The 288358-nt window shown below is 42.8% G+C and overlaps 1 protein-coding gene across 4 annotated transcripts; it reads left to right on the top strand.

The window, feature by feature from the left end:
• Positions 1 to 45555: 45555 nt before the first annotated feature.
• Positions 45556 to 284419, top strand: MAP4K4 (mitogen-activated protein kinase kinase kinase kinase 4). Of its 4 annotated transcripts, XM_073351753.1 has the most exons (33): positions 45556 to 46386; positions 46858 to 46923; positions 148883 to 148939; positions 187450 to 187575; positions 193665 to 193775; positions 196675 to 196765; positions 202460 to 202590; positions 205591 to 205645; positions 210574 to 210652; positions 212841 to 213016; positions 213358 to 213430; positions 214436 to 214646; positions 224772 to 224933; positions 227006 to 227092; positions 227699 to 227899; positions 240512 to 240673; positions 242571 to 242801; positions 243688 to 243794; positions 244510 to 244661; positions 245743 to 245840; positions 246136 to 246144; positions 246843 to 247018; positions 247613 to 247733; positions 248852 to 249043; positions 251769 to 251886; positions 252171 to 252341; positions 257310 to 257453; positions 263566 to 263700; positions 272139 to 272239; positions 274426 to 274575; positions 276997 to 277156; positions 281013 to 281152; positions 281348 to 284419. In XM_073351753.1, exons 1-33 carry the CDS (start codon positions 46330 to 46332, stop codon positions 281429 to 281431), a joined length of 4134 nt encoding a protein of 1377 aa, XP_073207854.1. In that variant the 5' UTR covers positions 45556 to 46329; the 3' UTR covers positions 281432 to 284419. The 4 variants fall into 4 exon arrangements, with proteins under 4 accessions (XP_073207854.1, XP_073207863.1, XP_073207872.1 ...); XM_073351762.1 differs by lacking the exon at positions 248852 to 249043 and having other exon boundaries at positions 45557 to 46386; XM_073351771.1 differs by lacking the exon at positions 242571 to 242801 and having other exon boundaries at positions 45558 to 46386.
• The last annotated feature ends 3939 nt before the right edge of the window (positions 284420 to 288358 follow it).

The following is a 288358-nucleotide window of genomic DNA, read 5'->3' as shown; positions in this document are numbered from 1 at the left end:
ACCTTGGGCCCATTGAGGGAAGATAAAGATCTAGACCTTAAACATATTCAATATTCTATGGGAAGCTAGTACAGGGAGCAGAGGGCAGGTTTAATGTGCTTGAAGTAACCTGTGTTGCTGAGAAGGCATGCTGCAGTATACTGTACTAACTGAAGTTTCCTAAGGGCTGATGGATTCATGCCCAGATATATTGCATTGTTGTAGTCCAGGTGGGAGGTGCTGAGGGCATGAATAATTGAAGCCAGGTTCTCATCTGCCAGGATGGGATGGAGTCTCCTAGCCAACTGGATATGATAGAAAGTGTTACTTACAGATGCTGATACGTGAGAGCTTAACATCAGTGAGGAGCCCAGGACCACTTCTAAACTACAGACTGAATTGACCAATGGTGGGTGGGTGTATCAACCAAAGGAGACTTCCCAATGGCTGAAAACTCTTTGAAGTGCTTTCCTCTGCCCACCAGCGTGACCTCTGTCTTGCTTGGTTCAGCTGTTCTACATTCATGAGTTGATCTCATCCAAGCACAAGGCCATCTTGGCGGTAGTGCTGTGGTCGTATGTGGTGAAGGTTAAGCAGGGCTGTTTGTCAGCTGCACAGTGCTGTCACTTGAGTCTGTGTCATCTGACCTGTTCACCTAATGGCTGCATGGAAGTGTTGAACAGGACCGGCGAGAGAATTGATTGTTGTGGGAATCCACAAAAGAAGGGTCTAGTGGCAAATGTACAATTTCCAATCACTATTCCTTACTCCTGGGGGAATTCTGCACCACAATGCTTTTTGTGCAGAATTTCCTTTCTCTCACAGAGATGGGCTGCAGTGGTACTGGCCACCACTAGGGGCTGCTAGATGTGGCAGAGCCCACCTCACACTTAAAAGACACTTCCAGGGGGATGGGGAGGGAGCTACAGGGATCTCGGCAACTGCAGTTCCCAGCATGCTTTGAGGGAAGGAGATGGCAGTGTGCAGGAAACTCCACACAAGCTTGGGACTGAGCATCAGGCTGTTTCTCCTTCTGGATCCCTGGGCTCTGAGGGGCTCTCAGGGCGGATGTTTGAGCCGGGGGAGGGCTGCAGCTGGTCTATGGTGGGTAGGGGATTTGGGTGTATTGGCTGGGGGCGCCACATGGCTGGGCTCTGGGAGGGAGGGGTTGTGGCTGTCTGGCCCCCTGGCTGGGCTCGGGGGAGGAAGGAGCAGAGAAACAGGAAGTGGTTTGTCACAGGGTTTTTTTTAACTCTCTACTCCTGGAGGAATTTTTCTGTCTGTATTGTTACAGACATCCTTGCTGACGGGTATTTTGAAATAAATGACCAAAATAACTAAAACTGGCGTGATTATGTAGTGTTATTTTTGACAAATAAATTTTGCAGAATTTTAAAATACTGTGAGCAGAATTTTTTTTTTTGGCACAAAATTCCCCCAGGAGTAACTTGTGCATGCCCCTGAATCCCTGCCACCTCTCAACAATACTGAATGCTCTACTGGGTTCCAGGAGGATGAGAATAGATCTTGGCCCTCTCTCCACTGACAGCAGGAGATTACCCACCAGTGCCACTAAAGCTGTTTCTGTCCCATGTCCTGGCCTGAACCAGGATTGTGCTGGGCCAAGGAGCCATCTTGAATTAGATGAACTTGTAGTTGGCTACCTTTTCCATGAGTTTGCTCAGGAATGGAAGGTGTGATACTGGGTGGTAGTTAGAACAGATATATCTGGGGTGGATTTCTTCAGTGTTGATTGGACTGTTGCATAGTTGAAGGAGGGAAGGGAACATTCATTTCCCAAATGAGGCTTTTGCTGTTTTGGTCACAAATAGCACCAGTTGCTCATGACCAGAACTAAGTAAATAACTGATTTTTTTGTTCAGTGACTGCCATGTTCTGTGGTGCAGTGCGGACAAGTAAGGGGTTGTGTCATCACCAGCCTTGTAACCTTGGGTGCCTTAAATGCTCTGCTGCTTGGCTCACAGCCTGGATGCCAACAGCTTGCAGACAAGCATGCACTGAATGTCTGTGTGTTAGACAGCTCTGGTTCAGCAATTCTGATTCCAGCAGTCTGCTTGGTTACACCCCAGCCACACTCTGGTGTCCACCAGCGCTGGTTATTATTAGCCAGGTGACACCAGCACACTCCCATGCCCAAATTTTCCAAAAAACACGGACTCTGCAATGTGCAGTCCTTTCCTGGACCATTCAGAGGAATAATAAGCGCCTCACTGGCTCCTTTAAAGACTCAATACCCAAAAGCTTGCCCCATTAACTGGAGATAACAATCACTTCAATTCAGACACAGCACTAGGTTTGTTTAGATTAAAAGTAAAACAAGTTCATTAACAAAAGGAGATAGGATTTTAAGTGAGTTTAAGTGTAAGGGACAAAGTTAGAAGTGGTTACAAGCAAATAAAAGTCAAATATGCCTTCTAGGGGCTAAGATTTAATGAATCTCCAGTGTTGATTCAAGGTAAGATTTTGATCAAACTTTCTTCCAGCAACATGGCTGACCACCCCCTTGGTCAGGATCTCCCACAAAGTCCAAAGTGCTCAGTTCCTTTGTCTTCTTAAGTGAAAGATAAGTTGGGGTTCTTTGCCCGTCTCTTTTGTAGTCCAGTGACCCTTTTAAATGGATTCTTCTGAAGGTTATCCCCCAAAATAAAGTTCATTTAAGCTGTGAGGAAGGAGACATGGAGTCTGGTGGGGAAGGAAGTCCCATGCTGGTTTCTTCCCCTATTGCTGTTTGCTGTAATGCAAATAGATCTGTTCCCGACTCTTCTGATGCAAATTAATGGCCATTTGATATGAGATTACCAATCGACTCTGACACTTGGTTGGAGGCATCAGCTTGTCCTTTGCCTGGGAGAAACCTGTTTACCCATTCCCCAGACTTGCCTGATAAACACATGTTCCACATTTCCTTCATATTTGTATGGTCCCTTGGGCATTTACTGTACATACACCAAGCAAGAATATTAGTGATCAGTGGGTTTTTAGTTTTCCAGTGATAGCTTACATGACACATATCACATACAATTTATCATGTTAAAAATTGGGGTACATTGAACTGGTCAGGCCAGTTGAAACTCACTACCGGATACCAGTAAGCCCCTTGCCCTCTTACACTGGGATGCTTTTAGAGTTTCAGCGAAACCAAAAAATAAATTAAAAAATTGTTTAATTTCAAACGGACTTTTTTTGTCACCAAAACAAAAATCTGAAAAAATGTGTTCGGTCAAACAAAACATTTCAAATATGATCTTGAAATGACATTTCATTGCCATTTGAAATATTAGAACAGTTCATTTCAAAAATTAAAAAAACCTGAAAAAAAATTAATTTTGACATTTTTGAAATTTTTTCCAGGTTTTTTTTCAGCCGAAAGTATTTGCCCAATTCAGCTGAAATTCACTAGCAGTTTTGGTGCCTCCCTCCAAAATGCAGTTTTTGGTAAATTTACTAGTCTTCAGAAAAAAATTGCCCAGCTCTACTCATGACTCTTTTTTACCAGCCATGAAGAGCCTGAGTCAGATTCACAGGCCATAGGTCAAGACTTCTTTAGGGTGTCCAAGACTTCTTGAAGAATGAATGTGCTGAAGTCTGGGAATGCAGGTAATCTGTTTTATAGCCAGGATAGGAGGAACAGATCCAGTCTGTTTGAGGGCCTTCCCAAATGTCCACAATCTTTTACGTGAAGTAGGATGATAATTCTTTACAGTACTTGGTGCTGGGTTCTCCTGTGGGCAGTAGGCACTCAGAAATGATTAAATGGTTTACTGTCCTGGGTAGCTCCTTAGGGCACAGATTTGGCAGATTCAATGGAGGCTGGTAGGAAGGTTCTCTTGGTTTGTAATACAGCCTCAGCATAAGCTTGGGGTAACTCTTTGTTTCAATCTGTCTGTTGCAGCCTTTATTTTTTTACCATCTGTGCTTGAATTTCTGACTCTCTGACTCTTTGTTCATCTAAAGGGCATCAAACTAAGATGATCTATTTGGGCAATTGGGACGAAGTGGCTGCTTGGGGGTCAGTGTGTCAGTGGTCAAGGTTAGCATACGATGATTCTCAACTTCTTGTTCTGTGGGTGGAGTGCTGTTATAACATGCTTTGGATTTGAGGGAGTTTAAGAGTTGCCAGGGTTCCCTCCCCACTCTGAACTCTGGGGTACAGATGTGGGGACCCACATGAAAGCTTATTTCTACCAGCTTAGGTTAAAAACTTTCCCAAGGCACAAATCCTTCCTTGTCCTTGGATGAGTCCTGCTGGCACCACCAAGTGAGTTAGACAAAGATTCAGGAAAAGGACCCCTTGGAGTTCCTGTTTCCCCCACAATATCCCCCCAAGCTCCTTCATCCCCTTTCCTGGGAAGGCTTGAGAATAATATACCAACCAAATAGGTTAACAAGGTGCACACAGACCACCCCCTTGGGTTTTTAGGGCACTAAAAACCAATCAGGTTTTAAAAGCAGAACTTCATTATCAAGAAAAAGTAAAAGAAGCCCCTCTGTAAAATCAGGATGGAAGGTAATTTTACAGGGTAATCAGATTCAAAACACAGAGGATTCCCCTCTAGGGAAAACTTTAAAGTTACAAAGAACCAGGAATAAACCTCCCTCTTAGCATAGGGAAAATTCACAAGATAAAACAAAAGATAATCTAACACATTTCCTTTCTATTGCTTACAATTTGTAATCTTAGATGCTGAGTTCAGGTATGGCTTTAGGAGACGTATTTTCCCTGCCCTGGTCCCTCGCTGTCCCGGAGAGAACACACAAAGAGAGCACAAACACAAACCTTCCCCCACAGATTTGAAAATATCTTCTCCCCTTATTGGTCCTTTTGATCAGATGCCAACCAGGTTATTTGAGCTTCTTAACCCTTTACAGGTAAAGGAGGGATTTCATGCTACCCTTAGCTGTATATTTATGACAAGAGTCATAACTGAATCAGGGTCAGGGGTCTTGTTTTCTGGGAGCTGGGAGGTCTCTGACCACTGCCTTAATTAGGTGATAGCTCTTCAAGACAATGGCTGTTTTGTTTTGTCCTTAATATTGTCACCTAAACAGAAGTTCAAGTCCAGGATGTGACTAGCTGTGTGTGTTGGACCAGAGAGGACCAAAGAAAGTCCTCGGGAGGCAAGTAAGGAGATGAGTTTTGGGGCTTTTGCATCTGTGGTCTTGTTAATATGAATGTTGAACTTTCTCAGGACAAGTCTGAGGTACTTCACTACCATCACCAGCAAGGTAACACTGAGCTCCTTTATGAATCCTTTAGTTTCATGTGGGTCTGTAAATATGCATTAAATCTCTGTTAGCGTTGGCTCTGGTTTCTATTGTCAGGTCAATGAATTCAAATGAACTTGTCATGCCTGTGTGAAGAGAAGATGAATGCAGTGCTACTTGCCTTCTTGTCTGTCTGGTATGTGATGGGCCAAGTATCCTGGAGAGTGTGGGACAAGATGGGCTAGCACAGGGCTCCTGGCGTCATCCAGCGAGGTCCTGGTGATGCAAGCTTTATTGGGTGCTTCGTTGCTGATGAAGTTGTGTATTGTTGTTTGGTGATAGATCTTCCATTGATCAGCATCAGTTTTAGTTCAACTAGCCTTTTGCTGCCTCCTTTGGGCTCATGTCTCGGAAATGGTCCTTTGCAATGGATTAGTCATAAGAATATAAGAACATAGGAATGACCATACAGGGTCAGACCAATGGTCCATCCAGCCCAGTACCCTGTCTTTCGACAGTGGCCAATCCCAGATGCTTCAGAGGGAATAAACAGAACAGATAATCATCAAGTGATCCATCCCCTGTCATCCACTACCAGCTTCTGGCAAACTGAGACTAGGGACACCATCCCTGCCCATCCTGGCTAATAGCCATTGAGGGACCTATCCTCTATGAATGTATCTAGTTCTTTTTTGAACCTTGTTATATTTTAGACTTCACAACTTTCTCTGGCAAAGAGTTCCACAGGTTGACTGTGTGCTGTGTGAAAAAATACTTCCTTTAGTTTGTTTTAAACCTGCTGCCTATTAATTTTATGGAGTGACCTTTAGTTCTTGTGTTATTTGAAGAAGTAAATAACATTTCCTTATTTACTTTCTAAATGTCTAGTGTCTAGTTTCTTATGTCTGTTCTGCTGTCTCCTTAGACAGTTCCTCCCAATTTGAACTGTGATAAGTGAAGTAGTGAGTTGTGTCCTGAGACACTCTGAGTGGAGGAAAGGTTGTTCAGTTCATCAAATACCATGGGAAAGGCTGGTCTGATGGATAACCTATGGCACTTTGACCTGGTTGATTCCCAAGAATGGGTGGAGCTTGCATAGTCTGCCCTAGGAGTGGTGATCGTGTTGGAAGCATGGTGGCAAAACAACAATGGAAATAATAATAGCAACAATAATATTAGGTAGGGTCAAAACTCCCAAAATGGGGTTGTCAATGGCATCAGACATCCATTCCCTTGAAATAAGCTGTCTGTTGTAATGATGCTATTGCTGCCCTTACCTCGTTTAGGGGAGGGGAAAGTGGAAGGAAGATCACACTTACTATTAAGTAGTATGTGAGAATTACAGCTGTAAAATGTCCTCTTGACCAGAAGATGGTGATTAAGGCTGGAAGAGCAGGGCTTAGGCTTAGGCTTAGGGCAGCTTCTCTGTAGAGCTGCAGAGTCCTTTGGGAGCCTTGTTCCTGGTGAGGACTCCTGTACTGAAGGGAGAGGCTGGGAGAGGAATCACAGCTCTCAATATCTCTCATTGTCTCCTCAATCATTTTCAAAAATTTTCAAAAGTAAACAGTGGCCCCTCCCCTGGTGCCATGAACCCAGTGGTGGGAGGAGGGAAGTATGGCTGGAGGAGCTAGGATCCAGCCCCTTTAAGGGCATTCAGGTGGAGTGCAAAGCTTGCTGGAACTAGCTCCCTTTGCTACTGTGTCACCACAGGTGAGACAGGAGAGAAGAGAGAATCACTTGCCTCAGTCAGTGGTCTAAAAGCTAGGAAGAAATAGCACTAGGGTCTGTGCAATGCCTGCTGACATGGAGCAACGGCAAACAATGATCACATTGAATTTAGTAAGCTCATTATGACAATGAGTCATACTGGAGAAAATGTACTAACTAGCACATCATATTAGACAGTTTCAGGCCAGATTTCAACTGTACCAGTAAAATAAAGTAGAGCACCAACAGAAGCATAACTCTTCCAAAATGTAATGCAAAGTGGACAACAAATCATAGCTCACCCAACATACTTTTGTGAGTTAAACATAGTGGATCAGAGAGCATACTCTTTAAAAGGGGTTTGCTTCTATGGAAATACTAGCATAAAAACATTACCCTCCGGTTGTAACCAAGTGGCATTATGATTATACTGCTGTAATATCATCTTCAAAGACAGTGTTTCTGGAGTCTGGGAGTTATGACTTCAGTCTCACTTGTTAGTTCTTCCCAAGAAGTTTACTGGAAGAAATATCCCTGCAGGATGCTGGAGTATCTTTTTCTGTGACCGTAAAACAGCATAGGTGGTCTGATAGTTATTACAAATAAGATTTTCTAGTAGAGTTCATTACAAGATCTCTATTACTTCTATCACCATTAAGTTTTTTAAAAGAAATGCATTGATATAATTCATGCTCTCTAGTCAAATGAATAAAAAGATTCTAAAAGAGATACTGTCATTCATGCAATTGGATCTTCTGCTGCAAATTGAAAAGACTGTATCTTTGTAGGGGCTGTTTAAGGTTGCCATATTTAAAAGGTAAAACTGCCAAGTAATATAAAACATTTGAGAATGTCTTTAACTGTAACGCCTAGTGACAACAGCACTTAGAAAAGATTGTGGTATCAAGGAAAATTAATTCAAAAGTGATCACCTCATATCTCTACCTAGGCATCAGTTTCTGTTATACATAAACAAATGTATGTCTTGCTGGTTGAATGGGCCGAATCCTGCAAGTCCAAAATTAATGGGAACTTGGAGTAATGAACAAGGACTGCATGGCTTCACATATAAAGTGAAATTCACCTCTTAACGGTACAGAACCTGTATAATTTGGCTTTGTGCAGAGAACAAGCAGGAATGGAGAACAAAATCCAAACCCTGAACCAATGGGTAGGCTGTGGGGCTATACTTCTATCTGTGCTAAATAACATTCTATCTATGCTACCTAATCTCTCTCTCTCAAGTATTTCTAAAGGCTAGCATATCAATCGCTGCCCTCTGCACACTGTGCGTAATGAGCACATTGGTCTATTTGGAGCTGGCATGGAGACTTTCTGTGCGGCAGGCAGAGGGTGCGGCAGGCTTACTGCATGACGCCTCTGTCCTCAGCTCCCCTATTGGCCTTGTTGTAAACGACCTTACGCCACCCCTCTGCAGGAGGATGAATTTGACCAATCGTTACTAAAGAATGAATAAAAATACTGGATGTTGGATTGTGCAAATGACCAATTTGGGGTTGGAAAGGATCAATTTGGGGTTGGAAAGGATTTTCCTGAGCATTGTTTCTGAATTCCTGTGAAATGCTGTCTTTTCTGTCACTCAGCACTACTCTTTGCAATAAACTTTCACTTTCCTTTGGGCAGAATTGAGAAATTCTTTGGTTTCACAGCAAAAAGATTATTATTATTATAATAATTTATTTGTTTATTTATTTTTCAGCTACATTAGTTTTTCACCTGCAAAAGCTGCATTCAGTTTGCTCACACTATGAATAATAAAAGCTACAGAATTCAGCTGGTGCAATGTTATTGAAGTAAAAATGGGGGATAAAGGAGAAAGGAATGACAGATGGCATTTCAGACGAGAGGTTGGAGAAAATTCAGACAGAGGCTCATAAATCTGCAGCAATGCTACTCAGTCAAGAATTTCATTGGAAAAATCATAATTATAGTAGGTGTTTTTGTATCCTTATTACTCATTAAGGTGTTGCTGGAGAAAGCAAAGTCTGTCTTCTCGGGATTACGGTAAGACCTGAAAATCAGGACTCAGGAGTTCTATTACTGGCTCTGCTGGTGACTCACTGTACAACTTTGGACTAGTCACTTGGAGCCAGACTGTGTGGCCTGGCCTTGTGCAGATACACAAACAAGGAAGACAAACAGAAGTCTCTTTGGGCAGTGTTTTAAATAGATTTCATCATAAAATGATTTGGTCTCCCCCATATCACAAGATGAGCTGTCCCTTTAAGGGCAGGCTTGGGCCTAGCCTATCCTAATTTGAAGTCTGGCCTTTAAAAGACAGGAGCTGTAGTCTCTAAAAGGGTCAGGGATGAGGGGTGGTGTCATGTGATGGCAAGATTTAAATAAACTGTCTGCGGTTTATACGAGCGATAGACTGAGGAGAGCAGGATGTGCTTGTAAGTGTCTCTGCTGTACCACAAGGAGAGACCAGACCTGGTTAGGGGCTCTAAACCAAGAGAACTGGAGAAACTCTTGGCTCAACAGAGACTGTGGAAGAGGCCCGTATGTGGGCAGGATGTAGAAGGACACTAGCGAGGGATGACGCTAAAGAAAGAAAAGGTCTGACAGTATTGATGTGGTGGTGGCAGATTCAGTGGTAGCACATGTCTTTGTTTAGAGGCCCCAGTCTGGGACTTCCACAAAGGGTGGGGGGAAGAATTCTGACCAAATGGAGAAGCCCAGGTAAACTCTGGAAGAAGGACTGTTGTGCTTGGTGAGGGCTGGAGGACTGTTGCATTCTCCTCTCTTGCCCTGGAGGCTTCTTACTGACTTGGCTAGAAGGTCAAATCACTTTACCAGCCTATGAAAGACCATCTTTGAGGTGAATGTGAATCAGTGGCTGTGTCTTGATACTGGGTAAGGCACACAGCTGTGACACCCCACTACTATTTACTTTGCAACAGGAACACAAAGGTCCAGATCCTGCTCTGTATTAGGAAGCCACGGTCATTGTGAAGCTACCTTAAACCAGTGGCTTTCAAACTTTTTTTCTGGGGACACAGTTGAAGAAAATTGTTGATTCCCACTACCCAACAGAGCTGGGGATGTGCGGTTTGGGGGAATGGAAGGGGCTCAGGGCTGGGCCAGAGGCTTGGGATGCGGGCTGTGGGCTGGGGTTGGGAATGAGGGTTCAGGGTGCAGGAGGGGGTCAGGGCTCTGGGCTGGGGGTACAGGCTCTGGGGTGGGGCCAGGGATGATGAGTTTGGGGTGCAGGAAGGGGTTCTGGGTTTGGGGGGGGCTCAGGGCTGGGGCAGGGGATTGGGGCGCTGACTTACCTCCGGCAGCTCCTGGTCAGGATACAGAGGTGCAGTCAGGGTACAAAGGCAGGCTCCCTGCCTGTCCTGACACCGCGGACTGTGCTGCACCTGAAGCAGCCAGCAGCAGGTCCAGCTCCTAGGCGGAGGCGCGCAAGCAGCTCTGCACGGCTCTGGCTCAAAGGCACCGCCCCCCCCAGCTCCCATTGGCCAGTTCCCAGCCAATTGGAGTGCAGAGCCGGTGCTCGAGGCAGGGGCAGCACACAGAGCCCTGTGGCCCCCGTGCCTAGAAGCCGGACCCGCTGCTGGCTGCTTCTAGGACACAGCGTGGTGTCGGAACAGGTAGCTGGGCAGCACCGCTGATGGGACTTCTAACGTCCCGGTTGGCAGTGCTGACCAGAGCGACCCAGTGCCTTACATGCCGCGACCCAGTACTGGTCGTGACCCACACTTTGAAAAACGCTGCCTTAAACTATGTAACCTGGCCACTAGAGCAGTCTCCCTTTGTCGGGGATCCTTGTGCCATGTGTGGAGAGCCCCAGAATCAGTCGAGCTTAAAGCCATTTTTGTACTGATCCCACACATACACTCTGAGCTGCCTTCAGCAGTCCCCAGTTGCAGTGCAGGATCTGGACCAATATTCCCTCTAATTTTGGACAAGCTGTGTGCGCAAAAAATTTCTTCTGTGCAAATTGTGCTTCTGTGCAAATTTTTGTGCATGCGATGTTTTGCTGTGTGCTCTGGGTTTAGGATCTATGTGCGAATGCACATGTGCACAGCTTAGAGGGAACAGTGATCTGGACCAAAATCTCCAGGCTTACATCACAAATTATTGTTCTTCAGGAAGCAGAACTTGTCCCTTTCTTGATAAGATTTCCTTTCTTTTAGCTCATTTCCATTTTTAAGATTAATTTCATATCAGCTTCTTCAGTTTAGCTAAAAATACGCATGATCTTACTCAGACCTTTCTGTCCAAAGCCCATGTCAAACGTTTCCTCATGCATCATTATCATTAATCACATCACTGCATACAATATTTATACAATCAGAATGCACCCTGTATTCTAGATTTTTGAAAATCATTCCTATGTGCTAGTGGAAGGTCAGCTTTTGGCTTCAGGTGGACTAATCTCATTACAGAGAATTACTCTTAAATATACTGTAGGTAGGAGAAGATTCTCGATTAGAGATAAGTCTAAGCTGCAAAATTCAGATCAGAAGCTAAGTATTCCATAAGCTTGCAGGTGTTCAGATCTGGAGTTTGGGTCCAGTCCATTTCACATACAGGGCCTGATACAGCTACCCTTAAAGTAAAGAGAAAGACTCCCACTAAATCAGTGAAGTTGGATGGGGCCCAAATGTCCCCAAAAGTTCTAGGATGCTTGGATTCAGGATGTTGTTTTGGACCCATCTCCATTCTTAAGAGCTACAGATAGTCACTGACTCACCTGAGTAAGCTAAGTGGGTTCTTATGTTGTATCATTGTGGATTGGACTGTGGTACTTTAGAACCTTCTGACAGTGGGTACTAGAAGCTTCATGTTGCACACATGCATTGTATCACACTAAAGGCTCAGCATTAAGAGGTGATGGGAAATCTTTGTGTATTGTGGCTTAGCCAGTCCTGAAACATACCACAGCCAGCTAAGAAAGTTTTGAACTGTTCCTGGTGACCAATTACTCAGATTTTAGTTTAGGGAGAAAAGTGAAACATATTGCTCCCCTGCTGAAGTTTCCTGACAGGGAGATCTGTTAGGCCATGGAATAGTCTCCCAGAGACGTGGTGAGAGCCCCATTGCTTGTATTTTTAAAGATTAATTCACTAAATGTTCTGTAGGAACAAACCTTCCTTGACAGAAGGAGATGGGTTGATACAAAAGGTGCTTCCCCTCTCTAAATTCTATGATTTGGTAGGAAAATGAGAATTTGCTAATTTCAACCTCTGGACAATACAACAAATGATTTTTTTCCTTTGTGTTGCATCGAGCAGCAACAGTGATTTTCCAAACATGTTAAGTATTATGAGTTTTACTTTCTGGGTAGACCTGGCAAAAGTAATAATTGAAAATACTCATTACTAATTTAGCCCCTTTTTGAGTTAGTGAAATGTTGACAAACAATCCTAATTTTCTTTCAATATATTTGTTTCAAATACTCAGATTATGGGTTGTGTGTGAAATGTTTGCTTTGACTACTAGCTATTCACACTGAGTACATGATCACCTAAGTATGGCATGGGTTCTGCTCCCTCATCGGCAGACTACAACTTATACCAGGAAGATAAGGAATGATAAATTTGCTTCTTGTATGCCTTTTCAGGCACATAATTCATGCTGAATTCATAGCTCAGGATTTGTGAACATTTACAGAAATATGTAGCAGTTATGTGAATATTCACAAATAATCAATAATATAGTCCCACACAAATAATAATGAGCTGAATTCAACTCTTTCATCACAAAAATGTTAATGAACCAGGTTTTTGTTTACTCTTCAGTCAGCTCAATTTATGAGGTAGGATTCTTTTTTGAAACAATATTCGCTCCTGCTATGTTATATCAGTAAAATAAAAACCAGCAGGATCTTATTAAAGGGGAAAAGGCAAAATACCACATTTATTGTGAATACAGAAAGAATCATAGTAAGCAGTTATAGTTATAACATTCCATTCAATCTCATATTTATTCACACATTCATTCATACAAACACACACACACAGGTTCTGCAAGGTTGTTATCATAGTTACCAGCCTTAGAGTTGCTCATGCCAAGCCACTGGCCAGGTGGCCTGGACATGAGGAGGGAGCAGGGCCTTGTCAGATGCTCATCTGATGCTCCTGGAAGTTGGTTTGCAGAATCAGACCCCAAAGTTTTCACTTTTTAGGGTCTATTTTTATAGGAATTTCTTCCTATGCCAGTCTATGGGAATTGCTTCATCATGCTGTTGCTGAATCAGTCAGCAGATGTCACATTCCTGACGGCTCCGTGCTGCTAGATGTTATCTTGTTCTTTGGTTTTCCCATTCTTGAGGCTGTTGGGTGGATTCCAGTCTGCCTTCCCGGGGGTCCTCTGGTTATTTCCACTTGACGCCTTCTTCAGCCGATGGACACTGGATTCTTAGGCTCGCACCTCCCTGATCATTCAGTTATTATCCACACCAAGCATCCATCCACATACATCCTCTATCTCTATTTTAATCACAATTATTAATACAACAAAAGGGTGGGGAGTCTCTGGGTGCTGTTTCTGTTGTTAGAGTATTGCTTTGAGTCTCTCTCTCTTGTGAATTGCTTTGAGAATAGACTCTGTCTTAGAATGTACTAACACAATTAGCAGCTTGCAAGTTTCACACAGAGAGGGAGAGAAACAGTACCAAAAACCAAGAGACCTCTTAATTAGTAATACCCTGGAATTTAAACTGTGGGGAATCAAACTCATTTGTGATTTTAATACAGAACTTCTTTAATATGATCCAACAGCTGTCCTCAGAGCCGGTGTTGCATTTTCATGACATTTACTCTATTAAGATGTGGTTCTTAGATTCATAGAATCATAGAATCATAGAATCATAGAATATCAGGGTTGGAAGGGACCCCAGAAGGTCATCTAGTCCAACCCCCTGCTCGAAGCAGGACCAATTCCCAGTTAAATAATCCCAGCCAGGGCTTTGTCAAGCCTGACCTTAAAAACCTCTAAGGAAGGAGATTCTACCACCTCCCTAGGTAACGCATTCCAGTGTTTCACCACCCTCTTAGTGAAAAAGTTTTTCCTAATATCCAATCTAAACCTCCCCCACTGCAACTTGAGACCATTACTCCTCGTTCTGTCATCTGCTACCATTGAGAACAGTCTAGAGCCATCCTCTTTGGAACCCCCTTTCAGGTAGTTGAAAGCAGCTATCAAATCCCCCCTCATTCTTCTCTTCTGCAGGCTAAACAATCCCAGCTCCCTCAGCCTCTCCTCATAACTCATGTGTTCCAGTCCCCTAATCATTTTTGTTGCCCTTCGCTGGACTCTCTCCAATTTATCCACATCCTTCTTGAAGTGTGGGGCCCAAAACTGGACACAGTACTCCAGATGAGGCCTCACCAATGTCGAATAGAGGGGAACGATCACGTCCCTCGATCTGCTCGCTATGCCCCTACTTATACATCCCAAAATGCCATTGGCCTTCTTGGCAACAAGGGCACACTGCTGACTCATATCCAGCTTCTCGTCCACTGTCACCCCTAGGTCCTTTTCCGCAGAACTGCTGCCTAGCCATTCGGTCCCTAGTCTGTAGCTGTGCATTGGGTTCTTCCGTCCTAAGTGCAGGACCCTGCACTTATCCTTATTGAACCTCATCAGATTCCTTTTGGCCCAATCTTCCAATTGGTCTAGGTCCTTCTGTATCCTATCCCTCCCCTCCAGCGTATCTACCACTCCTCCTTTTAGCAAAACTCTTCTTAGTTATTCATTTGCAAATTCCTCTGAAGCCAGTGGGAGCTGGGTGTGCATGTTTGAGGGCAGAATTTGTTCCACTGGTGCCAATGGCACTGGCGGCCAAGTAGTGTCCAAAGAGAAAAAACGGGATGCTAGTGCTAACCTGCAACACCCTGCTGTGTTGGTGTGTGAGAAAGGAAGAGGATGCAGGGAGAGGGAATATCTATGGAAGGGACAGGCATACATTGCTTTCCTGCACTGAGGAGATGAAGGGGAAGGGGACAGCTAGCAGCCTGAACGATTGGAGCTGAAGTTAGTGGGAAAATGACTGCACCTACCCACTGTATGAGTTTCTGCACCAAAGTAAGAGTGTGACTCCCTTGACTCACCCTACAATGATATAGCTGAGTGAAAAGATCTTTCCTTTTCTTTGTCTCCACCCCGTTGGATAAGGGCCTGGTCTTAGGAAAGCTAGCTCACACCTGCTTGCTGGCAGCCGTTCCTCTGTCATTAGGTGTGTTAGCTTCACATATCAATGTATCTTGCAATGAAAATATAGGACTGTTTTGTAATTCTAGAGGAAATGTGTCACACCTCAGAGGTGCAGATTGCAATTGCTTTTTATTTGTGTTTGGTTTGATTTTTGGTGGGAGGAGAGGAGATGTTGAGTCTTTTTTCTTTTCATTCACTTGAGAATAAACATGCTGTGATGCCGTATGGAACATGGGAGATACTTTCTGATATTGTTGATACCAATATTATAAAATTGCAATAACTCGTGCCAGTATCTGCAAAAATGTTATAATTTGCCAAGTCTGATGATCTTGTTCATATGTTTGTATCACCTTCGTATTGTGAGTTATAGATATGTATGTTAGATCTGTATTTCCAAACTTGTGCTGTGTTTCTGGTTGACACCCCCAGACAGGTTGGCATCAGCAGGAGGCCTGCTTGATGGCCCATCAAGGGACATCAACTGTACAATGAACCCATTGAAAGGGCCGGTTCTACATCTTATGACTCAGCAAGGCATGCAGGGGCATGACTATGGAGAGAACTCTAAGGCCTTCCAATGCCATGTGCTATGAGTTTGTGTTTGAAACAAAGGAAGTACCAGACATACGGCAAAAGGACTATAAAGGGCAGCTGCGGCAGGAATGGTGTCCCCTAGCTTTGTCATAAGCTGGGATTGTGTGACAGGGAATGGATCGCTTGATGATTACCTGTTCTATTCATTCCCTTTGGGGTACCTGCCATTGGCCACTGTCAGAGGACAGGATACTGGGCTTAATGGACCTTTGGTCTGACCCAGTATGGCCGTTCTTATATTCTTATCTCCATTTTGACTTCAATCCTGCTTCTTGTCTTCAATCCTGCTTCTTAGCTCTGGAGTAACTTTTCTAAAAACGAAGCTCTGAACAAAGGACTGAATGACCCATCCGACCTGTGGTGGTGTTCCAGAGGGACTTTCAAGCCAGCAAACTCACCAATACTGCTACGAACCTGATATATGGACTTTGAAGTCTTTGTATGTATGTGACTGCTTTACCATTTAACATCTCTCTTCTTGTTCATTCTTTTTTCTTTGGCATAAACCTTTAGTTTTAGGCTCTAAAGGATTGGCTGGCAGCATGGTATTTTGGGTAAGATCCAAACCTATACTGACCTGTAAAGTGGCTGGCCCTTTGGGGTCAGAAGAACATTTTGTATATGTGAGCAGAGTTTTTTAAATAACTTCTCACTATACTGGACTTAGGTGCTGACTGGGAGCCTGAGAACTGGAATGCAAGAAGGGGCTATATGATTTCTTTTTTTTTTTTTTGCTTCTTGGTGGATCAGAAGCACTGTTTGTGACTGATTAGGGAGATTAACTTCAGTATTACCCATCAGTCTTGGGAGTATCTGCTCTCCCTTGGCATTCCCAAGGAGGGTGGCCCCAGACACACATGCAAACAAAAAACTTTGGGGCAAATTTTCTAACTCCACTGACTTCAGCAGAGTAATGAAGTAGAGAACTTGGCCCTCTCATAGTAATCTAGTAAATAGCCATAAAGTGCCACAAGCAACATCTGAAATAACTAGTTCCAAGCAATGAAATCTTTACACGTGTCCACTTTCCTCTCTGATTTTTTTATTCTTTCAACGTATGGTGCCTTCGTAAACATTATAATATGAGGGAATTTTTATTCACCTCAAGGTGCTTAGTAATGCAGTTTAAACCCTTTCACATGCAGAATACACTGTAACTCTGCAGGCGTGTTTCAGTAAAGCTGTAGTCTTCATATGTCCAGATCCTGCAGTCTTTAACCAATTCCTGGTCTGGCAAAATGGTCTTTGCCTCTAGTGGGAGCCTTGCTAGAGGGCTGAGTCAGGATTTGGCCTGTAACTAATTTGGAGTGGAGAAAATACTTAGCTCGTCACCAGGAACACAACATTCACATTAGTCACTAAATGCAGTGCCTTGCATAATGACAGGTTTCAGAGTAACAGCCGTGTTAGTCTGTATTCGCAAAAAGTGAATTCGATGAAGTGAGCTGTAGCTCACGAAAGCTCATGCTCAAATAAATTGGTTAGTCTCTAAGGTGCCACAAGTACTCCTTTTCTTTTTATTAGTCACTAAGTTGTTTCTTCTCTATGTCTCAAAGCAGGCTTGTATCTTCAGTTGTACTGTGCATACATAATAGAGTCTGTTTTCAGCTGCAAGCCGCTAGTGGGAATAGTGAAAGTCCTAGTGATGAAACTTTTAGAAACACTTCATGTAACGTTTAGCAAACCACTCCAGAGTCACTTTGGCTGGAGAAAAGGCACAGAACTACTCCTGCTACTTTTTTTCTATGTATTTAAATTTAGGAAATGTTAATAAGTTTACAAATCCTTGCCATGGAAGTATCAGAAACAAAACCATCATTACAACAATTAGCTTTTGTTTGAAGGAGAACATAGTCATCAAATCTTTCTATTTGACAGTGTTATCATATAACGGAGAGAGCATCAAAGCACTACCTTTTTCATTTCTAGTGATTGCATTAAATTGAGTGAAATCTCGCTATACGCATATTGAACACACCAGCCATATCTATCAAATGTTGATATTTTTAAAAAATGGACAGGTACACTGTGTTTTTTGCAGGTTAAGGTACTTTGACTAGTGAATAAAGGTAACCAAATATCTAAGCATCTATACAACCTTGCGGTTGTATCCGCATCCGATCCACAATCCACAAACATGGTCCATGGCTATAAAGCGGATATCCACAGATTTGCAGGGTTCTAAGTATTTATCTGTCCTCTGTCTATTTTTCTGGATATGGAATTAATGTGGTAATTTTTACATAACCACAACTGCCAATATTTTTTGAACTATTCCTCTATGGTTGGGCTATTTTTCTTTTTTCCAGTGAGAGGCTACCACTAGCCAAGCAGCTCCTAACAGAAGCGAGATTAATTCTTCATTGCCTTTTGTGTGACCATTTCTAGTAGGAAGGCCCAGGAGGATTCCCAAAGGATCATCTGGTAATAAATATCTAATGATTTGTGATATTTGGTTATTGATTGCATCCCAAGACATGTCTACCATGTATGCATAAAGTCTCCTCTTTCACCATGATTTCTCCAACATTTATGCCCATTCAATCTCTCTGTTTTTAAAACTGACTGGTATGAGATACCATTGAAACAGTATTTTCAAGAAATTTTAATCTATTGTGCTACAGTCTGAGGTTGCGGGTCTGCAAAGATTGGTCCAGATTAGTTATAATTTTTTTTGTTTCTTAATTGACAAAACACCATTGTTTCTACTAAAGGTAGCTTTCTGTCTGAATCAAGTTTTCTAGAACATTAAAAACCCATAATGCCTGGTTTGAAAATACCAGTACCAAGCAAGAGTGGGCTAGTTAAAGTTAGTTTTGATCTCTAAAGAAGTTAGAAAAGTTTCTTTACCAAATAGGTGGCAGATACAGTACTTCTATTAATTGCTCAAGCACCTTGTTCAGACAGACAGTCTGCTCAGGATCCCGGAAACATGATTCACCATTTCCTATGATCTTATTACCAATATGGGAGTAGTTATGTAAAAGTGATGTTGTAATGCTTGGAAGGGCGTAGTTGTGCTAATCCCTGTGTTAAACTTCTGAACATGTCCATTCTGAACAAGGGGCCTGACTCTCCCCTGCCTTGCACCTTGTGTAGTCATTTATACCTGTACAAAGTGGGTGTCAAATATTACCACTTGTGTGAATGAGTTTTACCCCCACTTTGTACAGGTATGCAAGGTACAAGGCAGCAAAGAGCTAGTTCACAGTGGGAATGCTCAGTTTTAATATGGGGGATTAGCATAGTTATTAGTATACAAGCAATACATTACCACATTTACATAGCAGCTCCCATGTTAGTAATATCTGAGAGATCATCTTTCTCTCTTTTGCATTATTGCAACAGCTGAGATCATCTGAGGCTCTCAAGCTCAGGCAACCCTTGGTATAAATGAAGGAGCTGGTGGAAAGGTGCTCTCAATAGAGGATCCTTGGCTCTACAGTTTGATTCCTTCCTGGATTCACCAGAGCCACATTGCAAGATTCATCTGTTCTCCCAGCTTGTTCCTGAAGACTGAGAGGTTAATTGGAGGGGCCAGCTGAGACTGGAAGATATTGCAAGAGGCTCATGTGATTTATGGGCCTGCTTGTGTTAATATTTTAGTGGAACTGGTTTTATTTTATTTATATATAACCTTGTAACTAAACTGGAGCCAGAGCTAAGTGCAATTAATAACTTTGGGTAAATAATTAATAGGGCTGTCAAGCAATTAATAAAATAATTGCAATTAATCACACTGGTAAACAATAATAGAATGCCATTTATTTAAATATTTTTGGATGTTTTCTACATTTTCAAATATATTGATTTAAATTACAATGCAAATACAAAGTGTGCAGTGCTCACTTTACATTTATTGTTTTATTACAAGTATTTACACTTGAAAAATACAAGTTTTTACATTCACTTAATACTGTAGTGCAATCTATTACGAAAGTTGAATTTACAAATGTAGAATTATGTGCAAAAAATCTGCACTCAAAAATAAATCAATGTAAAACTTTAGATCCTACAAGTCCATTCAGTCCTACTTCTTGTTTAGCAAATTGCTTAGACAAACAAATTTGTTTACATTTACAGGAGATAATGCTGCCTGCTTCTTGTTTACGGTGTCACCTGAAAGTTAAAACAGGCGTTCTCATGGCACTGTTATAGCCAGCATCGCAAAATATTTACGTGCCAGACACACTAAAGATTCATATGTTCCTTCATGCTTCAACCACCATTCCAGGGGACATGCGTCCATGCTGATGACGGGTTCTGCTCAATAACAATCCAAAGCAGTGTGGACCAATGCATGTTCATTTTCATTACCTGAGTCCTCCTGGCCAGATGTATGGATACTGAAATGAGAGGGGCTTTCTGTAAAACATATACAGATATTACATTGCATTGCCGAGCACTGGATGATTATATAGTACTGTAGATGTACATAGTGCTTTACAGTGGTAGAAGTGTACATGACATAATACCAGCCAATGGTATTTATGTATATAAATGTAAAGCAAAACTTCAGATTTCAGTGTGTGACTATGTAGGTCTTCTTGCAGTAGACCATTTTGTATCAAGTTTCAGAATATTCATATCTAGCTATTGGGGCGGTGAGATGTATGGGCCAGTGGTGCCTGTGTTCCAGCAAATTCAGGGCTCTGGAGGCCCAGCTCCACCAATGTTTGGGGCTGTGTCTCCCTCCCGGCCCCGCCTGCCCCCTCTGCGTGCCTCCCCCGGAACGTCCCCCGGCCCCACCTGCCACCCCAGTGCACCGCCCCCAAGAATCCCTAAACCCTGCCTCACCTGTGACCTGGGCAGTGGGCAGCTGCTCCCTGAAGCTCCTTGCTGTACTCCCTTGCTTGCCACTGCTGCCTAAGGCAGGCTGACTGCTGCGCCTGCAGAGGGAGGAGGGGAGGAGCCGCAGCGGTACAGCAGCCTCACCCCAGCAGGCGACTGAGACCTTCTGAGCAGCAGCCTGGGGCTTGGGTGAGTCATAGTGGAGGGGAGGAGAGGGGATGGGGGGCCCTCCCCCAAAGCTTGCTGCTGCCAGAAAGGAGAGGGCTGGAGAGGGGTCCTCCTCTCTGGCACCAGCCCTGGGTTAGCCTGCCTGCTACACCCCAAGATTTGAACTCCTCATCCCAGCCCCACCCCAGAGACCACACTCCCAGCCAGAGGTCTCACCCCTCTGACCCCAACCTTCTGCCCCAGCCCTGAGCCCCCTCCTGCACTGTGAACCCCTAATTCCCAACCCCACCCCACAGCCCTCACCCCTGCCCCACCCCATCTCCCTTATCCCAACCCTCTGCCCTAGCTCTGAGCCCCTCCCACACCCTTCATCCCCAGCCCCACCCCAGAGCCCACAACCCCAGCCAGAGCCTTCACCCTACTGCACTCCAACCCTCTGCTCCATCCCTGAGCCCCCTCCTGCACTGTGAACCCCTCATCCCTGGCCCCATTCTTTGTTTAGGAGTTGGCATTTCTTTCCTTTGTTCTTTGTAAGTGGTTCTTAGGGGTGCATTGCTGTGGGTGCTAGACTGTCTGACTTGTAGGCCTCGTCTTCACTGGGTTATTTTACACCAACCTAGCTGCATTTGTGCAAGCCCCCAGTGTAGACAATCCATGCCCAGTTAAACTCTGCCAGCACAAGTCATAGTTATCTCAGTGTGAAACCCCAACGTGGACAAGCCCTTAGTCAGGTGACAACTTCACTTTATCTAAAAATTAGTTTTATAAACCCTTAAGAGCCAACAGAAAAATGTTCCCCCTCTTATTTTTAAATTCCATTGAAAATACTGTTTGCTGCCTCCTGAAGGATATTGCAAAAGAAGGGGCTACATTTTGTTTTAATTTTACAGAGTATTTGCTTTTGAGGGTTATTGATCCAAGAGTGGTTGGCAGTTTCCGTATTCAAAAAGAGTATTACTAAAGTTGATATTCTTAAATAAATGTTTTAAGATAGTGATATTGTGCAATATAGGGAAACTGTTCGACGATTACTGTTTCCAATCCATTTTTATATATTTTTTATAATAATGTATCAACTTACAAGGCAGGTGGGGGGGTGGGAAACTTGGACCCCTTTTGGGCACCACCAAAAATTATACAAACCTGCTGCCATTACTAGCTGTACATTTTTTTCCAATAAAAGTTAAACATGTATATCTGACAACTGTATGGGGACTTCTGATAGGCGAGTTGGTTTCATCCAGTTCCTCCTGGGTGTCCAAATCATAAAAATCAGGGTCAGTACTATTTGGCACCTATGTAGACAGACAGATGTTCAGGATTAAATGGGCATAAGAACGAATTACTCTTCCTCTGGGTCAGGTTTGAAGAATTTTACAGAGCAATGTGAGGAAACTTGCATTACCACTGCCCGCGCTGCTCTGTGGATAGAGGACTTCAGTCTACACGGTTGTCATCCACTGCTTATCAACACTAAATTCACTTTGAAAGTGAAAAAAACAAAACCAAAAAGGCAAAAAAGTATAAAATATTTGTAACCGTATTTCAGTATGGTCTCCTGATAGAAGGGTACAGAGGGCTCAATTTCTTTGGACCGCCACAGAAAAGTAGCATTTAAGGAAGGTTGCAGTATAGACTTCCCTTTCCAAAAGCATCCTTTATTTGTAAATGGCTTCTGGAAAAGTTCCTCCTCCACACCACACCCCAAAAAACCCCAAAACAAAACATTCAAAATAAATCAATCCTTTCTGGGCCTGATCTTGCCTGCCTTCAAAGGCATTAGGATTGCTGTATAGGGTACAGGATCGGAACTGTTAAGGGCTCAGTTATAAGGTCATAATATTAATTACATCATATTTAGTTTTGAAACTGTTATTACCGCAATTTGGTATTAAAGATTGATATCATGGCAATGAGAGAATGATTATGATAGGATGAAACAGACACTGATATTGTACTCCCAGATGCTTATTACCATCTGTGCTATCTGCAAGGAATAAACTTTGCTTATGTGTGTATAGATAGATAGATAGAAAGATAGTGTGGCAAATTGCCAGCACTACTATGAGGGGTCTCACGCTTTCTCTTCTTGCAGAGAGGAGGGGTTCAGGGCACCATTTCTTACCCCTGAACTGGGGTATTAACTGACCCACTAGTGTCCTAGAGTAGGGGAATGGAGAGGGAGGGACCCAGGCCCACCCTCTACTCTGGGTCCCAGCCCAGAGGCCCTAGGGATAGGGGTAAACTACTTGAACTAGCAGTTCCTCCCCCTGGGCTACTTCCCTCTCCTGCCCTTCAGTTTGTAGGGCTTTCTACCCTCCCTCTGCGCAAACCAGGTATCCCTTTACCTAGGGTCTTGGTCTTCTTAGCCCACTGCAGCACTTCTCCAAACTCTCCTCTGCTTCAACTCCTCCAAACTGCTCTCTGTTCTAACACCAATCCACTCTGCTTCAACTGCTCTTTGCTCCAACGCCAATCCACGCTGTTTCAACTCCTCCAAACTGCTCTCTACTCCAACACCAATCCACTCTGCTTTAACTCCTCCAAACTGCTCTCTGCTCCAACACCAATCCACTCTGCTTTAACTCCTCCAAACTGCTCTCTGCTCCAACACCAATCCACTCTGCTTCAACTTCTCCTCTTGTCTGATTGAAGCAGGGGTTTTTTTTTAAATCAGGTGACTGGCTTCAGATGCTCTAATTGGTTTCAGGTGCTTTAATTGGCTTCAGGTGCTTTAATTAATCTATAGCAACCCTTTCTTTCCTCAACAGGGAGTAAGGCTCCCTTCTCACACTCTCCTGTTACCCTCTGGCCATGCTGTATCACAATAGATATACAGTCTTTTGTGAAGTAGAAATAAGAACCTACAAATACCCAGAGAAGAATATAGCAAGGTGTTTGTTCACTGTTGTATTAAAAGATTTTTCTACTCGGATAAACTAAAACCTGTGATATGTAAATGAAAATCCATGTATTTTTGCCTATAATTATCTTTATTCCTTTTCCTTTTACTACCACAAGAAGCCAATGAAAATACTTGTACTGTATAAATGGGCTCCCTCACACAATCCAGCTTCTCCTGCTTAGTTCTGTATGTTATTGTTATATCATAGTCTGTTGCCATAGAAATGATTGATGTGCCCAAGTACAGCAGTCTCACCATTAGTTTGCATTTTCCTAGACTCCAAGCTAGATTAATATTCTGCAGCTCGGATCTTTCTGATTATGGGTTGTAGAGAAATGGAAAGGGAACTGATGTCCCTCCAAAGGCTGAAACTAATCCAAAATACAGCTACATATATTAACATTGCTAACTCTCACGATTTTAGTTGTCCTGTGACATTTGGTGACATTTACTAAGCCAATGGCTCTGGCAACTAGGGCTTTGTTAGAATCTCCACATCATTTGATAAAAAAGTTTCTAGCCTTTGTGGTTATGGTGGAGAAAACCTCGATAATGTGACTCCGCAGAGGCTCAGAACCCCCAAAGCAAATAAGAACTGCAATATTTTTCACCTTATGATTTTTGGGGGTGCTTGGCTCATGATTTGTGAAGACTTGGGGTTGGCAACACTGATGATTCTCTTTTGAGAAAGCAAGCAAAAAAATAGCTGATTCCAGGCCCAGCTGAAACCATTCCCAGACATGACCAGGATGCATTAATAGTGTCACTTATTGACCAATTTCATTTCATGTGTATAGCTCAAAACCCTATTAATATAGGATGACTACTTTCCAGTCTCTGATGTTTATCCCTGAAGGAAATATATCAGTGGAAGGCTTTTCTTGACTTATACACTGGGTTTTTGTCTACGGCAGTACCTGGAGGGCAATGGTACCAGAGAGAGCTGCCTCTTTACCTGAACCTGGAGAAAAGTCACTTTCCTGTTCCCTTGTACACTGTCCTGTCACCTTGTTCCATGGATAGAGAATATGGGATTTCTATTCCTCTGAGTCATTTCTGATTTCTGATACATGATTGATTTTGGCTCACAGAAGCAATCAGCATTGACTAGGCTCAGTGACTCCAGGAGAGGAATAGGGCACGGTGAGTATTATGCTAAATTTGCTTGACCCTATGCTACATGCTATTAGCTGAAAACCAGCATCTGGCCCATAATCTCTGTCCTGTAGGATTCTTTAGGAATCACATAGTCTAATTTGTAGTTAACAAAGGAGCTTTTAGCACAATAAAACGTCATAGATGGAGGTGGATTTACATTGTCAGAGCTCTGAAGCTGCCATGAGATTATTTCCTAAAATACCCAATCTCTAGCCTCATTGTGATTTTCTTAACCTTGTTTCAGAGTAGCAGCCATGTTAATCTGTATCCGCAAAAAGAAAAGGAGTACTTGTAGCACCTTAGAGACTAACAAATTTATTTGAGCATAAGCTTTCGTGAGCTACAGCTCACTTCCCAAATGCCCAGTAGGTGACTCTGTAATGAATCCACTACAGACAGCAAATTGAGATGAGAGCTCTGTGGGTCCCCAGGAAATAATCTAAAACGGTAATCAGCTTGTTGTTACTATGCATTTGACATGAAATATTGTAAGTACCTATATGTTGTCTCTTGAGAATTTGGACCACACTCCTATCAGGAATGGTAAAAGAAAAAAAGCAAGTGGTTTTTAATTCTAGCAAGGACAACAGTGCTGGGGTTTTCATTGTTATAGGAGCTTACGAGCAATTCTGATTTGTGTATGATTTGAAATTTCATAAAGGATGGCATGTCTAAATCAAACTTCTACAACTAATAGCATATTTTTCTAAAAATGTTCTGACTTGCCCAACCCCATTCCGGGCCTAAAATGACAAATCTAGACAACAACTGAAGGATAGGTCCACAAAGGGATTTAGGTGCCTAACTGCCACTTTAGGTGTCTAAATCCAAAATTCAGATCCTTAAAACCACCGCCTAATCCTTAGGTGCCTAAATTCCCAAGGCATCTACATTTATGCTGGTAAAGCTCTCTAGGCCTCTATTTTCTGCCAGTTGGTGTGCGCTCAGACATGTAAGTCCTAGCACTACCAAGCAGCTCAGCACCTAACTCACACCTAAGCCCTAGGGGATCCTCAGACTGGGCTTTCCACACCTATCTGACCTACGCTGCCTGCCTGGTAGGTGTGCTCAGAGACTGCCGGCCAGACCAGGTTCCGTACAAATGGAGAAAGAGGAGGGAGTGTTGCTAGTGCTCCCCCTACAGACCAGTGGTGAGGACACTCTCTTAGGAATTAGGAGACTAGTGTGCAACTCCCAGCTCTGAGTTGAACCCAGGTCTGCCACCTCCTTGGTGGAGAGTACTTTCACCACCAGGCTGTACAGTAGAAGGGAGGGTACCCTCACTGCTATACTGTATGAGAAAGGGCTGACCTGGCTTAGGCACCTAACTCCAGGAGAGGTGTGGAGCTTAGGCCACATGCCTCACCTGGATTGTTTCTATTGGCTTCCTTAGGCATCTCCCTTCTCAGCATGCTGGTGTCTGTGGACCTCATTCTTAGGTGTCTAACTCTCCCTGTAAATTCTGTAGGGAGCCTGCATGCCTAACTCTGGGCTGCAGGTTCCACCAGGCAGCAGAGTGCCTCAATATTAAGTGTTGCAACACGGAGTCTAAGGGCATGGCTACACTTGCAGATGTAGAGCACTTTGAGTTAAACCCGCCTTTGGAGAGCGCAGTAGGGAAAGCGCTGCAGTCTGTCCACACTGACAGCTGCAAGCACACTGGCGTGGCCACATTTGCAGCACTTGCAGCAGCATTGGGAGCAGTGCATTATGGGCAGCTATCCCACAAAGCACCTCTTCCCATTCTGGGGCTGTGGCTTGTGGGAAGGAGGCAGAGCATGTGCAGCGCATTCTGGGTCCTGTTCTAATACCCCATGATGCTTCGGTTCGCATCCCAGAAATCCCTGTGCTTCCATCCACCAGAAATCCCTGTGCTTCCATCCACATTTGGTGCCATCTTTCAATATTTTTTGTACTGCCCACTCTGTCTTCCCTTTTGGTCTGTGGAAATGAATCCCGAACTGCTGAGGAATATGCTGACAAGTCTCGGCAGCATGTCACGTTTGGCAGTCGAGTTATTCCTTATGATCCAAAGTGACAGTGAGGGCTCCGATGATGATATCGACTCGAGTAACGCATATGACATGAGTTTGCTTGTGGCATTCATAGCATGCTTACCACCGTGGAACACCGCTTTTGGGCTCAGGAAACAAGCACTGAGTGGTGGGATCACATTGTCATGCAAGTCTGGGATGACGAGCAGTGGCTGCAGAACTTTCGGATGAGAAAAGCCACTTTCATGGGACTGTGTGAGGAGCTCACCTCCACCCTGCGGTGCAAGGACACGAGAGCTGCCCTGATGGTGGAGAAACGGGTGGTTATTGCAATCTGGAAGCTGGCAACTCCAGACAGCTACTGATCAGTCGCTAACCAGTTTGGAGTGGGAAAGTCGATCATTGGAATCGTGTTGATGCAAGTTTGCAGGGCCATTAATCGCATCCTGCTCAGAAGAACTCTGGGTAACGTGCATGACATTGTGGATGGCTTTGCACAAATAGGTTTCCCGAACCGCGGAGGGGTGATAGATGGCACACATATTCCAATTCTGGCACCAACCCACCTAGCCTTCGAGTACGTTAATCGGAAGGGGTATTTCTCTATCGTTCTCCAGGCGCTTGTGGATCACTGTGGGCATTTCATTGACATTAACTCAGGCTGGCCCAGAAAGGTGCATGACGCACACATTTTTTGGAAAACTGGCGTGTTCAGAAAGCTGCAAGCCAGGACTTTTTTCCCAGACCAGAAGATCACCATAGGGGAAGTCAAAATGCCCACTGTGATCCTTGGAGACCCTGCTTAACCTTTAATGCCATGGCTCACAAAACCCTGCACAGGGAGCCTTGACAGCAGGAAAGAGCGGTTCAACAACAGGCTGAGCAGGTGCAGAATGACTGTGGAGTATGCTTTTGGCTGTTTAAAGGGCCACTGGTGCTCTCTGTATGGAAAGCTGGACCTGGCCGATGACAGCATCCCCGCGGTTATAACCGCATGCTGTACCCTCCTTAACATTTGTGAAGGGAAGAGTGAACGATTCACTCAGGCATGGAACTCGGAGGTTCAACACCTGGAGGCTCTATTTGAACAGCCAGAGAGCAGGGCTATTAGAGGGGCCCAGGATGGGGCTGCAAGGATTAGGGATGCCTTGAGGGAGCAATTTGAGGATGAAAGCCACCAGTAATGTCTGGTGCCCTGCACAGGAGTGAAGTGCAGTGGTTCCAATGTTAGTAGGAATCTGTGTTTGCTACGCTGGCTTGCAGTTCCTGTTTCTTTCCTGGCCTAAGGTATCTTTTACTTTATGCAGTAATAAAGAATGTTTTCAAAGCCAAAAAATCCATTTATTGAAAAGAAACACAACTGCTTGGGAAACAGAAAGGGCAAGGGGGTGGGGTGGGGAACGGTACAATCACAGATTTGCGTATGTCCTGTTGTGCTACTCAGCCTTCCTGTCTGGAGTGCTGTGCAATGAGTGCTGCACTTCAGGGTGGCTATACTGCCTGGTGATGGGGGTTGAGTGCAGTGGATAAGAGTCATAGTTTTCAGGGCTAGGTGGTAAAGCTTGTACAGGTGTTGGAGGCAGCTGGTGGCGATAAGAACCTGGCTGTTGGGGAAAGTGGGTTGGTGGTGACATGGGAACACAAGGGAAAGAGTTTTGGGACAAGGGCTACAGGGGGAGGCAGGCTTCGCCTGCATGGCTAGGAGCTCCTGGATAGAGTCTGCTTGGCGCTCCATTATGCTTATCAGCTGATCCATGCTTTGCTGCCAGAGCACCATGCTTTTGTGCCGGTGCTCCTCATTCTGCAGGCAGATCCTCCTTTCACTGTCCCGCCACTCCTGCACTTTTTGATTTTCATTGCTTGAATGCTGCGTTACTTCATGCAACATGTCTTCCTTGCTTCTACGTGGCCTCTTTCTGATTCTTTGGAGTCTTTTGGCTGGTAATAACATGGATGGCTGAGATCTCAAGGTTGCATCTGTAAAGACAAAATGCAAAACTTAACAGAGGCAGCATTGTTCACACCAGACAGAGCAATGATTCCCCTGTACTTAAGGGCAAGCACAGTCTACACAATAGCATAATTTGCCCGTCCCAAAGCGAGCGCACATAACCCACCGGAGCCCCAAAATGGTGAGTAAGCACAGGGTCAAGCGTGACTGATTGTTTCACAGCTGTACTGTCCTCTGGGTTTCTGTGCCTTGGGGAGAGCCAGCAGCGGCAGTGGGCCCCTATACTGAACACTGTCCCCACATTTTTCACAGGAGTTCGTCCTGGAAGATATCTAGCTGCTGAGGGTGACCTGGGAAGCAAGGGAGAGTCTTCTACTGCAATGCGGCTTCCGCCCTGGCCCCTATGCAGCTTGCCTGTGTGCAGCAATGGTCCCCCCACCCCTCACGGCACAGTGGCGCGGACAAGTGAGCCTGACTGGGAGAAGGACCACAGTGGCTCTCCCGAGAAACCCGCACAAGCGCATTGCCCAAGTTCTGGATGAGACCTTTGAAGAGATTACTGAGGCCGATTACCACAATGTGAGAGAGCATATCAACACCCTATTCAGCATCTAGGCATGCATGCAGCCCTAACCCTCCTCGCCCCAAGAGCCTGCACCAAATAACATCCTTCCCAAAATAAAAGCTGCTTACCGGGAACCTCCTCTGTTGTTTTTCCTTCCCTAAGCACTGGCCACCACCACTGGCTATCTTCCTCCTAGCTTGAGAACAGCTCCTGGTTGCATACATCTACGGATTCCGGGGTGTCTGCTTCAGCACCCTCACTCCTGCTTTGCTCTGAAGTGTCCATGGTGGTACTTGGAGTGGAGGTGGGGTTGCCCCCAAGTATCGCGTCCAGCTCTTTGTAGAAACAGCAGGTCGGAGGGGCAGCACCGGAGCGGCTGTTTGCCTCACGGGCTTTGGGTAGGCATTCCGCAGGTCCTTCACTTTAACCCTGCACTGCAGTGCGTCCCGGACATGGCCCCTTTCCATCATGTCCCTTGATATCTGCCCAAAGGTATTGTAATTCCTGGAGCGCAGCTGGGACTGGACAGCTTCCTCCCCACAAACACTGATGAGGTCCAGCACCTCGCCATTGCTCCATACTGGGGATCGCCTGGTGTGTGGAGGCATGGTCCCCTGGAAAGATTCACTGAGAGCACTCCACGCCTGGCTGAGCAAACAGGAAGGGGATTTTCAAAATTCCCAGAGAATTTGAAGGGCGGGTCTGACAGTTGGTCACCTGAGGGCAGGGCAATGGAGTTCAAAGTGATGACCAGAGTGGCTAGAACAGGCATTTTGGGACACTTCTGGAGGTCGATCAGAGTGCACTAACAGACCAGGGTGTCCACACTGGCGCCGTGGCACTCCCGTGGGGGTGCACAAAACGTTATTCCACTTGCCGAGGTGGAGTACCAGGAGTGCTCTACGTGCCTTGCCAGTGTGGACAGTTAGTGAGCTAGTGCGCCCGGGGCTCCTTTAATGCGCTCTAACTCACAAGTATAGCCAAGCCCCTAAATCCCCTTTGTGGATCAAGTCCTAAATGCACAGCACCACTCACCCACTTACATAGATGTACAGCAGGATGGTGTAGGTTTTTTTTTATTGGCTTTGTATGTCAGTTACCAGAGACACCACTGACCTTCAACAAATCACACGCTTGTTGTACAGAGTCAAAAAGACCCCGCCTTCTGAGGTTTGGTTTTCTTAATGAATGGCATAGTTCCACAAAGTTGCATAAACCCTTAGCCTCCTCCCTAGATTTCATGGTACCTAAGATTCCTTTTCTACAGACACTGCCTTCCTCTCCCCAGAGGGCTACTTCTGCCTTCCTTAATTCCAGGATGTAGTCTAACGAACCACTCCAGCCCTAGTAAATTGGTCTTAATTAACCTGCAGATCCCTACTGGGTTCCAACATCTCACAAGGTAAAGCAGCGGGAGAATCCTGCTAGCCTGATATGGTGTGGTTTGCACTTAGTGAACTACAGCACTTGAATAAATAGGGCTTAATGCTGAGGGCCTTACCCAAGTGTCTTTACAGTGAAAGAATATCTGCCAGGAGTTTTTAGACATTCGATTGTAGAGCAGTGGAAACAGTGGTCTCTTTTGCACAGAAGGGAAAGTTCAGTACATCACCATTAACATGAAACTCCATTTCTTGCCAGCACCCCTTCTCTGGGAGCGAGAGACGCACTTAGTTGAGTTCTGACTCTCTGCTAATGGGCACCTATCTCTCATGGAAGGAGACTGCCATCTGTGGCAAACCTCAGAGAGAATGTTTGGAGTAATTGCATGATGTACTTATCTGATGCAATTGTCCTCTAGGGGCTGATTTAGGACCACTGTAGTAACTACAGTTAGAACTAATTGGATTTTTTTTAACCAGGGTTCCCAGATGTGACAGGGTAGTGCTGCTTTGTTCACTAAGCCATTTTCATCCATGTTCTCTATTACATATAAAGGGTTTTCTTCCCCCTCCCTCCCACAGGTAGAAGGCTTCAGAGCCCTTATCTATGGCTCTGCTGAACCCCAGCTGGACAGAGCTTCCAAACAAGAACAACATGAGCGAGGCGGCCGGCTTACCTGATCATATTCCATGACAACATGTAACCTTATGAATGGAATTGCTGTTCTACTGAATGTTGGTACTTTTTTAATGAACACTTTTTGTTATGTCCATTAGTGGCTGACTCACCTCAACAAATTGGGCAAATCAGAAAAAAAAATTCTTCTTTGGCTCATTTTCAAATGGATTGTGAATGACCCAGGGTCACTTAAATAACATTTGCAAATAAGTCGTGTGCAGCAGGATTAAACCTCTGTCCCTACACATCATCTTTTTCCTTTCACCAGTTTCCCATCTTTGTCTTTTTAACCTTGTGTCTAAAAACTAATATTATAACTGTCATAGCACCTTTCTCCCAAAGATCTCAGTGCACTCGCTGAACATTCAGTCATTACTGCAACACCCTTCTGAAGCAAGTGAGAACTAATGTGTTCAATGAAGTGGGGCAAAGTTAAGTTTGTTCCCAGCAAAATCAATGGTGGAGCTGGGAAGAAAAGCCAATAGATGTGGCTTCCTACTCTAGCCACCACACTCTCTTCTCTCCTCTGACCATAAAAATCACCATGCGCACGAGAATACTTGACGCTTTTCACAAAAGTATGAAAAGATCCATTTTTACTTTATATTTGCCTAAATAATTCTGTGCTTTAGCTAAAACGCAGCAGGTGATCCATTTGGTAGGGCACTAGAGTGGGTTTCAGAAGGCTGGGGTGCTATTCCTGCCACTGCCACAGAATCACTTAACCCCAAATTTTCAGTGGTAGCCACTGGTTTTGGGTGTTCAAAGTGAGGTACTATCGGCCTGGTTTCTCACAGTGTTGAGCACTGAAAACAATATAGTTGAAGTCAGTTGGCCTGCAGGTGCTAAGCCCCTTTGAAAAATCAGGCCCTATGGTTCTCAAGTTAGGCACCCAAAATCAGTGACCATTCTTAAAAATGTTGCCTCCAGCCTATCTGCATATCAGTTTCCACAGCCTATAAACCTGGGATAAGGATATTGATCTTTTTATCTAAGGCTATGGCTACACTACGAGGCTTTTAGCGACACGGCTGTGCCGCTAAAAGGCACCCAGGGTAACTGCTGTTTGTCGGCGGGAGAGAGCTCTCCTGCCCACAGAAAAGTTCCAACACCCACAGGCAGCAGCGGCTTTGTTGGCAGGAGCGCTCCTGCCGACAAAACGCTGTTCACACCGGTCGGTGCTTTTTGTCGGTAAAACTTTTGTTGTTCGGAGTGGGGGAGGGGAAAGGCTAATACCCCTGAACGACCAAAGTTTTGCCGACAAAGTGCCACTGTAGACAAAACCTAAATCCCTTTGAGGTCCTCAGATGAAAACAGCTATATACGATCTAAATAATATTACAATTATGCAGACAGTATCTATCAAGCTGCAACCTTATCCTCTTTAACATGTTGAAACTGCAGTTTGATGCAGAAAAAGGTTTATTATTATGTAAATACCATCTTAGTTACCTTGCCAGTTTAAAATTTTATCCTCTGAAAAACTTATACTGGGGAAAGGGCATTTCCTGCCTAGGTTATACTGGCTGTGAGAGAACGGAAAGTGACTAACGGTTACAAAGTGTTGGAACTCTTGTCTAAAAGGTAACTGGTCTTTATTAAAGGGGCCATGATTTCAGCTAGCCAGGCCTCCATTAAATTAGCAATAGAATAAAAACATGTTTTCATGCTACTTTTTAAGAGAGATGGAAGAAAACCAAGGCAGCACTTATTTTATTTTATTTTATTTTACTTTTTCACAAGTTTTTCACCTCAGCAGATGTAGATCCAATTAAAAGGCAAAGTTGTCTGCTGGCATAAGTTTATTGACTTCAGTGGTATCATGCCAGCAGAGAATCTGGCCACAAATCTTGGTTCAAGTCGCAAGTGAAAATTAGTTTGGTGACATCACCTTCATCCTTAGTGGATATATATTGATATTACCAAACCATACTTTAGCACAAATCAAAGTTATTTTCCTGGAGAAAACAAGGACGAGAATAACAGGATGGTTGAAGGGCAGGACTTCAGTGCATTTTGCAGAGTTTTGTGGGAAAAATTGCATAGCACACTAGCTACAAATTTAGGACCTGATTCAGGAAAGCATTTCTACTTAGAAAATGCTTAAGTCCCATTAACTTCAGTACTTTTCTGAATGGGCCTTAATTAGTACTGAGCTTTCTCCACCATGTATGCAGCTGCATCTTATCAATCTTACCTATTTTTTTTTCACATAGTCCAAACAAAGATATCTGTTAGGGCCCAGGAGAAGAGAAACAACATAGCGGTGGATCAAATAAGTGGGGAATTTTTCAAATGCAGTTTGAAAGTCACCTGCACTGTCCTTCTACTCTTCTGTCCCTTTGGCATTTTTCTCTTTGTTTAATCTTCAAGTTAATCAAACTCAGTGCAGAGTAAGCCACATATTCATGTTCCAGGAATATTAATAATTATTACAGGCCTGCTGTGCAATCCTCACTCTTGGTGAGCACTTACTTGTGGAGCAAACCCACTGATCCAGATTCTCAGCCGAAGTAAAAGGAGCTATGCCAGTTTACACCAGATGAGCGTGTGGCCCATTGACTTCAGTGGGACTATCCATGGGCAGAAATATTCACCAAGAGGAGTGAGGATTGTACTGTGAACCCTGTATCACTATTTAAGAGTCAAGCAACTAACAATACCCAAAAGATAAAATCAGCTCTTGAAATTCTGACTATCTGTGACTATCTGTAGTTGTCTGTACATCTGATTTCTTCGTTGAAATGTCTAAACTATGAGCAGGATACCCCCACATTTTAGAAGGTAAAACAGTGCATTGATTCCAAAGTTAATTATTGAAGGTTATACTGAAAAATCTTACCAAACTGGAATGTCAAACTGTCCCTAATATTTGGCTTTGACAAAGCAAATTGCAGATGATAGGTAAACCATACTGAAGGACCATTTGGTAAGTAATAACAAGGCCCATAAAAAAAGGTGAAGGAAGGGCAAATGTCAGTCCCTCCCAGCTCAGTTACAGCTAAAATACTCTGCCTTGCATCACAAAATGAAAATGTCCTGGACTCTTCTGTGGTATTTTGATGACAAAAAATCCCCAACAAAACCTGAATATCTGGGGCATTACATTGTGTCAAACATCTGTCCAAGGGTGAGTAATGCTGTTTCATTTTAAGGATATATTACCATTGCCGGGTGTATCGCTGTTACATTATACATTGCACACTGATGGCTGAAGACATTCATGCTGACGCTTAGTGCATCCAAAGACGATACAAATTTAAAGAGAATTTAAAACAGGAAGGCTGAGTATTAATTTTTAAAAGCCTTACCTGGCATTGCTTTCACTCTTGGTTTCCTTCAGCGGCAGTAACTGTTTTGTTCCAAAGGGTTGTTAATTACGGCTTTTTTTTTGTTTTTAACTGGATTGTGGTGATAACCACATCCTCGTTTTTACAGTTACTTCCAAAATACAGTACCCTGCTCCAGAAACAACCCTCTCCCTCAGCTCCCCCTGAAATAAACCAATGTTACTTGAAACCCAAGGATGGAAACAGTGTCATGGAAGCATTCCAAAAATTAAAGATCGCTCTTAACTGTTTACATTTCTTTTAACTGAATCCACTAGCATTAATTTGTCTCTAACATTTACTGTAGTTTTAATTTCACTCTTTATAATTTATCTCTCTTAGGTCCCAGCCCTGCAAAGACTTCTGAATTCCCTAAGACTACTGACAGTGCATAAAGTTAAGCACGTGCATAAATCTTTGTAGGCCTGAGGATTTAAAGTACAACTCTACTCTGACCTCTGACTGTAAAAATGACATTGTGGGGTTGCATGTTAGCACACTGTACCACTCCCATTGAAGTCAATGGAAACAATACTACTGGTGTTTGGAATTGGATTGGGTCCTTATTGTCTCTCAATGACTTCTATATCAAACAAACTCAACTGAGCTGTAATTTTTTCAACTGCCAGTCTTGCAAGCTCAACTTGGGCTCTAAGACCTGCCCTTCGACCTTCTGGTTGTACTGTATTTACAACTGTATTCTTGTAACCAGTTCACAGTCCATATGTGAACCAATGACAACAACCATGGTTGAGTTATGTCTCTGGAGCTGCTTTTTTCAGTGACACAACTGTGTCCAAGCCAGTCTGTGCCTCCACATCTACCATGGCACCTAAACATAATCTGGGACACTCTGGGTGGGTATCCCACAGCGCCTTTGCATGAGACAGAGGACGTGCATGCAGCACGAGACCAGCAGCATGTGGACAGCACACTCCAGGGAGTCTGGCAGGAAGCAAGACTGGCCAAGCCACTCACAGACATGGTGCACTGCAAGTGCACTATAATATAACAGCGTTGCACCCTGGTTATAGGAAGACAACCATGTACCAGCGTAGGCTACTAGCAAGGGTAGCTGCGGGGTAACTGCCACATTTATTAATTGCACATTTACCATATTATGTGTAGGCACAAAACATGGTTAGAGCCACCTATGTCACCAACTGGTTAAAAGTTATAGTGTAGACAGGGCTCAAAATAAAACTGGGCTCTTTTGAGCTCTTGCATCGTCACCCATGACAAAGGTGAGATTCTGTGTTGTGCCTCCTAGAGGCACAGCATAGAATTCACAGCCTGGGGAGGGAGTAAGAGTGAGTGCTAAGGTAGCCTTAAGTCACTTTTGTATCCTCTTGATCCTGGATTGGACCAACCTCAGCTGTGATTCAGAGAGGCGTGAGGGGCCTGTTTAAGTTAGGGCAGTCTTCCTAGGCTAGTCTATGGGTTGCGGCACAGCTCAGAATTTCCACAGTACTGCATAGCCCCACCCCAACATACCCTCCTGTCCCCAGCCCCAACCCTAGTAGGCCCCCTTCTCCAGGGCTTGTGGGTGGGGGGGTGTCCTCACGTGGCGAGGATTTGTTTTGAGAAAGCGGTGTGCATACTGAAATCAGGCTTAAAACGGAAAGTGAATTTCATATGGAACAATACTGTGCCTTCACAATGAACGCAGAGGCCTTGGTCTTGTCTACACTACAGAGTTTTGTTGAGATAAGTTAAGCCGACAATCAAAAACTGGTATAATTACATCGCTTGTGCATGTTCATGCTATGCTCCTTCTGCAGGCAGAGCACGTCCACACTTGGTGCTCTAGCATCAACTGTGAGAGCAGTGCACCGTGGATCGTTATCCCACGGCGTTGCCCGCCGCCTCCTGCAGTTAGGAGTTGTGGGAAGGCGGAATGGATCGCAGCACATGATGGGTAGGGGCGCAACATCCCACTTGATGCAGTTCTTTCCATCCCAGCATTCCATGGGCTTCGAACTGTGTTTTGCAGCATTTTTCAGCGCCTCTGTTTACTGTGCATCTGCCATCTCTGTCTGAACAGACTGCTCTCTACTGTTCTGGTCACTGTTATGAACACATCACGGATGGTCATGCAGCATATCATAAGCTCCCAGTCTGAACAGGAATCAGAGTTGCCTGACCTGCGGTGTGTGGTGAAAAGAAACAACGCCAGATTATTTTTGGCATTCACGGAGCAGCTACACATGATGGACCGCCACTTTTCGGTTTGGGAACAAACACTGAGTGGTGGGATTGCATCATTATGCAGGTCTGGGATGATGAGCAGTGGCTGCAGAACTTTTGGATGCAGAAATTGTGTGCAGAGCTTTCCCCAGGATTGCGGCACGAGGACACCAAAATGAGAGCAACCTTCTCAGCGGAGAAGCATGTGGTGATCGCTGTGTGGAAACTGGTGACTCCAGACTGCTACTGGTTGGTCGCGAATCAGTTTGGAGTCAGAAAGTCGATTGTTCGGGCTGCGTTAACGCAAATGTGCAAGGCCATTAATCGCATCCTGCTATGAAAGACTGTGACTCTTGGCAATGTGTGTGTAATAGTGGATGGTTTTGTGGCAATGGAATTCCCTAACTGCAGCGGGTCAATAGATGGCACACATATTCCAGTGTTGGCCCCACACCATCTTGCAATGGAGTACATCGATAGAAAGGGGTACTTCTCTATGGTATTGCCAGCACTTGTGGATCACCATGGGTGTTTCACTAACATCAACATGGAGTGGTCCAGGAAGGTGCATGATGCACGCTTCTTCAGGAAAACTGGCCTGTACAGAAAGCTGCAAGCAGGGACTTTCTTATCAGACCAGAAGATTTCAGTGTGGGATGCTGAAATACCCAGAGTGATCCTGGGAGACCCAGCGTACCCCTTACTCTCATGGCTCATGAAGCCTTACACAGCAACAAGGAGCTGCTTCAACAACAGGCTGAGCAGGTGCAGAATGACTGTGGAATGTGACTTTGGCAGATTAAAAGTGTGCTGGTGAGGCCTTTATGACAGGTTAGACCTAAATGAGGGAAATAGTCCTGTGGTCAAAGCAGCCTGCTGTCCACTCCATAATATTTGTCAGGCTAAGGATTAAAAGTTTCCCCGGGGTGGAGTGCAGCCTGGCGGTTGATTTTGAACAGCCAGATACCAGGGCTATTAGAGGGACACAATGGCGGGCTATTCGAATCAGGGAAGCTTTGAGACAACATCTTGATAATGAGCACCAGTAATGTGCGTCTTTCTATACAGCAATCTGCCATGCTTTGTTAACTTGCCACCTTGCATGAAAATTTTTATGATACCTGATCAGGATTTGTCATCAGCAAATGATCAAACTGCCACTATGTATTACTGCCAGCAGCAACTGCCATGTGTAGGAGACAAATAAAGATTGGTTATCTTTCAGCGCGTTTGTTTTTATTAAATACCAATTAACAACACACACAAAAGGCTTGGTGGGAAGGGAGATAAGAGTGCAGGACAGTGTAGGCTCTTATCACTATGTATAAGTCCAGCTATGATTTTGCAAGCTGTCTGAAGGGGTGGAGTGAATGGTGTACCGAGATGATTCTGGGAAGTTGCAGGGAATGTGTGGGAGGAGTTTGGGGCAGGCATGGAAAACAGTTCTGTTTTAGCTGCAGGGAGTGGAGTGGGGTGGGGTGGGATGGGGTGGGGGCAAGCATGCATGTGTTCTGCCTGGAGCATGATTAGGGATTCTCCTCCATCACTTTAATCATCTGCTCCTGGCCCTTTACAAGGCACTACTCATTTACCTTTCTGTCCTGCTTTTCTATTTTAAATTTTTCCTTCAAGGTATCTCTCCACTCCCTGTGTTTTCTTTTTTCAGCCTCTGAGAATTGCAGCAGCTCTTGGAAAATGACCTCCTTGCTACACTTTTGGTTGCTTCCTTATCTGGCAGAGGCACTCTGCCTGTGTGTAGGTGGTTCCTCTGAAGGCCACATCAGCAGAAGCACAAGAAACAATACACAGAAGCATGATTGTTAGTTCATTCACAGCATTGAATCATTACTGTAAAATGTACCTCATTTAACATAGCAACCACTTTCTCACTGTCCCTTGGCAAACACACATCTCGGCAAGCACTCTAAACATGGTGAGTTTGAGCTGTGTGGGGGTTGGGCATTTATGATGGGGCAAAGGGTCTAGATGTTTTTTTAAAGGGATCAGTGCAGGCAACTAGGGACAATATTATACATTTTGCCAAATTTTCCAAAGAGGGGTTCATTAAAGCCGATATCTCATTCCTGAGGGTAAGCAAGGAAACAAGGGTGCATCTACTGCATGCATGCAGCTTCAGACCTGGCCCTATGCTGCTCACCTGTGTGCCGCTTTGGTCCCTGCACAAGTGATTGCCAAATGGCATGGGAAAGTTTCCTATAATGGGGGAAGGAACAAAACAGCTCTGCCAAGGAACCTTCAGTAGAGGACTGGCAAGTACCTCCAGGAAAGTTTCCTAGAGATCTCTCGGGAGGATTCACGTGAAATCTCAGTGTGCATTAACACCCTGTTTCACCACACTGCTAAGCTACAAAGGGGAATGTGGAACACACTCAACCACAGCTAGTCTTGTATATTTCTATCCCTTTACTCACGTCAAGAATGTACAGAGCAAAGGGACAGCTCTATGTCATATAACTGAGCAGCATCAACTCAAAAAGATCACTTATCAGGGCCCTCCTCTCCTACATCATGAGCACTGGAGAAGGACTGCTGCGACTGGCTAGACTCCTCCAGAGTGGAGAAGAATTCCTGACTTGCTGTGCCACTGGACGACCTTGCCGTGTTCTCCACATCGTCTTCCAACTCAACCATCTCATCCAAGACTTTGTCCTCGGGGCTAGGTTCAGCCCCACCAAAGTATCCATGGGGCTCTTGACGGTGGAGGTAGGGTTGCGGCCAAGGATGGCATCTAGGTCCTTATAGAAGCAGCAGGTCTTCAGTGCAGCATAAGAGCGATGGTTTGCCTCCCTTCTGGTACACCTGCCTCAGCTTATTTATCTTCGCATGGCACAGCTGCCTATTCCGTTCATAGCCCTTATCCAACAAGCTGTAAGAAATCTGACCATAGGTATCGAAGTTCCTACAGCTGGAGTGGAGCTGGGACTGCCCAGACTCCTCTCCCCACTGTGCAAGCAGATCCAACAACTCTGGTGTTCTCCAAGCGGGACAGCGTTTGCTGTGTGGAGCCGCCATGGTCAGCTGGGAAGATGTGATGTGAGCTGTCCACACCGAGCAAACAATAAGTGGAATTTCAAAAATTCCTGGGCCTTTAAAGGGAAAGTGGTGGATGCCTGTGTACCTGGGTGCAGGGCAGTGGAGTTCGAACTGCTGACCAGAGTGGTCAGGATGGGCATTGTGGGACACTTCCTGGAGGCCACTTACAGTTGTGACAGATTCGATCACAGAGACTCCCCTCGAGACTGTCACTCGATGAGCTGGGATATCACTGAGAACAACCCTCCTGCCAAAACAGGCGCCCCTCCACTCCTGTCTTGCTGAGTTAGACACTTCAGTCAGCTTCAGCACAGCCCCAGAGGTTGGCCACACCTCTCTGCAGTTCACTGAAACTGAGTTTCACTCAGCCCAAAGGCTTCTCAGTTAACAGGGACTTTCCCAGTGCCTAGTGTTCAGCCTTTCTGGGGCCCTGAATCCCAAATAAATCCATTTTACTCTGTATAAAGCTTATACAAGGTAAATTCGTAAATTGTCTGCCCTCTGTAACACTGCTAGAGAGATATGCACAGCTGTTTGCTCCTCCAGGTATAAATAACTTACTCTGGGTTTATTAATAAACAAAAGTGATTTTATTAAGTATAAAAAGTAGGAGTTAAGTGGTTTCAAGTAATAACAGACAGAACAAATTATGTCACCAAGCAAAATAAAGCAAAAACACACAAGTCTAAGCCTAATACATTAAGAAACTGATTACAAGTAATATCTCACCCTCAGAGATGTTCCAATAAGCTTCTTTCACAGACTAGACTCCTTCCTAATCTGGGCCCAATCTTTTCCCCTGGTACTGTCCTTGTTAATTCCAGAAGACATCTCAGGTGGTAAGCAGGGGTTTTCTCATGACTGGCAGCCCCTTTTTCCTGCTCCACTCCCTTTTATAGCTTTGGCACAAGGCAGGAATCTTTTGTCTGTCTGGGTCCTCACCCCTCCTTCTAAATGGAAAAGTACCAGATTTAAGATGATTTCATTAACAGGTGACATGGTCACATGTCACTGTAAGACCTCTAGTCTCCATTCCCCATGGGCTGGCCCATACATACACAGCAAGGCTTTCAAGTAACTAGGGCCATTTACAACTGATTGTTTCTGGAGCACCCTTAATGGTTTCCACTTAATATGTTTACATCAGTAATACAAGTTTATATCTTATTCTCCTAACTCCAGACATAGAAATAATACATGCAAATAAATAGGACAAACACACATGGTAAATTATAAGCTTTGTAATGATACCTTACTAGAAACCTTTTGCGTAAAGCATATTCCAGTTACATCAGATTCACACTCATAAGCACATTTCTGTAAAACATATGGAGTGCAATGTCACAACAGTAACATAACCAAGCATAGTGTCTACACTGACACTGTTGATATAACTTTGCAGCAAAAAGCTCTACGCCTCTTGTCAACGTGGTTTTATTTTGTCAGCAAAGGAGGAGCGTTTTGTTGGCAAAAGGAGCATTGTAGTGTGCACACCTCCACTGTTTTGTCCATGAAACCTGACTTTTGTCAACAAAACTGTGTAGTGTACACAAGGCCCTTGTCTACACTGAGATTTTCCTCACCATTAGCTTAGAATTGGTGCAATCAACACCTGCTACTTGTAGGCAGGAGTCTGGCATTTTGGTCAGCCAGGAGGACAGAGAAGGGGCAGGCAGCATTTCAAAAGGGTTGGGAGGAGAGCGGGGATATTTGTGTGAACTTTTTAGCAACTTAAGCCTTCGGCATCTGGTTGTGAGCAGCCATCTTACATTAGCCTTCTGGCTGCTGTAACTTGCTCATGGGGTCTGGGACAAAGATCGGTTCAAGAATTCAGAGGCAGCATAAGTAGCTTAAGGTCATCTTTGCCTCCCTCTGGGTCTTATGCTGAGAGTAGCTTGGCCAGACCAGAGGATCTGATCCATTGAGAGGGCCCAATCCTGCTCTGAATTAAGGAAATAGCATTTAATTCATTAGGAATGAGATCAGGCCCAAAGCAGTTTAGGATGGGAGAGACTGAGAAATTTGTTTCTTTATTATTTAAAAGAGCAGGTCAGTCTATCTGTAAACCTTATTAGTGGCATTTACTTTATATTCTAACATAGTGATACCACAGTGTCAAAAAAGCCTGGTAATTATAAAAGTCTTGTGCCAAATCTTTGAGTATGGCCAAAACTCACAGAGGGCAAGTCACCATTTACACTGTTTTCACACCTTTCCCATTTCAGTGTGTTTGAAAAGCTCTTAGACTTCTCTAATTTATGCTGACCTTTAATAAACACAGGGGTCCAAAAATGCAGCCTAGGATCAACATGGTGTAGCAATGATATGTCCTACCTATGCCTCCTTTTCTGCAGTTACATCACCCTTCTCTGCTATGCCAGTAGCAGGAGGATATATGTCATACTCTGCCATTAGAGAGACAAAGTGGATGAGGTAGTATCTTTTGTTGGACCAACTTATGTTGGTGAAAGAGACAAGCTTTTGAGCCACAGTAAAAGAGATGACCTCACCCACCTTGTCTCTCTAATATCCTGGGACTGACAGGGCCACAACTACACTGCCTGGCTTTCACCACTGCAGAATCATCCATGCACTGGGATGATCCTTTCTGGGCTGTTCAAACCATGTTTAAGGTCAAATTTCATCACCAACAAAGTGTAAAGTGGCTGCAAGGTACCTGAGGTTCTGGCCTTGGGTATTTTTTTTTAAAGGTGCTTACCTTTTTACTAATAACATCCTTAGTTGTTAGAATTTTAAAATTGAAAGCACTCTTCATGCTTTTCTGATTTTTCTTACCTTTTGTATTTAAATCTGCTTGGACCTTGGAACCAGCCTGGTCAATTTCATAGTCTGTGTATAGTCAATTTCACTCTCTGGTTCTAATTCCCCAGCACAATGCTATTGTGTTTGAGTTTCCATCATGGCAGGGAAAATTTTGACTTAAAAAAATGGTTTTAATTAAAAGTAAAGAGTAATTCATTAAAACATTTCTATTCATATCTGTCTTTTAAAAAACCCAACAACAATGACCTCTCATTCATAAACCATAAATATTGGGCCTAAACAATTTGACAGTGACATTTACGCATGGAGCTATATGTTTCCCCCCTGCTAATGTGGTCAGAGGGGAGCAGAAGCTGGTGGACCTAGGTCTGGAGGACATAGAAAGGACACTGGATCTGCAACGTTCTCCTCTCTCCCCTCTGCACCTACAGAAACTCTCCTATCTGTGACATTTGGATTCCATGAGTCATTAGAAGATCAAGGTTAGCAATCGCTGCCCAAGAGATGACTCTCCAGTGAGCTGAAGCTTTTCTTTCCCTGCAAACCACCAGGATCTACTGTGCCTGGAGGCTATGCCTCTTGTCTCACCCAGGAATTCCCATATATCTGAGGGAAGCATTCCGAGGAACCTTGAGGAGTTTCCTGAGTTGCCAGTCCCCTTCCCAATGCTTTTTATTCTAAAAGTGTAGGATTTGGCCTTTAATTTTCAGCTGCAGGATTAGATTTTCCATATGAAGAACCTGCTGTGGCCAACACACAGCACAGTTTTGGTGGGGGTCAGAGAGGTGTGCACAGGTGGGGGGTTTGGCAGCAGAGGGAGACCCTGCTTCCTCAGGCAAGCAGCACTCCTCCCTCTCCTTTCAAGTACCCCTTTGTGTGAGAAGAAGGGTTGGCTAGTAAACTAGTAGGTAGGAGTGAGAGGGATGCTTCGTGCTGGGATCTTTCTGGGTGGTCTTCTGGGACTTGTGGGGGTTTACAAAAACTCAGACAAAACACTGAATTTTGTAAAATGCCAGGTACTCTGGAGACACAGAGTCTTTATTTGCACTTTAGCCTTGTTTTACAAATATCCTAGCACTGAACAGAGTGGTCAAACACGTAACTCTTTCCCCCGCCCCCCTCCGGTATCAAATGTAATCTTCAAGAATCCATGCATGTACTACAATGACAAAGTCTAACTGGCCTAACATGGTGAAATGGTATGTTTAGGGTTAATGTGCAAACTCCTTAGTAACTTTATTTTATTTTCCAATAGCACCAAGAATGCGTTAGATGCTTTCTAAACAGAAAAGAACACTCAGGCCCTTTCCCTAAGGACAGGTCCTATCCTGATGAAGACTTCGGCTGCAGACAAACCCTCAACTTTAAGCACTAGAATCTGTGCCAGCTCTGTAGAACCTGTAAATCTGTGTAAGCATTGGGGCATAAAAGGACGAAGCACTCACAATGGTGCAAATTAAGAAATCTCTTATCAATATGTCTAGGTAAAAAATATATTTGTAAATTTTGCAAAATGTCAGGCCCTGATCCTGTAATTGTATTCAAGGACCTGGGGTTCTGTCCATGCAGATGTAGTTGTATGATCCAGGCCTAAGTTTGCTGTTTCTCTCATTATGCTTTAGGTAAAACAGAAATATTAAACTGTGAAGATAATTTTTAAGCTCTTACTCCTCAACAGGTTCATTTTGTTTTGTTTTTTAAATATTTCCATGTAGGAAATCTTAAATTTACCATAAGCTTAAATCAAATACTTGAAACTATGTTTACGCAGTATAAAAGTTTTAAAGGCAAAAGAGACAGGTGCTGACAACAAGTGTAACTCAACCTTCTTGTAGCTAGGTAGCATTTTTTATTATTGTATATAGTGACGTTAACTTTTCTGTTTTGATATGGCAAATAACTTCATTAAGAGCCCAATCCTGCAAAGATTTGTGCATGTGTGTGACTTATGTAAGCAGTTCAAATGAAGTCAACGAGAGGACACATGTGAACAAATGTATGCCCATCAGTATGTCTTTGCAGGAATGGGGCCTATGACAGAGTTATGGATGTGTCAGTAATGGATTTACTAAAAGCACCTTTACGGGCTTGGAGGACCTGATTCTGGAAGCTATTGTTTGCCTTCTACTTCTGTTAAAGTCACTGGGATGCAGGATGGTTTGGCGGTGGGTCAGCGGTTGGAAGGGCATCACCTCTACATAGCATGAGGGTCTCAGGGTAGATTAATGCAGATTGAATGCTTTTTTTGTTTTTAGCAGATCCATTGCAATACCACTCTACCCTTTACTGATAGTCAACTGGAACCAGGTGGTGTAACAATGGTGATTTTGAATAATTCCTTTTTTTACAGGGAACAATAAAAACCTAGAAATGTACAAGTAAGGGTGTTAATAGATCATGTTTCCTAGATGCCCTTTTGTCAGTTAGTAAAAGTAGCATAACTCTACACATACAAGAAACATTTTCACAGTGTGAGCAACCCAGCCAACCTTTATGGTCCCTGAATCAGCGCTGCTGGTGGCACTCAAGGGGTTAATTTCTTTGCTCCTTCCACTATGCTGAGGCATATTGAGTTAGGCTGATGAAAAGGTATCATTTATAACAGATAATAATGCTTCTCACTTCCACAGTGTTTTGCATGTTCAAAGTGCAAATACCCTTATTAATCCTGAGGTGTCCCTTAGTGCTGGAGAATGTTGTGAGCCCTTTCACCTTGAACTGTGTGTTCCTCTGCTTTTCTTCTTCTTTCTCTAGCCTTTGGGATTTGCTCCAGACTATGCTGGGCTGTTCCCATACCTAGCTCTGTGCCTAACACGCGCATGCAGCGTGTATTGTTACTGGGGTGGGTGTAACGTGTGTGTCTCCCGCCATCGCCTGGGCACTAAGGCAGGGCAGGGACCCTAGCAGCGCTGAGGGAGGCCGGAGTGAGTTATCTATTGTTCTCTGCCACACCCCTGTTGAATATATTGAGCTGGCGCGGAGACACACACACGGCGGCTGGGAGAGGAGCGAGGATTTTTTTTTTTTTTTTTCCTTCCCAGAAGTGCTTTGGGGTGTTGTGTGTTTCCGCTGGTTTTTCCTGCCGGAGAAGGAAAGGGGGAGCTGTTTGCTCTCTGCCCACAATCTATTTTGTATCCCTTTTCTCCTCCTCCCTGGGTTATCTTTGTCTCACTCCCTCAACTCCGCTCAGCAGCGCTGCAGGTCGGGAGCCCCCCGCCGCCGCCAGTGCCTTGTGCCCCGGGTGCGGGAGCCCAGCAGCCCCCGGAGAGGAAGGAGAGGAGGGCGGCGGCGAGCACGGAGGGACCCGCGGCGGAGCGGGGCGGCTGGAGTTGGCCTCGCGCTGGCTGTGTAATGCCCGTGCCCGGGCGTGCAGGGGAGAGCCCGGCTGGCAGCTGCCACCTCAACATGGTGTAACTCCGCTTCCGACACCGACTCGCAGCACCCGCCGAAGAGAGGCTGGGAGAGCTGGGGAGGAAAAGCCCCCCCCCCCGCGACCCCACTCCTCGCCGGGAAGCAAACCAGCGCCCACAGCCGCCTCCGGCCAGCCGGCCGCCCCATGCAGCAGAGGTGCGCCCCGGCTGAAGCGGGCAGGAGGAGGTAGAGCAGCTCCCGCGATTCACACGTTTTGATTATTAAGCGCCCCCCCCTCCAAAAAAAAAAAAAAAAAAAAAAAAAGAGACGGGAAGATGGCGAACGATTCTCCTGCAAAAAGTCTGGTGGACATCGACCTTTCCTCCCTGCGGGTGAGTGCGCGGGGCTGCCCCCCACCGCGCACAAAGGGGGCAGCGCTCCCCTCGCCGGGCTCCTGGCAGGGCTTTTGTTACTGCGAGCATAGAGAGCGCCGGGCCGGGCCGGGCTGGGCTGGGCTGGGGCTGGGGGCGAAGGAGCCGCTGGGTTTGCAGTCGGCTTTGGGGGCAGCTGCCGCCCAGGAGGGGCACTTTGTTGGCCAGTCTGGCTGCTCCCTTCCCCGCCCCCCCCCCCCGGAGTGGGAGCTACTTGGGGGTGGTTGAGGTGGTGGGGGAGAGTTCAGCCCTGGGCTGCTTTCCTTTGTTTGCATGTATTGGCATGTGCATGGAAAAACAGGGCGCAACAGCTGCGCAGCCAACATCCTCTCTAGCTCCAGACCCCTTTTTACAAGACTCTCTGCCATTTGCGAGAGCTTTCAAAAATGTAACCCTCCTTCTCTCCCCCCGCCCTTCTTTTTTTCTTTGTAGGACCCAGCTGGGATTTTTGAGCTGGTGGAAGTAGTTGGTAATGGCACATATGGGCAAGTCTATAAGGTTTGTGTCAGAATTTCTCTCCTTTATCCTTTTGCACAACACGTACTTCCCTGCTTTGTTTACTGCACATCTGATGGCAGGCCACCCTATTCTGCATACAAAAGTTTAGGATAATTTAAAAAAAAAATTCTTCTTGTTGGTGACCAACTGGTTTCTACCTTTCCAGATGACACTACTGGTGTTTAGAAAAGGGGCATAAATTACTTTCTCAGAGTTACCTCTCCTGATAAGGTCTAAGATCTTCCTGATTTATTTTAGAAAATAAAGAACAAAACAAAAGATCACTCCAAGGTACTGTGGTTCCGGGGGTCCATATAAATAGAGGTGTGGGCTCATCGAAAAATCAGATACGTTTTAATGGCAGGTATTGCTTTTGTGTTTACTTTAAACAAAGCATTGACCTTGCTTAAAATTGTGACCAATTTTCTTTGCTGAAAAGCTTTCAAAATGCTTAAGATGCAAAATCTAGGTTTAGTGGTGCTGCATCACCATGCACAGTATACAGGGCATGGGTGATGGGGGCAACCGTAGCTGGACAGATTATTTGTCTGAAGATGGTAAAATCAGAATGCCTAGAATAACCTATTTGACAAGTGTATGATTTAAAAAAAAAAACAAAAAAAAAAACCGAAGGAGGATAGTGAGAAATAAGAGATTGTCCATGTGGGTGTGAAAACAGTTTACTTTATACAGCGTTCAGTAAGTGGAACAAGCAAATCTGAGATTGCATGACTTTGCAAGGAGTAGCGGTTACCAGTATGATTAATAGTGATCAACCATACAGTTTAATAAATGGGTTAAGGATTGAAGAAGTCTATAATTATTTACCTACAGATGTAAGGGAATGGGGGTGGGGTGGGGTGGAGTAATTAGAAATAACAGAACATGGTTGTCTTTTATTAAGAGAACTTATCACTATCAAACTACCATTACATGTCTCTAAATAAGCCATTTTGGTATGTCTTCTCCAAACATTTAGGTTTGTTTTAAGAGGGTGAACTTTAGCCTCAATGATGGAGAGACAGTTTGTGTCTCCTCTTATATAAGTTAAATTTTAAAAGTAGAAATGAAGTAATTTCACTGTTTCTGTTTGCAAAAGGTGGAAAACCATATGGCTCAACAGGCCTGAGTAAGATAGGAAGATTGATTAGAGGTTGACCTTTGACATCTCCCTCAGGCTAACCCATTTAATAATTCCTTTTCTGTAATCTTTGTGCCTACTAAATTTGCATCACCTGAGCCCTCCTTAAAAGAAAAAGGGTGTGTGTGTGTGAGTTTAAACTCCCCTATTAATTATTGCAGTTGGTACATTGTTAGCTGACTTACCTGATAATACTTTTGAATTAATTAGTGCATTTCTTGTAGCATTAACTGTCTGACAATAGGAGATGTAAATTTCATTTTGGTTAAGTACTTAGAGCAACCTATTTTAGAAACTAAGCTGAACAAATATGGTTACCAATTTAAAACATGCCATTAGAAAATCATGCTAGATTTAAATGGCAATCACTTTACTCTGACTGATAACCCACAAGCTAACAGACGTCTATCTGAGGTCTGGTTTCAACATACGTGGTATTAATATATATTTTTTCTGTATTAGAAAGTGATAAAATATTTCTCCCTTCCCCCAGTAAATATTTTGAGAAAAGCTGATTGGGTACTGCAGTTCAGAAGGTATTTAATGCTGCTTTGTTATAGAAAGAAACCCCTCTGACATCAGCTTAGTGCTTGGGTAAGTGGTGCACTTGTATGTACTACTGTAACCACTCTACACTTGCCCAAAACATGAACATGTCATAAGGTTTTTTTATAACCATGGGCTTGATTCTGAGTTTCTTGCCTAGCCTAGTTTTGGTTGTGACTGCAACATTGGGCTGTAAAGCAGTGTTTAAGTTTCCTCCAGCTCTACTCTTGTTTTTTGGGACGAAAATCCAGTATCATCCAAAAATGAGAATTTGATTTTTTTTTTTTTTCAACGAACAAATTTGACTTCTTGGGGAAATAGGTGATTATCTGAACCATGTGTGCCCCGTTTCTCTCAGCCCCATCCTTGTGATGTGTTGATCAAGTATTTTTATTGTTTTTACTTTTTAACTGCAAATGTTTGGGATTGGCCCTGCTTTGAGCAGGGGGTTGTACTAGATGACCTCCTGAGGTCCCTTCCAACCCTGATATTCTGTTTGTAACATATGCCTAGATGCCAGAAAATTGTTTGTTTTACAAATAATGGTTAGAAGTTTTCAAACATGGCTAGTTTGGTTTATTTCCTTGTTTGTGTGTTGGCATCACTGAGATGCCACCCAGACTATAGGAATACGGTTGTCTTGCTTACTGTCACTACAGAGCCTACCTCACGGCACTGCATTTTGTTGTCTCTTTGTCTGGCTTCTGTACATCAATGTTTATACTGATGGTCATTTGTCTTTCTGGGCATCTTCATTCACCTGTTGAATATAGTCAATGTTACGGTCTCTTCCCTTCCCAACCCCAGCAGAGCTCTTTGAAAATGTTTCCCTGCATTTAAAAAAAAGTTAAGATTTTTTTTAAAAAAGGGCACCTAAAATTAGGCTCCTAAATCACTATGTAGGTGCCTAAATAAAGCTCTAGTCCTGCAATGAGCAGCATGTGGTCAGAGCCTTCACCCACATGGATTTCGGTGGAGCTTTGTGTAATCACAAGGGCCTGCCAGCATGGAACTCATTGTGGGATTGGGGTCTAAGTGGCATGATTTTAAGGAATGCTGAGCACCCAGCTGCTCCCATTGAAACCAGTAGCTTCCCTTTTTTTCTTCTTTCCTCCATAGCTTTGCTTATGCCTCCACATTTCCTTGGGGAGACTTGCTTTGCACTTTAAGAAAAGCATGTGATGCAATGGTGAATCAGGGAAAAAATGTGCATGACATTTCCTGGGCTCTGTGTGACTGAATGAGATGGAAATTCTTTGGTTATTGTATGTTCAGTAGAGGGTGGATAGTGAATGTATTGGTATTTTCCCCAGAGTCTAAAAGATTGTAGCTAATAGTCCCTCCGCAGATTATTTAAATCCATCTTGTTTGTTCCTCTGTAGATTATTTTAGAAATAGGAAAAGAATAATAAGAAATCCCTGAATTAAGCTGTTCCAAGTCATATTTGTTCTTGTTTAGGAAGAAAAGGGTTAAAGTTTTGTGAGATACAGTGAGTGAAGTTAACCTCTGAATCACTGGTGATGTAGATAACTGTTAGGCCTCTTGTTTAAAAAGAATAAAAAGTTTTAGAGAGCAAAGAATTGTTATAATTTTGAGAGAAGAGTTTCTCTTCAACAGGTTGATATCAACTGATTTTGAGCTAAATGGCATGTACAGACTTGCCCACAAGCATGTATTTCCTTCTTGCAGGAAAAGGAGTTTCAATGGTTTGATGGATTGTTGAAAAAATTTACCCTGTGTTTTGCATAGCCTTCAATTCCCTTTGTAAACAAACAATAGAAAAAAGTAGTTTTTAGAGTTGTTGAATTTGTTACCCAGGTGTATACCCCCTATTTAACTACTATAGTACACTCACGGGGAATTATCTGAATGGCATGGAATTTAGCAGGAAAATGGTGTTATCACGGTTGGTTTGGGGCTATCATTTGGAACAATGAAGTCTTCATATAGGGTGGCCTCGGGTCCTTGACTTAGTCAAACTTTATCAGAGCACTTAAGTGTAATAGGAATTTATAGTCATTGATTGGGCAACATGTCTTCAGAATTTTTGGATCATTTGCAAATATTGCAGGAGCAGTTTTGCACTTCTATAGTTAACATTTTTTTCCACACCACAACAGTAAACCTTACATTAAAGGGTAACTTTGTTGACCCAAAATGAAAACGTTCACCACGTTTCGTTTGAGATATTTAAATCTTGTAACCATTTTTTTTCTTGATTTGGTAAAATGTACAAAAAGGGGACTATGTAAATTATAGATATTCAAGAACCCTTTAAGAAATGTATTGATTTCACATCTTCTTAAATAAATGCATTTTAGATGCATATTCTGTAAACTAACTTTAATTTGAGATTAAGGTATAGTACCATATAGTGATTTTTCTCTTGTACTTTTAAAAAATATAACTAAGATATCAACAATTTAAAGCTTTTGTTCATGTGGTATTGCTTGTCTTCTTCACACCTTATATTTTGAGACCTCATATTTCTGTAAAGATTGCGGGGGAAGTGTCCATGGTAGGTTTGAGGCATACACAAGAAAGTACCAGGAAGCTCAAAATTAGGGGTGAAACTTCTAATTACCCTTAACTCATGCTAGTGTTGCTTTCTAAGAGTCTTGTGAGAGTTAATTCATAGTGAAGGCTTCTTTTGTTGATTTCTGTCACAGCCTTCCAAAACTGCATGTAAATGATTCGTATTGTCTAACTTCTGGCTCCAAAAAGGACATGATGTAAGATATGATCATTTAAATGGTGATTTGAAAATAAGTTTTAAAATCAGAGCGAGATTTTCCCTTCATTAAGGGTACTATATTTTATCTTAATGCAGTTTTATTTTAAAAGGGGGCTTCATTTTTTCTGTGCTTGGTATTCCTAATAGCCATTTTTTTTTTGTTCTCCCCCTAGTAAACAGATTACATTGTGAATTCTAATGACGTTGTTAAACGTGAATACAATTCCAGTCTTATCGCTATAAAGACAAACTGTATTCAATGTTAGTGAGGTCACTTGGTTTCAACTGGCCCAGACCAGCTTATTTAAGGATGAGCTGCCCTCCTTTTAGCTCTTACTTTCTGGGGGAATTCAATTGTGTAGTGCTGGTTTTCTCGGGTGGAAGCAGGGATGCCAAAACCGTAGTTCTGATGCAGAAAACCGGTATTCTTGTTCCTAGAGGTAAACGTATTCTCAGTTCATTTTCAACAGAAAGTTCATTGTTGATCATCCTTCACCTCCCAAATTATTTTAATTCAATATACAAAGGCGAGGCAGGTGGCCAGTGGGGATTACTGATATTTATTTTTATTAAAAAAATGCAACCTGTTAATTGTGGGTAACCACATGTTACTCTCCTCCTCCCTCCCCCATTCCATCTGTCTGTCTGTCAATCCTGCTTTTTTGTATCATGTCTTACGTCAAATGGCAAGCGCTTAGGGCAGGGACAGTCTTTTACCATAGTTTGTACAGTGTCAAGCACAATGGGGCCCTGATCCTGTGTGAGGCCTGTAGGCGCTACTGTAATGGAAGGAATGAAATACATTATTAATAGCTTGGTCTAAATCCCCTTAAAAGTCGGTGGAAAGATTCTGACTGAGATCAGGAGAAGTTTGAGGACCTTTTTTTTTCTTTGCCCATTTTGCTTGTTTTTTGTAGTAAATCTATTTTTATTATGTAAACAGCTGTTGCTGGGAGACCTCTCCTCAGCACCCAACTCACTCTGTTGTGCTTGTTTTCTTAACTCTGGGGAGATCCTTTGTGCAGTGGTTTCTCTCTCTCCTGTAGAAGGGGTGCACACTCATCTTCACAGCATTGTTCTCCCTTTTTCACAGGGGTCAGAGAAGTCCCTCCACAAGTCTGGGGGCCTGAGGAGGTCGGGGGGAGAGGACTATGCAGGCAGGTGCCCCCTTGCCAGCCCCCATGGAGTTTACAAGGACACAATAATACAGACTGCGGCTGTATTCTTTGTGGAGCCTCCTCCATAGGGAGGACTGCTGCCAGGGAGCAGATGAGTACCATCAATGCAAAGACAGGATACTTCAGGACAGTAGGCTGCCCTCTGCAGCTATGGTGAGGAAAGTCCTGCTTCCCGATGGGATAATGTAGGGGATCTCCAGAAGGGGGTCCTCATGTAGTTGTCCTTCTCCTGGATCCCTCTTGTGTATGCTGCATTAGAAGAGGTGACCAGCCCTTTATATTATCTTGCTTTTGTTGGTTTAGTATAAATCGTGAACTCAAAGTGTGGCTGACTTTTTTCTCTCTTGCAGTCTAGTATTCCCCCCCCCCCATGAGGTTTTGTAAGTGAAGTTTGTAGTTTGAATATCAATTCCAGCTGCTCAACTCTGGCCTGGTCTCCACTTAAAAATTAGATTAACCTAGCTACGTCGCTCAGAGCTGTGACAAGTTTTGTGTCCTGAGCACTGTAGTTAGGTTGACCTAACTCCTAGTGTAGATGCAGCAACGTCACCAGAAGAATTCTTCCTTTGATCTAGCTACAGTGCCACCTCTTGGAGAGATGGAGTAATTACATCGGCAGTAACTCCAGAGATGGAGTAACTAAACCGTTGATGTAGGAAACGTCTATGCTATGACACTACAGCGGCACAGTTGCAGTGACTGTAGTGTAGACATGGCCTCTTTTCTTAAGAGCCGCCATCCTAGAAAGTAATTAAGGGTTTTCTTCTTTGCATTTCTGCCTCTAAACTCCAGCTCTTATAAGATCATTTCTCACTTCCTCTTCACTCTGAAGGATGTTGACATCCAAGATGTGATATCATTCACTTGCACGAGTTGGGTTGAAATCCCAGTAGACCATTACCTAAGAGCATTAGTTTTGGTCCCAATCCACTTCCCACTGGAGTCAGTGGAAAGAGTTCTATTGACTTCAATGGGAGGTGGATTGGGAGGCAACTCCGAACTCTACTTAAGGTTATTATTTTATTATTACTATTTTTGATCAAATATTGTCACTTAGAGCATGGCATTCCCCCTAGTTCAAAAACCAGTTACTTTGGTTTTAAAAGGGACACCATCAACTTCAAATGTAATCTGCTCAAAAAAAGAATTAAAAGTAGTTTTAGATACTACACAGGAGCTGTTCTACGAACCGTGAGGTTTTTACCATTATTTCTTAATATTTTCTATAAATATTTTTCTCTCCTTTGTTGCTGTGGGAAAGACCTCTTCAAATTGAGAAACTGTGACACAGAACACTACACATGCAATGCTGCTCAATGAACAGCATGTTTTTAAGTTGATGATGCCTCTCTAACAAGGGGCAAAGAAAAATCAGGCCTGACAAATCAACTGTCATGCAGCGAGTAGGAATTTTTCCTTGCGAAGTGGCATTGGCTTCTGCAGAATCTAAATGTTCATTGTTAATTGCTTTTAATGTTGCAAGTTAACTCTCTGAATGTGAAGTGGGTATAAACGGATACCTTGATGTCATAAGTCTCTTTCCTCCCTTCCGTCCCACTGACAGTGACCGGCCTGACTTTTTTTTTTTTTTTTAAACTGCACTAACAACTCGCATTAGCTTTGCAGGAATTTGAGGGTGCTCAGCACTTCTAAAAATCAGATCACTTTTATCTTGGTGTCTAAATATGGATTGGAAATTATTGGCTAATATCTTTTAACTCCTTGTACCAGTCCACCACATGGAGCTGTTGGATCTAATTGTGTGCTCAGCTACTTCAGCGCGGCAGCAGAGGTGAGACAGAGGGACATATCTCCTCTCGGATGTGGAAAAGAATGCCATCAGTTTAAAGAATCCTGTTATAACAACGATGTGTTTCACTAACATCTTGGGTGAGCCAAGGCTACAGTCCAAAGCTGCCAAATCATAATTGGTGAAATTAGGGATTTTTTTGCATTTTGATTTGGGCATTAAAAGTTGAACTTTTAGAGTATGTTTCATTTTCTCCTTCTCAATATTTGGGGGAGTACAAACGTCTAGAACACCGATGGTTTAAAAGTTTGTTTAAATCCAGACTAAAATCATGAGTTCAAAAGATTTTTGTCTTAACTTTTCTTAATCCTTAAATTATGGGCTCCAACTGACTGCTTTAAAAAAAAAAAAAATTTCTCAGGCACTTTAGCCAATTAAGAAGTGTTAGCAGAGTACCTTACTCTGACCTGAAGATCTGCAAAATACATAAGCTTTTAAAAAGCTGTTCAGGGCCAGAAAAAAAAGTATCCCAAAGTGTATTTTTTCTGCATTCTTGGAACATAAAAATTGACTGAAAGTATAACAAATTTATACACTGCCTGCCAAGAACATCAGTTCAGGCCTCTCGAGAGAAATTTGGGGCTCTGGTACACCATGTTTACTGGAGCCACACCCCATCCCATTTCACCCAAGTTACAAATGTTTTGGGGGCTCCCTTAAACTCCGTGCCTCGGTACAATTGTCATCCTCTTCCCTCTCTCTTGTCAGCTCTGCATCATCCCATCAAGGCGTCAGTAGGGAATACTTGTGGCTGAATGCCCTGAAAATAGGGGTCTTTTTGCAAAATGGAAATACTGTCAGACTCGTAATTGTAGCATCAGTGATATATACTGCTGTAAGATTGTGAAGTACCCCTGTAGAGAGCTGATGCAGTGGTGTCTGAATTAAAAAAAAAAAGGGGGGAGGGGTATCTACAGAGTGGAAGCCTTAATTGCATTTTTTTTTTTTTTAGTACCTCTCCAGAAAATGGGTAGTGCTGTGTATCATTAATTTCTTCGCAGTGGGCTGCTGTACTGAAAATAGGTTGTAGAGTGAGCACTGCACACAGACATGCTCACTCATTATTTTGCAACTTTTTCTTTTTCTTAACTGGATTCACGTTACGTATTTGACAGTGCACTTAGAAAGACACGAAACCATGCTCTTAATTCCTTTCTCCTGCCTTCATCATGTCCTTTATCAAGGAGTAGAAGATGTAGTAGGAATGAACACACCTCTTCATAATTTAAAAGTGAGGAAGTCTGTACTTGCAAATAGAATACCTGTCAGTGAAACGGAAGGTCCAAGTGTCCTATAAAGGTGACCTATTTTGTATGCATTTGCCAAGGAGTTAATTTGCTTTTCTTTAGCTAGTATCGTCTCTTCACTACTTAGTTGTCATACCTATATTAAGACTTGGTATTTAAATATAGATGGTTTTATATTTGTAGAACTTCTCAGGAATCTGGCTCAGATGAGCTCTTCGTTTAAAAACAGGCATGTTGTCTACCTCCACTCTTGTGTCCATGACGATGAGCTTTTTGAATCTTTTTTTCCTTGAGAAATTGTGCTTGTACAGAGGCCATACTTATTTATTTACTTATTTACTTTTTTAGAACAGAGCTATAGGAATATACCTAAACTCAACATGACCAAAATAGCTGGGTTGAGAATAAATACGTGACATCAGATCTGTTTATCTCCTCAAAGATAAGTTTCTCTGCCTGGTACCCTTCCCTCTCTCCGTCCCCCTCCCCCCAAAACAAAAAACAAACAAAACCCCCAAACCTGGCTTTTGATTGTCAGCTGTTAGTGTGCACTTTCCTTTAGCCCAAAGGAAAACTGCACCGCTTTAGGAACTTCGAACCCTGGCCACTGGGACCTGCAAATGTAAACAAACTGGTGACCTGCCAGTAGATTACCCTGATGGTGGTGTGCCGCCCGCGGGCTGCCGGTTGCCCACCACTGGTCTAAATCCAGTGCTGAGTCTAACTGCCCAGATGCAACTGTATTTCACTCTTTTCCCCCACAGTCGTTGATGAAACCGTTTTTTAGATAGAGTGGTTTTTTAAAAAAAATCTTGAATAGTTTCCCTTGCCCCTTACTTACCATGGATTAATAGTTTATTGAGACTTCTAAAATTTGGTATATCTGTGCAGTTCAGGCCAGTATTGCTTAAGGATGATAATTCCAAGGGAATTTTGTGTGAGATATTGGTGGTTTTAAAAAACAACAACAACAGTTTAAGAATGTGTTAAATTAATCATGCATGTTAAACCAAAAATGCAAGTATTTCTGGATTTTTATTTTAGTTGCTGCTATTTGCTTAACTTACCAATTTTTACCTAGATATTATGGGGGATTCAGTTAATGGTCCTGTATCACAAGGTGTAGACACAAAGGAGTGTGTCAAGAGCTATAGGGAAGACTCTACTGAAAAAATCCTTGCTTTATTTAAGCAATGCTATTTTAAAAAAATGTGTGTCATATTTTATATATCATATGCACATAGAAATTCAAATAAATGTTTGTGTGCATTTGCATGAATGCGGTGTGTAGGTTCTTTAAATTTCACCAAGCGGAGCTGGCATGTTTCCATTATACTTGTTTAAATTGCCACCTTCCCATGTGTTTCTGGTGTAGTCTTGTGGGGGAGGAAAGAATGGCAGTCTATTAATAGATGAAGGGGGGAAGCTGTACAGTAGCTATTACAGATCCCTTGAATGCTTTGAATAACAAATTAATGAAAACCTTATTTAATACAAGTGATGGAAAAGGCACATAGCCTTCCTCCCACCCCCCAAAAAGAGTAAAAATCTTTTTAATTTTTGGAGACTGCCGAGACTGAAATGTACATACATCTTCTTAAACATTCTGTGTGCGTTCTATGGGTTAAACTCTAGCGTGATAAGTGAATATGGAGGAAAATATTTCCAGTCATTTAAAATAAATTGGGGTTGCTAAATTACTCGAATGTTAAAAAGGGGGATGGAAAGAATGTCTTGATCTTTCTGAATATATTATATGGTAGGGAATAAAACCTTTAATATTGACCTGATCGGATTTGTATTTAGGTTCAAAGAGCTCTTGTGAATGAGGTAATTGTTTTATGTCACTGACTCGATGGTTTTCAAATCTAGTGGCTTAAGGCAGAAAGTCAGTAAATCAGTGTCTGTTAGCAAAGCTACCTTTGCTTAGATTTCCTGTAAGGTAATGGAAGAGTGCCCTGTTTTCATAATAGAAACAATAGTATGTTAGTTATTGATGACAAAACTTCTTTCTGGTTAAAGTTAAGTTGTGGAGGTGCCTTCTATCTAACGGAATGTAATGGCAGCTCTTGTGCAAGCCGGAGTAGCACACTGACTCTTCCTAGACCACAGGAATTTCAGTTACAGATCAAGGTGCCTGTTCCTCCTTGCTCCAAGGAAGGTATTCTGGTGGTTGTTTCAGAGTGCCTCCTCTGCTGTTGTGTTCCTCAAAATACTTAGCTTATAGCTAGAAGGGAAAACTTATGCAGGGAGTAGCATTTTATGGTTCCCATCTGTGGCTTTTTAATTTTTTTTTTTTTTTTTTTTTGAATTGCAGAAGGGAGGAGGGAAGGAAGCAGAAGTCTGCAAATGCTCTCAGCAGTGTTTGTTACTTTGTTCCGGTAGGGAAAGGTGTATTCATTGGGACACATTGTATAGAATTGTGTTAGAAACACCTTGTTGGAAGCTCCTTGACTTGGAGAATGCAGTCATACGCTAGCACAATTAAGTGGGTTATAGTCCTACTGTTTCACTTGGGTAAGAGAAGACAAATGAGTTTGTAACTGCACAGATACTTAAAGTGCAGTTCTAGTCAGAAAACTGATTTTTTAAAAATGTCACCATCTCTCTCAGAATTTAACTGGAGGCGACAGATCTGAGTCTTGTCTATTAGCCTTAGTGACTAAAATGATAGTTACTACTCCTTTTTTTCTCCTGTTAAGTCTGCGGAGTCAACACAGCTGAGAAAGTATGAGCTGGATTCTATTCCTCTTTGTTTGTCATCATCAAAAGTGTTCACTAAAATCAAATGTATTACACCTGTGCAAACCTTTTGAAGCCATTGGGTTGTACAGATGTTAATGATGAAGGCATGATTTGGCCCACAGAGCCTTTATAACTTGTGATTAGCACAACAAGTGGTTTAAAAACAAAACAAAACAAAAACCCCTCAAAACAACAACAAAAAAACTCAGGCTAAGCTGGCAGGGCTGGCAATTAGGGGAAAAAAAACAAATATCTTTTTACCTGTAAATTGAGCACATTTGATCTGGAATCAGAGATGCAAGAATCATGGAGCCCCCCAGAAAGCCATTTTCCTCATAGAACCACACTAAAACTTGCCATTTGATCAAGGTTAGTTGAAGAAATGGCTGTAAATTTAAGTCTAAGGTGCCACAAGTACTCCTTTTTCTTTTTGCGAATACAGACTAACAGGGCTGCTACTCTGAAACCTGTCATTCTTTCTGTGTAAGTGAGAGATGATTCTGTGTGAATGGCTGTTCAGTCATGGGTTTCTTTAGAGGTGGGCTTGATATATGTACTTCAGAGTGTTGAATTCCTTAAGTTGCTTTTATGAGCGACTCTGGGCTGCTATGAAGGATGTTGGAGAGAGCACGATAAATTTACTAGCGACTTGCATCTGAATCGGAACTGAGTGCCATGTCATTTAAACCAGTGGTTCTCAACCTGGGATCTGGGGTCCATGTGTAAGAGGTTTGCGAAAGACTTAGACTGAAACCTGACTGAACAGAATTCAACTTTCTTCAGAGTCGATAGATTTCCAAAGGGGTCCGCACCTCCATTTGAAATTTTTTAGGGGTCTAGAGATGAAAATAAGTTGAGAACCACTGAGTTAAACCACCTCACTTCAGTAGGAATTTTGCATTATGTCAATAAGAGTGGGAGAGTATGGGAGAGTATGAAGTGAGCAACTCTTCAGCAAATACCTGGTTTCATGATATGAATGTTTTTGAATGAAGTTGCCTTTCTTGCTTTGTTGAGCAGTGGGAATTATATCTTTAACAGATTTATTCAGACTGTGTGAATGTATAATTTATACATGTAAATATAATTTGACGCAAAAATAAGTCCAACAGAGTAATAGTGCAATAGAACGAATCCTTCGTATTACAGCACGTGAGTATGTGTTCATTTTATTAATGTATTTTTTCCCTCCCCCTGGAAACACATGGGGCAGATCCTTGGCTGGTGTTACCCTGTGTAGTTCTGTTGAAGTCAAAGGAATTATTCTGAATTACATCAGATGAAGATCTGGCTCCACTGTGTGAACTATAGAGAAAGAGTTAGCACATTTTTGTAGAAGGCTGGGTTTTCACCTCAAACTTCATATAAAATATATTATTTCTCATACCCCCATTTAACATATAATTCCTCCCATGCCTTTGCGCCTCTCCAGGATTTCTGTTTTTTACTTTTTCATCTCCTCTCTAAGGAAAATGTCATTTCTAATTGTCCCTTTCTTCAGCTGTCCCCCCACATCCCCTGTTCTTTCTTTCTTTCTCTCTCATATCTGTGCTCTATTTGCTACATTTTTCTTCTCTCCCCTGGGTTAAACTTCTCCTCATTCCCTCTTTCTCTCAATCTTATTTCTTAACCTTACAGTACCTTCTCAGGGCTTGGCTATGTCTGTGCAGTTTTTGTACCAATTTAACTGTGTATGTTTGAAAACAGATATGGTTATGCTGGTGCAGCCCCAAGTATAGATGCAATTCTACCAGTATAAAGGTTCTTATTTCTGTACATTCACTTATCTCCCTTTCTTGTTCTTACATCCTCTTCAGAACTTTCCCAGGATTCATTTTTTGGGGGTAGAGGAGGTGGTAATACTTGTTCTCCTGTAGTACCTCTTCTGTGCAGGGGGAGGGGTAGTCCTTTCTTCTGCCCCCTGTCCTCACTGGAATGAGGGGGGATGTGGCAGATGGACAGTCTTCTGCCTCGAGTGAAAACCCAGTATTTTTCTTTTGGGAAGTGAAAGGATCCTTTCCATCTCTTGAAGCTGCGGTGATTTAAGAACATACGAATGGCCACACAGGGTCAGGCCAATGGTCTGTCTAGCCCAGTATCCTATCTTCTGACAATGGCCAATGCCAAAATGCTTCAGAAGGAATGAACGGAATCAGGTGATTTATCAAGTGATCTATCCCCTGTCATTCAGGACCAGCGTCTGGCAGTCAGAGGCTTAGGAACACCCAGAGCATGAGGTGGCGTCCCTGACCATCTTGACTAGTAGCCATTGATGGACCTATCTCCCATGAACTTATCTGAATCTTTTTTGATCCCAGTTATACTTTTGGCCTTCACAGCATCCTCTGGCAACAAGTTCCACAGGTTGACTGTGTGTTGTGTGAAGAAATATGTCCTTATGTTTTTTTTAAAACCTGCTGCCTGTTCATTTTATAGGGTGACCCCTGGTTCTTGTGTTATGTGAAGAGGTAAATAACACTTCCTTATTCACTTTCTCCACCCCAGTCAGGATGTTGTTAAACCGCTCTATATAGACACACCCGCGTGAGGACCTGCTGTTGGGAGCTACTAAAGCTGCTCTATTCAGTGTTCCCGCTGTACTTGCATATGAGTGGGAGCTGAGTGTGTCCTCTGGCCTCTGACTGCTGCTAGGGAGAGACTTGAGGAAGCGCTTTGTTCCCTTTCACAGATGTAAAAGCCCCATGGTCCGAACACCTTGCAAAGGATGGTTTGTGGGGATTGTAGGGGTACTTCTTTGCCCTCCTGCTTGCTGATCTGTTAGCCTCATGTTGCCGTATGGGGGCAGTATGCAGAGGGAGCTCGTAAAGAATCTGTCTCCCAAAGCCTGTCTTAGACTTGGGCTTAAGATTTGAGGTTAGCATGGGGTAATTAATCTTGTTTTAGAAACCTCATCCAGACAGGGCCCTAGGCACTCTGCCTTAGTGTGCTAACCTCACATTTTAAACCCTGGACTAGACAAACCCCCTGAGGCTGTGACACTCATCAGAGGTGGGGAGAGTTCTCCTTTGCTAGAACCCAAATACAAAACTAGCAACAAACAGTAGTAAAATGTGGAAATCTCTTCTCTCATTAGCTCCTGGGTGACTAAGGGTTTTTCATGTGATATGTTATTTACTCTTTTTATTTTTTTTGCATAGTTTTTAACTTCTTTTCCCCCTTCCCCCCAGTAACTGAGTTTTCAAAATAATATATAAATTTAATAAAACACAACAAACTCCCTTCAATCTTGAAATAAAGTGTTGGGGCTAGTGTCCACTTGTTTTTGAAGCTGGGGGACTGACTTAGTTCTTTCATAGGACAAACTAATCTTCTGACTTGTGGTGAGAAAGATGTACTATATAGGAACATAGTCGCAACATAGTGTTTTGTGAAAAGTTAGGTGTGGGTGTATGACAGAGACCCTGCTCTTTGGCCCACGTTTCTCTCTGGTGTCAGTAGGTGCAACTCCCATTGACTTCAGGACTTGATATGATCCTCTGATTTTTAAGTCTGGGTGCAGCCTAGCTGTGTGAGAGGATAGCTTGCTCAGTTCTGCACTCTTCGCAACCACTGTATAAATACAGTTTTCCTTTGAATTAACAAGTAGACTGCACACTTTATCCAAGGCTACTTGACGCCAGTGTTGGCACATTCAGAGCGGGTGGGAGGGAAAGTTTTAAACAACTTGTGGATAAATGCTTGGGAAAGGTTTAATCTTCTTGGCTTTTTGAAAGCTTTTTCCCAAGTCTGTAAACAGGGCCTTGCTGTTATCTTCAGCTTGCCCCTTCAAGTCTTAAGATCTGCTTCTGCAAATCATTTGGCTGTTTCGCACTCATGCTACTTCTCTGCATTGTCTTGAAAATGTGTGCCTGGAGGGAAGTTTCATTACAAATATTAGGAATACATTTTAGAAAAACATTCATGTTCTAATCTTTACACTTTTCAAAATATTCTCAGTCATGACTACTCTAGCAGTGAGGATAAGAAAAAGTGTTGGGACATTTCACTGTTGATTCTGGTGCAGATGTTTGTTTAGAATCTCTTTTTTAAGCCGTTAAAAGCTGTAATGAAAAGAGAGTCCTGTTCAGTTCCATCACGTGAAGGCAGACAGCTAAATATTGACAAATTTTATAAATGCTTGTACACAAATGCAAGATGTCTAAATACTAGGATGGATGAACCTGAGTGCCTGGTGCTAAATGAGGATGTTGATATAACAGGCATCACAGAAACTTGCTGGAACAACGATAATTTATGGGACATGGTAATACCAGGGTATAAAATACATAGGAATGATAGAGTACGTTGTGCTGGTGGGGAAGTGGCGGCACTATATGTGAGAGAAAGCATAGAGTCAAATATATGGTAAAAATCTGAAATGAATCAAACGGCACCATAGAATCTCTATGGACAGAAATTCCATGTTTGAATAGGAAGAGTATAGCAGTGGGACTCTACCACCAATCACCTGATCAGGATGGTGATTGGGAAATCACTGGGAGATTAGAGAGGCTGCAAAACCAGGAAACCCAATAATAATGGGGGATTTCAACTATCCCCATGATGACTGGGTACATGTCACCTTAGGATGAGATGAACATATCTAGATACCATGAATAACTGCTTCTTGGAGCAGCGAGTCATGGAACCCAACAGGGGAGAGACAATTCTTGATTTAGTCCTAACTGGTGCCTGGGATCTGGTCCAAGAGGTGAATATAGCTGAACTCTCAGTAATAGCAACCATAATGTAATTAAATTTAATGCCCATGTGGGGGGAAGGGGAGAGGAAGGGTGGTTGACTACCACAGTAGCATTTAACTTCAAAAAGGGGAGCTACACAAAAATGAGGAGGCTAGTTGAATGGAAACTAAAAGGAACAGTCACAATACTTGCTTGCAAGCTGCATGGAGACCTTTAAAAAAATATCACAATAAAGGCTCAAACTATATGTATACGCCCCCTTCCTCCAAAATGCCACCATGTCTAAAGAACAGAGTATTTAAAAATTGGAAGTCAAATCCTACTGAGGAAAATAGAAAGGAACATAACGTCTGGCAAGTCAAGTGTAAAAAGTATAATTAGGCAGGCCAAAAAAGAATTTGAAGAGCAACTAGCAAAAGAGACACAAACTACCAGCAATTTTTTTTTTTTTTAAAAGTACATCAGAAGCAGGAAGCATGCAAAATAGTCTGTGAGGCCACTGGACGATCAAGCTGCTAAAGGAGCACTCAAGGAAGACAAGGCTATTTGGAGAAGCTAAATGAATTATTTGCATTGTTCTTCACTGCAGAGGATGTGAGAGAGATTCCCACACCTGAGCCATTCTTTTTAGGTGTCACATCTGAGGAACTGTCCCAGATTGAGATGTCCGTAGAGGAGGTTTTTGAACAAGTTGTTGATAATAATTCAACAGGACCAGAGGAACTCAAGGATCTGAAGGTACTCCAATATGAAATTGCAGAACTACTAACTGTGGTATGTAACCTATTGCTTCTGAGCCTCTGTACCAGATGACTGGTAGCTAATGTAACTCCAGTTTTTAAAAAAGGCTTCAGAGGTGATCCTGTCAATTATAGGCCAGTAAGTCTAACTTCAGTACCAGGCAAATTGGTTGAAACTATAGTAAAGAATAGAATTCTGAGACACACAGATGAACATGATATGTTGGGGAAGTCAACATGGTTTTTGTAAATGGAAATCATACCTCACCAATCTATTAGAATTCTTTGGGGCCTGTCAACAAACGTGTGGACAAGGGTGATCCAGTGGATATTGTGAACTTGGACTTTTAGAAAGCCTTTGACAAGGTGCCTCGTCAAAGGCTCTTACGGAAAGTAAGGGTCATGGGGGATAAGAGGGAAGGTCCTTTCATGGATCAGTAACTGGTTTCAGGTAGGAAACAAAGGGTAGGAATAAATTATCAGTTTTCACAGTGTAGTAATGTAGGTAGCAGGATCCCCTTAGGATCTGTACTATGAACAGTGCTGTTCAATGTATTCATAAATGATCTGGGAAAAGGGTAAACAGTGAGGTGGTAAAGTTTGCAGAGAATACAAAATTACTTAATATATTTAAGTCCAAAGCAGACTGTGAAGAGTTGCAAAGTGGTCTCACAAATCTCTGTGACTAGTAAAGAAAATTGCGAATGAAATTCACTATTGTGAAATGCAAAGTAATACACATCAGAAAACACAATTCCAGCTATACATACAAAATGTTGGTGTCTAAATTCTCCACTCAAGAAAGAGATCTTGGAGTAGTCATGGATAGTTTTCTGAAAACGTCTGTTCCATGTACAGTGGCAATCAAAAAAGCTACCAGTACTAGAAACCATTAGGAAAGGGATAGAAAATAAGAAAATGTCACCATGCCACTATATAAATCCATGGTATGCCCACAGCTTGAATGCTTCTTGCAGTTCTGGTCACCCATCTCAAAAAAAAAAAAAAATTAGAATTGGAGGGAAAAAATGCAGAAAAGTGCAACAATGATTCGGAGTATGGAACAGCTTCCAGATGAGGAGAGATTTAAAAAGACTGGGACTGTTCAGCTTGGAAAAGAGATGAGTGAGTAAGTGGGGGGTCTGATAGATGTCTATAAAATCATGACTGGTATGGAGACAGGGAACAGCAAAGTGTTATTTACCTCTTCACATAACACAAGAACCGGGGTCATCCAATGTAATAGGCAGCAGATTTAAAACAAAAGGAAGTACTTCTTCACACAATGCATAGTCAACTAGTGGAACTTGCTGCCAGGGGTGCGGGCAGAAAGTATAAGTAGGTTGAAAAAAGAATTAGTTAAGTTCATGGAGCAAAGGTCCATTGACAGCCATCAGTCAAGATGGGCAGGGACGCAAGCACATGCTCTTGTCCCTAAACCTCTGAATGACGAGTTGGATCATGCGATAATTGACCAGCAGAATTATTCCTTCTGTTGGCACATGCTGTGCTGACAGTAGGGGGCTACTCCAGCATAAGTTCTGTAGTGTAGACATGGCTTCATAGAACCACAAGAATGATCCATCCACACATTCTCCCTCCATGTGGATTGCAGAAACATTAACTTTTAAAGAAGTCACTACTCATTTGTGCGTGCATAAAGGAGAGGAGGGTGGGGGGAGAACTCTTATACTGACCTATCCAGACATCCATAGCTTACTGTAATGGGCATTTAGAACATGGTGCACGGGGCTCTGGCAATGAAGTCACTATTATCACCTAGCTTAGAACAGTCATGTGGAGGGAATGGTTGCCAGTTACACCATCCAAAAAACAAAAGAAGCAAATGTCACAGCTATTTTACAGGCATTTTTTTTTTTTAAAAGTCAAAGCTGTAAATATTAGAAACAGTCCTCTCTAGCATATATTTGACTGTCATCCCCACCCTGCCATGCCCAAATTCAAAACAAATGTCATCTAACGTATAATTTCTCCAATGCTGATAGCAAACATTCCTCTTTCCCACAATATAGTTAAGAACACTACACTGGCCATACTAGGTCAGACAAATGGTCCATCAGGCCCAGTATCCTGTCTGCTGACAGTGGCTGGCGCCAGATGCTTCTGAGAGAATATACAGAACACCACCTCCCCAAACGATGTTAACTCTGCTGGCAGGAGCGCTTTTTTGTTTGCATAGTTGCCATCTACACATAGGGTTCTGTCAACAGAGCTGTGCTGTTAGTTGGGAGGGGGGGAAGAAGGGAAGGAACACATTCTTGACCTACATAGGCATGCTGGTGTATGTTGTAAGTGTAGACCAAACCTGGCTTTTTCCAAGGTTTTGGCTTTACTACAATTTTAGGCCCCGGTCTTGCAAGCAAGCTGATCTTTGTGGGTGGGACCCTTGTGACTGTAGATAAGCTTTCAAGGTCAGGGACTTAAGGAGTAGATGTAGTAGTTCATCAAATTCATTATAATGAAAACAGTAACATTTGGTGAAGGAAACCTAAAATGTTATGGGACTGTTCTTTGAATCTGCCACTTAGTCATCGTTTTCTTTGTTGATTAGAAGTCCTCCACACAAATGCAAGGGTTTTGCGCTCCTTGGGAAGCATTTTAAAATGCATCTTGAGGTTACATGCCCTTATGTTTTGACTCATATCTTATTATCTTATATCTGATGTTTCTTCACTCAGCAGGAAGCGGGTGGGTGTTTAAGCTACAGGAAATCGTATGCAGCCACATTTACCAGCTTGCATTCTTTATGTATCCAGGTGAAGCACAGTTAGTCATCTACCCAAATTTTCTCTTAATGGCCCCAGGCAAATACTTTGGCTCACATAATGGTGCACCGGATAACAAGCTCTGGGGATAGAATCAGGGTGGATTGGATTTAAATCAAATTGATTTAAATCACTAGTCAGGAAGACTCGATTTAATCATGGATTTCTACATAAGTGCATTCTTGTAGGTTGTTATAACCTTAATACATATTCTTCACAACTTGGAGATAGATGTAGTTTTTATTTTTAGAAGGTACACACTATACATTTTTGAAGTGATTTATTTTGAAAACTTTTCAGATTAGTTTTACAGCTATATCGGAAAATGAATGATTGTTTGGTTATTTCATTTACCAAAGGTAATTGAAGCAGATAGTTCACCTCCCAATGACTTCATAAATATCTCCAATTCAACAGGTTAATCATTAATATTTGGAGGATTTTCTAGGAGGAGAACATCACCAGACAGACATTTAAATAGTTTTATTTAACCAAAACAACAACGTTATGTATTCTGGATTTTTTTCTTCAACAGCAAACATATAATAATTTAACAAAACAAACGCATGAATTTTTGAATTTAGTTAAACATTCAAGTTTTTTAAAATCAGGTTTGTTTTGTTTTTAACTAAAAGAATTAAATGAAATATATTTTAAAAAACAAAACAAATAGACTATGTCAGCCAGGTCAACATGAAAAACTTAAAATATTGGCTTCTGCAGCTAACTCAGTCGTCTTCACCTTCATTTCCCCATTTTGTACGTAGTCTGGAAAAGAAAAACAAGCTTTCCTGCTTTTTCAGGTCCCAAATGATTTCTCAATTTGAAATGACAGAGTATTTTCTTCCTTTGGACTTTCTACACTGGCAGAAGAAGCTACTGCTGTTAAAAGTGAGATTAGCACTTCAGCAGTCTCTGAATCTAAGGACTTGGCTACACTTACATTTTATAGGTCTCTAACTTGCTGGCTCAGGGGTGTGAAAAATCAACCCTCCTGAGCACAGCAAATCTGAGCACTTTAAGGCGCTAGTATAAACAGGCTCCGAGCCCTGAGAGCCAATCTCCTCATGGAGGTGGATTACCAGGAGCGCTGGGAGACCTGTCTCCCAGCGCTCGCCTGCGACCACACTCGCACGTTAAAGCACTGCCACGGGAGCATTCCCGCAACAGCGCTCTGAAGTTTCCAGTGTAGCCATGCCCCGAGTGCTTAAGTGACTTCTACCAGTTCACTGGTGTGACTTTCTTTAAAACATCATCAGCAAACATATATTTCTTGAATAGTTCACCCTTAGCTCTGAAGTTTATTATAGTTGGCATTATGTCGGGACGATTGCTGGATGCATTTTATCTCCCCTCCCTCCACCCCCAAATCCGTTAAAAGAAAAAAAAAATCATTGATTTTTATCCACCCTGGATAGAATAGAGCAGCAGGGCAACCAGTGATGGTGCATTTATGTACATTTAATCTCCAACCATACATGTATAAATTATTGCTGTATTTTTATTCTATCAAGTCTTGCTAATTGTCCCTCTAAATGGCAGATCACAAAATAAAATGACTCAAACGCTCAAATTTGCGTGCCTACAGTTTTGGCTGAGATATTCACTTTGCCTGGTTTTCATTGAAGGTGCAGGGTTTTTTTGTTCTTTCCTTTCTTCTGCCCTCATCTGAAGGAGGTGACAGGGGATTGAGCCAAGACTGTCCTTTAGGTATTAGGAGGTACTCAGAGGAGTTCCTGTAATAATGCCATCTGGTTCATTTGTGGAAGATCCACATTGATTCCACAAGCAAATGGTTTAGAAAGGCATGTGTGTGTGCATGCGTGCACGAGCTAAAAGAAGGGTGAAAAGAGAATGTTCAGGGTTTGGGATTTGAGAAAAGCAACCAGCTATATATATATCGGTCTGTGTTTCCTAGCAGCAGAAAATACTCTAGCTGAAAGTCCAGGTAAATGGGCAAATCTGAAAGGTAATCCTTCTGAAAGGATTTGATGCTGACCTGTTTAATGCGATAAGTAGACAAAAGTTTCTAATCATTAATTGCTTCTGTATGGCAAACTCAATAATAAAATGGATTCTTAACTAGCTGGGAATCTCTTCCTTCTCTCCATTGACTTGGGCATGGCTGTAGCAGTGATAGTTATAAATATTTCAGCTATCTGGAAACAGTTAAATTCCTGGGAAAGGTTTAAATTACAGCACATTTCCAACTTTACCCTTTTGAGTGTTTGGATTGCTAGTGCAAATCCAAGGGAGACATTCACTTTGCCCTCAGACATAGATCCATCCACGTTTGTCCTGCTCTGCTGAAATCAACCCTTTCTATGCCACAATCTCAGTGCTGGGATTGTTTAAAAGAGCAGGGTAATTATTTTATAGACTAAAAATGTGCCACACAAAGGTGGAGTGCTGTCCAAGGACTGTTCTTAGGCACCAAAGGGATTAAAGGACATACCATAGAAAGGTATCATCTTTTGTCCATGATAAGAGGCACTGAACATGCAGAGGGAGAGGAGGTTAGTACCCCTCCCACCCACCCTTAAAAGTAGTGTTCAAAAAGGACAATAATTTAGCTAACATGTACATCCACAGTTCAGTTCTCTTTAAACAAAAGTCACAGAGTAAATAAATGCATCCTGGGAACAGATTAAGCCATGCTTGGAAGGAGGAAATTTCTCTTTAAGCTCAGTTGTGATAGTGGCTTACGTAAGGGTTTTTTGTATTAAATATTTGATAAATCTGTAGTAGACTAGAATTCTGGTTTTGGTTTTAATTATTTAAGATTTTAAGCCTGAAGAACATTGACATTCCATTCTCCCCCCTCCCCCCCACCTCCCATGACATTGTAACTTAATCCTTTCCTGTAAGTGGCAAGTTGTGCTTTCTAGAAAATTATATTCAAAGAAATTATTTCCAATTAGAATAACGTGTGATGCAGTGATCCTATTTCCTAGCAGTCTGGGAATGATTACTTGGTTATAATCATCGTCTTATAATTGGAGATGTACAGAACAATCCCTGCGGAATTAGTGATAAATTTCTAACTCTCGGAGGTCTGATGGCAGGAGCAAAGCTGTTTATGACATTTAGTGCATCAGAAGTGTTTGATTCGCCTTATTACGATGGAAGTATTCTGTATAAAAATACCCACTTTCTTCTTGCCCCACAGTGTCCTGCGCTAGTGTTACTGGCAGCATCTGTGTGTGGGGAGAAGAGTGACATTCCTTCCCCACCCCTTCTCTATATTCCTGTTTTCCTTGAGATCCGATAGCCGTTTTATTATTTGACACTGAAACTTGCCCGTAGTGTGGAGGAGGTTGTTGTCAACCCTAGATTTCAAACATGTAGGGAGGGATGTGTGAAATGCATACAACTGTACTTCAGTCTCATGAATGTATGGCCTCAAATACTCATGGTGCTCACACTGGTTGGCTTGCTTGTTTGCGTTGCTTCTGCTGGGCATCTGCGAGACTCCTCCCCATTAACTGAATAAAGGTTGGAGCTTTCACCTGATTGCTGTTTAGCTGCAGTTAATAGGCTTTTTGCCTTTCAGGGATTGTTTATGCAAACTTGTCCTTCCACAGAGTCTTGGACAAAGACCATTTGTATTGAGCAGATATACCTACTTTTGTCCTTTCTTCTCATTGTAGTTGCCTGACTCAGCACTCTGTTGTTGTGAAAACATTGAATGGTGGGAAGTTGAAGGAGAAAATATAAACAATTCCTGGTAGCTGTTCAGCGCAGCCTATTATAGTACTACTTTGTTGCTGTTTTTCACATAGTTTGCACTGATCCCCAAGCCTGTGGGGAAAAATAATTAATTTTTATTATTTCTGGCAGTATAGCTGTCCTTAATGAAGGTGTTTGTGTGCATGTGGGGCGGTGGGCTGGGGGAAGTGGGTGTAAGTTAAAGATAAAATTGTTGATCCTATGTGAACAACTGTAATGCTGACACTTAAATATCTGGTTTTATAATCTTAATGGAGTTGAGTGTTGGGTTCCTCCCAGTGGATTTAGGCCCGTCTCTAACCTGAGGGGTTTTTACATATGCCACCACTTGACCAGTCACAAGTGACAATGGAATTGCAGAATTGGAACGTTTGGCTAAGTGAGCGAGCGCCTCCTGTCAGTTTTCCTCCTTGCTCTTTGTTAACAAAAGTGGCCAGCATAGATCTGAACTCTGTGTCTTCTAGAATAGTCCCTACCATAGTTTATCCTCAGTCTTACTTATTCTTTCCTACAAGGGTTGTGTGTGTAAAATAGCTCAGACACTGGATGAGAAGATAAGAGGAAAAAAACTAAACAAATACCTCGCTGTGACAAAAAGTATAATTTGGGTTGCTTTGTCTTTTGTGCCAAGCCTCCAATCCATCATCTGCCAGTTTCAAGGTCTCAGCAAGGGCTTCCCACTGTTTATTTGCCAAGAATTCAGTTGCTTATTAACCAGCCCTGCTAAAAAGAGTGCTTATTGTTAGACACTTACCTGTCTTGCCAGTCATGGCTAAATGTCTTCCCTGCTCCTCCATCTCCTTAGCTCTCTCTGACAATGCCTTGTATTATGTTTCACTCTTTTTGAAGATTTTAATTGAGAAAGTAGCTCAGCCTAGACAACAATTTGACCATTTCACACTGATATGTTGCCTTGGGTAAAGAGATACGCGTCAGATCTTGATTTTTCTGAAAAATCACCCTAAGTGTTCTGGTGTAAAAGATGTGCCTGCTGTGGGCCAAAACATTGACTAAACTATTACTGGATTGCTGTGACTCACCCCACATTTACTTTGAGGCCAGGTCTACAGTAGGAGTGCTTTGTAGGTAAACACTGGTATTACCCCCTTTCCCGCCCCGCCCCCCACATCTGGGGAAATAAACTATTTATTTTTGCTGATATAACTGTCTACAGTAGGGGCTCTTGTTTGCACAGCTATATTGGTCACAAATCACACCCCTGACCAAAAACCTATAATGGCAAAAGCTTGTAGCGTACACTTGGGGTATATCTATAGTTGTGTTGCTGTACTGGAGACACTTACTACAGCCCCGGAAAGGGAGACGGGGTTCTTCTGTTCCTGTAGGTGCTGGTCTATATTACAAAGTTAAGCCAATTTAGCTAAGTAGCTCAAGGCTGTGAAAAATGTTCTAGTCTGTGCAATGTAATTAAGTCGAGCTAAGCTCCAGTGTAGACACTGTTAGGTTGACAGAAGACTCCTCTTCCATTGCTGTAGTAAGTGTTTACACTAAAGTGCTGCAGTGCCACTGTCATTTCTGGTGTAGATGTGCCCTAGAAAATCTACCTCTCCGAGAGATGGCAGCTTGGTTGATGGAAGAATTCTTCTGTCGACTTAGCGGTGTCTACACTGGAGTTTAGCTTGGCTCAACTACGTTGCACAAGGTGTGAAATTTTTCAAAGCCCTCAGTAGTTAAGCCAACCTAACTTCGTAGTGTACACCCACCCTTGGCCTGAGATGGTTCAAGCTCATATGGAGGAGGTCCCATCCTGCATCACCTGGGCTCCTCTACTGTTGATTAACACCTGGACAATGCCTGATGCCTGTTTCACTCCTTGCCAGTTCATCTCAGTTACACAAGTTACCTGCTGCCAAAAAAAGATCTGGGTCATTGCTCCTAAAATAGATTCAGTGCTGAGCAGATTGTTCAAGCAAGCTTTCCTTTACTCATAGAGGTTAATGTCTATCCCCACTGAGATCCCTAGACAAGTGCATCAGCCTCCTGAAGAAGCCCTGTGTGTTTAGCTACTCTTGCTGAACACTGTCTTAAAGGTGTAAAATCTGTTCACTTATACATATGCCTGAAAGGAAGCTTGGCTGCTGCAATATATCTGGGGCAGGGGGCTGGGTGAACTGTTTTTTTAAAGTTGCTGATGGTCACTTACATTTTGCTATGCATTCAGGTATTTGTGTCCAGAAACAATGGGGCTGCATTTGACACTTTATAAATACACAAACAGGTGTTTTACTGGCACAGAGCTGTGATAGCTGATGTCTGCACACGCAGGATATCTGTCCCCTTAGTGTGGTCAGAGCATAATATGGTTATAATGGTGACCGTCTAGTTCTGATAATGGTTGTCAAGAAACCATTATAACCACAGGATGCCTTGACCACGCTGGAGGGAGCCATTCCAGTTGGAATCTTTCATTTAAATCCATTTTTAAAAATGGTTTATGGTGACAGGGCTCTGTGAACTCTATGATCCCAGACTCATGGGACTGCACATACAATTGGCTATTGTGTCCATAGGAGAATCTGCACTTTTGCTGTAGCTGGGTGTCTGACGTGGCCATTTTGCCCCTTAGGGACCTTCTACCCCAAAGGGGAGTGCATTAAGCCAGCAGCAGGGTGGGAGAATGTTCTGCCTAAAGGGGGAGCCCCACAAAGCAGGAGGACAGCTCTCTGGAACCCCTTTGTCTATCTCTGAAGGTGTGTGCCCTTTTTTTGGGGCATGTCGGGGACCTGGTATCTAGGGGCTGCGTTGATGAGTCATTGGTGCCAGGCAGAGCTCTGGGCTGTAAAGTGTGCCAGCCCTAAGGTACACCCCAACACAAAGCCCTTTGTGGCCCATCACTGCACAATAGTTCAGTATCTCCCTTGGATTGCCTGTAGTAGGGGGCCTTTCCCTTCTCAGAGGGGCAGTGGCATGGGGGTTCCCCCACTACTTACACCCCAGTAGTTGGGGTATAGCTGCTTGGATGGCAAGCAGGCTGGACTGCATTCTTCTCTTACCACACACAGTCCTGTACTACTTGACCCAGGAATGATCTTTCTGCTCAACTATGATTGGATCTCGCTGAGAGGTTCCCCATTATCATGCATACAGACCTAGGACAGCACAAGAATATGGTGCCTTCCTTTCAAAAGGGGAACAGATCCTGCACTAGAGTCTCAAGGCCTAAACTTAAGAAACTCTTCTACCTTCTATAAACCAGAGAGAAGAAGTTATTAATCCTTCAGAGGCAGGGCCCCAGCAACCTGGGGAAAGGGATACCGGTTCTCTGTGTGAACAGGTAAAAATCACATGACATGCTTCAGGATTTCTAAAGGTTCCTTTGGGAGGGTGGGGTGGTTAAAAAGAGAGGCCCCCATATTCCTGCAATTTAGGAGCACCTTGCTGCTGACTTCTCACTCTACCTTAATTCCTGACCTTTCTTGTCCCCTCTGCACACACCCCTCCCAATATCAATCAGTTTTGAGTGTTCCACTTTTATTTTGAACATTGACATTGTTTAATATTGCACATTGTACCTTTATGATAGTATATATGTAAAAGTCACTCATAAAGAACATTTATAAAGTGCCTAAAGAAATCCCGTGAAAGCTAACTCTAAGCTGAGACTTTTTTGTACATTTTTTTTCTGGAAGTGATTTTTATTTTCCTTTCAGAGCTGTAAACCCCTAGGGAAGCTTATGAAAGATTGTTGATAAATACATGACAATAGCTGTTTTATTAAACAATAGTATCAGACAAATTTAGTGTATGTATCTTTTGAGGCTTTGTTTAAAAGTCATATCAGTTTTTCCATACTTAATGTAGACTGTCTAATATTGCATTGAATGCATTTGACATTTGTGTGAGATTTTTATTTTTGTTGGGGTATTTTTTTTGGTCAGGATGTAAAAAATCTCCCCTAGGTTTTGTCTCTTATCCCATAGCTGCTGCAGCCGAAAAGGAGCTTGCCTGTAGATAGGAAGCGGCCCTGGTTGAGCAGGGGCTGGTGCCGGTTAATGACCTAGCGCCTCCCCCCCACCCCACAGTCGCTGGACTTTTGGTGTCAGATCAGGACATCTGATCAGACACTGCCAGGTTCCCTTAGTTGAAAATTGGATACCTGGCAACCCTAAAGTTAAAAAACAGATTGTCTAGGTAAAACCTGGATGGGTGGCTACCCCATCATCTCCCCATCTAATAAAAGAAAATCCCCTATATGGGGTAATGACACCAGCTACTTGGAAGTAGGAGGAATAGAACAATTATTCACATCAGACCTAAAAGTGGCAATACTTCAACAAAAAACTTCAAAAACAGACTCCAACGAGAGACTGCTGAATTGGAATTAATTTGCAAACTGGATACAATTAACTTAGGCTTGAATAAAGACTGGGAGTGGATGGGTCATTACACAAAATAAAACTATTTCCCCATGTTTATCACCCACCCCCCACTGTTCCTCAGACGTTCTTGTCAACTGCTGGAAATGGCCCACCTTGATTATCACTACAAAAGGTCCGTGTCTCCCTCCCCCTTCCCTCCCCCCAATGTGTGCACTGAGTGCTGATAGCATCTCCTCAGGTCATATGTCAAAGGTCTTCTATGTTGGCATGTTAGTTTTTCTTCCATTACATTTTCAAATTTATTTATATTCTGGATATTCAGCTACCAATGGAATGGGGTTTTTATCCGTCTCTTTCTTTCTTGCGTACATCAGTGGTGAGGGCTTTTATTACCCATTTATTTATTTTATTTTAAAGAAGGAAGCTGTTTTGGCAGGGAAACAAGCTGAAAAATAAAGCAAGAAATTCAAACAGAAGGGGGAAAGGATTTTTGTTCCCTATTAGCAGTGAAACCATGTACCTTCTCGGGACAGACTTTTGAATGTATTATTTTTTCCCATTTCTCTGTGTCTAACAGTCTTTAGGTGTACCTACAATAAACATAATAAAAACTTCAGCTAAATGGATGTTAAACCAAATAATTCCCTACCCTGCACTCTCTAGATGTCCATAAAAACAAACTCCCTCTGTCAAGCAACCCCTTGAGAAAAACCCTGAGTAGATAGGTGCCCCTAAAGGTTAAGAAATGAGGGCTCTGTTGGACCATAGGGAGGCAGAGGGAATGCAAATGGCCTGCCACCAGAGTATGAATCTAGTGACGCATCTAAACGGCTAGATTAGAATGTTAGAAGGGTGCTCACTAATGTATGAGAAACCCAACCATAAATGGCTTTATAGTTTAACATCAATACCTTGTATTGCACCCAGAAAGGAACTGGAAGTTAGTCCAGGCTTATGGAAGCACAGGCGTAAGTGGTTCCTCATACAGGGATCACACTGGTGTGTGGGCAGCTGTATTCATAGCTGGGGTCGTTACAGTTTTCACATAGCAATAATCCAGTCTGGAGGTGACTATGAAGACATGGACAGCATGGTCCACATCTGAAAGAAAAGACAGCAACTTGCCAGATGCAGTTGGACTAAAGTGAGCGGCTGCTGCTGCTCCCTGGACATACAGAAACAGCTGAGGGTTCAATACCCCTGACAAGGTGGCAAACTTGAAAACCCCCATTAGCCTCCGAGGCATGGGAGCTGTGGCTGCTATATATTGAATATTGGGAGCTGTTTGTGGCTGTAAATACAATTCCAGATATGTGACTGGTATTTACGTTGCAGTCTAGGGTCGCTCTCAGAAACTGTAAGCCTCATAAACTCGATTCAGAACAGACTTTTTGCTGGTGCTGTGGCCCTGGAGGAAAGTTGCTTTTCTCCAGCGCCACCAGAGATTATGGAAAGGTGGTTCTTTTTACCACTTTAACCAGGTTGGATGGGCAGGAGGGGGCAGCCAATGGCTCAGATTTCCAGCAGTGCTTAAAAGCCACTAAAACACTGAAATTTTGACTTGACTTTTAGTGCATCACTAAGCTGCAGGGTGACGAAGCTCCTAAGATACCACAATGATGAACAGGTTAGAAACGCCTGGACAGGAAGAGGCTTTGCCCGGTGGGGGATCTGACATTAAGAAACCATTGAAAGGGATTCCTAGCTGTTGGCTTGTTGCTTTATTTTAATGGCTCAAAAATGGAAAATTACTTTCTTGAGCCACTTAAGAAGTGGGACCTGAGCCTGGTTGACGCTTAAAATCTAGATCAACCTAGATGAAAAATTCACATCCTTGACTGACATAGTTAAGCTGACCTAGCCCCCGTGGTACATGTGGTTAGGCTGATAGAAGAATTACTGCCTCTGAGAGGTGGATTAACGGGGGGGGGGCGGGACGGACGACCCTTCTGTTGCTTTAAGAAGTGTCTACAGTACTCTGTGCAACCCTCCCCCCCCCCCCCCCCCCAAAAAAAAACCCAAACAACCCACCTTGAGGAATTTTTTGGAAAAAGGTCTATTTTGGGGGGCTTACACCTCCAGATTCCTGACTCCAGTGACCCCAAGAGGCATAGCAAATTTTAAGAAAATCTAGTTAAGTATATGCATTTCAGAACCTTAAAAGTATCATACTTTAACCAGGAAGGAGAGGGACAGTGGAGAGAAAGGGCTCCTCCGCTACATAGCCATCTGCAGAATTCAGGCTCTGAAAGGTGTGAAGAGGCATATGTCCTCAGCTGAATGAGAATGCCCTGTGGAGATGAATACAACCTGACACAATAGCTCTGAGAGGTGTGAATTGCTCCATTCTTCTCAGTGGTGTTCCCATCCCACTCCGGAGAGCTTTAGAGGGGTGATGGGCATGAAGTATGCCTGTTTTCAGCTGCACACCCAACAAGGCAGGACTTGCCCAGATCCTGCTTCACATGGGGAGGAGGAAGGGGGACTCAGATGAGTGGGGTTTAGGAAAAGGGCGGGTCCAACTCCTGTAGATGGGCACAGGCTCACCCAGATCCTGGCACAAACACAGGGGGCAGCAAGAGCAACTCAGACAGCCCCAGGGGGGACAAGGCTCCTATGAGGGGCCCAGGGTGGGGTGCTCAGACTCCCCTAGATGGCAAGAGCCCCCCAGATATGAGCACGCACATGGGAGGGAATAAGATGGGTCTGACTGGTGCTGCTGTTCTCCTCCAGTCCTGCTGCCACTCACCCCCACATCCTCCTTCCCAGTGTCACACACTTCTTTCACCTGAACCCTCACCCTCTCTCCTGTTCCCATAACTTCCTCTTGCTGCAGCCTCAAACACTACTCCGCTGCCCCCTTAAAACCCTCCCATCATTCTCGCATCTAATACCTCCCCACCCCCGACTGATTACATTCCTTCCAAAATAAAACTGCCACCCATGACTCAAATTGTTGTAACCTCCAGACACTCAGTCCAAAAAGCCTTTGGTCTTAGGTGAGGGCTTGCCGCTTGTAATGAATTGATCCTTAGTTAAGTTAATTGAAGTGTGATTTCAGAGCCATCAATCTTAAGAAAGTCTGTGATTCATCCAGTCACTAGTACCTTCCGCTTTAGCAGTACAAGGCAACAGAAGGAAATTGTCTTTTGGGGGGAAAAAGGGGTTCCTGTAACTTGGGAACCCCCTCAGTCAAATGACCCCAAATTCAGAATGCTACCCACATTCAAACAAGGCACACCAAATTTCTAAGCAATCCGAGTAACTGTACAGATCTCAGAGCACTTACAAGAGTTGATCTTTAAAGCATGTAAAATGGCAGGAATGGAAACCCTCTAGCTGTTTTTCTGTATTGGTGCACGTGTGCTGTTAATATGTACCTTTGCTTAAATACTGTTCTCAGTTTGGGTCCCCTAAAGCTTTAGTGGGTGCCATGTACTACTTTGGGTGAAATTCAACAGCTTGAGACTATTTTGACACACATCAAAATCAATACTTTGACCTCTAGCTCTTTGCATAAAACACCCATCTAGAAACTTTTTGAAAAAAACGATTGTTTTTTTTCCCCCAGGGCTTATCTCAGCAATCCCTAGCTCAAAGGACACCAAATTGGGATCACTAACCCTACCTTGCATCCCCTGGGGCACACCAAATCGCAAAAGGAATCTGACTAAGCATGTTGATTTTAGAGGCCTTAGAAAGGTCAATCTTTAAACAGAAGTTGTGATGCAACCTTAACCATAGTCATGCTGCTGCACCACTATAATACAGAGTTTTTCTCTCATGACCAACTGGGAAGAAGCAGAAGGAACTGGAGAGACCCTAGAGGTATTGACAGAAGAGCACCCTGGTTTTTGGCAAGATGGGAATTGTGCCATGTGACTTGCACTGCAAGGTGTGGGGAAAGGCTACGGTTCAAATCTATCACTCTAGTCCAACACCACTTCCAGCTATTTGAGCTTACAATGATTTCAGCATCTTAGTAACTACTGTCTGGTTTGGGGTGCAATCACCACTTGCCCTGCAACCCTGGGTGCTGAATAGTGCTTTGCTGCTGTAGCTCTCAGCCTGGGATGCTCACAACCAGCCTACAAGCATGTAGGTCACACCTTGAGTGTCTGCTTCCTAGAGAGCCCTAGTTCAGCAGCTCTGACCTCAGCAGCCTGTCTATAGCTCCACCACTACATTCTGTCTTTCACCAGCCTTGATTACAACCAGCAAGGTGTTCTGTGCAATGTCCAGCCCTCTCCTGGACAGTTCAGAGAAATCATGTGGTTTTGTTTGTTCCTTTAAAGACACAGAAGCACATCATAGCTTATTAATTTAACTGCGGTAAATACACTTTTCTCTACAAAAAACAGCTCTGAGTTGGTTTATAGTAAATAAAACATTTATTAATGATTTCACATAGATTAAGTGATGCCAAGTAAAAGGAATAAAGTTAGAAATGGTTACGAGCAAATAAAAATGAAAACACACATCTAAAAGTCTAAAACAAGCAAGGTACAGGCTTTGTTCAACGTGGTTTCTCTCACCATTTTCCCTTTTTCCCAGCTGTGGCTGACTTTCTCTGTCAGGACCTTCCATAGACGCACAAGGGGCTGGCTTCCCTGGTCTTCCTGGGTGACTGATCTTTGCCTAAGCAGGTTTTTCACCTATATTCAGTTCCCAGAGACTTCCTTGGACCCAGGGTGTTGCAGGGCTGACCTGTCTCTTTTAGCTTTCAAGAGCCTGCTGGCCTATTGTGTCTGGTGATGGATGCCAAAGATGGCTTCTGTCTTTGCTTATATCTTCCAAAGTTCAATGACTTTTGTTTCAAAATGCAAGATGACCTCATGCTGTTCTTCCCTTCTTGTGGGCCTCCCATCCCCCTGTATGTAAATGGAGTTCCCATTGTTTTGATTCCACCATGCTTAATTTACATAGGAAACAGATAAATAGCTGCCTTCTCTCCCGTCTGGGTGGGCACCTGTTTCTCCCTGTTTAGCCACAGATTTTAAAGCATAATATAATTAACTATCTGTATTTCCTCGTATAGTGGTAATATATATGTTTCACAGTGATGTTAATCACTGGTGTGTCATTAGCTTCCAGAAAAGAATTCACCCTATACATTGTTATAAAACAGTAATATTGTATTAAATCAACTTATTCAACAGCTTATCACTTGAGGTTCAGCCCCCATCTTTATAGACCAGTAAACCTCTGAAATGGAGTCTTCTGAGGGTTACCAGTCAAAGTAAAATTTATTCAAGCTATGAGGAAGGCAACATGGAGTCTGGTAGTGAAGAAAGCTCCATGCTCTTTCTTCTCCCGTTTGTTGGCTTAATAGCTTTTTTTATTGGCTAACTCCCCCTGAAATGCCTGGTTTAAACACACGTTAGTCATAATTCCAGCATATATCAGTTACTCTGAATACACCCTGCCTACATACACTACAAAAGAATATTAATGATCAGTGAGTTAATAGTTTACAAATGATTTCTCACAAGCATAGGTACTGGAACTAGGGATGGTGGGGGGTGCTGCCACACCCCCTGGCTTGAACTGATTTCCATTATATACAAGATTTTACCGTTTGATTCAATGGCTCTCAGCACCCCCACTACAAAAACTGTTCCAGCGCTCCTGCTCACAAGTCTTTAAATTTCAAAAGTTTTAACATGTTCAGAGGATTTCAAGCTTGGTGCTCAGCCTGACGTCTGCTATCTTTGTTTCACCTAGTAAATCATGAGTCTAGAGCTGAGGGAGATATGTATGATTGGATGCCCCTCTTAATGACTGCAGACCGTTTTAATGAGTTTCAGATTGCCAGAAGCAGCTATCCACCTGCAGCTAACTGTGAAAGCTGGATGTTGAAAACAATTTCCTTCTGTTATAAGTTTTTGCACTCAATCCTGAGCTCTTATGTGAATGTACTAACTCTTACATACAGGCCTTTTTTTCTTTAACTTTTATTATGTGTAGTCCCATTGGCTGAAATGGCTCTATAGGCCTGATATGGATCTCCTGGATTCTCAAGTCCTGCCCCTTGCTATCACAGGAAACTACTCATGGTGGTAATGTTAAACATGCACATAAATGTGTGCTGGATTTGAATATAAAGCTCTATGCTGTCAATATTAGATTATCAGACAGTGTCATTGTTTGTAGCATAGCTATTTGTTTTGCTGCCTCATCTGAAGTGTACTTTCTTAATTTACGAAATTTTTTTCTTCAAAGAAGCTTTTTTTTATACCAATATGTAAATCAGCTCAAATAATTTCCCTGGAAAATCTGTTTGCAGAGAGGCGAGGCTAAGTCCTCAAATATGTTGTGGTGGTAGAGCATGATTAAAAGCGGATTAAAGTGTGCACTTTTTTTTTTTTTAAAAAAGGGATTTTGTCCTTCAGTCTGTTTCGTGATGACTTGTGCTGTGTGTCTCTATGCTGGACGATCTTGGCAAAATCTTAATAGAAGATCTGAATAGCAGTCATGTGAAGTGCTGATCTCAGCTGCAGCTCTGCCTTCCTGCAAAAGGGGAAACTAAAAAAGAAAAGTGTGGGTATGAGTAGAAAGAAGATAATGGGAAGATCGAGAATTGCTGCACTGAATCAAAGCCACATGCAAGGAGCATTTGAATCAGAGCATTGTACGTCACTTTTGAGTGAAGAGCTTTTGCAGCTATATTGTGCACTTGTTTTTTTCCCTGTAATTTGTTATGAATTTTTCAGTGTACCAGAGCCACTATGTATGTTGCACCTCAGAGTGATATAAATCATGCATGTTAACATATTAGAGGCCAACTGTTCTGGTAGGCTGCTAGTGTCTTTAAAATTGGAACTTCTAAACCCACAGAATTGTGAGTCTCCCCCCATTTCTTGGCTCAGCACATCAGTCAACATTTGTGTGTTTAATTTTAGTATCGAAAAGGAGAGAGCTCTGTCTAGTGCAGCTTTTGGTGGTTGTGGTAAAGTAAACTGATAAACAGTAGTCCCCTAAAGTGTACTGGTGAGCCCTGATTATACTACAGAAATAACCATCTCTAAACACACTCATGAAACGTGGTTGTGGCATAACGGTGCTACAACATGCTTTCTTGCCTTTGTCAACAGAAATAAGCACACTAGCAAGCTCTGTCTTAGACTAGACTCCACTAGGGTTAAAATATGGGTTACCTAGCATAATTATAACACTTTACCTATCCACCCAGGCATGTTATATTGGAACTGAGCCCCGTGATGTCACACAATTGTGCCTTAATGGTAGGTAAATTTTACAGATAGGTATTCCTTCAGGTGAGCCCAATATAGAGGTTCAGTATTTACAGAGAAACTGGGCCATTTTCCAATTCCTTTAACATAGTGCTTGCACTAAGTGTTGTAAGGAAGGTGAAACAATAACAAATATTAAAGTTCATATTTATCCAGAGAATTTTCATGCCTTTTTAAAAGCAGAGAACCAGTGGTTCTTGCTTGTTCTTCTTTAAAGTTCAGTGGGGCCTGGTGCCAAATCCTGCTTGTCTTATTCGACTATTTCATAGACCTCAGTGAGGCTCCATATCTGAGGAAGATCGATTATTTGGCCCACCCTCTGAAACTTTCATAGCCAATTGTCAGAAAAGTAACTAATTCTAAAAAGAATTGTGTTAGATGGACATTGCCTTTAGACACTCAGAGTGCAGGAATGCTGTACAATACCAACATGCAGCTGTTCTCTTAACATCAGAACTTCTATCTAGAATTGTTTTAATAGATTGCGTGGTTGTTGCTGAGCAACTTTCTATGCCTTCTGCTCTGATTGGCTACTGCATTTAACAATCCACATGCATGTCCATAACAAGCACAGCTATCTCTTGATTCCTACTTTCTTGCCCATCTTTTAGCCCCACACATTTCAGTTATTCTCTCCTCGTCCTCCTCCTCTTCCTTCCTTGCAATCCGCTGCTGTCTTCAAGCCTTTTTAAAAAACCCTATAGGTGCACTGTTCATAACAAGGTTTAGTTGCCAGCCATGTTTCTTTACCTGTACTGCTAATACATATCTATGTATATGCACATGTAATGTATGTACATACGATTCAAAAGCTGACGTACTTTTCTACTTCTCATTTATTTTTGCTTAGACTGCAAAAAATAAATGCATTACTTTTATTACGCTGGCTCTAAAAAATGTGCTGGGTGTTTCACATAAACTTAAGAAGACATGTCTTGCCTTGAAGAACTTTCAGCCGAAGTAGAATACATAAACCAGGGGGAGGAGGACTGGAATACAATAAATATTCAAATATAATCGTTAAATGAAGTGCGTTTCACTTCTGTTAATAGTTTCACTTCAAGGGTCTGCGATGCTTCAGTGTTCAGTAGCAAACACTGCAAATAACGTTTACCCTGGAACTCTTGGAAGAAATTCATGGAAATGTTTCTGTTGGCTTTAGATTTTGTCAACACTTGCTTTGACCCAGTCTATGCTCTAAATTGTGCTTTGTTTAGAAGTTTCCTTTTCTTCCTTCCCCACAGCTTCCCACTGCCTTAGGGATGGGGCTTGTGGGCAGGGGGTCCAAGGCCAGGTCTATGCTACCAACTTCTGCCGGGGTAGCTGTGCCAGTGGTGTGAAGAGATGTGATGCTCTCTGACTGACATAGGTGTGCTTGCAAAAGTCCCAAATGTAGATGCAGTTTGACTGGCAAAACTGCACGTTTTCTGGTGTAGTTTGTTTTGCTTAAGGGTGGGAGGGAGGCTTGAATATGCTGTACCAGCAAAAGCACAGTTTTGCCTGTCTAGCTGCGTCCACACTAGGAATGCTTTGCCAGTACAGCAGGGGCGGGCAAACTTTTTGGCCTGAGGGCCACATCGGGTTTCCGAAATGGTATGGAGGGTCGGTTAGGGGAGGCTGTGTCTCCCAAAACAGCCAGGTGTGGCCCGGTCTGTGGCTCCTATTTCGCCCCCCCCGCTTCTTGCCCTGACGGCTCCCCTGGGACTCCTACCCCATCCACCACCCCCTCTCCTTCCTGACTGCCCCCTCCCCCCGCAGGGTGCAGCGCCCTGAGGCTGCAGGGGAGAGGGGGCAGCAGGAGAGGGGCTGGGGGGCGAGCCTCTGGGGCCAGGAGCTCAGGGGCTGGGCAGGAACGTCTCGTGGGCTGTAGTTTGCCCATCTCTGCAGTATAGTATATCAGTTTTTCTATGCCAGCAAAGGCTTGTAGTGCAGACATGGCCCAACTGTCCACTTTCCTGCTTCTCACCTGCCTTCTCAGTACTAAGCTTTAAAATTAATCGGGAAGGGAAAATATTCCCTTTTAAGGGCAAGGGTTGAGGGAGAAGAAGGAGCCCGTTTATAAATTAAAATGACTTATTTGTAGGGGTGGCCAAGCAGCAGGGCATTGAGAGAACAAGGTTTCCAAACTTTTGAAAGCTGAGCCACCCTCCCAATCCCACGTAGGAAGATGAAACTCCCTTCAATCCTGCTACAGTAGCAGGGCAGCATGGGGGAGACTTGCACTACTACTCATCTAAGCCCCTCAGCCCAACTAGTCCTTTGCACCAGCTTCCCGCCAGCTGGGCACACCATGTACTTTTGGGAAAGACCGCTTGGAGGAAGGGCCAGTAGGGGGGAAGTTATTACATGGATGACCCTGAAGTTACAGCTGCATGCTGGACAGATAGACACATAGGCTCCGTCCTCAGAATGTCTGTTCAGCCTAGCCCAATATATGGTTATTGCCTTGTTAACCAGGAACGCCTGCAACTACCTGATCTCTTGTGATAGCTCTTGGTGCCTCTCTCCCCGCAACGCTGTGAGCTCTTGAAAGCTTTCAGTTGTACACATACATATGTGAAAAGAGGGAAAAGGAGCATAAATGATGTGGACCATGTTGGACCCTAGCAGAGCTCTACAATCTGTTTGTTTTTAATTGTTTTTCAAAACATTATTAACAGAAAATCTCTGTCAGTGTCTCTTCCCTGCCCCCCTCCCCTTACTCTATCCATGAGGTAGTATATGTGGCAGTGAATGCAATACCAAGTGCCCATTTCTTTTTCTCAATGGGAGAGTAAATTAGCATGTCAAACTTGCATCAGTAACTGGTGTATATTTTAGCTTTACCCGGGTGCTGTAGTAAGTTTTACAGCCTTTCTTTATAACATTTCCCTGAGTTTGTGTTTTTCTTTCATGTCCCTCTTGTTTGCTTGAACTGGGAACACTCTTTGTGTTTGTGTTTACTGTCTGCCTTTGAGAAGTTAGCGTCCCTTAGGTGTGCAACTGAGAACCAGTCACGTGGGTGTGGCTGAAGGCTGGAGGAGAAATTGTAGACAAGCATATGCAGGAAAATACATATTCCAATTCCTTGTACTGTGGTGATGAGTAATCTTTAGGTTAAAGCAGAACAGCATGATTTAAAATGTAGGACTTTAATATCTATTGCTTCCTCCCACCAAACTGATCTGCAGGGCAGGTTCCTTTCTGAGTGGTTTTAAAATGCTGTAAGGGTACTGGAGCAATCTGGGAAAGTGTCTTAATATATTTTTTCCTCTAAGCTTGATTCTTGGATCTTCTTAGGACCAAGTTGTAAGTGTGCATAGAATTTCAGGGAACGGAATACACGAATGGAGAAAAGTAAAGTACTTTCAGGACCGGCATCTCTGTCAAAGGCTGTGTGTGAGGGTGAGAGGGGACCATGATTTGGGCAATCTAAATGATTTGGCATTACCTTTCCTTAGTGTTCGTAGTTAAGTATCTACTGCAATTCTTCATAAGCATAGAATTCAGGCTTTTTCTTCAGCGTTGCCCCTGTCTTGGCTGCCGTCCACACACACGAGACTCTGACTTGAACGGGCTGGCCTGTTCTGAGGTAAAGGCTACAGCTCACGTAACCTGACCACTTGGCAGTGTGGAAGCTAAGCCACTCAAGTGCTGGTAGTCCTGCAGTGTCCTCCCACTGTTCCCCTGTGTGCCCAGCAGTTCTCCCACAATTCACTGGGGAAGAATCGTACTGCAGTGCTAAGAACCATAGGATATGGCCCCAGCGGTCCCAGTGCCTCACTCAAATGAGTACAGTGCCAGTGTGGATGCAGCCAAGTGGACACTACACTCGTGTGTGGCTTTGCAGTATGGTTGCTCACGCCTGAGCTAGGCCAGCCTGGGTGCTTTTATGTGGGTGCAAATCATCTGAGTTCATGCTGATGTGAAGATCCATCCATAGACTGGTGTGGGGAGAAACCTGAGCTAACAACTAACTGTGATGTACCATGTAGTTAAAATAATTAAACTTTACCTTTATCATTATGTTGTGGCTTTCGTTTTCATCTTTGTGATGTTTGGAAGTGTCCCCTTCTTGTGAAGTGCAAGTGCATTGTTTACGTTCTCATAGATTCATCCTTTGTGTTCCTCTAAAATAAAGGTTTCTGATCGACTGATACTTGACTCTATATTCAGTTAGCTTTGTGCACCTTCAGCCTGATTTTTGCCTTGTTTAGTTTTGACCAGGCTCTGATTTCTTCTTTTAAGTAAATACAGTAACAGCGGAGAGGAACAACATTTTGAGAGCACAATAATAAAAGTAACTAAGTGTAAAACTTTCAGCTAAGTATTACTACTCTGATATTTCTGACACTGCATATATGTGACTTACTCCCAGGGTGTCTCTAATATTCTGAAACCAAATTCAAGAGCCAAATGCTGTAACACATCTCTCTTAATTTGTGTCTGACGTGAATTAATTTTTGTACATGTTGATTATTCTCTAAACTACATAAATTTGGATTTAGTTAACTCTGCAACCTCCTTCTTTTGACTTACTAAATGCTCTTTTGTATGACGACTCGGAGAATAATGGCAAGTAGAGTGTTTGATAGTAATACTTGGAGAAAAGCCAGCACTGCTCCTCTCTGTAGGTGGGGTGACTACCCTTCATAAACATGATGATTAACACAGTTAAAACGAAAAAATCCCTGAAACGCACCCTTTTTCCTTTCCATGTCATGCTCTGTTTGCTTGAGGCGATGATCCTGCACTTTGTGTCAGACAGGTGACTCAGATGACGGAGATGGAAACAAAGTCTGAGTTTCTGGTTACTCTTCAGTATCATCCTTATTACCTTTTAACTGCATCTTTCACATTTAGTAACACAGACAGCTTGTAAAGAGTGTCTGTGTAAAATTTTTTACTAAGTTTTTTTTTTTTTTTTTAACCAGGCAATCCCCCCAAACTCTTAATTCTCCACTGTATTACAGTGGACCAGTAGGAATGCACATAGCTGTGATGTTTCTGCTTTCCAGAATGCACCAATGTGTATTTAAATGAACATCATAAAGTTCTCAAAAGTGCATTGCAAAAGAACCTAGAGGCTTGCAGAAAAGCAGAATGGTGAAAATTTTGTCCTTAAGCCATGAAAGACAAAGGTTGCCTTGGCTGGTTTAAATGGGCTTTTAGGCCAAACTTCAGTTGCAGGCTTGGAGCCTGGAGGTTCATTAATGTCTGTCCTATCAGGTGCAATATAAGAACTTGAATATCATAAAATAGAAAATGTTTGCCCTGAATCTCTACTTCTCTTCTCCAAAATAACTTATTTTTGCAAGCCAATCCCTGATCCAACATTGTTAGTTTCACAATTGCACAAATTTATGCAAATCAAAGTGCAACTTGTGGGCCAATTGTGGCTCATGGAATCCTAAAATCTGGTCTCTAATGGCTCATTCTGTTCTGCGGTTTTCCTTTAAACATGGAGGTGTCACTTACGGAGACCAAAAAGTCTAGAACCTTCATTTAAGATTTTGTAATGGTTTTGTGAACACCTGGGCTTTACTTTTTTTTTTTTTTTTTTTTTTTTTTTAAAAGCTTCATGTTTTCTGTAAAAGTGTCTGTTTAGCTGGAGGGTGAAAGACAAAGCTGATAGACTGCAGGTTTTCATGGCTCATGAACTCTGCCAACCACTTTATCACAGAAAGTTCCAGTAAAAGAAAACACAGGGTAGTCTGGCATTTTCAGTATTTGGGTGCCTTTTAAAAATACAATTACAGCCAATGTAAATTATTATACAAAATAGATGCAGTTCTCAGGATCCTAGAAGGTTGTCATTGTCCTTCCAAGTTGTAAAGTGGATCCCCTGCGCTGAAATCATTTGCTGCCTGAGATAATGGTTTAATATAGCATTTGAAATACTTGGAGGCTTGTAAGAAAGTCCATTTCATTTGTGTATAGACCCACAAGCAATGTACTGAAATTGTTGTATTAACAGTCCATATTCTTCAGATGACTCTTTTGTTTTCCTTGCAACTGATCAGTCGCAAAATGCTATAGAAGTCTGTTCCACTCACCGCCCCTTCTCCTGCAAAGTCTTGAGATAATGGTAATAATTGAGCCCATGTGTGACCCCCAGCATGAAAGAAATTGTACTATGAAAAGTACAGTTTAAATAGTTTAGATTTTTTATCATTTTAATACACAAAACTTAGAGGGGCAGGCTCTGAAGTCAGGGCATTGCAGGGGGGGTGGAGAACCCTGCTGAACAAGTACTCGTGGATCTGTTGGCTGAAATTCTGCTTATTATCTTAACAATTAATCTTTCACCCTTTATAACTTAAAACATGAATAACCTGCTTGATACCCCCCTTGCCCCTTCGAATTCTTCAGTCTCCCACTTTATTATGGATCTCAAACGCTGGCCAAATCGGTCCTTTAATACTATCTAGCCAAATGAAACCTTGAAGGGATGTTTTTGACCTTGGTTGTCTACAGTTACTGAACATTATCCACTTGTTATGAAGGCAGAAAAAAATGTTGACATTCACAATGTGAAAATAAATATTTGAAGATAGGTTTTGGTCTGCTCAATTTGCACTGTCAGCATAAACAAAATCCTTCCCTTGTTTTCTTTGTAAGGATCCTTATTGTAGCCTTCACAATACTCGCCTGTATAATCTGAAAGCCTTTCATAGAAGACATATTTACATTGAGTGTTTTTTTTTTTTTTTTTAAATGTATGTTTGTTTCTTTCCTCCTCCCAAATTCCAGGTCCATTTCTTGTATGCTCCCACCAGGGAGAAGGTTTTATACTAGTGAGTGCTGTTGCAACTCTCAAAAGCACAGTACTCTTTTATTAAATAAGATCTTATGGTTTTAAATGAAAGTCATTCTTCTTATTGTATTGCACACTTGTAGCAGTACATTACTATGCTCCTGAAGTTGGAAGGATCACTTTTACGATTCCTGGAATCCCTTGTCTTCCACATGGCCTGTGGTAGTACCTATATAGAGAAGGAAGACCCTTTTTCCTGACCTAGTTCCCTGCAGGATAGTTAACCTCTTGTGATTCTTCTTCTTCCCTTGAGGGAAGAGGATCTTGAGTTCTTCCCAGGGGAATGTGGAAAGCAGCTGTAATCCTCCAATCAACAGACCAATCCAAATTACAGACACATTTAAACAACCTATTATTTAGGGAAGGGGAGGAAAAAAAAAAAAAAGAATAAAGAACAAGTGTTTACTCTGCATCTTGCATGGATGCAGTGACTGGAAGCTGCACTATGCAGGATGGAAAACCTGAGTTACAAAGATTCCAAACTGGTAGTTGCATTCTTCCCTGCTGTTAGCTGTGGCTCTGCCTCCCTCTATTTGCCCATTAGTCTGTGGTTTAAACTTTTAGCTCACCATTTCTCCCTGTTCCTGGAAGTGTAAGTCCAGCTCTTTGCCCTTTCCAAATATCTTTCTTCATCCTCACCTTCTGGCTGTCATGTGTGGTTTTGATAGCTCTGGCAGACATGAAATCTGGGCATGTCCCTACTTGTTTCACTTAGCTCCCCTTGATGGGCCCTGCCTATATGGAAATACAGGACGGATAAGAAATATTAACAAAATGGCTCAAATAATTACACTTGTTTGTCACAGCATGGCAGACCGTGTGTGTGTGTGTGTGTGTGTGTGTGTGTGTGTGAGGGTTCAGTGGGGGGGCGGGTCAGGGGAGCACTTCAGCATTTCCCCACCATTCAGATGCACCCATCTCTCCTGTGGAGTGCAGTCTATGGAATGTGCGTTCAGGTGGTGATGGGTGTGCTGTAACAGGGGTTCTCAAACTTCGTTGCACTGCGACCCCCTTCTGACAATAAAAATTACTACACGATCCCAGGAGTGGGGACCGAAGCCTGAGCCCGTTCAAGCTCCACTGCCCCGGGGAGGGGAGGCCAGCAAAGCTGAAGGGCTTCAGCTAAAGGCGGGGGGCCCTGTAACCTGTGTCCCAACATGTGGGGCTGAACCCTCAGGCTTCAGCTTTGGGTGGCGGAGCTCGGGTTTCAGCCCTAGGCACCAGCATGTCTAAGCCAGCCCTGGCAACCCCATTAAAATGGGGCTGCGACCCACTTCGGGGTCCCGACCCACAGTTTGAGAACCACTGTGCTCTAAGTAGCTAAATAGAACAGAATTCTGTGATAGCAATGTGACACTACAGTTTAAAGAGGTGAATAGTTTCTCCACATGAAACTCCAAGGGACACTTTTTAGGTACAGTGGAATTATTATACAAGTATTAATTTGGCCAAGACATTCAGATTAAAATTCTCCTATTCTCACAAAAAGTACAAGGCAAGAGGTCTCGGAGCATTTAGTAGACTTTGCATTTGGTTTAAGGTACTTCCAACACCACAGTGCCCCCTAACACTATGCTGGAGCATAGATTCAGTACAGATCAAGTTGGAAGAGTTACTATCAACATCACTTCCTACAACATCTGAGTGCTCTTTAGAAGTTTCTGATCCGTGCAGTGACCAGACCTATCTGTGCTTCACTTATGAGGTCTAGTTCACTTGTAGACTGAGGTGGTAGGACTGACCACTGGAAACTAACTGTGGGGAAATAGTGAGTTCCCCTTGGTTCACTAGCTACTTGAAAATGTGACTGCTGATTCTTAGAACATTTCCCTCACCTCTCGTTTTCCCTTCCTAAACTGGATAGTCCAGTTTCAGTAATATTTGCAGTGTGCAGTACAATACTCTAATAAATATAATGAAGCTTGTAGAATGGTGGTAACAAGCAATAGTGTTTTAAAATAATTTTTGTGCTTCTTCCCTTAACCTTCCTGGCAGGCTGCTGGCATTGTATAGAGCTGACGCATGAGGGCAGGTTTAATGTCTTTGGTTAATTCCCAGGTCAATAAGTGCTAAGAGGGCTGCAAACAATGTGTGCAACCCAAGGAGCAATGCAGGTAAAAGAGGGACACATTTCTAACTCCCCTCCCCCCAAAAAAGGAGGGGGAGATGACCCCTTAAGATTTTCAGCTAGCTCTAGAAGTTTGGGGGCATCTGAAATCATTGTGTTGGTAAATAAAACTGTGTTGAAGAAGGTTTTGGTCAAGGAGTGCAGTACCCAAAATGGATTCTACCACGGCAGAAAACTCTTTTGATATGATTCAGGGTGACGCTTTAGTGGAAAATGATGGTGGTGGTGAATTATTTGTATTACTGTGTCACCAAGGAGCCCCAGTCATGGATCAGCACGCCGTTATGTAGGGCGCCGTACAAACACAGAACAAAAAGACATCCCTTCGTCAAAGAGCTGCCCTGCGTATTTTTCAAGCCAGTGCTTAGTATCTAATTCTGTCTCCGCTGGTGCGTTGTTTGAATGTAGGACTTTCTGTCTGAGATTCAGGGGTGCCCTTGATGTCTTGTGCCCTTTCAGTCTGTCTGGTTCATGGCAATTATGGTAAAGGATTGCCAGACATATCCCATTATTTTAAAACCAAAATGAAGACATAGCACTCAAATGAATAGTCAATCCTTTGAACACACAAATAGTTCTAAAATATTTGAAAGGGTTAATATGGTAGAAGTTGAACCTTCACTAGCAAGCTCAGTATTTGTAATTTGCCATCTGTTCAGTTCTAGCATTGGTAGCAAATTTGGATTCTGTAATGAAGATGGGGTTCAGAAATCATGGCTGTCTAAAAAACCCAAACAAACCCTGAGCCATGTCTATACTTCAGCTTCCGTGATAGCTCTCGCTGGTTGAGGTGCACCAGTGGTGAATTAGAGCTATGAAGCTTGCTAGTGTAAAAAGGCTAAAGAGAATACCAGGGACTACAGTTCCAGAAGGTACTGAGTTCAAAACTACTTGTGTTATAATGGAAATCAAAGCTGTGAATCAGCATTCCACTTAGACAAAACCCAAACCAAAATAAAAAGTTTTCTTTGTCTTTTAATTGCAGCTTGTATTAAAATGTAAGTAAGGGCAAAAAGCATGCTAGACACGTAGTGTTAGATTAGGTTTGCTATTTTCTCTGGTACAATAATAACCTTGTAATGTTCTTTTGGGTAAACAGGTATGTGAATACTTAAAAGTCTGCTGAGTCTGATCTCTTTAGCTAAATCCATGGTCAGAAACAATGACAGACGGAAGACTGAGTTAAAGTGTTTGCTAAGCTGCTTTGTTTTCCTGCAGACTGATGCAGTGGTTAATCTATAACGACTACAAGGGGCTGGGGGGGGGGAAAGAAACAAGTCTCCCTTTTCTGATACCAACCACAAGGACAACATTGCTAAAAACAGGATGAGTCTCAATAAGGAAAATCCTTGCTCATTATTGACATCTCTTTAAACAATTAAATCAGGATATCAGCTGTCTGGTCATAGGTGAATCATGATCTACTAATGTGGAATATATTAAATTTGTAAAGAAATAAAGGGGAAGTTAACCTGGTAGAGTGCTAGAGGCTGCCTTCAGAAAGGAAAGATTTTGTCTCATCTCCTGTTGAGTAGAAAAAGAATTATTGTAGATTTGAGTTTACGCTGGAAAAAAAATGTTAATTTACCAAAACCTAGAGAAACTAACCATTCCTAATTATACCCATAGGATGGAACCTGTTTAAGCACAAGCAATTCTGTGTGCCCACATCAGCTGTATTGGGAACTAAGAAATTTTTTGTCCTGTGTCAACAGCAGTGCCGTTCCAAACCCCTTCAATTGTGTTACTTCTGGGTATCTTTCCCACATCTCCTGGAAGCAGTGGATTCTGGGAGATTTTGAAAAGCCACTGGTGCACTATGGGATTGCAGTGGGGGAGGACTCTTTGTACTGTTTGTGCTATGCCAGTGACCTCTGTCTGCATTGACTCTGGAGCAGTGCAGACTGAAATTACATTGAGACTTGCTAAGCAAGACTAATCTGAGTAGAATTTGGCATGACATGTTTAAGGCACTTCTGTGCATGGATGCAAGATATTTTATAAGAATGCTAAGAGGACAAAACAGTTCTTAGAATGCTAAATTTAATGTAGAAGATCAGTCTTAAGTTTTCCAGTGCTAGTGAATTGAAAGGAAACAATGGATATGTTTTGAGAATGTGAAGTTGTCCAGTGCTAAGTAAAATAAGAGCGAAGTCCTTGTTTAGACTTCTTGTTTTGCTTTAGGTTCCTTGTTCATTCCATATGTTTAAGAACGGATTAAAATGTAATATGTCTTTGGGCTTGGCTAGACTTGTGAGTTACAGCGCAATAAAGGAGCCCTGGGCGCATTAGCTCACTACCCATCCACGCTGGCAAGGCACATAGAGCGCTCTGACTCTGCGGCTACAGCGCTGCTGGTACTCCACCTCGGCGAGTGGAATAACGTTTGCTGCGCTCCCGCTGGAGCACCGCGGTGCCAGTGTGAACGAGGTGTTGCTTTACTGCGCTCTGATCAGCCTCTGGATACGTCCCATAATCCCCTTAAGTCAAGTGGCCACTCTTGTCATTGTTTTTGAATTGCTGCAGGAATGCGGATATGCCCTTTGAAAGCTCTGTTTCTGACAGCCGGCTGTTATCTGCGCCGAGACACAGCAAGCCATTAGTGTGGAATGCTGTGTGTGTGAGAGAGAGAGGCCGGGGGTCTCCTGCTGTCTGAACTTACAAGAAAGCATGCTGACATGCTCTCCCCGCCCCCCCCCCATCCACTCTCTCTTCCCCCACATACACACAACACGCTCCCTTTCACACTCCACTGCATCCCACCGCCCCATTTGAAAAGCACATTGCAGTCACTTGCATGCTGGGATAGCGGCCCACAATGCACCGCTCCCAATGCCGCTGCAAGTGCCGCAAATGTGGCCACGCCAGTGTGCTTGAAGCTGTCAGTGTGGACAGACTGCAGCGCTTTCCCTACTGCACTCTCCAAAGGCCGCTTTAACTTAAAGCGCTCTACATCTGCAAGTGTAGCCATGCCTTTTGTCTCTGTCTTCTCAGCCTGTGTGGAGAGGCTAAGGTGGCAGTTAAAATTGTCTTCAGTAGGGACATGGTCCACTTAAAATGGCTCTTTGAGGAACAGGGAATCGAGATTTAAATTTATTGCCTAAGAATATGTAAAATGCTCGTGGGCCAGCCACAGGAAGTTGCATTCCTTCCAAGGCAGAGAAGAAGGGGTTGCCCAGCACTCAAATCTTAGCTGAGAGGAAGGAAAAGAATCATAATTCTGAGGGATTTACTGATCCTTACCTAGCATTTGAGAAACAACATTTGTTCTTAGTATATAAAATGATAGGTTTTATAATATACTAGGGCTGTCGATTAATCATAGTTAACTCACGTGATTAACTCAAAAAGATTGATCATGGTTAAAAAAATTGCTATTGATAACAATTTTAATTACACTGTTAAACAATAGAATACCAATTGAAATGGTTTCCTACATTTTCAAATATACTGATTTCAGTTACAACACAGAATACAAAGAGTACAGTACTCACTTTATATTACTTTTGATTACAAATATTTGCACTGTAAAAATGACAGCCAAAAAAAGTATTTTTCAATTCTCCTCATACTAATACTATAGTGCAATCTCTTTATCATAAAAGTGCAACTTACAAATATAGATTTTTTTTTTGTTACGTAACTGCACTCCATAACAAAACAATATGAAACTTTAGTGCCTACAAGTCCATTCAGTCCTACTTGTTCAGCCAGTCACTAAGAGAAACAAGTTTGTTTACATTTACGGGAGATAATGCTGTCTGCTTCTTCTTTTCTGAAAGTGAGAACAGCCATTGGCATGGCACTTGTGTCGCCGGCATTGCAAAGTATTTACTTGCCAGATATGCTGAACATTCATATGCCTCTTTGTGCTTTGACCACCATTCCAGAGGACATACTTCCATGCTGATGATCATGTTAGAAAAAAAGCTTTAATTAAATTGGTGATTAAACTTCTTGGAGGAGAATTGTATGTCTCCAGTTCCATGGTTTTACCTGTATTCTGCCATATTTTGTGTTCTGGATGACGACGCAGCATCTATTGTTTGATTTAAGAATACTTTCATTGCAGATTTGACAAAACACAAAGAAGGTTCCAATATCAGATTTCTAAAGATAGCAACAGCACTCGACCCCAGGTTTAAGAATCTGAAGTGCCTTCCAAAATTTGAGAGGGGCGAGGTGTAGAGCATGCTTTCAGAAGTCTTAAAAGAGCAACACTCCAAATGCAGAAACTACAGAACCCGAACCACCAAAAAAGAAAATCAGCCTTCTGCTGGTGGGATCTGACTCAGATGATGAAAATGAATATGTGTCGATCCGCACTGCTTTGGATCGTTATTGAGCAGAATCCATCATGAGCATGGAAGCATGTCCTCTGGAATGGTGGTTAAGGGACATATGAATTTTTAGCGCATCTAGCACGTAAATATCTTGTGATGCTGGCTACAACAGGGCCATGCGAATGCCTGTTCTCACTTTCAGGTGACATTGTAAACAAGAAGTGGGCAGCATTATCTCCTGCAAATGTAAACAAACTTATTTGTGTGAGCGACTGGCTGAACGAGAAGTAGGTCTGGGTGGACTTGTAGGCTCTAAAGTTTTACATTGTTTTATTTTTGAATGCAGTTCTTTTGTACATAATTCTATATTTGTAAGTTCTACTTTCATGATAAAGAGATTGCACTATAGTATTTGTATTAGGTGAATTGAAATACTATTTTGTGTTTTTACAGTGCAAATATTTGTAATAAAAATAAATATGAAGTGAGCACTGTACACTTCGTATTGTGTTGTAACTGAAATCAATATATTTGAAAAATGTAGAAAACATCCAAAAATATTGAAATAAATGGTATTCTATTATTGTTTAACAGCATGATTAATTGTAATTAATTTTTGTAATCGCTTGACAGCCCTATAATATACTAAATGAATTGAGTCTTTGTTGATTAAGATTTTGCCCTTCAGTTCCTGTATACAAGTGCAGACAAGAACACTGGTAGTTGAGAGCAGGATATCTGGATTGATTAGTCATATGTAGGTTGAAACTGAAATAATTTGATTCTTGGTTTCAGTTATTGATGGGTGTTCCCACTGCCACATCCCACTGGCTAAAGGCTGCATATGTATATTGCTCGGGAAGTGAAAGAGGGAGAATCAAATGTTCTGGAGCAAAATTGAGAGCTCTCAATATTTGTTTTTACATGTAATATGACCTAGTGCTGAATTACCATTAGATTGAAAAAGTCTACAAAGTTCCATAGAAGAAGTAAGTTTAAAATATATATAGAGAGAGGGGGAGGAGGGTTTGATGGTATTAGAAGTCAAGAAAGAGATTTTCTTTGGATTGATTAGTGGGACATAAATTTGTGGGGTATCCCACTCCTCAGTGCATGCATGTATGTGGCTATTACACTGTTTGTATGAGACCAGGTGGATGGGGTAATATCTTTTATTCGACCAGCTTCAAAAGCTTGTCTCTCTCTCCAACAGAAGTTGGTCCAGTAAAAGATATTACCTCCCCTACCTTGTCTCTCTGATATCCTTAGACAGCATGGCTGCAACAACACTGCATACAACACTGTTTATAGGTCTGCTAAAAGCAGTTAGAAAGAAGCAGGCTTTCTCAACCTTCACCTTTCAGAATGCAAAACTAAGGCTAGTCTATACTAGAAAACTGTACCGCTTTAACTATACAAGCATAGTTTATAGCAGTCCGACCTTGCTTAGTGCTGATTTAGTTACACCCGATGCAAGCCCTTCTGTGCTGGTATAGCTTATTCCCATATTTATACTTCGGGATGTAAGAAAATTGCAGGCTATGATTTTGTTGCAGAAACCTCAACTATATTAGTGGCTTCAAAGTTGGAGGGGCAGTCAGGCCAAATTTAAGTGAGTGGCATTGTGACCTGGTGCACAGGGTCTCAATGCTACTAAAATTTGGCCTGGCTGCTCCTCTGCCTTCAAGAGCCAAACGGGACACACAATGTCTCTTCTGTGATGCTGTGCTAGTAGGCTACATGCCTTGAACCGCAACTTTAATAAGCCATGGCTGAAACTTTTGAATGAAAAAAACCCACAAATTTCTAACCGCCTTAGTTATACTGGTATAAGGTGTTCTTTATACCAGTGTAACTACATCCACACTGGGAGGGCTGCACTGATATATGTTATAAGAAAGAGAACGCTCCTGAGTGAAGTATAGAAACTTCAGTGTATGGACAAGCCCTAAGCCTACCCCTTAAATCACACTCTTTGGGCCTTATCTACATTGCATCTTAACAGATAAGTATTTTTTGCTTTACCTAGTCAGTGAAACCAGGCGAAGTGTTAATTCTGTTTTAGAAAAGTATTTCTCAGAGGTAGAGAGCAGAAAGAAAGAATGTAGAGGAAACCATTTTCCTGATATTCTTCCTCCATCTCTGTTCGTGGGACACTTTAAAAAAAAAAAAAAAAAAAGCAAGCTCTTAACCTCTGCTTCATTTCAACAGGGTGTGTGGTTTTGTTAATAAAGGTTTTTTTCAAAGCATATAGCAATTACAGTAGTGGCTGCCTGGCATTCTGGTTAAGTTGCCTTTTTTTGGTGTGGTAGAGAATTAATGTTGAGTTCTAGACCAGTGGTTCTCAAACTTCATTGCACCGTGACCCCCTTCTGACAACAAAAATTACTAAATGACCCAGAAGTGGGGACCGAAGCCTGAACCAGCAGCCTCGGGCTGGGGAGCTAAACCCGAAGCCTAAGGGCTTCAGCACCGGGCAGGGGGGCCTGTAAACTGAGCCCTACCACTCAGGGCTGAAGCTCTGGGGCTTCGACTTCCACCCTGGACCCCAGTAAGTCTAACGCCAGCCCTGACGACCCCATTAAAACAGGGTCGCAACCCCTTTGGGGTCCCGACCCACAGTTTGAGAGTCCCTGTTCTAGACGTTTGAAAGCTTAATTCAACCTTATGTAGCAAAACCATGTATAATAAACAAAGACATTTTGCCAGTTATTGCTGTTTTGACTTAATGATGCATGTTGCTTGTTCTCATCCACTGGCAATATATTAACCTACGGTGTTTCAGCACATGGAAAATATATTCTTTGTCTATTTTAATTGTTTGTTAAATACAGGGATCATTTCCTGCAGGGATTTGAAAAATGTACCTGGCACTTGGTAGCCTGAGGGATAACCCTAATTATCAGGTTTCAGAGTAGCAGCCGTGTTAGTCTGTATTCGCAAAAAGAAAAGGAGTACTTGTGGCACCTTAGAGACTAACCAATTTATTTTCCACGGAATGCATCCGATGAAGTGAGCTGTAGCTCACGAAAGCTTATGCTCAGATAAATTTGTTAACCTCTAAGGTGCCACAAGTCCTCCTTTTCTTTTTCCTAATTGTCAGGGTCATACTACCACCTCAGATAGCCACACCCCTGCAGTTTAAAGTTAAATGGAAGGTTCGTGGACAACATGTTAGACCCTTACATGTTGTCCATGAACCTTCTATTTAACCAAGTTTAAAAGAAAAAAAGGAACCTGCTAGTTCTCTTCCAAGCCCCAGGGCTTGTGTACATGGTGAGTTACAGTGTGACAAACCAGGGTGTGAATCTACAACTCATTTGCTTGCTGTACACTAAGTTGCTGTGTGGACCCTGCTACCACCTGTATGCTTTGACTTACTGAACTTCTAGTGTATGGTAGCAGGGTCCACATGGCCAGTTAATGCACAGTAAGTTAGTGTGCAGTAGATTCACACCTGGCTTGCCGCACACTAACTCTCCAAAAATTAATGATACTGGAGTAGGGTTTTATAGCCTTTAAGTAACCAATATAGCTGCAGCAGAGAGTATGTGGCATTGGAGCTGAGGGTGGGTGGGGGGAAGGTGGTCCACAAGGAAAGAAGTGTAGGAACCAATATTATAAAAGCACGGGATACTAATAAATTTTATCTACTCCTAACATGCTGTGTGAAGAGAGAAACTATAATGCCCTGGACGGGAAAATGTGTGCACACGCTGGACATTTTGTACCTAATGTTTTCTTTTTAGTGACCTATATGACAAGTACTGAATTTATCTGGTTATGATAGAGAAGACCTAGTTGGCAGCACAGGGATGACTAGAACTAGTTGGAACACACTGCATGGCTTGAAAGTTTGATGAATGGGGAGGGGAAGAGGAAACAAACTCAATGGAAACTTTTCCCAAATTCATTCTTTTTCTTTTTCTGCCAACTCTCTCGTTGGTTGGAAAGTTCGGGGCAAACAACTTCCATGAATGGTTTTCCGTGTGTGTGTGTGTGTGTTTTAATTAACTCTGGCACATGACTTTCCAGGCCTCTGCTATAAACTCAGATGGTACTTAGCATGTATTTATTTTGGATTATGTTTAGCACTTCACGTTTTCCAAAGAGCTGTAAAACCATTAATCCTCACATGGTATTGAGGTAGGGAATTGGTCCCGTTGTTTCCCAGATTGTGGCAGGATAGTGTTTGGGGGGAGAATGTACGGAGATTAAGACACAGAAAGGTTAGTGACTTGCTCAAGGCCGCTTGCTCAGTCGTTGGCAGAACCAGGGTTAGCATTCCAGTGCTCCTGGTTTCCAGTTTGGTCCTCAATCCACTAGAGCAGGGTTTCTCTACCCCTGGGTTGGGACCCAACATTGGGTTGCCAGAATGTTTCAAAGGGTCAGGCGGTGGCTCTTGTCCCACCGAACTGGCTGGGCTCAGCTTCCTTGCTCCAGGAGCTGTAACCTCTGGGGTCCCAGTGCCACTCAGGTTTGACCCAGCCGTCATGAAGATGGGAGCCCTAGTAGTCCAAATTTGACTGAGTGGCACTGCAACCCCATGAGCCAGGTCACAATTCCAGTCTCACAACCTTGGTGCAATCAGGGGGGCGGGGCCAAACCTAAGCGGTGCTGAAACCTCGAAGGTTGCAATGCCCAGAATGGAAAGCCAGGCCTAATGCCACTGCACGGGAGCTACCACTGTGTGTGGCGAGTGCTGGGCAGGACCCTCCCCTCCCTGGAGGACAGGACCCGACTTAAACCACCTGAGTTGGTCCTGAGCCCTAAAAGTTTAAGAACTACTGCTCTAGACCATGCTGCTTCTCTGAAACCCTCGTAATAATTTACAGTGCTACCAAGTGGTGGCGGTGAACAGTATGGGGCCTCCTTTTTGGTGGGAAATAGGGGACAGAGGACGCTGGATTGTTTCATGGCCTTTTTTCACTAACACAGCTTTTAAAGTCCTCCTAAACGCTCAGTGCTGCAGCAACCCTCCCATGAAGGTGGGCTGGATGCAGCTACCTTAGCGGGCCAGTAGAGAGCAATTCTGGATGCTCCTTCACCATCAGGTTTTAGTGTGACTCACCTACAATACACTCAGCCCTTGAGGACCTGGCATCAAAGTGCTTCCTTTGTCAGTATTTCCTTTTTCAGTTTTCGAGCCGGGGAGAGGGAGGAGAGAAGTATTGAAATATTAGTATTTGAAATGTTCCCCCATTTTTATTTTGTCAGGCATATAATTCTCTCTCTGTAAGTAAATATGTGGTAAGATGGCAATATGTGAACTTAGGTGCTGTTGTTACAAAGGTCTGGAACCTCTAGGTATGGCATGTCAGAGATTACTCCCTCAGTCTTTTCTCGAGTTCTTAAACTTAAGTAAACTTAATTGGGTAAGACACGTTAAGCAAACAAACATCTTTTACGTAGCAATATATACTATGTCTAGGACAAGTAAATGCTTTTCAGCTGCAACATAAATTGCTGCCTGCTGACTCTGAGCATCAGCATACTCTGTTCTTCAGTTCCTGTTCTATAGTGTTGAATCTTAACAGTTGTGTTTCCCCCTCCCCCTTCTTTTAGTGGTTTGAGTCCAGTTCTACCTCAGTCTAGAAATTTACCTTATTAGACAAATAAAAAACATTAAATTGAAATCCTGTGTTGGAAATGGCCCAAGCGATCCTAAGAAAAGAGTACATTTTCTGTGAATGAAACTGCTTGCTTGTGCTGGTATCTCTTGACAGTTTTTTTTTTAATGTGTGTATATCTGGTGTGGATTTTCTCAGAGTTGAAACAGCCAAAAAGAATAAAGGCTGAAGCGTCTACAACTCTGGAGATGATGATTTGTGTTGTGGATCTTGCAATTGTTGTGAAATGCAAAAGTGATCACTGAAGTAGGGGGATGGGAGGTAAAGCAAAGAGGAATTAAGGAGTTCAGTAGGGAACAGATAATCCCCACTGTGTAATTAAAAAGAGAGAAAGTTATTGGTCTGCACCAGGGATGACTGCAAATTGAAACATCCCAACTGGAGTTGAGGAAATAGGAAAACCACACCCTGGTCAATTACTCCTCTTTTCAGAGTCTGCCAGGCTAGGAGAGTAAAAAGACCAGTTTGGATTCCTCGAGCATGAGAATGTGTTAAAATCAGCGGCTGCCTGGGAGTGAATTGGAACCCAAAGCAGTTTATTGTTCTGTTGTTGTTAGCATCTAGGTTCCTAATGAGAGAGTATAGCTTCTATGAAAATCCCTTTAGGGATTTAAAGGAGCCACTGTGCTTACATTACTCTTATTTTTTAATAGTTAACGGTTCTTTGAGTTTGGGATTAAACTAAAGTAGCAGAGACCTCTATTTTAAATCCTATCGTTGGTCAATGAGCAAGTAATAATTCTTCCCTTATGCTTTCTAGTTACTCACAGAAGAACATGTCAATGTTACACAGAATGAAATGCCAATGGGGAGTGAGGGATGCTGTCTCACTTCCATGCTGATTACTATCAATACACTGAGAGAGTTCTTTCTGGGTAGCCCAGCACAGTGCAGTGGGCACAACAGGAGTCCTCAGATGTAGAACAAAGTTCTGTTCTGTGTTAATTTGATATTTCATGAGTTTCTCTGGCAAACTCTGATGACCTAAGAATTTAAGTTATTATAAACCGTTAAATAGTAATAGCCACGAGTAACATATTCACATACCTAGATATGAGAGTCTTTACAAATGATTGCCTTCTTGTTCACGTGTAGTTCAGGAGGCAAGAAGCTCATTTTCCCCCTTTATTTCTGCTTCTCCAAATGTATTGGTAGAATGGGTAATAGGGTTTCTTCTTCCTCTTTCCCAGTTGGATTTTACTATCTGTTGTAGACAGTCTTCCTTTATGAAGTACACTGAGTTATAAACCCCAGACTTACTGTCAGATCTTTGGGGCAGGACCTACCTTTTGTTCTGTGTTTGTACAGCGCCTAAACTATTGGGTCTCTGAGTAGGACTCCTAGGTGGTACAGTAATACAAATAATAAGGCCTACTCCTTAGCAGGATTCAAAAAAGAAAAAGGATTAGACATCTAAATGGATCTAGCTGAATCTTCACCAGAGGTTAGGCCAGCTTTAACTATGGTGCTTGGGAGTGTGGATTTTTCACACCCCAAGTGACATAGCTAGGTTGATCTAAATGTTCAGTGTGGACCAGGTCTGAGACTCTTTCTCTTTGCCGGTGGGAGGGTTATTGAGAAGGCTGTGGCAAAGCCAATGTATTATTTGCAGTCCTAAGATTCCCTAGGATCCTTTTAGTCTGATTCTAGACATGCATGTGGTACAGAGGTGGCTCTGGTCTCATTGGCCAGTCTCCTCTTCACATGTCCATACGGAGTCTTTTAGAGCATTCTGCACCCTTTGAGGAGTTCTATGGAGTGGGCAATGGTGCTGCTCTCTCCTCTGTGAGGATCTAGAGGATTTCTGTCCTGCTGCAAGGGCTCTCTGGTGGGTCGTTAACAGAAATTATTCTGAAACCACTCTTCAGCAGGCCCGGATTAACCAGTGTGCACTCAGTGCACCCTCACAGGGCTCCCATCTCAGGGGGGCCCATGGCCACCGGGATGGGAAAAAAACAAGTGGCATTGTGTCCCTGTATGCCAATTTGCAATGCCACTCGCTCAAACTTGGCCCAGCTTGCCCCTCTGTCATGACAGGATAAGGCAGGCCAAACCTGAGTGGCACAGGGCCATGTGATTGTGGGACGGGTATGAAATTGAGTGGAGCTGGGTGTCCAGGGTAGGGAGGAGCCACCCTAGCCCATGGCAGGAGTTGAGCACTGAGTGGGAAGGGCGGTGGGGGAGCTGGTGAGTGGCCAGGAATGGCCTGTGAGTAGTTGATGGGGGGCTGAGGGTTAGTTGCTGATGGGTTGTGGGTGAGCGGTGAGTGTTGCGGGGGGGCTGTGTGGTGTGAGCTTGGGGCCTGGAAGAGAGCCAGCTGGTTAAAACTCAATCCAGGCAAGATGGAAATGATGCTGATCGTTTCTATGCCCTGTAAGATTTGGGTCCTGTCTTCCTTGCAGACCCCTTTTCCTCCCGCATTTGAGGCATAGCCTGTTCTGTGGCAACCTCTATGTCAAGTTTTTAGTGGGGTCCTCAGGTTTCTGCCTACACACCCTGGAAGTTCTGCAGCAGCTTCTTTGAAATTCAAAACTTAATTTGTTCATTGAACTGAAAAGAAAATGAATAATACAGTGGGTATTGTCTCCAATGTATCGTCTGTTTTGGCATTACAATCAGTTGGTTTTATATTTTCAGCCAGCTACCCACTGTAGCTGCATTGGTATAAATGCAAATTGTGGCTTTTCTTGTCTACACTTGCAATTTGCACTGGTTGCAGCTTGGTGTCTGGAGTTGGGGCAAATTCCCAATGTAGACAAGGCCAAAGTGATTTCCTTCTGTCTTGCCCACCCTCATCTCCAGGAGTGCACTTAACTTTGGGAACAAGTCTCAACTCCACCATTGGTATTTTGGCTGTTGAATTGGGAAGGCTGGGGCTCATTCAGTTCTTGTATCAAACACTTTTATTAATCCATTTATTATTTTAATGGAGTTGATGCTTACCATGAAAAAGGGACATAATTATTCTGTTTACATTACCAGCATTTAAAAAACTCTTAATTTTTAGCGTGAACTATTTAATACTCTGTTAGTTCTAAGGTATCTGCAACACCAGGGTAAATGCCTGCTTACTTCAGTATTGTGGAGTCTAATTTTACTTTCATTTACGTCACTGTGTAACTCAGTCGAAGTCAATAATTGAGTTACATTGGTGGGACATCGCTATGGGGATTAGTTTCTCCCGTGCTTGCATGGTTTCTTGCCTAGTGTATAATGCACACACCTAGAAACAAAAATACTTAAAAAGCAAGTCATTAATGTTGCAAAGTCAAGCACTCAAAAGTGAGGAAATGCCAGGTTTACAGTTGCCCTTTGTGCATCTATCCTATGCACTGAAGGAGGCAGGAGTCCCATGGAAAATGTAGTATGTGATTATGTAATTAAAGACTGTATTATAATACCTACAAAGAGGTCTGAATTAAGGGTGCACAGACAATGGGATAGTCTCTGTGTAATCAGTTACATAGAAACTTATGTTCAGCTCCTCAGTTTGTGTTAAGCGGCATAGCTCTTTAACCTTCTGTCTGTCCCTCACTTTCTAAACCGTATACAGAAAAGGTAGAACAACAATGTTTACTGTGGTTATGTGAATCTCTCTAACTCTCTAATCTCTCTAACTATGGCGTTCCTTGGAAACCCAACATATATTTGCAAAATATAACTGTGATTATGTACATGCTCTTTTCTTCTGGCCTTCCAGAAAATTTGCTTTTTCAAGTCAGTCTTGCTCAAAGCGATCAGAGGGTAGATACATACAATGGATCTGACTCTATTCTTGGTCACATTAATGTAAATCCGGAGTACCTCCATTGGCATTAGCGGATTTTACTTCATATGCTCATCAGTGTGACTGAGACCACAATCTGACTCCTGTACTCAGTAATGGATTATTAATCATATGGGAAGGGAATGTGCCATACATCTGGTGGAGTTTGAATTTGCTATTTCTATTTAAAGAGATTTGTCTGTGGTTTTCCACCCCCTTTCAGTTAGCTACATTTTTTTTTCCTAATTGTTTGGGGGATAACTGTGCAGCATAGCTTTCCTTGAGGATTATCTGCAAAGATTTAAGACTTGCTGATTGCTAAAAGTGCAGAAGGATCAGTATATTTTACTTTGGATATCTGTGTAGCTTTTAAAATAAAATACCAAATATTTTAATATTGTGCTTTACACCATCAGAGCAGTATGCAAACATTAGGCAGTCATTAGAACACCTCTTTGTGGTATTTTAAAGACAGGCAATAAGAGACCAAGAGCTTGTCTACACTGGCACTTTACAGAGCTGCAACTTTCTCGCTCAGTGGCGTGAAAAAACACCCCCCTGAGCGCTGCAAGTTTCAGCGCTGAAAAGTGTAGACAGTGCACCAGCCTTGGGAGCCATTCCCCTTGATGGCACAGTGGCACGGGAAAGTTACCGCTAATGGGGCAAGAAACAAAGCAGCTCTGCCAAAGAACCTGTGGCAGTGGATTGCCCAGTATCTCCACGAGAGTTTTCTGGAGATCTCTGACTCAGATTCCCGTGAAATGAGGGAGTCAATCAACAGCCTGTTCCATTGCTCAGACTAGACAGTGGTGGTACAAGCATCATACGCGCACACACAAGCCTGCTTTCTGAATCCCTCCTGCCCCCAACAACTTGCTTCAGCGATTCCCAAAATCAAATCCACATGCCGGGGGCCTGCTGTCCTGTTTGCACTTTGCCAAGATCCGACAGCTGTGCCTGGCTAGCCTCCTTCAGGGTAGAGAAGAGCTCCTGGCAGCATGCATCTCTGACCTCCAAGTCGTCCTCTGCCTCTGGGTCTCCCTGCCCCTCCACATCCTCATCCAAGATTTCTCCTCCTGGTGCTGTCCACTCTCGACTGGCATGCAAGTCACTGAAGTATCCACAGTGGCCTTGGCAGTGTTTACACCTCTGGAGTTACAATGCAGAAAGTTGCTTTACTGCGCAGAAACTTACAAGAGTAGACAGGGCCTAAGTCAGGATTTGGTGCAATTCTTAAACCAGAGAGTAGTTCCGGTAAAGTTTGGGAACTTGCCTCTGTAAAACATGTGCATCTAAATGGTTTATAAATATTTTGTTTTATTTGTACATCGGCTTTCAAAATTCACTCCTAGCTCAAAATTTTGCATGAAACTACTGTAACAATTGTTGGCAACTTTGGCTTGAAGACAAAGGAAGGGGGAATGGACAGACCCATGCACAAGGGACAGATGCACTTCGTAATGTATACTTGTGCACACGCCAAATCAGGCAGGGATGGAAATGACTGGGTGCTTTTGCTAATTATCTTTTTCATATAGAGAAGGTTTGGCAAACTTAAGCAAATGGGGAAACCAGAAACCATGTGATTTATGCAGTCCACGACTTTGAACGAGCCTAACTGAAAGAGTGAAGAATGTTTTTGGCATTCCCTGGAACTGCCAAAAAAAAGCTTGTGCAGATTTTTCCTATTAAAACAGCAATAAAAAAGCACCTTAATTCTGTTTATTATGGTAGTGCCTAAAGGCCAGCCAAGAGCGAGTCTCTGTTGTGCTAGGTACTGTATAAACATATTTAGTCTGCTAAACATTTTTCAACCTCAGAAACCAACATTTTGCTTGAACATTTTTTTTGTTAGGAATACTTTGTTCTCTTGATCTTAATAGAGATTTGTCTGGTAGTGTATTGATATCAATTCCCAACAGATGTTTTTAGAGTGAAATAATCCAAAGTAAAATATGGAATGCAATTTTTAAGTCAAAGGAGTTCAGTAAGATGTAAGTTGTAGTAAATTTATGTATTTAAAAAAATCACTGTTAAACTGAATCTTAGTATGTGGCTTTTAAAATATTTTAGGGTCAGGATACTGATTTGATGTCAGGATAAAATTTTCAGGATAGGACTTTATTTCTGTATGAATGACTTTTCAGAGGCAGCTCATGTCGTTGTATACACAGAACATTGCTGCATAATATAAACTACCCAGAAGACAGCTTTTTTTGATGTGTCATTGTCTCAGGCCAGGCCTACCCTATAAACTTACATACAGGGGTTCTCAGACTTTTGTACTGGTGACCCCTTTCACATAGCAAGCCTCTGAGTGCGACCCCCCGCTTATACATTAAAAACACTTTTTTATATATTTAACACCATTATAAATGCTGGAGGCAAAGTGGGATTTGGGGTGGAGGCTGACAGCTCGTGACCCCCCATGTAATAACCTTGTGACCCCCGAGGGGTCCCAACCCCCAGTTTGAGAACCCATGCATTAGTATAACTAGGTAGCTCAGGAGTGTGAAAAATCCACACCCCTGAGCGACGCAGTTATACTGACCTAACCGCCTGTGGCGCGCCCCCCCCCCCCATGTAGCCAGCGCTACATTGACAGGGGGGCTTCTCGCATCGACATAGCTTCTGCCTCTTCTGGAGGCGGATTGTCTACACTGATGGGAGAAGCCCCCCCTGTCGTCATAGTAGCATCTTCACTGAAGTGCTCCAGCTGCACGGGGACAGCTGCGCAGCTGAGTGTTTTACGAGTCGACATGCCCTCTGTAGTATGGAAGCGGGCAACACGAATGAATTGACAGGTATTTGGCGGTGCGGAGTTTACCACATGGCTTTCAGACTAGTAATAAAAAGAACTGATGTGAGGGAATCAGCACAGTTAGCTAATAAAAGGAACTGATATTCTGTTTTTAGGGCCTGGTCTAGCAAACCCTTACTCTTTTTTAGTCCTTATTGAAGCAGTTAGTTAGTCAAATCACACAAAGGCTATCCATGTGAGTGAAGATTGTAGGTTCAGGCTCCTGGATAGCCCACAATTTCTTGGGATGTGGAAGGAGAGAGGGAAGTAATCACTTTAAAACATTCTGCAATGCAACTTCATATTGTTCTGCGGAGGAAGTCCTGTTCGTGGCATGTTAGTTTTTGAGAGAAAATAATACAGGTGGTGAATTTATCAATACACAAGAACTCTCTATGCAACACATTGACCTTTCAGATGTGAAGTTTAGGTGAGAGGGTATGTATGTATGTTTGTTTTTTTCTATAGCATATTTCTAATTAACATCAAACTAAGTTGAATAAATTTGGTTTCTCTGATATATTTCCTTTGTAACAGAGAATTAAAATGACTTATGGTGCTGTTTAAGGTAAGGTAATGTAGGGGGAATGAGAGATTTTTTTTTTGTCTCTTACATTACACTATGTTAACTAGGCAAAATGAATAAAGAATTTTGCATTTGTTACTAGATATGGGATCTAAATTTAGATTCTTTTTTCAGAGGTTGGGGTATGTGTCAAGCCACTTTGTATTGAATGGTGAAGGGGTAACGTTGTTGCATAGAAGGTTTTTTATTTTGGTGTCACAGTTTAAAGACTAATTGGAAAGATACTTGTATGCTGTGCTGAAATTCTTAAAGGCCTCCTTGTAGACTTCCTAGCAAAGGCCTTTTGTTCTGTATGCAGACTGTTTCTCAATTCACGTGACCACAGCTAGGGGATAAATAACTGCTGGACATGTGCAAAGCAAAGGATTTACTTATCTCCCCCTCACCCTCTATGGGTCCATGACTGATTTCTTTGAGCATGGCCCAATTTTCCCCCTACAGTTAAATTCAGCTAAGAGAAAAATCTACACTGAAGTCACTATAAAATCCATGATTAGTTTCTCTTACAGAAACTCTAAACAGCTTTAGTATTTTAACTGGTAGTAACTCTTGGTAGCTTTTTGAACAGACTGTTTTACTGCCCCATGCAGCCTCTTTAATTTTTCTTAAATCTGAAAATCAGTTGTATGTAATATTTTCCCTCCTGCTTCAAACATGCTCTTCTTGGTTTCTTTTGACTTGTTTGCAGAAGGCAATGTCATTAATTTGGCTGTAGCTAAATGCTGCTGATTTAGCCATGCCTTCACGTGGGTTCTGCAGACCACTGGTGGTGGTGGCATTGCACACGACTGACATCTCCACCTCTGTTTAGCTTGTACCAACAGGTACTTGAGTAGTGCTCATTCTTCTTTCAAAAGACTTTATGGGGTTGCAGGTGAGGGAAGAGTCACGATGTTACCAACTGTATATAACATGCTTTAATGAGCCGTTACCGTTCTCTCTCCCCCTCCGCCCTGGCCAGATAGGAAAACGTTCAGTATTGTACCTAATTGTTTTATATTACAGATCTTCTCATCTGGTGTTCTTCTTTTATTGGCTCCTCCTCTGACCACATTGTACAAGCTGCATGCAAGATAGTAAAGCCCATCTATAGAGCTAAGATTTCAGACTTCACCCATTGGGCTTTGAGTATTCTTTCCTCCTTTCTTTCCTTTTTATCAACAGCTTTTACTCCTACATAGTTTATGTAGAAAGAAAATTGCTAAACCTAGTAAAACTTGAACTCCCTTTATTATTTTAAACTTAGTATCAGAACTGTATCTAAGGATTTAATACTGACTGGTATATCTACAATAAATCAGGTATTAAATCTCTGAGCTTTGTCATTTAATTTTATTGAGGGGGTTAGATCACTGCACATTCTTGACCTACATTCTCTGTGTTATGAGGGAAGAGGAATTAAAGTACAACTCAGAAGTTGATTTTTGGGGGGGAAGGGCAGAGGTACTTTATAAACTTAAATCTTTTGGAGGCTTGGAACAATACGTACGTTAAATAAAGTGTTAATTCTTGGCAACACTGCGTTAGGCTCTGGGCTGAAGATCAACAGAGCTTAGAAGCCTTTCATAAAAGCTGTGAGGCTCAGGAGAATAAATGTGTGTGTGTGTGTGTGTGTGGCGGGGGGAGGGATTAACCCATTTTCTAAGAAGTGGAACTTTTAGGTTTCTTTTATAAAGTAAATATATTTGATTGGCGATCAGCTTTTCCAATGTTGTGTAAGTAGGGATACCTACATGAATGCAACATAAAGCACCTACTTACTGTTTAACGCATTGGGTGGTTCCAATACTGTCCCCTAATAGATTTTCTAGGAATGTTGCAAATATGAAATTTGGGTGTTTTTACATAGTGCAAAGTGCAAGGAGAAATAACGGACAATTCACAGAATCTTTTGATTACCCAGTTCAGAATATCAAGCTTGCATCTGGGCTGCTAGAACTTAATGAGGTTTTGAACCCCTGTGGTTCTGGGTACTTTCAGAACTAGTTTAGCCTTTGAAGAATGCAGGATACTTTTTTTGTACTGAAATATGACTAAATAGGAAACAAATCACTGAAAGGTTTCAGCCTTTCAAACATGAAGTTTGGATAAAATCTGTATGGTGAGCTTGAATGCTTTATGAACTAGTAGCAGTGCAGTTGCAGGAGTAAATCCTTTGTATTTATTTTTAGCCTTTGATATTGTCTGTTGTGGAACCCATCATTACAAATGGTTTATGTATCTATTTATCTTATTATCATCGTTCCTTTCTTTACTCTATAATTGTTACCAAAACAGCAAGAGTTCTGCAGCTGACTCTGTGGTGGGACTTTAAATAACTACTGGTGGTCTTTCGTGTCTCTGGGCACTACCCACATCCCAAACACTGCACAGTTGAGCAGCTTTGGCATGTGTGGTGGTCTGTGTTTAGGAGAGGCTCTAAGCTGGAAAAGAGAGTGATGTTTACAGGTCAGGTCTGAACTGTGTGAGAGAAGTTTGTACAGCATCTGCCTGCACTGTGAGTGCCTCAAGCTGGAGTGATTGCTCCTTTGCTTTCAGTAAAATTCACAAAACATTATACACTCTTGCCACCTACCCACCAACCTCCCCTGCACTGTTACTTCCGTGGACTGCAACCGCTTCATGCCAGATAAAATATACCTTGTTTTGGGTGAGATAACATTTGTACTGTTTGTAAACTTAACCTTTTGCTCTCTCTGTGTTACATTTCTAAAGTGCTCATCACCCCACAGTGTTTGGGTGCTCTGATCAAAATTGTCAGATAATCGTAGATTTAGCTTAATAACAATCCTGATATTAGCAACTAGTTAATGCCAGCATATTCTCAGAAACCAGTCCTGTCCCATTAATATCAGTGTTAATGGGATTTAGATAACGACAATGACATGCTGCTTATTAGAACCTTTTTTAAAAAATTTTTTAAAGGAAGTCCCCAGCTTCAGGCAGGTTTGCGAGGCTGCAGACAGGGAAGCCACGACCCAGAACTTCCTTCTGGGACTGCAGCCCTGCAAACCTGCTTGTTCACAAGGACCGCCCGGGAGGTTAAGGGGCTGAGAGGGGAGGCTTTGGCCAGGGCAGTAGCAGGAAAGGGGCTGCAGCCTGGATGCAGGAGCTGCATGGTATCTCTCCCTGTACACTTCAGGCTGTGCCTTGACTGGGGGTTGCACACAGGGAAGGAAATTGATGTGCTGAGCCCCAACTCTCAGAGAAGCTCAGGGAGAGAGACAATGTCGCCCCAGCGCCCCCACTCCCTGTAAAAGCCCCGGCATCTGGACTTCAGCCCCCCTCCCCACTGCTTCCTTCCCTGGCTTCTGCGTCACAAACCTGCCTTCCTGCTTATCAGGAACTGCCGGATAATGGCAACTTTTTTTTGCTGGCAACGGGAAGGGGCTGCTAATAAACTGAAACTACTGTATTATTTGTATCTTCAGAGAGCTAGGCCTGGATCAGGACCCTATCATGCTAGTCTCTGTGCAAACACAGAACAAAAGGACTGTCCCTGCCCCCAAAGAATTGACGATCAACGTGACTAGTGATTTGGGGTTCCTTAACTTTGGGTATCCAACTAGAGACACTTCAGTGGGGCTTGGTTTTTCAGAGGATGCTTAGTACCTATCCTCTGAAAATCAAGCTCCCTCAATGTATCTTAATTTGAGTCCCCAGATCACTTGTTGATGCTGAAAATATTTAGCAAGCAAAGGATATGTTCTGAGGTTAATCAGCTTTTTCTGCGAGTACTTCTCATACTAGTCTTAGAAACTAGCTCAGTGATTTATAAATTATTGTTCACACCTCCATGTTAAGTAACTGTTCCCATATATGGACTTAAAAAAGGAAAGAAAAAATAAAAAACAAAGAAACAACAATAACTGCCAAAAAACCCCATTGAAATTTCTATGTTTTCACTTTCATTTTGAAATATTTGAAACGATGAAGTACTTGGATTGTAAGACCCGGGGGGCAGGGACTTTTTGGGTTTTTTTTTGGTTTGTTTATACAGCACCGGGCACAATGGGGTCCTGCTTCATGAGCTGGGCTCTTAGTCAGTATGGTAATACAAATAATTATTAATAGAGCAGATACCATTTATAGGTCTGCACTGTCTTTGATGTAATGTTTTTGCTAGTGGAGAAAGCAAATAGTTCTGGCTGCATTTACACAGGACTTCTAGCTACTGTTAAGAGGCAAACTTAAGTATGGTTTAAACTCTTATGGCTGAACAAAATTATAACATACTTTTGCTAGCCATTGTGGAAGAAGCCAGCGGATGTCACATACATCTGAAAAAACATGCTTCAGATTAGGTAGGGATTTCAGGTAGACAAGAACACCCTAGTTAGCTAAAACTGGCTTATAACCTGAACTGGCCATAACATTTCAATGGTACTTAAGCATGTTTGTAAAATGCATTAGATATCTACTGTTTCAGTAGTGCTTTTTTTTTGGAAGAAGCAAGTTTTGTAGAGAAGAGTCATGAGCTCAAACAGCTAGAGACTTTGAGGCGAGGCAGGAGCTGAGGGTGAGCGTACACATTAGAAAAAGGACAACCAGTCAAATTAGTGAGAGTGGACCAGTTTGCCCTAAGTGACTCAGATACCATTTCTTTATTTAGCCATATCATTTTAGCAAGTTTTGGCATTTTCAATTTGTACCACAAGTGTTTTACAATCGCTGATTAATCTTTCTTATGAGATGAAAATTCTCTAGAGATTTAGGGGTGAAAGCCTTTCTATTGTAGAAGAAAAAATATGCTTGTTCCTCTAGTGCAAGTGGGTAGTTATCTCTAGAATGTGGTCATATCTGTGCTCAATTCTCAAATAATCGTGTATGATACCATCTCCGTGGCATTTCCTCAGGAAGGTTGCAACCCTGTGATCTCTGACACCACCCAGAATGTTCTGGTAACACAAGGGGGGAGTTGTTGTGACCGGAGACAGGAAGAGAAAAAGGAGAGAAATAGCATAACTTCGAGTGAATACTTTCTTTGCAGCAGGAGATAAGTGTCTATTGCATCTTTAGTCTCCTGCCTCCTTTCCAGCACCATTAAGTCTTTTAAGTGTAACAGAGACTCAGCTGAGGCATGCACATATCCTAGCTGGGAGAGTATTTACCAGGGCACCGTTAGCTGTCAGGGTCATGTACACGTAACATGCTGGTGTAATATGTTTGAGTCTCCCTCTAAGGCTATGTCTGCACTTCAGCCAATGTTGGCATAATTTACGTAGCGCCGGGTGTTAATAAACCATCCCGAGTGACATAAGTGCTTGTGTGCACAGTGCTAGGCCGATGGGAGAGCTCTCGCTTGGCAGCATAGAGTGTCTGCACCAGATGTCCTGCAGCAGTGCCGCTGCATGGGTACGGAGGCACCACGCCAGTGCTGTACGTGCAGACATGCCCTTAATGTCTGGCCCAGGTTACTTTAACAGCTTACAACTTAAGCGAAAGGAGCCCTCCTTTCGCTTTCCAAGGGGGAAGCCTGTTCTCTTGGTGTGGAAAGGGAGGGGATTTGATTCCTGCTGAAGACCATGGTGTTTGCAGCCAGTGTCCTTATATATAGAACAAAAGGGCTAACTTGCATTGCAGCTGTTGATATACCTATGCCACATGTCATCACAAGTAAAATAGAGAGCCCTTTCTGGGTAAGGCTGATCCGCTACAAATTTGAGTGGGGCTGTAGGACACCCCCTCCCCCATCAATAAATTCTCCAGTGGATAGTTAAATCAATAGAAGTGCTTACATTGTTGTAAAAAGCAAAGTAAAAATATGTTGGAATTACTTTGTTTAGCAAATTAGGTTGATCTCTAGAAAAAAAAAATCTAAGTATTTCCTGGTTGCTTGTTGCTCATAGGAATGCAGAACCGAGCAAAGCAGCAGCTGCAGCACTGCCCCCGAACAGTGTCGTGTGGAGTTGGGACCTTTTAACTTCTCTCCTTTCACCTTTTGCTTAGGCCTTGTCCGCCCTGGGGGTTTACCCAGTGGGATCGCTGCAGAGTGCAAACCCTGGGTGTAGACACAGTGCAACAGTGTAAACTGGGACTCGCATTGGTGTAGGTTACCCTGGGTAGACTCATTCTGGCCTATTTTGACACTGGACTCTTTGTGCCTTCATGCACAGAATGTGGATTTCCTGTCCCTACTGTATCCCTAACCTTCTCTGTGCACATGTTCTCAGGTTATATCTTGCCCAGCTGCACCTTTCGCCCCTTTCCGGCATGTTCTTTCTCTTCTTGCTGTTGTTGCTTCCCTACCTTGCCACCTTCATGTCCAATCAAGGCGTGGAACGTGCTTTGGCAGCTGTGCTGGAGACTAACAAAACACCCTTCTGCAAATTGTCTTGCTTCTTGTGGGAGGAGCAGTAAGTCTTAGGGGTGTGAAAAAATACCTCTCTGAGTGCAGCAAGTTTCAGCGCTGTAAAGTGCCCGTGTAGACGGTTTACCAGCGCCGGGAGCCACGCCCCTTGTGGAGGTGAGCTTTTTAGAGCACTGGGAGAGCTCTCTCCCATCGCTCTGCTGTGACCACACAAGCCACATTAAAGAACTGCCGCAGCAGTGATTTAGCATTGCCAGGGTAGACTAGCGCTTAGAAAGGGCTTTTTACCCTTATCACGTTCCACTAGGGAGATCTCTCCTTCAAGACATTTTTTTCCAAGCTAGTTTTTTAAAATGATCCAAAAATGCCAAATTCCTTGTGTGCTCTAGTGCATGACTCTGTAGCTCTCTAGACACGAAAGAGTTGCTCCTTACAAACTGGAGACACTGGCCTTCCACTGGGATTCAAAATGGCAACTTGTTCAGTCACATCAGCAGCACCAACCCCTTTCCCCCCTGAATGGCAATTGGAGGTCTACATTTCAGCAAAGACTCTGAAACCAGCAATATGTTGCCCATATCTGGCTAGGGTAAAAAGGTAAGCTCTCACAGAGGCAGGTTTGGAAAGGACTACCTTTGTATCGCTACTGTGTGTCAGAATTAGTTATGCTGATAAATAGGACTTCTTTTAGCGTGGCAGTTTGTAGAAGGTCATGGAAATGTAATAAAAATAAATGGCCTGCACCCCAAATAAGCTATTTCCCTGTATTTGTGTAAATAACTAGCATTTAGCACATCACAGGCACAGTGAAGCCATTTGTTGCCATAGCACAGCAGATCTTTTGTGAAACCAATTTTTTTGATTTCTTCTTCTTAGTCTGGTGGAAGCAGAAACCTAATCACCCAGGTGCAGCTAGTGCTTGCAGGCAGTTCTCCGATTTTGGTTCTTTGTTGCTGCGGTGGTGGCATTGAGCTCTTGCTCTGCGGCAGCCTCCAGTGCAGCCCATGGTTTAACTGGGTAACTAGCCTTCCTTGTTCCCAGTGAAAGTGATGTACCATGACATGAGCCTAATTGTGCATGTATCCCAGAATGTCAAGTCAAAGATATGCTAACAAATACAAAAATCATGGACTCAGCTCCACCTTAATAAATTGCTTTGCACTTCCATTGTACCATTCAGACCCCGATTGGAATGCACTTTGCATAGATCCTTGTGAAGAGAGGTATTTTTCCTCATTTTCCAAAGAGGGAAAAACTGAAGCAAAGAGAGAGTAAGTCATATACCCCAGTCTCACAGCAGGTCTCCGGCAGTGGTTAATTGTGAAACGCTACTGAAAATGATGTCCTTGGCAATGCTATTTTTTCTAGTTGAACTCTTTGGCATGGACGTGGCCTTATAGCAACCCTGTACTCATGGTCCTACTTCCTTAATTTATGAATACTTAATTAGAAGAACTAAATATCTTCTGATTTTAGTCTTTAAGATAATGAAAGGGAATAGCGTCATGGTTATGGATGAACTGCTGCTGAAACTCTCTGCTGTAAAATATGCTGCCAAGCAGGGTGCAAGTGAAAAGGAAGTCCAATAAGCTTAATGTTTAATTGATTCAATTTAAGGCATATATACATATGTTAACTATGCATTATAAATTTAGCTTCTAGCAAAAGGTTTAATTAAAGTTGTAAAATGATTCCATTATAAGCCCTTGATTGTAGGCCCTCAAACTAGATGAAAAATTTCTTTGGGGGATGAAAGTTTCCATATCTGTTTCAGCCCAGGAGTGGTGAATTTTTAAAGCGGGTCTTGGGAGACTTGCTTAGCCATTTGAGTTCAGCAGGGTGAAGGAAGGAATAGAGTTTGTCATTTTACAAAATTCCAGCTTTTTTTACTTGTGGCTGAAGCTGAAATTTTAAACTAAGGAAAATTATCATGATGGAGTTGTTAGCTGTCACTACTGTATGCATGTGCACATTTCACAAGCCTTCAAAACACCCTGAACATTCTTCCTTAAAATCATGGGAGTGAATAACATCACAGAGCTTGCATTTTAGACGTTCAGCAATTTTGGGGGCATTCTGACCAAAGTGTGCATTTTAAAGAAGTGGTTCTACTTTTTTTTTTTTTTAAACCCCAAATAATTTTGGCTCAGCTGTATATTTTATACCTAATTTAGAGAATGCTTTACTAGTATTTGTGGCACTCTACAGTTTGTTACTCGCTTCCCAGTACTTATTTGTTTCTGCCCCAGAGAGCTTACAGGGTAAATTCAGACATGTTGCAGCAAAACAGTCAGGAGGAAGGGCAGAGTTTGTAGAACCAGTTCTAGTCGGAATTAGGCCTCCAATTCAGGAACATATACCTGATAGCAATGCTGTCCTAAACAGAGACAGGCTTATGTGCTATCTAGACCAGGGGTAGCCAACCTGAGCCTGAGAAGGAGCCAGAATTTACCAGTGTACATTTACTGTGGCTCTTTGGCATACATCAGTGGCCCCCCCATTAGCTCCCCCGCCCCCCCAGTACCTCCTGCTTGCTGGCAGCCCTGCCGGTCAGCACCTCCCCCCTCCCTCCCCATGCCTCCTGCCTGCTGCGATCAGCTGTTTCACAGCGTACAGGAGCCTCTGGGATGGAGGGGAGAGGAGCAAGGGTGCAGCAGGCTCAGGGGAGGGGGCGGGAAGGGGCAGGGCCTTGGGGTAAGGGGTGGAGTGGGGACGGGGCCTAGGGTTGAGCTTTGGAAAGTTGGCACCTGTAGCTCCAGCCCCAGAGTCAGCACCTATGCAAGGAGCCGCATATTAACTTCTGAAGAGCCGCATGTGGCTCCGGAACCACAGCTTGGCCACCTCTGATCTAGGCTCAGGGCCACTGATTTTAAGCTCTAGTCCTAGCTGGTATGGGGGTAGGGGAGGAGCACACTTCCCCTGTATGGAGCAGCTGGGGCCGGGTCAGACCCACCCCCAGAAACCTCCCCTGGCTCAACACCCCCCTCCCCGCCACTTCCTGCCCCATTACTCCTCAGCTGTGGGGAGAAGGATCAATGTACGGGGAGCTGCTCCTCTGTCCACCAGACCCCGCAATACACAGACTCCCCAGCCGAGCCTCAGCCTGTGCACCCAGACAACCCCTGCTGAGCCCCCCACGCTCAAACTCCCCATCTTGATGAGCCCCACCCCCTGTGCACCTGGACTACTCCGAAGAGCCCCCTGCACCTCGACTCCCACTCCACTGAGCCCCAACCTGCTGCACCTGGGCCCCTACCCCATCAAGCCCCACTCCCGCAGCATCTGAACTCCCCCCCCCCCATCTTCTCCCTGCTTAACTCTATCCCCCTGGCTGAGCTCTATACCCCTGCATCCGGACTTCCACGTTTGCACCCAGACCCCCACAATAAACCCCAACCACCTTCACCTGGACCCCCTTCAGAGTCCCATTGCCCCTGCACCCCCAACCCCCACAGTCAACCAGCTCCTGTGCATCCAGATCCCCCCTGCACCCCACAGCTGGATCTCTCCCCACCACCCCCCACCAAGCCCTTCCACACTTGGATCCTGCTGGGCTGAGCCTGCCTGCCCACACTTAGTGCACCTGGAGTGGAGGGGCAGGGCCCCAGGGTGTTTCTGGGGCAGGCTCGGCCCATGCACTGTGTCAGGGTCAAGTGGAGCCTCACCATTGAGTTTGTGTCCTGGGAGGACTGGGGGCTTCAGGGTGATCTCCCACCTCCATACAGCCAGTGGCCTGTGCCCCCCATTGTCATGCTGGAGCCTCCACATTTATTAGTTGGCAAATAAAATTTGCATAATTGTGCAAAATTTTAAAATATGTTGTGCAGAATTTTTAATTTTTTTGACACAGAATTATTAATTTTTGGTGCAGAATTCCCTCAGGAGTAATATCTGTACCCTAATCACCATCAAATGTCTTCTGATCCTAGTTCTTAATTTTCTTGTCCTAACAGAGATGAAAATAACAGGTTTATAGATCACTGCAGCTTGTTTCAGGGCTGTACTGTTAGTCCAGTGAAGGGTTTTATTTGAAATTTGTCTCTGTAGAGAAGGTAATTGAAATGCTTCATCTTTATTGTTCCACTGAATTCATAATATAGTTGTGTATCTCCCCTTTAAACATTGCTTATTACACGCAATTATGAAAACTGCCCTACTAAGTACATTATTATCTTGAATCAGGTCTTAGTAATATTATAATCGTCTAATGAGTCTGAGGGACATAAAATCCCATTTTATTTACACTTCAGGGCCTAATTAGGAAGGTGCTTAAGCCTCTGTCAGTAAGAACCCCATCTGCTTCTGGGGTGGGGGGGAGGGACTGGCTTACACAATAGTTCAGATGAATCATTGGTATTGATTGTATGATACATTTTTTTCAGTGGCCATAATGTTTATGAGTGAATGGGGAAACACTGAGTGAAATTGACCACTAAAGATGCAAGTGAATGTGCACCCTAAAGTGGTCTGTAATGCTGTACAGTACACTAATGTATTGAATATATAATGAACAATTTGAGAACAAAAAAACATTTCACTGCAATTTTGAGATTTCCTCAGCTCTCCTCTTCCTGGTAATCTTAGGTAAGATCTGTGCAGTCATAATGCTGCGATAAGCTTATTACAAATTTTATGTCCTTCATCAAACAAGGGAGGCCAAGGGACGACTGTGCTGCCCCAGTGCAGTGTGCTGCTGATTTGCTCTTAATGTCCAGGCTCCTTGAATTTGCAGCACTTGAAAGAATGTGGTGCAGGGGAGAGCTGCTTATGGCACCATTAACTGAGAAGTGTGGGAGGATTTGACCAGATTGTGGAGCACCATAGCACATCATTCCTTTCTCACCACCTTCAAAACATGGACTCTCAGAGGGACCCAATGCATTTTAAACCTGGAAGAATAAACACTTATTTTAAGGCCTTGTCTACACTACAGGGAAAAGTAGATCTAAGTTACGCAATTTGAGTTACGTGAATAGCATAACTCAAATTGATGTAGCTTAGATCTACTTACTGTGGGGTCCACGCTACGTGATGTCGACGGGAGATGCTCTCCTGTCAACTCCCTCTACTCTTCTTGATCCTGTGGAGTACAGGAGTAGACAGGAGAGCGATCTGCGGTCGATTTTAATGGGTCTTTACTAGACCTGCTAAATTGACCGCCACTCTTCGATCCCGTGCTAAGTGTAGAGAGGCCCTAAGTATTGCAGCAGTGCCAACTCCAAATAAGACGGGATATAAATGGCAGCCTTTGGCAGAGAGTAAGCTAGCATTTTAGCCTTAAAAGTACAAAACATCTCTACAGAGATGAAGTTTAGAAGTTTTTTGCATTCAGGTTTATAGATAAAGATCTGCATTTCCTTCCAGTTACCTTCCTGTCAGCCAATTTCAGATTTGTAATCTCTTTTATAAATTCGTCTAAGCAGCGTTTTAAATCTTGCTTTTAACCATAGATTTTTGTTTTTTAAGGAAGATACATTGAATATTGTTTAAACCTGTTCATTTTCTGTTGCAATATTGAGGAGCAATTAAACAACTAGCACTGACTTTAAAAATAAAGGATGAGTTCTATTGTCTTAATGTGGCTAGTATTGAAGTTTCTTGAAGCTAAAAGATGTGCTGAACATATGAGCTCCTTGAGTACCTTTGCTCTTTCATGAAGAGGGTTTTCATTCTATTGAAATGGATGCAAAACTCTAGAGAGCTGCAAAGATCTCTTCTTACAGGCAAGTGGCCCAATGAGGACACTCTAAATAGTAATATCTTTAAATAGAAACTCTTGGTTACTCAGACTGTTCTGCTAAATTAGCATAATTGTTTGCAGCCTGGGTTTTAATGATGGCTGGAAGGTTTATTGTTAAAAGAGCACAATCTATCATGAGTTCTTTGTGCTACCTGTATCCAGGCATTTCCTCAAAATCATCTGTGCTCTTCTTCCCTGCTTCAAAAGGCCAACAACCCAGTCCATCATCATACTCACCTCAAACCAATGAATATCTGAAGAAATGTGTTATAAGAGGCAAGTGTCTTTCATGAACTGGTCACTATTAGGAGTTGCCCAACTCAGTTGGCGGTACTTCTAAATGTTTTTTTTTTTTCTTTCTTTCTAACCTGTCTGCCATTGATTCTTTTAGCAAATACTTTTATAGCCTTCAATAAGAGTTCCCTCAGGCCTTTTGGGAAAAGGCATTGATTATCTGTATCCTCTAGTTTGCTAGCTCAGAGGAAAGGAAATCTGACTCCACTTCCTCCCGTTCTCCCTCTTCATGCTCGGGATTTTAACTTCAATTCTGTAATATCAGCTGCCTTCCTCCAAAATGTCTAAAAGCTCTGGATATGACACACCTGTTGGAAACATGAACTCTTCAGCTTCCTGGTTTAAAATGACTATTCACGGGAAATAATTTTTAAACATACTTATAAGGCACCAATCTCTGTAGTATCTAGGCATTCAATAATTAATACTTAATTTTTCTGTAGCAGCTGCCACCTCAGGACCTCAGAGCACTTTATAAACATCAGTGAATTATGTCTCACAAACAGCTATGAAGTTGGTTAGTACTATCCCTATTTTATAGCTGAAGAAGCAGAGGAATAGAGGAAATTGAATGACTCACTGAAAATTACACAGGAAGTTTTTGGCTAGAGATGCAAACAGAGCCCAGCTCACCTACTCTCTAAATCCTTTGTCACCAAGAAATACACCGTGATGCTGTAAAAATTCCTGCGAGGGGAAAAATAGTTATCTAGCTAAAGCAAACACCCTAAATTGGTGTGCAAGTCACACAGATGCCTCCAGTGGTAAATGATCTTCATGCGCCCTTCACCTTTGAATCCTGCTGTGGCAGCACATTGCACTGGATAGTGATTTACTATTGAAGTAAATGTTTTCTCCTTGAACCAATTTGGAGTTTCTGGGGGCTTTTGTGGCAAAAAAACGTGAAAGCTTGCGGGTGTGGGGGGACGAGAGGGTGAGGTAGAGAGAGATATATCTGAAGTTAGAGTTCCTCAGTGGGGACAGCTCCATTCCCAATACTTTTCTTTTAGACACTGAGAAAATTCCATTTTCCTCTTTGTCTGTTGTGCTCGGAGAATCCTTTTGTCCCTTTCAAGTAGAGGGTTAATGGTACTTAATCATCTTTCCTTTTTGCAATTAATCATTGCAGTGTTTTACCTTTGGAGCAAAGGCAAAATGCTTGTGCACACTATTATTGAGCTCATTAACGTGAAGGCTACCTTGCCTTATGAGGAAATGCAAGAGAGATGTTGTGTTCTGACAAAAGGAAATCATCCACTGATTTTTTTTTTAAAGTAATAAACTGTATAAGGTCTGGCTTGAGGAATGTGGACAGACAGAACTTAGAATTGAGAAGTCCCTTCCCCTACGGTTGCCTTAAGAATAGAGTAACAGGCGCGACCTGTGCCCTGCTGTTACTACTAAACATTGAGTTCAGCAAAAATAAAGGTCAATATTTTCTCATGTTTAGTTACCTAAAAGTAAGCATCTAAGTCCACATTTAAATGCTTACATAAACAATGAGATTTTCAAAGCTCCTGTTGGCTTCATTAGTACTTTGAGGTATATAGTTTATTGCCTGTATTAGAATCCTTTTGATACATATAGAAAATACCTTTTGTTTCCCTTACCTTAATCTGTCTGCCTGTCCATCTGTCCTTACACTGTGGGTTCCTCAGGGTTGGGATTGTTTCTTTGTCTGAAAAGTGCCTAGCACGCTGTGGGTGCTGCTGCAAACATATAATAAATATTAGAAGTAAAAATTTAGTTGCTTTGTACGTCTGGAAATTAGGCCATATTTATGTTCTTAACTTGAGGTATCTGAGTGCAAAAGTTTTGGCCCATTGGTCTTTTCCTGGGGTGCTAGAATCAAAAAGGTAGAGATAAATACCGAAAAATGCTAACTTCTACCTGAAGCACAATTGATAAGCCTGAGTTTCGGGCATCATTGATGGAGATTAAGAAATCTTCCTGAACTATTGCTTCTGTTACTATCCTCCAATGCCTCCATCCTTTCTCAATTTTAAAATACAATTAAATAGGTTATTCTGACTTTTTTTCAAAGCCTAGAATCAAAGGTCTAAACTTAATCCCTCTGATCTCTACAAAAAGTCACTGATGTTGTCAGACATGAAGTTTGATACTCTAAAGAAAGCCCTCTGCATGAGTACAAATAAATAAGTGATAGTGGTAGCTAGGATTACTAAATGCTGGAATTCCTCATCCTCTTAATCTCTTGTATGGACACTTGTCTCCTGAGCTGGTCTGTACAATGGTCTGTTGTCATGTCTTCGTTTTCCAGCAGTCACAATGCAGGGTTTCTTTGTGATGGCTCATGGTAATGGAAGCTGTACATTTTCTTTTTTCTGTGCTTTTTCCACCCAACTTCCTGAAAGTGGTTCCCCTTTTCCACCCCATCTGGAAATTCATCATTTGATTCCTTTCTCTGAGGATGGGAAGTTCCACTTGAACTCCTCTCCAATTCAGAGCAAGCAAAATCCTTAAGGAAGAAACTTTTTTTTTTTTTTTTGACCTGGCTAATTTTGATTGCTCTTCACCATCACCTGATCCAGATGGCAGTATGGTTTGGACAGACAATGTATCCATGTAATCTTGTATTGAGAAACCATGACAGGAGAAATGAACTCTTTGTTTCCTCATTTATCAATGTCTCTCTTTTGGGAGAAACAGTTTCCCAACAATACATGGGTTTATGAGAGATTCTCAATCAAAATCACTTTGTCTGAACAGAGTGTGGTCACTGAGGCCAGGTCTACGTAAAAAAGTTAAATTGACCCAGCTGTGTCGCAAAGGGATGTGAAAAATCCACACCCCTGAGTGATGTATTTAAACTGACCTAATCCCCGTTGTACACAGAGCTCGGGCTTAGCTAGGGAATTCTTCCATTGACCTAAGTACTGCCTCTTGGGAAGGTAGATTTAACTACAGTGATGGAAGAATCTCTCCCATTGCTGAAGTAAGTGTCTACATGAAGCGGTGCAGCTGTAGTGGTTTAAGTCTAGACACCCTGAGAATGTTGAAAGTTGAGTGTGGAGCGGAAACCAAAGGAGACTCGTATGTATGGCTCTGCTTGCTTGTAGAAATAAAATTTCTCAAGTTCTGATGCCATCACACTGTTGCCTGCACCCATAGTAGAAGTATTTTCACTCCCTTAGGATAATGAACCCTCCAGCTTCCATTTCTTACCCAAAGTTATGAGAAAAGTTATAACAAGGCTGCTTTAATTCTGGTACCAGTATGGCAGTGCAGAACCAAATAAGCTGACCTTCTGTAGTCCATTTCTTTTGTCATTTAAAGTGGTTTTTCCTCTCAGATTACCAGACTTCCCAAAGGTGTTCATGCATGACAGGTTAGAAAAACTGAATCTAAAGGCCTCACTCCTGAACAGATTTCATTGAAGGACTAAAGTTTGGTTCCAATCTTAATCGTGTTCATTGCAGTCTACTCAGCGATTTCTTTCGGGATGTGGATTATCTCTTCTCAGCGTATACTGGCCTGAACTTTTCTACGCTTCTGAATTTTGTGTTTTGCAACACAAAGTATAAGGATTGCAACATCTAGTTAAGTATATACCTATGATCAGATATTTTGCGTGTGTAACTTTATGGCAGGGTCGTATGCAGAACGCATTGCCATTAGGTGGGTGTTAGTATAGTTTGTGGACAAATTCTAGGACAGTCACACATTTTCTTTTCACTGTCTGATTTTAAGGAACTATTGAATACAAAAGTCTTTTTGGGTTGTGGGAAAGCCTCAAATAGAACCCCTGACAAAAAGCTGTGGCCTGCATAAGAAATTGATCATACAATGGAAAAAAATATTTTAGACACCATTTATGGATAACCAAAATGAGGAACTTCACCTAGGAAAACTCCCTCCGGTGCTCTACAGCTCTAATCAGTTGCTGTCAATGAAATACAATGTCTGGCAATCCTGTAAAGATTAGTACTTGGTGGCATCACCTTTTGAAGAAATTAGTGGAAGTTCTGTCATACTTTAGCTAGCATCATATTCATGCAAATTAAGTGGGATTATTAATAAGTATATGTTAAATAGTAAAAACAGACTATGTCACAACTTTAATATAAATCAGACCTGCAAGGAAATGGAAGTTAAGGCTGTGACACTTGGTTATTAACCCAGGTAGTTTGTGAGTGTGTGTTGAGGGGGTAGCTTGTGTGAAGGGATGGAAGCAATCTCAGAAGTCATCAGCCTTAACTCGAAATGTTCTTTGTGTTCCTTGTATGTTATACATACTGAATACAGTCATCCCCTGGAATCAGATCTAGTCAGGTCTTCCATACCTAGTAACAGCCAAATTGGGTCATACTTCAAATGAGCTAATAAACTAATGAGCAGATGAAGTTGAAATTGTGTAGTACTAGTCTTCAAATGTGTACGTAAAGCAACACGTAATCTAATTTACTGAAGTCTTAAGAAAAAAACATGAAATAGCTAGATACTACAATTAATTTAAAATTAAATTAAACAAGTGGACATTTAATGATAATTTTGATAGAGACCTAAAAGTTAGTAGCTGGTGATAATTTGTACTTGACTCTTCCTCCCATCCCCTTGCGTTCTCTTATATAGGATTCTGGGATATCCCCTCAGAGTGCAGGCTATTCCAGCTTCTTGTTAGTAGCATCCTTCCAAATAAGTCTTGGTTAATATCCTTCTGACTCAGTGTTGCTTCTTCTTTGGCTGCAGGAGGGTAGGTGTTAAGCAAAAAACCCACAGCTTTTCACAGGTGGAAAACGTTTACCTTCCCTCGCTGCTTAAGGAGCAGCATTCAAAGCTACCAGGTTGGAATGTTCATTTTTTTTTTAACTTTAGCCAGGTATAGTATATGACCCTTTTGGTTTTCCTTGCTGTCCCAGTTGCAAACCTATCTGTGGCTTTAAGATTAGAGGGGTTTTTTTTATCACAGGCACATATGTTTGAGAGACATGCTCCAGCAAATGGGAAAGGAAGTTGGAAGTAGCACAAGGTCTTAATATCCTTGGTTCTTGAATCCCCCTTTGTCAGTTTTGACTGAAGCACCATCGTAGGCTCTCTCCACAACGAGACATGGGAGGGCAGACCCTTGTGCCTTTGTGGAACTCCACGGACTTCTGTATGATTCTGTGCAGGCACAGGGGACACCTACGTGGTTCTTGGTGTAGATTTGGGGCCTGAGACAGGAAAGAGCCATGTCTAAGAAATCTGTCTTTCAGTTGTGTAGCAGGTGCTATGGCCAGCTGGAGTCTTTAAGCAGCCCGAGATGAGCATTGTTGGGAATCAGTTTTTGTCCCCTAGTGGAAAACCTGAAGTCATGTACCTCAGGTGAAACAGCAGTAATTGTCTAGGCACAGGAGAGGTTCGTCAAGGTTGGGAGGATGGAATCGTATCCCATGTCCACTCTGCAGTACTACTGCAGCCTCAGAAAAGCAAGTATATAACCCCCTCTGACACCACCCTCTCCCTCAGGCCCTCTTCTGTCCCTCTCCAGTGAATTCAACCAGTGAATTCATGCAGTCACCACCAAACCACCCCTGGGCATAGGTCTCCGCAGGGAACACAGCAACGTGTATGCAGAGGGTATGGACTCCTTGCATTTCAGTAAAATTCTTTGCACCTGTGTAGGTAATGGAGGGTGGTGGGGGCAGAATTTGGCCTTAAAATATTGAGTTTAAGAGAATACCAGTAGCCATACAATAATCCAGTGTGAAGTTTCCAGCTGTGTTGATAGTGTCCAATAAAACAGGGCCTATTTTTGTAAACACTTGCAGCTGAATGTAGTACTCAGCACTGCAACTGGTCCCATAGGTTTCTGTGAGACTGCTCACATTTGCAAGTACTACACATGATAGTATTTTGAAAGTCAGGCCTGTTGCGAGCCAGTCATGAATTCTGCTGTGACAAAAATTTCATAGGTATGCACTGTATAATCGAGCAATGAATTCCAACATACCGAACTGACTTTTTTTCAATTTGATCATATGGTTATTGTAATTCATAAATAACATTCAAACATTGAGACAAGCGATGGTAAATTTAAATGAAAGTTTTAAAGAAGTCTAAACTTCTAAGAAATCCAAATTTTGTTACAATTGAAAAATAAAGTAATTGCTTCTTACCCAACTTCAGAGCACAGTAACTTAGGAGAGACCCACACATGAGAGCAAACAGGAATATGATGTCTCAGAAATTTGGTCCGGGTAAAGAGCTACTTCTGAAGACCTAGAAATTCAGCTTAATGAAAGTTATGAAATAGCTCTTAGCATGTTCATTACTTTTTTTTTTTTTTTCCCTGTGTGTGGTCGAGATATGGGGATGGCAGAATCAAAAGGGATGCAGTGGCATTATGATTGACAGATTAGTACCATGGTTTTTAATTGGAAGTCTGTGCTCTTAATCCCAGCAGCTGCAGTTGGTGCAGTAAATCACTGAATCAGCCATTAAGGTTCTACTTGTAACGTTTTGACAAAGTACCATGTGGTGGTCAACGTGAGTCGTAGCTCCTGTGTCAACATTTCCCAAAGTTGTCTTATGCAGTTTGCTAGCATGCGCTCTCGGAAAGTCTTGTCAAGGGTGAATGATCAAATGCTCCTTCAAAAGATCGAAAGCTTTTTGTTCATTTTCATGTTTGTTTAAAAATAATTACTGCCTAAAAGGGACATGAAATGAAATGTGAAGAGGGGGTAAAGAGATGGTAAGAATTTCAGTTTGGTTGTGGCTTCAGGACTTTGTATGCTTTGTTGTCGGGGTTACAAACTTTGTGATTAACAATTTAATATTGGAAGAACAGACAAATTTTTGATTAGTCACATTTAAAAAAAATATTTCCCCTCTGTGATAGTAAAAAGCCTCTTTTTGAAACCGATCTTTTTCTGTTGTGAACACCAAAAGAGAAACAGATATTTTTTTTGCCGTAGCTTTCAGTTGCTTCTCCTCTTTAGCTACCATTAGAACAGATCTCTACCATGCATAATAGAAAATAAATAGAATAGAAAAACTGGACTTTCAGTTTGTGGAATCAGACTTTTTATTTCACATTCAGGAGGGGCAAATGCTTCATCTATTGACAAAGCAAATGAGGTGTTGGTCTGGCTTTTAGCTTTCTGGTAGTAAAATAGGTTAGAGACATGGAGTAATTTTTGAAGTTGGGAAAGAAAAGTGAAGTCAGTCTTGGATCCAGCCAGGCAGATGTTGAAACTTTAAAGGGCCAAGGCTACATGGAATGACAGCTGACCACTTCTTCTTCGAGTGCTGGTCCCCATTATATTCCATGGAGGGGTTTACGCATTTACGCATGCAACTGAAGCCAGAACACTGGAAAGTAGTAATGTCCGTTGATCTGCGTGTGCGCCCTTGCTTTGCCTCATGGTTTCATCAGAGGTGATGAAGGGTTGTGTGGACCGACTGTGCCCCCAGTTCTTTCTCACCGCCTCATGGTCTGAGTCAGAGCTACTGGTGTCCTCTCATGTGTGATCCACCTTAAAAGTGTATAGTTGTATACAGTTAGCTTTTCTTGCAGCATTTGACATTTTTACTGTTTTAACGTACTTTTTCCTTTTTAGTAGTATTTGGAGTAGAACTGAGACTTAGGGGGAATCTGTTTACTCGTTACCTCACTGCCCACCCCCTGTGCCTAGGAGCAGGTACTGGACTATGCTGAACACTTCAGGATTTAAAACTTGCGCCTCCTGCCCACGTTCCTTCTCGATGAGCAACAAACATCAAAGCTGCCTCTACTGCTTGGGAGAAGCCCACATTTCATCCACGTGCAGTATCTGCCAGTGCTTCCTCAACTGTACATCAGAATGTCGGGCTCTCTACCTTAAGAAGCACCTCATGGAAGTTGCCATGAGGCCTCATTCAGACCCAGGTTGGAAAACCCCACCCTGTGCATCGGCCTGAGACAGCCAGGTGTGTGCCTCTGGCTATGGGGTTGGAGTCTGGTTCCGGCCGTACCACTGCTGTGGATCCCATGCTGGGGCCTAGATGGGAGGTACAGAAGCATGCACATAAGCATGGCAGTAAGTCTTCCTCCAAATTGAAGAAGGGTGATGCACCTTCCATGAGTTTCAGCTCTGGAGAGGCAGCGTGCTCCAAAACACACAAGCATGACAGAAAACTGCACAGACTGGTGGCTCTGCCTGTATCGGGCTCCAAGCCATGAATACTATCAATGTTGGCCTCCCTTAAGACACGGGTGTGATGAGTTAGACCCCCCTTCTGGGATGCCACCTGATGTACTGGGATTTCACTGAGCCCCTCCTGCTCCACCAGCCTGGATTCCCTCTCCCTGTTTTGCTGAATTAGGCTCCCCGGACTCCTGCAGCGCGCGCACACACAGGTAGGGCCACACCCAGCTGCAGACACAGACTGAAGTCAGCTCTGTGCGAGAGGATTCACCCAGTACTCACGTGCACACTCCTTTTGGGGAATAAACCCAAAATAATACTGTCTTGCGCTGTATAGAAAGATCTGCATAGCACAAGCTCATAAAAATTCACCCTCTCCCTCAATGTGAAGAGAAATACGCACAAGTTCTTTCCCCCCTGTTAGAAATTACACAAACTGGGTTTAATAATAAACTAAACACTAACTATAAAAGGCAGATTTTAAGCGATTATAAGGGATAGCAAACTGAACAAAACAGATTACTAAGCAAATAAAACAAAACATGCATACTAAGCTTAAGATCTTAAAGAGACTGGTTTCAATAAGTAATTTCTTACCCTAAATGTTATTTTAAGCAATTTGTAGAGTTTCTGTAGCTTAGAGTTCCAGTTATTTCTTCTTACAGACTGGACCCTTCTCTCAGTCTGGATTCACCCCTGTTTTCCCCTCAGGTTAGTTCCTTTGTCCCTCCTGGTACTTTCAGCAGCCTTTCTTCTTGGGTAGGCAATGGAGAAGAGTCTAGATTAACCCCCTCCCCAGCCTTAAAAAGGATTTACCTAAGGCGGGAAACCTTTGTTTGATCCCCATCCCTCTGCAGAGGAAAAGCACCAGCAGTGTCCAAGGTGGGATTTTGTATTAGGTGGTCTTATCGCTGACCTTTCAGTGTCAAAGGAACTATGAAACCAGGTTTATTTTCAATATCCACAGGAAGGAACTCGAGGCAGATGGGAGATCCACATCTGCAAAGACTCATTGTCTTTTTCTAATGGCCCATTAAGGCTGATTGCTTACTGTCTGGTGGGCGTTTCACCAAGTACACACACAGTTGTAATTGTTACATAGTCAATATTCTGAACTTCAGATACAGAAATGATACATGCATACAAATTGGATAATTGCATTCAGTAAATCATCATCTTTCCAATGATATATTACATGTGCCATCTTGCATAAAGTATATCTTAGTTATGCAATATTCATATCATAACTATATTTCTATGAAGAATATGGGGTGTAAGGTCACAACGGGATCCATTGGTTCCAGGGAAATCCTCTGCTCTGGCATCGGTTCTGGCTCCAGAACGACTACGATTAATGTTGGGGAGATTGGAAAAAGCGCCAGAGCCACATAAACTGCCTTGAGAGAACCAAGATCTTCCACTACCATCTACATCTAGGGAGGTGAGCTCTCCCACCCAGGACATACTGCAGTCAGGACATGCTTCGCCATATCTTACACTGGTTACATGATTCCACGGGCTCTAACAGTGCCACCATTGGAACTGGGATCTGAGTTTTTGTCTTTGGAGGAAGTTCAGGGGCTACCCATCCCCCGCCTACCACAAGCTGAATACCCCAAAAGACCATCAACATTGTGGCAGTACCCTTTTCTCCAACTGCAGAGAAGCTACTGGTTTACCATGCCCTGGGACCCTCTGCAGCAGCTGCTGGATCCATTGTGCTGGCTCTGTTGGGGATTCTGGACCCATTACTCACCTTGGAACCCACTCATTCCGCAGGGGAGGCTTTGCCTCTATCCACATCTAGAGCACCCTTGAGCAAACACTCCAAACCAGTTATGGAGGAAGAACTGCTCAGTCTGGTTCCAACGAAACCGCCAGACCAAGAGCATTTTCCATCATCCTCTCCGGACGCTGCAGTGACTTTGGCTTCCCCCTCGCCTCTGGATGACTTTCGGCAGTTCCAAGATCTCCTGCGAAGGATAATGGACAAACTCCATATGCCCCTGGAGAAGTACAAGGCAAGCTGCATCAGCTCCTGGACATCCTTCATTCCTCAGTACCGAGTAGGGTTGTTCTGCCAATAAACGATGCCATTCTCCAGCCAGCTCAAACAGTTTGGCATGGTCTGGCCACGTGCATGCGTATCCCCAAGGGGGCAGGATAGAGATACTGTGTACCAGCTAAGGGGTCTGAGTTTATTCACTCATATGCCCTACCCAATTCCCTTGGGGTACAAGCAGCAACTGAACAGTACAGATAGCAACCACTTTGGTCGAACCCCAGCTGTTAAGGAGGGTAAATGATTGGACCTTCTGGGATGCAAGGTCTTCTCGTCAGCTAGCCTCTAGTTCTGGATTTCGAACTACGAAGACTCGTTGGCCACATATGACTTCCTAAACTATGGTACACTAGAGGACTTTACTGAAAAGCTGCTGCAACAAGATAAAGCCTGGTTCCAGTCTATTCTAGAGGAAGGGAAATTGGTGGCAATGAGAGTGCTTCAATTGCCTGTAGATGCAGCAGACACCTCATCGTGCTTGTTGGCTATGAGCATTGTCACGCGGAGGGAATAGTGGCTTCATTCATCTGGTTTCCCCAGGGAGGTACAAAATACCAACTTTTGATGAATCACATCTTTTTAACCAGAAAACCGAAGAGTCTCTCCACATCCTCAAGGATTCAAGAGCCACACTTTGATCACTGGGTAGCTACGCACCTGCATCTAAGCGGAAATTCTACCGCCCACCACTGGAGGACTCTGACCAGAGACCTTTTCATCTCCCACACCAACCACAAATGCAGAACATGCTGCTCCAGAGGGGGAATCGGGGTCCCGACTCTCAGTGCAATGCTCTCAGAGCAGATCAACTACATCTACACCCTCCCGCCCATCTTCTGCCATGAGTACTCCACAAGATCTGGAAGGAAAGAGCCATCGTCATCTGTATTGCCCTATTCTGGCTACAGCAACCTTCTCTGCATGTCAGCCCATCCCCCCTTCCCATTCCCACTTTACCCAAGCTACTAATGCATCACAACTGCAGGATCAGACATCCCAATCCACAGATGCTTCACCTCAGAGCATGGTATTTGGATGGAATCTTCTCTAGAACGAGAGTGCTAGCTGGAAGTATAAAATATCTTACTGAGCAGTAGGAAAGAGTCCAGTAGGCGTTCCTAGTGGGCTAAGTGGAAATGCATCACATCTTAGGCCCAACAGAAATGGCTTTCCCCAGAGGAAGTGGAGATTCCTCTTCTTTTGGATTACTTCCTGTCCTAAAAGATGTCCAGGCTCACCCTAAACTCTCTCTCTGTCCGTCCGTCCACATAGCAGCAATTAGTGCCTTCCACCTTCCCAGGGAAGGACACTCCATATTTTACATATCCATTGACTACTAGGTTTTGGAATGGCCTCCTCAGAACTTTTCCACCAGTCGATTGCTTCCCATTGGGACTTCAACGTTTTTCTATTGGCACTGATGAAATAACCCTTAGAGCCGCTGGCATCATGCTCTATGTCCCTCCTTTCAGTGACAATCGCCTTCCTTGTGGCTATCACTTTGGCGAGAAGGGGTAGGTGAACTTGAGGCCATGAGGGCGGACCCCCTTTCACCACTTTCCATAAAGATAATCTCCCTGCGCCTACATCTTAAGTTTCTAGTAAAGGTCGTCTCTGTTTCATCTCAAACAACCCATTCTCTTACCTTCTTTCTTCCCAAAGCCTCACGCCTTGACAGAGGGACGATATCTTCACTCCCTCAACATCCCCCAGGCCTGGGCCATCTGCCTGCAGAGGACAAGATCGATCAGAAAGTCTCCCAGATTGTTTATTGCAGTAGCAGAAAGAGCTAAGGGATAGGCGGTTTCCCCATAGAGAATCTCCAAATGGATTTCTGGGTGCGTTACCCTATGCTATCAGCTGTCAGGACTGTTTCCACCCTTTGGGATGAGGGTCCATTCCACGTGAGCCCAGGCATCCCCCAGGGCCACCCTCTGTGATGTGCCGCCGAGGGACATATGGTGGGTGGCCATGTGGAGTTTGGTAGATACCTTTGCTACACATTATGCCTTGGCACAGAACTCTGCAGCGGATGCCTCGTTCGGCACGGCTGTCCTCCGCTCAACCATTCTCTTGTCCTCCTTGCACCACCTCAAAATTAGGTACTGCTTGTTAATCACCCTCAGAGAAATACAGTAGGGACCATCACTCGAAGATAGGAGAGGAGGTTACTTACCTGTAACTGGAGGTTCTTCAAGATGTGTGGTCCCTCTTTGTATTCTACTTCCTGCCCTTCTGCTCCTCTTCTGCGGATCTGTTGGATTTGCAGTGGAGAAGAAACTGGAGATGTGGTCGGTCTGCCCCACCTTTTATCACCTCAGACAAAACTATGGCCTCGTCTACACTAACGAGGTAAGTCAATCTAAGTTATGTTAGTTACGTAATTTAAGTAGGCGTAGCTTAAGTCGACTTACCGCGGTGTTGACACTGCGGTATGTCTACAGGCGATGCTCTCCCATCGAGATAGCTGTCGCTTCTCGGGGAGGTGGAGTACTGTAGTCAATGGGAGAGTGCTCTGCCATTGACTTAGGAGGTCTTCACCAGACCCACTAAATTGATGCTGCTGCATCAATTGGAGCAGCGCCGATTTAGCCGGTAGTGAAGACAAGCCCTATGAGGCGAAGCAAGGGTGTGTGCGTGGACCAACAAACACTGCTACTTTCAAATTCTCTGGCTCCGTCCGGACGCATGGTACTCATGTGTAAACTCCCAGTGGAATACAGATAGGGATCACACTTCAAAGAACCTACAGTTATAGGTAAGTAACCTCCTCTTCTTAGCTGTAGACCAAATGACTGACAAGAATATTTTAGCTAGACAGTGAACATGTACTGCTTTGAGTTAAGTGTTTTCTCTGAACTTTAATAGAACCTCACACTCGCTTGTTCCCATACCTGTGTCTCTTGGACATAGTTTGATGGGCCTAGGGGTGGCTGGACTATGTATTTATTATGTGGGTTGGTCCATTGGCTTGCCCTTTCCTAGTTTGGTTGTCTTCAACTAGGGTGGCTTGCTGCACTTGGTTCCCAGAGGGCCCTGCTTCCCTTTAGTAACACTGTTCCCCCGCTTCTGTTGACTGCACCCCCATTTTCTCTCCATCACCCATATTATGCCCCAGCTCCCTCAGCCACAGAGTAATGGAAGTCTGCTCTGGTTGCCTTTCTCCCTTACAGAAGGCTCAGTTAGCCTGTGTGCTATTCTCCCACCTCTCCTCTGCCTCCACCCTTCTGTGTCTATTATTGTCTGTGCAGTGGTGCAATGTTAATAGGTTTGATGAATGATTGTGCTGGGATAAGTTCCCCGGCTTTAATCAATACAATCAATTATGAAATGTGGGAATCATTCTCCACAATTGAATGCTGGTTTTCAGTGTTCATTTACTGTATGACTGGCATTTGCAGTCACTTACTGTCAAACTATCATGGTGAACAACATTAGTTTTACCCAGAATGCCCACTGCTAGTACACTTCATTAGCCATTCTGACTGTTGAGCTGGAAGGGGGAGCTGGTTTTGTTTGTGCTGTTGCAAATAACCAGATCTGTCAAGCCCAGTAAGGAGTCCAAGGCAATGGTGAATGTTCATATTGCTGTAGCTGACTAAATTATTCATGGCCATCACTTTAAAACTATCTATTTTGTATATCTGATGCCCGAGCTTATATGTGACGACTCTCCTCCAAAGTAGTGATTGTGGTCCATAACTGTGTTCAGCATCACGTTAGAAGATGAGTAATATCCTTGTGTGCAACAGTAGTGATAGGAGATTTCATTTTTGCTGTAGTGCAATTGCTATGACTGAATATAAAGAGGTCTGAAATGTACACCAGATGTAGTTATAGAAGGCTTACAAATTTGGGACAGAAATCCCACAAATCCTTTTCAACTGAAATAATTTTTCCTTACTTGAAAAACAAGAGTGTTTTCATTTATGCCATCCCAGAGCAACTATGTAGCTGAAGAGAACAGGGTAATCAGACTTGATAAATTGTTTTCATGTCAACTTTATTTTTACCATGATTTCACACCTACCCCTTGTCACCCATGCCCCTCCTCTCTTTACTATTTACACTAATTGCAGAACATGGAAATCACTCTAAGCAGTTGATAATGCATAATGAAAATCCAGTCTAGTTGTTACTCCTCCAGTTTTACAAGATAAACAGAAGAAATAAGGTTAATATGAAAAGCCCAAAGCCAGAAAGCATAAAGACAGGTAGATGCTTTAAGGTACTTCTTCAGTTTACCTACAAAACATGAGAGAAACTCACCGCTTCTCAGTCACAGCTAGTTACTATGGGGTAGGCAGCCAATCTGGTTAATACTGGAACTGAAATGTATACAAATGCCTGTGTCACACAGCATTCAGGGCATGCGATATGTGGGGAAAAAATATCACAGTCGGATGAGTGCTATGCTGTGTGTAATGGCTCTTAAGAATTGTCTATCAACTTGACGCTGTAGAATACACACCTCAGTGAGTAATAGGAGAGAGAGACAAGAAATAGCCCACCTGACAAAGATGAATCGTTAAAGCAATCTGTTCCCTGCACTGTGTTCCACTTTCACATGCAAAAGTTAAACTGCACTGTAGAATCAGCTGAATAATGAATCATAACTGGGATTAGCTTTCTGCAAAAGGGAGTCATTTGGGGTGAAATGTGCATTGGGCCTCTGCATTTTATAAAATGACAGAGTGTCTAACAGCTAACTGTTAAGGGGAGAAGATTTAATATTTTGTAAACTTGGTTGTAAAATGCAAAACACATATTTAGCCTAAAGTTGCATATTTTTAATTAAACCACAATTTGCAATATAAAATCTGTTCCCAAGTATATCTGATTTCTTGCCAAGTACATCTGAGATTGTGAAACAAAACACCTTGTCCTTGAAAACTTGGCAAATGGACAGAGTCACCCGTAAACAGCTTTGTGTCCACATGAACTATCTCCGAACCTTCCTACAGTATATTTTCAGATCTCAGAAACTCTTTCTGCATTGTCAGCACTAGAATCTGACTCAGAACTCCAGCCTGCACAAATAACCCTTTCTTTGCCATACTTGTGAACAACAAAATCTTACCTTGGAAGACTCCAATTCCATAATTTACTTAGACAAAAAAGGGGATGGGAAGAAAGGGCAAGCTCAACACAATTCTGGTTATTATACTACTTGACTATCATTTGGGTTGGATCACAAAAGCTTGATTCCACCCAATATTCTACATAAGACGACTGTATAACATGAAAGCTATTGTGCAGTTTTTTAGGCTGCTGTTCTTTTTCTTGGATTCATTTGTAATCAGTAAGTAAATTACCCCCTGTGTTCTTTGATTACTTTTTGCCATATGCTCGAGAATGTGCTAGGTGCTTCACAAAACCAAGACCACACATGCTTCAGACCCCAAAGAGCATGCAATCTAAATTAGATAGGATAAAAGTGAGGATCATAAACAGACCAAAGTGAGGGGAGCAGAAGAGGAAAGGAAAGACATAGGGAGGATCTGTACAACCTGCATGTTGTGTTGGTTCCATTGAAATCAGCCCCGTCCTGCCCTCCTTAATATAGTTAATCTACATTATATTTGACTCGTAAGTGATATTTCTCCCAAGTACGATTAGTATATTCTGTTATACCTCATGTGTGCAACTCCGTTCTTAAAACAGGTCTGTTAGTGTCCCTGCTCCAACTGGTCTGAAGAGGGATTTCCAGCAGCCTGCTTTAATTCTGAATGTTGCAGCATGTAAGCCCCTTCTTTGCTGGCTAGTCTGAATGAGGCTGCTTTTCTCCCCTCCCCCTCTTTCCCTCTTTTTGAGGGAGAACTTGGATGGGTTGTGAAGGTTTCCAAAATAGCTGTGTGAAAGAACTCCGTCTGTTGGTGGTATTCAGAACTAAAAATGGATAGTCATTTCATTAACCCTTTACGTGCCTTATTGGTTACAGCTTAGTACTGCAGAACTCTGTTGTGATCTTCTTCTTCTTCTTCTTCTTTTTTGTCTTCTAGTCCCAAAGCATTATAGCCGTACATGTACTAGTGTGTCAGCAGCAGCAGCTGATGGCATTGAAAGGGTTAGCCCAATAATGGTTAGTTGTGAACCTTCAAACTCTTGGACGATCATGTATGCTTTCACTGCCTGCCTAATGCCAGCCAGTGATGGATACTTTCACTTGCTGTGCTTTCAAGGATCGTTGCAGCATTCTGATCATAACACTGTTTTGTTTTCCCTCATTGCTGTTGTACATGCATGTTGGTGTTATTTAAAGCCACATAGCTGCCGTGCTCTCTGATTTGAGTTCTGTTACCTTGTCCAGTGCCAGTCCAGCAGCTGTAACCATTGCTTTCTTGATTGTAGAACAAGTGAACCAAGGTTTGCATGTGCATATGCTCACTTTCCCTCTCTCATGGTTTAAGAAAAGGATCTTTTTTCCTTTGGCCAAAGAACTTTGGCACTGAAGTGTCCCAGGAGAACTCAACACTTTTCAAAACAGCCCTGTGTACGTGAACGTAGCAAGCGTGGTGGATTTTTGAAGGAAAACGGCAGTTCTGGTTTGGTTTTTTTTTAATGCACTTTATACTTGTTGCTTAAATCTAATGCTTTTGTCCTAAGCTGGGTTGAGGCTGGCTTGCATGCCATCTATGCCTATGCCTTGGAAACAGTGTGTACATGTTGATACCCCATACCAGTATCAGTTTGAAGCTAGTATCTTGTTCTTCAGAATCTGTTTTTATTTGTTTTTTGAAGGTAAATCTGCAGCTGTTATGGTTGCAAATAAAATCTCAAAAATATGAGCTTAGTGTAACCACAGCGCAAATGTTTGTCTGCAGAGAGCCTGAAACAAAAGATGCTCCATTTATCTGAGGGAGGAGTGAACTTGCATGTCTGGTGGTAGTGATGTAAATGTCAATGTTATTTCAGTCTTTTAAAAAACAAAAACAGAGAGGGTCACAAATCTGCCACAAGTGGATGGTGATTGGGATACACTACCATTTACTTTTTTCCTGAACCAAGAAGGGGCCAAGGGCAAGGAGTCTGGCGGAGCTCTTGGGTATATTAGAGTCCCACCAAAGAGAGCCAAGATCAAAGAGCTCAGGGAGCTCCATGATCATACTTTGAATATCTACACAAACTACTCTGAATAGCACCTGATTCTGGTGATTCACGTGGGCAGATCTTTCTTCCTTGGAGAAGTGCCCTTCACCCTTTTCTCCCCCAGTCTGAGTGAGGATATTTTGAACTAGCTGGTTGGATTCAACCTTTCTTTGTTGTGAGGTAGATATATTCAGTACAGCATGACTCTCACTATGTTTTAGAAAAATACCTTTAAATTTAGTCCTGTCTGCTCTGTTTGATCAATTAAGTTCCCGTGTCACTTCTTGTTGGAGTAGCAGTTTGCCCTGGTGTCCTTGGCTATATTTCCCTGTTCTCCATGACCATGCTGTATGTCTTTGTCAGATTGGTTACAGCCATCATCCCAGAAGTATCTTCATTTCAATAGTGGTGGTCTACACAGATTAGTAAAGTGCTTTGGGATGAAAAAGGGCACATAGACATCAAACACAGTGAAACTTATGGGGCCCTAAATGGCTGTAGCCCATGTTATTCTGAATGTGTAGGCTCATGTTTTTCATTTTGATCTAAATGCTGCTTCTGTGGTTCTTCATCCTGTTTATAGGCCTGTCTTTAATTATAGTTGTCTGCAATAGATTGTAGTGTGTAAAGAGACTGTACATTCATGCCAGCAGGAATGAATCGGTGTTAGAAGTAGAGGATTTAATAAATGGCTAATTCTTAAAGATATGGTGAAGGACATATTTGAATGTGAGAGCAGGGAGTGGCACGGGCAGAGATGAGTTTTCTGCTGGAAGCTGTGGCCAGCGCTCTTGGAGGAGGCTAGTAGCGCACTGAGCCAAGTGCGCATATGTGGGAGGTGAGAGAGTTCCCTTACCGGTATTTTATTCCAGTTTTTTCAGTCCTGACCCTATCAGATTATCTAGGAACACTTTTAAAAATGTACATGCTACTACTGTTTGTGCTTTTATCTAAAGAACAGTTGGGGTGGGGAGTGGGTGGGGCACCTTCTCCGAGAGGCCAGAGATGTGGGGGGAGAGGGAGCATGGACCTGCCCCTAGTAGAATCCCGGGAAAGTGAGACGGACCGTGTCTCCTGAAGGTCACTACATCTGGGCTTTAGTGGATAAAGGGAGGCAGTGAAATCCAAAGGGGGCTCCTCACTAAGAATGTTTGCTGCCAGCCTCCCCCATTTAAATCAGTGGGCTGGTTGCTCAAGTGCCTCAGTTGATTATGGAGTCATGGGATGGGGGCGGGAGGTGTTACAGTACCTCCTGATCAGAGCGCTCCCTTAAGGCATATTATGGACTGCAGCAGCCACTCAGCCTCAGTTTGCCGACTGCTCTTCCCACCCTCCATTGTCTTCTGGGTTGCCCTCTGGCTCCGTCACTTACAGTTCCACTCCTTCCGAGGCACTCTGAAAATCCAGAATGAGCCTGAAGCAAAGTAAACATAAATTCTGCCTTCTCTTCCACGAGATCAGCTAGGCACCAGTCCCTGGCCCTAGCCAGCCTTCTCCACAACAGTGAGTGGTCTGCATCTGCTCTCCTTGCCTGTTCCCTTCCAGCTGAGCAGGGCTCTTCTTTGTAAGCCTCTCCCTGGAAGCCTGCTTCCTGCTCCAGGTGCCTTAAGTTGGGTTACTTGGGCTTTAGTAGCCCATTAACCCCTTCCTTCCTCATGTGGTGGCTTGTGTGCCCCAGTCACGTGAGATTTCTGAAGTTGGCAGGACCCCAAACACTTAAATAGAGCAAAACTGAGATGTTAAACTTCATCCAGAGTTCAGCTGGTGGCCAGTGCCGCTCACAGAGTACAGGCCTACCTTCTGGGAAGGTGCATTCTGATCTCGCTGCACTTTCCAGATGGTTTGAAGGTGTAGGACCATGCAAAATGCATTGCAGCTTCGCTGCAGATGTTGCTGAATATTCTAACATTCATCAGCCCTTTCTGTTTGGCAGAGAGGGATTCTGCAAACTCCACCTGCTAATGGTGTATATTTTTGCTGCTCTCGAGTTGCTGAATACAGAGCCTTAAAGCACACAGAGTTGCCTGTGTGTTCTCACTCCTCAGCATTTTACTTGACAGGGCTGGGGAGTAATGGGCCCAGCACTGTCTCAGTGTGCAGCCACTAGATCCCTCATCCCTTTTTTCCCATCACTGTCCTCTTTCCCCGATTCCAGGGTCACTTACCTACATGCTGCTTTCCCAGTAGAATGAAATTGACGTCAGTCTCCGTTTTCATTCTTGACTCCTGCTGGGCAAATCTACTCTACAGGAACAGCAAAGATTTGGACACAAAAGCTGCTGAGGGCAAATCCAAGAAACAACTTTCTGGGATGGTCCATCTGCCAGAACCCGGGTTCAGGATTCTGATTCTCTCCTAGCAGTAGATAACATGAATAACGATTCTGCTTGGTGACTTGTGAGAGGCAGTGTGGTCCGGTGGATAGGGCACTGCCTTAGGAGTCAGGAGACTGGGGATCTATTCCCAGCTCTGCTACTGATCTACTATGACACCTTTGGAACGCTGCTGCCTCTGTTCCCCTCCCATCTTTTTCCTGCCTTGTCTGTTTAGATAGCGATCTCTTCGTGTCGGCTACTGCCTCTCTCACTATGTGAGAACAGTGCCTACCGCAATGGAGATACTAGCGTAATACAAACAATAACACTAAATTGGAGCACAGAGCTGCTTTCCATACTGTGCCTCAGATGGTGAAGGTGTCATAGGAAACATGGGACTACGAGGGTAGCTTTATACGGACAGTCTGCCTTTCGTAGGTCACAAACAGAGACCAGGGCATGGCACAATACACAAATACGCTATCATCATGTTTCCCTAATACAGCAGATTGGATCAGTAATTTCTAAAGCAAGGTAAAGAATAGGTGTACATCGGCCTTCTGTGCTCTGAGGCTTTTTGAAGTCAAGAGTTAATGGCACAACACAGAATCCTGCCCTGTCCTTATGCCTAGAATTTATTTTTTTCATTCCTTTTGATTATTTAATACTGTTTTTTAAATACAGTTGGCAGAAGAAAACATATATAGTTCACAAAAGAGAACTTGGTTTAGCCTTTTTTTCAGCAGGATTGTCTGGCTATGTAGACTCCCTCCTCAGGCCCTACGCTACCAGCACTTCCAGCTATCTTCGAGACACCACTGACTTCCTGAGGAAACTACAATCCATCGGTGATCTTCCTGAAAACACCATCCTGGCCACTATGGATGTAGAAGCCCTCTACACCAACATTCCACACAAAGATGGACTGACTATAAGCCGTCAGGAACAGTATCCCCGATAATGTCACGGCAAACCTAGTGGCTGAACTTTGTGACTTTGTACTCACCCATAACTATTTTACATTTGGGGACAATGTATACCTTCAAATCAGCGGCACTGCTATGGGTACCCGCATGGCCCCACAGCATGCCAACATTTTTATGGCTGACTTAGAACAACGCTTCCTCAGCTCTCGTCCCCTAATGCCCCTATTCTACTTGCGCTACATTGATGACATCTTCATCATCTGGACCCATGGAAAAGAAGCCCTTGAGGAATTCCACCATGACTTCAACAATTTCCATCCCACCATCAAGCTCAGCCTGGACCAGTCCACACAAGAGATCCACTTCCTGGACAGTATGGTGCTAATAAGCGATGGTCACATAAACACCACCCTATACCAGAAACCTACTGACCGCTATTCCTACCTACATGTCTCCAGCTTTCATCCAGACCACACCACACGATCCATTGTCTACAGCCAAGCTCTACGATACAACCGCATTTGCTCCAACCCCTCAGACAGAGACAAACACCTACAAGATCTCTATCAAGCCTTCTTACAACTACAATATCCACCTGCTGAAGTGAAGAAACAGATTGACAGAGCCAGAAGAGTACCCAGAAGTCACCTACTACAGGACAGGCCCAACAAAGAAAATAACAGAACGCCACTAGCCGTCACCTTCAGCCCTCAATTAAAACCTATCCAACGCATCATCAAGGATCTACAACCTATCCTGAAGGACGACCCATCACTCTCTCAGATCCTGGGAGACAGACCAGTCCTTGCTTACAGACAGCCCCCCAACCTAAAGCAAATACTGACCAGCAACCACACACCACACAACAGAACCACTAACCCAGGAACCTATCCTTGCAACAAAGCCCGTTGTCAACTGTGTCCACATATCTATTCAGGGGACACCATCATAGGGCCTAATCACATCAGCCACACTATCAGAGGCTCGTTCACCTGCACATCTACCAATGTGATATATGCCATCATGTGCCAGCAATGCCCCTCTGCCATGTATGTTGGTCAAACTGGACAGTCTCTACGTAAAAGAATAAATGGACACAAATCAGATGTCAAGAATTATAACATTCAAAAACCAGTCGGAGAACAGTTCAGTCTCTTTGGTCACTTGATTACAGACCTAAAAGTTGCAATTCTTCAAAAAAAAAAAAAAACCAAAAAAAACTTCAGAATCAGACTCCAGTGAGAGACTGCTGAATTGGAATTAATTTGCAAACTGGATACAATTTAACTTAGGCTTGACTAGAGACTGGAAGTGGATGGGTCATTTCACAAAGTAAACTATTTCCCCATGTTTCTACCCCCCCTCCCCCCCATTCCTCAGATGTCCTTGTGAACTGCTGGAAATGGTCCACCTTGATTATCACTGCAAAAGGTCCCCCCCCCCTTGCTGGTAATAGCTTGCCTTATCTGATCACTCTCCTTACAGTGTGTATGGTAACACCCATTGTTTCATGTTCTCTGTGTATATAAATCTTCCCACTGTATTTTCCACTGAATGCATCCGATGAAGTGAGCTGTAGCTCACGAAAGCTTATGCTCAAATAAATTGGTTAGTCTCTAAGGTGCCACAAGTCCTCCTGTTCTTTTTGCGAATACAGACTAACATGGCTGCTACTCTGAAACCTTTTTTTCTTGTTTCTCTGCTTAATTGCATTATTTGTACAGATTCTGAAGTAATTTGCTAGGCCTTAGTACTAGCATTGGTTGTTTGCTAATTTTTGAGAACTTTCATGCTCCGTTAATCTGTAAAATGGGGATAATACTTACCTGCATAGCTGGTGTTAGGAGGGCTAATTAGTTCCTCTGTAAAGTACTGTACAAATCATTAGCAGTAATACTGTTTTAAGTAGAAATGTAACTTGTTGTTCTTGCTTATGACCGTTTCATTTTTTCCACAGATGAGGGTTATTTAATTTTTTCCTAAACTCTCTCTCTCTCTCTTTCTCCTTGCCAGTTACATTTACTTTGACCTGCCCTTGGCTTTGCTTTTGGTTTTTTGCATGGGCAGATTCCATGTTTCTGTGCGAAGCGGCTCCTTGCAGGTCTTTGTGTGTTCAGTGAGTAAGGTTTAAGGTACTCAGCATGAGGTTGGCTATCTGAGAGCTGCTATCTGTGACAGAGGAGTTGTATTGGAAGCACAAATTGGAATAATACAGTAGCATTGCCCGAAGGCGTCAACCATTAGAATACTGTAGAGTGATACTCTAGTATTGCAGCACTGCATATTGCCCAAGGCTGTTAGGACTCTGTATATCAGAATCCACTAAATGAGAAACATAATGGAAAAACTGATTAGCACAAGGGCACTGCTTTAGGGAAGCAATCCAGTAAAATGAAACCACAATGTTCACTTTATAATGTGTTTAGATAGTGTCTATTGCTTATGCATATCTTGTAGCAGTTAAACGTTGAACTATAGGTACATTTTCAGTTAAATCTCTTTCTTCCTCACCCTATAGTTATCTCCACAATGGAAGATAGGTTAGGTTTTCTCAGAAGCTAATGGCACCTGGTGCACAAGATAATCCAGTGAGTTATGAGCAGTGCGGGCTGCCTTCCACCTGTAATTAGTAGCATCACCTCATATTGCGTGTTCTTGCCACTTGGCTGGGGAGCAGAATTCCAGGAACAGTCTCCCTGAAGGCACAGCAATATGTTGGGTAATGAATGCAGCTTACTTGATGTACATATACTGGGTAACTTGGCTGTGTGTGGTGAGAGGGGAGAAGGAGATGCAGTGTACATGTTTTGCCTGACTTGAAGATTTTAGGTAGGGCTGGAATTTATAGCATTATGCATATCTTGGCAACTTATTAAGGACTGCGTATTTAATTTTTTTTCTCAAGTATGTATATCTTAACATCACAGAGATGAGAAATAAACTGCAGACTGCTTTGATGCTCTGTTGGGAACATGCTTAGGCATCATGTGATCCAGTTAATGTTGTTGTATGCTTCACTTTCCGTGAAGCATATGTGATCAGAACACAATTTTTTTATCCTGGATCTTGATATGTATATGAACTTTCTGACCACAACATGAGAAGAAAAATACAGCTAGATTAAGACTTGGCGTGAGTAGGTGAAACTCCATTGACCTGCTCATCCTAGCTCTGTATTAGGCCCTGAATGGATGATTTAAAAATAAAATCGTGGAGTAGTCGTCTTTAAAAAAAAGAAATGCTTGAATTCCTTTTTGGGGAGGAGAAACAAATGCTTTAAAATAAATAAGTGAAAGCAAGAAGACAGAAGTAGGTGCATCAAAAACAGCAATCAGTAAGGTGCATGGAAGTGGGAGAGTTCAATCGGTGAACTAAATTGACTGAAATTGTGTGTAGGACTTTATCATTAAGGTCCACCCACAGTAAACCTACAGCTGTGATTTTGTAACCTCTTGGAGGCTCTGTTGGCTTAACTGCTTATAGTTATCATTGTTAAATAGATGTCCCTACACCTGAGTGTCTGCCATCTTGACCCCATATTTTGTGTTCATGCTGAGTTCTTGGCTTTTATGTTTTATTTCTGGGTAATTATCCCATATGTGTTGGTGTCTATGGGAATTTTTAAGGAGTCTCTCCCCTTTCCACCTAAGAGAGGCAGTAGTATTGATAGCGTTCGCAGTCTCAGAGAGTTATTCAGGTACCTAGACAATAGTAATGATCCTTTTTACTCCTGAGGACATTCTGCACCAAAAAATGAAAAATTCTGTACACAGTATTGCAGAATTTTGCAGAATTTTAAACGTTTTATTTGTCCATAAATAAATGCAGAGGCTCCATCATGGCATTGGGGAGCAGAGGCCACTGGCTGTATGAAGGTGGGATATCACCCTGCAGCCTCTCCAGCCTCGGGTCATGGACTCAGTGGTGAGGCTGCACCTGACCCTGACACAGCACAAGGCCTGGGCCTGCCCCAGAAACACCTTGGGGCCCTGCCCCTCGGTGCCAGGCACACCAGGTGTGGGGCTGGCAGGCTCAACCAGACAGGATCCAAGTGTGGAGGGGCTTAGTGTGGGAGGGATCCAGGTGTGGGGTGGGAGGATTCTCTGTGAAACATTCTGGGTGCAGGCAGCTCAGTGTGGGGTCTGGAGGGGATCTGGATGCACAGAGGCTTGTTTGGGGGGGTATGTGTGCAGGGGCAATGGGATTCTGTAGGAGCTTCCAGGTGAAAGTGGTTGGGAATCAGCCGAGGGTTCTGAGTGTGGGGGTCTCAGCAGGGGGGGTCTGGGTGCTGGGGGAGTGGGGCTTGGTGAGGTGGGGGTCGGTGCAGCTAGTTGGGGGTCAATGGGGTGGGTGGGGGCTCAGGTTCATCAGGGTGGGAGTTGGAGTGCAGGGAGCTCTGGGGGGTGGACTGGGTGCAGGAGTGGGGGTTTGGAGGCTGGGTGCCTCCAGATGCAGTGGTTGAGGTTCAGTGGGGGAAGGCTAGGGGGGTTCTGCTTGAGGCTTGGCAGGGGTGTCTGGGCATGGGAGGTCCAGATGCACGGGGGTTGGGTGGATGGAGGAGGAGCTCCCTGTACAGTGACCCCTCTCCCTGCAGCTGAGGAGTGATGGGGGCAGGAAGCAGGGGAGGATGCTGAGCTTCCTGCAGCTGGGGGAGGTTTCTGGGGGTGGGTAGGCTGGTTGTCATCATCCCCCCCCCCCCACCCATACCACACAACAGGAAGAGGATGTTGGTTACAGTGGCAGTCGTTAAGGGGTTCTTTGGTGCACAGCAAAATAGCCATGGGTCTAACAGGAACCAAACTATGCGTCATTGGGCCGCTTGCAGGGATGGTGCCACGGTGATTTACTGTGTGCAGTGTGGAAACAGTGGGTTTTGCTAGCTGTAAGTGTAACAGGTTATGCGTGTGCTAAAGAGCTGCTGTGTGGATGAGGCCTTAATCCCAAGTCCTTTAAGTGTCTTTGGAACTGGGTACTATCCTGCTCATCTGGATTTCTTCCATCTTCACATCTATAATTCTTTGATATTAAGTAATTTTATAAAAGAACCTCTTCTGTGAGCCTTCCCGAAACCAGACCTGGCAATGGTAATCTGACGAGCACTTTCCAGAACAGTAGTACCTAGAAACTTCCCTGATGTAGCAGGTAATGTTACACTAGCAGTCTACAGTCTACGTTCTGGAAGGGACCTCTTGAGAAGGCAAAGAGGTGAACAAAAAAAGCCATGCCGATGCCTATATTTTGATTTAGCGCTTGCTTTTTCCTTTGAACGTATATTGTAAAGGAAAAGAAATGCTTCAAAATGTTGCTGTGGTTTTGATGCATAAATCTGTTTGTCATACAGAGAAATCCCATGGTGTACTTTAAATACAGAGCATCTGAAGTATTCCATACATTATGAAGAAGGTATCTGGAATGATTAACAATATTGTGAATGTGACTGGGGCTTAAATTTGGCCTGGGATGCTGGGAATCCTGCATTTCCCACAGTCTGCAATTCTCCTGCTTTACAGTCCCTTAGGAGGTTTGTGGCAAAGCAGTTTCTATCCCTTCCCAAGGATCAGAAGAGTGAAGTTAGTTGTAGCTACACTTCGCTGCAGCTGCTGTGGCCTCAAGATGACAAAGAGCAACAGAGGGACCAGCAGGATCTTTTGAAGCTGTTGGGGAAGGACAGCTTTTCCAAGAGGAACTGAGTATGATATGTGCTAGTCATCCAAAGTGGGCTAACCTCTCTGAGCGGAATGTCTCCTCTTCTTGGCAAAGGCTGGGAATAATTTCAGATCTCTTTCTGGAAATGGCCAGGCCATCAGTAGCTCATGGATTTAAAGCAGCAAATAAAGAAAACTTTACGTGAAAATAAATGGCATCCTGTGTATCGTTTGTTATTTTCTTTATTCTTTTCCTTTCTAACCGCGCAACTTTTTGTCTACCATGTGTCTTGGTATATTGTTCCTTCACTTTTCCAGAGTTTGTTTTTTCCTGCAGAGTTAATATTAACTTCTGATTTATTTTAAAAAAATATTTTCTCCCTTTTCTCTGACTCAGTTTCCTTTTCAGATCTGGCTTCTGTCCCCTCTGTTTTTAGCTTTAGTGTCTTTTCTCTCTACCCACCATTTCATATTTCCATTCCCCCACACCTTCCTGGACTCCTGGTGCGTCAACTCCATCCACAGTGAAGAAGAGGGAGAGTCTGAGATGGGAAGCACTGTTTATCTGGGTCTATTGCAACATTTCTTCCTTCCCTGCAGCAGGTTAAGGGAGGCAGCTGTGTTGTTGAGCCTTAAGGACCAGGCCAGTGGCTCTTGTCATGAGATAGGATGTTTAGGCCCCTTCTGGGCTTACTGAAAGGGTTTGTCAAAGTTAGGTCAAGGTTGGCTAACCTAACATGTAGTAGCCAGCCCTGACTTGACTTTAACCTCTCCTTCCTAGACCAGCTGAAAGGATGCCATGGGACATAGCAACACACAGGCATTGTAACGTGGCTATTGACTCCCTACAGCACACGTCTGTGCCTGTACTTCCGTGCATCCAGATGCTCTACTTTTGTTCTCATACCCAAACCAGCTCAGTGAAAAAGCGATTGTATTACTAATTTAAGGTGAAAAAAATATTAAAAGAAATGGATGCAGCAAAGGAGCTGCTTGGAACAGACAGTAGCATAAGCACAGTAACGTATTTTAAGAAAGGGGTTGGAATGGTCATTGGGAGAGGAGTGGGTCAGCTCTTCGAAGTTCTAAATGAAAATGGAGACAGAAAATCTTCCTATTACTAGAACTATTTATTTATGGCACCAACAACATATTAGGCACTCTACTGATAGGTAACATCTCTTAGGTGTACATGGCTCAAAAGTGGCTAGTTTTTTGGGGGTGCTTCAACTTTGGGGTACCAAGCTTGGGATGGTTACCAGGTCTGTATTTTCAGAAAGTCACTGAGAAAATAAGGCCTCATTCAGGTGTGTCAAAATTAGTCAAACAAAGCTACTGGTTACTTTTGAAAGTCTTGGCCATGGTTCCTCTCCTGAAAAGTTTACAAATTATGGCGAGGGAATGGTTCTAACAAGAGGCAGTGTGACTGGTCAGTGTAGTCTAGCATGGGAGACTGATGACCTCTGTGATTTGTGTTTTTAACTGTATTTATCTGGAGGGGAATGGGGGTAAGAAGAAAGTCTGAGGTTGGACAAATGACTTGACTTCGTTGGCTGGTTCAGAGAAATGTATGTTAGGGTGGACTTGAGGGAAGTGAAGACAGGTTGGGTTGTGAGGGTGGAGTTCTAGGCATGGGGGTCTACATGGAAGAAGTGGAGAATTTTGGAGAGTGCGGGGGAGGGGCAAGTGTGTGTTATACCGTGGGATGACTAAAGCACATTAGCTACTGCAGTGTAAAAACATAGGCACATCAGGGTTACTGCCAGGAAAACAAGGAGAAGTCAACCCCATGCGAAGATATAGTGCTGACCTCGCTGGACTACCTTGTGGAAAACACTGCAGGAGCCTTTCTCCACTAAAGATTTTACAGTGAGATAATAGTGTGGGTTTTTTTCCTCCCCCCGTAAACTCTTCTCCCCAAACCACCCGTTTTTTAAGCAGTGAAGATAAGGTCTAAGAAAATGTCCTCTTTCAGTGGTGGTCTGACTTGCATGGTTTTACACGGTGTTTCTCAGAGTTCACAGCAAAATATAAATGCAGAATACTGAAGGAATCTCTGCCTTACCTAAGTGTGCTCCGAAGATACCTTTTTAGAATGCACAGTATCTGGAGCAGTTTGCCTTATAAACATGGCTACAATGTCAGTTGCCTAGCTATGGGAGATAGATGTAGATTGTGTGAATTATGCTAAAGAAAATGGAAAGGAATGGTAAATGCAAATGCATTGCTTTTGTGCTTAATTATAATTTGACAATCTTGCTAATTATCCTTTTAATGAGAAGTGATTTATCTCAATGGATTCTGTAAGTATTTTTAAATGAAACTCTTTTGGTTAGCTATCTAAAGTATTTATCTCCTGTCTTCAACATGAAATAATAGGAAAGATAATAGGCAAGCCGGGATGGGGAAAACCCACTGTCTGGAAATCTTGTCTTAAGGGTACTACTCTGTGTGTGTTTAAATGATTAAATGGAATGGCGGTGCTGACTCTTCTTTCTGTTTTTCAGGGTCGGCATGTCAAAACAGGTCAACTGGCAGCCATCAAAGTCATGGACGTTACTGAGGTGAGCAAAGAAAACATTCTTTCGCTTTTTAGAAATAGGAAAAAAAACAACTGAACAATAGGAGTTGGTAAGTGGTTTAACCCTTTTTTTTAATGGCAGTTCTCAGATGAGAGTGATCACTTTCTGTTTGCAGGAGCTGACCTGCTAGACAGTCTGCCCTTCTGTGGCTTTGTGTTCATGAGGGACATTTGCTTGAGTTGCTGCAGGTGGTCCCAAAGTATCTCAGAATCAGGAGCGTCTCCTTTGCAGAAAGTTCTCAAAGAACGATGACGATACTGATTTTTAAATGTGACTTCAACCTTCTGCTTTTATAGAAGAAGAAGGTTATGGGGGACACATGGGGCAGGAACTGGAGGATCATAGTTCCGCTAGTACTTTTGAATACATTTTATACCCTTTTTAGGCTGAAAAGGAAGTGGGTCCAATAAAGCTCCCAGTGGCCTGAAAGCAGAAACATCTGCTAGAATGATGAGCAGATTGCTGGCAGAATTCAGCTGTGTAAAGTAGTAGTTGTAACTGACTCGGGGGATTCACTGTGGAGTTCAGATGGGAAAGAGGGGAAATTAACCCAGCCAAAAAAAATAAAAATGTGTCTATTTTTAAACCTGTACATATATAATAACTTTAGTTTACTCTGTTCAAAAGGAGATTAGTTTTAATTAAAATATTTAAAACAGATCAGAATAAAGAGGATTTTTTCTGTAGATTGCACTTGTGTTGTATTGAATTCTATGTGCAGTTATCACATAGACTTCAGATTTAGAATTGGACAAAATCTTTGTATGTGTTTCGGTAGCATTATACTGGCTGAGCAGCCTCTGAAGAACCCATCATCAAACCAAGCATCCAATTGTCCTCAACCCCATTCATCTCTTATGGTTATTTTTTAAAAAAAATGCATCAAAGCTCATGGTGGGTTGTACACAAAGCAGAGTCTTTAATCAGTGGAACGATTATGTTACAAGTAAATGTACACCTTAGACATATTAATTTGTTAAGAAGATTGCTACTCGTTTTATGTTTTGACATATGCATGCGTGCACACTCCCAACTGGATGTGTTACCTTGGACACAGGATCCCAGGAGGGTGGATTAGAGCCTTATGGCTAAACCATTTAAAAAATGTATAAAGCAGCAGCCAGGGATATGTTAACTGATAGGACTTCAGTTATGTCTCTGGATCTCTGTGTGATTGTATCAGAGTGAGACTGCTGATCTTAAGTTAAGCTGTTATGTCTGCCAAGAGCTAGACATGCTTTCTTCATAAAACGGGCTAATAAAAATCAATTTTCAGCTGTAAGATTGTCTAAGGCTGCCTTTGTGAAGGGGCACGGTTGTATTCACTATAGTCAGCATGTAGGCAAAGTAGGGAATACTAGGGTGCGTTGACTTAGAGCGAGTGCTCTTTAATGGCAGATGATAGTATCAGTGCAGCAAATACTCACAAATCAGGTTATTACAAAATTAAGGGTTCTTCCACAACCTGAATTTGATTATGCTACACATCTTAGATCTCTTTTTATGGCATGCATTAATAACTAGCAGTTTGGGTCGAAAGGTTACATTATACAAGGAAAACAGTAGAAAAAAATTAGTCATGTAGATTGCGACTGAGTTAATGTTAGGGGGAGATGCCTTAGCTATAGAATTTTTTCTTCTTTTGAGTGCTTGATTTTGCAACCTTAATACTGTAGAAACACTGTTTTCACTTAACAGCCCTAGACTGTTGGGGGTGTGGGGGAAGAAGGAAGGGAGGAGAAAATTTTGAGATACTAGCTTGTTGGAGCTTGCAAGTATCACAGGCTTCCCCAATAGACTTTGTAAGTTCTTTGTTCCAATGTAATAGGTTTGTGGAGGTTACAGAGACGCTGTACATTCTTCAGTGTTGGGCTAAGCATCTTCCATTACTGCTCTTTGCTCTGAAGACATTGGGTTTCTCATATTTAGAATCTCATACTACTTCCATAGACTTGTAAATTCCAGAGGTTGCTGAGTTAAAGAACTGTGGGTGCATATGTGAAAATGGGATTTGAATGGAAGCTGTTTTACAAACTTAACTGCAGGGATTGGGATCAGTATGATTGCTGTACTACAGCTCTAGCAGTGTTAGTTTTGCTGGTAAAAGCGTTACTATTGAGCTTGTCGATCTGCTTCAAGACCAGAACTTTTTCAATCTGACTGGTGGCATGGATGGATATAAGTAATGATTTTGTCCATACGCTATAGAGAATAGGAGACCACACAAATTGCCTCCTTTTTAATCACCTTGCTCTAATTAATGCTTTGCTGAAGATTTAAGAAGGTAAAAATGTTCAAGATACCTGACAGCAACACATAGCCAAACTTCAACTTGTAAATAATAAAGGCCCAATCCTGCAAACATTCTCTGCTGCTGTGAGTTAATACCGTGTGGAGTTGCTAAGCTGTGGGATTGGGCCACAAGGTTTTGACAAACCAATTGTCAGTAACTTTCAATTTAAAGTGAACATAGCTTTTTGATCAGAAATAGAAAGAAAGAGTCATATAATGCTCGCTAAAGTAAATGGAAATTGTGCAGCTCAAACCTTACACAGAGCTGTAAAAATGTTGTTCTTGGTTCAATGCTTATGTTGCTGTGCCTTGTTTAGATTTAATTTTGAAAAAGGAAAACATTGTGGGCTGAAAATCCCATGTCAGATTAGACGCTGAAATTTCTTTTTGAGACTAGTTAGTCATGTTATTGAAACATAAGCACTGTTTTATACAGAGATGCCTGGCTTTTAAAACAAACAAACAAAACTTGCAACTTATTTTTTTTTTTTAAAATCAGGTTTATAGCTCACACTTTCACTTTTTACTGTTGGAGCAGCAGTGGATATAGGATGAGAGAGCTCTTACTGGTGCATAGAACATTTCAATAGGAAATAAAAATACAAAACAAGCTTAATCCGTGTTTATGAACTAAAATATACTCTGCAGCTGGAGGGAATTAACTGCTTTAAAAGGTAAAGATGTATGAACTGTTAGCATATGCATATTTTAAAAATTATTTTCAGGACTGTATCATATTTTATCTATCTCTTGTGTATCGCAGGCTATGTGTATATGTGTGGGAAAATAACTTTTCAAAAAAGTCCTCACAGTCAGTCTTTGATCATTCCATCGCAGATTCTATGTTCCTTACCGGACACATGTTTTAGAAATGACTGTACTTGGACAGATGGTACCTCATGCTGGTCACCCCCTTAACTGCACTTACAGGCCATGGCATCACATTGTCATGTGTTTTTGACCTGTAGGATATTACTGTAGTGTATTCATATAGCGTATCAAATTAAGCATGACTGGTATTAATATCAAATATGATTTAATTATGATTAAAGTTTGATGGTCATTGTTTGATTTGAATCCAGTCATTTTCGTATAAAGCAAGAACCTTTTAAACTTAGCAAAATGTACCTTGCAAACCTCCTTGTATCTGAATTGTTTGTTAGTTGTATCTGTTGTATCCATTTTTGATAGCTGTTTAACTCTTTCAGGGACTTTCTGTATTGATCTCTCCAGGAATAAATCTTATTCTTGAGTAGGAGACACTTTCTTTTATGCTTCCTTTTATGGTTTTGAGTGAAACATACAATCACTGTACCAAATTACTTCTCCTGTGTCTGTCTGTCTGTCTGTCATATACCTGACATTGCTCCTCCTTCCCCCGGCCCCCCCATTTTTGGGTCCCTGCTGGACTTGACTTGTGAAAGTTTTTCACATGCCTTTTTAACAGCAGCAACTCTGAGATCACGTGTCCAGCGTTCCCTGACTTGTTACTGTATAGACTACAGTACTGAACTCCTCACTTAAAATCGTCCCAGTTAGCATTGTTTTGTTACTAGGTTGGCGATCTATTAGAGAACGTACTTGTTTAAAGTCACGCAATGTTCCATTATAAGATTGTTTGGTTTGCCCTGCTCCACCCGCCCAGCACTCCTGCTGGGGCACTCCTGCCCGGCGTTCCACATAGGGAGCAGGCAAGCCCCCGACCCCGCTCCCTGGCAGGAGCACTGGGCAGGCGGACTGGGAAGACCCCGCTCCCCGGCAGGAGCGCTGGGCGGATGGAGCGGGACAAGCCCTCACACCCTGACCTAGGTATGCCCCTGCCTCAACCAAGCTTCACAATCATCATTGCTGAGTACAGTATTAATTTGTTTACAGTTATTTAAAACTTATATTGTATATGTATATAGTGTCTTTTGTCTGGTGAAAAAAATTTCCCTGGAACCTAACCCCCTCTATTTACATAAATTCTTATGAACAAATTGGATTTGCTTAACATTGTTTCACTTAAAGTAGCATTTTTCAGGAACATAACTACAACATTAAGCGAGGAGTTACTGTATAAAACTATGTAAGTAAATGACTGGATAAAATACCCTGCTGATTTGTAAAGGAAAAGTTGGATTATTTTTATTGCCCCCTTTTTTTTCCCCCTTCCCCATGTCCAACACAAAAATGTAAGCAGCCAATGGCAGAAACGCTTGTCAAATCTCTTGCATTTAGATAGTGAAAATACAGAACTGGGTTAGGAAATCTAGGTTCTCCCACCAACTTTGCCACTGCCTTTGTGTACTACTGTAGACAAGCTGCTTATCCTCTTTTTGTGGTCTACATACACAATTTAACAATGGCAGACTATAAAATCATAGGCCTCGAAGGGACCTTGAGAGGTCATCTAGTCCAGTCCCCTGCACTCATGGCAGGACTAAGTATTATCTAGACCATTCCTGACAGGTGTTTGTCTAATCTGCTCTTAAAAATCTCCAATGATGGAGATTCCACAACCTCCCTAGACAATTTATTCCAGTGCTTAACCACCCTGACAGTTAGGAAGTTTTTCCTAATGTCCAGTCTAAACCTCCCTTGCTGCAATTTAAGCCCATTGCTTCTTGTCCTAGCCTCAGAGGTTAAGAATTTTTCCCCCCTCCCTTCTCCTTGTAACAATCTTTTACATACTTGAAAACTGTTATCATGTTCCCCCTCAGTCTTCTTTTTTCCAGACTAAACAAACCCAGTTTTTTCAATCTTCCCTCATAGGTCATGTTTTCTAGGCCTTTAATAATTTTTGTTGCTCTTCTTTGGACTTTCTGCAGTTTGTCCACATCCTTCCTGAAATGTGGCGCCCAGAACTGGACACAATACTCAAGTTGAGGCCTAATCAGAGCAGAGTAGAGCAGAAGAATTACTTCTGTGTTTGCTTACAACACTCCTGCTAATCCATCCCAGAATGATGTTTGTGTTTTTTGCAACAGCGTTACATTGTTTCAGAGTAGCAGCCGTGTTAGTCTGTATTCGCAAAAAGAAAAGGAGTACTTGTGGCACCTTAGAGACTAACCAATTTATTTGTTATTTATTTATTTACATTGTTGACTCATATTTAGCTTGTGGTCCACTATGACCCCCAGATCCCTTTCTGCGGCACTCCTTCCTAGGCAGTCATTTCCCATTTTGTATGTGTGCAACTGATTGTTCCTACCTAAATGGAGTACTTTGCATTTGTCCTTATTGAATTTCATCCTATTTACTTCAGATCGTTTCTCCAGTTTGTCCAGATCATTTTGAATTTTAATCCTATCCTCCAAAGCACTTGCAACCCCTCCCAGCTTGACATTGTCTGCAAACTTTATAAGTATACTCTCTCTGCCATTATCTAAGTCATTGATGAAGAAATTGAATAGTACTGGACCCAGAACTGATCCCTGCGGAGCCCCACTCATTAACATCCTTCCAGCATGACTATGAACCAGTGATAATTACTGTCTGGGGACGGTTTTCCAACCAGTTATGCATCCACCTTATAGTAGCTCCATCTGGGCTGTATTTCCCATCTGGGCTGTTTATTTATGAGATGGTCATGCAAGACAGTATCGAAAGCTTTACTAAAGTCAAGATATGCCATGTCTACCGCTTCCCCCATCCACAAAGCTTGTTACCCTGTTGAAGAAAGCTATCAGGTTGGTTTGGCACAATTTGTTCTTTACAAATCCATGCTGACTGTTACTTTTCACTTTATTACCTTCTAGGTGTTTGCAAATTGATTGCTTGATTACTTGCTCCATTGTGTGTCTGGGTACTGAAGTGAAGCTCATTCGTCTGTAATTCCCCAGATTGTCCTTATTTCTCTTTTTATAGATTGGCACTGTATTTGCTCTTTTCCAGTCTTCTGGAATCTCTCCCTGTCGTCCATGACTTTTCAAAGATAATTGCTAATGGCTGAGGTATCGCCTCAGCCAGCTCCTTGAGTATTGTAGGATGCATTTCATCAGGCCGTGGTGACTTGAAGACATCTAATTTGTCTAAGTAATTTTAACTTGTTCTTTCTGTATTTTAGCCTTTTCTGATCCTTTCTCATTTTCACTGGTATTCACTATGTTAGACATCCAAACACCACCAACCTTCCTGGTGAAAACCGAAACAAGTTATTAAGCACCTCTGCCATTTCCACATTTTCTGTTATCCCCCCCCCCCCCCCGGCAATTGAGTAATGGGCCTATCCTGTTCTTGGTCTTCCTTTTGCTTCTAACGTAGTTGTAGAATGGTTGTTAGCTGTTGTGCTAGCTGAACGTGGTTTAACTGTGAGGGTAGACAAGGCCATACCAGGTTCACCACAGTTTCAGCTGATTTTATCAAAGCTAGCTGATGACATTGATCACAGTTAGTCCTTGAGGTCTGGCAACATGTGCAATTCTGTGGGCAAGTTAATAAAGGGAAAGGGCAGGGCAAACACTTAGCCCTGAGAAAGTTAAATTGTGGCCCTTGACTGATAGTAGTGTGATTCTCAAGTTAATGCTCAGAACGTGATATCCAATTAATTTTTTAAAATGTTACAGATTGCTAGAAATGGAAGGAGTGCTTCAAGTTGATTTGTCATCATCGGCAAAAAAAGAAGCGGTTCAGTGGTATTAATCACATATGGGAGGAATTTCAAAAAGGAAATTGGGTTGTTAAAAGGTCACCAGTTCCCTTCTGTGCACTTGGCTTAGATGAAGCCCTAGAGCATGAAAACAGAGCGGTGAAAGCCTTTGGGGGAATTGGTGGGGGATAACACAGCATCCAAATGCTCTTTCCTGACATACCCAGAGCTTCATCATGATTCGAACAAAACATTAAACATGGGTGGGATGACTTCCCCAAAAACAACCAGCCACCATCTAGACTCGTTAGCTGCTGTCCAAGAAGGAGCAATTTTAAAGCTACTGGATGAGCTTGCTTGCACTGGCAACCCATTTGTGAGTGGCAGACTGGAGCTCATTAATAATCATGATGAAAGTACTCTTCAGTCATGAGATCGCTAAAGATGTCAGTTGAATAGATATTTTGGGTCATGACTTGTATGAAGCCTTCAAAACTCAAAGAATTATCCAAGGCTCCATTGATCTGAAGAACAGACTAAAGCTGTGCTCGAATGCAAAGAAGAAAGTCAGAGTGAAGGTGGCAGGAACTATTGAAGAGCTAAACGTAGAGGGGTCATTGTTTGCTCATCTCCTGGTTGTGTCCAGATGACGGCAAGATGTTGATCTGTGTGAGACTTTGGGAAATTACGAGTTCTCCATGGTATCACAATTGACGTTTGAGTGTGACGGAACAATGCATATGTGCATGGCAAAAAGCAAACTAACACACATCTCATATGGTCTTCCTAAGCCAGCACCTACTGACCATGTGACTAAGTACCTTATGCCAACAGAGGCCTTTCAGCATACCAGTCATTAAAGATCTTGTCAAGCTCTCAACAAACCAAAAACTGTTAACACCTGCCGAGATTTGGCTGAATACTTTATTGTGAGGCTACAGCGAAAATACTAGACGTATGACAAAATCCACCTCATGTTTGACTCGTATGCGGAGGAATCAATTAAAAAATATTGCTAGAAAGACTATGTTGTTGCACCTGTCCAACAGAAAAACCACTGACTCCACGAATATCTCCAGTGCCACAATAAAGAAGCTGCTGACTCGGACTCGCACAAAGGATGAGTTTAACTGCACACCTTGCAGGAAAAATGCTCCAGCATGCAAAGAATTTCATAGTCACATAGCATAATGAAGCAACCGCCTTGCACTGTTCAGCAGAGGCTGCCACTAAAATTGTTTCATGCCATCAGTGCCGCGCAGAGAAGTACCACTAAATCACATTTCTGCACAACAAACAGATGCTCTCGTGCACTCTGTGAGATGCTACCCAAGACTTCCTGTTACAGGGTGGACTAGGTCTGGAGTCCCTCTGCTGGAGGCCTCGTGGCTCTGCTTCACCCTGCCCCAGAAAAGAGTAGAGAAGTCCTCCAGTCAGCTTAGAGAGGCTACAGGGGAGCAGCCACGCAGAGGGGCTGTTGGAGCAATGAATCAGGGTTCAGAAGAGCCATATAAAAGGAAGAAGCAGAGCAGTCAGTTGCTCCCTGGAGCTTGAAGGAGGAGGAATGGGTGCCTGTCTGGCTGGAAGAGCAACAGGACCATAGACAGGTCAGTGCAGGCAGGCTGCCCTGCAGGCTGAGCCCAGGGGTCCGAGCCCAGAACCTAGCCAGACAGGGCGAGGGTACCATGATGAGCCCTGCTGGTCTGGTTGAAGACTGAGCCCATGTGAGTGTTGCTGAAAAGACACCAACCAAGGGTGTCAAGATGGCCCCTGTTGGGCTGTTAAAGAAGGCAGTGCCTCCGGGGGAAGCCGTAGTGCTATGGCCCCATACCATGGCCGTGAGAAAAAACTAGAGACTGTGTACCCTGGAAGGGGGGACAGCATGTGTGACTCGGTCAGAGGGCTGAGCCACTGAAGAAACCATTGGCTGGGGAGGTGAGTGCCATCCCTGTTTCAAACGGAAAAAACAGCAGGCTCACACCTGACCAAAAGGGGGCACTTGTGAGAGGTGGGTGCCACCCCATTCCAAGATTCTGTTTTTGTGCTTGCTTTTGGGAAACGGAATTGCTGTGTATCCCTCAGGTATTTTCCTACCACTCGGACCACTGACAGCCGCTGCACTGCTACGCTTTCATGTCTTTTCAGGATGTCATGCTACTGGAAGGTTGGCTGGAAAGAACATTTGATTCAGCCTCTGAAGACACTCTCCTCACTCTGAAGGTCCTTGGGATGGCCAAGAGAGTCACTGATAAGTTCATAAATACGTGGGGAGGAGTTCATATGCTCAGTTTACCATTTGAAGACCAGCATTACCACACTTGCCGAACTACATCGGTGAATGTTTTCCCAGAAACAGACAAATGGAGAAGAATTGCCCCTGATGAGGGGTGAATTTATACCTGCTACTAAGAGGACAAATTATTAAGCAGTGGAATAGCTCTGGGATCGTTGAGCACATCTAAAAGTACCCTCTTGGGTCTTGGAGGATGGATTATGACACCAGTTTTGGGTGAAATAATATGTGCTTCCAAATCAGTCTTTCAGCTAATCACAGAATCATAGAAGTGTAAGACTGGAAGGGACCTCAGTAGGTCATCTAATCCAGTCCCCTTCACTCAAGGCATGAGTACTTAACAACTAGGCCATTCCTGGCAGTTGTTTGTCTAAGTTGTTCTTAAAAACCTTCAATGGCGGAGATTCCACAACCTCCCTACGCAGTTTGTTCCAGTGCTTAACCACCCTGACAGTTAGGAAGTTTTTCCTAATGTCCAACCTAAACCTCCCTTGCTGCAATTTAAGCCCATTGCTTCTTGTTCTAACCTCAGAGGTTAACGGGAACAATTTTTCACTCTCCTATTTGTAACAACCTTTTATGAACTTGAAAACTATTATGTCCTCCCCATCCCCCCAGTCTTCTCTTCTCCAGACGAAACAAATCCATTTTTTTCAATTTTTCCTCATAGGTCACGTTTTCTAGACCTCGAATAATTTTTGTTGCTCTGCTCTGGATGTTCTCCAATCTGTCCACATCTGTCCTGAAGTGTAGTGGCCAGAAATGGACACACTATTCCTGCTGAGGCCTTATCAGTGTGGAATAGAGTGGAAGTGTCTTGCTTACAACACTCCTGCTAATATTTCCCAGAATAGTGTTTGTGGGGTGTTTTTTTGTTTTGTTTTGTTTTTTGTTGTTTTGTTTTATTGCAACAGTATTTGCTTGTGATCCATGATAACCTCCAGATCCCTTTCTGCAGTACTCCTTCCTAGGCAGTCATTTCCTATTTTGTATGTGTGCGACTGAGTGTTCCTTCCTAAGTGGAATCCTTTGTATTTGTCCTTAGTGAATTTCATTGATCTCCAGTTTGTCCAGATCATTTTGAATTTTAATCCTATCCTCCAAAGCACTTGCAATCCCTCTCAGCTTGGTATCACCCTCAAACTTTATAAGAGTACTCTCTATGCCATTATCCAAATATTTTATGAATCAAACTGAACCCAGGACTGATCCCTTTGGGACCCCACTCAATATGGTCTTCCAACTTGACTGTGAACCATGGATAACTACTCTCTGGGAATGGTTTTCCAACCAGTTATGTACTCACCTTATAGTAGCTCCATCTGGGCTGTATTTGCCTAGTTTGTTTACAAGAAGGTCATGCAAGACAGTATCAAAAACCTTACTAAAATTGATATCAATCACATTTACCACTTCTCCCCTATACACAAGGCTTGTTACCCTATTGAAGAAAGCTATTAGGTTGGTTTGACATGATTTGTTCTTGACAAATCCATGCTGACTGTTACTTATCACCTTATTATTTTCTAGGTGTTTTCAAATTGATTGCTTGATTACTTGTTCCATTGTGTGTCTGGGTACTGAAGTTAAGCTGATTCGTCTGTAATTCCCTGGGTTGGCCTTATTCCGCTTTTTATAGATTGCTAAATTTGCCCTTTTCCAGTCCTCTAAAATCTCTCCCCGTCTTCCAGGAGTTTTTGAAGATAATTGCTAATGCTCATGGCCAAAGGCTAGACGCTCACCACCCTGCAAATTTTTTGCCAGCAGTATGGAGATATGTGAGTGTGGCATGGACGAGGATTAGTTTGAGAACATGTCTTGCAATGGCGCCCTAGATGGAGATGACATGATGATTCTGAATAAATGTTTTCAGTCCTACTTCTCAAACCTACTTTCTTAAAGTTACCAAAGATCAATGTCTTTTTTTAGGTAAGCAGTGAATCCCTGTGTTAAAGTATAATTTTAAAAAGTTGGGTTTTTTTAAGCATTTTCTTGAAAATATATATATATATACATACACACACACACACTTGTTTTAGGTTTGTTCTAGGTTTGTCATATTTAGTACCATTGTGTTTATGGGAGAGGGCTTTCGAGTGATACTCAACTTGTCCCATTTCCAATGACATTGTATTATCAAACTTTTCCACTAACCAGAGGACCTGGAGCTGGGAGCCGGGGGGCAGCGCCCTTGCCATGCCACGCCATAGAGGGTGACACCATTGAAATTATGATTCTGTAGATTTCTACGATTCAAATAACTTCTTCCCTACTTTTCTATCACTAACTTGCCCATGAAATGAGATTTTAATACATTGTGCTGCCAGATTGTATGTGCTTTACAGGTAAATTTGCTTTTAGCCTTAATTCAGCTCTCACAGTTGCTGACAACCATACTGACATGTTCCTACTTCCTAATGTGGATCTGGTCTGAGTTTGCCCATCTGTAATGCTTATGTATCCAGGTGTTTGTTGCAGTCGTATCTGATTGCTGACCTCCGAAGGATGAGAGGCTTGCTTGTTTGTAGAAGGTTGTACAATTCTTGGATGGGCAACTTCAGCTTGAAGAATTATGACATGGAGGAGGATAGGGAGAGCACTCAGTCTGCATCCTTTCCAAACCACACTCTCCTGAAGTCCACACATACCTCTCTTCTAGTCTAATTTGTTCCAAAGTTACTTTCAGTTTGAGTCCAAAGAAATTTCTGGAAACTCCTCTTAAGTTGTGAGAAAGTTTAGAAAGCGGGGCAGTATGGTCCATCCAGCCTTAAAGTATCATTTTGGAGAAGGGATTACAAAAAGTAACATGGCTCTGCTGCCAATTGGACAACTCTGAAAAGAGTATTTGTATAATTAATTGTTACCATTAGCCAATTCAGATCTAACACCGCTTCTTCACCAGTCCTGAGCAATATAACTCCCCCTCCCCCCCCATCACTGCTCACCATGGCAATTGATCTCTTTGCAGTTGTGTCAGAGGCTCAGCCAATTAACAGAGCAATGCTTGCACAATCTGCATGTGACTGACATCTATATGGGGCTATTCTTTGCTGGAGCCCTGAACATCCCTGTACCAACTTACTGGATCCCCCTGGTTAGCTCTGCTCCACAAATTGTGCGTGATACTTCTGTTCAAACAAGGGCATCCATTGTCACAAAGAGACTTCTCTGCATATTAGATCGTTCAGTGAAGCTCACAACGCTGAAGTTATATCACAATCCTTTTGTGGCAGATGGATGTTCATCTGTCATTTCATAGTTGATACACAGTAGAATTAAGTTAATTCAAGACAGATTTTTCCCTCAACAGTGAAAAGAACCCAACTAGTGGAAACAATGATTTTATTCCTCAACAAAGAGAACCAATTTAACAACTGAATCTAGTCAGTTATTTGAATCTTGGACATATTCCAAATAACTCTCCCATTGCAACACTGGAGCCAGTTGCTAAAGAGGACATGTGTTCAGTATCTGTTCAGAGTTCTGGGATGGATAGCAAGGCTGTCATGCTAAAGAAGTCTGAACTGGGGAGCGAGAAGACTAGTCAGCAGCTGGAAAGGTGTCCATAGCAATGGGGGAGTCTAAGTGAAAATGAGGAGAGGGTGCCATTGGTGGAATCAGCTGCTGGGCGTTGGGGAGCTTAGGGAGCCGTGCTTAATTTATAATGAAAGAAGTGCTGCCTCAAGCAATTTATTTTACATTCATAACTGAGCGGGCAAGTGGCCCACAGGTGCCGGCGCTATGAACTGCCACTCCTAAAGGGGCTGGGGCTCAGCCCTGGCACAAATTAAGCACCGTCAGGGTGACTGAAGAAGAATCATGTGGGAAGCTGTGGACAATGCAAAGCACAACTAAGGAGAAGGCAGGGCCGTCTCTAGGCACCAGCAAAACAAGCCGGGGCTCGGGGCCGCACATTTCTAGGGGCGGCGTTCTGGTGCCAGTCCTGCCGCCCCTAGAAATGTGCCCCCGCCGCCCCAGCTTTCCTCCGTCCGCTCCCCTGAGCGCGCCGCCGCCGCTCCGCTTCCCACCCCCCCAACCCCCCGGCTTGTTGTTTCGCGCAGCAAGCCTGGGAGGGAAGGAGGGAGGGAGGAGAAGCCAAGTGGCGGCGCGCTCGGGGGAGGCTGTGGTGGTGGAGTGGAGGTGAGCTGGGACGGGGAGCGGTTCCTCTACCCCGCACCCCGTTACTTCCTGCGCGCCCCCACCCCCACCCCCGCTCACCTCTGCTCCACCCTGCCTCTTCCTCGCCTGAGAGGGAGGGGGGAGAAGCGGAGTGACAGCAGGCAGAGCGGAGGTGAGCTAGGGTGGGGGGTTGCGGGAGCCGCAGGAAGCAATAGGGGGAGGGAAATGCAGCAGGCCCGGGGGAGGAAGCGGGGAGAAGGGAATTGTCCAGTAAGAAGGTACTGGGCTGTCAGGGTTCCAGCAGAGAGCAGCTTCACAAAGATGTCAGCTAACATGGCAGAAGGGGGAACAGTAGAGAAAAATGTTTGAAAACATCTGACCTATAAAGGAGGATTTTTTAAACTTATACCTGCTTGTTCCTCTTTTGTGCAAAAGCTTTAATCTTTCCAAAAGACTGATTACACACACTGTCTCATGTGAGACTCTACTAAAAATAATTGATTTTGTTTTTTAAACGTTCCTTATCAGAGAACCTAATTGTTTCAAGGCTGGAGGAAACAAAGGTTATCGGACTTTCATAAAGATCCTTGATAGCAACAAGAAAAGGAGTACTTGTGGCACCTTAGAGACTAACCAATTTATTTGAGCATGCTCGGGGGTCGCATAGCAACATTACTTTCATATTCTGTGCGTTTGCGTGCGTGCGTGCGTTAAAGGATTTTTGACCAGGAAGTATCAATATGGCTCATTTGGTAACACTCCCATTTCCGGGCTCAAGGCCTGCCTCAGGAATTGGCTCTTACCCAATGCTGACAGTATATTGCAGTATTAGGGAGGAGAGCTGTGGTGTCTATACCCCTGCCACACACCTTAATTATGCCAGTTATAATCTCTAAGGCTTTGGTCCCATCTGCCAGAGCAGCCTTGTTGAGAGACCCAGTTTCCATTTGGGTGTCCCATAAAATACTATAACGTGGTTTGTGTTATACCTGTGTCGCTGGGGCCAAATTGGGTTTATAACCCTGTAGAGGCAACTGTGCTGCAAACCTGAGTGCAACATAATTCCCTTCATATGGACACTGTTTAATTATTTCTTCCTAGGCATAACTGAGCCGTGTTATAGCATGTTGCGGAGCACCAGATAAGAAGTGGGTACCCCATTGTGGCAGTAACTGTGCTATTGCTGGAAGCTTTGTGTGAGTTGTTGTTCGGTGTGAATGGTTTTTATCTTGTGGACAAGTTTAGGATCTACCTTGTCTGCACTGACCCTTTTCTTAAAATAGCCGTCTGTTGCCCTAGCACCAGTGCAGCTATGTTGTCATCAACAGCAATGTAGTGCCAGCAGCATAGACCAGCTACTGCTGCTCTTACACTGGTTTAGACCTATTATGACCAGGATAAGTGATACAGGACCCCGAACATGCCAACACACTTATGCTTGAGTTTCAGCTTGTGAGTAGTTCTGAAACATAGTCCCCGATAAAGTTAAGTGTGTGTAAATTTCTGCAGGATCTCGGCTTTAGTACCTGGTTACACCTACAGTGGGAAAATTCAAACTCTTCATTGGTGGATGCTGCAGTTTAGAAAGGAGTTAGCTTTCACAGTCAGGCCATCTAACTCTGCTTAAGGGCTGTGCTTACACTAACGTTATTTTGAGAAATCTCCAGCCATTGTTCTAATGATGGTGCATCTCTACCAGGAGAAGCAGTAATGCGAGGTTTGGTACTATTGTGTTGTCAAATTCAGAGTTCTGTCTCCTGAGCTAGTAGAAAAAATGTCAAACTTTGAAATTTTGTTGACTAAAACCAGAAAGTTCTTGTGTGAATATTTGTGCTAAATTCTCTCCCCTGCCCTCCCTCCCTCCCTCCCTCCTTCCTTTTTTTTTTTTTTAAACGGGCTGTACTGTCTACTCTACATTGCAGCTTCTCCATGGGTGGTGAATTAGATATCTCATTTTCCTAGAGTAGTCAAGACAAGGTGGCCATAAAATGCTACATGTGTTTTCTTGCCAGAATAAAAACCTGTTATAACTAGGTTAGAGAACCAGATTGAATTCTGGTAGGCACCTAGGCTATAACACAGTTTTATAACATGTTTATTTTGTCCATGCGGGCAAGAATAAGTAGTAAACTAATTATTGAAGCCCAAACTCTTTAAATGTGGTTATTTTTGTGTAGATGGGGCCTTAGTCTTGGGGTGTGGAATGAGGGTTCAGGATTGGGAATTCATTTGCTCATATTAATGTGAAATCTAGTCAGTCTTAAACTTTTTTTTGTGTATTAATTGTAGTTCTTGAACTACACCTGCCCCAGAGTCCCTCCAGCCAAAGGTTTATGATTTTTATAATTACATTCCTTATTTCTGAAAAATTCCCTTTTGCTGAGTGAAAGATCTACACAGTGAAAACTGGCTAACTGTAGAGGGGAAACAGTGAAACTTGCTGTATCCAAAGTACTGCTAAATGCACAAAGTAAGCAAACTTGGGGGAGGAGGGGAAATCGAAGAATAATCATTAGCCCCTTTGTTACAGTAATCTTAAATTTTCCTTGTTACAGTAGTTTAAAAATATTCAGATGGATTTTTTGTTTTGTTTAAGTTGATGTCTCTTTAAATGGGACACATTCACCATACATCATGATTACCGTATATCACATAGCATTTCATTGTGGAATCAGTCTCCATTCTCTCATCCTTTCCTTTTCAGTTGTTTCTCCCCCTTCTCCATATAAGTAATATAAGAATGGCTATACCAATGATTGAACTAGCTCAGTATCTGGTCTTCTGTCCCAGTAGCATTCTTTTGATCAAAGATGTTTTCCAGCAATGTCGTTAAAACAAGAGGAAGTAGATAATTTAAAAAAGAAACAAGCCTAGTGTCTTTCTTTTATGTGGAGAAGCTGTAGCTGTGGGAACCCATCCAGAGTGGAACAAAGAAACAACTTTCAGGCATTTAAAAACCTCCTGTTGGCACTTTCCTTAGGTTATGGGCCTACAAAAATTGTAGTGTACATTTCAGATTATCTGGTGTGATCTGTTTTTTTAAAGGCGTGTGTGCAGCTGTATGTATATAAATGTAAAATGGCATTTTAATTGTTAATGAGAGAGAAGTATCTAGGATGACTCCCTTGATGGCGTTCCTTTACAAAACAGAACATATGAGAGGTTGCATAGGAAAGTCGCTGCCTAAACTGCAGTCTTAAAACCAAACCCTAGATGTAGATTTTATGACCGGAAGTGCCAATATGCAAGAATAAGGTAATTTTCCATGGGCCAAGCTAACTTGTCACCAAGTTAACACTCCCTTCTGTACCTCAAAGGAAAATGTTCTCCCTTGGTTTTGCCCAATTCCTCAGAATCCAAAAGAAGCAGCATATGATGCATGCAAGGTGTGAGAAGAGCTGTGAAGATGCTGTGCAAATTTATCTTAGTGCAAATGATCCGTTCAGGAAACACTCTCTTGTTTCTTTTCACCTGAATAGCCTGGGCCTGAAAGTGTCCAAATCCTCCATAGCTAGGTGCTTTAAATGTGTCACTGACACACATTCAGCTGTATCTAAGATCTTCCCATGTAGTAGTCTCCTGGGGAGAAGAAAGGTCATCAGCCACCACAGAAGAATCTGCAAAGATCATCAATACCGTCTTTATAAAAGCACTACAGGCTTAATCTCCAGTTCTCAGCACTGGCTTTCTTCAGCAGGAAGTTGCTCCAAGCGGCAATCCCCAAAATAGATCATTAGTGCTATGGTTAGGGAAGAGGTACCGTCATCTTTTGGTCATGTTTATCTATCATTCATGACTCATTTTGTGGCCGTACGTGGGGCCCCATGGACTGGTCTAAACTATTTCTGGTATTTGCAGGAAAAGAGGGGCACCACGGATGTCCGTGTGTCTCATGAAGAGGTCAGTCTCAGAAATGAAATGGTCAGGCAACAAAACTTCCATTTGCCAGAAGGATATATGAGGTGTTTCTGCACCTTTTCACCGCTACATGGATATTTTCCACTGCAGCCAGTTTTCCCCCCCCTCTGAATTGAATTCCAATGGCTGTTTCATGTGTTACTAGTAACTGAGTGGAAATCCCAGTATAAATTCAACAGCCCATATAACTTAAATTAACTGTAACTAGCTTGTCAAAGCATCTTGGATGCAAGTACAGGAGCGGGCAATGAGAACACACACACATGATCCCTGAAAATCTGTCACTTAATTGGAGTTTTTTTAGCAACCAGAAATTTAGCTGGAAAAACATACCACAAGTAAAAGGGAAATCCCTGTGCATGAAGTCTCCACTCCCTTATCCACTAGCCTTGTCCCCATGAATGCTACTGCAGCAGGGCCGGGGCTGCACTTACTGGCGGCGGAAAGTGCTGCGACCCGGCCCCAGCTGCGTAGCGCCGTTGGTGAGTGCTGGGGGGTGGTTCCCCCCTGCCTCCCAAGCCAGGCCCCCGCTCCACCTTGCGTGGAGGCCTGCGGCCCACTCCTCCCCGCCTCCGGTGGAGGCCCCCGCCGCGCAGGGAGGCTGTGTAGGGCCCCAGAATAGCTGGTGACGGCCCTGGCAATAGTGATGCTAAAATGTGATTTAGGAGTGTTTAACTGAGAGTTGCATATTTCACCTCATAGCTTTTTCGCTGTCATTTTTCTTTGTTCTTACTGGGCAACTGACCCACTTCTAAACTAATGAGATGCATTTTGTTTATTTTTTGATTGGCAAATTTCCCTTGCTCCCACCTCCCCTGCTGTAAAAATTTAGCTACTGCACTTTGAAACAATTATTGTATTTAATTAAAAAGATTTTACAAAGCCCTAGTTGAACTATAAAATTATATGGAGTTGCGTGGACTGATTTATAGACAAGTGAGAGTTGTGGGTAAAGCATCACGAAATAGGTCTCCATTTAACCCAAGGCACTGAGGGAATAGCCTGTTTCCATGCCAGAATATAGCTCCTGCTCCCCAGTTCTGGTTAAAATCTGGGGGTGAATTTGAGTAGATAGCCTAAATAGTTGAGAGAGAACTCTTTTTCTAAATCTACATTGCTAATCCTTCATTTGCAATACAAATTAGTGGAGTGTTGTCATTGGCAGTGCTATGGCAAAAGGGACAATCAGCATTTAAATCCTAAACCCATTTTCTCTCCTGTACAAACACAACAAAGCAAACAAATTAATCAAGGGATTTCTCCTGCGCACTGGGAAGGGAGGAAGAGGAATTGCACTTGCTTTTTTCTATGTTTAAATATGTGGGATATATAGTGTTGTTGTAGCCTTTGTGTTGGTTCCAGGATATTAGAGAGACAAGGTGAGTGAGGTAATATCTTTTTCTGGACCAACTTCAGTTGGTGAGAGAGACAAGCTTTTTAGTTGTGTTTCTCACCAAGAGAAACTGGTTCACTGAAAGATATTACCTGACCCACCATGTCTCTTTAAATAGTTGGGAGGCACTTTGCTGTTAAAATGATGGGGGCCATATCAGTACCTAGAGAGTTTCCCCATGCCTTCCACCCTGCAAGGACCTGATTTTGGAACATCTTTCACTAGGCTCTGAAGAAGCTTTGGCTGTGACTCCTTTTGGAGCTAGTCCATGGTAGCATCTCCATTCATTTGGAGAGGTTGCTAGAGGGCTATTCCCTCCCTGGTAGGTGCTAAGCAGGGCGGCTCTGCAGGGCTCAAACATATTATAGACTTGGGAACAAAGAACCCGATAAGGCTCTTGAGCTGGGATTCCCCCACCCACTCTCTCTGCACCTTCTAGCTCTAGGCCATTTGCCTGGCTCAGAAATTACTTTTCTTTTCACATTGGCCCCATTGCCATGGCATTTATTGTGATACCAAAGTCAAGATCAAGACTCTGCTGCACAAAAAAATAGGAGGCAAAGAGGCAGCTGGGTATATGGCTTCAAAATTAAAGCAAAACTTGCCAAGAAAAGTACAGTGGGAAAAGTGTGCAATGCAAACTGACTTTATGAATTGGGCACCTGAAGGAGGCTGGCTTAGAAAGGCCACATTTATGTACTGTGACCCGTATTTACAGACTATGAACCTTGCTGATCTAGGAAATATTTTTCTGGCATGTAATAGTGCTTTCACTGGTGACAGGTGGTGAACCTCAAATGGGTTGGTTCAGATGGTCACTGGAAGTAGGTATGTTTGTGCAAAGCATTGACTGGCTCAGAATATGTTCTAGATGAAAACGTAGTTGTCCAAACTCTGCCCTCATTTACACCTCTGTAATTCCACTGAACCGAGTTAATTCACTGGGTATTGCCTCCTTTTTGGAGATTTTCATCAGGTTTATGATAGGCTTAAATTGACTTAATGATGTGATGTAAAGCAGAGGTTCCTAAACTTCCTTTTGCCGAGGCTCCCCCACCCTCCTCCTTTCAGAGGCTCATGATTCATGTATGACACCCCCCGACCCCCATGGGGACTGCAGGAAAGGAGTGTCCTGTGCTTCTGATGGCAGAGGGAAGAGAACCTGGTACCCACAGGGGTTGGGGGTGTGTGCTCGCCATGTGGCAGTCAAGGAAGCCTTCCGTTCCCTAAAGTGATCAGGTGGTCTTGGCGGGACCTGGGTCAGGAGAGGAGCGGAAAGCTGCACCCCGTGCCGGACACCCCCATGCCAGACACAACCCCTTCTTTACCCCAGCCTTTCAGTGTGGCTCCGTCTGCTCCCCCTGTGCAGTCAGGCTCTGTCTGGCAGGAGAATCAGATGGGGTAGTGCTGATGGGCTATGGTCAGGAGAGGGCTCTGTTTGCCAGTCAGCACTCACAGGATGCAGCCTTAGCCTCCCCGCTCGCAGAGTCCCTGCCAGCATCCCAAGCAGAGGAGGGTGACAGTTAGTAGCTGTGTCACTGGGAGAGTGAGATGGGCAGAGAACCGGTCCTGGCAGCTGATCCGGCCCGCACACAGCCCGGTCTGCTTCCCCTGCTGCACAGAGCCCCCTCCTGACTCCAGCCTTTCAGTGCGGCCACATCAGGTCTCCCTCCTACTGTTTGGGAACCTCTGCTTTAAAGCCCTAATTTCCTTGGCAGCAGCTGTAAAAAGGTTCAGAGATTTGAATGCTGGAGCACGGTTTGTTGGTCAGGGTGGAGAACAGCGCCCACTTGGATGTGATTCTATGCGCTGTGTTTAATGACTGCTGCTTTCTGATTAAAAGTGCGTTCAGCCACACAATAGGTAAAATTCCATTTTGAGCAAACAGGCTGTTGAAGCAGAAGGGTTTAAAGTAGGTGGATTTGGGCAAAGGTATTGCAGGCTTGCACAGAAAGGCCTCCCTATCTAACATACTCGCAATAGTGTCCCTCCAGGATTTAGTTGTTCTGGAGGTGAGACTGAGAGTAGCTGTTATGTCTGGTAGGAGTGGAGAAGTTATTTCAAAGCCGAATGAAGAGACCACTTATATCAGCCTTTTATATAGCAAAGAAGAGTGGTGTCAGTGTAGTGGTGAGAATTCCAAAAACTGCAGCTCTAGTCAGGGGCGGCTCTACCAATTTTGCCGCCCCAAGCAGTCGCCGCTGAATTGCCGCTGCCGCAGTAGCGGTGGAGCTGCTGCCGAATTGCCCGGAAGAGCGGTGGAGCTGCCATGGGACATGGACTGCTGCCCCATTCTGAACGCTGCCCCAAGCACCTGCTTGGAAAGCTGGTGCCTGGAGCCGGCTCTGGCTCTAGTCAATGGCAAATGAAGATTGTGCCTAGTGGTAAGGATGAAGATAGACTGGACTTGGCAGTATCAGGGCCAGTAGCATTCGTGTTCTGCTTAACTCACTGTGTGGTTTCCACAGTTGTCTTGAAGTATATTATTTTGCTGGTAAGGCTTTAGATAAGAGCCACTCATGGTGGATTGATGACTGTCAGACTCAGTGCCAAATCGAGGATCATTCATAACACGATTTGGTGCTTTTTCCCCTGGGGATAACTTGCTAGCTAGCGTCACTTATGTGATGACCGCCATCTTGGCTGACACCAAGAGAACTGGGGACATCAGGAGATAAAAGCATGAGTGAAAGATCCAGGCTCTGTTTTTGGGAGCTATAAAAAACCCATATCCTCTGTTGACCAAGTACAGAAGGAGGGACCTGTAACACTTATCGACCGATAGGTTACACTATTTCCAGCTTTTACTGTTGTTGGCAGTTTTCTCAGCTACTTTCTTGGTGGAGAATTTAGTTTCATGTTTTTTATTGCTTTGCCTTGTAGTTGTCTTTATACTGGGAATGTAAAATAGGGTGAGGTTTTTCTTCCAGAAATGAGGCATGCAAAGAGTACCTGGTAGGCAGTGACTGATTGTTTTTTGAATGCTCCCATATTTTCCTCTAGGAAAAAAACCTACATCATATAGTTCACCAGTGCACATATGTCTAACAGGCATGCATGCTCCTGCTGCTGTGGTCGGAATAGAAGTTTGTGTTCTAGTGTAGACGTGAGGAATATGGTGTATGTATTGCATTACTCTGTACTGGAGGTGTATGAGACATTTACAGAGGGACAGAGTTGGTCAGTGAAAGTGGGCAATGTGTTGATAGGGGGTTCAATTAAAGGCTACCTTTACTAGACATCTTACTTTTAACAGGGTTTGTGTGGGGGATGGGTCTTGCTCTTGGCCAACCTTACTTGTTCTTAATTTTTTGTGGGAAGTATTTATATATTACCTGTTTACATTATACCTTTTATCCCACAGTGCTTTGTACTTTATATATAGTATACACCATAATAATTTGATCGGGTTTGTGTAGGAAGCTCAGCATTTAGTCCTAAGAATTCTGGACTTCTTCCATTTATCTCTGTAGTCATTATATGTTTCAAAGTTAGCACACCACAATTAAAAGACAACATTAGCTTGTTAGCTCTTGAACAGTTTGGCAGAAATGTCCAGCTACTTGGGACTCTACTTGGAACTGATTATGAAAGCTTCTATCCATTATCCCAAAGAGGACCATAACTTCTGCCTCCTTTATTAGGTTTTGCTTCCTTTATAATACCCTCTCTCGTCTTCCTTTCCCTTTTTATCTTCTCTTGTTCTAATGGGTCGGCATTGGTTAGCATAAAGGCAAATGCACATAAACTGAACCCAGAACCTCCCAGAAAACAATCTTATGTACATTATAGGGTTTTCTTTTTCTGTTGCTTGGGAGTAGGAACACCAGCAGTGATTGGCATTGTTCAGATATTTCAAAGCTCGCAGAAGCTGACCTTCAGCATGCATGGACTTTCACTTTACTTCCTCTCTCCAGCTAAAAGAGATCTTATTCCTGCGTGAGGGACTTACACAAAACTTCTGGGGACGTCTGCATTTGGCATGCTGCTTGACAAACTTTCCAAGCCAACCTCAAGGTTCTAACCCTCTTTGTGTGACTGGCATGCTTGCTTCAGTTGGTCCCTTCATGATATGGCTCATTTTTAAATACATGAAACGTATTCTCCTTTAATGAATCCCACTCCCCAAAGCATGAGGTCTGCATGGAGTCCTGAATTTAGCCATCTGTTCAGATCCGCTGGGATTGGCTGTCCTTTCCGTTCCACTGGTGTAAATGGAGTTTCTCTCCATCTTAGTCAGTGGAGCTATTTTAGTGCTATCTGGTATAAGTGAGAGGTGAATTGGGTCCACTGTGTGTGTGTGTGTGTGTTTCTTTCAAAATAATTAAAGGTTTTGCAGTCTGTGACTTTGTCATATTATTGGGCTAGGACAGTGAAAGTAGTAATAGTTGTTAGGTTGAGTAGGCTGAGCATGCAGTTATAGTGCTTTTCCTGCGTATGAATCATCTTCCCAGGAGACCCTGGGGTGATAGTATTACTTCTGTAAACGGCTTGAGAAAGAAACTGTTTATGCAGAAGAGAATGGCTGCCCATTTTGCACATGTAACATTTGAATAGTCCTTAAATGAAGCCATACTCAGACATTAGATTTAACTGCTGTTATTCTGTAGATGCTTGCTGATTGGCTAGGCTAAATGGGCTGGAGCTGTGATTGGCACAGAAGATGCTGTAGCCACTGGAGGCTAGGAAACTGAAACGCTCTTCTTTCCAAGAGAGATCAGATTATTTCTGTCTAGGAGGATTTCAGTAAAACACATTACATGTGCATTTATTTTACAGTCAAGCTGCTGCGTATAATTTTTACTGAGAAAATGGGAAGGCCATCTATTTTGTGACTTCATTTGAAAAACAATAATGCTGCCGTTGAAAGCATAAAACAATCTGCTTGGGAAGTGACTGTGCAAATATGTGCATATGTTTTCAGTCAGATGGAGAACAGGAGGCAGCTGAGCTATAAATGATCATGTTCTGACACTTACAGGCTAGGACAGTGTCTGTGGGTGTGATGTATAACAGCAGGCTGCTGGGACTCGTTTTAGCCTGAACTATCTTTCTTAGAGAAGAAGAGAAAGACCAAAACAGTTTCTAGTAGACTCAACTTTTCCCCCCTCTTGTGCTGTCAGAAGTAGCACCCAAATATACAAGAATCATGACATGGATCAAGTTTTATGTCTTGGCCTTTTTTATTTTGGACAGTGTAGGATAGTCTGGTCTTTCAACATTCTGCCATAATTTTCATGGTTTGTTTAGAGTGGGATGAGTCAATGAGTTTCTCTACTGGTGGGCTGGGTGAACCTAATTTCAATTCTATTGCAGGTGAGTATTTCTTTCCCCCCACCCCCCCGTTACGTCACTTTGCTGCTAACTGGCTATAAAACTGAGTCCACCATTGCAAAGAGCAGTGTTATAGTTTATTTGTATTACAGTATCATCTAGAGGCCTCAGTGCATTAGATGCTGTACAAACATATCATAAGAGAGAGTCCCCATCCCAAATTGCTTATAGTCCAGAGAGATAAGATGGACAAATGCTGGGAGGAAGGAAGTTATGATCCAATTTTCAGAACTGAGTTAGAGAGCTGAAGTGACTTGTATGGAGTCTCACAGGAAGTCTGTGAGCAGAGCTGGGAACTGAACCTAGATCTCCCAAGCCTTGGGCTAGCATCTTCACCACAAAGCCTTTCTTTCTCAGGCTCCATCCTTTCTGTTCATCAGGATGTGGATTGAGGAGCAATTTGCCCTGGCAGCTCTGGTTTTTACTCCTGTTGTTTTTAGTGGGGCAATGAAATGCCACAGCAGCTCCAATTTTCAACTAGAACACATTGTTTTATAAATGGAAGCCTGTTCACAGCCCCGTGATGAAAACAAACTTGTGTTTTGATATAGGGCCTGTTTATATGTTCTCCAGACTTACTTGCTTAGCTGTTAATCACAGCCTCCTTGTCAACTGCTCAGCTAGGGCTATAAAAAGCCTTGGAGGTATAATGTTTCTAGAAATATTTGCTGCCTTTATTTCTATTCACAGGAGGGGAAGAGTTATTGTTCTCAAACAGGTACAGTAATTAGCTGGCTGTCTTCAGCTCTCTTGCCTCTAACAGGGCTGTGACGTCATGTCTGATAGATGGACACTAGCATTTTGTGACTCTGTTCATTGTTAATTCACTCTCCCAAAGCAACTCAGCTGTGAGGTTTCCATGCATGCTTGGCAACACCGATACCAAAAACATCTGGTCCAAGAATATAGTTCTTTTTTGCTGGCAGCTGTATGAAAATGATTTTGTACATGATGGAGAAATGCCAAACACATTTACTTGTACGGTAAAGTACACAGCCTGAATACATATCTAGCAACCCAGTGTAGATGTATCAACTAAAAGCAAAACCTCAGCAACCAATTTATATACTTAGCAGGCAGGCACACGCATACATGCTCATGTACCTACCTTACTGGCTGTTCTCCGTCTGGCACAGGATAAAAACCTCTTCAGCACTGTTCTTGTCGTCCACCGTGCTGATGAGTTTGCACAAACATAAGGTTAAACTTGACATGGACTGCCATCCCTGAATGCATTTCTCTGATGGCCACATTTATGGTCACTGACTGAGATAGTGTGTGTCTTGTCCGCGTGAGCAGCATTTAGTATACGCTGAAGAAAATGTTAGCAGTGAATCAAGTGACTTGATTGTCTGAGGGTAAATTATAACTGGAGTGATTAGGTCTAATAATTATACTAGACTGATAGAGTAATCATCTTGTCACTCAGTTGTAAATCATTCTATAATGGTATTCCCTTTTAATGGTTAATTTTCCAAGTACAAACAGGCTCTAAAGATAAAATACAGTCTGCTGAGCCTAGAAGATGTATTCCTTCCTGCTTCTAGAAAAGGAGGACTTGTGGCACCTTAGAGACTAACAAATTTATTTGAGCATAAGCTTTCGTGAGCTACAGCCCACTTCATCGGATGCATTCAGTGGAAAATACCTAGCTCACGAAAGCTTATGCTCAGATAAATTTGTTAGTCTCTGAGGTGCCACAAGCACTCCTTTTCTTCCTGCTTCTATAACCTTCAGGGTTACGTACGTGGATCCTTTTTCTTATGAGAACAAGCAATTGGAGCAGAAATCTTTGCTGCAGCAAAGCTGCTCTCGGCCTGTCTTTTTTTTCTAATTGCTTCCTTTCTGCCACATAGTTCATTCACACAGACTAACTCAGCTCTTTAACTTTTTTCTCAAAGGTGTCTCTTGACAGAAGGCTTCAGTCAGGCTACAGAAGAAGATAAGAGGGCACCAACAGTAGATCTGTTCTCAGGCTCATTTTTACCCTTTGCAATGAGAGACACTCCTCTCAAGGAAAAGTGTCAGGGGCTTCTGCACAGCCACAGTGTCCTTTCCCGCAGTCCTGTGCGGAAGCATGCAGAAGTCAAAAGGCATAGCAGTCACCTTCTAAACTAACCCTCTCCAACACCACAGCCACTAACCCATTTCTTGGATGGTAGCCTCTTGGGGGCAAGGCTGGCATCTTCCCATGTGTTTGTATAGTGCTTATTGTACAGTGTGTCCCTCCCAGCCCTAATCTAGTCGTATAGATGCTATTGCAACATAATCTGGGCGGAACTGTTCTTACTAAATGCTGCTTGTGGTCAAAAAAAGGTAAAAAATGTAATGGAAATTTTAAAGAACGTTTGGACTTGCTGTGGGGCTTGGGTTTGTTTGTTTTTTTGGGGGGGGAGGAGGAAATATTGATGAAATGTTAGACATTTCCAGGGGCTATTGAAAATTGAATTTTTAATCAAAAACTCAAAATTTGGAGGGATATTGGACCAGAACATCCAAAAAGGGGCTGAGATTACTTTTAAATTAAGACTCTTAGTAAGTACACTTACTCACTGTGTCCTTTAGTCATGCTTGTGGAGAGGTGTGTAGATTTTTGAGGTCCATTTTATTAATAATTTACATATCCTGGCTGCTTCATTAAAGAAATCCTATGTTGAATAAGGCTCCTTATAGTCTGAAGCTAGACCTTGGCTAAGGAACCTGTGGTGGTTACAGCTTGTCTCCGTATGTGAAACTTTGCTCTTTGGGTATAAACCAGGGTGTATGTGAAGGTCAGTATTAAACGTGGCTGTTAGCGACACCAACCTGTTACCTAGATGTTTGGAGACTTGCTAGCAGTGTATTAGATGTTATCATCTCTGGCAGTTTACCTCAATAGGACTTCTTTTAAAAAAAAAAAAAAAGTGCTAAATTTGTTTCTTCATAGTGTGTGTTAAGTGAAGTGTTACTCTTTAAGTGGATTGCCAGGTTGGAGACAAAATGTTTTACGTGTGTTTTTATTTTTTAAAGCCATTTTTCTAACACAGCGCCCCAGTTGTCAGCATTACCGTTGTACTTTGCGACACTTAAAGGAGAAACCGAGCCTTGGCAACGTTTTAGGCTATGTCTGCATTGGAGACCTTACAGTGGCACGGCTGCACTGATGCGGCTGCACCGCTGTACAGTCTCCTGTGTAGTTGCTCTATGCCGATGGGAGAGAGCTCTCCTGCTGGCATACTTAAACCACTACAAATGAGTGGCGATAGCTATGGGGGCAGGAGAGCGTGTCCCGCTGACATAGAGCTGTCTGCACCGGCACTTCCATTGGTGTAACTTACGTCGGTCAAGGGTGTGGTTTTTTACACCCCTGAATGACCAAAGGTTTTTCCGACAAAAGTGCTAGTGTAGAAATATTAGCGAGGAGTATTTGCTTAATTAAAGCCCGATCAGACTTTTTGGAGCTGGATGGCCAAAGTGGTTAGCAATGTGATACAAAGCTATTTTACCTCCAGTCTGTGGTTTTGAAGCCAGTTCAGGTTAGTAGTAATCAATCTCTCTGTAAGTCTTCCAGTGGCTATTTGGTGGCCTTTGAGAAAAGGGTTGGTACTCGTTAGTGGCTAAGTGCACCAACCATCATGGCTGGCACGCAAAGGATACTGAAGTCTGCAAAGAGAGAGCATGGATTGATTAGGTATGGAGACTGAATGGACATGTAAGCCCTAAATGTGGCTCACCAATTACACAGCAAACACTCATGTTAGTGGATTGTCATTGGGAAGATGACATTTTCTAAAATTGGACGATAGCAGTGCCATGGCTTCCAGCCCCTTACCACTTACAGTTGTGCTGAAACTAACATGTATAGGACTGTGTTGGCACAGTCAATGAGTCAGTCATGCTGCTGGGGGGAGGAGAAGCAAGAGATTAGTGACTGCACCCTGGGATTCAAGTGGGTTTCGCATTTCACATGGCTCCATGAATTGCAGTACAGAGCCCCATCATTGCTGTCTAACAAATAATTACACATGGTGGACTTTAATTTTTCTTTACAAAAATTCCATACCTTCCCATACCTCCGACCTCACCTCCCCCAAAATAAGGCTACTAAATAAAATACAGAAAATGGCAAAGTTAGTTTGCCCACACAGCCTTAACTCTGCCTCTTTGATGGTATGCATTCTGTTACGATCTTTGATTGCATGATCACATACTTTTTTTTTTGTTTTCATAGTTTCTGCCTCATTCATGGCAGATGCTAGATGGTGAATGAGGCAGGATTGTGTAGTGAGCAAAGCCGGAATGTAAAGAGTAAAGCCAAACCATTGCTTCATTCAGTGGATGAGTTGGATGGCTACAGCATATGATACGTTGGGCCATATTTCGAACAGTAAGGAGAAAAATATCTATTTAACCTTGATCCCTGAGCACTGTGTGATTTGTTCGCTGATTATATCGTGAACACTGAATGAGTCAGATGTCTTGTGGAAATGATTTTTAAATTGCTTGTTTAGTTATAGAATATCATAATGCATGTACAAAGCCAGAGCTAGGGATGCCAGGCATCTGGTTTTCGACCGGAACGCCTGCTGGAAAAGGGACCCTTGGTGGCTCCGGTCAGCACCGCCGACCGGGCCGTTAAAAGTCTGGTTGGCGGTGCTGCGGGTCTAAGGCAGGCTAGTTCCTACCTGTCCTGGCACTGCCCTGCGCCCCGGAAGCGGCCAGCAGCAGGTCTGGCTCCTAGTGAGCGGCGATGGGGCCTCGGGGAAGGGGCAGGGCTAGGGTGTTCAGTTTTGTGTGATTAAGAAATTGGCAACCCTAGCCAGAGCTAAGGTTACAGCAGCATTTTCACTTCCTGACATGAGTGCTTCACTTTTCCACATGAACTTTTCTTTAATATGTTTTTTTGTGTGACATGAAGCAGCAATGCACACTAACATATTTAGTCTTCCCAGCTTACTTCTGCGTCAAAGCTGGCCTTCCTCTGAGCACAGAAATGCCTCCTAACTTTTTTTTTGCACAAGAAAAATCTGTCTTTATGGCAACCACATCTCTTTTTGTCAGGGTTCCCCCATATAGGAAAATCAGTCAGAAAGTCATTTTCATTTGTAAAAAGAAAAGGAGTACTTGTGGCACCTTAGAGACTAACCAATTTATTTGAGCATGAGCTTTCGTGAGCTACAGCTCACTTCATCGGATGCAACATCGGATGCATCCGATGAAGTGAGCTGTAGCTCACGAAAGCTCATGCTCAAATAAATTGGTTAGTCTCTAAGGTGCCACAAGTACTCCTTTTCTTTTTGCGAATACAGACTAACACGGCTGTTACTCTGAAATTTTCATTTGTGTTGCAGTCTTGTTTTTTACATCCTGTAGCTAGAATTTTCCTGTAATCGTGTAGGTCTGAAGATCTGAAATATTATTTTAGAGCAAGAACAAATATTTTTAATACAAGTAACAGTGATGTAAAGTAATGGTAATGTAAGAAGAGTACTAAACACTCTACATTTTGTGGGAGCTCAAGAAAGTTAAAGGCTAGTTTATCTAATGTGTAAATAATACAGATGTGATGAAGATGGACAATTACATTATACAGATGAGATAAATATGCATTTGAGAAGTGGAACATTAAGTAACCATGACCAAGAATCAGGGCACCAACCTGGGAAATATTTTGAACGGGTTTGCCCTGAGGGGTTGCTTTCTTGATTCCCTCTGCAGATACTGTAGTGTCTTTGTCTTAATAAGGTCAGTTGCAATGCACCCCTAACATTACATAGCTTCTTTCAGTTGTGGCCTTAATACAAGTCATGCAGTGAGTAACAAAGGTGCCGGAGGCAGAATGAGATAAGAGGGAATATCCTAGACATAGAGAATAGGGGAGGAAGTCCTTTTAGGTAGACAACAAATGAGTATTGTCTTTAAGTGGTTTTGGCTCCTATTTTCATGCAAACGATTCCAGCCTGTGTTCACACATTGCTGCTTGCACAGGCTGCTTCAGGCATTGCCGAAAATCCTTTAAAAACCATAGCCATCTGTCATACTCCCTTGTCCAGTTACCTTTCACTTGCAATGATATCAGTGAGGCTGTGGATGTAAAGCAGGAGTTTTCAACTCACTTGCTCTGCAATGGCTGCCTCGAACTCTACCCTCAACACACAATAAAGAGAACACTGTCCCAAGGGTAGAAAAGGCTCCCTCTGTTTTGAATGCAGCTGTGTATTTTTAACCCATTTGATAGAAACTTGAAGCAAAAAGTGCCCAGGCATATGGTTGTGAAGAACAATCCTGGTGTCCTGGCCAGTTCCAGTGAAGCGCTGGTTTTGCCATAGCAAGAATATTCTTATTTTATGAAGTCCGTCCAGGACACTAGGTCAGTGCGTTGCCATTCTGCTGCTGTGATGATGATATCAAGTGATACATGTTGAAGCAGTTTGGGTTTGTTGGCAAGATTGCCTGGATGTGGTTTATCATTCACTTCATAGACCAGGTATTGCCATAACATGCAGGATGTTTCAAAAATATTTTCGTTTTTTCCCTATCTTAGGAGTATAGAATCATAACATAGGACAGCTCAACGGGTGGTTTTTGAGGCAACTGTAATTGCTGTGCAGCTCTGCCTTCTAGGTCAGCTGCACAATGCTGGGCCTTAGCAAGACGTTCAGGAAGTCACATACTGCAATAAACATACTGTTAGATATCTGTTGGGTTTGCTAATAATGCATTTAACACAGAGTATCTGTTGGGAAGGGAACAAAAACTTTTGTAATTTCCAAGTGCAAGGTATATGGTGGCCGCCAGATGGCGTTATTACAGATAAAGGTCCGAATTCTGTTTGTTTGTGATGAATATGAGTTTAAATCTTGAGAAATGGTATTATTGTATTGTGTTGGATCTCAGCATAACTAGTGTTGTAACCACTAATCAATTTACAGGCAAGGTCCTTTGTTAGAATGACTATATTTAGAAATTCCTAGAGATACTAAATGGCCGTAAAATGTTAAAGTAATATCTGTAGTTTAAATAATGAAAACTGGAGAGGAGTCCACTTGATTTAATCATGCACCTCTTACAAAAATATAGCTTACTGCAAAAATTACTAGTAATCAGACATTCTGTCACAAACAGCTGGTGAATGTGTAAGTGAAAACACTTAGAGCAGTGGTGTGGCAGGCAGAGACAAAGAATGTTTCTTTGAGAGTTTGTATCACTGATAATGGCCTACAGTGGTAATTGGTGCCAGCTGCATAAAATCACTAAGTGGGGTTTACCAGCTGCCTCTGCCTTCCAAGGAATAGGATGTAGCCTTGTATTGCTTCCTGAGAGGGATACTTTCTCTTCGCAATCATTTTAAACTTACTCTTTGTCTTTGTGACCAGTGGTCTCTGGAAATTGACAGAATAGAAGTAGTAACTGCAAGGAATATAGTATAGCCTGGAGTGCCAGCTTTCAACGCACCTTAATCCTAACATACAACAACCTTTCTGTTCAAGCCCCAGGTCTTTTCTGCGCAGATGTTGCCAGTCATGTTACAAAATATCCTTTCAGTGAAGCATGCATTAATGAGTAGTGCTGGGTGGGAAATAGTTTTCCTGTCTTGTGAGAGCTTTAGAGACTTCCAAGTTTTTTTCCCATCTAAACAGTGACAAACAAGTCAATCTCAAAAAATTTCATGAATTGATTAAACCAAAAAAACCTTTTTGGATTAGGTCACTCAAAACATTTCACTTAGATTTTGGCACTTTCTTATTTTTAACCTTGTTTAATATAAATAAACTAAAATTTCAAAATGAAAAGTGATTTTAAATGGGAAAATGGAACTTTTCATTTCAAAAATGTCAAAGTGGAATGTTTTGATGGCCTCTAAACTTTTTTCCAAAAAAAGTTTTGTAATCGGGAGATTGGTCAAAAGTGATCCTTTCCCATGAACAATTTCACTTGTGACAAATTTAGCATTTTTTTGATGAAACATGTAGTCAGAAAATTAGCAACTAGCTCTGCTGATGAGATCACCACTTTTTCTTACTATTATTTGTCTTGCCATGGCACCTGGAAACCTTAGTCCCATTTTCCTACTTGGCATTGTTCAAACATATGCAGTCCCTGCCTTGTAGAGCTTACAGTCTAAGGCCCCAATCCAGCAAATGCTTACACATTGTAACCACCTGCAGTATTGGGGTCTAAGTATGTACTACAGTAAAACCTGCCAAGAGCGACCATTCATGGAAGTTAGCAAAAGGGGTCTTGCAAGAGGTGGTCTCTCTCCAAAGGTTTGCACACCAGGGAGCGGAGGTGTTCCGTGGCCTCTGCACGTAGGTGCTCGTGACAGTTCTCTCTTTACAGGTGGTCTCTGAGGGCAGGTTTTACTGTACTTGCAGCCAAAGAATGATTTAAACCTAAAGGCTGACGCATTAATCCTTGGGTTCAAAAAATTGTAATGCTCAGAATTAAGATTCAAGTGAGCAAATATAGTTAAATGGTTATGTATTTTTTGCCTTAAACAGTACTTGATTGTTTTTAATGATGATCTACTCCTGAGGGCATTCTGTGCCAAAACATTAAAAAACTGCGCACAATATTTTAAGATTCTGCAAAATTCTGCAAATTTTATTTGCCAAATAAACGCAGAGGCTCCAGCATGGCATTGGGGAGCACAGGCCACAGACAGCATGGAGATGGGAGATCACTGTACAGCTCCCCTCACCCCAGACACAGACTCAGTGGTGAGGCTACACCCACCCGTGACACAGCGCATGGACTGGGCCTGCTGCAGAAACACCCCAGGGCCCTGCCCCTCCATGCCAGGTGCACCAACTGTGGGCAGGCAGGCTTAGTGTGTGTGTGGGAGCCAGGTATGGGTTGAGAGGGTTCTGTGTGGGGCAATCTGGGTGCGGGCAGCTCAGTGGGGGAACCAAGTGCGGGGGGAATCTGGATGCACAGGGGCTTGTTAGGGTGTTCTGGGTGCAACAGTAATGGGACTCTGCAGGGGGGTCCAGGTGAAGGTGGTTGGGGCTTGGGGGCGGGGGAGGAGTCTGAATGTGTGGGGGATAGAGCTCAGCAGGGGGGTTTGAGTGTGGAGGGCTCGGGGGTTGTCCAAATACTGGGGGAGTGGGGCTCAGTGGAGTGGGGATCCAGGTGTGACTTACTGAGGCTTGGTGGGGTGGAGGTGTGGGTGTCAGTGTGGGTGGCTCCTCAAGATGGTCCAGGTGCAAAGGGAGTGGAGTTCTGAGTGCGAGGGGTTGAGGATCGGTGGGAGGGTCTGGATGCATGGGGGTTAGGTAGATGGGGGAGCAGATCCCTGTGCAGAGATCCCTCCCTCTGCAGCTGAGGAGCAATGGGTACAGGAAGGGGTGTGTGGGGGTGAGAGGGGGGGAGAGTTTGCGGAGCTTCCTGCAGCTTGGGGCGAAATCAGAGGGTGGGTCTGACCCAGCCCCAGGTGCTGTGCACAGGAGAAGAGGAAGTCCTGTCCTCCCAAGCCCAGCCAGGACTAGCAGCTGCGCCCGGCGCAGGGTAGGGAGCTGTGTCGTGCGTCTCCTGCCCCACAGTGATTTACCTCTCTGCCGGCTGCCTTGGGCACCTGAAACATACTGCTGGGGAGGGGCGCATGACGGTTCTTGTGGCTTCCCCTTGCTTCACTGTCAGAAAGTCATTTTTCTGTGGGGAAGCAAAGAAATCTGCGGGGGGACATAAATTCTGCACATGCGCAGTGGCATAGAATTCCCCCAGGAGTAATATTCATCGATGTATGATATCCCATTTTAATTGTCTGTACCTTCAGGTCGATGGAAGAAAAGTTTTTTATTTTTTATTTGTATTCCAACATATTTTAAATATTCAACAAACAGAAAAATATAGATTTGTTAGCAGGTAGAATTGGTCTGATTATTTCTGGACAGATTTTGGAAGGCCTTTGTCACATTTTTAAAAAAACCTGCGATATTGCCAGGCAAGTTAATACCTTTCAGACTTACGCTTGCTGCACTACTTTACCATAACTTAGTGACTCCGTACCTTTTATTATCTTTCATTGTCATTGCTTCTTTCTCTTTTGTACGTGTAATTAGTTAGTTAATTAGTAGACAAAGAATGATGAAATATAATGGAAGATTAGAGTAACTTGGTTGTCCGCTTTAAAGACCAAAGTCACAAATTCCTAAATTGCTAGGTTGAGCTGCCTATATAGTCTATCTCAAGTAATTAGGGGGCACTGGTCGGAGTATAAAGAATCGGTTCCAACAGCGAACTCACCAAAAAAGAAATAATTTAATGGCATACAAGGTTATTGATTTAAGTGTGGGGAAAAATTGAGTCCTCTTTAAAGATTTGGTGATGCTTAGAGCACCAGAGTTGTTCACCTCTGTAATCCAGAGTTCAAATTTGATGGAAACCATATGGTATGGTCTTTCTTTTGGGATGTGGACAAATGTCACTTGGAAACTAGTCTTAACAATTTGTCGTATTGCATTATGATTGGTGGTTATTATTAAGAAAGAGGCCCAGACATGGAAAAGCAGGGCGGCTGCTGCTGGTCAGGGACTGAAGTGCATTGACACAACTGCATGGGAATGGGATAACTGATAGTGCATTGTCTGCCTGCACTCTGCTAGATTTATCCAGTTTTATCAACCTTCCTTTTGTCCCTCTAAAATGTCACTAGATTTATTCCTAAAAGCTACTAGACGGAATGGAAACCCCGACCATAGCTCTGAGGGGCCAGTCCTGTTTCTGTTAAAATCATTGTGAGCAGGACTGAGACCTGCACTACTTAAGAGTCTCTTTAAATACTATTTTTGAGAAATATATCCTTTGTAAGCAAAGTCTTTTTGCCTATGACCATAAATATGTGTGACCAGCCTTCAGCATGGCCTGTCCATTGTATTTCAAGGTTTGTTGTGTTTTTGTGGATTAGACAAAAGAATACAAAAGAACTTTCATGTATCAGAAGTCACTCCAAATAGCAGATGAGTCCAGTTACTTCAAACATCATGCCTCATAGTTAGAAATGATGAAATGATCGTTCTTTCACAGGAACAATGTTTATAGAGGACTCTGATTCACCATATCATTTTTATATTTTATACAAAGTTCTAAACATACCCAGCACTTACAAAACATGTTTTAAAAAAGAAAACTTAATGAAAAGATAAAAACAGGTTAATTGTGGTGCATTTCGGGTTCTCCCAGATTAATAATTAAAATAGACTAATATGGAGGACAACATTTATTCATAAAGTAATTACTTTTTGTTTCGAGCAGTGGTGGTTCCTTTTATGCTAAGAAAGAAGCTAAAGCAGTGTGGTTAATATATAGAGAGTGTTCTGTTACCTGACACCTGCACATGTTGTGAATAGTATACTTTAACTATTAGGCATTTTACAGATTGCAAAGAAATTTGCTGATAATTTCCCCATATCAGTGGCTGATACTGTGGAAGAATCAACAATTTTGCTGGGCTGTTGGTTAGCTTGTCCTCCAGTCAAACTGAGGCTTTAGTTTCTCATTACAGGTGTCTTTCCCCTGTAAATTTGAAGTGTATTAGAATGCAAAGTGATTGAGACCAACAAAGCTAGGCCACTCACTGTCTTGTTCTATTAGGGGGTGGCCAAACTTACTGACCTTCCCAGCCACATGCACCAATCTTCAGAAGTTCAAGATCCTGCTGGGGCTCATGGCCTCATCCCCACTGCAGGGTGGTTAGGTTAGGGTCTTCAGCCCTTCAGGGGAGGCTTGGGGCTTCAGCCCTGTGGGAGGTGCCTGCCCAGGCTTGGGGCTTCAGCTCCACACCTGCGAAGCCCTGAGCCCCAGAAGGTGCATTCCGTGAAGCTGAAGCCCCGAGACTCTCCTCCCACATGGGCAGAAGCCAGAGGCAATGTGTGTGTGGGGGCATGTAACCCTATGTGCCCCCTCAGATTTTTGCTAGGGTTTTCTGGCCCCCTCGGTCACATGGTGCCACCAGGCCCCCTCTCTGCACAACAGCTGCAGGAGCCAGCAAGCTGGGAGCTGCGGTGGAGGGGAGAGCCAGTGGCAAACAGGTGGGAGCAGCAGGGAGGGGCCACTGAGGGTAAGAGGGGGGCATGCTTGGCGGGGGCATGATTCAAGCTGTTGGGTGGGAGCCTTTAAATTGTGCACACCCTCCCCCCGGTAGGCACTAGCTGTCTCTGGCAGAAGCGCCTAGTCCCACCTCCTGCCGCAGAGCAAAAGCCTCCTCCTCCCCTCCTCTTCCTCCCCCCGCCTCCCAAAGTCTGGGCAGAGAATGGAGGGGGCAATGGGGAGGCTCCACAAGTTGCACTTTAACTGTAAAAGAGCTGAAGTTTTTGGCCACTCCTGGTCTATTAAAAGGACTCCAGGGTGATTGTTGGTTAGGATAGGAGCATAGGATAGGAGCTGTTTCTCCTCACTAGTAGGTTTCCCGCTTCCTCTTCCTTCTTAATATTTCCCTCCATAGACAGCCATACTACCTCCACCCATACTGCCTCCAGCCATGTGTTCAGAGGTGAAAATAAGCCGTCTGGTCCGGTCCAGCACCGGTAAGAGCCAGTACACAGCCGACCAGACCGTACTGGCAGGACCGCTGATGAGGGGGGTCAAAAGGGGCGGCTTACCCAGGGCCTGACAACTTAAAAGGGCCAGAGGCTCCCGGCGGTAGCAACGGCCAGGAGCCCCATGCCCTTTAAATCACCACCGGAGTCCCGGGGCTCCCAGCCACCGCCGTTACCATTGGGCTCCAGTGGAGATTAAAGGGCCCAGGACTCCTGGCCGTTGCTACCGCGCCAGCAGCCAGAGCCCCAGGCCCTTTAAATCAATGCTGGAGCCCGATGGTAGTGGTTGCAGCCGGGAGCCCCGGGCCCTTTAAATTACCACTGGAGCCCTGGGGCTCCCAGCCGCTGCCCTGGGGCTCTGGTGGCAATTTAAAGGGCCTGGGGCCTACCATGCCCAGCAGCTGGAGCCCCAGGGGGTAGCGATAGCGGCAACAGCGGTGAGCCCCGGGGCCTTTAAATTGCTGCCCAGTGGGCTGAGTAACACTGAAGGGCTGAGTAACACTGAAGGGCTGGCTGGGGGAGTCTGGCCCCAGCCCTGCTCCTTCTGGTTGACCTCCCTCGCCCCGCCCTGCCCCCCAGGACCCTGGGAACTCTGTGTACCAGTAAGTCCCTTAAGTTACTTTCACCCCTGCATGTGTTCTGCATCTCACCCCCAAAGCCACCCTACTCCTCCCACATCATGCACCCTACCTGTTCTTTAAACCCTTTCCAGCCCCCAGGTTTGAGCTGCCTCTAAGGCGTTATGTGTAGAGCTGGATTACATTTGTGTGGCATTTTTCCTGGAAATGCATTTTTGGAGTACCAAACTATTTGTTAATTTGGGCTGAATTCAGTTTGAATATGTTTTGTGTGAGACAAACCTTGAAAACAAATTTTGGAAATGTCAAAATGAGCCCGTTTGACGCTTTGGTTTCAAATCAGGTTTTTTTAAATGTTGCTTTGAAACAATATTCAAAATATTCATTCACTCCAACCAAACGTTTTTAGTGTTTTGCTTCACAAAAAAATGAAAAACATTTAGTTTTGGTTTCAAACAAAACACATTTTTTGCGGGGGTGGTGGTTCAGCCACCGAACCAAAAAAATCAGTGATTTGCTGAGTGTACTGTTATCTGTTGCAGAAAACCTCTTATTCTGCTCAGTTTGGGTCTGGAGAAAACCAGATGCCTTTCTTCGCCTGTGCAGGAATGCTTGGCCAAGGGAGTGAAACCCCTTCCTCTGTCTTTGTGTATAGTATCCTGTTTACATGCTGGACTCCCAGTCATGCTCTTCCTGATGCACTTGCTCTTCCTCTATGGCTATATGGAGCAGGAGCGAACTCTAATGAGCAGTGCAAATGACTCATTCACATAAGTGAGACAACTTCCTCAGTTCCCAAGTTGTCTTCCTGATGCAGACCCACTCTGTCTGCTGCTCTTTGCAAAAGATGGGCTTCCATCCAACCCACTCCTGAAAGCACACTTCAACTGTGAAAACCTGTTCAGCTCAGTGATTGTGGCATTTTAATATAACTGGTCAATTTTTTTTCAACTTTAAAAATGTTTCAAGAAGGGGAAAATCCCCCCCACCCACCAACTCAGGGTGGGTCTTTTTGGATCCATTCTAGTTTTGAATTGCCTTCTGCGAGTCATGTTAGAAGGCTTGTCAGCAAGTTTTTTTGTTTTGTTTTTTATAAATTCTATGCTTATAATAACTTTGAAGAGAGATACTGTCCTACTTACCATTACTTTTGATAAGTGAACCCTTCTGGTCTTTCCAAAACACTTTTGTTTCAAAACACTACTTATAGGAATCTTTCATGGAATCGAAATTAGTTATGTGTATATCTTTTCAGTCATTTATTTCCTTTCAGCATTACTGAAGTTCTGGAGAATAAATGTTTGTTTCAGATAATTTTCCCAATAAGCACTGAAGTTCTGTGGCATGAAGCCAGATTGTGTTTACTGATCATGCTGCTGATATAAATTGAACTTTCCATTATATCTATCCATGCATGTGAGACAAGAGATAAATAATGTATTTGTCATATAAAATACGTGCTTTTTGTTTTGTTCCAAAGGATGAAGAAGAAGAAATCAAACTGGAGATAAATATGCTAAAGAAATATTCGCATCATAGAAACATTGCAACTTATTACGGTGCTTTCATTAAGAAAAGTCCCCCAGGACATGATGACCAATTGTGGGTAAGCTGATGTTTCCCAAGCATGCTCATGGGCTTTTTCCCTTTGGTTATAATTTGAGGACAACAGAAAGATCATATTGGGAGAACAACATTAATGAAATGTGGTGTTTTATGAAGGTGGTTTTATTATAAATCACACAGGCTGATTGTGCAGCCTTAACCAGAAAATCAAGCTAAAATGTGCTATTAATGTTTAATTTGCTATGTAATGTTTAATTCACAATGAAAATCTTAATGTCTGTACACAAGGAGTAGGCAGAATATACAGGAAGACCTGAAAGCTTTAGAACGTAAGCTAAATAATGACTTGGTGTCACAGAGACTTGATGGGATAAGTCTCATGACTGGATAATTGGTATAGAGGGGTATAGCTTGTTCAGCAAGGACAGGCAGGATAAAAAGGGAAGTGTTGCATTGTACATGGAAGAATATATACACTTGTGCTGAGGTCCAAAAGGAGGTTAGAAGTAGACCAGTTGAAAGTAGCTTGGTAAAGATAAAGGGGTAACAAAAAAAAATAGGGGTGGCATCCTGGTAGGGGTCTACTTAGACCACCAAATCAGGAAGAGGAGGTGAATGAGGCATTCTTAGAATAAATAACAGAAATATTTAAAACCTAAGACCTGGTAGTAATGGAGAACTTAAACTATCCAGACAACTGTTAGAAAAGTAATATGGCAAAACACAAAATTTCTGGTAGGTTCTTGAAATGTATTGGGGACAACCTTTTGTTTCAGAAAGTGGAGGAAGTAACCAGGGCACAGCTGCTTTTGACTTGATTCTGGTCAACAGGGAGGAACTGGTAATGAATATGAAGGTGGAAGGCAATTTGGTTGAAAGCAATTGTGGAATAGTAGATTTCTTGATCCTAAGGAAAGGAAGGACTGAGAGCAGCCGAGTAAGTACAATGGACTTAAAAAAAGCAGACTTGAACAGACTCAGAGCACTGATATGTAAAGACCCATGGAAAGAAAATCTAAGGGAAAAAGAAGTTCAGGATAATTGCTAGTTTGTCAAAGAGACCATATTAAAGGCACAACTGCAAACTATCCTTTTGCAAAGGAAAAATGGGAAGAATAATAAGGCCAATATGACTCCATCAGCAGCTCTTTAATGACCTGAAAGTCAAAAAGGAATCCTATTAAAAAAAAAAATGGAAACATGGACAAATTGCTAAGGAGGAGTACAAAAGGATATAACAAGCATGTAGGGAGAAAATCAGAAGGGCTTGAAGAAGAAGAGGAGGAGGAGGAGAAGAAGAAAATGAGTTACACTTAGCAAGGGACCTAAAAGGTTCTTTTAAATACATTGGGAGCAAGAGAAAGATGAAGTAAAGTGGAGATCCTGTAGCCTGATCAATTATTGCTAGTGTGTATACTAGGATTGTTAATTCTTTAGCACAGGTTCTTCCCTTTCAGGTGGCTACACAGAAGTTTGTTGTTCGTTTCAGGATTTATGTGCCAGACAACAGAGATGATAAATATAAACATAAGCTTCACTTAACATCCAAATAAGTCGGCTCATTAATATAACCAAACAGCATAACGCATACAGAGAAATAGGTTTTAGGATGGATAGCATACTCACATATCCTTAAACATTATATAAAACAAAGCCGGAAGAATTCAGTCAGTGGAGTACATCGAAAGAAAGCAGGTCATGAACCAGTTGCTACTGTTTCAGGAACCTGATACACCCAAAATTTAGGGAACAAAGTCAGATCTTTTATACTCATCCTTTATGTGACCTTTCAGATACGTGCCCATATTTGACCCTTTCTGTGATCATAATGACCTTTATTTCTGCCCATTATTTATGTGGTATTCCAGATAACCATAATTCTAATTCTGATCACTGACCTCAGCAATTTGTGTCAATCAGTTTCTTACTAAATCATGTATATCAGGGCAGTCTAGGTGCCTAGTTACTATGTTACAAAATATTACCGAAGCCCCCAACTGTCCTGCTATATCAAGGTAACTTTGCAGGCATGCAGTGTACCTGTTTTTCTGCTGTGAACTTGTTTGTATGCAGAATGAGAAGGCACAACTTTATGTGCTGTGATTAAGTCCTGAGGCCTACTTTGGATAACTAAAAATCAAACATCACACTAGGCCTTACACTTCATAAATGCCTAATATCCCTCATATTTATGTTTTCTACTTTTCCTTAGCATGTTTCAAGTTAATAGCATTTCAAACCTATCAACACTATACCCCTGTAGTGTTGTTACAAAGGCAAAACAGGGCATAGGTTAACAGTCCTATACATAGCAGAGGAGGAGAGCTAATAACTAATCATATCAAGAAGCATGTTTTGCTTCAGTCCTCACTAAAAAGGTTAATGATGACTAGATACTCAACACAACATTAACAACAAGGGGGAAGGAACGCAAGCTAAAATAGGGAAATATCAGGTTAAACAATATTTAGATAAGTTAGATGTATTCAAGTCAGCAGGGCCTGATGAAATTTATCCAAGGGTACTTTAGGAGTAGCTGAAGCAATCTTGGGACAGTTATCTTTGAGAACTCATGGAGGCCGAGTGGGATCTCAAAAGAATGCAGAAGGGCAAACATAGTATCTGTCTTTAAAAAGAGGAACAAAGAGGACCTAGGGGATTGACCCAATCAGCCTAACTTTGATACCTCAAAAGATACTGGAACAAATTATTAAGCAATCAGTTGGTGAGCACTTAGAGGATAATAGGGTTTTAAGGAATAGCCAGCATGGATCTGTCAAAAACAAATAATGACAAACCAACCTTTACTGGATTTGTGGCGGGGGAGGAGGAGCAGTAGCCGTAATAAATATTGTTTTTTGTAAGGCCTTTGACATTGTCCCACATGATATTCTCATAAGTAAAGTAGGGAAATGCCATCTAGATCAGTGGTTCTCAAACTATGTATGGGTCAGGACCCCAAAGTGGGTCGTGACCCCATTTTAATGGCATTTGCCAGGGCTGGCTTAGACTTGCTGGGGCTCGGGGCTGAAGTCCAAGCACCGCCACCTGGGGTCATGGAGGGATTCAGCTCTGGGTAGCAGGGCTCAGGTTACAGGCCTCCTGGCTTGGGCTAAAGCCCTTGGTCTTCAGCTTTGACCCCTTCCCTGCCCAGGGCAGTGGGGCTCAGGCTTTGGCTTTGGCTTTGGCTCTGGCTCCTGCTCTCCTGCCCAGGACACCGAGAATCAGGTGGACTCAGGCTTCGGTCTGCTCTCCTGGGGTCGTGTAGTAATTTTTGTTGTCAGAAGGGGGTCGTGGTGCAATGAAGTTTGAGAATCCCTGGTCTAGATGAAATTACTGTAAGGTTGGTGCACAACTGTTTGAAAGACCGTACTCAGAGTAGTCATCAATAAGGCTAAGATTTAGTCACAGGTATTTTAAGTAAAAGTCATGGACAGGTCATGGGCAATAAAAAAAAATAAAATAAAATTCACAGCCCGTGACTTGTCTATGACTTTTACTATAAACACCCCTGACTAAATATTAGCTGCCCCGGGGCCCCGCTGTTCTGGGGGGCCCTACTCGGGCTGCCCCCGGGGCCTTGCTGTTGAGGTGGTCCCCGAAGCCAGCTGCACTGGCCACTGCTCAAGTATTCCCCTGGATCCAGTTGCTGGGGTGGCCATGGGATCAGCCACACTGGCCACTGCCGCTGCAGAATTTCACAGAGGTTGCAGAAAGTCATGGAATCCGTGACGTCCGTGACAGGCTTGCAGCCTTAGTTATCAGTGATTTGCTGGCAAACTGGGAGGGCATATCTAATTGGGCCCACGGTCAGTCCAGGGTCAGTACTATTTAATATTTTCATTAGTGACTTGGAAGATGGAGGGGAGAGCTTGCTTATGAAATTTGCAGATGACATCAAGCTGGGAGGCTTTGCAAGCACTTTCAAGGACAGGATTAGAATTCAAAACAACCTTGATAAATTGGAGACTTGATCTGAAATTCAATAAAGACAAGTGCAAAGTACTTGACTTAGGAAGGAAAAATCGACATGGGAGGTAATTGTCGCGCTTTATTCAGTGATAGTGAGGCCTCAGCTGTCGTAGTGTCCAATTCTCAGCACCACGCTTTAGGAACGGTGTGAACAAATTGAAGAGAGTCCAGAGGAGAGCAACAAAAATGACAAAAGGTTTAGAAAACTTGACCTATGAGTGAAGGTTAAAAAAACTGGGCATGTTTAGTCTTGAGAAAAGAAGACTGATGAGGGCCATGATAATAGTCTTCAAATATATTAAGGGCTGCTGAAAGAAGACTCTGATCAGTTGTTTTCCATGTGCACTGAAGGTAGGATAAGAAGTGATGGGCTTAAAGTGGAGCAGGGGTCGGCAACCTTTCAGAAGTGGTGTGCCGAGTCTTCATTTATTCTAATTTCAGGTTTCGCGTGCCAGTAATACATGTTAACGTTTTTAGAAGGTCTCTTTCTATAAGTCTATAATATAGAACTAAACTATTGTTGTATGTAAAGTAAATAAGGTTTTTAAAATGTTTAAGATGCTTCATTTAAAATTAAATTAAAATGCAGAGCCCCCTGGACTGGTGGCCAGGACCCGGGCAGTGTGAATGCCACTGAACATCAGCTCATGCCATAGGTTGCCTACCCCTGATCTGGAGCAAGGGAGATTTAGGTTAGATGTTAGGAAAAACTTTCTAACTATAAGGGTAGTTGAGGTCTGGAATAAGCTTCAAAGGGATGTTGTGGAACCTCCATCACTGGAGGTTTTTAAAAACAGGTTAGACAAATATGTGCCAGGGATGGTCTACGTAAACATGGTCCTACCTCAGTGTAGGGGGCTGGGCTTGATGACTTCTATAGGTCCTTTCAAGCCCTACATTTCTATGATTCTGTGATAAGTAACTTTTTCCTTTCCCAGCTGGATAGTAACACGTTTCCTGCTAATGAGGCAGAGATACTGAGCTGCAAGAGAATGTTGCCTTGAAAATAAATCAGCACTTATGATTTCTCTTTTCTTTAATGCGTGTGGGATGTCCATAGCATAGCCACCTGCATTATCAGCACTATCTGCATTGCATTATTCTTCCCTTAACGTAACATTTTCATTCTGAGCCCTGATAACTGATAAGTATTTAAAATACAGTTAACTATTGTACAGCGTACAGTAAATTGAGTCTTGTAAGTTACTTTTCATGTGTGTATAGTTATGTTTAGTTAAAACATGTAGTACCTAGGATGAATCTAGCTTTCAGTAGTGCGAAAGATGTAAGACAGGCATGCACATGTTTTAGAATCAGCATACCTTAAATCCATTAGTTTCTAAATCAAATATTGGAAATCTCTAAGCGTGCTATGAACAGACGGAAGTTGGTTTTTAGTGCTTGGACAAGTAGAAAATATTTTAATGTTAAATGTTTTCATTTGAGTTTGCTTTGGGTAACAGTATCCAGCCCCTCAGGAAGCTGTGCATGCAAAACCAATAGCTGTTCCTGACGCTTGTAAATACAGGAGACGGATGTGATGGTGTGATCAGTTTAACTCTTTAGCACTAGGCTTGTTGAGCAGTGTTGTTAATTGAGAAAATCCAGATGCCCAGCATCAAATTACAGAGAAGAAATCAGCCATTGAAGATGAGCTAACCAATATGAGACATATTCCATATACAGTAGACACTTGCTATAACGCCCTCTGCAATAGCGAACCTTGAGCTATAGCAAATGTGGTCCCTGGATTCCACCTCCAGCCCTGACCACTGTGGTGGTGGGGCTAAGAACTCCTCCCGCCTGGGGCTACGGTGGGGGACTGACAGTGCACTCCTCCCTGGGGCTGAAGGAGCTCTCTCTCGCAACCGCAGCCCCGTGCCAGAGGAGCTGTTTCCAAGTCATTTTTTCAGAATAGCCAGGGGTTGGTTGTAGTGAAAGGGGGTTCATTGTAGCAAGGGGGTACTGTAGGTCATAATAGAGACATTGGGTTTGGATCCACTCTCCATGTGGAGACATTAAACTTGACCATTGTCTTTGTGTGACATGAGCATTGTACTGAACATCACTGCGCCTGTACCCTTAGCTCTTTTGCTGCTGTACACAGATGTGAGTTTTTTGCTTAATACTGGCTTTGTCCTTATGTTTCTTTTGCAGCTTGTTATGGAATTTTGTGGAGCAGGCTCCATCACAGACCTTGTGAAGAACACAAAAGGGAACACTTTAAAAGAAGACTGGATAGCATATATCTCCAGAGAGATTCTCAGGGTGAGGAAGACAGTCTGTTGTGTCTGGAAAAAATACAATCCTATTTCTGTACTAACACAGGTACAACCCAAGAATGATGTCTAGGCTGAGCTTCTAGGAATAAAAGCCTTGAATAGCTGCTGTGTACTCCAATGGCAGTCTTGCTGAAAAGTGGATAACTGTGTCATGAGAAACCAGTTTAGAGTTTGCGAACCATTTTCCATATCACTGTAGCACACTGACTAATATAACACCTCAATACCAGCAGTTACATAATAAAAAATGAGATTTAGGCTAACACTTTCAGAAGTGCTCAGTACTGGCCTTACCATCGTTCCTCTTGAAGCCGGTGGGAGTTGAACGAGGCCAATACTGCATGCCTTTGAAAATACTACTCTTAATGTTTACACATGATTCTGTTCTCAAATCACGCGTAAGGCAGAATACAAACTGGTGTGTTCAATTAGGCACCTCTGTTACTGGAGTACAGTACTAAGGCCTGGTCTACACGTGAGTGGGGAATCGATCTAAGATACGCAACTTCAGCTATGGGAATAGTGTAGCTGAAGTCGACGTATCTTAGATCGACTTAGAATCACTTACTTCGCTTCCTCGCAGCACGGGATCGACGGCCGCCGGTCCCCCGTCGACTCTGCTTTCACCTCTCACAGTGGTGGAGTTCCGGAGTTGACGGCAGAGCGATCGGGGATCGATGTATTGCGTCTACACTAGACGCAATACATCGATCCCCGATAGATCGATCACTACCCGCCGATCCAGCGGATAGTGCAGACATGGCCTAAAGAATTGTACTTTTTAGAAAGATGGCTGCCATCTACAGTAATTTGAAAAATGGAGATTTTTGGTTCATTACTTTTCAAGTCCAATTTCCCACTGCCACAAGTGAATAGTGCCTCTTGATTTGGCATTTGATTGCTACGCTGAGTGAAACTGGTCCAGCTTTCCATGGTTAATTTAAAAAGCAAAAAGCCTCACAACCTTACCCTAAGTAAAGTATGTGAATAGAATTGCTCCAATAATAATCTCTGTAGTTAAGGGAATTATGTTAAAGAAAAGCATAAGTGGTACTTATATAAATCAGTACTTCTGGAATCCACATTTGATCGTTGTGCATTTGTACACTTCCAGCCGAGTGATTTTCAGGGAGATGAGGGAGCAAGAGAAGAATCTTGGCTTCCTGCCCTAACTCTGAGCGGTAGTGCAAATTGCTGCTGTTGGGCATTTGAGCACATTTTTTATTCTTGTTTACTAGCAAATAGGAATGTGGGTGACATGAATACCCAATGGCAGCTGTATTTTAGTCACATGGATAACTGACTTCAGTATTGGTCAAGCTAAATGTTACAATGTTAAAGTTACATTTGATCTACAACACTTATGAGACTTTATGTAAATTCTTTCTGAAGTGCAACATACAGTGTTATTCACATTCTAGGTTCCTATCAGGTAAGGATGTGAAGCCACACTCAGTGTATAATACAGAGAATGAAAGTTAGATGAGCTAGTGGGCTAAAGATTTGTGCAAGTGAAAACCTAGGGGAGAGTATACAAAATGCATTTTTGTATGCCAGGTGGTGGTGGGGCGACTGTTCAAAATTTGAATTGCAAGAAGTAATTAGTCTTTGACCTTTCTCTGTCCTCCTATTCCATCCCAAACACACATGTACTTTATCATATGATCAGATGTAAAGAGGTGAGAACACATGACTATCTTCCTGGCTGGTGCAGTGTGACATGAGGCTTTGCAAATTATTGTGCCAAGCCAGGGCAACCAGAAGCCTTAATTTTCACAGAACACAAATCTAACCTTAGTGTTAATGCCCAGCAGATGATGTCAAGGACATTAACCATTCATAGCATAACGTCTGCAAGGAGGAGTTCCAAACTGTATTGTTTGTCATACTTACCAACGGTTTAAAAAAAGAATAACCAAACTGGTAAATTGAGTTTTTAATGAAGAACATGTGTTAGAAAATACTGTTTTACAGCAACTTACTGCTCTTTTAACCTTCTGTAACTGTAACGTTAAAAAAATTAAAAATATGTGAGGGCAGCATGAGCAAGCAAGATGATGCCACTAGAGAGTATAATTTTCCAAACCGACTGCTGGAGAGAAACCAAAATCAAGTCAGTTGCTGAGACGTTTGTCTGTTGCTCCACAAATTGCAATAGACAGTAAAATACCACATACGTCTTGCTCCTTCTCCCCTCCACAGGACTTGTACACTGTGATGCTTTGGGGCATGCATCCAGGTGCTGTATCCACAAAAAGCACCATCTGCCAGTAGGTTTTGTTTCCTTTGGAAAGTATCATGCTTTTTTTTTTAATGTGGTCTGTTTTGAAGGAGAATGATCAGAGATCAAATTTATGGAGGCTAAACAACAGAACTGTAACTTTGCAAGTGTGCTGTTGTCTGTTGCCAGTATCCTTTTACCCCCAAACATAAATTGTGTACCCCCTTTTCTTCTTGTGAGATCTCTCACATTAAAATATAGGTGGGTTGGTTCATTTCCCACTCTAAATTCCCCATTCTTCTAAGGGTGACTCTGTGTGTGAAACTTCATGTCGTCTAAAACTAAATCTAAAACTTTGTCATCTAAAATTTCTTAAAATGTTGGACTTTATTTGTGTACAGTATGTGCACAACCTGAAGCCTTTCTCCTTGCTAGCTTATGAAAATGTAGGTGGGTGGCACACTGCCAGAAGTCTACTGTGGATCATGTTTCATGCATTCAGGACAGGACCCCAAGAGCCACTGGAGAATGGGGTGGGCTCTTTTTAAAACAGCTCTCAGAGTAACTAATTAAGTGTGTCTCCTGCGTCAACTCAGACGTTTTATGAGACTGTTGCTGCTAAGCTAAGAGCCTAAACCTAGATGTCTTCCTTTTTTAAATGAAGGGATTGGCACATCTTCATGCCCACCATGTGATTCACCGGGACATCAAAGGGCAGAATGTATTGTTAACAGAAAATGCAGAGGTGAAGCTTGGTAAGTAGGCAAGCATGTTCGCTTCCTGGTTTGTTTATGTTTTTTGTATGTTCCCTAACTTTATTTGATCTCTTAGGAGTGTGGCATGCTCCTTAGTACAGTAATATATCCTGTGTCATTGCTGCAGTCTGAGTCAGGACACTGGCCTTATTCCCTCCCCGTCTCTCAAGGAATGCAGGGATTCTTAGGGTTGTTGCTGGAGATTGTTGGCTCTCATACCAAAATCAGTGGGTAGATCACTCCATGTCCTTCACTTATTCTTTGTATGGCTCTGCGGGTCAGCTTAGAGCCAGAATTGGTTCTGCTTCCATTGAATTTGGGCTTAGAAGCCAATGGCACAAAATTATAGGATGTGGTGGGTGTCTTTCTTTGTTTCTGCATTCAATTAAAGAAGTGTTGGCTGTTCAGGCTCCAGACCCAAACATCTACGTAATGTGTAACAGCACTCACAATTGGTCTGTGGCAGAAAGTCTAACATGGGTCCAGCCCTGGAATGCCCATTTGGAACATTTGAACCTATTATCATTCCTAGCTACTTTGGTTCCAGACAGAGGAGGTCACATGAGGTCTGTTCTTTTATCCCTATCACCAACCAATTACAAATTAATTTCTCAGACATGTACTGTGTAGTTAGTGGTTTACACATATTGAGGTTTAAATATGTTTGTTTTGATACTCGTCCTCCAGGCTCCAAGTGGGTGGGACACTTCCATGCTGATTTATTTTGCCTCTTTCAGTTACGCCGAGTGTTTGTTGTACTGTAAGGTGGCCACCTTTCATTTGGTGAAATACAGACCCAAGTTCAGGACCTCTCACCCAGCCCACACCCCTTATATCATGCCTTGTACTTTCTTTTTAGATGGCACTCTGAAAGATGTCTTGTCTGCTGGGATGGAAGTGTTCTGGGGAGCTACCCATTCCTTGGTCCTCTAAGCAGGACACAGCAGCTCCTGTACTGTTGTTTCAATAGGGCTTGTCCACACAGGTTTTGCACTGAGTTAACTAAATTGGTAGAAAAACAGATTTAGTTAAATGAGTGCAACACCTAGTACGAATGCAGTCACACCATATGAAGGGGTTTGTATCTACATAGTTTGGTGCATTAAATTTACGTCTACCAAAACAAGTTATACTTGTATAACCATGTCCGTGCAAGGGCAATTGCATGAATTTAATGAAATGGTTTTTCTCCCAATTTAATGAATCAGTAACTGCAAAAGCTGTGTGTAGATGAGCCCTGAATTAGTACTTTTTTCTTCGAGTGCTTGTTCACGTCCATTCCACATTAGGTATGCGCACGCCACGTGCACGAGCATCAGAGACATTTTCCCTTAGCGGCTCCCGGCGGGGCCCCCCTAGTGGCGCCACTACACCGTGCATATATACCCCTGCCGGCCCAACCCCCTCCAGTTCCTTCTTACCGTCTGTGGCAGCGGTTGGAGCAATGCCCCCCCCCAACCTCCCCCCTCTCAGAAGAGCAGTCCCTTAGCCTTTTCAGAGCAGCTGTTATCAGTTACTTAACATACCTTTATTGTGGACACTTAAGTGATTAGGTGCTTGGAGGCTTCCCGCACCCCCTACAGGGCATGAGGGCTTCAAGGCTTGCGCCACGTGCCGCAAACCTATGCCAGTTAGTGACCCCCATGACTCGTGTCTACGTTGCCTGGGGGATGAACATCAAACTGAGTGGTGTAGGATGTGTAAGGCGTTTAAGCCAAAAACAAGGAAAGAAAGACTTTCGTTAAAAGCAGCTGTTGATGGAGGCTGCATTGCAGCCACTGGGCCCGGAGCGCCCGACACTGGCTCGGGCATCCTCGGTGCGTAGTGCCCCGGAGCCGTTGAGAGACCTGGCACTGGCTAAGCACCGTAAACTGTCGGTCCCAGAGTGCCAGACTAGGCCCCGGCACCGCTCATCCTCCCCGGTGCAGCCCCCGGCGCAGCCGAAAGGAAGGCGCCATCGTTCCCCACACAGGAGGCCAGCGCCTCCCAAGGCCCTGAGCGCCGATAAGAACAGGAAGGCTGCGGTACCAGCGCCGACACTGGTGGTCGCGGCAGCACAAGCCCCACCGAGCCCAGACTTAAGTGAGCTCAGTGTGGACGATGGGCTCGAGGGCATAACGGATCAGCCCTCCACGCCTGGCACCTTTGAGGCTGCAAAGGACCTCATCGAGCTGTTGGCGGTGAGCCCCCTCCGGCACCCATGCCATGGGTGCCGTCGAGGGGTAAGCCAGCAATGGTGTGCTGCTCGAGGACAGTGTCCCGGCACCACTCATGGAGTTGGTCCCAGTCGAGCTCCAACTCCGTGGACTCACAGTTACCAGCTGCCCAGAAGGAGGTCACAGCACCGGGAGTGGGTCGGCGTGAGGAAGCACCGGAAAGGGCACACCGCTCTCTGGCACCACCTAGAGACCAGCAGCGGAAGGAGTCGAGACGGCCCTACCCAGAGGACTCCTGCAGACAGTCCCGGTCCAGGGAACACCGGCACCGGTCCCCATCCAGATCCTGGTCCTGGTCCTGGGGATACCGGAACCACTCCCGCTCAGCCAGGAGCCACTCGTTCTCCCGCCGGCCCACATCATGGGCACCGCTGTGGCCATCACGATCGGCGTCGCCGCAGCCCGGCGCCGACTCCGGCCGCTATAGCTACCCGCACCGGGCCCCGGGACAGCAGAGACCTTCAGGTGGGCTAGCAAACTCAATGGGGGCTGCCAGGCCATTGGCCCTTCTGAACCCCCTGGGCCTATCAGGAGCGCCAAGGGGCCCCATCCAGGGCAAGTTACTCGGTGCAGCAGTCCCGGTCCCCGTACTGATGCCAGACAGTGCCGGAGGCTACAGTATCCGGGCCTCCAGCATCCGCCCCAGGATAAACCGGAGAGCCTGGCACCGAGTCTGGTGCCATCCCATGGACTCCTGCCCGAGCCGGAGGCCCTTCCCATGGGAGAAGGGGAGCAGGAGGACCAGCCAGAGGGGGTCGAGCAGCAGCTAACCTCCTCGTCATCCTCAGATGAGGTGGGGGCGGGTACAGCAGTGTCCGACCCTCCACCGATAGACCATAGAGCCCACCAGGAGTTGCTGCGTAGGTTCGCCCAGAACTTGGGGCTGCAGGCCAAGGAGGCGGTTGAGCAGGAGGACCCCATGGTGGACATTTTGAGCCCCAAAGGTCCATCCAGAATAGCGCTCCCGCTCATTAAGACCATTCAGTCCAACTATAAGACCATATGTCAGACCGCAGCCTCCAGCGCTCCAACGGCCAAAAAAGTGCAGCGTAAATACTTTGCCACATCTAAGGGCTGTGAGTTCCTGTTCTGCCACCCAAGTCCATGCTCTCTAGTGGTCTCAGCGGTAAACAAAGGGGAGTGCCATGGACAGCGGGCCCCGGCCCCTAAGACCAAGGAGACAAAACACCTGGATCTTTTTGGCAGAAAGGTGTACTCATCTGGGGGCCTTCAGCTGAGGATTGCGAACCAGCAGGCCATCCTCAACAGGCACAATTCCAACTCCTGGGCGGCGGTGGGGAAGTTTAAGGACAACCTCCTGCAAGGTCCCCAACAGGAGTTCACGGCCCTGGTGGATGGGGGCAAGGCAGTAGCCAAGACCTCTCTCCAGGCCTCCCTGGATTCAGCAGACGTGATGGCCAGAACAATAGCATCAGGGGAGGTCATGAGGCGCTCGGCGTGGCTCCAGGAGTCAGGCCTGCCTCCCAAGGTCCAGAGTACACTTCCCTTCAAAGACCTCCCCTTCAAAGGGTCCAGGCTCTTCTCGGACCAGACAGACACGAGGCTGCACAGTCTTAAGGACACGCAAGCTACGCTTAAGTCGCTGGGTATGCACACCCTGACAACCCAGAGAAGCCCTTTAAGCCGCAGCCTCCCCCTCAGCGTCAGTACCAGCCTCGCCATAGGCATGAGCCTTACCGTAGGCAAGGCAGGGATAAAGGGCGACGGCGCAACAACAACAACAACAGTAACAATAATGTGCTGGGCCAGGACCAAGGCCAGCACAAACCCCAGCCGGGCACTAAGCCAGGCTTCTGAAGGTGCTCTTGAGGACAGCATACCAGACCAGTCACCGGATCTGTCCCTTTGTTTCCTGACCCGCCTGTCCCGTTTCTCCTGTGTGTGGTCCAACATTACGTCAGACTGTTGGGTCTTACGCATGGTGTGGAATGGGTACTCGCTGCAGTTCTCCTCCCTCCCACCCCCCTTCCCCATCCCTCTTCAGGGACCCCTCTCACGAGCATCTCCTAGAGAAGGAAGTCTGCTCGCTGCTAGAGGTGGGGGCGGTAGACACGCTGCCACACAGCCTAAGGCAGGAGGGGTTCTACTCCTGGTACTTTCTCATCCCCAAGGCCAAAGGGGTCTTCGCCCCCATCCTAGACCTGCGCAGGCTCAACAAGTTCCTGGTCAAGGCCCGGTTCCGTACGATCTCTCTGGGCACCATCATCCCTTCCCTGGATCCGGGGGACTGGTACGCTGCCCTCGACATGAAGGACGCGTACTTTCATATCGCCATCCACCCAGCACATCGGCAGTTCCTACGCTTCACCATGGGCCAAGAACATTACCAGTTTGCAGTTCTCCCGTTAGGTCTAGCCGCAGCCCCATAGGTGTTCACGAAGTGCATGGCGGTGGGGGCGGCCTTCTTACAGAGGCAGAGAATCCCGGTGCACACCTTCACAACCCACTACTCAGTCAACCAGCAGGCCAGAGAAGACGCGGCAGTTGGCAGAGCGGTCCTTCGAGCAGTTGTTCCGTGACTCCTACCCTCCTCCAGAGGTAAGCTTGTAATTCACCTAATGTGGAATGGACGTGAACAAGCACTCGAAGAAGAAAAAACGGTTACTTACTTTCTTGTAACTGTTGTTCTTTGAGAGGTGTTGTTCACGTCCATTCCACCACCCACCCTCCTACCCCTCTGTCGGAGTCGCCGACAAGAAGGAACTGGAGGGGGTCGGGCCGGCAGGGGTATATATGCACGGCGCAGTGACGCCACTTGGGGGGCCCCGATGGGAGCCGCTAAGGGAAAAAGTTGCCGACACTTGTGCACGCGGCGTGCGCACAGCTAATGTGGAATGGACGTGAACAATACATCTCAAAGAACAACAGTTACAAGAAAGTAAGTAACCGTTTTTTTGAACTGCGCTCCACATTTGCTTCCCACTGTGCCTCATTCACATGTGTTAGGACAGGAAGCAGTCCCTGTGAGTAATACTTGATTTTCTGTCCTGAATTTTGGGCAGAGAGAGTGGAGGACCAATTGGTGGCCCAGCTGACTTGGTGGTGCTGCCACACCATGAGAGCATCTGTGGAAAGCAGGGTCACCCTGGATAAGCCAAGACACCCTGTCTCATGATTACTGGAGATAGCAAGTCTCCCTCTGCCCCCAAGACAATATGTTTGCATCCGTTTTCTCTGCTATGGGAAGGGTAGCTCCACAGATAATGGGAAGACTGTGCTGGCAGCCTAGTAAGAGGTCTTGAAGAGCTAGTTGTGTTTTGCTCTTTCTCCTGATTTTTGTGGTCCGATGCCTGAGGACACTGGCAAGTTTGAGTATTAACCTTAATGGTTTCTCCTGAACATGGCTCTCCCACCTGGATCTTCCACATGGGTTTATTTTCCAAATTATCTTAGAGAAGTAATCGCAGCATGTTTTTGCCCCCCTCTTACTTTATTTTAATCTTTTTTCCGCCCACAGTGGATTTTGGTGTTAGTGCCCAGCTGGACAGGACGGTTGGCAGGAGAAACACATTTATTGGAACCCCATACTGGATGGCTCCTGAAGTTATTGCCTGTGATGAAAATCCAGATGCTACTTATGATTACAGAGTAAGAAAGTTCTGTTTACACAGTAATAAAATAGTGACATCTATTGTCTAATAACCATGAGTGAAGGCAGTTCTTATATTTGTCTCTTTCATTGTCTCTGTGTATGGTTGTGAGAGTGATTTCTTGTAAAGGTAAATCTGTATAACGTGAATACAAAGAACAGATCATTACTAGATTATCATAATTAATAACACCGTATTTGTTACTTGTACTGCAGTAGCTCCTGAGAGCCTCAGTCAAGGACAGAGACCTCCTTGTGCTAGGCACTGTTCAAAATGGTGTAGAAAGAGTCTAGCAAGAAATTTTGTTGTTTTCAATTTCTATGAATATCTTAGCATTTTAATTTGTTTAATATATCCTGCTTATTGTGATAATCTCAGAACAATACATTTTAACACTTGCCTTAAATAGAGCCCCCAGCTCAAATGCATCTTTTTGCCAGAATAGAAGCGTTAAATTACAATGTAATACAGAAGGAGCTGGTTAAAGCATGTGCTGTCCTGGTTTGAGAGATCATCTGAATGTTAATCACTGTGGCTGGGCACGGCTCTCCACTTTTATCTTTCTGCACAAATGGCTTTACCACCTCTTGTTTGTAACCCACATCATGTAGTTTATTTTTGTTATATCAGCCACCACCCCTGTGCAGCAATTCTATTTACAGTGACATACAATCATCATCCCCTTTTGCCAGGGAGAAGAGAGCTCCTCCACACAGAGATCTCCCTTTGTTAGCCTTGCTGGCCTTTCTGTCTCCCTCTCTTGCACTTCCTTCCTGTGCTCCTTTTTTATGCTTACTGTTAATGGGCTAATTATCTCCTTATTTCTCCCCAGCTGATGCTGCTCTAGTAACTAGTCACTCCTTCCCCCTGGCGTGGGGGAGCTACTTGGATTTATAGTGACCAGAGTGATGGTTCATCTGCTTGTTTTCAGCACTCTGTCACAATCACATAGAAGATTTATCCATCAAACAATATATTTCTCCAAAAATTAATTGGACACAACTGGTCCTTCACTGAGCTGCAAACATCAAATCTAACCTCCCTAAAAGTAAAATTGGCTTGATGGTATTTGCACCAACAGTTCTTTTTGTTTTTGTCACATCTTCTAAAGCTAAATTCCTTGATAGAAGCTTTCTGGGAATCTCCCAAGTACCTTATAGCTTGTTTCAGGGAGCCACAAGAGAGGGAATAAAATATGAAATGTGTTTTTAATCTTTACTCAGACTAATGCATCTCTTCAAGCATTAAAACTAGGAGAGGTAGCTAGGAAATGTGAAAGTCTGATTATCGTTACATCAAGAGCATTGGAGCTAGTGAATTGGGGTTGATATTCATGTTAGATATATGAATGTCCATGGTTGATATTATGCATACCTGAACATCTAGCTAGGATTGAGCCCATATTTCTTGACTAATAACTTTAGATATTCCTTGTCCTGATTGAGGTCTGTGAAAAAATGTAATCCCTTTCAGGGTGGAGTTGATAAGACATAAGGATAAAGGTTAAAGTAAGATAACAGACCTCAATAGATAGAAATTATTCTGAGGGGGAGAAAACCTCCAAACTAATCTACATGTTTAATAATTAACGGGGATCAAATGTAAGCAATTCCATGAGGTGTACAAAGCCTGTGATTTACGCTTATGTCTCTTAAAACGCTCCCTTATTGCTCCTGATGTGAAGTGGAGGTACTTCACATGGAGATATCTCAATATCCTCCTATTACATATTCTTTTTCTTAGAAAATTAGTGTTTTACAAGCTTAATTTAATTATTGCAACTGATGGGTTGAGCCAGAAGAAACTGGTGTCTGGTTGGGAAGCTTCTGGGGTCTGAAAATGCAGTTGTTCTATTGCTTGGAGCTAATGGTGAGCACAGAGAAGAGTTTGTTCACCCATTCCAGTATGTCTTCCCATATTCTAAAAGGATTATCAACCTGGAAGCTGTGAGCACCATTTTCCTCAACAGTAGTTCTCTTCCCCACATCCCGAATGGGGATGATACGGTCTCCTGTCAGGACCTACTGTAGCCCCTTGAGCTCAGTTCCACTCCAGGACTGTTCAGCAGTTACTTATTCTTGGTGTTCCTATGGTGGAAGAGAATCTCTAAACCATAGTTCTGATTCAGCAGGGAATGCAGTTATCCTCTGGTCCTAGTGGCTATCCAGTGCTAATATCCTGAAAGATTTCCATTCCAGGATCCCCCTTGTGTGATGCCACAAATAATATGAGACTGCTGGAATGAGGTGCTCTGGCCACCAGGGTTCCAAGGGACAGTAGCTTCTTATTTTTCTTGGGCGCATAGCCGGTTGCCTGTGTCTCCTGGCATTAGGAATTCATGCTGCTATGTCATGTTCTAATTTTATTGGGCAACGTAAAGGTAGAGGTTTGGCTGAACTGCCAATAAGCAATGATGGGCTCAATTTTTTAAAAAAATCCGTATGTAAAAATACTATTAGATTATCAACAGCAGAAAAGAATTTTAAAAATCTAATTTTTAGAACTATTTTATTTAATGTTTTGTATGTCTGATAATGAACACATCTGAAAACTGACTTGTTGGTTTCACTTTTGCTTCTAGTCTATACATTTTCAGGGTCTCATATGCTAGGACAGGGCTGCAATGTTTGGATTGCAAATACTACCGGGGAATGTTCACCTCTTACAATAACTATATCCATGGGAAATATAATTTTTTACAGAACTTAACATTTGGGCAATTATGACCTAATTATGTCTTGAAATGTCCTAATATGAAAGTGTTTGTATACTATTAAGAACTTATGTATGCATAATTGTGTGTGTGTATAACATAAATACTGTATGGTATCATATTTAGCATTTTGTATTAGGATTAAAAGAAGAAAAGCCATTTTAAAAACTGTTGTTTAAATAACCTTGGTAGCTGTTTTTAGTTTCTTACCTGCAGTGCATTAGTAGATGCTGTTACCTAGTGTGACAAAGTGTACCTACTAACATATGGTCTCTTTCTCTGCAGAGTGACCTTTGGTCATGTGGCATTACGGCCATTGAGATGGCAGAAGGAGCTCCCCGTAAGTGATATGTGTGCTTTTTCTTAAGGGTTTATTAAGACAGAAACATATACTTCAAAGTTGTTGGTTGTAATCCAAACCCAGTTTTGAGGTTTCTGAAAATGCACTGATGGTGTATCTTTACTCCTTGGTTTTTCCTGCACCATAAATATAAAATTCTATAAATGGCAACTCTGTTGATAAAGATACTACAGTGTTAAAGCATTACTGTGCAGTGATTGTAATTGTAGTAGTATAATAGCAATGACAGGACTATTTGGAAGCCAATGGATCTGTAAACTTCCTGACCATGAGATATATTAGGCTTTGGAATTGTATCCACAGGGAAGTGGTGGAAGCCCTATTGCTTGGGATATTTAAACCAGACTGCGAGAAAAAAATGCTAAAAGTGTACTGGCTTGAAAAATCCTGCTCTGTCAGGGAGACAGACTGCATGGCTCAGCAGGTCCTTTCTATCTCTGATTTCCATGAGTCTGTGTAATGGTAACATTCTTCTTGAACTCTGAGACTTATCTATTTTAATCTTCTATTACGAATTGTTTTCGCTTTCATTGGACAGAGTAGAAGACTCTTGGAAGACAGTGGTTTAAATTATAACCTAGTTTTAATACTGTCAGTGAAGAACTTTTAAAAGCAGACTATTTGAGTATATTAAGCTGTCAAGTCTGATTTTTGAGTGGTAAAATTAAAAATGCCTAACTTTTCCATAGTGCTTTTTTCTCCCACATGTCCTCTGTGAAGATTAACAAAGCATAAAGTAATTATTTTACTTGTAAAACTGCAAATTGGCTTTTTTCCTACCACCATACTCAGACATTCAGGGGTGTTGACTTCTGTCTAGCCTCAAAATGGTAGCTTCATTGTAGCCTTCATGCTTACAACTCTGATTTTTAAATCTAACATACAGCTCACTGTTCTTATTCGCATTCACGTTTTAAGAGATCTGATGGGTTTTTCTCATAATTGCACATTTGCATGGGTCCAAATCTACAGAGGCTTCTCCCAGGACAAATCGACTAGCACAAAACTAACAGCATTAGAACTACTGTTTGGCTATTAGTCTGCATGTAACTTCAGTTCTTTAGGTTTCTTAAACCACTTTTGGTTCAGAACATGTACATACTTTTTGCTCTTCATCCAGTGCTAGTCCCTGTTGTTTTCCACTGAAGGTTTACACATGTGCACTATGTATCCGGAGCCGGAGATTTGGGAAGTAGTAGCGTCTGTTGGTCCATGCTTATGCCCCTGGCTAGCCTCATGGTTTTGTCTGAGGTGACAAAGGGAGAGGCAGACCGGTCACATCACCAGTTTCTTCTTACTGTTGCATGGTCCGGGTTGGAATTATTAGTGTCCTCTTGCATGTGATGCACCTTAAAATACACAATTGAACATAGTTTTTAGAGTAGTTTACTGTTTCTATTGTTTTTATAGTAGTTTGCTAGTTTTAGGAGTAGAATTGGGGTTCTTCCTGGAGAGTTTTATTCTGCGTGGACCCTCCCACCCATACTCACGTGTGGATACTGGACTATGCTGAAAACCTCAGGCTTTAAAATCTGTGCCTCCTGCCTGCATTCCTTCTCGGTCTGCGACGAACATCAACACTGCCTCTACTGCTTGGGGAAAGCCCACATTGCATCCAGGTGCAGTATCTGCCAGTGCTTCCCCAGCCGTACCCGAGAAGGTTGAGCTCTCTGCTTCCGGAAGCCCCTCATGGAAGTCGTCATGAGACCTCATTCAGACCCTGGCTGGGTAGCCTCCACTTTACATGGGTCTGGTGCTGCCAGGAGTGCGCCTCCAGCTACGGAGTCTGAAGTCAGCACTGGTGGTACCACCGCTATGGACCATGCGCCAGGGTCTAGCCGGGAGGTAAGGAAGCATGTGGTACTCTTCCTTCCAGTGTTGGATGGACCTGTGACAGGTTTGTGTGGGAGTCCCCTTTCTCCCATCTTCCCTAGACAGGGTGATCGTCATTGACACATCCCTCGTAGGATGCGGAGTGCACACAGGAGATTACATGACAGAGAGAACATGGACCCCTTGGGAATCCACAATGCACATCAACATTCTGGAACTCCGGGCTGTAAGGAAGGCATGCTCTGTATTTCTCCCATCCGTCCATCCCCATCGTATTCTTATCATCTTGGACACCACCACCACTTTTTACCACATCAACAAACAAGGGTGCACAAAGTCAACTGCTCTCTGTACTGAGGTGGTCAACCTCTGGAATTGGTGCATCACCCACCAGATCCTGTTATCTTCAGCCTACCTCCCGGGGACTCAGAATGTGATTGCAGACTCTCTCTCAGCAGACAATTTGTGATTGATCATGAGTGGGAACTCCATGACACCGTAGTATGTGATATCCCCCACCAGTGTGGGGATTCTGACCAGGGACCTTTTCAACTCTGCCATCAACAACAAATGCAGCGCTTATTGCTCCAGGGGGGTAGTGGTCCCTTCCTTCAAGGTGATGCGCTCATACTCTGCTGGTTGGACCAGATTAACAATGCCTTCTCCCCTCTACCACTCCTGCCACGAGTACTCCACAAGATCAGGCGCGTCAGAGCAATGGTTATCTTGATTTTCCCATGCTGGCCCAGGCAGTTTTCTTTTCCAACCTACATCACGTGTCAGCCCCGTCCCTACTTTCTCCAAGCTACTGAGGCAGCGCCACAACAGGATCAGATATGCAGATGCTTCACCTCAGGGTGTGGTATTTGGATGGGCATATTCTCTAGAATGGGTGTGCCCATGAGAGGTGCAAAACATCCTCTTGAGCAGCAGGAAAGAGTCCACTAGGCATTCCTAACAGGCCAAGTGGAACTGCTTCACCCCCTGGGCCCAACAGAAGGGGCTTTCCCCAGAAGAGGTGCCAATTCCCCTATTTTTGGATTACCTCCTGCCCTTGAAGGCTTTGCATCTCTCCCTCAAGATATATCTAGCTGCAGTTAGTGCCTTCCACTCCCCACCATGGAGGGACACTTCATATTTACACACCCATTGACTTTTAGGTTTCAGAAACGCCCCATCACACTCTACAGCCTATTGCTCACCAGTGGGACGTTAACCTCGTTCTGTTGGCACTAATGAAACAGCCCTTCGAGCTGCTGGCTTCATGTTCTATGTCCCTCCTTTCCATGAAAGTTGCTTTCCTTGTGGCTGTCCCTTCGGCGAGAAGGGTAGGTGAACATGTGGCCATGATGGCAGACCCTCCTTTCACCACTTTCCATTAGGATAAAGTCTCTCTGAACCTACACCCCAAATTTCTGTCAAAGGTCGTATCCAAGTTTCATCTGAACCAACCCATCCACTTACCTGCTTCCTTTCCGAAGCGTGATGCCTCAGAAGAGGCATGACAACTTCACTCCTTCGACACGATTAGGCTTTGGCCTTCTACCTGCAGAGGACAAGACCAATCAGGAAATCTCCTAGATTGTTTATTGCTATAGTTGAGAGAGTTAAAGAACAGGCAATCTCCACACAGAGCATATCTAAATTAATTTCGGGGTGCATTGCCTTGCATTGTGCTATCAGCTGTCAGGATTGCCTCCTCCCCCAGGGTGAGAGCCCCTTCCATGAGAGCCCAGGTTTCGACCATGGTCACCCTCTAAGTTGTGCTGCTTCAGGACATATGTAGGGTGGCCACGTAGAATTCAGTACATACCTTCTCTACGCATTACGTCTGGGTGCAGGACTCCGCTATCGACGTCTTATTTGGCACGGCTGTCCTCCACTCAGCCATTCCATCCTCATCCTCGCACCTCCTCTGATGTAGGTCCTGCTTGTTAATCACCCTCACTGGAATATAGATAGGGACTATGAGGTTACTAACCTGTAATTGGAGTCCCTTCAAGATTTGTGGTCCCTATCTCTATTCCACTTCCTGCCCTCCTTCCCCTCCACTGCGGAGCCATTGGATTTGTAGGGGAGAAAGAACTGGAGTCATGGTCTGTTCACCTCATGGTTTCATCTGAGGCAATAAAAGGTGGGGTTGACCAACGGCACACGGGTGGACCAACGGACACTACTACTTTCAAAATCTCTCGGTCTAGACGCATGATGGAATACAGTGGAATACAGACAGGGACCATATATCTCCAGTTACAGGTAAGTAACTTCCTCTTGTTTTAATTAAATCTCTGTCACTGGGCTCCGTAACCTGTGTGTGCATTTCACTTGATTGGAATTGGTAATTGATATTACTTCATGCTAAACTGTTGGGTTCAGATTGGCCCCTCTTACAGAAGAACTCACAACAGGGTCTGTTGGGGGAAGGAAATGAGTCATAATGAACCCCTCACCGGTATCCTCTCTGGTCATTCCTTTAGGTTTGCTCTCCCTGCAGGAGAGGCTGAGAGATCCACTGCCAAGCATGGGAGATTAGGGCCATCTACACAGAGTCCTTTGCCTCCTACCATCTCTAGCCCTCAGCCCCTCTTTTTTCTCTTCACTCATTGGCAATGGTGTTCAGCTGAAGTTGAGATATCAGGATGTTCTCTTTTGCCACAGGGGCCCCTTGCTCCTGGCCTCATTTTGGCCCCCAACCTGCTCTATCTCTACCCCCGCCGCCTTTATGGATCCTGACACTACGGAGTGCCCTTGTGTTTGGAGAATGGTGTGGGGACAGTGCTCCTCCTTCCATGAGGGAGATCTCTGCACAGAGGTCCCTTCCATGTTTGGATCTGAGTGGATAATCTCGGCCTTTATTTTTGGCCGCATTAAACTTGCAGTTAGGGGCAGAACTGTTGTCTTAACTTTTGCATTTCAGTTTAATTCTGCTTAATGTCATTCCCGTGTCCATCACATGTAGGGGTTGGTGATGGGGAAATGTCTATGAAAATGAAATAATCCTGAAGTGAAGACAGTGAAAATGCAGAATCACGAGACGTGGAAAAACAACTGAACAAAATTATATTTTTTTCCAGCCCTCTGTGACATGCATCCAATGAGGGCGCTGTTTCTTATACCCAGAAACCCTCCTCCACGTCTAAAATCCAAGAAATGGTATGTAGAGGCTCCTATGTTTTCTGTAGTCTGTTTCATTGTTTTCTTTACAACATAGCACTTTCTTATCTCTTATTTCATGGCATGCTTTTTTCTTACCATTTCCACAGAACTGTAAAATAATTTAAGCTGGCTAAAATCACTCTTTTTATTATCTTCTGCACTATTAAATCAAAGCACAAAATGAGATGTGCATTGATTATTTTTTAGCTCTATTTTTTTAGCGAAATTTTCTCTTTTGAATCATGAGACAAAAAATGAGCTGTTCTGTTGACAGAGCAGCATCATATTAAGGTGACAAATTATACCACAGCTCAAAGCCTAGACTTCTGCTGCATTTCTAATATGCAATATCTTTTCTAAGATACAGTATTATAAAGAAACAGGACAGCGCCATTGACTTCTAGATGTTGAGTTGAAAGGAACTATTAAAATTAATGAAGGCTTTTACTATAATTATTGCAAACGATTGAAATTGTTCTTCTTGCCAGCTGGGAATAATCCCTTAACAATATGGGATTTTCCTCCCCATTACTAAACACAACTGATTTGTATGAAGCAATAATTTTCACTAGAATGAGGATTTATGTAGGTTGAAGATGAGAATCTTAAAATCCTCAATGAAAGCCTCAACATTAACCAAAGTAACGCTTTACTGTGCTTTCTTCTTAAGTGAAGGAAAAGTGTGTGTGTGTGTTTGTTTCATACAAGAAATATGCACTCTGTGAATGGAAATTGCATGACTATGAGGTTGAATGCTAGAGTCCTGTCAAAAAAGAAATTAGTAAAGTGATGTGACCAGTTACACTGATATATAAATAACATAATTTACTTTGTTGACTTGGTGCACTGGATCATTGTTTGGAATGACTTTCTCATACAGTAATTGACTAGTGGAGCATCTGTGTGAGTGTGTGTATTTTAAATAAACTTTTGTAAAACACAGAGTTTATGAATACATACCTATTCATATAGTTTTGAAAAAGGATGAAAAAATGTTTGTTTTAGATGTAAGCGTTACCTGTAGTGTTTATAACCCCAATATTGCCGCATTTTGCTAGTGAATAAGAATCAGAAAGTTAAATTGGCTAAAAACAGCAGTAGTAATAATACTGTTTTTACTTAGCAAGGTGAATGAAGGGCAAAAAGGAAACAGGATAAGGGATGAAAAATACAATTTTAAGCATTATTTTCACTCTGTTTCTAAAGTTTTGTTAGAAACAGAGGTAAGGAAAAAAAATTCAGTTATTTTTATCCTGAAAGTGTCTAAGAGTGCCTCATGTCCTCCTACACTACATAATCACCAGTTTCAATTATTTTGGTAATTTATTTCAGAATACCTGTCGGTAAGTATGTAAGTAACAATACAGACCCCCTGAGTCCAGGGATCCAGAGGGAGAAACAGCCTGATGCTGGGTCCCAGGTTTGCATGGAGTTTCCTGTGTGCTGCCTTCTTCCCTCAGGGCATGCTGGGAACTGCAGCTGCCAGGAACCCTTTAGCTCCCTCTCCTTCCCCCCAGCAGTGTCTTCTGTATGAAAGCTGGGTTCTGCCGAGTGGCCTCTAGTGATGCCACTCGTGTGGCCTCTAGTGATGGCTAGCAGCACTGCAGGGGAGGAAACGAAATTCTGCATGCGCAACGTTAATTTCTGCAAAATTCTGCATTGTACAGTGGCACAGAACTCCCCCAGGAGTACCATGGAGTAGTTACTACTTTAGCAAGATAATGTTCTGATTTACCAAACATGTATTCCTCATCCCTTTATCCATTAGACAGAGATGAATTGAATTCCATTACTAACTTCAATAGTTAAAACAGGGATTAATTTGGTCCTGTGTGCCCTGATTGAACAAATTATATGGCATTAAGTATTCAGAAAATGTTATTTTAAAAAATGCATAGTTATTCAGTTAAAAAAACAAAATGTTCTTCAATTCCTACAGACCTATCCCACTAAGCCAAGTGCATATAAAAACAGATTGGTATTACTTGCAATAATGGAAGAGTCCCCAAATTGTCTTGGCAGCATTCTTGTGACTTTTTTGAAGACATCTATCTAAGACACCATTTATGCTGCTAGACAGAAACATGCTATTTTGGGAAACAGAACTGAAGGTTTTTGGACTAATGAGGAAAAACTGAAAAATGGATTATTTGAGTCTTAGCTTTACACCTTTTTTTCCCCTCAGGTCAAAAAAGTTCTTTAGTTTTATAGAAGGTTGTTTAGTGAAGAACTATATGCAGAGACCCTCCACCGAACAGCTTTTAAAACATCCTTTTATACGCGATCAGCCAAATGAACGGCAAGTCCGAATCCAGCTTAAGGACCATATAGACAGGACCAGAAAGAAGAGAGGAGAGAAGGGTATGCAGACTTTTAAAACTAAGCCTGTGTTTACTTGTATATATTATTAAAAGCAGTTTATTTGATATTCTACCAACCTCTGATTTTACAAAAAAATCTAAGACTATATAGTTATCACTGTAGACAAAGCCTGTGGATTAAACTGAAGCTCACATCCAAATGAAGGTCTCCTTATGTCTCTAGGATGAGATGACATTTGAATTGTTCCAAAATGTTGTATGTAAATCTGATAATTTAAGCTGGTCAGAACTGGATTGCTGAGACCCTACAGCCGGAGCTAAGTATTTTAAAATAAACAATTGTAAGAGCCACCTGGAATATTGTTTCCTCTTTCTTGCTAGATGAAACAGAATATGAATATAGCGGAAGTGAGGAAGAGGAGGAGGAAGTGCCTGAACAAGAGGGAGAGCCAAGGTAATAATTGCTGATGGGAGGCCATTAAAAGATCTAGACAAATAGTTTTATAACCTGCCTTGACAAATCTGGAGTATACTTTTATTTCATAAGCCTTTACGCGTGTTACTAAATATAATTAATCACATACACTAATGAGACATGAACCTCAAAAGGTTTGAACATTCGCTCAGACCTCTGAACTTTTTTGAGGTCCCCATCCTGTCCACTCTGAACTTGGATACATCACAGAAGGACTTGATACCTGTTGGCTCTCAACCTTTCCAGACTTTTGTACCCCTTTCAGCAGTCTGATTTGTCTTGCGTACCTCCAAGGTTCACCTCACTTAAAACTACTTGCTTACGAAATCAGACATAAAAATACAAAAGTGCCATAGCACACTATTACTGAAAAATTGCTTACTTTCTCCTTTTTACCACATAAATACAAAATAAATCAATTGGAATATAAATATTGCACTTACATTTCAGTGTATATAGAGCAGTATAAACAAGCGATGATATGAAATTTTAGTTTGTACTGATTTTGCTAGTGCTTTTTATGTAGCCTGTTGTAAAACTAGGCAAATATCTAGATGAGTTGGTGTACCCCCTGGAAGACCTCTGCGTCCCCCAAGGGGTACGAGTACCCCTGGTTGAGAACCACTGTTGTAGAGGTTGTCGGTGTGTGAGACTTACAGTGGGTGTGTCTGGGGCAAAGTACACAGGTAGCTGCGGCTCTAATCAGACCTCTCTGTCTTTAACGAGAGGATGTAGGCTCGGTTCAAGGACTGGAAAAAAGTTTGTGTTGGCTCTTATTTTGCCTGACCTGGTTTGACACCTTCCAGAGAGAGTATCTATTTGATATGTATCCAGTATCTTTATTTTGAAAGACAGATTAAAATTTAAACTAATTATATATATATGTGTGTGTGTGTGTGTATATGTGTGTATGTATGTGAATGTGTATATATATATAATGTATCAGCTCTGTGGTATGGGAGGCTTAACTTTCTGCTTTTGCAGTTCGATTGTCAATGTGCCTGGAGAATCTACCCTCCGACGTGATTTCCTGAGACTGCAGCAGGAAAACAAGGAACGTTCGGAGGCCCTTCGGAGACAGCAGCTGCTACAGGAACAGCAGCTCCGAGAGCAGGAGGAGTACAAGAGGCAGCTGTTGGCAGAGAGACAGAAACGCATAGAGCAGCAGAAAGAGCAAAGGAGGCGGCTAGAAGAGGTAGAAATAGAAGACTGGAGCTAAGGTGGCAGAGCTCCTGCTATGCTTATTGTCCCAAGTTCTTAAGAAATATTCCCTGTGTATTGTGCAAGAACAGTATATATATCCATTAGCTAAGATTTTCAAAACCAGGATCCTAAAGTAAAGCTCTTGCATCCATGTGTAGACGTGGTGGTCTGATTTCCAAAAGTACTGAATACCCTGCAAACTCCCAGGAGGTAACTGATTCCAAAAACCTAAATGCATTGTATTTTGAATGAAGATAATTGTGTATGTATATATCTATTGCTATTCAAAATACCAGGCAATTGGCCTAGAGACTTTTGGTGTAGCTGTACAGAAGGAAAAACTTCTATGTTTAGTTATCAGTGTACAGCTTTCTTAAACCAGATCATGCCGCTTAATCGGCTTTGAGAAATATCTGTTCATGGTATGTATCAGAGTTCTTTTAGAGCTTTCTTAAATATCTGCATTTGGCATTCGTGCGTGGTGGATGGCAACCTCTTTTTTGATGCAGTGCAGACTCGTGTAAGATATGGGAGGTAATTGTCCTGCTCTAGTTGGTACTGGTGAGGCCCTCTGTTGGAGTAATGTGTCCAATTCTGGACAAATCGTGGAGAGAGTCCAGCGGAGAGCAACAAAAATGATGAAAGATTTTGAAAATCTACTTATGAAGAAAGGTTAAACAAAATTGGGCATGTTTAGCCTTGAGGGGAGGGGGGGCGCCTTTTTAACCGTCTGATATGTTAAAGGCTGTTATGAAGAGGACTGTGATCAATCGTTCTCGATGTCCACTGAAGATAAAACAAGAAGTAATGAGCTTAATCTGCAGCAAGGGAGATTTAGGTTAGGTATTAGGAAAAACTTTTAACTATAAGAATAGCTAAGCTCTGGAATAGGTTTCCAAGAGAGGTTGTGGAGTCACCATCATTGGAGGTTTTTAGAACAGGTTGGACAAATACCTGTCAAGGAATGGTGTAGGTTCACTTTGTCCTGCCTCAGTGCGGGAGACTGGACTTGAGGGCTTCTTGAGGTCCCTTCCAGGTCTACAATTCTATGTGTAGTAGCATACAGGTATATGGTATAAGAATACCCATTATTCATTTTTCTCAATGTCATAGGTAGCAAATCTTACATAATATACTGGATTTTTTTCCCATTTGTCCTGTAGGAGACATGCCATTTTCATACATTTTTGTATCTATATCCATCTGAATTTTTTAACAAAAGCCCAGGTAAATTTTTGCATGTTTACCGTTTGGGAAATATACTGATTGTTTGCTTACATAGTTTGTTCGGATTTTCTTGCTCAAAAATTTTTTGTACATCACCTTGTCCCTTGTGAGTCTGTCTTAATTATTTTGTTTCTAAACTTCTTTATTTAAATGCTCACACAAGACAGCTAGTAAGTGAGGAAATAAAAGGTTCTTTAGGATCTGGCAGATGGAAAATTTTCTAAAAAATTTTGCACACCAAAACTGAGTCTGGGAGATGAAGTGAAACCAATCATTTGGCTCTTCAGGAAGTACAGGGTCAAATTCCAATTGTCCTCAAAGATCCTTGTTTGATTTGCTGTTACAGCTGTTCATTTGGCATGTAGTTCTTCATCAAAGCTATCTAGTTTTCCAAGCACTGATAATGTTTAACAGTGCAACGATGACCAGATTAGCTCCATAGCTCCACGTAGTAGTACGTCAAGTTTACACATACATTTACGATTCATAACTTTAAGATTTGCATTATGTATTAACACGATCAATAATGTAACATAAAATTCAAAAAAGCTTTGCAGGTTACCTTAAGACTTTTTTTCCCCAACCCCCTTCAAATGTGTGACTGAATTTACTGCTTTTATAAGGAGGAACTGATAGCTAGGACCCAGCCACACATATGCAGCAGGAAGGAGCTATGCAAGCTTCTTTTCTCTTCTGTCTCTCCCCCACCATCCTCAAATTGCCAAGATAAATATCATTGCCATTCCAGGTCTTGGCCTGTCTTAAAGAGACTGTCAGTTGTGCAGCAATTTTATTATTTGGTCATAAAGCAGACTGGGGAAAGCTAAAATGAGATGCTTATTTTTTACTTGAGTCAGGATTTGAATTAAAACCTTTGAGGTGACCCTAATCTAATGACTCGCCTAGTCCCCTGCATGATGTTGTTAATCTGAAATCCCACTTAATACAAAAGTGAAACTTTTTTTTTAAAACATCTGAAAACTGTAATTCTAGGCTTTTTTTTTAAATAACTAAGTGATGTAACCCATTTAATCTGCCATGATCAATATGACCTTTTAAATCTGAAATTGCTCTCAATACAAAAGGAAAAATGCTGCAAATAACAGAAAGAGAACAATGTGTCTGTTTGCTAGAAAGAGTCTAAAGTTTAATTGAAGGGGTTATTTAGGTGTTAGAGAGTGTGTGTAAATACGTGCAAAACTTAAAAAAATGAAAACGCTAAATCAGGTGGAAGTTGCATTTAGGTCAATCCCTCTCTTTTCAAAAAGGCCCTGTAAGTGAATGTTTTTATGTATTTAAAAAAAACCCAGTATTTGATATGTATAAACCTACCTCCTTCAAGGATGGATCTGTGTGGCAATATGATTAGTTTTCTGTCTTTAGATAGCCTATCCTTCACTTGACTCTTCAGTTTATTCCAGCATATGCATGTTGGATAGCTTTTTTTTTTTTTTTTTAGTTTATAAAATCATGTTTTCTTTTGCTTAAATATAGCCTTTCACCTTTTTTTAAAAAGTCAGAACAATTTTGAATAATTTGCTGCTGAAAAATAGACTTCAAACTGATTGATTACAACGTTAGCAACACAGTGACACTGTGTATTGAGGATTGATGCATTTGTGAATAGAGTTCCACAATAGACCATGAAGAGTTGGAGGAGAAAAACTTCTGCGTCTGCCAAATCTATAACTGCTGCCAAACTCCCTCACTTTTTATGGTGAAATTACCATATAAGCTTTTTTAGAAAAAAAGCATTGTCATCAATAAGAAATTAGTTTAAAAAAGAACATGGCCCCCACCAAAATGCTTACAAGCATATGTAGTTCTTTTGAACTTTTTTTTGTTTTGGATCTTCTATTCTTGGAGAAGCATCCGTCCATCTGAGAGATTCTTAGGAAAACTTTAGCCAGAACAAACCTTCGTTAAGAGGGTGAGGGGAAGAAACGTTCTTAGATAACATTAATATTGTGGCACAGAGTGATGAAAGCCAAGAAACCAAAAGGATGAACCTTTGTTCTTAACTTACTTTGTGTTATGAAGAAAGAAAAGCTTAATAACGTGAGTTAAAAATAACGTCGCTTTCAAATTCCCTGGCTTTTGTTGGTTTGGGTTTCTGGTGCTGCTTTTGGTGGAAGTTGCATTTTTTGGCATTTGTGTTTGACATTCACTTGTGAGAATTAGAGGAACGTTTTAGACCATAGGTAGTCTCCCTGGACATATTGCCGACATGTCTATTTTTTCTTTTTCTTTCTTAAATTAAAATTGAGCACTTGTTCTTACAATTCTGGCACAGATCCTAGACAGTTTTGACTGAGACTGCCACAAGAACAGCGTGTAGGACACGTGCCAAAAGTGCATTATCCTCAGCAGTATTAGAGAGAAGATTGCTTTTAAAAGGCATATAAGTGACTACTGAAAACAATTGTTTCAGAGACCTTGTAATTTCTGAATTACTTAGAAGGAGGAAATTATACATTGCTGAAGTGTAGAAGATTATCTGAAGCTTTGCAAGTTTTTGGTTAGACATATGCTTTTATATAACGATCACTTGTATGACACTTAAGACTTAGGTGGTTAAAAAAAGAAATCTGAGCTGTCCTCGACTTTATTATTATTATTTAAATGTGCCTGCATCTGAGCTTTTCTCTACAACAAAATGGAAAAAAGCAATCCTGGGCTTGAAGGGAACGAAGAAGCATCAGAATTCGTGCTTGGCAAAACCTAGTCTAGTTTTGATTTTGCAAAATGAGAACTAGTTGTGATGTAAGTACTGAGCCTCTATGACTAGGTCTCCTAAGTGCTACCATAATACAAATAATAAAAATAATGTCCACAGTTCAGAGGGTTCTGATCTAATTGGTTCCAATTAAGCTAGGCACAATGAGGTGCAGAGGGTGATTTTGCCAGGACTTTGTTTTACAACACTAAAAGAGGAAAGGTTTCCATCCAGGTCCACTTCATTTGAATTGCCCACATTTTGGGTTGGTTACACTGTGGACTCATGTCCAATATGATTATTTTATCCTCGCCCCACCTCCAAGTACTCCGTCACCAACATTAATGAATGTATATATCTACCTTCATGTGGATATAAGACAGATATATAGAGGTGGTTTTATATGTATTCTAATCCACGCGTTCATCGGTAGTGTTTTCTTGTGTGAGCGAGGGTACTGTATTTGTTTTTATATGCAAACTAGCAGTTTGCATGTGTAGCTGCATTGCCCCCTTCTGGTAAATCATGATACACAGCATAGTCTGTGAGCTCAGACCTATAAAATCATGAACCATTCTGAGAGCTGAGTTAGAATGTGGTATGGGTGACATTAAGAGGACAGTTGTCAGGATCCTAGCAGTTTTACCATTGCTCTATCTGCACCTATTAGAAATTTCCTTTCAGCACTCTGGAGCTTGCCTTTTCTTTAGTGGCTGGTTGTCTGAAAATAATCTGCTCATCTGACATACAGCATCATGAAAGGTTGGTACTAGACTACCATGTCTCTCGTCCAGCTAAAGAAGATTTGAAAGACTTCTTGAGCCACAGTGCAATAGCCTGTGCCACCTAGCCAGCTCCGTATGTACTGGAGCCAGGCTATATACTAAATTTTGTGTATTTTTTGAGATGTATAGGTAGAGGTATAGTAACTAATGCACTTACTTTTAAAATCAAGAAGAAAATTATATTAGCGGCACTTACAGTTGGTCTTAGACCAAAAAAGTCCAACATGAGTGATGCTTCCGATGTCAAGCCCAAACGGCACTGTGAACATATCCTGTCAGTATTCACTTCTCAAAAAAAGTTTAAGTCTAGCCAGTGAGGTGATCTTAGGTTAAAAAGCACAAGTGCCCAGTGGGAGGTCAGGTGGCTCATCTTGCTTTAAAAGTAAGGAAATCTGTAGCTAGCTAGTAGCGTCATTACTCATGTCGAAAACTTCTCTGAGCCTACTCTGTTTTTATTACAATACATCTCTCCTCTCCTCACTGGTTGAAAATAATTATATGTATTTAGTGTTTGCTGCTTCAGTGGCTTGGTTTTCACAGGCCATATTCAAAGAAAGGGAAGTCTTATAAGTTGGACTCTGCATATTCGGTGGACCGTGGGTAGGTGATGTTCTTGGTAAGCAGTGCCAGGTGCCTAGACTTGCATTCATTTAGCAAGTCCACTAAGTGGTGCTAACAGGAAGGTAGAACTGGTGTAAAGAAACTCCATCCCTTTGTGTGCTTTGGCACACAGACATCATGGTTGTGCTTCAGAGATTTGCTTTAAGTGCAGATTGGTGGCAGAGTTCGTATTTCTTTATCTTCTAGTGGGTGGTAAACATGCACTGTGGATGTTGAAACTCAAGATTTTTTTTTTTTAAATAGAATTTTATTCTTTTATTTACATCATGGTATGGGAAACTGACATGTTCCTTGTGATGGGACCCCCCCAGGGTGCAACCTGGACTGTGGGACCACTCAACCCTCTGTCCCACCAACTTTGGTGTATCCCTCCCACCCCATGATGCTGTTGCCACACTACAAACCTCTGACAGGTACTGCGCTTACACAGACATCCACAGGCAGGGGCACACCCAATTGAGTTACATGAATGCTTCGCCAGCCACTCATGAACCAAGAAGAGAGAGGCTCCAGTCAATTGCCCCCAGCTTCCTAGCCTTGCACCCCAGAACTGTACTATCTTGCCCTCGTCAGAAGCCTGACCAGTGTAAGTTCATTATCTAGTCCATCCCTCCCTCGATGTGGAGAGGATACACACTAGCCTTTGTAAACTGAGCTGAGATTTCACAAGCACTTCAACCAAAACACACTGTTTTAGGTAAAATATAAAACAGATTTATGAACTACAGAAAGATAGATTTTAAGTGATTGTAAGCAGTAAGCATAGAGATCAAAGTTGGTTACCTAAGAAATAAAAGTCAATTCGCAATATGAGTTCTATAAACTAAACAGGAATCAAGCAGTGTCTCATCCTGACAGATGGCACAAACAGTTCGCAGATCGTTAATTCACAAGCTGGAACTGTCTGCCAGCCCAGGACCACCCTCCCCAGTTCAAAGTCTTTGTCCTCCAGACATTACCAGGTGTTGTGTTGTGGGGGGAGTGAGGCCAGGTTGTGATGTCACTTGCCCTGCTTTTATTGTTTCTTCCAGCTTGCTGGAAAGATCTTTAGCTATGGTGTGGGTCAAGCAGTCTCCATTGTATACGTGTTCTCTCTGAGATGGTTAGTCATTGAGAGAGTGGATTCCCTTCAATGGGCCATCAGCACATCTGGCTACTCCACTGTTGTACCTGAAAGCTTGGCTGTGGGCATCTCCCACAACATATTTCAGTAACACACACGTAGGAAAACTTCCATAACTTCACGTACAATGATAGCACATACAATCCAAGAGGATATTAATGTTCAACAGATCAAGACTTTTAAAATGATACCTCACAAGGAATACTTTGTACAAAACATATCATCATTATATGATATTGGAGAATATGGGGGTTCCAGGCTGCTGCTCTGAGGTACAGAGTGCCGCACTCCTCCAGTCAATTTTGAACTCCTTTGTTGTTGTTGTTGCTATCTTATCAGTTGTTGCTATTTATAGTCACTGCTAAAAACCTCTCCATAGTTTCAAGAAATGATAGATTCATCTCATTAAAATGACCCAAACTGTGTCCATCTTCCAAGGAATGAAAGACCCTGGTCCAAGATTTGCAATATGTCCTGTATCGTGTCAATAAATACTGTTAGACAGAGAGACAGGTGTCAGATTGAAGGTGCAATATCTCGTGAACCATGAAGATGAGAAACACATGCTGGGATCCTCATCTTCCCAATGGTATACCAATTCCATTTCTAGCATGGGTATGTCATGAAGATGGACCTTAGAACTGAATTATTCTCATTTTCGTTTGTTCGTTCTTTCTCCAAGCTTATTAGTGACACTAACCAAGCAGCTGTGTGGCTCATGAGCCATTGAATTGCATATTAAGGATTTATATACTTTGATAGCTGGTGTAAAGTATTTGTTTTAGGTAGAGCAAGCATAGGTCTCTATCTCTGACTTGATTTTTAGCTGTCAGTATTTTGAGAACAGCTTGAGTTAAAATGGGGGAAGAGGATAGCAGGAAAGTAATCTGAATAATACAATTTTAAGATCTGTTATCATGACCTGTTAGCGATATAGATACTGCAGCAAACCGGTGCAGTTTGTTTATTTATTGCTGGCCCCGCAGCAATAACTAGAAAAAAATGAAAAGGAATACTTGTGGCGCCTATAGAGACGAACAAATTTATTTGAGCATAAGCGTTCGTAAGCTACAGCTCACTTCATCGGATGCATTCAGTTCCTCTGCCCCTCCGTGCGCTTCCCACAGCGAGTCCGCCCAGGCGGGGTCCTGGGGAAGCCAGAGGGTCCTGCACCCCAACTTCGCAGTCAGACTTGACTCTCAGCCAGCCAGTAAATCAGAAGGTTTATTAGACGACAGGAACATGGTCTAACACAGAGCTTGTAGGTGCAGAGAACAGGACCCCTCAGCTGGGTCCATTCTGGGGGGCAGTGAGCCAGACAACCACATCTGCACTTCACTCCATGTCCCCACCCAGCCCCACTGTAGCTCATGAAAGCTTATGCTCAAATAAATTGGTTAGTCTCTAAGGTGCCACAAGTCCTCCTTTTCTTTTTGCAAATACAGACTAACATGGCTGCTACTCTGAAACCTAGAAAAAAATGTTGACCCATGATGACTATTTGTATACAGAAAGTATTTTTGCCTTTGCTTTTTGGGGTCAAGAGGTTTTCTTAAGCCTAGAATTATTTTCTTTGAAAAAATTATGTTTAAGAAGTGGTAGAGCAATTGTGTATAACATGAGTTAGAGCTAATAAACATGCATCTTAACTAATCACAGTTTGTTGCCTCTTGCATTCTCTGGGCAACCAAACTGTTCTGCTTCAAAACTTAGAGCCTGTGAGATTTGATTAGCCAAGAGGCACCTGAATGTTTTCACTTAAATACAGAATTTGTTTGACAAGAGATGTGTAGATTCTGAAACAAAAGAGCCCACTTAACCCTTTTCAATGTGCTTTAAAAAACAAGTAGTAAAACCTAAGAACTCCACTGTTTTCCTGAGCTGCCTTTACTGTTTTTGTATCTCTACTCATTGAAGAGAAGTTGTTCAGATCAGCAAAATCTAGGTGCCTACTTAGAGGAAAAAGTGCAAAGGTCGTGTGTGTAGAGATTTGTAAAATACATACTAGAGAAAAGAGCATAATTATGTCCAATGAAATTGGAAGAGAAGAAAGGCGGTGGTGAACCCCAGGTGACTCTAAAGAAAAGCAGGAATGCTGCCAATAGATGTGGTATGGGTATATGTGAACAAATATCTCTAAGAAAGCTGCATAGCTTCCAGAAGCGCCACTAGTCAAGAAGCACTGGAAGCGTAGAGCATTAGCTATGTATTTCTGAGCCTTAAACTGCGTTAGTCACTTTCCTCTCAACCACTCTCCTCTACACCTGAGGCAAAGTGTTGATCCCAGTGGGAAGGAAAAAGCAGTTGCATTTTTACTTGAGCAGTCAAGTTGTGTGTGTACTTAGCAAAGCAAGCAGCAGGTGCAGGAAGGGAGGGGAGTGAAGCATGGCCTTTAGTGCTTCAGTGTGCACAGTTACAGAGAGAGCACCTATAGCCATGACCATGTGAACTCCATCACAGGTTTGACTAAATTCTCTGGTAAGGCCCCTGCTTACTGTGGCACTCTGGCTCAGCAGACATGATTCTGTGGCAGCTTCAGATAAACTAAAAAAACTGAATTTTTATTTAATTAAATGTGAAAAAGAATAATCATTATAGTTATCTCTTGTTACATGACTTCTACATTTTATTCTCAACAAGTTGCAGACTTCTGTATTAGAAGCCTGTAAGCATGTTGTAGAAATTGTCAGGGGAGATAGGTTTTGGCAGCTAAGCCGGAGACAGCTGGGTCTCTTGGCACTTGAGGACGCGTGGGAGGCAATTTAAGATTTTGAGGTAGGCAGATTAGCTGGATGGTTCTGCTACAATTATCAGCAGTTAGACTGAAGCATAAATATCAGTCTTGCTTACTAAGTTTGTGCTATATGGACATGAATCTATCAGTTCACACCTCTCAGAGCTATTGTTCAGGGCTCTCTGCAGACTCAGGCAGACATCACTGCACCAGTTTACGTTTGATTCGTGTTTGGAAGCTCATTTATGCGACCATAAAGATGTAAACCTGTGTTTCTTGATTTTCAGAGGTTTAAAAATAGGTGCATTTTATGTTCTGGAAAGGTGAGGCACTTCTGGGCAACCTCAGTTCTTCATTAACAAATTTTTTTGCCAGTGAATTAATGTATGGCACCTTTTCATCAGTTGGGTTGTTGCACCAGCAGTTAAATTCTTCGCATAGGACATATCATGTTGACTAAAAAGCTTATCAAGTATTCATATGATTGTTATTTTTGCTGCAAGTGATCCAGAAAGTGATGATTTCATTTCATTTTCTTTTTTTGGCAAAATTTGGATAATGGGAAAGGCTGATGGAATTCAGAAGGTGACTGATAGCATGTGACTACCTCACTGCGTTCTTTCTTCAAAGATGCTTCAGTTTGAGCTTTACATCTGGTCTTGGGGAAGCAGCAGCAGTGAACCTCTTAGTGTTTGGGAAAACATTATGTGCAGCCTTGTGAAGAAGCTCAAGAGTATAACTGACCATGTCAGGATACTTGCCTATTATGTATGGAATAGTTTACTGCACACTCCTTTGTTAGTTACTGGGGCCTACATACTTTACTTACCAGCCTTCCAGTAGAAATCAACCCCAACTTTCTCTCTTTGGTAACCATAAAAGTAACATTTCATTTTTTCCCCTTGCTCTAGCAACAAAGAAGAGAACGGGAAGCTCGAAGGCAACAAGAGCGTGAGCAGAGGCGAAGAGAACAGGAGGAGAAAAGACGGCTAGAAGAAATGGAGAGGAGGCGTAAGGAAGAGGAAGAGAGGAGGAGAGCAGAGGAAGAGAAAAGGAGAGTGGAGAGAGAGCAGGTGAGTCCACGATACAAGTGCATTAGGTTTGTTGTTCTATTTTTAAAAAATTAGTTCAATATAAAAGAACCAACACCGAAGAGTCCAGCCGACCTCTTTGTTGTCCTTGACAAAAAAACACAGAAAAGTAGAACATAAAGCTCTACGGGGATATAAAGTGACCTTCATGTTGCTTGCAAAGTGAAGTCTTAAGTGACACCCACAGACGGCTCTAAACTAAATTTACACCCAGCATTTGACTAAAATCCTCTGAAGATGGAATCTGAACAAATACTGAAAACTGGTTCTTGATTCTCCTTGTTGAACAGTAGCTCTCACAGGATCAGCCAGGTCCAGAAGACCTCAGAGGAAGATAGACATATTATTTGTAATGCTTTGGCATGTTGGGTGAGTTAAATGAAAGGCTTAGTTATAACTCTGAATATGCTGAGTTGAAAAATGAACCTGTAACGCTATATTAATTTGTGTTGTACCATATTTTCCTTTTCTGTGTTGGGAATGCGGGGGAAATCCACAGTCGTGTATGCCAATTCAGACAATGTTTAGAATATCTTATGTACTGTAAATGTGTTCTTAATGTTTAAAGTATAAGTGAGGTCTTTCAAACTGTGTGTCACTGAGCTGTGGAAATTATGCATGAAACCTGCACACTTAAAAACCCGTTATAAACTTTAATCAGGGTAATTACTTTGTGTACTCTTTAAATATTCATTCCAAATGAAGGGCCCAATCGTGCTTCCACAGATATCAAGGCCAAAATTCCCGCTAACTTCAGTGGGAGCAGGATTTGGCCAGAAATATCTAACATCTACTTAAAGGTGTGGTACCTTTATGTTATGGACTGTTGCCCTTCTGAATGCAATGGACTTTTTGTTTTTGTTTGAAGACATTTGGGAGTGATGGGGCACAAAATAATAATTTGAGCCTACTGGGATGAATGAATGAAGCGTAATTTGCTTTTAGGCAGATGCCTTTTATCCCAAGTAGCAACTTAAAATGTTTAGATGCTAATTATGAAATCACAAAAATGCAGTGGCAATGATGGCAATCGTTAACTGGAAGAGTCAAATTGTGCCGCTACATATTTTAAAGAAATGTAACACATTTCTTCTTTATTTTTCTTTACCTGACCTGTGGACTTGCCAGGGTTCCTGTGATAAGCTGGTGTACATCATTGATCTATCATTAGACTTTTCTGTTGCTCCTGTCTCCATAGCACTGACCCATTAATTTCTTTATGCATACACTGTACGTGTGTGTGTGTGTGTGTGTGTATATATATATATATATATATATATGTTGCACGCATGCATATATTACATACTTCCATTACTTGCATGACAGGATGTTATCTGCTTGGATAGGGTGCTTCATAGTTAGAGTTGGTATAGGGGGCCTGGTGTCATAGTGGGTCAACATATTCACTTTTGACCTCTCGATGTAGGTTTAACTATGGCTAGGTCACAAGAGAAAGTGAGTTTGTTTGGTCTAAAATCTGTTTCCTAGTGGATGTTTGTTTGTGTCATAACCATCGCATAATTCAGCAAGATTGGCAGTGTCTGCTTAGGAGAGGCTTCTGATTGGGCTAGTATGGGAGATGGCAGGTCAGGTGTCAACTGCATTTGGCAGGGCCCCCGTGGGGAAGCTTGCACAAGGGTCTGCCTATACTAAGCCTGGCTCTTGCTGTTGCTAACTGTTCATCACACAAACGTGAAAAACTAATTTAAAATAAAACTTGCATGTGATTTGTGTTGGCTGGATTGAGTAAGACTTGCTGTGTTTAACTCTCAAAACTTTTCTTAAGTGCATTTGCTTCTTTTGAAACCACTCTCAAAATACATAAACAAGCTATGGCCCATGCCCTGAATATTACAGTAGTCCGAACAGGATACATCAGCCAACTAAGAATTTTAGATTATAGGGTTTTCTAAATTGTTCTCTAGGCATTAATCCAGCACTAAGGGAATTTATTACTAAAGATGACTGGGAAAGTAGCTTGTGGTGTTCCACTCAGGTGGTTCTGATGCATTCCTTTTGAATAAATTTATTGCTGGGTAATTTCTATGTGACAGGAGTATATCAGGCGACAGCTAGAAGAGGAGCAGCGGCACTTGGAAATTCTTCAGCAGCAGCTGCTCCAGGAGCAGGCCATGTTACTGGTAACGCACTGTATCTGTTTTGTTCAGTAGCGATAGGATTCATTCATCTGGCCAGTCCTAGACTTCCCTTAGTCGGACACAGCTGCACCTACTGTATGAACATTGGAGCTTGATTAAAGGGCCATTTATGCTAGCGTAGTGGGCTGACAGGCACACATGAGAAGGACTGTATGGTCATACTGCTTTCTGTGCAGTAAGAGGAGGATTTATGTTAAAGTTGAACAGTTTTGGTTTGGTGGTCAAGTTTTTGAACAGACCTTGGCATTCAGTGAAGAACTAGAGGGTACTTATGCTGCAGATCAAAAACATATGATATGTAAATTAACCCCAGGATACAATGGCCTAGTGTTGTTCCAAATCACTGTTTTTTGAACATTATAGTGGATTTATTAAAATACATTTTCTGTAGCTCTCCAGTTCCGTCAAGGATAGCGAAACACTCTCAACTTTCCCAGCAGGAAACCTATATGCCATTTTGGTCCAGCTTAGTTCTCTATACCTTACACTTAAGGGGAAAAAAATGAGTTTTTGTTAATGGGATGGAGAGGGAAATACCTTCCATAAGTTCTGTGTCATGTCTTGAATTACTCACACTTTTTCTCAAAGGAATACAGATGGCGAGAGATGGAGGAGCATCGACAAGCAGAGAGACTCCAGCGCCAGTTGCAACAGGAGCAAGCGTATCTCCTGTCACTGCAGCATGATCATAGGCGGCAGCAGCAGCAGCAGCAACAAGAAAGGAATAAACAAAGCTATCATATCCCTGAGCCTAAATCCCATTATGAACCTACTGAAAGAGCACGTGAGGTAACTTTTGTTCTCTTATATTATTCCCGTTATATGCTTGTCTGTGCTCAGTGATCAAACATCTTGACAGCTATGATTCTGTTATAACGGGGCTCAAAAGAATTGGAAGCCAAAGTACCAAAATGAGATGTTGGGTAGTCATTTCAGAGGTGACTTAGGCTCCTCTGAGGCTCACTGTGGAACTTAGAAGCCTAAATCACTTTTGAAAATTGGAATTAGGTTTTTAAGTCACTTAAGGTACATCTGCGCAGAACAAAACAAAACAAAATCCCACGGCAGCAAGTCTCAGATCCCGGGTCAACTGACCCAGGCTCGTGCTGCAGAGCTAAAATGAGCAGAGCAGATGTTCTGGCTCAGGCTAGATCCCCAGGCTCCGAGGCCCAGGGAGGCTGACATATAAAGGATGGAAGGAAAAGTTCTCAACGAGAGCAGTGGTGAGAATTGGTTTCAAGTTTGTTAAATCACAGTAGTTTCACCTACTTTGTAGTGGACATGTATTTTTATCACAAGCAGCACTAGTTCAAGTGCTGGTCCCTCTGTGTATGTCACTGTGGGTGTACATGCACTCCCTGCAGCTGAAGTTACAGAATTCTTGCAAGTAGTGTCTGCTGGTCTGCGCATGTGGCCTGTCCTTCTTTGTGCTTCCAACTGAAGGAATAAAGAGTGGAGCAGACCGACTGCCTCTCTAGTTCCTTCTTACCACTGCATGACCTTGGTTGGAACCTCCAGTGTCTGCAGCTCTCCTTTGGATTTCTTCAATCTGTAAATATTTCAAAGATTGCCTTAGTGCCTTTTGTGTATAGTTCCTTACAGTTAGTAAGTTTTTAATAGTTTTTATAGATTTTACCAGTTTTTTTTTTCCCTAGTGAGAGAGATTCCCTGCCTCCCACCCCATTACAGGTATTGGATTATGCCATGAAGAAAGCCGTGCGGTCACAGTTGGACTCAGGCTGAGGGACTCCTGGTACATTGCCTGAATCAACATGAAATGTGCCTCCCGTCACAAGGTCCAACTCTGTTGCATGGTAATCCATACCCACAGACGCCCTGTTGTGGCCTTGTTGGGAAGGCAAAGAATGCTCACAGAAGCATAAGAGCAGGTGTCCCTCGATGTCTGCTTCGAAGACATCCAACACAGCTCTGCCTAAATTGAGCAAATCTGCTTGTTCAACCTGTAAGGGCTCCTGCTGGCGGTGCCATCACTGTATCTCACTCTGGCCACATGGAGCCTCCTTCCTCTGCCCTCTTTGGCACGAGTGGATCCTACCCCTTGCTCTAGGGATATCAGACTTATACTACACCAGAAGACGTCTTTGCTCTTCCCGAGCTTTAGTTCCCCCCATCATCAGGACCTTCTCTCAGGAGAGGTTACTATTGAGAGAAGCCTATGCCCTCTTCCATCTGCCAGCTGGGCCTTTCCTCTGTCGGAACCGTTGGTATCTCCATTGGATCCGGAGCCTTTCTTCTCTTCTTTGTGAAAATCTGAACCACCAGAGGAGCTATCATCTTCTCCTCTGAGACATGTTAGTCCAGACAGGAGATCCAGAGCCTCCTTGTACCAGCCTCTCTCTTGACATTTGCCCCATGTTATGGGGACCCCACAACCCCCTCCTAACCCAGTGTACTGGCCATACTGGGGAACCTGGGACCCGTATGCCAGAAATACAGAGCCCATGTTTTATGCCATTGAGTCACTCCACTATTCCACTCTGAGGGAAAAGTCAAAGTTTCCTCCTGACCCCCTGGAAGAGGAGGACTAAGAACCAGTTCTGCCAGTACCAACAAGATTGTCTTCTTCAACTCCTGATGAAGCATCTCCATCCCCTCCAGATGATCATAAATAGTTCAGGATTTATTGCAAAGGGTGGTAGAGGAACTCCAGATCTTCCTCAAGGAGGTTCAGGACCCTCAACACAAACTCTGGGATATCCTGCAAACCACCAGATCCAGTCAAATAGCAGCTCCAGTTAATGAAGCTAGTCTGGAAGCTGCTAGAGCAGTCTGGCATACATCAGCCACATACGTTGCTACCCGCAAGAGGACAGAGAAACACTATTTCATTCCAGCTAAAGGAGTGGAATTTCTCTTTACCCACCCTGCACTGAGCTCTCTGGTTGTACAGGCTGCCACAGAGGCATCTAGATAACATCATCTTAAATCTACTCCGTCTGACAAGGAGGCTAAATGTCTTGTTGGGAAGAAACCAGCCTTTTTCTAGCCTTCAATTTCATATAGCGAATGATCAGTCACTGTTGACTAAGGACAACTATCTGAATGATTCCAAATTCACAGACTTAGTAGGCAAACTACCAAAGCAAGACAGAGCTTACTTCCAGGCTCTCATTGAAGGATATAAGCTGGTGGCCAGAACCACACTTTAATCCATGGTTGATGCAGCGGATACATCATGTGGGTCGATGTCAATGGCAGTGATGCACCGTGAATCATGGCTACGTGCTTCGGGATTTCCCAGGGAGGTCCAAAACACCATGGAGAGTTTACCCTTTTGATGAAGCCCAACTTTTCAATGAGAAGATGGATGAGTCCTTACATACTTTAAAAGACTTCAGGGCCACCCTGGGCTTCCAGGGCATATATACACCTGCCCCAAAAGGAAGTTATCACTTTCAGCCTTACAGACCTAGACTGCCATCTCAACAGTTTTATCCCCAGCCATCTTATGACCCTCCTTGTGAGAGACAGAGTACAGAAGACTCATTTTCCTGAAAATGCCATGTCTATAGCACCATCTCAATTTCACCCTCCCTCCTCCCTCCCTCCCCCCCCCCCACCACGTGAAAAGATATTTTTGACAGGAGTTCAAGAGTTGCAAACCATTAATAATGCCACTAGTAATTAAATCCTCACAAACCCTTTGGGGGTCATTTAGCACTCTTATTTTCAAAACCTGAGTGCCATGACAACAGGCAAGTAGGTATTAGATATCATCCAATCCAGCTACGTGATCAAGTTTACTTCCATACCTTTCCAAAACCCCCATCCCTGTCTTCCTTCTGGGACCATTCTCTGATGTAGATTCTCCAGCAGGGGGTGGAATCCCTCCTCCAGCAAAGGGCAATAGAGCACATACTTCAACACCAAGGGAAACTTTTTTACTGTACATATTTCTAGTTCCCAAAAATAAGGGAGGTTGGAGACTGGTCCTGGACCTCTGCAGTCTCAACGGCTTTATTCGCAAGATGAAATTTTACATAGTCACTCTGGCATCAGTAATCCCATCCTTAGAAGAAGACTTTTGGTCTACATCTCTCAATATGAAGGACACTTACTTTCAATGGATATTCACCCCGCCCACAGGCAGGGCCCCAACAACTTCCAGTACAGGGTTCTCCCATTCAGCCTCACCATTACCCCCAGGACCTTCACCATTGTCTTTCTGGTAGTAGCAGCTCATTTCAAATGGAACAGCTTCACTGTCTTACCCATCTCAATGATTGTCTTCTCATTGCCAGGACACATCAGGAAGCCTAGGAATCAACCTCATTAATGGCTTCAACTACTTTCTTCCCTAGAAGTCCGGCTGAACTTGAAATAGTCTATCCTCAGAATGACACAGACTGTAGATTTCCTGGGGGCCTCCCTAGATTCACTCATTGCAAGAGCTTATCCACCAAGGGACAGGTTTTGCAGCATGAGTACTCTGGTAGATCAGGTTATGCATAACCCTCATGCTCCAGTCAGAACTTTTCTTTCTCTCCTGGGGCACATGGTTTCATGCGCTTATGTTATCCCATTTGCCAGACTCCATCTATGTTGCTTTCAGGCATGGCTCCAGGCTGTGTATTCACCAACCAATCACAGCATGAATATCCTGGTTACAATTCCTTCCAGAGTAACGCCTTCTCTGATGTAGTGGAAAGATCCCCATCTGGTATGTGTGGGTGTCCCCTTCCCAGCAGCCTCGCTGGACAAGGTGATCATAACAGACACTTCTCCCTTTCAGGCTGGGGAGCCCACAGGGGCAGCCATATGGCACAGGGTACTTGGGCACCTCAAGAGGACAGGATGCACATCAACCTTCCGGAACTCTAGGCAGTCCAAAAATCTTGTGAAGTTTTTCTGCAATTTATCCAGTCCCACCATGTCCTCATAATATCAGACAATATGACCTCCGTCTTTTACATCAACAAACATGGAAGGCTGAGATCCACCCCTTGTATGTAGACACAGTCTCCCTATGGAATTGGTGTATCAGGAGTTGAATCACCCTGTGTCAGTATCTTACCTTCCAGTAACTCAGAATGTGTTGGCAGGCACTGTCAGCAGGCATTTCGCCATTGCTCACAAGTGGGAATTGCACGATTCAGTAGTGAACAGAATCTTTGCTCAGTGGCGGATCCCCAACTTGGATCTGTTCACCTCTCAGGCGAACAAGAAATGCAACATGAACTGTTCCAGAGGAGCTCCAGATCTACACTCTGAAGGCAATGCTTTTCTTTTCCCCTGGTCAGACCATCTGTGCTGTGCCTCTCCTCCCTTATTGCTCCTACCAGGTCTTATGGAAAGTTTGTCAGGACAGGGCACGAGTCTCCTCATCATCCCCAATTGGCCCAGAAAGTTTTGGTTCTCAAATTTCTTACGACTGTCATCTCTTCCTCAAGTCAGCATCCGGTCCTTTCCTGATCTCTTGACTTGGGAGAAGGGCAGGGTCAAGCATCCCAGCCCTGAAGAGTTTCATCTCAAGACTTGGTGTATGGATGGGCATCAGCATTAGAACATTACTGCTCTGAAGCTGTACAAACCATCCTTTATAACAGTGATTCTCAACCAGGAGTACATGTAGCTCTGGGGGTGGGCAGAGGTCTTCCGCGGGTGCATCAACTCATCTAGATATTTGCCTAGTTTTACAAAAGATTACATAAAAAGCACTAGCAAAGTTAGTACAAACTAAAATTTCATACAGACAATGACTTGTTTATACCGCTGTGTACACTGAAATGTAAGCGCAATATTTATATTCCAATTGATTTATTTTATAATTATATGGTAAAAATGAAAGTAAGCAAATTTTAAGCTATAGTGCGCTGTGACACTTCTATATTTTTATGTTTCATTTTGTAAGCAAATAGTTTTTAGGTGAGATGAAACTTGGAGGTATGCAAGACAAATCAGACTCCTGAAAGGGTACAGTAGTCTGGAACTATTGAGAGCCACTTCTATATAAGAGCAGAAAAGGCTCCGCTAGGAAATGCTAGTCTGTCAAATGGAAGCATTTTTCCATCTTGGTGTAGCAGAACCACGTATCTCGTGGGTCAGCAGATATTCCCCTCATTTTGGATTATCATCTTTTTCTCATAACAGCTGGACTTCTGAGTTCTGTTCAAGTTCACCTGGCAACAATCCGTGCATACTTTCCACCATCAGCCTGGTTATTCAATTTTCACTCACCCATTGACTGTCAGATTCTTAAAGGGCCTAATCAGAATTTTCCCGCCAGTAAGAAAACCTACTCCTCATTGGGACTTAAACCTTGTCTTGCTAAGATTACATGTTCCATGTCTCACTTATCAGTGAAAGTGGCATTCCTTATGTCCATCACCTCAGCCAAAAGGGTAAGTGAGCTTGAATTACTGATAGCAGATCCACCATACACAAAGTCTCTTTATGACTACATCCAAAATTCTCCTGCAAAGTAGTTTTGGAGTTTCATGTAAACCAATCCATCCACTTACCTGTGTTTTTCTGAAATCACATGCATCGGAGGAAGAGAGGAGATTTCTACATATGAAGAGTTCTCACCTTCCTCCTGCAAAGGACAAAACAGTGAGAAAACCACCTAGATTGTTTTGTGCTATACAGAACAAGTCTGAGGTCAAGTTGTATCCTCCCAGAGGATCTCTGAATGCATCTTGGTCTGTATCCTGCTCTGTTACTAGTTGTTGCATCTTCCTCCAACTCATGGGGTGAGGACTCATTCTGCAAAAGCACAAGCAACTTCACTGGCATCACTAGGGGCAGCTACGTGACGTTCCAGCCACCTGTTTGCAAGACATTATCCTCTAGTGCAGAACTCCTCTGATGCATCCTTTGGGACAGCAGTCCTCCAAGTGGCTTTGCCGTCAGCATCCTCGCACCCTCTCCTGTTTGAGTACTGCCTGTCACTCACCCACAGTGGAATACACATTGGGACCAGCACTCAAAGAAGAACAGAAAGTTCTTGTGGTAACTGGAGGTTCTTCAAGATGTGTGGTCCCTATCTGTATTCCACTATCTGCCCTCCTTCCCCTCTGCTTCGGATCTTTACTGGATTCATGGGAGAGAAGGAACTGGAGTTGGTCCACACCACTCTTTGTGTTTTCACTTGGAAGCATGAAGAAGGCAAGGGCTCATGAGTGGACCAACAGACACTGCTTGCAAGAATTCTCCTACTCCGGATGCATGGAACACATGTGCACTCACGGAGGAATACAGATAACAACCACATGACTTGAAGAACCTCCTGTTACCACAAAGTAAGTAACTTCCTCTTAGTTTGGCACAGTTGGTGGTCTCTATTTTTAACTGCTTAAGGACTGAGAAAGCAAGGTTTTGGCTGGGTAAATTGAAGAGCATTGGTATATTGTATGAGGAAGCTTGCACACCACCTGCTCACACCATTGCTGATTGCTTTAACCAGTACTGCTAGTTATTTCTTTCCATTAATGTAAGTCTGTGCTTTAAAAGTGACATTAGTGAATTAAATATTCCATTATGGCATTCTGTGCTACTGATGTGAAAGTATCTGGTCCTGATCCTAGGAAGTGCTGCATGCTGTCAACTCCCATTTTAGTCAGTGCGTTCCATCTGGATACTTAGTGGTACTCATAATTGTAGATTAGTGCATATCATGTGGCAACCTCAGGCCCCCAACTTAAATATGTTCTGGAAGGAGAATACAAATACTCTCAGGGGTGTTGAGCAAAAATGCACATTGAAAATAATAGAACAGCTTTCAGTACATCTTTAGCACTACCCTTAATCATTGTTAAAGTACTGCTACTTTTTACCAGAGGAATACGGTTAACACAAGCTTTACTTGCCACGGGTGCTACTATATGGATTCCTCATATGCTGTGTTTCTAGGTCTTGTCCTCTCCTGTAGTCTGAAATATTTGGGCTGTGCCTCTCTTCCTGCTTATGCTGGAGGCAGTTCAGGCTTGTTTGCAAAGCCCTGGGGCTTGGCCCAATCCTTCTGCCTGTGTCTCAGATTCTGAGCCTGTGGGAGTGGAAACACAGTGGTAGTTGAGCACTTGTCTTATTCATTAGCATCATCTTTTTAAAGCAGATTTTGGGGCTAAATCTTTTCTTCCCACTTTCTTCTTCCATCAGGTACTGAGATTTCAGGCGGTCCTGTCCATGGACAGAACCACTTAGCCCTTTCTGTTTGTTTGTTCTCCTGTCCCCTATCATGTCTGAGCAGGCTAAATGGAGTAAGCTGAAGGGAAAGAAGGATCCCAGCTATGATTTGATATGCTGAGGAGCTTCACAACGTATTTATCTTTTTAAAGAAGATATTTATAGCCTGTGTGTTTGTGAGAAAGAGAGAGAGAGATCTGGAAAAAGGGGTAAACAGTGAGGTGGAAAAATTTGCAGATGATACAAAACTACTTAAGATAGTTAAGTCCCAGGCAGACTGCAAAGAGCTACAAAAGGATCTCTCAAAACTGGATGACTGGGCAACAAAATGGCAGATGAAATTCAATGTTGATAAATGTAAAGTAATGCACATTGGAAAACGTAATCCCAACTGTACCTATAAAATGATGGGTTCTAAATTAGCTGTTACCACTCAAGAAAGAGATCTTGGAGTCATAGTGGATTGTTCTTTGAAAACATCCACTCAATGTGCAGCGGCAGTCAAAAAAACTAACAGAATGTTGGGAATCATTAAGAAAGACATAGATAATACGACAGAAAATATCATATTGCCTCTATATAAATCCATGGTACCCCCATATCTTGAATACTGCATGCAGATGTGGTCGCCCCATCTCCAAAAAGCTATATTGGAATTGGAAAAGGTTCAGAAAAGGGCAACAAAAATGATTTGAGGCTTGGGGAATCTGCCATATGAGGAGAGATTAGTAAGACTGGACTTTTCAGCTTGGAAAAAAGATGACAAAGGGGGGATATGATAAGAGGTCTATAAAATTATGACTGGTGTGGAGAAAGTAAATAAGGAAGTGTTATTTATTTCTTCTCATAACACAAGAACTAGGAATCACCAAATGAAATTAATAGGCAGCAGGTTCAAAGCAAACAAAAGGAAGTATTTTGTCACACAACACACAGTCAACCTGTGGAACTCCTTGCCAGAGGATGTTGTGAAGGCCAAGACTATAATAGGGTTAAAAAAAGAACTAGATAAATTCACGGAGGATAGGTCCATCAATAGCTTTTTAGCCAGGATGGGCAGGGATGGTGACCCTAGCCTTTGTTTGCCAGAAGCTGGGAATGAGCAACAGGGAAAGGATCACTTGATGATTACCTGTTCTGTTCATTCCCTGTGGGGCACCTGGCATTGGCCATTGCTGGAAGACAGGATACTTGGCTAGATGGACCTTTGGACTGACCCAGTATGGCTGTTCTTTGTGTGTGTGTGTGTGTGTTTGTGGTAGATTTCAGAGTAACAGCTGTGTTAGTCTGTATTCGCAAAAAGAAAAGGAGTACTTGTGGCACCTTAGAGACTAACCAATTTATTTGAGCATAAGCTTTCGAGCTGTAGCTCACGAAAGCTTATGCTCAAATAAATTGGTTAGTCTCTAAGGTGCCACAAGTACTCCTTTTCTTTTTGTGTGGTAGAGGGGCCCACTGACTCTCTATGCCTACTAGCTGGAGTTTCTTCCCCACTCCAGCGAAGTCCAAGGAGGATTACAGCTCGCGACCCCCTGGTAATAACCTCGCGACCCCCAGTTTGAGAACCCCTGTACGAGAGAGAATTATTCATATTATCAAAAAGAAGTATGTCCAGTCATTCTTATCACTCCAAAATGGCCAACAGCACCATGGTACTTGGATGTAATGGAGATATCTCAGAAGGCTCCATTCATCTACACAGGAGGCAGGAACTCCTGTTCTCTGGCCTACTAATGCATCCCGCTTCAGGCTACCTGAGCCTAACAGCTGGACTGTTGAGCAGCAAATCATAAACATGTTGGGATGATATGCTGTAGCTCACGAAAGCTTATGCTCAAATAAATTTGTTAGCCTCTAAGGTGCCACAAGTACTCCTTTCCTTCAAAACAGTAGAGACCCTTCTAGCCTCACACAGGCCTTCCTTTTTCTTGGCCTACGAAGGGGATCAGATGGATTTCTCCTACTGATGTCAAGATAGAAGATCAAGTCTAGAAAACACAACCTTCCAGCATTTATGGATTTGGGCCTAACATCTTCACCATGGCATCTCATGATTCATCACTAAACACTAACAAAGTGATGAGATTCTTTACATCTGATTATTGGTTTGAGGAAATGTGCTGCTTTGTCTTTTCTGCCTGAGATCTACTCATAGAATCATAGAATATTAGGGTTGGAAGAGACCTCAGGAGGTCATCTAGTTCAACCCCCTGCTCAAAGCAGGACCAACCCCCAACTAAATCATCCCAGCCAGGGCTTTGTCAAGCCGAGCCTTAAAAACTTCAAAGGATGGAGATTCCACCGCTTCCCTAGGTAACTCATTCCAGTGCTTCACCACCCTCCTAGTGAAATAGTGTTTCCTCATATCCAAACAAAACCTCTCCAATGCAACTTGAGACCATTGCTTCTTGTTCTGTCATCTGCCACCACTGAGAACAGCCTAGCTCCATCCTCTTTGGAACCCCCCTTCAGGTAGTTGAAGGCTGCTATCAACCCCCCCCTCACTCTTCTCTTCTGCAGACTAAATAACCCAAGTTCCCTCAGCCTCTCCTTGTAAGTCATGTGCCCCAGCCCTCTAATCATTTTTGTTGCCCTCCCCTGGACTCTCTCCCATTTGTCCACATCCCTTCTGTCGTGCGGGGACCAAATTGGACACACTACTCCAGGTGTGGCCTCACCCGTGCCGAATAGAGGGGAATGATGACATCCCTCGATCTGCTGGCAATGCCCCTACTAATACAGCCCAATATTGCTACAAGTGCTAACAAACCAATCCCTGTATATTTTTTTTTCCCATAAAGATGTCTAGTTATAATCACATTGACAAGAAGGGTGTCTGAAATCTCTGCTCATAGAAGACTTGAACCTCCTTGCATTTTCCAGGAGGATACGGTAACTCATTGTTCCAGGGTCACTCATTGTTCCAAAGTAAACTCTGTTCCATACGTCGCAGGAAATCATTCTTCCTTAATTTCTCTCCGAACTTCACCACTTTAAAGAAAAAGCATGAATAATATTGGATGTGAGGAGAACAGGTTAAAAAAACATAGAACTGACCTATTCAGGGAAACATGGTTATTCACTTACTACCACCCTAAATGCCCTGGCCTGAAATCGTCCAAATGCTCCACAGTGATATGGAACAATTCATTCATTGTGGAAGCATATTTAGATAAAGCAGTGGCTAAAGACCACAGTGGCCTTCTGAGCAGAAATCCACAAAAGAAATCAAACAAGCTGCTACCAGGTCACCTCTCAACACTTTCATGGAGCAATGCAGGATTGATCTCTGTTCCTCTGCAGCAGATTCTTTGGCAGGAAGGTGCGCCAGGCAGTGATTCCAAAGCAGATTAATACTTCTAATTTTAGGGAAGCGGAAGAACATTTCCCATCTATCTGTCTTCCCTTTCTCTCCCTACTAGCTTTTTCTTAGTAACCACTTGGTTACAGTTGTCACAGACTAGGGAGAGGTAAAGATCGAGAATGGAAACTTGGTCACCTGATTTCCTTTCTGGGACTGACCCCTCTTCCAATTGGTGTCACCCAAAATACGTTCTCCAGGTTAGGATGCAATAGCCTCTATCTGTAGGGCCCATCTGTAGAGTTCACACAGATAAGATGGTGGGTGCAGTTCTGTTCATTCTACCAAATCAGACTGTTATGCTGTGATAGAGCTTTGGAAATACTCACCTGAGACGAGGGCAGAAGATCTGTCGTCAAATACTGAAGCCTTATGCACAAATCTGATCTGTATTTGCAGGAAGAGAGGTGCAGTCCAAATATTTTGGTTTGTGGAAGAAGTAAGTTCTATGAAGTAAATCCATCTGGTAAAAAAAAAAAAACTTCCACAGATTCTTTCTTTTAGTAAGAACTAATATCACAGAGTATTATATGGAAAATATTTTTTTTATGTTCTAAAGATAATGGCTTTGTTTTCATTTATCTTCCTGGCTGAGAAGAAAACAGGGTTGATCAGTAAATCTGGTAAATTGTAGTATTATAACCTGTATTGCCAACTTTTGTGATTGTATCATGACTCTAGCAATTTGGCCATGTTCTTGGAAACATGATGAAAGGCTGCCCACTCATGAATTTTCATTTACTCCTATTTCTGTCAATGGGTCTGTAGCCAGCAAGATGGCCACCATTTCCCTACAGTCTATCTGCATGTGAAAGTGAGGCTGCCCTTAATAAAGTTGGCTGCCATTTCCCCTCTTTTTAGTGAGACTGAAGCCATGTCCATGGGCAGAATGATGGCTACTGCATGGTTCAGGGAGCTGGCCAGGATACAGAGACTGTGAGGAACAGCAGAGACACTGTGAAAGATGGATGGGGAGCAGGAGTCAGATTTAGGGTTTTTTGAAAAGGGGTGGCTAGAAGTGGGTCCACAACAGGGGGAGGCATGGCCGGAGTTGGGAGGGGAGGGGAGGGGAGGTAGCGGTGGAGAAACAGGAGAGGGAAGGGAGGAGTCGGGGTGGGGTGATGGCAGGTCTCTGGCAGAGAAGTCAGATAGAGAGGAGTGTCAGGGAAGGGTTGCCTCTTGCAAAAGGCTAAAACAATCACACATTGTGGCATTATCAGTTACCCAAATGATTGATATAAGTTTAAAGTTCTTTAATACATATATCTGTAACTCATCGACCCTAAAAAGTGTGCAAGTTCTATGTGCAGGTGGGAATGATGATGCATTAATTAGGTCATTGGTTCTCAAACTATGTACCATCCAATCCTCCTTTTATCAAAGGAAATAAACCATGAGTGGAGAGTAAAGACACCACCAGGAAATGGATGGCAGTTTCCTTGTATTAGGGATGAGGAGAGGATAAGAGCAGTCTCCATCTGAGCAGCCAGGGAGAGGCATTTTTGTGTGCACTGAAGACTGATGTTCCAACCTAAAATTATCTCACTCACATTAGTTGAGGAGTAGACAAGACAGACTCAACAATGTGATTTGATGTTTTGTTTTGTTTTTTTTACACCTGAAAAATTGTCATTTCTTGAGTTTGACAAGGCTGTATAACAGTTTTTCATTGTGTCAAGGCATGTCTCAGTTCTTCCACCCTTTATCCGGGTACGGATTCCAGTCTAGACTTACCTCTCTTTTGCTCTTGCTCATTCAGGATTTCCTGTACCTGGGGAAAGATTTTTCTTCAAACATAAAATGTGTTTGTAAAGAAAGAGAGGTGGTTGCTCTGTTATTCCTACATGCTCCACTTTATTGATTACTGCTTCTAACGTTCTGTAACTTTGGTTTAGGTGGAGGATAGATTTAGAAAAACTAATCAGGGGTCCCCTGAAGCACAGTCCAAACAGACGGGCAAAGCGTTGGAGCCACCAGTGCCTTCAAGATCAGAGTCCTTTTCCAATGGAAACTCAGAGCCTGTTCAGCCTGCACTGCAAAGACCGATGGAACCCCAGGTAAAAGCAGAAAATCTTGGAAGGGGTGGAAGAAACCTAGAGGCCCCAGTTCACTTAACTTTAGGTTTGAAGATCTTGGCATATAAAAATACATATTTAAAGTGTATTACTACTTTTCAAAGTGACTTATTGAACGGATTTGCTCTCTGTATATATTCAGAGTCATGCCTGCTTATTTTAGTGATGATCATGTGGGTTTAATTGCTTTTTACTTCTGAGCAGAGACAGCCTACCCAAGAGAGCTAGTTGCATTCTGTCCCTTGGTGTGCACCAGCAGAATGGTTGGCTTCATTCCAGTCAAAGTTAACAGTGAGGTTGCACAGGTCATAATGTGGGCCAAACAGCCTTTAGTTGCTGGAAATGATGTGCAAGAACGAAATAACCAAGCTTGACTTTTACATCCCTGTAGGAAAACTAACTAGATGCAAGAACAGATGTTTGTCTTGATTGTTCTGTTTCCTAATGAATCTCTAAATTTTGGGAGCCTGTATTTTACGGAGTTTAGAGTATAAATGTACAAATAGATACAGGCTTAAATTTACAAAAAGTCTATATATAAAATTTAAATACATTAATTAAATTAAACTTGGCATGCAACTTATGTATCCATGCAGAAGATAAAATGTTGCCTTTTTTCTTTTGATAAGTCTATTCATAATTAATGACAGTGATGACTAAAACTGTCCCTGCTTACCTTGTTGTGACTAACTATTGCAAATGTTTGGAGCAACTGCAAAATCTGATCAGAAGGGAGAGTGGGAGGAATCGTGAAAAAATTTCATCCTCAACTCGGATTTTCCTGGCTGTCAGGGAGACTTCTAGCAGTATTTGATAATCTTGGGTTTGTGTGTGTTACTTTAACCTTAACCATGTCAGCTATTTCTGTAGTCCTGCCTTGGACTTGTACTCAGGTGAATGTGTCTCTTGCACAGCTGTGTGTAATAAAACAATTCAATAATACACTTATAAAACCGAATAGAGACACTCTTATAAAGCTAAGATTAAATGCTAATTGTTGATTAATGAGTGGGTGAAAACAATGTATCCTAGAGTTATGATCTTATCTGGAAAGGGTTTTCCTCCTAATCTGTTTCAGAAAGCATTTTTCAAACAAATGGCTTACTGAGCTCGCAACTGAAAAGGGAATAGGGTGGAGCATCAATCTGAGGCTTACAAATAGAACTGCTAATGGACTTTAACTATGGAGTTGCTGCTGTGCATCCATTGTGTGTGTGTTTGTATGTACAGTATGATATATGGTTTATGTATAATATGCATTATAAATAATATGTAACAGTGTATAATATACATATAACACACATAATATATAAATATATATTATGTATGTAATATATATAGAAAAATATTGCAGTGACTGTAAAGGAATAAAGGCTTTTGTTTTATGATCGTCCTTCAAAAGTTTTGTGTTGGCTAGTAAATTTAAGACTTTAGTTATAATATAAATCAGAATATATTTAGGTTTGCACATTTGGCAGTATTCCTAACTTATGGATTTCTTCACTTTGATATCTGCTTTCAATTTGTCCATCCAACAGGTGCTGCTATCTAAGACCTGATCAGAGTCCAGTGAAGCCAGAGGAAAAGCTCCTGTTGATTTCATTGGGCTCTGGATCAGGCCCATAGTGCAGATCTTATGTTTGTTTATTTTCTGGTTACTAGTGTATGTGTATTTGGAGAGCGTACCTCACCAAAATGCATACATGCTGTGTTCTAAGTCTGTTACGTTCTCTGGGCACCTTCCTTGCTTTTTGATTCCACCTCACGCTTACCTTATGCCATAACCAATTTGTCTCTCCCCACCCACTCGCCTTTATTCTGTTAAAAAAGCCAGTTGTACAGAGCGCATTGAATGTTCTATGTTTTGTTTTCTTGTAAGGTACAGTGGTCCCATCTGGCATCTCTCAAGAACAATGTTTCCCCTGTCTCGCGATCCCATTCCTTCAGTGACCCTTCTCCCAAATTTGCACATCACCATCTTCGTTCTCAGGACCCATATCCACCTTCACGCAGTGAAGTGCTAAATCAGAGTTCTGACTCTAAGTCGGAGGTACCTGATCCCACTCAAAAGGCTTGGGCTAGATCAGACAGTGACGAGGTGCCTCCAAGGGTAAGGAGTAGAAAGACAGAAATGTGCTGCTTTTTTTTTTTTCCTTTTTTAATTTGAAGAGTGTGATCGTTTACGCACTGGAAAAGCCGGGTCCACAGAATAGTGCCGTTATTGGGGAACATATTTTTGAAGGGAGTTTATACTGTAGATATCTAGTCAATTGTCCCATGATAACATGTTAAAAAAAATGAATTACAAAATCTCTGATGAAAATGACAAATATTTACACACTGTAGCTCTTGCAGAAAAGTGATTTATTATGCAAAGTTAAATAATCATTACAATATTCAGGAAAGAATTTAAAACTTCCCTGGCATGATAGCTTAAAGTTTATTTTCTTCTATTTCTGGTTGGAAAACCAAGCTGTAAACCATGAACTTATTTAAAGTTTAGATGGAACTGAACAAAAAAGAAACATTCAATATTTTTTCCTTTCTGCTTGGGATTTGCTTCTTCTGAACATGTTCTTGCTTCCCACCAGTCTCTGTTTCTTGCTGATCCATTACCAGGCATTCATTTGGTTCCTTTGAGTTTTATTTTCCTAATCCTCATGCTATTTCAGAAAATTGCTTTGTGTGTCCCTTGCTTCAGTCAAAATGCCATATTCTTTTAAAATGTCTCCGTAGTCTGGGGGCAAGGGGCGTGTATGTTTGTGTGGTAGCTATTTAGGTATGTTAGTCTAAACTTTCAGTTCTTTTCAGTATCCAAACAGCAGCCCTGCTAAAGATTCTTCATTTTTTCTTTTGTTTTGTTTTTTCATTTTGTTCAGTTATACTGACTTTGGCTTAGAATAGTGTTGTTCAAAATGTATTTGCTGTGGCAGGAGAGTCTTAATTTTTCCCCTTTCTCCCTTTATTAATTTTTACTGTTTCTCTTTTCACCCAAGGTACCTGTGAGAACAACGTCCAGGTCTCCCGTCCTATCACGTCGAGATTCTCCACTGCAGGGCAGTGGGCAGCAAAATAATCAAGCAGGGCAAAGAAACTCCACGAGGTTCGTAAGCCTGGATCTCCCTATCTCTCCTGTTTTGTAAGGAAAGTTAATTGGAAGCCAGAGAAAGGATCAGTGGCATTATCTCTCGGATGTGAAGGAAGGACGAAGTGGACCCATTCTCTCTTAGCAGTTAATGTTGAGTTTCTTTGGCACTAAATAGTTCAACAAACCGTAATGAATTTTCTTCTTGCCTCTGCCTCTTTGAAGGGGCTGTTTGAGTAAGTCTTGCAATATTTTCAGAGTAGTCTTAACATTTAGAAAAAAGGGCCCAGGCAGGCAAGTGCTTGCTATCAGGTATTGTACGTATTGCTGCAAATGGTCCCCTTGTGTTGCAGCGGAAGCTTTTCCCAGGAGCAAGCATGATGCCCAGTAGTAAGTATCTACGGGATCTAGTCCTAAGGGAACCCAGAGGCTTTTCAGCTCTCAAATGTTGTAGTGTTGTATAGCCAGTCCTCAAACAAAAAGAAGCACAAAAAGCAATTAAGCATTGTTTTAATTTCTTTTTTGTGAGTGAAAGTTTGGTTCCTCAGGTATTAAGATGGCTAGTGTGGCTGCTGTGTAGGATGTGAATTGCTGAGAAAGTCCTAAGCACAAGGATTAGTACACTCCTTCTGATCAGTCATTAACGAAATATTGATGAGTAACCAAGCTTGATTTTAAGTTTAAAGTGCGATATCTGAAAGTAAAGTTGACAAATGCACTTTTCTTGAGATAGCAATATAGAGCCTCGTCTGCTATGGGAGAGGGTGGAGAAACTCGTGCCGAGACCTGGCAGCGGCAGTTCCTCGGGCTCAAGTAACTCCAGCTCACAGCCAGGGTCCCATCCTGGATCTCAGAGTGGCTCTGGTGAACGGTTCCGAATGAGATGTAAGTTCTCTTCTCCCCATGCCCCCCACCCTTTTTTTTTAGGATTTCTAGATTAATCTGTAATGTTTGCATTGTGCAACAGCTAATAATAATAGTAATACGAATGAAGGACAATGAATCTTCACTTAAAAGGAATTTTTAATGTAAAGTATCAGGCTGGGACGTTTTGATCCTCTGTATGTGCCATCCCTTTTCATAGCCCTTGTTTTGAGGGGGTTGTATGTGTAGAAATCTTCAATAATAGGTTTTAGCCTCTTTCTCCAATTCAGACTCAATTACAGTTTTATTCATCAATGTGAGTCCATTCCTTTTCATATACGATCTTTGAACTAACTTCCTTCATATGTATGAGCATCTCGGATACTTTTTGATCATTCATTGCACATCAGCTCTCTCCATGAGTACAAGGATAGACACTTTTTTCCGGAGCCAGATTCATTAGCATTTTAATTATTTTCGCATTTGGGTTTCTTTTTTCCTAATGTCAAGATGTCATGTTTCCTTTTGACTTGAGATCAAATCCTCGATAGTGTTTTTTTAATATTAGAGAGGGTGTCAATGAAAACCTACAAAAATTATATCTGAAAAGCAGTTCCAATCCCACTCTGTAAACATACAGCAAAAATAGAAAAGGTTCACTATAGCTTTTTGAATTGAGCAGGACACTGCTGCTATGTGGTGTGAGAGCATATTCAGCTGTACGGTGTAAGACACTCTATAGAGGTAGCTAAGGGAAAGGAGCTTGGAATGAAGTAGTCTGTGGAAACCCCAGAATGCTCAATGTTGCATGCTATTAACTCCCTAGTATAGATGGGCAAAGCTGCTGTAAGTCATGTTCCTCTTTCCATGTTTTCAGTCACTGGTAAGCTGCAGTGCAAATCACAACTGCTTGTGGTTTTTCCTGTCAGCACGAGAGGTTTGCTCTGGTGGAGGTAAACTTGTGGCTGGCCCCCTAAGGCTGAAATACCCAGTGTAGACAAGGCCTTGTGTTTCTTTTGCTGCAGAAACAAAAAATTCCTAACTTAACAATGACCCCCCTTTTTTGTGTGTTTTTTTTTGGGGGGGGTCTTGACGCATGTAGCATCGTCCAAATCTGAAGGTTCACCGTCTCAACGTCATGAAAATGCAGTAAAAAAACCTGAAGAGAAGAAGGAAGTCTTCAGACCCAACAAGCCTGCTGTAAGCTAAACCTAACTGTTCTGGTTATCTGATTTTTCACTTGATGTTAGATAGGTCCATTACAAATAATTACGTGGTGAACCTAAACATTGTGAGTGAATTAGAGATTCAGTTTGGCAGTTGCATACTATGAAGTGTTAAGCATTTAAATGCATTTTATTTGCTTCTTGAATTTTTGTGTTTTTTCATTTTCCTCCTTTCAAACCTCTCCTACCATCCTGTGTACTTTTCATGTGGCTGGACCAATGATGATTCATATGACCCAACCATACTATTGCTGTGCTGAATGGAGCAGGGAGAAGTGGTAAGTGCTTAGCTATTACAATCGAATGTTAACTGCAAAAAAAAATATATATATATATGCTGTATTATCATTACATTTTGCGCCTTTGGTAACCAAGAGGTCAGAGTAGATGATTCCAATGGTTCCATCTGAATCAAAATCTATGAATCTGATGTTTGTTCTAATATTGCCATCGCACTCAAATGCCCCAATCAAATGAAGTCCTTTAAAGGAAGATGGTGGCTCCCATCCCATCTGTTTATAAACTATGTGAAATATTTTATACGAACAGTGTTCAGCCGAACAGACAGCTCAGTAAATTTAGGCTGTCTTACAACTTTGCTGCCCAAATTTCTGTGCACTGTAGCCTGTCAATATGCAGAACAGTTGGGGAGGGAAAATGATGGACTCCTTAAAACAATGTATTATAACGTGTTCATTGCTCTAGCAGTTCTGATGGGAGCAAGAGTGGGCAAAGACCTACATAGTCTTAAATTTCTAGGGTTTTGTTTTTTTTAAATTTGCCAGTAAAGCACAAAGAAATCAGTAAACCAATTAAAAAAAACTCTGTTGCTGGGAACAATGGAAGTGCAGCAACAAACTGAACAAACTCATTCCCCGTGGCTGTGTTGCTGATACATTGCCTCTCTCCTCTCCAATCTGCAACCTCACTGTTGCATTTCATATTCTTTTTTTCCCCTTTGTCTCATTCTCATTAGGATTTAACTGCCTTGGCAAAGGAATTGCGAGCTGTAGAGGATGTGCGACCTCCACACAAGGTGACAGACTATTCATCATCCAGTGAAGAGTCGGGGACGACAGACGAGGAGGATGACGATATGGAACAAGAAGGAGCAGATGAATCTACATCTGGGCCGGAGGATGCCAGAGCTGTGTTAGTTGTTCTCTGTTTTTTTCTGTTTTGTGTGGCTATGGGGAAAAGACCTCAACGTATGTTTCGTTCATTAGCCCTCTTTTACTAAGACAGTATTCAGGAGTCCATCAAAAGTACTTAACAGTCAGTTAATGCTCACGTTTCTGAAACACATAGGGTAACATCTTCAAAAATGTTCCTTTTTCAAAAGTGACTTTAGCATTTCGTCTAAGTGCCTTTGAAAGTCAACGAGCAAGTGCCTAAATAACTTTTTAAAATAGGACTTAAGCTCCTAAGTCACTTTGGCACCATTTGAAAATTTGATCCTTTAAATCTTAATGTTTGTCTTGTGTTACTAGAAGCCAAATTATGATATTGTGTGTCGTTCCCTTCCCTCATTTGTATTTTATAAATGGTGAAGAATTGTGTTTAGCTATTTTATGATTTATTTGCTTCTTGAAGAAGCTCTTCCTTGATGATTTATGTCAATATTCCACTTTGGATGCCGCTGTAAATGATCTATGACATGCACTTCATACGAATACATGAAGAAAGAGCTAAAAAAGAAATACTATGGGGTTATTTTATCCAAATTATTTCTTGCTTGATGGATAGATCAACTCTGAACCTGAGCAATGGTGAAACAGAGTCAGTGAAAACCATGATTGTCCACGATGATGTGGAGAGTGAACCTGCCATGACACCTTCCAAGGAGGGTACTTTAATCGTCCGACAGGTATTGTATTTCCTTCCGTGCACAGTGCTGTTCCTTTACTGTGATCATTAACCCGCTTGTTCATTCACCCATACTGTTTCTACATTATATTTGTTGTCCACGTTATCAAGACACAGATGTAGCATATTTTGGATGTGCAGACACTTGATGCATGCAGAGAAAAGAGTAGCCTCCATCCCTTGCTGCTACTGTTTTGCATGCCTTGCAATGACATCCATTATAGCACCATGCAGAGCACCTCAAAGTCTGTGTCAAAAAAGTGATAGAAAAGCTGCAGGTGTGTGAAGAAAGCACTCAGCACAGAAGAACTTAACCTGGTTTTATGTTAAAACCAGATGCTGGATCTCGGAATTAGAAGGGGGTGGGGGGAAAGTGCTCAGTTCTTTTAACTACTTTAAGCCTAAAGTCAAGAACAAACTAACAAAAAAGCCAGGTAGCAAACAATTGGTGCCGGGGGCTGGGAGGGAACGTTACAAGGTGCAGGGCAGTGACTGTGGATGAATCTAGGTTTGTTGTTTGGTTTCTTTCTATTTTGAAATGTTGTATCTTTATGATTGTGAAGATGATGCTTCCTTGTGTATTAAACTAGCTCATCTGTTAATGAGTCTGTCAGCTCCTAGGACTTCCTCAGTAATCACATTCTTGAGTTTTGCAACTGAATGTAATTTTTTTAGTTGAACCCTACGGTTTGCTAATTAAGATTTCATGGTGACTGTTTAAATAGCTAGATTAGGGAATTCACCAGATTTCAAGTTCTTATCAGAACATGACTCAAGCTAGAATTAAATAAAATGATGGGAAATAACAAATACAGAGAGCTTTTCCATGTAGCCATAGTAGAAGCAGCATAGACTTACTGACACAATTATTCTTCTGGTAAAGGAGCTGGCCTTGCAAGTGAATCAGATTAAGTGAGAGGCTCAATTCTGCTTGCCAGAGGTGCAGTATTTACTGAGTTCTGGAAGCTCAGCACACTTCTAACCCAGGCATCAAGGCATAGAATATCGGTACATTTAAAAAAAAAAAAAAGAGAAAGAGCGAGAGAGTAGATACAGCTGATAGGGATGAAAGCCTTAAGCAGCACTTGAGCAAGACAAGTGTGCCTGTTTTTTCTACAGAGTACAGTTGACACAAAGCGTGCCAGCCATCATGAGAGCAATGGCTTTGCCGGTCGCATTCACCTCTTGCCAGATCTCTTACAGCAAAGCCATTCCTCCTCCACTTCTTCCACCTCCTCCTCCCCATCCTCCAGCCAGCCGACACCCATCATGTCCCCACAGACACCCCAGGACAAGCTAACTACTAATGAGGTATGTCTTGCACCACAGCTGGCTGCTTTCTTAGGGTTATTCCAGTATTGCCTAATAGCTAGTTTGCAGAGGAACTCTAGCCAATCTTCCCCTGCTTTTTTCTGTCACTTTTCTCCCTCCCCCAAAATAACACATTTCAGTTCTGTGTGAAAAGCCCTTAACTCTAGATCAGTTTTACCCCAAACTTGCTAGTTTACTATTTTTGCTTTCTACAGTGAGTCATTAATTGCATGGCTTTTGTTTAAATTAAACTTGATTACCATATATTCAGACAAGTTTTTTTTGTTTTGTTTTGTTTGAAATTTCTGTATTTTGGGAACAGGCTAGTTGCAAGGAATCTGCTGGGGTTTTAAAAAATAATTAAATCAAACCTGGTAATTTTGTCTTGATGTTACCATAAAAAAGGAGCAAATAACTAGGCATGTGCAAGTAACTCACTTGTGCAAACTACCAGCACAGGATAGGAAGCTGATTCCAGCCTCACTGAAGGATTTTACTCTTTGAAATTGCCACATGGGGTTGGTGAGCATTTGAGGAAAGCTAGGTTGTTTGGGGTATTAGCTGTTTGGAATGGTGTACTGCAGGAGATCTTCAGGTTTTTAAGGTCTAGCTGTGCTATGAAAAATGACTCCTGCTTATTCTCCAAGTCTGCTCTCTATCTCTAGTTGGAGTCCTATCTGAGGACTTCACTGTTCCAGAATTTTACTCCTGTTATCTTTGCTGGCTCTGCAGTGCTAAGAGGGACTATGTTTCATTCTTCTAAACCAACAACAGAATTGTTCATTAAATACCAGTTATATAGTCAATCCTTGTACTTTTGCGACTCTTTGAAGGTGATGGGGATGCACTGGTGTGAATGAACTTGTTCTGCACATCCTGTAACGCTGGTGGCGAGGAATGAGAAGGAAAGCACCCAGCATGACTTTCAGTTTCCAGGTTGAACAGGCAGGCCTGGCATTTAGAGAAAACATCTTTAGACTTGTAAACAAGTATGCTGTAGAGTCAACCAGCCACTATAAATGTGCAACAACATGCTGCTGCTTCTCAGAATAGAAGTGAACTTTAAACACACAGGTGCTTTGACATCGGTGCCAGGCTGAGGTATTCTCTGTACAGTTACCAAAGAATCTGAGTTAATGGTGATGCACAATTTTCACAATAGGATGAAAAACGCTTGTGAAACGTATTGAACCATGTGACGGCAAGCATTCATTTTGTCACAGAAGTTCAGTCTGTGTAATGCTTGTCATTCTTCATTTTCAGCTGTGCTTCACTAGTCTTTAACTTTGTAAAAATATACTCTGACAGGTTACATAGACCAGTTCAGTGATTCAAGGATATACCTGTTCATTACTTTGCTCTAAGCAACAAATAAGCAGGGTTCAATCAATTTAGCTCAAACTGAGTTTTGATAAGGAGTCTATGGCAGTTGTTTGTGGTGGCATTGAAGTTATTAGTAATGTGGTTGAAAATATTTTGCTTTGCAGAAAAGTTCAGTATGATTAAGCCCAATACAGTGGACGCTCACTAGAATGCGGGATTTGGGATCCATGCATGGGGACCGCCTTAAAATGAATTGCAATTAAAGTAATTACATTTGGGATCCATGACCAAGTTATATGCGAATTCGTGCTATATAGACGCGCATTCTAGCGAGGGTCCGGTGTAATTGTATTTGGTGAGGAAGGTGGAGGTTTAGAGGGGACAGAGGCTTTAGGCTGGTTAACAGTGAGGAAGCTCCTCCAGTCTTGTTTGCAAAGGCATAAAACAAGCTGAGCAGAGACGCATTCCTTTTGCCCACAGTAATTTTTACATGTACAGAGAAAAACATGTATTTTTTGATTGTTTTTTATTTGTGCCATTTTGCTTTAATGTGCAATGTTATCACTATAACACTTAACTCACTAAACTGGCAAGGATTTTTCAGTCATTCCATCTCCACTTTTAACAGTTCATTGTTTCACTTGTCTTTCTACCTTTTTTGTGTTTAGAATACAAAACTAAATAAAGCACCAGTGCTTTTATCAACTACATATTCATAGCTTCATATCACTGTTTACTGAACCTTTCACACTAATGAGCCCCTTGTTTGATACAGGTGTAATATTTGCTATGTGAAATGATGGTGGAAGAAACTGCTGGAGCTTTCTGGCAAGAGGTTCAGTTTTAAAAAACAAAAGTAGAGAATTAACATGAAGTACTAGACATTGAAATTTCATTAATCATAGAAGTGAATGCCTGATCCCAGATTATTTAGATTTTGTTGCTCAAACTAAGAGATCAAATTCCATAACATATTAAACAAGCTCATTTCAGGAGATGCGTAACAAATAGAAGTATGTAGGGGGCAATTCACAAATAGAAAATTAAAATATGGAACGAAGTAGTGCTAGCTTCTAATAACTTCATAAGTACCGTACATATTTTAACCGGTGATAAGGAGACATTCCCTTACTTTTTTGCCTGTTGTAGTGACCATTCCTCAAACATCTCCTTTAAATCTGAGATTATAGGAGTAAAGAACACACTGACTACATGTAGTGGTAACGTGTGAAATGTGCATCTATGGTGCCTGCCGTATGTATATAGGAAGTATAGAAGGTTGGGGGTGGGTGGGAAAGGGCTTCAGAAAAGCAGTAAAATTCTGTAGTGACTTAGAAATGTTCATTGTTATCGTCACTTTTTGTTGTCATTTATATTAATAAAGTTGAAATTTACATTGCAGACTCAGTCCGCTAGTAACACACTCCAGAAACACAAATCTTCCTCCTCCTTTACACCTTTTATAGACCCCAGATTACTACAGATTTCTCCATCTAGTGGGACAACTGTGACTTCTGTGGGTAAGTAATGTAGATGCAAGAAGACAGCCGAAAAAAAAAAAGGGGGTTCAGTGACTTGAGTTGCTCTTTAAAGTAGTTTAGAATGTTTCCATCATGCTTGTTACTTGATTTGCACGGGATTGCATAGTTTATTTCCTTTTTCCATTTACATTTCTTTCAAAAAAAAAGACTTGCTTAATATTGTCAGTTACTGATCTTGGTTATTTAATAGAAAGTATATGGTAAATATTTGGCACTTAGAAGATAGTATTTCATTTACTACTTTTTTTTTTTTTTCCCCCCAGTGGGATTTTCTAGTGAAGCCATGAGGTCAGAGGCAATAAGGCAAGATCCCACCAGGAAAGGATCAGTTGTCAATGTGAATCCTACTAATACACGACCACAAAGTGACACCCCAGAGATTCGCAAATACAAGAAGAGATTCAATTCTGAGATTTTGTGTGCTGCCTTATGGGGTAATGTATATCTGCATCCCTCCCTTCCCTCCTCTCCTTCCCTTATTTCCTTGTTTTTCTTTGTCATTTACTCAGAGAGAGTTCATAAAATCAATCAAAGTGCATGAAGAGTGAGAGGGATTTGTAGTGCACCAATTATCCAGTGTCCAAATAAGCCATAGATTACAACACAAGGAGGGATGGAAAGTTGTCTCTTACAACTTCTTGGTGTATATGAAAATACAGCAGTATAAGCTTAATGACCTAGAAATGGGGTCTAGACTGTTCATAAATTCATTTAAGGAGCAAGGACAAATAAGTATCTGATATTTTGGAATATCTACATAGTAATCAAAGCTCAGTCTGATGTCATCACAGTGAAATCTGGTTACTATTGTGCTTATGATGTGGCTATTCTGAGGTCTGGCTTGATGGCAAGTTCTGACTGGTATAGTCTCAGAACTGAATAATAATCATTCAGAATTTTGTCAGCCAATTGGGATGTTCTTGTCAACTTTTTAAACCTCTTTTTAGTATATGTCTGCAGCTTTTGTGGGCATTTTGTGTAAGTACAAGGTTGTTAGGTTAATAATACATTAATATTTGATTTTGCTTCTCAGAATTCTTGCTGACAAATCAAAGGGCTTGATTAGAACACATTTCATGTTATAACTTTTATATTAGTGATCTCACATCAGTTTAGTTGGAATCACATAATTACCTGGGGAGAATAGGGCAAGTAACTAGGAAACTTCTTCTCTTTGAGACTATGGGCCACATTCTCTTCCAAGCTCTGCTCCCTGCATTTGGGATTAGGCTCATGGGGTGCCAATGTGCCATTTACAGTTATGGCTCTTGGTTATCTTATGCCAGAGAAGGATTGGTCCGATGCCCATTTCCTACCTTGATATGCCCCCTACACCCAGGATGGTTTTGTAGAGGAGTCATTTCCACTGGCTTTACAGCAGCAGAAAAATTGCCTGTGCCATGAGAATTCAACACTGGCCACACGCATTGCCAGAATCCTGCCCTTTTGATACTGATATCTGTTTTAACGGTTTAAAACAAAAACACTAAACAGTTGTAAATGTTGAAAAAGCTGGAGGAGAAAGAGTTGGTCCTTCCCCAAAGTCACATGATTAGTAGATTAAGCATGGGGCTGCTGTAATAGTTTCATTTACATAGCACTTTACCAGTTATGGTGTGTAGGCAGTGATAAGCTGCCAAAATCTTAACAACCGGGGAGGGGCCGCCCCGGCCAGGACTCCCCCGGGACTCCTGCCCCATCTAACCCCCCACGTTCCTTGACGCCGCCCCCGGGACCCCTGCCCTATCCATCTCCTTCCCCTGTCCCCTGACTGCCCCCAGAACCGGGCAGGAGGCTCTTTTGGGCCACTGTACTGGGTGCCCACCCTGCCCCTAAGAGCCAGAGGGACCTGCCAGAGGGCGAGGTGGGGAGTCCCAGAGGTGCTTACCTGGGGCGGCTCCCAGGAAGCATCCGGCAGGTCCCTCTGGCTCCTAGGGGCAGGGGAGCGTAGCTGGGTGGGAGCAGCCGCTCCCCCCACTGATCACATCAAAAATGGTGCCTTAGGCGCTGACTTCCTGGGTGCTCCGGGGCTGGAGCACCCACGGGGAAAATTTGGGGGGTGCAGAGCCCCCACCAGCAGCTTCCCGTTCCATGCCTGGCCCCAACTCACCTCCGCTCCGCATCCCTGGGCCTGAGCGGGAAGCCGCCACCTGCTTCTCTGCCCTCCCAGGCTTCCTGCGGGAATACTAATTTGGGGGGGGGGGGGAGAGGAGAAGCAGAGCGGGGCGGTGCTTCAGGGGAGGAGGCGGAGCGGAGGTGAGCCTGCTTCTCAGCCCTCCCAGGCTTCCTGCGCGAACAGCTGATTTGCGGGAAGCCGGGGGAGGGGGGGGCGGAGAAGGAGAGTGGGGCAGCGCGTTCAGGGGAGGAGGCGGAGTGGAGGTGAGCTGGGGCCAGGCGCAGGGCAGGGAGCTGCCGGTGGGTGCTCTGCACCCATCAAATTTTCCCGGTGGGTGCTCCAGAGCTGGAGCACCCACGGAGTCGGCGCTTAAGGCGCCACTTTTGACCGGTTGTTAAATTTAGAAGCCCTTTTAGAACTGGTTGTCCCTTGCTGGTTCTAGCGAACCGTTGTGAACCGGTTCCAGCTCACCACTCTGTGTAGATAAATATTGTTCGCTATTTTTACAGGGGGTGCTCAGAGAAGTAAAGTGACTTGCTCAAAGTTTTTTATATATATAAATATATAAAAGCTAGGCTCAAAATCTAGGTCTCTTGGTTCTATACTTGCCCCACTAAATCACAGTTGTCCACAAGCAAGTCTCTTAGCCTTCATATGACCATTTCTCCATCTGTGAAATAGTGGGCAATGATATTTACTATACAGGAGGTCTGAAAACATGTGTGATTTAAGATGCTGGAAGGTAGATATGTTGTTCTCCTTCTGTGTATGAGGAAATTGGTTCAGCAAAGCTGTCTTACTGCAATTTTTCAAACCTGGGTGTCTGAATTTAGTGAAAGTCCTGCAGATACTCAGAACACTTGAAAATTAAGACAATTAGGTGCCTAAAAATGGGTTTAGGTGTGATCGTTTGAGGTAGTTGATCTAAACAACTTGCCTGGAAAGCACAATCGTCCAGATAGACATAAAAACAACGAGGAGTCCGGTGGCACCTTAAAGACTAACAGATTTATTTGGGCATAAGCTTTCGTGGGTAAAAAACCCACTTCTTCACATGCATGGAGTGAAAATTACAGATGCAGGCATAAATATACTGATACATGGAGAGAAGGGCTAGATAGACATAAGAGACCTGGATTCTAATCTTGGCTCTGACACCACCTAGCTTCATCTGTTTCACTTTACATCTCTAGATTAGTTTTGCTATCTATAAAGCAAGGATAATTATATTTACCTTCTTCATGATTACATGTTTATAAAGTGTTATATTCAAAAATAGGAGAATGGCCAGTTATCATCAAATGTGTGTTGTAGGGAAGAGGGGAGGGATGGGCGTAGGAATGGGGGTTGAAGCAATTCCTGCCCAGTATTCATTCTATGAAGCTATGTGTGTTTGGGGAGCTGTTGCCATTCCAACACCTCTTCATCAATCAGCTTTATCAAAGTTCACCAGTGTCAGGTTTTGCCCAAATGTGGGCTTAATATTTTTACATGCTTTTGTGTAAATAATTTTCAGTCCAAATTTATACCTTTGTGCAAATGGAAGATGTCAGAGTGAGAGGCGGGTAAAGAGAGAAGGGAGAATGAAATCACACTAAATAAATTGGGAACAAGTGTCAAACTTCCATGCCAAACCAAATTGCTCTGCCATCACTCATGTTTAGCACTTTCACGTTTCTTTGATCTACATATTTCATTCTTCTGTTGATTTAAAATAAAATCCTGGAGGTATTTTACAGCTATAACAAAACACTTCCCTGCTAAACATTTAGCCCAAATTAATTCTGGTGTACGCAGGCATATCTTTATTCTCAATGGATTTGTGCCTACTTACCCCTGCTGGGAGTTTGGTCCTTGCGATACTAAGTATGATAGCTCCTGTAAAGAGAGAGGGTTTTTTTATTTCCTTTACTAATTGTAATGAAATAATGTTTAAGGCTGTAATTTTTATAAGATTCTCCCAGGAAGTTATCTAAATAGTTACGTTCAGTGCTAATAACATAGAATATCAGAGAAGTAGATGCCCAGTCCTGCAATATCTGCTCTACTAATTAGTGCTATCGCTACAGTATGATTAGGTACTTGTCCTCACAGCGTAGAGATAATGATCTTTGAGATGTAGGGAAGAATGCACCTTTTGAAATTACAAGACAGTAATCAATAAAAGCAAGGAGCCTGCTGATTTAAGGCTGTCATAGCATCCTAAAATGTTGCCCTGTTGTGTTTAGATAATGCCATAAATGTAGTTTGCAAGGCTGCCCACTGTTTAATTTCTGTGTAGCTGAATCAGATCTGATCAGAATCAGATTAGTAGTGCCCAGTTTAGGATACAAGGCCAAATTAGTCCCTGGTGTAAAATTTTTTCACCAGTACACTTAAACCAGGGATTAATCTGGCCTACTGTGACAACTTCTAACTCACAAGAACCATAATTGTATAGCTTTGTTAATTTACCTGTGTTATTTCAACCTGTTTTATTGCATTTAAAAACAATAGCTTTATGTTGTGATCTCTAATAAATGTTTGAGGAGGTCTAATCAAGCGAGTCACAAAATTGGTTTGACTCTCATCCCTAGTGCTGTATTTCAACTGTCCTTTTGCTCTCTTCACATAATTTGTGGTAATGGCTGTCTGTTATGGTGGCAAGCATTGAAAAATTGAATAGACATCTACTAACCAGATGAGTGTGGTGTATGTGAAGGGGGAACTATTGAGATCAAGGACAATTCCCCATTGAAAACCCCCTTTGTAATAAAGTCTTATAGAACTAGATAGCGATGAAACCAATAAGGTTCTATAAAAATGAAATAGGATTCTATAAAAAATTATTCTAAAACCCTATAGTATTTAATAGTGATATATCCGTAGGTTTTTAAAACCACTCTATAGAATTCAGTCGCAGAAAGATCATTCTATTAAGTTTTATAGAATGGTTTTAAGCTGTCTTTCTCTATTAAATTCTGCATGACTTTTTTCATAAGGGCCAGACCCTTGTTATCTTCAGCTCTTGGGAAGTGGAGGATGGACCCTGCTCTGGAAGGCTTCTTCTTGCATATCAGCCTCTTGCTAGTGTATGTGTGATAAATTTGGTGTTCCACCTACCTATCTCAGTGAGCATGGGCAGGGTCTCTGCTACTCCACCGCTCTGCCAGGTGTGCAGATGGAATCAGTGTTGGGTTTGAATACCTAAAGTAATGCAAGTTGTTCTGTAAAGCATGACTTAGTCAAAATACCAGGAAAACATGCATTATAATTTGGGTGTTTTTGTTTTGTTTTTTTAACCTAGGAGTGAATTTGTTAGTGGGAACTGAGAGTGGTCTGATGCTGCTAGACAGAAGTGGCCAGGGGAAGGTTTATCCTCTAATAAATCGAAGACGGTTCCAGCAGATGGATGTACTCGAAGGCCTGAATGTCTTGGTGACAATATCTGGTAATGCCCATTTTTCAATATGTTATTTCTCTGAAATCTGGACCTCATTGAAGTCCATGGGAGTTTTTGCCATTGACATCTGTGGGGCCAGGATTTTTCAGTCTTCATGTTTTCACTTTTTTTAATGCTAAGAACCAACTTTTGCACAAAACACTCCAAACTGCATGCCTTGAAGGAAATTTTTTTCACAAGTTTGGAGGATAACATGATGAAATATTTATTTGTATTGTGTTTGGGAGAGGATGGGTGCAGGAAGTTAGAAGTCCTCTTTTGAGTCTATGTCACTAGAATGGAAAATACATTGCAGAGTACAGCTGTAGGGCAGCATGGAAGGACAGGGAGGAAGGGCAGCATAGATGGGCATGGTTAAGTTACTGATGCAATGGAGTAGATGGATGTCGCATCTGGATGTGTCTTTACTTAGTGAGACTGTTGCCTGTTGAGCTAACAGTGAGAGATACGGTCATTCTTTAAATAGTTCACGCTTTAACGTGTCCTGATGAATAATGGTTTCTTACTAAAGCTGGGAATTCCAGACACTTTGGGCTCCAAGGCACTATTTAAAAGGGCTACTTCACTTATTACACAATTTAACTGAGTTTACTGCAAATGGTTCTTACAGATCTGTTTTTTAGCAGTCTACCTTTCTCCTGCATTTTACCTTTTGCCATGCTCTATTGTATGAAACCCCAGGTCATTTAGGGCTTCACACAGTGGTCACTATGTTGCACTCCAGAGGTACTCAGAACCGGTGGCAGCAGGGATAGGACTCTGATCCTTCTGCTCCAAGAACATAGACCCCTAACACTGGAGCTAAAGGAGACTCTCCATTCTGTATTAACTATATAGGTTCAACAATATACAATGGAGCAGTTTCTGATGCCATTGACTAGAAGATAGTGGTACTCATAGACCCTAGCCAGCTCAGTGCAGTATGAGAGTGTACATGTTTGTTTTCTAAAGTACCATCTTTGTGCCAGTGTAGTAAAGCCTGTCTCTGCATTTCCATTTAAACACACCTGTAATATTTTCATCGGCTATAACTCATTTAAATTTCACTTATGGCTGATGACTGAATTATTAAAAAAAAAAAAAATTAAACCAGGAACTTTAAAAATCCTATACCTGTATAATGTACAATATTTCATGATAGCTTCTAATGTGCTCCCTGGGTATCTATTTGAATGGCACCATTAGATCGTCTGACGCAGTGTATAGTACAATAGACTTGTAAACAAAGAGACCACCTAACCCAGCTTGTGTAATGTCCATTAGTTAATGTATCCCACGTTGGTGACGAGAATCTGTGGCTAAATCTCATGTGAAATTCTTTTAGCTTTGTTTACAGTTGCGTGAGTCACGATTCAAACACCCTGACACGTCCTGTTTGTTTCCTTCAAGAATATTGCTTCCTCTATTCAGACACGTTACATTAACCCTGAAGAAATTGCTTGAGCTGAAGCTGGCTTATGCCTTAAGCACTGTTCTCTATCCTGGGTTTTACAGGAGGTCACCAGAGTACAGTGAGGAGGGAGGGTTTCTACCCACAGAGGCTGCATCTACATTTGGAGCTAGGGGTTGATGCCCAGCTTGAGTAGACGTACTCGCGCTAACTCTCATTGAGCTAAAATCCTAAAAATAGGAGTGTAGCTACAGTATCTCGGGTAGCAGCAATGGCAGCATGGGCTGGCCACCCTGAGTACATACCATGGGGTCCAGATGGGTTTGTACTCAGGGCAGCTAGCCCATGCCACTGCTGCCCATGCTACCACAGCTACCCTACTATATTTAGCATGGGATCTCGATGAGAGCTAGCAGAGATTGCGGCCCATGAGATGACTTTGTGGGGGAAGCCCACTGCCCTTTTCCTCCCAGGTCTCCTTCCTGCTATGCTCTATTTCCCATTCTTCCACCCCCTCCTCCCACTCCATCACCAGTTCCTGGCCTGAGCTTTTCCTTGGGTATCTTTCGATTCCCTATTAGAATCATAGAAACATAGAATATCAGGGTTGGAAGGGACCTCAGGAGGTCATCTAGTCCAACCCCCTGCTCAAAGCAGGACCAATCCCCAATTAAATCATCCCAGCCAGGGCTTTGTCAAGCCTGACCTTAAAAACTTCTAAGGAAGGAGATTCTACCACCTCCCTAGGTAATGCATTCCAGTGTTTCACCACCCTCCTAGTGAAAAAGTTTTTCTCAATATCCAACCTAAACCTCCCCCACTGCAATTTGAGACCATTACTCCTTGTTCCTGTCCTCTTCTACCACTGAGAATAGTCTAGAACCATCCTCTCTGGATCCACCTCTCAGGTAGTTGAAAGCAGCTATCAAATCCCCCTCATTCTTCTCTTCTGCAGACTAAACAATCCCAGTTCCCTCAGCCTCTCCTCATAAGTCATGTGTTCCAGACCCCTAATCATTTTTGTTGCCCTTCGCTGGACTCTCTCCAATTTATCCACATCCTTCTTGTAGTGTGGGGCCCAAAACTGGACACAGTACTCCAGATGAGGCCTCACCAATGTCGAATGGAGGGGGACGATCACGTCCCTCGATCTGCTCGCTATGCCCCTACTTATACATCCCAAAATGCCATTGGCCTTCTTGGCAACAAGGGCACACTGCTGACTCATATCCAGCTTCTCGTCCACTGTCACCCCTAGGTCCTTTTCCGCAGAACTGCTGCCTAGCCATTCGGTCCCTAGTCTGTAGCTGTGCATTGGGTTCTTCCGTCCTAAGTGCAGGACCCTGCACTTATCCTTATTGAACCTCATCAGATTTCTTTTGGCCCAATCCTCCAATTTGTCTAGGTCCCTCTGTATCCTATCCCTGCCCTCCAGCGTATCAACCACTCCTCCCAGTGGTAAGATGTTCTCTTTGCCTACATCACTCAGAGCAAATGGAAATGTTGACTTTTAACCAAACTTCTCCCAAGAGTTGGCTTAATGGGCGTAGTCATGTAATTGTCTCTTTGGGGTTTGGTTTGGGTTTGTTTAAAGGAACTTCACTTTAAGCAATGTAAGTATATAAGTAACTGGGTCCACAATATATTTAAACACCTTTTTCAGGAAATAAATGTTTGAATGTATGTGATGGTAAAGTTTGAAAAGCATCTCCACCATGTTTGAATGAAATGTCTGTCTTGAGGATTTTAGGAGGAAAATTTAATAAAATTACATTAACATAAAATGTAATTTTAGTTTTAGTTTTCAAAACTGTAAATCTTAGCGGATGTGTTTACTACTTTCATGAAAAGCTGAAAAATGAATTGCTTAGATGCTTTTATTTTGTTTTTGTGACACTCAAAAGAGTTTGAAGCAAGTTAACAAAAGCAAGTTGCAGGTCCTTAACCTGTTAGAAGGCAAAAATGTATTAGATGCTCAGATACTACAGTGATGAACATTGTAGAAATGGCTGAAAAGAAAGTAAATAATTCAGCAGTAATAAAAGCAATTGCTTGTCCTTACAGAGCACATTCCTAGGGATTTTACAAACGTTAATGAACAGTTACAGCACCCCAGGGAGATAGGCTAGAATCACAAATAAGTGGAGCTAGTTGAAATTTTCCTGTATTACAAATAAGGAAAATGTTTCACATTAAGTGATTTGAGTTTAATCTTGCAGAAAGCCTGTGACAGAGCCAGAAATAGAAATCAAATCTCCTGATTTCCAGTTGTACAGTTCAACTGCTAGCCCATGGTGGTTCTCACAAGAAATGATGTTTTTATTCAAGAGCCAAAATAGAGTTTTTGCTTGTCTCAGCATTAACAATTGGCAAAACCACCAGATTTTTAGAACAATTTACAGCTCTAAACCTAAAAGACTCTTCTTAGTTTTCTCTTTGTCCTTGGTGCTCCGCTTCTGTGAATGTTTAATAGGGAATATGCCAGTTATAAATGAGTCTGTGACTACAGTGTCAGATCAGTTTACTTTGTTTAGCAGTTGTGTAAATACATGCATAGCCACATTTATGTAACTAACCTTATATGTCAGAATGGATGCATTCTGGAAGGCAGAGGATTTCCTGCCTGTCATGTGATTCTTTTTGTTTCTAGACCACAAAGATTTTTTTTTGAGAAACTCCCTGTGCTTGCTTATCTTGTGGCCAGACATGAATAAAGAATCACATACTGGGGAAAATCCATCTGTATCACTTGATACTGGTCTTCATTTGGTGAATTTTAATAAATGATGGGGAAAGAAAACCAAACCATGTGCTCTGGGAATTGGCATGTTTTTACTGGTTTTCTTTAGGAGACTGTTGAATGTTACCCACTTTTGCCAGATTCCATTTAATCCTCTAAGAGACATCTTGCAGCCTGGGGGTTCAGGCTGTTACAGTGGTTTTAAACCACTTGTTGCACTGTCCTGGTCTGGGCTGCTCCTGGGACTGGAGAGGACTCTAGTGTGACTTAGACAGGTCCCCAGGGCTGTCTAAGTTACGGCAGCCTCCCCGGGCTGCCCAATGGGCTATGATGCTACCCAGGATCTCTGCAGTACCTTGGCTCCAGTCTCTACTCCAGGGCTTGTGAAAGGATTCTCTACAGGCAGCCTCCTGGCTGTGTTCACAGTGCCTGTGCCAGAGAGAATCTTCCCTTGGTCAGATTTGGGGCCCCTAGGGCTACTTAACACCACCCTAGCCCTTTTACTTGGTGTCCAGGTTCTGGCGCAGAGGTGAGGAGGCCACACCCTTAATATTTAAAGAGCCAAGCTTAGTAAAGCCTGCCATTAAGTATTCCCTCTCCTCTCCCCCAAAATACTTAATCCCCAGTGTATTCTAACCCAATTGAAGCATCTGTCCTTTACTCAATTAGTTCAAATAGATGTGAAAAAGTAATACATATTATGAGCCATATGCTCAAGTGGCTGTTCACAGTCAACACTATTAATGTAGCAATTTGGGACCTTTTGCTGATTCATTTATACATACATACATTTATATGACTCCACTTTTTAATGGGATTTAGAGAGAATTTCATCCTGGCCTTGGATCTCTAATGCCAACTTTCCGCTTGATGGATTTTTAATGATGAGAAATCCCTGAAAGGTAGATATTGTAACTGAACTATTTGCTGCAACTCTAACCAGTAAACTTCAAACAGGGACACCGTATTGTGCATACATATGAAGTGGCAGGTGAAGGTTGCATCAGCAAACTTAATTCTGGCATTTCTTAACTCCTGAATGCTTAATTTTGCATCCTTAATAATAGTTTTGTAACATAGGGTTTTAAAATTTAATTTATATTTATTGTAGTGTAACGACTCATAATGTACTTAACACTTCTCAAGCACAGAGGGCACAGATCCTGTGCCAAAGAGCTGTGTTGTCGGCATGGTCTGTACCAAAAACCTGAATGGTACGTGACCTCCTTCTGTAGACCCTGCTGTACTGAAGCCAGAAGAATCATTCAGTCATCTAGTCTGACCTCCTAGGTATCACAGGCCATTAACTTTCATCCAATTATTGCTATATTGACCCCAATAACTTGTCTCTGACTAATTTGTGTTTGACTAAATTTACGTTTGTGATCAATACTGAGTGTACAAGATTATAGCACCACCAGCACTATTCCAGAATCCCTCCAAACATTATTTCATAATAACCTCATGATACTATTGCATGAACATAAAATGACAAACTTAAAGAAATAGTTCTGGGGGGGTTTTGTTTTTGATGTTAAAACCGCCCCACTTTTTAATAGTAAGATTGTAATTCCACAATAGCAAGCACCAATCCTTTGTGTGTGGAGACTGAAAACATCTCTTATATAGAGCAGCTCTTATTTGTGTGACACCAGAAAAAAGAGTGGAGAGAGAGAGTTTTGTGGTTGAAAATCATTTACACACATATCAGAAAATGGCCATCACTATTGGGACCAGGTCTGAAAGGAGGTAAAAGCAAAGCAGGCTATGAAATTAACATCTATGTTAAGAGTTTCAGTACCAAGTGACCAGCACTTTTCGATCACTCTAATCATCTATGACCGTGAAATGCTTAGCAGGATCACTTCGCTTTCACAGCAGTTTCTCATCTCATGATGGTCTTTTGGTTATCTTTTTGTTGTGATTAGCATGAAATTCTTGTTAAAACAAATGTTGCATTTTGTGGCTAGGTAAGAAGAACAAGTTGCGAGTTTACTACTTGTCCTGGTTAAGAAATAAAATCCTACATAATGATCCTGAAGTAGAAAAGAAACAGGGTTGGACAACTGTGGGCGACTTGGAAGGCTGTGTGCACTATAAAGTTGGTAAGTAGCAAATGAATTGTGACAATCTGTCAGGATAAAATTAGGTAACAGAGGAATCTTACTAACATAGTTGCTGTTTATATTAACTGATTCCTCTTAACTTTTGTTTTGCCATGTTCTTCTTCTAGTGATGGTCCCTATCTGTATTCCACATGTGGGAAACACATGCACCCCATGTGTCTGAGTCGGGAATTTCTTGCAAGCAATGTCAATTGAAGAGCACATGTGCCGTAGCTCTCCCCATGCTCCCAACTGAGGGCATAAAGTGTGGTGCAAGCTGATGCCTCTCCAGTTCCTTCCTACTGCGCATGGTCTGAGTTGAAATCTTCAGTGTCCTCAGATCCTTTATACTGCGTCATTCCTATAAAAAACTGTATTTAGTTAGGTTTTTTAGTAGTTTTTATAGTTTGGTATAGCATATATAGTAAACATTCTTTTCTCTGTCTCAAGATTTCCCCCCCAAGAGGTCTGGGATTATGCCCAGGGTCCTGGCATTCAAAAACTGTTTCCTGCCCTCGCTCCTTTTCTGTGAGCAATGAACATCAAGGCTGCCTTTTGTTCCAGTGTGAGGCTTTCATTTCTGCCAAGTTCAGCATCTGCCACTCTTTTCTCCAGAACTTGTGAGGGTTGGGACCTGAGACTCAAAAAACACCTCATGGAGAAGACAATGAAACCCCAATCAGATCTGGGCCGAGCTTCCATTCTCCCCCACCACCACCACCACACACCCCAAGTACATCAGCCTCAACAAGTGGGCAGTGCCCCTCCAAGCTTGAATGGAGGGTAAGTCTGTTAAGCCTAAAGAGAAGGCTTCACAGGAGAGTAAGGGCACTCTCATAGATGTAAGGACAAATCATCTATGTCTAAGACTGTCCCAAAAAGAAGGGATCGCTCCCTGACCCCATCGAAGTAAGAAGAGCCAGTTCACACAGGTGCTGACATCTTAGGGCACAATTAAATCTTTTCGACAAGAGAAGGAGGCTTGCCAGAGTACAGGTCTGATGGTTCAGACACCAGCACTGATGGTGAAGATGTGGGATAGACAGCTCCTGGCGCTTCTGTCCACTTTGGGAACCAAGGTGGTACTGGTAGTGCTGTGGCCCCAGAAGGAGCCAACAGCCATGTTGACCAGAGAGGCTCTGGCTTTGCCAGCTCCACCAGTTGACTCTCTTCATACTCTGGGATGGTCGGAGATGTGTCTTCCCAGAAGACAACTTTGCTCTCTCCCATCTGCAGTCACCACTCCTATTGCAGAGCTGCACATCCAGCTGGTGGAAATTCAGGAGCCTCAGCATGGCTTACTAGACATTTCCTCCCAGTCCCAGTAGTGTGGTCCTCTCCATCAACTAGGCCATTATAGATCCAGAAAAGGTGGTTTGGTGCACCCCTGCTTCTTGTGCTACCACCCTTACAAGGGCTGCAAAGTCCTACTTTGTCCCATCCAAGTGGGGAGAGCTCTTCTTCTCTCACTCTCATTCAGACTCTCTGGTGTTGCAGGTGGCTACAGAGCGGTCGAAGCAACAGTACCCACAGGCTACTCCCTCTGATAAGGGACACAAGAGACTCAACCTTCGGGAAGAAAGGTCTTCTCTTCCACCTCCCTCCAGTTCAGGATCTCTAATTATCAGCCTCTTTTGGCCAAATACGATTTTATCAATTATGCTAAATTTCTAGAGTTTAAGGACAAGCTCTCTGAGGAGGATAGAGAACGCTTCCAGGCCTTAGTGGGTGAGGGCACATTTGTGGCCAGAGCTTCACTCCAAGCCATGGTGGACGTGGCAGATACTGCATCAAGGGGGATGGCTACAGCCATTGTCATGATGAGAGACTTGTGGTTGTAATCCTTGGGTTTCGCTGGAGAGGTGCAGAGTACATTCAAGATCTACTCGTTGATACTATCAACCTATTCCACTAGAAAATGGATGGGTCTCTCCACTCCCTCAAAGAGTCAAGAACAATTCTTTGCTCGATGGGCATTTATACTCCTGCCCCTCAAGAGGAACCATCATAGACAAGGTTATAGGGCAAAACCTCAGCCCTTTTATCATCAGTGTCCTCAGGAGCCATCACACAAATTAGACCAATGAACCCAGCCTCTGCAACATCCACTGCCACTTTGTACACTAACCCCAGACAAAAAGTGTTTCTTTTGATGGGACTGTTGAGACCCGTGCCCCTTTTATGATGACTATTCATTCTTCTCTTCAAATGTTTGAAGGTTGCCTTCCCCAATTTATCAAAAACCAGAGGGCCCTAAACTACAGACAAATGGTTGTCCATGAGGTTGTCCATGGTGGCTATCTAACTGAGTTTCTGAAAACTCCTTCCCACAAACCTCCTTCCCATTTCCTCTTCAGGGACCACTCTCACTAGGAAATTTTACGACAGGAGGTGAACACCCTGCTCCTCAGGGAGCCATAGAAAAGGTTCCAGCTCAATGCCATGGTACGGGTTTCTATTCTCCTTGGTCCCCAAGAAGAGTGGAGGATGGAGGCTGATTCCCAATCTATGTCAGTTAAATAAGTTTATCCAACAATTAAAATTCTGCACGATATCCTGGGCATCAATAATTACCTCATTAGAAGAGAGCACATTGTTTGTGGCTCTCAACAGGCCACAAGAGGTTCCTCAGGTTCCTCTTCGACCAGAAGCACTACCAATTCAGAGTCCTCCCCTTCAGTCTGGTGACAGCACTCAGGGTGTTTATAAACGTTTTTTTCAGTGCTGGCTGTTTGGATGAGAAGACAGGGATTTACAGTCTTCCGAGACCTCAGCGACTGGCTTCTCGCAGGCAGTTCCTGTGAGGTAGTCCACAGGGCAACCCGTGTTCTGCTCAACCTTTTTACCTTCCCTAAGTGTCTGCATCATTCACGAAAAATCCATGTTGACCTCCACGAGGTACGTAGACTTCATAGGGACATTAGACTCAACTACAGCAAGAACATATCTACCTCTCAAAAGGTTTCAGGCCATGAGCACTCTTATACAGCAGGTTGTTATCAGACCCAAGTTATCAGTCAGAACTTGCCTTCCTTCTTTGGCCACATGGCTTCATGCACACATGTGACACCATTCACCAGGCTACATCTATGTTACCTAAAACCCTGACTTCTCTCTGTGCACTTTCTAGAGGAGGGCATCATGAACGACAAGGTCACAATTCCACCCAAGGTATTAAGCTCTCTTGTGTGGCGGACAAAACTGGAGAAGATTCGGGCAGGGATCCCTTTCCTTACGCCGACACCCGAGTCAAACTATTGTTATAGTCAAACTATTGATGCCTCCTACTTGGGCTGAGGTGCGTGTATGGGCGATCAAATGACACAGGATGTCTGGGCCTCGCAGGAGTCCAGAATGCACATCAACTTACTAGAACCCAGGGCAGTCTATCCAGCCTGCAATGCCTTCCTTCTGCTTATCCAATACAAACATGTTCAGATAATGTTGGACAATTTGACAACACTATTTTATATAAACAAGTAAGTGGGGGTAGGGAAGCTATTTTTTTCTTTGTGTACAGAGGCAGTCATCCTCTGGAATCAGCAACATATTTATCAGGAGTGCAAAATTCCCTAGTAAACACTTTTTCGTGAATCATAAATGGGAGGTTTACAATTCGATTCTCAACAGTGTCTTTGCTCAGTGGGGAATGCCGACCTTGGATCTTTTTGCCTCACAAATGAACAGGAAATTTCTTTGCTATTACTCCAGAGCAGCCCTGGGCAAAGACTCATTGAGAGATGCCCTCCTGATGTCATGGAAGGGTTACCTGGGGTTTGCTTTACCTCCAATTCCTCTGATAGCGCAGGATTTGTGGACGATCTGTCAAGACAGAGCTTGAGTCGTCATCATCGTGTCCAGTTGGCTGAGACAGTTCCAGTACATGGATCTGTTGAAGTTTTCAGTGCACCCACCCAAGAGCACAACACAGGGACAACGTCACACACCCCAATCCAAGGCCACTACAACTGGTATGTGGATGAGCATCAGAGATAGAATGCTCATGGTCCAAGAAGGTGCAAAACATCCTTAACCAAAATAGAAAAAAATTCTATGAGAAGCTGTTACTCAGCTAACTGGAAGCGTTTCTCCACTTGGGCTCATCAATATAATTTGTCTCTGGATTCTGTTGAAGTCCCTTATATCTTAGAGTATCTACTTACTTTTAAGTCTTCTGGTCATGCGTTCAGTTTCCTGTGGGTGCATTTAGCGGCGGTCAGCGCTTTCCATTCTCTTGGTGCATAACCATACAGTCTTCACACACCCTGTCACAATGAGAGTTTTAAAGGGAATTCTCAGATCCTTTCCACCAGCAGTGAAGTTTGCACCTCAGTGGGACTTCAATTTTATTCTGTTCTCTCACTAAGGCTCCGTTTGAGCCACTGGCCATATGCTGTATGGCCACCCATGAAGGTGGCCTTTCTCATAGCTATAACATTGGCCAAAAGAGTTGGTAAGCCGGGAACATTTAGAGTGGGCCCACCATATACTACCTTCTATAAAGAAAAGGTCTCGCTTCACCCCCACCCCAGATTCATACCCAAGATAGTTTCTGCATTTGATATGAGTCCACTTACATGTATTTTTCCCTAAAGCGTGTGCCTTGGAAGAGGCAAGAAGGCTGCGTTCTCTGGATGTCCGGAAGGCTTCGGCGTTTTATCTGCCAGGAATAAAAGATGTGAGAAAGACACCTTTATTTTTTTCCCATAGCAGAGCAATAAAAAGGTCAACGTATATCAGCGTAGAGACTTTCAAAATGTTCATCAGGGTTGTATTGTTCATGGTTACCAATTAGATGGCATCCTCCTCCTTGCCCCTCTCCACCATCCTGGAAGGAGAAAAGGCTCATTCCACCATGGGGCAAGCTACTTCAGCTGCATCTCTGAGAGACATACCCCTAGTAGAGGTCTGTAGGGCAGCTACTTGGAGCTCTTTGCATACTTTTACGAGACATTACACCTTGGTACAGTCATCAACTGCAGATATGGCTGTGGGGACAGCAGTACTACAGTCAGCTATTGCTTCTGTGTCCTGGCACCCACCACCTGGTTGACTCGTACTTGTTAACCTCCCACGTGTGGAATACACATAGGGACCATCACTCGAAGAAGAAATAGGGGTTACTTACCTGTATCTGGAAGTTCTTTGAGATGTGTGGCCCTTATCTGTATTCCACCACCCATCCTCCATCCCCCCTGCTGCAGATTGGTTACACTGAGGTAAGAATGGGGAAATTGGAGTGGTGGCAGCCCACACTGCCCTTTATGCCCTCTGTTGGAGCACAAAGAGAGCTACTGAGCATGTGTGGGCCAATGGATACTGCTTACAAGAAATTCCAGACTCAAGCACATGGTGCACCTATGTACCCGTGTGGGGAACACAGAGAGGGACCACACACTCGAAGGACTTCCGGTTACAGATCAGTAATCTCCAGTTACACTGGAAGGAAAAAGAACGCATTTTTTATTTTTCTCTTAGAGGCTGATCGTTGTAAAAACAACAACAACAAAAAAGCATGTTAGCTTTGTAGGAGTTTATGGTAACAGGAACATATGTTTAAGTTAATGATGATGCATTGATTTCCCTTACCTCATTGCATTTCCTAATGCACTCTCAGACTGAGCCAAGTGCAATTGTGGGGTGAAGTGTCTTTCCATTAAATAGATTGTTTTTAGTGCTTCTTAAATTGCTGAGATTAATTGGGTTATAGACTCCCTCTGAACCAAAACCTGTGATGGATGGCAGAGAGTACATATAAGCCTGTTAACCTGCTGTGGGATATCCAGAAAACATCAGTAAGCTAGTACTGTTTCTACTGGCTCAGCTTCAAAATGAGATCTTGCCGTGATGATGCACCACTATTGCCCTGGAATGATTTTGCTTTGTTTTCACTTTAAGGTATACTCTTTACTGCAACTAACCTGTCTTTCAAACTCCTGTCTTTTTGCTTCAAAGCCTTATCTTTTGTCAAACTGTGCTGGTCAGTCTATAGTAGCAGTTTGAGCAACTGGACTGTAATCAATCAGTCTGTCTTGTGCACACATTTGAAAAATCTACCAGTAGTAAGTAGTCAATAAATATCTCAGTAAGAAACTGCTGAACCAAAAACTTGATCCAAAAAGCAGTTTATAACTTACTTCTCCTGTGTCATACCCAAGGGTTTCAGCAGCCTAATGAAGCAACCTGTTTAACAATACATTAACAGCTATATAAAAGGGACTCTCCAACAGTGAAGGACATGAAACTGAGAGCATTTTTTTCCAGATGAAGAGTGATTTGTTACACTCAGCTATAGTTTGACACTGAACTATACTGTGAACCATAAATATACAGTAGATCTTCTCAGGTAGTAGGAAGGCCTCTTTGACAAGTACATTTTAGTTCCCAAGAATGATGAGCTCTGGAAATAGTTGTGTTTGCAAATCTAATAACAGTGCAGTCTTGGAGCTGACCCTCTGTGGCTTTGTGCACTGAAACAGCTGGCGTTGATGTCTTCCTTGTCTCTTTGATGCAGCACGGGGTTCAGACTTAAGGGTGAGGTGGTATGGATGGATCTCAGAGATGCTTGAGGCAGTTTATGGCTCTCCCAGATGATAAATTACTCTTTGGTAGCTAAGACTGGGTATGTTCCAGAAAGCACCCTAGGCAGCCACGGAAGGGCATCAAAGTTCCTTTTCACAGATAAGATGACGTTCATGCACAAAATCCCTAAGAATTCTTTCAAGATAGACAAGATTGGACAAAAGTTGTATTTTGCAGAGAGGCAGACTCAGTACAACTGGAGACTTGAAACATCCTTTTTGTAGATGAAAATGTGTCAGGTCGTCAGCACTTAAAATTCACTGCTTTTACTTCCCTGTTAAGTAAACGGAGCAAAGTTCCCACTGAAGAACAGCTCCATCTCCCTACCGCATGCCTGGAGAAAACAAATGTAGACCCACATGGCAATAAAGAGAGTCGTGAGAAGCCATGAAAATAGTATGTATTAAAACAGTGGGATTGTTCTGCGGTACAGTCGCATTGCATCAAGGCTGGATGTGAAGTGTAAGGGGAAAGGATTTCTCACTACTTCAGGAAATTTTCACATCCTTTGTTACCTGGGCTAGCTGGAAAGAAGTAACACGTCAAGCCGATTGTGCATCACCCATCCACAACTGGTATCACAAAAGAGTCTAGCAGAAATAGAAATTGAGGAAGACCATGGTACTGTCCTTCAAAAACTCAGATGGAAGTGGAAAATGGAGAGTCTGCACCTCTAGTTGAATAGCCACTTTCTACTTCTCCTGGTCCTTCCTAATCCCATATATCTTAAACAGTCTGAACAGTAGTTGCCAGCAGAGCTCTACCACAGGACCAGTTTTTGTCTTGTATCTGAATGCAGAAGAAGTTTGAGAATTCACAGATTTGCTACACGATGAAAATTTTACCTTTCCTGACACGTGCAGCTTTTTTCCTCCCTAAGACTGTAATGAGACTTTGCTAGTGATGCAGCAAAATGTTTTTGCGTGTGTGAGGCTGCTTTGCAACTTCTTGGTTGGGGGGGAGGGGGAGGGGAACATCCCTCAAAAATGTTCCATGTTTGCCTAGAAATCATTTTTTTGAAGTATTTTCTAAAGAAATTCTAACTCTTTACCAGTTTAGAAATTTTTTTCATTTTGCCCTAGCAGGGGGAGTCTAAACTATAAGGGAAGAAGAGCAGATGATGACCAGTACTTGACATGTTAGCCTCTCTTTGTGACTTTTTGGGAACATTTCCTTCCTCTCCTCCTTCCCCCCCCTCCCCCGCACACCCCTCTTCCCACCTTTCCATGAGGATGATTATCCCCCTGTTCACCACCCATGTCCCCTACTATTCATCACCCATGTCCCCTATTTAATGTGTCCCCTACTAACACAATAAGTTTAGATCTTGGAGGTAAAGGAAAGTGCACCATTAGCAAACTTGTTGTTACTTTTGCTTTTAAAACTGGCTTTATCTTCTTTCTTTCATTTGAGTCCTTGTCGTCGTCTTCTAGTGCCTCATGCTTCAGCTTAATCATGATGCATTAATAACAGCAATGTTGTAAAAGCAAGTCTGCCCATTAACTCTAAACCAGCTTTTTAGGTGAAAAAGGACCCTGACCCAAAAGTTAACTTTCCGTTTTGTTATGTAAACAGCATCTGTGTTTTGTATAGAATAGTGTATAGCGTATTAGCAAGGCTATTCCAGACATGGATATTCATTGAGTCACTGACAGGATTAAATATTCTTGAGAAGCAGATGACTAAACATATGTATTACTTTACTTTAAACTACTTAGAAATAGGAATGTTATTGCAATATTAATTGGAACCTTCAAATGTTTAAAATTATGTGGCAACTTTATTGTTTTCTTGTTTCCTAAAGTTAGTTAAAAGTTTGGAGTTGCTGCTGAGTTTATTTTCTTGTTTGATTTCAGTAAAATATGAAAGAATCAAATTTTTGGTAATTGCTTTGAAGAGTTCTGTGGAAGTCTATGCATGGGCACCAAAGCCATACCACAAATTTATGGCCTTTAAGGTAACAGTATATTTTAACCGTCTTTGGGCTTTCTAATGTGTATTTGCAGTTACAGAGCTGCTTTTATAAAAATGTTTGAACAACCCACAATGTTGATATATAGTTACATGTTCTCTAGTAAATCTGTCACTAATTCTGGATTACATTTTAATGCCATCATTGATGTTTGTTAAATGAAAGAGTCAGCGTATGTAACTAAATTAACATTCTGAATTGAACTCTGAATGTAAACGATAAATGGAAAACCTAACAAGGAGATTGCTCAGGTTGACAGCATCATATGGCAGCTGCCGAAGAGCAGTCAGTTGTCACTGCCACAGCTTCACTCTTGCTTAAGGAGAATGAAAAATTTAAAGCCCTGCTGGACTTCTCTCTTCTCTGCGAGCAATTTATTTTACGTGGTCACATAAAACATGTAGAAGAAGCTCACTAGGGTTGTGAACCTCCAGATCATGCTTCAATTCTAGGCAGATTAATTTTTGAGGTACTACACAGGTGTGTGTTTGTTGTCCTCTACATATACAAATCAAGAGACAGATAATTGAACGAAATCCCAATCTTGCTGCAAGTGAACAAATCACTAAATTATGTTAGTCTCACTTGTTTTTATGAGTGCTGTAAAATATCATTGGTCCCATGGTATCATTACCAAACTAGTCGTGGGGCGGTAGCCCCTCCCCCTCTGGGTCGGAGGGAGGCCACACCACCTCTCTACACCGTCAGGACTGCTGCCTAGTATCAGAGGAATTAGCGTTAGGTGTTAGTGTTCCGACCGGCCTAACAGGGCTGAGCCCCCATATAGTCAGTTGGTCCCGGCCCTTAGGCAGAAGCAGGAATCCCAGGGCCAGTAGGCTCTGGCCATTAGGCTGGGGCTGAGCAGCCAACCATCTATACCTCTGGGCCCTTTGCCCGGCCCCTGCTTAAACACCTTAGTCTGTGGTCTCGGGGCCCTTTTGGCAGGGGCCAGAGCAGACACCGTAGTCTGCAGGCTCTGGGTTCATTAAGCAGGGGCCAGAGTAAACCCAGCCATCTATATTCTCTGGGCCCTTTAGTCAGGGGCAGAGCAAACACAGGAGACAATTAGCTCCAAGCTTTTTAGTCAGGGGCAGGGCAAACACAATAGTCAATTAGCTCTGGGCTCCTGGTGCAGGGAAAACCCAGGGCAGAGCGAAAACCCAGGAGTCAATTGGCTCTGGGCCCGTGGTGCAAGGACAGAGGAAAAACCCAGGCGTGAGGTGTCCTAGCTCCAGTGGACAACTGACAAATGCAGGCCTCTTGACCTGGCAAAGGGAGGCTGCTACCCCAGGGGATCCACCCTACTCCACTGGGCCCCGACCCAGGGGGCGGAGTGATCCACCACTGGGTCAGCAGGGAATCCAGCTGCAACACACCGACCATGCTTCAGGCAGCGCTACAGCCAGACTGAAGTTGGCTGTCGCTGGGCCACTTCCTCCCCTCTCCTCGGGTTGTACCTGGGACCACGGGGCATCTTCCGTTTCCCCCGGGTAGGTGGCCAGTGGCAGTCCTGGAGGGTCCCTGGCAGAGACAGGTTTCCCCAGCGGGCAGGGGGTCACTTGGCTCAGCCGCAGTCGTAGCTGGCTGGAGTGAGCAGGACATGTCTGTCTCCCTCAGTGTCCTGGCTCCAAATGAGCCAGAGGCGCTGCCCTTTATACTTCCGATTCCAATTACCCACATCTGGTGGGTGGGGTGAGCCAGGTCTGGCTCTGCCCACTTGGACACAGAGGGTGGTTCCTCCCTGTGGGTCAGAGGGAGGCCACACCGCACACTACCCAAACTGTTGTGGAGAAGATGAGATTGTCACTTACAAATTAAAAATATACTAAAGGAGTTTAACATGGGTTGATGATTAGTTTTTATTTCTGCTTTTTTAGTCCAGGGAAGTTGTTTTAGTTCATAATGTTATATGGCTGAGTCCTGCACAGATATGACTATTCTGACCTCAGTCCAGCAAAGCACATAATCCAGGGACTTAACCTCAGTGGAATGCCTCACATCTGTAAAGGCATGTACTTAACCACGCTGCTGGATCAAGTGGGATGACTTTGAAGGAGCAAGCTACCAGCGTGTGTGTGTGAGATAAGCATGTTTTTAAGGACTCCCATCTCAATGTTGTGTGCTAAGTGGAAATGTAGATCTGACTCCTCCTTTTAATTACTGTCTTGCAGTCATTTGGAGAATTGGTACATAAGCCATTGCTGGTGGATCTAACTGTAGAGGAAGGTCAGAGGCTGAAAGTGATCTATGGTTCCTGTGCTGGTTTCCATGCTGTTGATGTGGACTCGGGATCAGTCTATGATATTTATCTGCCAACGCATGTAAGAATTGTGGCTCAGTATGGGATTTTTATTTCTTAGGTTTTTTTCACTTACTTCACATTGAAAAGATATACAGGTGTTCAAATTCTGTGGTATAATCATACCGTGAGCAACCATGCAGAAAAGTCATCTATTCCCTTCACTATGCTTTGCTAACTTCTGAAATTGTGATTATCACTTGTGGGTTAGTTAAAAGATAAGAGCATCTTGCACTTAAAAAAAAAAAAAAAAAATCCCCAAACCCACAAATAAAAAATCCTAAACCTCTTTTCCTTCATAGAACATTACACCTCCTCTAAATACTAGGTACAAAACACATTTTGTTAATGTCAGTCCTAATGCATGCTCAAAATAATACAGCTCAAGATCTTGAGGGCTTGCTATTTCAGTCCTTGTGGTGACTAACGTGTTTTACAGCAAGAATGAAAAGAACGTAATTTTGTTAAAATAGATGTTGTGTAAAACAGTGGCTCTCAACCTTTCCAGATGACTGTATGCCTTTCAGGAGTCTGATTTGTCTTGCGTACACAAGTTTCACCTCACTTAAAAACAACTTGCTTCCAAAATCAGACATAAAAATACAAAAGTGCCACAGCACGCTATTACTGAAAAATTGCTTACTTTCTCATTTTTACCATACAATTATAAAATAAATTGATTGGAATATAAGTATTTTTACTTACATTTCAGTGTGATTCTTGAGCCTGTTTTTCACTTGTGAGCCTTCTCCGAAGCCTGAGCCCCAGGCAGCGGGGCTGAAGCATGTAACTTAGCTTTGCAGGGCCTCCTATGGCATGGAACCCCAGCATTTGTCCTGCTTGTCATCCCTTAATGCTGGCCCTGCACTTGCAACTCTCCTAAACCTATTCCATGACCCTCTCCGGGGGGGCTGCAAGCCCCATGTTGAGAAACACCGATCTAGATGAGTTGATGTACCCCTTGGAAGACCTCTGAGTACCCCCAGGGGTACATGTACCCCTGGTTAAGACCGACGGCTGTAAAAGATATAAAACCATCCTATATCAGAACCTATATGGGCTCTTAAATTTAAAAACCTAAAAACCGAAAAGGGATGGTAAAGTATAATTATGTGAGCATATTGACAAAAAAATCTTTGGAAGCAGAGAGGAATGAAGTCAGATGAATGCAAGAGGAACGACCTTTGACATGCAGCGAAAGGACAGTCCCTGCTAGCCTAAAACAGTGGTGAGATCACCATCAAGTGTGTGGAAAGAGGAGGCAGAGCAGGGCACCAGTTCCCTATGGCCACTCTCTCAGCCTAGGCAGGACAAGGCTAAAAGAGAAGGCGTCCGTTAACAGTCATTGGTAGTTTTTAAGGACAGTTCTGTATGGGAGTGGAATTCTGTTGTGGGTTTTGTGCAAGACAAACTTTTTTTTAACTTAAAAGAAAAAAGTAAAGCTGTTCAATACATTTCTGCCTTAGAAGGTTACTATTGGTAAGTGTTCAAGACTTGCAAACATTAAGCCCTCCAAAATTTATAGAGAGAACAAAAATAGGATGATGATAGAATATATAGCTATAGCTAGTCTTATATCAATTTGGAAAAAATAGTAAATTGCATAATTCCTTCATATGTATTCCCTAGAATTATTAATCAAGTTCACTTCCAAGTCATTAGTAGAAACATTACTGATTTTAATTTTTCTTTTCTACCTTTAAAATGAATTGACCAGAAATTATTAAAAAAATAAAATGAATTATCATTTTATTGCAGTAGACACAGGCAATTACAGAGCAGCTGGTGCACTGAGAAAATTAAATTTAAAAAATGAGATAAAATGACATCAGTAATTAAATATAAACTGAGTAATAGCTTGAAGAATAAGTATTTTATGGATCTTAAAGATCACCTGAATATATTATCTTTATTTGCACCTAGAGGTCCCAACCAAGACCAGGGCCTCCCTGTGCTAGGCACTGTACAAACACACCATGAGAGATCATCCCTGCCGCAAAGTGCTTACAATCTAAGCAGATAAATGGTGGGAATGGACACAGAAGGACAGAGAGGTGAAGTGACTTGCTCAAGGTCACACAGCAAGTGAACGGCAGAACTGGGAAGACAACCCAGTCTCTAGAGTTCAGTCCAGTGCTCTTTGCTCCGGTTTGCTTTGCCATGTTACCATGTAGCTAAGTCAGCACTGAAAATCTCAACCGCAGACTAATGATGGAATAACTACAGGTCATTCCATAGAACTGGTCAATCAAATATTCTGGAGATGACCGTTTGATGGGACTTAATGTGTCTCCTCAGGGCCTTTACCTCATCATGGCCCCAGTGACCTATGTTTTCTTCCTTTCTACAGTCTGCTTTTAAAAAAAAAAAAAGTATCCAGCCCTTTATACTGGGAGCAGCTCAGGTGAAAAATAGTGTCTTTGCTTTTGTTTTGCTTCTGTAGATCCAGAGCAGCATACAACCACACGCAATCATCATTCTCCCAAACACCGATGGGATGGAGCTGCTGGTTTGCTATGAGGATGAAGGGGTTTATGTTAATACCTATGGGAGGATCACCAAAGATGTGGTTCTGCAGTGGGGAGAGATGCCCACATCAGTTGGTATGTGTCCTGTGAGAATCAAACATAATCTGCAAAGTTAGGGAGTAACAGGGTGGGGATACTTGGTCTTCAGGTGTTTCATTCTGAAGCAGTTATGCTGTAAATATTATTGGTAGACAAGTGCCAAAATGGTGAGATGGTATTAATTTGGTAGTTTTTGTTTAGTTTCTTTTAGAATGAAATCCAAATAAATGTTATGGCGTACTGGGAACAAAATAACTTATTGAGCATTTGGTTCCTAGTAGCCTGTTGAAAATAGATATATTTTTGCTAAATTGTGATAACCTGCATTTCTAAAGGGATTTGGGCTGGTATTATTTTGAGAGATTTCTTAATTGTTAATAGGCTTATATGTGATTTGATTAGTCTTTTTGTGATCTTAAGCAGTAAAGCATTTTATATTAAAAATATTTTTTAATTACCGTAGTTATCTAGAGAATAGAGAAGGAACTTTCATGAGACAAAATGTCTCATACCACAATGACCTAACACGTTTCTTTCTGTGATCATTAACTACAGACTAATTCCCATTAAAGTAAGTGGAAAGATTTAAACTAATTTCAGTGAGAATTGGATTGGGCCCCTTCAGTGTGTTCTTGTAAACGTTAGGGGCCAGATTCTCAACTTGTATGAATGGTCATAGCTCCAATTGAAGTCAATGGAGCTATAACAGTTTATACCAACTGAAGATCTTGCTTAGTGCTTTTAAGATGATGTGTTAGTGGTCAAATTGTCCTCCACCCTCCCCCCCACCCCCTCCCAAAAAAAACCCTAAATAAATTAAAAGTTCATTATTATGGTAAATATGCTTATACCATAGCAAGTTATGTAATTTAAATCCCCTATAAATTAACAGTCACATACGTTCTTGTATGAAATGGGAGTGCTATTAAATATTTGAGCCTTAACATTTTAGGACATCCTTGCTAAGATCTGCTAAATCATAATTTTATGATTCTATTCTATTCTATTGAAAATACACCCACAAACCAGAGGCAGCTCCTTTTTCCCTTGTTTAATCCTTTGATCTTCTTTGAGTGATGATGCCTACGTGTATCCCACACATGGGTATGCATGCATGTCATACGCCCAAGTCCAGAAATTCTTCAAAGCAATGCCAGCCACTTCTCCTCCTGTCAGCTTTAGGGGCTGTCACATGCTCTTTGCCAACAGCTGGATCACCAGTTGGGTCTTGGAGATTCTCTAGCAGGGATACTCAATAGAGTTTGTCTCCTTCCCTCCTCACAAACCCCCTTCCTGGTCTCCCTTTGGGGACCACTATCACCAACTGATTCTTCATCAGAAGGCGGAATCCCTTTTCGGTAGCAAGGGAGAGGGTTCTACTTCCCCATATTTACACCTAGCAGCGGTTAGTGCTTTCCTCCCTCCAGCAGAAGGATGTTCTGTCTTTACTCACCCGGCAACTGTACAATTGTCCTATTGGCACTCACAGGTCTTCCCTTTGAACCTATGGCAACATGTGCCATGACCTTCTTCATGGTCATCACTTTGGCCAGAAGGGTCAGTGAACTAAGAGCCATAATGGTAGACCCTCCCTATTTCACGAAGGGAAGGTTTCCTTTAGGGGAAGGTATTTCCCCTCAGTGTTTCATGAAGGGAAGTTTCCTTTAGGTCATGCCCAAAATTTCTTCCCACAATTGTTTCTGAGTTCCACATCAGTCAGTCAATAGTTACCTGTATTTTTCCCCAAACCCCATACCTCTTCCGAAGATAAGAGACTTCACTCCCTCGATGTCAGGCACGCCCTGGCATTCTACCAGCAGAGAACCAAACCCATTAGAAGATCTCCAAGATTCTTTATTGCCATAGCACAGTGGTTTTCAACCTTTTTTCATTTGTGGACCCCTAAAAAATTTTGAATGGAGGTGTAGATCCCTTTGGAAATCTTACACATAGTCTGCAGAACCCCAGGGGTCTACGGACCACAGGTTAAAAATAACTGCCATAGCAGAAAGATCATGTGGGCAAGCCATATCCTCCCAGAAGATTTCTAAGTGGGTTTCGGGATGAATCTTAGAATACTACAAAATAGCAAAAATTTCCCCTCCTGGGGGTATAACCGCTCACTCCCTATGAACACAAGCTGCTTCCATAGCATCCTTATGGTACGTTCCACTGCGGGACATTGCAGGGCAGCAACTTGGAGTTCTGTCCATGTGTTCTCAATGTACTACGCTCTTGTCCAAGCAGCGACTGCAGATGCAGCCGTCAGAACGGCAGTACTACAGGCATCTCTGCTGCCACCTTTCTCACACTCTCCTCCAGTCTGAACACTGCTTGCCAGTCACCCACGTGACACCCAGGGACCATTACTCGAAGAAGAAATGGAGGTTCCTTTACTGTAACTGGAGGTTCTTTGAGATGTGTGGTCCCTGTCTGTATTCCACTGCCTGCCCTCCATCCCTTCTGCTTTGGATCCAGTTGGGTTGCAGGAAGAAGAACTGGAGGGGTGTTGACCCACACTGCCTTTTATGCCCTTGGATGGGAGTGCCGGGGCACTACTGCACGTTTGTGGGTCAATGGACACTGCTTTGAAGAATTTCCGGACTCAGGTGCATGACGCACGTGCGTAACCATGTGTGGAATACAGAGAGGGACTATGCATCTCAAAGAACCTCCAGTTACAGTAAGTCACCTCCATTTATCTTTGTTAGAGCTCATCAGAATAACACCTGGATTGTCTGTTGACCACGTTTTTTATAATGACAACTTTTTCTTCTTGAGATTTTACTACATCCCAGTAGTAATTATTGAACGACTACAAGAATTCTTTTCGTTCTGCTAATACGAAGCTCTTTAGCTAATGGAGATTAGAAGTGACATTCAAAGAAAAAACTGTCCTATTTTGCTTTTTTATGATGATGGAAAGGAGATCTACAGTCGCGCTTTGAAAACTATAGGGAAAGCTGTGTTATCCGGCACTTTACAAACCGGAAAGCTCTATAAATGGGCATTTTGGGAACAGGTGTGGGGTGTAGGCTCTGGGAGGGAGTTTGGATGCGGGAGGGGGCTCTGGGTTGGGATTTGGGGCACAGGAGGGGTTTCAGGGTGCTGGATCTGGGTGCTGCTCACCTCAGGCAGCTACCCGCAAGTGGAGGTGTGTCCGAAAACCCCTCCTGCGCCCCAATCCCCTGCCCCAGCCCCCTGCCACACCCAAATTCCCTCCCTCTTAGCTAACCGGAATTTTTGATTTACTGGCACCCCCACCCCCATTCACCCAACATGCCGGATATCAAAGCTTTTACTGTATTATGGACTCCTATAAAATATAGAGAATACCTTTCAAAGTAGTACAATTTTTCAGAATGGAAGAAACTTTTTTAAAAATATGCCAACTGTAAAATCAATTTGTTTTTGCTGAGAAATATAATTAGTGGAATTATAACACCACAAGAGACATAACTGAAACCTGGGCAGTTAAGAAGGGAAAGGATTTTACTCCATTTAAATCTTGAGTTCCGTTTTTTCATTATTGCCTACATCTAATTAACCCTATCTGCTGGCAACACTTAAGAGAAAAGCTCTGTGTAAAACTGAACACTCAACCCATTTCATTGAAAGTTGTGAAAGCTCCCATTTTCACTTTAGCCTTCCAATGAATATTGCAGCAAAAAAGGATACTTTTGGTAAAAAACAAACAAACAACAAAAATCCTTCTCTCTTTTTAAAAAAAAATAAAAATTAAACTGTTCTCACCTTCTTATGCATCATAAGGAATTTTTTTTTAAATAAAAAGGTAAGTGTTTTTTCTTTGCAAGCCACTTTTAAGACAGAGGGTTTTACAATTGCTGTCTGTTGCTTTTTCATACATGTTGGTTTTTGTTTGTTTCTATAGCATACATTCGATCCAATCAGATTATGGGCTGGGGAGAAAAGGCTATTGAGATACGATCAGTGGAAACTGGGCATTTGGATGGCGTGTTCATGCACAAAAGGGCACAAAGACTCAAGTTCTTATGTGAACGGAATGACAAGGTAGTCTTTTTTTTTTTGCTTGCAACTTTTTGCCTTCAGTTACACCATGTTCTCTAATTGCATTATAAATATCTTGAACATTAAAGCTTAACACAAATCTCTGCTTTCTTTCTTCTTCATCAGACTTCGGTGAGCAAGCAAATGATCTGAACACTTTGCTACCATCGTAAATAGTTTTTATCTCTTTCTTCACAGGTTTTCTTTGCCTCTGTGCGGTCTGGTGGAAGCAGTCAAGTTTATTTCATGACCCTAGGCAGGACTTCTCTTCTGAGCTGGTAGAAGCAGTGTGATTTGACAAGGGATTGCTGACATCCAGAGTCTTCGAGATCCTCATAACTTGGAATTATTAGTAACTGGAGTACAGACCTGCACTGATGCAAGCACTCCATGTGAATGTGTGTGCAGGCATCACTAGTGTTAGGTTTCTTTTTGTTTTTAAACTGAGGCTGCAATGCAGCTGGTGCTGTAAAGATACCATCGGGTGCTATAAGTCTTTGAGATTTGGGATCACACTAGAAAACAACAGGTCTTTCCCCCTCTTCTCCCCCCCCCCCCCCACCTCCTTCAGCTCCAGAATTCCTAGGCTTTGAATGACTCTGTTTGTTAGTGTGAAAAGAGAAAGGCTTATCATGAACATGTTGTTGATTTGGCAGGAGGCAGGCAAGAGAAGGTGACAAGTGGTGGTGAGAGACAGTCTTGCTGAAGCAGAGGGCAGATCTAATCTAGTAATGTTAACAATGTATTTAATTGACATTTCTTTTTTGTAATGTGACAATATATGGACAAAGAGGAAGGTGCAAGTTTTAAGAAGTTAATATTTATAAAATGTGAACGACACAGTGGCTAGGATAACTTCTTTCTTGGGGGTGGGGTGGGGGGTGGAATTCTTGGTTTTGGTTGGTTGGTTTTATTTTGGCCTGGCCAAGAGCTTAGTCATTTTTCTGTGTACCAGGTTTTGCCTGAAACATGTGCAGATGATAAAAAAATTTGTTCATTTTCTACAATGATTCTGTGTTAGGACAGAACTTGGTGATGTCACAGTATTAGCACTGCCTCAGTTAAAGGTTTAATTTTTGTTTAAACCTAGAAGTGCAACAACAGTTTTACCACAGTCTGCACTTGCAGAATGAGAAGAAGAAAAAATTCCAAACAGCGTATGTTTATTTTTTTGTGCCTACCTCATTGTTTTTAATGCATAAAAGAGGTGGTTTAGTTTATACGTTTTTAGAGGAAAAACCATTAATGTCTAATTTAATCTTAATACCAAAACTACCAGATGAAAGGTTTGACTGTTATTCTGTAGCAAGTTTCAGCAGAAGGGGAGAGTAGTCCATTGAGATGGTTGAAATAGCCTTATGGCAGTGAGACACTGACTAATGTAATTGCTTACTAAGTTGGAAATCAAACATTTTTACCAACTTCATCAGTAATGGAAGATTGATGAATTTAGCCTAAAACCAGAGGTTTCACTCTTCTAACATGTGGGCTTAGTAACAGACAGGTAACAATAACTAGTCTAGTTCTATAAACTGTTAAATGTTGTAGGAAACATTTTGGGGAGGTGATGTTTTTCTTTTCTAAGAATGCAATGCACTAAAACTATTTTAAGAATGTAGTTAATACTGCTTATTCATAAAACAGCATATACTTGTGTTTAGGTGTAAGATCCCAGCTCTGGCTCCCCCCCCCTTTTTTTTTTTTAAAAAAAAAGTCAGTTTTATTTTATGAATAAGTTTCTGACATTTGTAATAAATGTCTCAAGAGTAATAATATGTTTAATGGCTACATGTTCATTACTTGAGAAATCTTGAGTGTATAATAGTCTGTTGGTGATGTAATAATGCACAGTGTCATGATTCAACCATTTTTTTTTTTGTTTTGTTTTGTTTTGGTGGGGTACTTTGTTGACAGCTGCCTTAAGCTGTTCATTCAGTGAACAGGCTCTCAGTGTTTCACAGTCTTTGTCTTTTGCTGTGCTTAATTTACTTTCATGGCATGACAGGTAGGGCTTTTTAAACATTCTTTAATCAAACAGATTGATTGTTCAAGTGACTGGTCACTTGATTGCTTTAACATTAACAGAACCAACTGGGCAAGTGTTTTGCTCAAGGAACCCTTTTGGCATCAACCCTGACTGCTGTAAATTCTTCTAATCTAATCAGCGTTTTTGCTGAAAGTTCTCCTTTGAACATCAGAAACAGTTTAAAAGGGAGCTGGTGTGTACACACACGTGTACACACACACATATATCAAGAAAGCCTTACATTTGCTGGAAAAAGAGTACTTAGAAATATTTTTTTAAATTGTTTGACTTTTGGATAGCACTGAAGGTCAAGGGTGGGGACCCATTTCTTCAGTATCTGTTACAATCAACCAGAAGAGCTATCAGTTCTCTGTACTATAATGAACTAAAGGGACTCTGAAGTCCAACATAATCATAGACAGGGATGTAATCACAAGATGGCCCTGTAGCATAATTAGCTGACACGGATCAGTTCAATGTCATTCTGCATGGTTTTAATACTTACAGTGCTGTGTGATTAAAATGGATTCAGTTCTTGTCCCCACCTCACACGCTACCTGGGAAATCAATACTGTACGTGAGAATGTTCCAGGGATTCCCCAGGTTACGGATATGTGCTTTTTCCTGAGGGAAACTTATTCACTGGAACTGCCAGATGGCAGCTTCTGCCTCCACAGAAGTGCCAAGGTGGCCAAACGACAAGTAAAAACAGTGTTACCAAACCACCACATATAGAACGTTGGACTCTTTAAACAGTGCTTTTGTCAGAGCAGGGAAAAAGCTCCTAGGTTTAGTTTTAAGCTTTAATAAGTAATAACTTCCTGTATCTTTGTCGAAGTAACCCTAACTGTATGACTGCAGTGTTTTATTTTTATCTTATGCACATGTTATGTTGGAGAAAATGTTTACAAAAATGGTTTTGTTACACTAATGTGCATCACATATTTATGGTTTATTTGAAAGTGATTTTTGTGGGGTTTTTTTTTTTAGTTTTTCATATTAGTAATAGTACACTTTTTGTGACTTATAACCCCAAACTCTGCTGATTATAAAGATGCTCAACAATAATACAATTGACAAACTGCATTAAAATGACTAATTATAGAGCTGCAAAGCAGGCTGGTGACAAGTAAACAGCCTTTTTTCTGCAGTGCTATCTAACTTGTCTTCTGTGTATTATGGATATTACTGTTCCCCCCCTTCCCCCCCCATTTTTCCTTAAATAAAGTCAAAATGACACCTACTATATGTGGAAAGTATTTTAAATATTTTTCTGCTCCTGGAGAACCAAGGTGTTTATTGCCTTATTCCACTGAAGGTGAGAAAAAGCAACGTTACCAAATTTCATGATTTTACTGCAAGTTCAGCAATATTTGGTATTTTTATTTAAGCCCCAGCTCCTGGAGCCAAATGATTTCTCCGCTTTCTTGTTTGTGGTTTTAATTTTTGGTCCTCGTGGTTGTGTTGAAAAGCTTTAAAATGTAAATCAGTGGCACCCAGAGGCTCGGAAAACAGAAGACACTCAAAGGAAACCTAAAATGGTGATGGTTTTTAAAATCTCGTGAAATCTCGTGATTTTGGGGGTTAGTATTTCTAAGCAAGTATGGTGAACTGAAATCTAGGGGCAGATCTCAGCAGGTATAGATGACGTAGCTCCATTGAAGTCCAGGCCTGCCAAGTGTAAGTAAGGGAGTAGTGGACAAAATTGGTACAGAGCTCCGACTTGCACTGCCTGGTCCTGGCCGTACCCTGTATGTGCTTCCCACCATGTGCTGTTTTCTTTCGATAGTGGGAAAATGCCTATTCTAAACAAGTTGACCTGTTAGTTAGGCTGCTGCTGAAACAGGAAGTCTGTGCTCACACAGCAGGCATGTGTTCTGGTTTCCCTCTCCTTTTGAGCTGTAGAAGCTAGCCATAGGTTGTAAATTAATAAAAAATATGTCTCTGCTTCTTTCATTTTATATAGACAGGAAAGGCTTCTGCAGATAGTTCAGACCCACAGATACCCCGTTCTCTTGATGTTAGAGTCCAACTGGTGTTAAATAACAACAAAAAGTAGCAGAAGCAATTAATTGCTAGCTAAACTCAAACTGACTCTTGCCTAATGCCTGAGCCAGAGCTACAGGATTTCCTCAGTGAAACTGGCAAGCCATCAAAGAAGAAAACAAGCATGTTCACCTTGAGGGCTTGTCTACATTAGAAAATCATATAATTTTAGAACATTTGCTAAAATGATGATAAACACAAGTTAGCACTCATCATAAGCAAAGACTGTCATATTTAATATTGGGGCAGCTGATTGTGGTTAATGCTAGTGATCAGATTTGATGTCCACATACTGAGTGTTAACAAAGGCAATGGAAAACATGGAAAGGCAGCATACTCCACAGGAAAAAAATTACACGATTGCAGTGGGGAAGACACAGGAAGAAGCCAACAAATCTTAAAAGCTGGGAGCCAAATATCATCCTTCTGTGTGGCTTGTGTATATGCAAATGGGCAAGTGGATCAGGCCCAAGGAAAATTGTTTTTTTGTGTGTGTGTGTGGGGGGGGGAGACTGCAACATAACAAAGGAAAACCAGGGTATTGAGTAATAACAATAAATTGCAGTTAGCCAGATAAAGTAAATGCTAAAAAACAAAAAAGCGGTTGAAAAAATAAAACCCATGCAAGCTTTAAACATTTACATTCAAGTTGAAAATAAATATGAAAGATATAAAAGCAAAGACCAGTTGGTAAACAGAAGATTCAAGTTAAAACTATGTAAATATAAAAACAAAACGAAAGGGTGGGAGATCTGGAGAAGGATGCTTGCTGTGGAATTAGGATTTTGTGGGAGCTGGGCAGGAGCAAACTTCAGTTTTGTAGACAGCTTCCTTTGTGGAGAGAGGCTGTTGGTATGTAGCGTGTCTTTGTTGGACTGGATTTTTGATAATTTGTCATGGATGCCTGGAGTCTGGGATGAGGACTCTCATGTTGGAATTTGAAGTGGAAAATTGACATAGTAATAAAAAAGATTCCGCAGAAATGGCACAAGTGCAAATGAAAGAAGCATACCTAGGGCAGGTAGAAGGTTTCTGCAGCACCTAGGGAAATGCATTTCTCCATTGTAAATTTAACACTGGATTCTGCAGAAAATTCTGCAGAAACCATGAGACCTTGCTTATAATGATGTGTGTTCCATTTCCACTTTTAGCATTTAACACAACACCAGCCCATTTTACTGTCAACTGTAGCGTCCATCTCTCTGTTACTGTGACTAACTCTACGATGGGTGCAGAACTTCCAGATCTCCTTGGCAAGCTGCCTCAAAATCACATGGGCACATTGCCATGCAGCGTTGTGAAGAAGAAACCAGTTTAATTCCAAATGGCTCGTTCAGTATTAGTTTTGAAGACTATCATAAGGAAAATGTTTTTCAAAACTAATCTTGTCTACTTATGGGTGGCTGCTTTTTTTCTTCTTTCATTCATTTTTTTAGTCCCAGAAGTTAAATGGTTAGAATACTTGTTTGACAACTTGAGAAGAATATCTCAATTGCCAGAATGTAAGCTCCAGGCAGTGGGGATTATTCTCCCTGCTCATCTAAAGAAAACAATACAATACATGTCTGGGATGAAAGTTCAAAGAGCAGCTTTTTCAGAATAGCTGTGAGAACTGGTGGAGCAAGGATGCATCCCAGTACATACACACCTTCGGTGGAGCTCTGGCATCCAGATGATGATGATAATTTTCAGCCCAGGATCACACGTTAGATCTTAAAATGTAGAACCCCTTTTTATTTTAAAAACATCAATGCAACGTTCTGAGGTGACATAAAAGAAGGATTTAAAACTGAGTGCATTGATATTGCTGTGAATGGGAAATAGGTGATACTGCTGTAGAGGCCACATATCACAGAATTAGGAGAGGGGAAGGGTAGCTTCAATCTCAGTTTTCTTTGTGGTCTTGTCACTTAGCAATATCACAAAGAATGCTACTCTGTGGGAGTCACTTTCTGTGTGAAGTTCTGCCTTGGCTAACAATTCCTGAAGAGGTTTTAGAAGGGTAGCTGTGTTAGTCTGTATCAGCAAAAACAACGAGGAGTACTTGTGGCACCTTAGAGACTAACAAATTTATTTGAGCATAAGCTTTCGTGGGCTAAAACCCACTTCATCAGATGCATGGAGTAGAAAATACAGTAGGAACATATATATAGCAGTACATGAAAAGATGGGAGTTGCCTTACCAAGTGTGGGGTCGAGACAATTCAATTAAAGTGGGATATTATCAACAGGATGAAAAATCACTTTTGTAGTGGTAATCAGGGTGGCTCATTTCAAACTGTTAATAAAAAGGTGTGAGTAACAGTAGGGGGAAATTAGCATGGGGAAGTTTAGATTTTTTTAGTTCTTGTGGTGACCCATCCACTCCTAGTCTTTATTCAGGCCTAATTTGATGGTGTCCAGTTTGCAAATTAATTCCAGTTCTGCAGAATTTCCCCGTGCTGCATGGCAGGGGTTTTTCCTCCATTGAACTGAAAAAGGAAATTGGGTTTAACATTTCACACAGAGGCTATTGTGGTTCTACAGGGTAAATAGTATGTGACATGGGAAAGCTAATCTAATTTCTTCCAACTGTGCTTTATGCCACTCACACTTTACTTATCCTCTCTGTGAAATGCTGTTTCACAACTTCATGCTTGTCATTCGGCATAATTTGTCAATTAAAAAGGGATTTTGGCGCATTCGGTTTAAATTTAATTTCATATTTGTATATATTAAATAACCTTTGCCCACACCGGGTTACCCGTGTTTCAGTGTTTTCAGTACTCTGAAACAAACACAAAAAAGTAAGGGGATTTCGTAGTATTTTACACTTAGCCTTTTATCTCAAAGTGTTTACAACAATTCTCAGGAGAACCCTGTGAGGAATGATTGATAAGATTCCAGTTTTTGAAATAGGGGGCGTGGAAGCACAGATGAGGGTAAGTGATTTGCCCCAGGTCTCCCAGGGAGTCAGTGGCAGAGTCCGCAATAAAACAGAATTTCAGATAGTCCAGCACTCTAACCACTAACTGAAACTACCTCCTCAGGATGGCAGACTAGCCATTACATGAAACACTGAGTCTTTCCACTAGCAAGAAATTCACCAATCACTAGCATTTTGGCTTATTCAGACTAAAAAATATTTGCAAATTTAG

The sequence above is a fragment of the Lepidochelys kempii genome, chromosome 1 (assembly GCF_965140265.1).
Source record: "Lepidochelys kempii isolate rLepKem1 chromosome 1, rLepKem1.hap2, whole genome shotgun sequence".
NCBI classification, from domain to species: domain Eukaryota; kingdom Metazoa; phylum Chordata; order Testudines; family Cheloniidae; genus Lepidochelys; species Lepidochelys kempii.
Note: the sequence above shows the minus strand (reverse complement) of the source record. Positions and strands in the feature narration are given on the sequence as shown.

Excerpts from the sequence above, each read along its gene's own strand:
- MAP4K4 (XM_073351753.1), top strand. The coding sequence starts at position 46,330 with ATGGCGAACGATTCTCCTGCAAAAAGTCTGGTGGACATCGACCTTTCC. Across the intron at positions 187,576-193,664 it reads GACATGATGACCAATTGTGG|CTTGTTATGGAATTTTGTGG; the intron begins GTAAGCTGATGT and ends TTTCTTTTGCAG. Across the intron at positions 263,701-272,138 it reads CTGTGTGCACTATAAAGTTG|TAAAATATGAAAGAATCAAA; the intron begins GTAAGTAGCAAA and ends GTTTGATTTCAG.